The sequence below is a fragment of the Atractosteus spatula genome, chromosome 6 (genome assembly GCF_055471065.1).
Source record: "Atractosteus spatula isolate fAtrSpa1 chromosome 6, fAtrSpa1.hap1, whole genome shotgun sequence".
Taxonomy (NCBI): Eukaryota; Metazoa; Chordata; class Actinopteri; order Semionotiformes; family Lepisosteidae; genus Atractosteus; species Atractosteus spatula.
In genome coordinates, this window is record NC_142711.1 from 34,005,986 (window position 1) to 34,294,343 (window position 288,358).

General features: G+C 40.9%; 2 protein-coding genes and 1 long non-coding RNA gene across 7 annotated transcripts in view; 2 read left to right on the forward strand and 1 right to left on the reverse strand.

The window, feature by feature from the left end:
• The first annotated feature begins 1,287 nt into the window (after positions 1-1,287).
• Positions 1,288-130,408, forward strand: sspo (SCO-spondin). The gene is made up of 113 exons (XM_088918147.1): positions 1,288-1,608; positions 7,461-7,670; positions 8,517-8,599; positions 9,224-9,394; positions 10,114-10,337; positions 10,666-10,768; positions 11,395-11,553; positions 11,859-11,944; positions 12,488-12,613; positions 13,172-13,328; positions 14,344-14,584; positions 14,768-14,906; positions 17,374-17,500; positions 20,161-20,333; positions 22,175-22,396; positions 22,945-23,110; positions 23,843-24,086; positions 28,390-28,570; positions 29,087-29,181; positions 29,920-30,176; positions 31,637-31,771; positions 32,325-32,527; positions 32,868-32,995; positions 33,573-33,682; positions 33,893-34,042; positions 36,030-36,123; positions 37,555-37,952; positions 40,599-40,845; positions 42,111-42,331; positions 43,971-44,093; positions 44,996-45,099; positions 46,783-47,014; positions 47,512-47,664; positions 48,238-48,378; positions 48,744-48,926; positions 50,750-50,900; positions 51,134-51,290; positions 51,709-51,788; positions 54,442-54,515; positions 54,644-54,913; positions 55,446-55,573; positions 56,073-56,214; positions 57,554-57,685; positions 58,613-58,802; positions 59,119-59,245; positions 61,241-61,277; positions 62,131-62,251; positions 63,213-63,426; positions 65,963-66,104; positions 66,392-66,544; positions 67,164-67,286; positions 68,455-68,955; positions 70,846-71,010; positions 71,526-71,705; positions 72,328-72,492; positions 73,025-73,216; positions 73,607-73,729; positions 73,865-73,994; positions 74,879-75,004; positions 76,052-76,143; positions 77,184-77,393; positions 77,749-77,919; positions 78,010-78,262; positions 79,138-79,184; positions 79,370-79,540; positions 79,640-79,768; positions 80,522-80,661; positions 80,957-81,051; positions 81,462-81,511; positions 82,096-82,266; positions 84,942-85,112; positions 85,454-85,533; positions 86,427-86,596; positions 87,779-87,825; positions 88,205-88,405; positions 89,232-89,402; positions 90,641-90,838; positions 91,541-91,640; positions 92,587-92,807; positions 93,644-93,793; positions 94,606-94,772; positions 95,216-95,376; positions 96,391-96,611; positions 96,974-97,009; positions 98,431-98,595; positions 99,006-99,215; positions 99,489-99,656; positions 102,399-102,533; positions 103,027-103,270; positions 104,167-104,319; positions 104,856-104,902; positions 105,955-106,125; positions 106,807-106,989; positions 109,563-109,718; positions 110,017-110,141; positions 110,276-110,415; positions 111,503-111,549; positions 112,063-112,293; positions 113,679-113,840; positions 113,959-114,075; positions 114,409-114,547; positions 114,971-115,167; positions 116,072-116,242; positions 116,536-116,663; positions 117,879-118,027; positions 119,686-119,732; positions 119,968-120,132; positions 125,062-125,276; positions 125,617-125,712; positions 127,433-127,493; positions 128,254-128,384; positions 128,793-128,943; positions 130,177-130,408. The coding sequence occupies exons 1-113, from the start codon at positions 1,556-1,558 to the stop codon at positions 130,197-130,199; spliced, it is 17,412 nt and encodes a 5,803-aa protein (XP_088774273.1). The 5' UTR covers positions 1,288-1,555; the 3' UTR covers positions 130,200-130,408.
• A 36,135-nt stretch (positions 130,409-166,543) lies between these two features.
• Positions 166,544-242,967, reverse strand: LOC148832802 (uncharacterized). 5 transcript variants are annotated; one of them, XM_088918488.1, is made up of 11 exons: positions 242,871-242,961; positions 232,275-232,382; positions 230,880-230,917; positions 226,302-226,501; positions 223,287-223,337; positions 203,768-203,869; positions 203,277-203,423; positions 202,405-202,626; positions 201,385-201,609; positions 194,886-198,347; positions 166,544-166,654 (listed from the first exon to the last, which is right to left on the reverse strand). In XM_088918488.1, the coding sequence occupies exons 4-10, from the start codon at positions 226,495-226,497 to the stop codon at positions 195,736-195,738; spliced, it is 3,555 nt and encodes a 1,184-aa protein (XP_088774614.1). In that variant the 5' UTR covers positions 226,498-226,501; positions 230,880-230,917; positions 232,275-232,382; positions 242,871-242,961; the 3' UTR covers positions 166,544-166,654; positions 194,886-195,735. The 5 variants fall into 5 exon arrangements, with proteins under 5 accessions (XP_088774614.1, XP_088774612.1, XP_088774613.1 ...); XM_088918486.1 differs by lacking the exon at positions 232,275-232,382; XM_088918487.1 differs by lacking the exons at positions 230,880-230,917; positions 232,275-232,382 and having other exon boundaries at positions 242,871-242,967.
• Positions 242,968-276,988: 34,021 nt separating this feature from the next.
• Positions 276,989-288,358, forward strand: part of LOC148832803 (uncharacterized) — a 14,258-nt gene continuing 2,888 nt past the window's right edge. The window contains exons 1-5 of the long non-coding RNA XR_016091271.1: positions 276,989-277,045; positions 277,979-278,047; positions 279,003-279,062; positions 279,761-279,829; positions 288,104-288,145. This is a non-coding gene — a long non-coding RNA (uncharacterized LOC148832803). The remainder of the gene's footprint in view (positions 277,046-277,978; positions 278,048-279,002; positions 279,063-279,760; positions 279,830-288,103; positions 288,146-288,358) is intronic.

Below are 288,358 nucleotides of genomic sequence, written 5' to 3' on the forward strand. Positions count from 1 at the left end.
TTTTTTGTGTGCTGTTTTAGTAAGCTGAACATACATTTAAAGCTTCTCTGTATTTATTTAACTATTTTCTCTATTACTGAATATTTTGTACATTTTTGAATAATCCATCAATGCCCCCTAAATATGCTGCAGAAACACAAGATAATTTTGTTACAATATATCTGTATCACATACGGTACATTTTTAAATGGTCCTGATAGGATCAAGTATGATTAAATGTTTAATACAAAAAAATCAGCATAGTCCAATAAAATAAGTAAAATGCAATATAGTAAACTTAGAGTTTAAACTTACCTGGTCTTACAAGGGCTGACACACACAACCTCTGCAAATGTGTTACTCTTACAGTATATCAAATATGGTAATGATGAGTAACACCTCTAACAAATCGAGAATTTGAGCTGAAAAATATCCTTCCAATGGTCATAAAGTGAGTTTATATATCTCACCCAAAGATTCCTCTCTCTATTTTCATGCATCTGGAAAGCAAATGTTTTCTCACTATTTCTGTTTGACACAGAGAGAGAATTGGGAATTTAAACAAAAACAATCATGTGGAATAAGTTTGTCTTTTGTTTTCAACAATAAAACATTTTTTGTATTGGTGATGGTCTCATTTTTTAATAGTGGAAGAACATTAACAGATTAAGCATAAAATGATTACAAACACCCCATTTTTTCTCAATTTGAGCTAAAAGAATCACATTTGAATGTCATTTTTAGCTTGAATTTTACATTGCACACTTCATGTTCCAGGGGTTGCTTCAACAAAAATATCTACAGTAGTTAAACAGGTTTCAGATTTGTGAAAATCTACCCATCCGTCTATTATCAGAAAGTCTTATACTGTAATGTCTTGTTATGAGATCAGAAGAAGTGGGGGACAGAATCATAGGGCACAGGTAACATAGTGTCTCTGAAACCCTTGGGGACTGAAACCATACAACTGCTCTCCACCTGGACAGGACAGAGAAAGGGACAATTTTGAAGAGCCAGACAACATACTCAGCATGTCTTTGGAAAATGGTAAAAAATCTGAAAACTCAATGCTCACAGAATGATAAGGAGGATGTCTGCCTGTTTGAGACAGCAGCACTAGCAGCCATTGTGCTGCTTTTTCTTTAAAATAGTTGTGACAGATGCATTTTTATGTACAGTATGTGTACACTATGTCCTCTCATTGTAGACAAGATGATGTTTCTTTCCACTGAAATCCAGCTTAACTGTTGTTGAGTTTGTTGTCTCTAGCACAAAAAACACCATCAAGCATTTTCTGTGTGAAAGGTTCCAAAAAGAGTTCTCTATTCGCTCCGTCAACATTTGTTACCATGGCTCTGAGAATCCCAGCTGTCTGATGTTATTGTTTACTGGTACATACTCTGTACTTGCTTACCGATATGTCCATGCGAAGTACTTTTCTGCAGGCTATTACAAGTGGTGCTGTACAGTATATAGTTTCATTGACTGCTGTCTCTCACAAGATTATTTGTCTCTGTTTTCAACTCACTTTTAGGTCTAGGAGGACGCCAGAGCAGTCTGGCCCTACAGGAGTACCATGAGGACATTGTTTCTCACTCTGCTGGGGCTCCGACTTGTCTCTGGGACAGGGTAAGTGCTGGATGAGAAGGACAGGCTTGGAGAGATGCAGAGAACAGAGGAATGAAAGATTAGAATAGGAGAGTCAGGACCTCAGTTTTATATCACATTCAAAGGACGGTGTCTTTTTTACAGTACAGTATAGTTATTACAGTTTTGGTTTCTAAGAATCTTTTTACTGTCACTGTGACATCACATACCTAATAATCAAGAAGTTTGCTTTGGAGGTTTTATCATGTTCACTGTCTTGCTATGCTGCAGTCGTGATGAAATTTCAACTGTAGCACAATAATTTAGTGCCAACGCAAAAAAGCCATTGCCAGTATTGACTCATTTATGGTTGGGCTTGTAAAATGAGGGCTGCTTTAGTTTGAGAGGAGGGCTCAGCTGAGATGAGACTCACTGCTGGAACATGTGAACAATCTTATTTACACTTTTGCCTCACGTTATATTTGTCTTAAACTTTATTATGTGAGCTCCTGTCTTCCTTAAACAAAAGGAAACAGCTCCATGCAGAGCCTGTGTCACTATCCTTACTCTGAGTTTTGGCATGAAGCAGAGTAATAAAAAGCATTCTTTAATAAGCATAGTTTTGAAAATTCTGAATCCAAATATACTGCAGGACCATACCGAGACTGAAATGAGTCAGGAATCCTCAATGCAAAGGTATACAGATCCTGTGCAGACGCAGGAGCAAGTAGATATTGCGACAGGCGAACAATCCGGAACTTCAATCGACATCGTAGTCGAGAGGCGAAAGGTACTGTAGATCGAAATCCAGGAAGTACAGAGAGAAGCAAACAGTCCAAAACAGAAGGCGAGGTCCAAGGTCGAGAGACAAAAGGGAGTTCAGTAACTAGTAAGCGAGATTCAGCATAAACGCGAGGTAGAGCTCTAAAAAAAAAACGACTTAATACCGATCAGTGAGAAGCGGGTTAGGATGGTTTAAATAATGCTGCTTGCCGCACTGTAGAGCGTTTGCTGATGGATTCACACGTGCGGCAGCGCTTGTTATTATTAACCCGCTGCAGGTACAGATTAGTTCTTTTGTGAGTTGATCTCCGCTGGCTGGTGGTCGTGACAGACTGAGGTCCTGTATAAAATTTGATTATATAAATAGAGGAATCTGTTTTTATGTCTGTCTGAAAGAATATTCTCTTGTCTGTCTCCTTACCCATACTAGCCATACAAGTTTACTCTACTACAAAAGAGTAAACATGAGAATCCGTTGGACAGAATATTAAAACCTGATAAAACCTGATTGAAAGCTGATGAAATGCGGTTCAGTCCATCAGGGTGTTGCTGTGTGGAGTTTGTACTGTATGTTCTCCCCGTGTTTGAAAAACTGGCCCTGGTGTGAATGTGTGTAGCCTGCGATGGACTGGCACCCTGTCCAGGGTGTATCCAGTCTAGTCCCAGTTGCTTTCCAGGTTATGCCCCAACTACCCTGTGAGAGTGTACTAGATGAAACGGTTGAGAAAACAGATGGATGAACTCCCAGCAAAGGTTGGGGTGTATGTGAATTGTGAATCTTACTCCATAGAAATGAGTCAGAAGAGGCTAGTCAGAGTATACTCATGAAGGATTTGTGACTTTTTCACATGTAATATTTTGCTCCAGATGCCAATTGTAGATGATATGATGCAGAAACCCAAATATATTCATTGCACCTCTTCAGATGGAGTGCTCTGTAGTTTTTGGAGGCCTAAGTGGTTTAGTGTGAAAACCCCAATAAAGCAGGCCCTTTCCTTCATCCCATGTAGTGTGCAAGTACGCAGAACCCCTGCTTGTACAGTAGAACCATCTGCTAGCTTAAAGTTCAAAGAGAAAAATAATTTTAGAAAGTATAAGAGAAAAATCATTTTAGAAAGTATAAGTGAAAAATAGCTGCAAGAAAAATACATGTACTGCTGATAAAATAATCTGTAAACCTATATTGTACATTGTCTTACATGTGTATGTCTTTTTTGACAACTTATTTTAATGGGACATTTATATTTTTATGCATTAATTATGTTTGCTTGATTAAAGCTTGTGAAACCTGGAACTATCATTAATTTTCTATTTTTTCCTTCATATTAATGATCAAATTACTTACTGTTTTTGCTTATAATGTGTGCATAAGATTGTGTATAGTATATAATATTATTAATTGCTGTCTCAGTGCCATTACTGCAAAGTTTAAAGTAAAAAAATGAGAACATTATGCAAGGCTCTGAAATCTTATGTATATAATGTAGTTGGTTCTCTAACATAGTTAAAGTAGTTAATAAAGTCAGGTTTTATTAGTTATAATTACCTGGTGCAGTTTTGACACCCTTATTATGGGTGGGCAGTACTGTAATTAGCAATTCTCCAGTCCACTATCCACGTCTTATGTGATTCCTGGAAGTGTTATATCAATGCTTATGTACAGTATGACATGTCTTGTTTCCTGGAGTATGATTGGTATATACTGTAATACTGTATATATACTGTAATAGGGTTCCTGAGATTTCTTAATCTTGAGTGCTTCTAGTACCCAAAACACTTATCTATCTCCTGTAATACTGCATTAGTCAATGAAGAACTTTATCTTTGTGCTGCCTGAGGCGTATGGTTGTGTTCTTCTTTAGTGAACAACTGACTAAAATGTTCACTTCATTCTTCAGCCATTTCCTTTTCATTGTCTAAAGGTTTACCATTTTCGTCCTCTGTACTGCATACTGTATCTTACTTCAGCCTTGACGATTCTTTTAGTTGTCATAGGACAGAAATAACTTTTTTATTATTTACTTTATTTACTCTTTTCCAACTGTCGTGGAATTTTATCAAAGAAGAGCCAGGAGAGGTGTTCTCATTCACTCAGTAAGGTCTTTATTCATATTGCAATATGGGAAAAAGCCATCACTGGTCTGTGTAGAGAAGTAAAGGCTGATTCAAAAGCAAGCAGGGAGAGCCCTTGTTTTATATCTTTTTTAAGCTGATGCAACACTTCAAGGACAGGCAAAGCAGTAGTTTTCCATTCCTTATAGGTTTTTGCTTTAAGCAAAGAAGAACAGTTATTCAAATAGTTTCTCATACTCCCTTTTTCAAGCAGCAGTGATAAACATTATTAAAACATCCCTTGACGAGCTGGGTGCTTTCACACTTTGTTCTAAGTATCCAGCTGCTTCTGCAGCATAGCTCTATCTGTAAACAACATTTTTAGGATAAAACACTTTTTCTCAGTAACTTTCCATTACACAACGTTCCTTTCTCTCTTAAAATTCTAATATTCATTTTTACCTGTGCTTGCAATTAACTGTACTTTTTGTCTTTAAATGTGTTGTTCTTTTAATCTTGTTATAAAGCACTTCCTTTTTCCTTTTATTTTCCGTAATTGATTTGTTGATTTATTTGAGATACTGTTTTTAGCTTGTGATTAACTCTCTCTTGACTTTTGGTCTGTACTGTACTTCAAGCTGAATCTGTTAAAACTGTTGCTATTTTCTCTGATTCCATATCTTTGCTAACTCATTCTATTTTTCTTACACTCTGTCTCATTCCTTCAAAGTCATCTTTCCTGAAATTGTAAATGTATTCAATTGGACCAAATTGGTACAGTTTCAAAGAAAACTTATAATTATTAATTATAGCATATTCTCATCCCAGTTCTCTAATGGTTCTCTTACATCTATTTGCATTACTATGTCTTGATTGTTTGAAAAAACAAGAACATTACAAGCATTTAGGTGCTCTGACTGCATTTAAGATAGCACTCACAAATTATGTCTACCATTTCAGTTTCTGCTGCTTGCATTCCCAGTCTATATGGGGATGTTGAAGTCTCCCATGCTTCTACTTTTTCCATGCCACATAAATGCTTGGTATTTCATTGTGTAGTGTTGGATTTAAACCAACATGTGCTTTTAATGATATACAGTATATTCCCAACATTATGGTTTTAGTTCCTGAGTATGAATATTTTTTTCATATATAGTGCTATACCTTCACCTCACCTGTTTTCCTGTCTCTCCAGAACAGCGTGTATCAACTAATGTCACATTTATTTCCTTAATTTTCGGTGATCCATTTTTTGTCCATCCAACAAAATCGCAGGTCCCTGCTAGCATGGTAGCTTCTATTTAATTTGTTGTAATAATGCTCATTTTTAGATATATTGATTTAATTGCTTGGTCCTGTCCTGGAAACTTTTAAGGTTAGAATAAAGGAGCCACAGAAAGTATTCTTGATTACTTAGTAAGGTCTTTATTCATATTGCAATTGTCATGGACGTCCAAAGGGACTAACCGTGGAGAGCAGGAGAGCAGATAAAGACCCATATGCGTAGCGGCAGAACGGGAAAAAGGCCCGGGCTCGTTAGTGCAAAGAGTTCAGGAGTGCCGTATAGAAACCTATGCCCTCAGGTAGCGGACGTGGGGCGACCTGGTGCTAGGCGGGTCTCAGGACAGCCGAACGTCAATGCTGAGCGAGAAGAGTGCAAGACCCGGAAATATATAGCCCAAGGGAAAGAGAGGGACCGGAAGGCCAGCCAGGCAGGAAACTAGGGACAGGACAGAGTAGGAGCGCCTTCTGGCTGCAGAGGGCATGACAGCAATATGGGAAAAAGCCATCACCCGTCTGTGCAGAGAAGTGAAAGCTGATTCAAAAGCAAGCAGGGAGAGCCCTTGTTTTATATCTTTTTTAAGCTGATGCAACATTTCAAGGAAAGGCAAAGCAATAATTTTCCATTCCTTATAGGTTTTTGCTTTAAGCAAAGAAGAGCAGTTATTCAGTTGGGTGCTATTACACTTTGCTCTAAGTATCCAGCTGCTTCTGCAGCACAGCTCTGTCCGAAAACAACATTTTTAGGATAAAACACTTTTTCTCAGTAACTTGCCATTACAGTCCTTTGTTTTGTTCTTCCTTTTTGGTTCTCCTTTCTTTGCCCCCACTTCAATTTCCTATTGGACTCTACCCCTTCCATTCTAGTTTAGATGTTTCTGGATTTAATTTAGTCTGACACATTTGGTTAGCAGACCTATGCCAAGAAAATGTTTTCAATGACCAAACGATATAGAAGCCTTCTTCGGTACACCATGTGCTCCTCTATGTGTTGTGTTGGCAGACAAATATTGGAAGTTATTCCATGTTCTTTGTTTGCACAATGCTGAGATTCCTAATTAAAACCTCTGAGGTCCTGTTCTTCAGTTCATTGCCAAGTTGTCTTGAGTTTTTACAGATGTAAATTGTTCTGTTTAGGCCAATGTTGTTTTGTGTACACATGATTAACAACAACTGCGTTACTGGGTTGTTGCCCTTTGGCTCTATGGGCAGTATCAATCACCTTAGCTTCAGGGAGACAGCAAACTGTCATGTAATTTTCTAATGGTCCCTGGTGCAAATTTCCATTGCTATTTCCTGGAGAATGGAGACTTCAACAACCACAATGTCTCTGTTTGCAATCTTCTAGGTACTGGCAAAAATTGTAGTTAAGGCCAGTGTTTGAGATATAGGGTTAGATATTCTCTCAGTCAGTTTTTCAATTAGGTGGGTCTACATCCTTCCCTGAAAGCTGGTTTTGTCAGTTCTTCAGTCTCTTGGAGTTTTTTAGTTCCTTTTTCAGTGCATTAATTTTTCAAGCAGAATCTGACTCCACATATTGTCTCATACAGGTGCTTCCCCCGGTTCTCTGAATCCTTGCCTCTTACCTTTTGTTTATATTTTAACCTCTCTCTTCCATCTTCCCTTCATCCTTTATTTTGCTCTTGTCCTCTTGTTGATTGCTTCTGTTCTCCTTTTTCTGCCTCATCCCTCTTTCCACTCTCTCCTCTCTCTGTTTCTCATTCCATTTTTGCTTACTTTGCCTCTGCCTTTCGTTCTGTCTCTTTCGCCTCTCTCAGGCACTGGTGTGAGAGCAAAATACAGGAGCGGGAGGAGAAGATTGTGTCACCCCGTCTCCAAAAGGAGGTGGACTGTTCCAGAGTGTACCAATACAACTTGCAGGGATGGAGGCTGGATATCGACCGAATGCGAAAAGATCATGGGGGAGATGAAGGCATTGCACAGTATTACCAACAGAATGGCCCTAATGCTTCATGCTACCTGTACAAGTAAGACTCCCAGCTGCACAGCATGTACAGTAGATGAAGTGTGTCAGGGGAAGTATATACAGCAGGGAGAACCATGGACCAGAAGTTCTCCTCTTACCACGAGAGAATCTTGGCTAAAATATAGTATTTTGTGATTATGCCTGCTAAAAAAAGCTTTATAGTGTCTGGGAAAACATAGACAAGAAGCGAATGTTTTAGTCAATTTCATTTTTACTTCATTAATGTTAGAAGGTTACAAAAGAGAAGAGCTCACCTGATCCTCTCTTGGTTTTTAGCACTTTGACCCACGGATCTCATTAATATTTTTTACATGGCTTGGCAGCTTGCTGTAAGCAAAATGAACAACAGACAGAATGAAAGTGACAATGATAGATGTAGTTTCAGACAGCTATGGACCAAGAAAGCATTTACCTGTGCTGCAATAATGGTGAGGTAGTACATCAGTATTATGAGGTGTGTACAGTAGGCTGCAGCAAAACTAAGAGCTCTAACTGTAATAAAGCCCACCCACTTATCATATACAGCATTTACCATACAAGGTAGGCACCAATTTTATTACAGATTTATCTACCTACAGTATATATACTGTACAGTATGCAAACGTCACACATAAATTAATCAGACGAAATTATAACAAGTTAGAAGCATGAATGTGCTATTAGATTCATACATAATAATTATACCGTATATAAATTTCACATTATTGCAGCAGACAAAATTGCAATAACACTTGTAATAAGAGCATACTTAACCTTGTTTACTCTTTTCAGACTATAACAATATCAGATGCTAAGCTACAGTAGGTAACATTTTACATGTTGTGTTTTGTGCCATATTGTGCCCCAGGCCAGCTCAGATTGAGACTCGACTCGTGAACCGGACAGTGTGGGAATGCTGTGAGGGCTGGGGGGGACCACAGTGCACACAGGGTATGACCTGAGATTTCCCTCCTCAACACAGCGCAGCTGGGCTGATGCCTTTACTGTTTATCCTCTGTATTCTCATCACTATTGCCTCTCTCTTTCTTAGCACGTGTTATTTGGGGAGAAGGCTGTACATCTCATCTGTATTCTACATAAAAGTATACCTGAGCTAGTACACCTTAGAATAGTTTTAGGGTCAAACATGACCATTTCTGCAGTCCTACAACACTATGAGACAAAAAGGAATAAAGAGTCAAATGCAGTTTTAAAAACATTTCCCAATAAATTTAAATAAAAACAGAAGCATGGTTTAGCTTTACATTGTATAGTGTATATATTATTTTCCTACAGGAGGGCAAGTACTTTTGTCTCTCAATATACTGGAAGAAAACATTGCTGGCTCTGTATTGTGTTACATATTGTGGCTTATGCAACTATTGTTTATTTCTTTCCTCTCCACAGTTTGAAATTGAAAATGAGCAACATTTCAAAAAGACTTAAGCCAAGACATTTGGTTTATAACCTGCAGATCTGTGTACTGTATATCTATGAGTGTGTGTATGTGTATTACTTCATGTGTGTCTCTCTCCCTGTCTGTGTGCCTGTGAATCTGTGGGTGCATTTCTGCAGGCATAGGTGTGAGGGGCCAGTGCTATTCCACCTGGAGCTGCCAGGAGTTTCCAGGTGTCCACAATTCTTCCCTGATGCCGTTTGAGCAGTGTTGTACCAGCCTGTGGGGCCACAGCTGGAGAAACAATTCAGACCTCAGCTGCCTGTCCTGCTCCTACAACCTCCTGTCTGGTCAGTCAAGAGAAGCCCTCTTCTACAATTGTATTACACTCCCCAGAGGGGTTTTAAAGATTTCTTTTCCTAGGCAAATGTTCTGTTGACTTTTTGAAGGGTGTTTCAAAAAACTTTGTTTTAATTTATCAATTTATATATGACCGGTATTTTTTAGTATAGTTTTTTTTCACATTTTTATAGTTTTCAGAAACATATGCATCTAGAGACTGAATGAGAGAAAAAAAAAATCTGTTTTTCTTGTATTATGTGCTCTGTTCCAGTCTCCTGTGCTCCCTCTTTATCTATTATATATTCTCTAAGTCTATTACACTTCTTCTTGGTCTGTAACCATCTATGCTATGTTTGTCTCTCTTACTCTGTTACACACTCTTCCATTATATTTTAGTCTCAGTTTATTGCACACAATCCATCACACTCAGTTTATTTCATTCTCTTCCTCTTTATTACAGTCATTTAATACAGTCATTTTATTACACTCCCCTTTTCAGACTATGACTCCTCCATTAAGACAACAAAACTCTTTTCATACTCTGTTATACTTTCTTGCAGTCCACTGCAGACCACTCCTGGTCCTGTTCACTGCCTATCTGTTTGATGATGTAAATGCTGTATATTGTAGGAATCAGTGCTGTGTCTGTGGATGTTGCAGTGCTGAAATCTTGCGCTGCATCAACAAGTTCTTAATAAAACCTCCATTTCTGTCTGTGTTGTTGCAGACTCTGTGTCACCCTTGCTGCTCCCTAGGGCAGTGCTTGGGAGTGTGCGGGACCCCCAGGGCTCCTCAACCTGCCTGACCTGGGGTGGGGCGCATTACCGTACCTTCGACCGCCGGCACTATCACTTCCAGGGCAGCTGCACCTATATTCTGTCCTCATCAGTTGATGGCACATGGGCTGTGTACATCTCCACTGTGTGTGAGACCCAGGGCCACTGTAGCAAGGTACTGACACCTGGACAACTAGAGTAGAAACCTCAGGGATATAGAAAAAGTAAACTGATGTTACTGCCATCCTTAGTTAAACTGTGTAGTGGACAGTATAAATAGGGAGCCGCAAAGGAACAAGTAAAGGTTTATTCCAAGCTGAAAAGAAAGAGACACAATGTTTCAGCTTTGCAGTCTTCTATAGGTGTGGTCTCCACATGGAAGACTTTTCAGCATGAAATAAACCTTTATCTGTTCCTAGTGCACAGTACAGCTCACAATCTAGTTGACTTTGAGCATCTCGTGCCGACGAGTTAATATGAACAGTCTTCCCTGTATCTCACAGGCTTTGCGGATGATGTTTGGTCTGGAGCTGCTCACTGCCCAGGAGAAAAACCTGTCACTCAATGGGATGCCCCTTCCCCAGGGCCAACCTCTCTTCCAGAATGGTGAAGTATCTGTGACTACCTGGCATTAAACAGCCTTGAATTTCTGTGAGTGAGGAATTAACTGCTCACATTGTGGCCTAGAGATGGTTTCACTGTGAGGTCTCCTTCTCAGTCTGGAATTCTCAGCTTCATTTGGAATAGGATCTTGAACAAGACAGGTGCACCAATAATTAATATAATGCATGCTGAACATTGTTCTTCCCCTGTTTCAGCACTCATTATATTAATTATGAGTGATTGCTCAATTGTAACTAATTTTATTAACCTGTTTATTTTCCATATCCCATATTTTGCACATGCACATTTTACAGTAACATTCTAATATAGAGCAAACATGATTCACATTACTAGTGAAAGGGATCAGTCTAGCTCTTAATGCTTATTGCTCCTTACTTCTGCATTGATGTGCCAGTATACCTCTTCATATATACTGTACATCTGCATACTAATAAAACTACATAAAACTATGAAGGGATTAGGGGAACAAACAGATATGTGAGCATCGGTATCATATAATGTATGTTGAGACCCAATAGACAGACAGATGGACTCTAGATGGGGCTCTAGTGTAGAGTATGATAGTGTTTTCACCTGCTGAAGGTCTCACTCTCTCTCTCATTGTGCAGGGGTCAGTGTGCGATGGCTGGGCGACTTTGTCTTTGTGGAAAGTGGTCTGGGCGTGCGGGTGAAGTGGGATGGAGACAGCACTGTCTACCTTACCGTCACAGCAGAGCACCGCTCCTCCACCAGGGGGCTGTGTGGAGTGTACAACAACAACCCTGATGGTGTGGGCTCTCCTCCTCTTCCTTTTTCTCTCAGTCTCTCTACTTCTTGGTTTTGGTTACTTGTGTTTGGGAATAGCGTAGGATGGGTAGATTGCTTTTAATGTGTGTTTAGTAAGGCCTCTGGGTTTAGGAAATCTGCTCTTTTTCAGTATACTTTTCTTTTCCTCACACTGTATTATTTCATTTCTATATTATCTAATGGAGTCTTCAGATACACGGAAGTGAGTGTGTCAGTATAAGTGTGAGAATATGCATGCATCCTGTCTGTATGTCTTGGTTTAATCCTTCATATACTGTACCCGCAGATGACTTCACAACTGTTGGAGGGAGTGTGTCTCAGTTTGCTGCCAGTTTTGGAAACTCCTGGCGTGTCCCAGACCTGCAGACTGAGGTAAAGTCACAGCATGGCCTGTGTCAGGTTTGGCACTATGGGAGAGTTAAAGAGGGTCTAACCTGTCTAGTTATGATCTTCCTAGCAACACAATCTGGTGCCAATTGTACAGTAGTAGAGATATCTCTTTGGTGCCTTTGGTTCCTGTTTTCACCAACAAGGGCTCATTTGGCAGGTTACAGACTGGCTACAAATGATCTTAATATCCCTCTTTTTTCCTGCATTTTAAACAATTTGTTTTCTTTTTCTAAGTACAGAAGGCTATGAATCCACCACAATCTATTATGGTTAATATCACTTTTCTATTGGATGTATGTCTAAATCATAAGCTGTTCCTCTGATACAGTATGTCCCAGGTCCAGCAGTATCAATGCCATGTCCAATGTAGAATTTGTTGGGTCAGGATTAGTTGTGTTTTCTAACTGTGGTCTTGGAGACCTAAAACTTTCAGGATTGTAAGAGTTTTCAATAAATAGGCAAAAATCCCCATTCATGCAGTTCTTGCTTCATTACATTTTCTATGTTTCTTTCTCACTGCCCCAGGGCTGCAGTGATGCAGCAGAGCTTGGACACAGCTGTGATGTCACTGGGGACACAGAACTACGGCGAGAGGCAGAGTCTTTGTGCCACAGGCTGCTGGAGCATCCCTTCAGTCAGTGTCACAACAGGGTGAGAATATATAGTACCAATACCATTCTGTCCCACTAATAATGCCACACCTACAGTATGCCAACAGTATATCTATAATGACACTCCTTGTCTGGGACCTATGTCTCTATAATGACACCTGTTTCTACACTGACACCAGTCTCTATACTGACATTAGTACTTCGAGGCCTGTCTCTACACTAACACATGTCTTATAGCTTTTCTATTTTTACAAAGACACCAGATTACACTGTTGTATCTCATCAGGCACCTCTGTCTCTACCCTGATACCTGTCTCTATACTGTATTTCCTGCTCTGTTACCTATGTCTCTATACTGAAGTGTATCTCCATACTCTATTTCCTCCTCTGGTACCCCTGTTCTCTATACTATTGTCTCTAAATTATATTTCCTCCTCTGGCATCTGTGCCTCTATACTGACAACTGTCTCAATATTGTATTTCCTCCTCTGGCACCTCTATCTCTATATGGACAGGGCCCTTCTGACCACCCCCCCTACCCCTCTGTTCAGTGATTCACCTCCTCTGCCACTGTTTTCTCTCTGTCTGATCCTGCCAGGTGGACCCTGCTGCCTATGTAGACACCTGTCTCTACCTGTATTGTAGCCAGGGCCAACACGAGTGGGCACGAGTCACATGTGATACCCTGGCAAGCTATGCACGTGAATGTGCCCAGCAGCATGTTCTCATCACCTGGCGGAGTGCAGAACTGTGTGGTATGTCTTCTAACTCTTTTGTGCTTTAATGGGCAATAGTGATTCTGAACATTTGCATTCAAATATTGCTTTGAACAAAAATGTCAGTTTTAAAACAAGAAAAATAAAATGTTTACACATCTCAAATATCGTCCTGTATATTTTACAGTAGCAAAGATAGACAAAAAACACAAATTAGACTAACAGAGTTTACAACCAGTTGTTGATAGAACTCATCCCCAGTACACCTTGGTATGAATGTAGCTGTGAGATAGGTTGTATTAGGGAACCAGTGTATGGTACTGCTGTGAGAATGGAGCCTCCATTAGAGGCTACCAACTAAGCATTTCCAAGACTTTCTTTGTTTCTTTTATATAGTGCTCCTATTTTTCAATACCTGGCTAATGGTACAATTGAAATAAAGGGAATGTGGGAACTTCAGAAAGGAGTTGTGTATGTAAGGGTATGTTTGTAGGTTCATGAGTAATCGGTAAACCGGAGAAAAACTCCTTGGTAAACTAAGGCAGATTCCAAGTGATAGTTGCCACATTTGAAGAAAATATATCGTTATTTAGAGCCAAGGAACAGATTACTGTAACTGTCTTAGCCTGTAGAGCCAACACACTCTCAAACAGCAAAGATACTTCTTCTTCTTTGCTTTTTGGAACAAAGTTTTATATATTTACTGTATATAAAGCCACACAATAATTTCAGGAAATATGTTTGACTTTTTGAGTTTTAATGCATTAACTAAACCTAGTTTCCCACCAACTGTCTCTTGAATCACTCCATTTCCAGCAACATTGCCCTCATAACACTTCATTGGTACTGTACATGCGACCTAAAGGGGGTATATTTCCAATAATGCTATTTCTGCAGCTGATTTCCTAACCTAAATGCCGAAAACATGATTACTTTCCAAATGAAGATTTGAGGTCTTGTTAATATATTCAGTTTCCTTTATCCTGCTGACGTACTGTATACAGCAGTGTGTTTTATTAACCCCCTCTCCTATCCAACTCTCTCTCTCACACAGAGCGTGTGTGTTCCCGGGGCCAGGTTTACTCAGACTGTGTGTCCTCCTGCCCCCCCAGTTGCACATCTCAGCACCCTCCTGAGGCGGGGCAGTGCCGAGATGAATGTGTTGGGGGGTGTGAGTGCCCCCCCGGGCTGTTCCTCGAACAAGGCAGCTGTGTAAGGAAGGAGGAGTGTCCCTGCTACCACCGCCGCCACAAATACCAACCTGGAGACACCATCCGGCAGAGATGTAACACATGGTGACAATCTCTCTCTCTATGTCTTTTGTTTTTAGATTTTTTTCCCTCTTCAGTGAATTCTCCTCTGTGCCTTTAGAGATTGCCTTTCAGTCTATCACTCCCATGTGCAGTCTATCACTGTCGTTGTCAAGAGTGTGTGCTGTGTCACTCAGTCTCTCACCTGCCTGTGTCTGTGTGTGCCAGTGTGTGCCGAGCAGGTCAGTGGCAGTGCTCAGGAGAGCGATGTCCAGCCCAGTGCACTCTGCTGGGAGAGCTGCATATCACCACCTTCGATGGCAAGAGATACACCTTGCAAGGAGGCTGCGCATACACCCTGGTGGAGGTGAGAGACACAGAGTATCTTTCAAAGACTTTTGCTGTCTTAAAGCCTGTTTTGTTCTCCCAATGTACTTAAACGAAACAATACTTTTACTTAAATTTTCAGTTACTTTCAGAAAACAAGGGAAAATATTTGCAATGGAGCCACAAATGATTCTATCAATACAGGGAAAGACAAACTCATACTCAGAGCCATACAGTATGGGAAATTCTCACTTCATCTCTGCTAATACACAGTGAGAGTGAACTGGAAAGAAATTGTGATGTGTTATCGATGTGGGGTTTGTAATGTCTGATGATTAATACAGCATCTAACTCCACATCTATACCCTTAATGAATCTGATAAGAAGCGAGACCTCAATACTCAGAAAAGCCCTGAGACTTCATAGAAATATGGGGTCAAAGCAAACTTGACATAGTGACGGGATTCAAAGACATATGAGTTTGGTTTTAAGCACTCAAGAGAATGTATTGAAGTTACAAAATAAAATTAAGACATGGTGAATGGAAATAGAAATATCAGAAAGAAATGGGAGGACATCAACAAGTATTATTAGAAATTTAACATGTGAACCCCCTGTATGTGAAATGGCGATAGTTTGTAGTCCAGTTAAGTGTCTCTGCCCTCTGCAGTGGAATATCGCTGAGCAGTCTGAACACAAGCAGTAGAGCTGCTGTATAAGATAAGGATCATCTTTAAGGATCAAGGATGGAGGAATGGTCAAAACCAAAGCATTTGAGAGCAGTCCATATTTGCATTCCAGGATAGTAAATGCCTTATCTGCAAATAAACAACTCTGTAATAGAAGCTACCTGGTAATAGGCTAAATTCAGAATATGTAAGAAATCAGAAACAATTCAAGAAGACGTTTTTCATCATAATGTTTTATGTGAAACCTGTATTTCTGCAGCCATGTCTTTGCAAATAGTTTTATGCCTGAGGTTAATAAAGATGTCAGTATATAGATCATCCTAATGGATCTTCACCTTTTCTTAAGAAGAGCTGTAATTTAAATTGATTATTGATCTCTGGAAAGAGAGAGCTCACAATCAATCTTTTGTTTTAGTATTAAAGGGGTGACCTGTTCCCACACTACTAGGAAGAATTCTGGGGGAAAAGATATTTAAAACAGGAGACTAGATATGTTTCTAAATAAATCTTTCAACTGTCTAAAACTTTTTATAAAATTATCTTACAGCTCAGTTTATTTAGTGGATTTAGAATTTAGTTTTTGACCAACCCTATGTCAGTTTCAGAAGTGTAGAAATGTGAATAAAAGTTTTAGTTAGTTTAGTTAGTTTATTAATCTTTTTAGGGTTAGAGAGTGCAACATTATTTCTTTAAATTCCAATCTGGGAATCTGCTGTACTGATTTTTTGTGTTGGCTACAATAATGTGCATGTCATACACTGAACCTGCTGAACCTCGGTTATGTTGTTGCAGTCTTGAAAGAGATGGTTTTAGCAGCCAAAATGCCACTAGAGGCCATCAAATACCTCCATTATTTATAAATAGAGACACATGGTGGTTATTTATTAGATTATTGGATGTGGTTAATTACAATATTTTAAGTGACTAAATAACAGAATGTTTTTGCAACTACAAATGTCAGGTAGCCTCTCCCCTTCTGTGTTTTAGCACACCACAGGGTCTACCACACTGTCCACACTAGAAAAATTAAACCACACTTTCATCAAACAGCACCAATGTTTCAATATTCACAGTGGAACTCTGAGGCACATTAAGGAGAAGATTGTGCATACAGAAAGGGCTACACCCAGGTTCCATAAGGCATGATCAGTGCCATTCAACAGAATGTATAGTAAAAGCAGGACTGTTTCTACAAATATGGCAATGTCCAGTGAGTTTATGACATGAAATTGGAGAGAGAGTTTATCACAATATACTGTACATGCCATTTTTTCTAAATGACTTAAAATGCAATCTCCAAATATTTGTGGCATATATATTTTGCATGTACACAAATATTTACACAATAAAAATGTGATACGTTAGCCTTTAGCTGATATCGAAATTATATTGACTTTTTAGTTTGTGTGGTCTCTTTAGGTTTCAAAATGCCCAGTTAACTAAAGATGAGAACATTGCTCTTTCATTGCTCATTTTACTTTGAGTGAATGTTTTATCCAAGGTGGCATCCAAAGAATGATTTGGCAATGATTTTGCCTGGGAGACAGGAAATTGCTTGCTAAAGAACAGAACAGGGTGGCACCTGTCTACAAATGTTCTGACTATTGCATGCTGCCTGCAACCAAGCAGGACATACAGTCCGTGTTACCAAGACAAAAAACACCAGTTAGTACAGTAAATATAGTAAATACTGTACAATTTTTAATTTAGGATTTTAGGATTAAAACAGATATTTCCCCTGTTAACCAGTGCCCATTAATCTGTCAGTCACTTTAATATGGATAGACCGATTGTCAACTGACATGTGTATCCATGCAGGACTTTGTTGACAGCAAGCTGGTGGTAACAATGGAGACCGGGGAGTGTGCAAGGGGAGGAGCCCAGATGTGTCTGAAGGAGATTACTGTCAGTGCTCACAGGACCACTGTCACAATCACTGATACAGGTACACTGATCGCTGGCGTCCACCCCACTCTCCTTCTCCATATCTCACTCTCTCACTGTCCCCATAAAACCTCTTTGTTCCTTTTTCTTGTTTCCATGTATCCCACATGCTCTGCTGTCTTGTCTTAATATTGGCCTAATGTTTTTCTTTTACATTATCTTACTTAAGTTTTGTTTGAGAATGTGTTAAACAGACTTTATCGTTTTCTTAACATATTTGCAAAGCATTATATCTATCTCAGAATCTAAAACAGTGATATACTGTAAACCTAAAGGAAAAGGTAAAGTTTAATTCCATGCTGAAAAGAAAGGAGACACAACATTTTGACTTCGTAAACTACTGTAAACTTAGATGAGATCTTAATACAGGTCCCTGTGGTACTTTATTCAATTAATTTCAACTGCCTATGTTGAGCAGTCAGCCCTCATTAGTACCATTTGTTTTCTATCTATTAACTAGTTCTTAATCCAAATTATTCATTATTTTGAAAGCCTTCCACCTCCAATCTAAAAATGAATCTTTTATCATAAACTTTATAAATCAAAAGCTTTCTGAAAATCTGCACATCTGTCATTAAATTAAATCTGTCTTTGTCACAATATGCCAGGCCCTAATGGAAAATTTTGCTTGATCTCTTGTGTTCAAACTTGAGTGCCTGATTCATTCTTGTGAAATTCTGGTAAATGCTTTCCTTAACAGAGCATTGAAAGTTTTGTTATAGGCTGAAGAAAGAAGTGAGTGTGTGCACTTTGAAAAACAAATGTGTTCAAGCTACACCAAAGATTTACTGGCAGAAGGTTCATGATGACATCAACATGTGCTGTAAACAAATACATTGATCATTTCGATTAAACAACATATTGTGACAAGAAAAAACATACTGTAGCCTAAAAATAAAGGTTATAGTTTATTTTGGTAACATAACTTGAATTTCAGAACTTTTTCTTACATTTCCCCTTTGAATTTGAATACCAAAATGATTTATAGAAAGGTAGTGATGTTATTTGTTGAATGCTACCTGTGAAGGATTTCTTCAGTCCTTCCAAAATATGTTCTCAAGAGATTTACGCTACCGAATTCACTAACAAATGTTCAGGAGAATATTGTTCTCGCCAAACTGTTTATTCAAACACAATCACTGATACAGGTACTGATACAGGAATTGGGCTTATTGAAACTCTATCTGCAAATGGATACTGTATTTCCTGACAGGCACATCTCAGTTGGTGAAAATTGGTAACAATATCTCCTCTACAGTGATCCTAAACATACTTACCGTATAAGTACCACAAGGCTGCTGTCTCATTCCTAGGCTATACTTCTTGTTCACCTACAGTATGACTGTATAGCCACTCACAGCAGCAACCACATAATTAAGTTTGACACCATGACACCATTATTATTGGGCTGATCAACAACAGCAATAAGTCTGCATACAGGGGTGAGCTGGAGCATCATACAAGATGGTACCTTGACAACAATCTGGCCTTGAATGTCAACAAGACAAAATAACTCATTGTGGAACTCAGGAGATACAGTACAGAGGGAGGCACGCCCCAGTCAGCATTGTTGGGATAGCAGTGGAAACTGTCAGCTGCTTCAGGTTCCTCGGCTTGCTGATCTCCACCGACTTGGTCTCACAACACTGTAGCCAGTCTGAAAAAGAGACAACAGCGCTTGTTTGCTTACTGCTGTGCTTAAAGAAATATGGTATGGGGAAGCAGTCCCTCCTGAACTTTTACCCCACCACCATAGAAAGTATCCTCACTAGTGGCATCACTGTGTGGTACAGCAGTACTACCATGCATGACAGAGATGCACGACAAAGGTTTGTGGCAACGGCACAGAGGATTATAGGATGTGATTTACCATCATTCAGTGAGATCCACACCATCCGCAATAAAACCCAATCCATCATTCAGGATCCCAACCAGCCCGGCCACAAACTGTTCTCCCCCCTATCCTCTGGCAAGTGGTACTGCACTAGACTCAAGAACAGTTTCTATCCCACTGCAGTACGTATCCTCAACAGCTAACTGCAGTGCCTAAATACATCTGCACTAAGCACTTTTTGCATGGTTTACCATGTTGTTGTTTTTTGGTCTCACTACTACTACTATTTATTTTTCCACAACATATTTATTGTTCCTGTCGTTTACATTGTGTGGTGTTGTCTGTTGTACTGTGTATGTCCCGAGAGATTAGCGCAATTAAGAATTCCAAATGTACAGTAGGTGTACATATGGCAATAAACTTCTCTACTGTACTACTCTACTCAGAAGATGCCAGAATACAACCTCATATTTTCAGAGGGCAAGATCATACATTTCAGGATGTAATAGACTGTGTGTAAGCATATTAATGAGCTGTTCCAATTACAGTGCTACAGGTGACAGAACTGTCCTATGACTTCTCATTCTGCTTTTTTCAGCACATGGAGTCAAAGTGAGCAAGGCTGTTGTGATTGGATGAATAATTAATTAATATTCATACCCAGGAAATTCTCTGCATAGAAGTACCTTTATTTTACAGAGGACATTCCCTGTTAGGAGGTGTAAATTAATACTTAGATATATACCATAAGCAACTAGCAGGGTTTGTAATTAGCTGTTTGTACTGTGGAATGCCAGTGTGCCAACACTGTTTCCATGTGTCTCCAGGTGAGGTGATGGTGAATGGCCAGCGGGAGACCCTGCCTGCAGTGACAGGGGATTTATCAGTGATTCGAGCCTCTTCCTCCTTCCTGCTGATCCAGTCATTTGGAGCTCATCTGCTTTGGAGCCTTGAGGGGCCCTTGGCTCTCATAACACTGCAGCCTGGTTTTGCACATAAGGTATTACACACAAGAGAACAAAAATAATTAGAACTCAAATCACCAAAATGGATGTTTACTCAGACAGACTGCATCTGAAACTAAAGTGTCTCTTCATCAATGCTAAAAGCACTGGTGCTCATACTGTATGTGGAAAATAGGTTTTCTCAATGTGATATTTACAGTAAGAGCTAATTCCTTCATATTTTTTGTTGTTCAAATCGTAGGAATTTACACTGGCACAATAGTTGACTCTTAATGAAATAGAAATGATAATGATACAAATGCAGTCAATGCAGTTTCTTTTCACTTATAAGCATAGCAACTTTATACTGTAGCAATAACAACAACCAATAAGAATAAGAATAATTCTATGTTAAACATATGTTCCCCACAAACTTAAATAAATGTTCAATATAAATAAAATGTTCAATGTTGTTATTGTAATAACACAGAAATGAATATGTTCAAGTAGGTAGCCGCATCAGCATGCATAGGCTGCAAAGGAACAAGTAAAGGTTTATTCCATGCTGAAAGGAGACGAAAATAGACACTTCTTCAGCTGTGGTGCCTTCTTCAGGTGTGAGAAAGAGAGGGAGGTCAGCAGCTGATATACAGTACTGTACTGTACTGTAGCATAGGAGAACAAAAGCCGGGAGTGGAGAGGAGGTGGGAGCAGGAGGGAAGCAGAGTGGGCACTCAGGTGATGAAGTCGAAAGAGGTAAAGAGAGGTGTGAAGTCGAAATCTCCAAATGAATAGAGAGGATTAGAAGGAAACAAGTCTGGTGTTGAGAGAAGCGAGAAGGTGTGATCCTAGTTCCAGGATAATTTGGGTTTTGGATGTCTTTCTGCTGTAGGAGTTGATAAACCCACCTTTGAGAATGCAGACCGAGAGATTAGTGAGATCATGGCCGTTAGAGTTGAAATGAGAAACTATGGGATTGGAGAAATCCTTGATCATCCCAGCCCTGACCTGTTCTCTGAAGCGGTCCCCCGGTCTCCTAGCTACCTACACTGGAGAAACAGGACGGGGACTGGGAGACCACTGGAGAGAACATGTCAGGGTTGCTTCCGCCCCTCTCCACTCCTGGATTTTATTCTCCCATGCTAAATCAATTGCTGACTTTCCTCTCTTTCTCATCCCCGAAGAAGGCTCTACAGCCGAAACGTCATGTTTCCTTTCTTCTCAGCATGGAACAAACCTTTACTTGTTCTATAAAAATTAGTGACCCATTTTTGCACAGATTGCTAAACGTGGTAGGTGAAGTTATTTGATCGGGAATCGCCTTTGGATAGATCTGATGTGTGCTGAGAGTTTATTTCATCCCAGAACTCTCTGTACCGCTTGAAATATAAAATTGGATGTTTTTAGCTTCCATCACTAAAAATGCAATGTCTGCATCATCTATGGGAAATTCACATGCATTTTCAACACAAAAATTCTAGAACAAAACACATAATGATTCATTATTCTCTAATATAAATTTAAATGTTCAGATAAAACCCACTGATGGTTAAAGTCATTGTCATGAATAGTATTCCTGGAAATTTAAAAAATAAACAGAAAATCTATATAAATACTGTAAAGCAAACTGACAGGCAAGGGGTTGTCTGTAACATTATAATTGTCCATCTTTTCCATCATTGAAAGCATTATTTGCTTTTCTGTATGCACAGTTTTTAACATCCCAAATCTCTGTGTAAAAATATTCAAATAAAGCTTGAAACCTTGCCAATCAATAGATTCAAATCATACAGCCCAGGTAGCCAGACAGTCATGCAATTAGTGCGCAGCTGGTGTCGCTTCTGTTTTCCTGGGCTGCAATTGGGGCAGTCTGACAGTGTCCGCGGTGCTGTCTCAGGTTCGAGGGCTATGCGGGACCTTCACGTGGAGCCAGCAGGATGACTTCACCACTCCTGAGGGGGATGTGGAGACCAGTGCCGCTGCCTTCGCTGCCAAGTTCAGCACTGGCCTGCACTGCCCCCCAAGCCGTGGTCATCCACTCGATCCCTGCAGTACCTACACGCAGAGGCGCCAGCACGCAGAGGAAGTGTGTGCTGTCGTTCACAGCTCTGTGTTCCAGGTGAATGGAAATCCTAGTTGTCTGCATGAGCCTGTTAGTCTAGAGGGATGCAAGCTTGTGTTAAAACCTCTTATTATGAGGTCAGGCTGTGGAAGTACTGTAACTCTCTGGTGCTGTGATAGAATTAGCTGGTACTGTATACGGAAGATTATTAAACTAGAATATTAAAGCTGAACAATCTAGTATCATCATGTAAAATGGAGAGAAGGCTGCATGATAATAAAGTATGTTAAAGAATGGTATTAACAATAGCTACATTAGAAGTTTGCTCTTGATTTAACAATTTTCAATTTAATTAAAAACGGATTCAGAATATTGTTTGTTTTTTTAAACATAGGCTTCATGTTTCTGATGAAAGGAGGGCTCATTTGGCATATGTGCTAAGTGGACTGGGGAAAGAAGCTTTTCCTTTCTTTGGGCAAAAGGTTAAAGCTCTGTGGCTTAATAGTATATGCTTTTGTTTGAAAAGGTGTCAGAGTGAGTATGAGAGTAGGGTATTAAAACTGTGGAAATGTCTGTGTTTTATTTGTCGCTGTAATTGTCTGCAGCCATGTCACGACCTAGTGGATCGCGAGCCCTATCACCGGCTCTGTCTGTATGAAGTGTGTGGCTGCACCCCTCCTAGGCAGTGCCAATGCACTGTCCTTACTGCCTACGCTCGCCACTGTGCCCAGGAGGGGGCACCGGTGAACTGGAGGAACCAGACCTACTGCCGTGAGTGTCTGAGCACTGAGTGAGTCACCTACAGAGATGACTATATTACAAGAAAAATCCCCAAATAAATTTCCATGGGGTACAGCCATCTGTACTAGGCTTATATACTGTGATATACTGTGATATCACTATACTGTGATAATGGATAATGAATCCAAAAGAAAATTAAGCCTCAAGCTCTTGTCAGATTTTAGTTGGTTCCTGTTTTATTCTAATCAACTGGCCAGATTTAGTGAAGTTGACAACTCTCATTTCACTTGGAGTTTCATTTGGATTTTCTCTCAAGCTTCACACACAGTCTACAAAGTTGATGTTACTGTATGTTCAAAGCAGTGTTTTTATAGTGTGTCTAAAGTAGTACATACAGTATTCTCCCATATAAAATGTATTAAAATGTTCTTCTTATACATGCCTTTATTTAACTTAAGAAGTCAATAATATGACTGTCTAACACACACAGACATGGCTCCTGAACTTTATTCATTGTTAGAATGCCATGTGTTTTGGGGGGATTTTAAAGATTTATGTATTTATAAAAAGAATAGTGAAATATATGCCTGCACAGGTGGTAAATCTGTTCTTCTGTAAATCTGATGGGGATACCAATGAATTTGTATACAGGAAGGAAGTAAGGACCAGGTACTACATGACAGAGCTTGGCTCTCTGACTGTGAGTAGTGTCCAACCACATGGATGTCCACAGCTCAGCATTTCTCCTCTGTTCCCCCACAGCGATGCAGTGCAGTGGAGGCCAGGTATATCAGGAGTGTGGTCGGCCATGTCAGGGCTCATGTGCTGACTTGCGTCTCACCCAGGGGTGCCCAGCAGAGGAGAGCTGCGTGCCTGGGTGTAACTGCTCCCCTGGCCTGGCAGAGGACGAAGCAGGGCAGTGTGTGCCAACAACCATGTGTCCTTGTGTACAAGGAGACTTGGTATACCAGCCAGGCAGTACCATCCAAAAAAGCTGCAACACCTGGTAAGTGAAATGGAAAACACAAACTGGCCAAAGAATCACATACACAAAATGCCCAGTACTGCACAACAGAAGGCAGAGTTGGGGATACTGGGGATATACTGTACTCCATTGTGGTACATGTTGTGGATGTTGTGGAAGTGTGGATGAATTTCTTAATGTCTTTGAACGTCTTAGACGTCACATTAAACCATCTTGAAGACTTAAAACAGGTGCTCCTGACCTTGAAATGAGTTGACAAAATTAAAACAATTCAGGTTGATAAGCAAGTCCAGATTTCAAACAGAAGTTAAAAGTAGTAGAGAAAATAGGGAAAACAAAAAAAAACTGCCAAAGATAACAAAAATAATGTAATCAGAATTCTTTAAAAAGACCTTGATGAGATGTTAGGGCCAAAAAGTTATTGAGTAACTAAGCACAGAAGAATGGATTTGAATGTCTCCTTAAAGAAAAGTCTGGAATTTCTGGACATGAAGAGAATTCTCAGACATGAAAGATGAGAGGTGAGCAGAGAAGTCAAATTGGTGTCACACATTTCTGTTCCTCACTCAATCTAAAGTTTCATCTTGATATAATGTACAGTAGGTGTAAAGCTGAAATACGTTCTAATGATTTCCTTTATAAATCATGTTCAGAGTTGGACAGGTAGTGTATATAAATCACTGAATATTGGTGCAAGCCAAATGAGTTTCAGAATTTTTATTTTTACTCCTGAAAAGTAATTAATTGAAATAATTTAAAGGTGTAGATCTGATAGGAGGAAAAAATTGTAGTTTCTGAAAGGTACTTTTTCAATTAAAATGTATACTTTTCAACAATTGGAGACAGAAAAGAAGTGGAAACCATTTAGCATTTATGTAAATGTTAGTGAAAAACAATATTGTGTAGAAAATCCCTTATCTGATTTCAGTATAGAGTAGTAGAAGATATCAGGATATAAGACTATTCCTTAAGAGTTTCAGGTATACAGTCTACATCATGTTTCATATTTCTTGTTACATTTAATCATTTCTGCCCATTATCATTCTTTCCTTACTACATTCTTTCCTACTACAAAAAGTAGTAGAGAAAATAGGGAAAACAAAAACAAAAAAAATAAGAATTTGTTTCAACAAAAGTCTTCTCATGCAGACAACGTCTTTAATATACTGTAGCCTGATTTTGTCAAATCTCAGAACCAAGCAAATGTGTGCCTGCTAAGTACTGGAATGAGACATCCTAGAAACCCCAAGTTGCTGCTCTTATTGGTGTTGGTTGATTAATAGGTACTGCTGTTCCCTCTGCACCAGAATCTTTAAACCACAGTGTGGATTCTCGGGGACACTGAGATGCAGGAGCTGTCCTTTGGATGAAATGTTAAACCAAGGTGTGGTTACTTGGTTGTTAAGAACCCTCTTCAGAAAAGAAAGGGTATTAATCCTGGAGTTCAGACTGTATTGTTCTGGGCTTGTGCAATCTTCTTAATCTTTCTTTTATTTCAGTTGGTAAAGCAGTTTCCCATTTTTCTGGGCTGCTCTGTGGTGGGGCTGCTATAAGCAGAGTGGCTGTTGTGCATCACCATGAGGTGATGAAGTGGTTCCGCCTTCTATAAAGCGCCAGGTTAATTTGGGATGAGATGCTACTGTACTATATAAAACCAATTAATTAAAATAAGGATTGCACAATTGTTCAGCTTCAAGTTTCAAACAATACTTATACTGTATACAAAAATAAAACAGAAAGAAAATCATATAAAGAAAATACTTAAAATGCTTTATATTCTGTCCTTTGCTGTCCTTTAAGCTTTGCAGGTGGCTTGCAAGCAGAAACATTTTTAACCTCGCTTCATTTGAACCTGACTTCTCTAGCACTCTGAGGTTAAGGCTGCATACAGCACTGTATCTTCAGGTTATTCCTCAAATGTTTCCAGAGTTCAATGCAGCTTACACTGTGACATGGTAAAGGATCGGTCAGAAGCCTTACATCTTGGTGGATCTGTCCGCAGGCGGCTGAGGGAGGTGGTATGAGAGCTCTGATGAAATCACCCTATGGCCTGTCTCCTGTGTCCCCGGGATAGGTTGATTTCATTGCATTTCTTTACCACGTGGCAAGTCCCTGAGGCAGTTCAGTGGCATGTACTCTAGCTGGAATATTTGACATGCAACCCCCAGGTGAAGTAATGGTCTCTGTTATTGAAACTCAAAACCAGCAGATGATGGGAATCTTGCCTAGAGATTCCAAATGAAGTGTGGAAGAGAGCAATGTCAATGTAGCAAGATATTAGAAAGAAATTAGAAAATATTTCCTATAAAAGAAACACACCAGAAGCCTTAATTCACACATTCCCCCAGAACTCACTCATTCTAAATCTTTGAATTAATTATAGACTGCTGCAAGGCTATTTGAAATGCTGTGTTCACAAACCCTGATAAGAAGCACCTTAATTAAACCATGACATGAGTTTTGAAACACAGTACTGTATGTCTTTAAACTAATATGTTAACAGTTAACATTTCTTCTTTACTTCAAATACTTGAGTTCATTATTTTCGAATATGACAGGGAGAAATAGCAGGTCTGCCAACTATGAATAGATTAATACACACAGAAAGGATGAAATAACCATATAACAAATAGCTTCCACTGTTATATTGTAACCTGACTCAACAATGTACTCCCTCATGATGCTTACCATGTAAAATGCAGCACTTTCTTAAAATATTTATTTATTAATTCATATGGCTCAAGGGTAGCCTTTCATACTCATCTGACCTCACTATTCCAGCCAATATCATCAGATATTGGATATTGGAAGATGAAGATCCCTGGAAGACTAATCTTTAGTACAGGGGCCAAGGAGTCCCTACTGAGTAAGATGTGATGCACTCTGTACAGTATGTTCCTAGACAGATGGGTTAAGCCAAATTGAGTCACTGCAACCAAATAATAAAATGTTTCTCTGATTTCAGGGGAAATAATGGTACATTTTTCAAAAGTAAAAACAAAAAATATTAGATATGACTAAAATATGAACATAAGAACAGTCACAAAAAAAGTAAGCTCATAATTCCATCTAGCCCATTTGGTAGCCAGTAACTAATCCATTTCTAACGGATCCCCCAAATGGTGAAAGCCCAAAGCCCCTAATGTAGGTTTTAGAACCCTGTATTTTACGTGATCAGGTCCAGATTATTTTTTTAGATCAATTGAGCAAACCTCTGTCATTGTGATTCATTGTGACGGCTTTGTGGTGCTTGTGAGTGACCTCTGCATCCTCCTTAAGTTAATCAATGACCGAGTGACCTTCGGTGGTTTGAAATTCTCCTTCAAAAGATGACTGTGCAGATTTTCACTCTTCTCTGAAAGTGCTTCAACACCATCAAAATTGTTGTGAATTAATATACCTGTCCAGCCTAACCTGAAAATGTCATATAAAGTACTACTAATGCTAAAAAATGCTATACATCCATTATTAGAAAATAATTGTCCAAAAGCACAGGAAACACTACCAGACCACCAACAATAGAAATTAAATCTTTGTTCAGCTCTCTATATAAGGAGACTCACTGTAGTTTTCCCCTTATATTCTATAAAAATGTGTCTACATTCAAAGAAGTTTGTAAGATTCAGTTTCTCATCATTACATCTTCTGCTCTTTCTTTTCTGCACCCCCCCGCCAAAAAAACAACCCTGCATTCCTTTCCATTTCATTTTCTGTAATGCCAGATGTCCTATACTGGATTTCAGTTGACTAGGATATGTTTCCAGCTCTTACAGTACCTATTAATAATACATGAACCCTACTTTATTCATGCCTTGATGCCATCAGGTCATGTGAGCTTAGGCTTTAAATTATGTTCTCGCCTGTTAATCAAACATGACCAGAGTGCACCCTTAACATTTCAGTAGAGTTTCCCAGGCATGTACCAGAAAAATAAACAGAAACACAACTCTAACAGAGGAATTCCTTTGAAATATGAACATAAAAAATACTGAAAAATAATAATTCTTTTTCCAGTCTCATCATAGAAAATTTCAGAAAGTTTGAGACACCTTAGAAAAAAGATCAACATTTTTGTATGGAATTAGCCAGGTCCGCTTAGGTTCACTAAATCCGTCAAATCAAAGCAAACAGGACTTCAAAAAGAGAGACTGTGCTGGACCCAGCTGGATGAGCTCCTGGGATCAATAAATTGGCACCAAGCAGATGGTTGTGACAGGAAGACTAGATTTTTCATTGGTTATTCTGGTTTGCCTTGGAAGTGCAAAGGTACTATACAGTATTGCCTCTTCCACTCTTTCGTGTTTCCCTCTCTCTCTCCCTGCAGTGTGTGCCAGAGTGGAGTTTGGAACTGCACCACGCTCAGCTGTCCAGATGTGGTGGAATGTCCCGGGAACCTGGTGTTCTCTCCTCACTCTTGTTTGCGTACCTGTGCCAGTCTGGACGTGCCCGGGCCCTGCACAGAGCCCCTGCATGGCTGTGTCTGTCCAGAGGGAACTGCGTTACTGGTCAGTGCCCAGCAAGAGCGAAACATTTCCACAGAGAAAGACAGTTATTACAAAGAAACGTTTACGTAAGGAGAAGATTCTCCTTACATGATGTGTTTTGCCAAGTATAACCTCAGAATTACTATCAAGTTTAACTAGAATATCCTAATTTTTACCCTCTTTGTACTTTTGTCTCTTGCCTTACTGTGTACTGTATTATACTTTTGTCATCCTTCTCTTCCTGTACTCCTACTCTCACTCATACCCTCAACCCATCCCTGTTGAAATTTACAATAACAGTAGTATTCAATCCTAAACTGGATTTTATAGAATGAAAATAATTCTGCTCATTAAGCAGAAGAGAGATTATGATTAGATTATGTAAACAATGGCTAATGACATGATGGCAACATTGAAAATTGTGCTTTCATAAACTAAGTTGGCCTTCAATTTGACTAGAGATTTGGCTGCAGAGCTTGAGAATCTCTATTATGAGCTTGTTGTATCTCACCGAAAGTTGTGTCTGTTCATTTGCAGGGCGATCAGTGTGTCTCCCCAGCTGAGTGTCCCTGTCATCACAATGGCAGACTATTCTACACCAATGACACCATTACCAAGGACTGCAACACCTGGTGAGCTTCATGACCTCACCTTTCACACATAAAGCCTTGCAGTCGTACACAAAGCAAGGAATTAAAAAAAAACTTTGTTCCCTGTTTTGTGATAGTTAAATTGAAAGGTGCAAGAAAGATGGAACATTATATTTTATAGAAATAATTCTCAGATGAAACAAAGAATTGAATTTGAACTTGAACTTTATTGCCATATGCAACCGGTAAATGTACTGGTACAATGGAATTCTTAATTTGCTTGGGAACTAAAACAGTGGAGCAACAAATGATTACAGTCTTCCTGTCATCTTATAAAACACACGATGTTGCACCTTTTATAAACAATTGGCTATCAATATTTTATGTGTCCGTCATTTGCACAGAAAATGTTCTATATTCAGTACATATTCGTTTGGTTTTGGTCTTATAAGTGGTCTCTAATGGCATAGAAAAAAGATAGCAAAGAACATTAAAATTATGCCTCCATTTCAATGTGGAGGAATGTTCACTGGTGTATACAGAACAGTGGAAGAACAGCCTGCCTGCTAAGAAAAAAACAGTTAAAATCAGAGAAGTAGTGTTTTAAGGAATTAACATACATTGTGGTAAATTTCACCCATAGTACTGAAAATGAATGAACTCCACCTACAGTACCAAAAAGTTCTATAATGCATGCAATGGATGAAACCCTTTTTCATTGCCTCTTTGCTTGTCTGCTTTCATCCTCTCTCCCTGTCTTGTTTCTTCCTTCCCTCTCAGTGTGTGTTCTCAGCGCCACTGGCACTGTGGGCGGTCCTTGTGCGCCGGGGTGTGCATTGCCACTGGCGACCCTCACTACGTGTCATTTGATGGGCGCGCCTTTTCCTTCTTGGGCGACTGTGAGTACGTCCTGGTGCAGGATAATCAGGGGCTCTTCATCCTCACAGCTGAAAATGTACCCTGCGGCACCACAGGGGTCACCTGCACCAAAGCTGTCACCCTGACGTTGGGGAACACTGTCATACACCTGCTGAGAGGTGAGAAGGGCAAGGGGGAGAGTGGAAGAGGGAGAAGGGGATGTGTAGAAGCCAGACAGAGGAAAAGGAGAGTGTTTGCAATGGGGGGACTAGAAAGACATTAGAGGAGAGAGAGGAGGGGGTAAAGAATGGAAATATGAGGGCCCCCCTTTTCCAACTCTTTACCATGACTGTTTCCCTAGCACTGGAAAGCTCCAACCAGGAAAGGAGAGGATGAACTACAGTAGGAAAAGAAACTCTAAAGGTTTTATTTTAGATGTGTTCAGTTTTTACCACTGTGCAGTATCACAAAATGTTTGTGTTGCCATTTACTCTGCAGTAAACACGGGGGTTGTTCAAACAGTATGACAAGGTAAGATATGTGAGGACATTGAGAGGGATAACCTACATAGTTTTTAATGATTTTAGAGCAAGTACCTACTATGATATACAGTAACACCATGTGTATAAAATCTGCCCAGCATAACATAAATGCAATAGAAAATACATACTACATTACCTCTGTAGCATCCCAAATATTTTCTTCGTTTTTACATCTTTTTACAAGACATATGAGGGATCAAACAATTCAGAATGACTGGACCTCCACTGCTGCTGCCTCAAAATGAACTAGAAGAGTCGCAAACTGTGACTCAATTTGTGCAGTGATTGGACAGTGTATGGGTTGCAGACAGCAGGAGAAAGAAATTAAGAGTTTGATTCATGAGGTATCACTCTGCAACAGAGCAGCACTTGTCAACATTATCCTGTACCACTGTGTCCAGCATGACATACGCCATGCCAAAAACATGGGAAAATGCTCCCCAATGGTTTGTGATATTGCACTGATACACTATGTCCAGATGTCGCTTTTGTGTGGTATGTTCACATACCAAATGTAGAATCAGCAATGCTTTTGTTACACCCAACTGTTTTGGAATAGTAGATTGTGTGATTTTCACATCTACGAACCCCACAACTCCTTTGACCTGCCCACCTTCTAACTACTTAACTTTTAACACATCACAGACACCACAGCCCCCTACTGGAGGTTCAGTGTCTATTGACGAGAGGCACATCTGTCAATAACAACATCAAATAACTGACCAATCCCACCCTATCCCCAGCAGCGTTTATCCAATAGTTCAACAGGAAATCTCGCTCACAGTTTGCTAGTGACATGACCTAAACTCAAACTTGTGATCACAGACTTTAACCTGCATCTAGACAAAAATATCTCCCACCCGAGGCACTGAGAATGCTCCCTTTGCCAACACTTTAATGCAAGTTGTCATCTCTCTTTATGTTGCAACTCCTTTATGACACAAAACTTGATTATTAGGATTTTTTCAATGCCTTTCCGAGATGTATGGATACAAACATAGAGGAGTGTTTTGTGTTTTCTCTACAGACATACCTCAGTTGTGCATCTTATCTATATTTATGAGTTTCCCTGTCTCACTGTTACTTTGCGTCTGCAGGCCAGTCGGTGACAGTCAATGGCTTACCAGTCTCATTGCCTAAGAGCTACAGTGGGAATGGGCTGAGGCTGGAGCACGCTGGGCTGTTTATATCCCTGTCCTCCTCACTGGGCCTCACTGTGCTGTGGGATGGAGGTATGGCAGCTGCAGAGACACCCACACACATCACAACAGAACCACTAGTTAAAGCTGAAGCATAGTTTCACGGTGAGCCCTATCTGAACAGACAACCATGCCTAGAAGACTTCCTGCATTCCTTCTGAGCAGTCTTTCTAAGAAGGTCCACAGGAGAAGCTGTATGTTTTAGAAACTAATGAAGACAGAGTGTAGAGCATCTCATGCTCACTGTCTACCTATCTTTCTATCTTTAGTTCAGACATATGATTTCTCTCAAATGCATAACAATGCAATAACATGTATTATAAAAAATAAGATAACTATAATTATATCAACATTAATAGAACCTTTTTATAGAACATTGCAAAGGACAAAAAAGAAAAATTGCATCACATATGCAAGACATTAACTGCACATTTACATCTCTTCCTTTCTCTTCCCTGTTCTGAGCACCTCTGCTCCATCTCTGAGCGCTGTTTTACTCTCTTCTATGTTGTCTCTCTTCAGATGTTCCTTTTTTGTTAGTCCACTGCTTGCATTTTTCTCTAACCCTCCCTCTTTTCCTTTGCAGGCATGCGAGTTTATGTCCGGTTGGCTCCAGAATTTCGTGGACAAGTTGCAGGGCTGTGTGGTAATTTTGATGGCGATGCAGAAAACGACTTTGCCACACGGCAGGGCATCATCGAGTCCACCCCAGAGCTGTTTGGGAACTCTTGGAGAGTCAGCCCATCCTGCCCTGAAGTCACAAGTCACAGTATCCATGAGCCCTGCATTGTGAGTATACAGAACAGGCACTCATCACCCTAATCATAAACATTACCCTTACCCTGGCTTTCAGATAAGCTAATCATCATTTAATATTGGGTTTCATGAAAGGCACTCATAAATAGAATTGACCTAGGCCTAATCTTACTCTACTCTTATACCATCACTAACCCCAAATCTCACCCTAGTCAAAATCCTCCAGTTCTTTACTCTAAACCAAAAACATTAAAGATAACCGTAACTCTTACCATACTTGGTAGTTTGAGTGTTTGCTTCAACTTCACTAACTTCCATACTTCCATGTAAATCCATACACTGTGCATAAACATTGTGCACCCTCCTTTATCAGGAACACCCACATCGGGCAACTTGGTCAAGGAAGCGCTGTGCCATCATCACCCAAGAGCTGTTCTCACCTTGCCATGCTGAAGTGCCATGTCAGCAGTTCTATGACTGGTGTGTCTTTGATGCTTGCGGGTGAGTAACTACTGGGGTACGTTTCTAGGAGGGGGAAGAGGTTTGGTAGCAATAATGATATTTGTATCTGACTGTTTCCTCAAGTATTTTCACATCCCTTCCTGTTTCTGCAAAACTTTGCAGTCTGCAGGCATATTTGAATATTTCTAAACCAAAAGTTAACTTGCAATGATGCAAATACATCATCAGAGAAACTGAAATATAAGTAATGGTACTGTATTTCATGAAGGTGAAGATGAGAATGTTTCAATTTAATTGTTTAGATTTTAAAAGTGACATGCATATTTTTTATAATATTGCTCAGTTTTTAGAGATTTTAGCTGATAATACTTTGCTCAATTCTTATGGTGGCTGCATGTTTCACTCTTACAAATGTTTAGAGGGCAAAATAATTGAGATGATACAGTACAGTATTGCAATGTACAACTATGTTAAAACCAAATGAAAGCATAGTAACAGTAAGGGAACCTAGTGTTAAAAGGCAAAAATCATATAAAAAACAGAATTACTCTTCAAATGTAATGTTTTAAATATTTGTAGCAAAATTTGATGTCATGTGCAACTTCTTATCTCATAGTTGTGATTCTGGTGGGGACTGTGAGTGCCTGTGTACTGCCATAGCAGCCTATGCAGAGGAGTGTAACCGGAGAGGCATCTACATCCGCTGGAGATCACAGGAGCTCTGCCGTGGGTGTCTTGTGTACAATAACTTTTCTTACACACTGTTCTTCATACTAACATTCCAGTCTGCATACTGACACTCTGCACTCCTCCTTCACAAGAGGAAACGGCACTCTGAATTTCAAAAGACACCAGCCCAAACTCCATAAGACCTTATCTTTATGTGGATGATGATGCAGTTAATTACTGACTGTATGTCATTGCCTCTTTATACAGCTATGCAGTGTGATAATGGCCTGGTGTACGAGGCCTGTGGACCAGCTTGCACACCAACCTGTGGCAGTCTGGGACAAGGCCCTGACCCACACTGCAGTGCCCTCTCTTGTCTGGAAGGCTGTTTCTGCCCACACGGCACTGTCTGGCATGGTGAGACTACAGGGGGTTGGGGGGCCATGTTGTTTTGGTTTGCAGTCCAGCCTGAACTCTTAATGACGTGGAATTAATTTATTGGAATCAATTCTTCACTTATTTGATCCATATTACCACAGTTATTATGTATTTTATTTATTTAGCATTTGAAGTTAACCTTAAAAACTGATGGACTAATGATCCTATAGGACTACCGATAAATATCACTGATTTACTGTACACAAATACACCAGTATTTGGCTTCAGTCTATGAACTCTATTTGAGTTGCTAATATAAATAACGTATGATTTATGATAAATAATTGATAATTTCTGAGACTTCTTCATGAATCATATCTGAAATACACTATGCGCTAGCACTAAAAAGACAGTAAGCTTGTGCATAGGAGCTCTGTTTTCAAATCACAGCAAAAGGAACATGAAAAACTAAAGCCTCACAAACTTTAGATTTCCATATAAAGTGCAAAGCTACTGTTCGTATTGGGACAGTGAAGTGAAATTTGTCTTTTTTGGAGTGTACTAATGAAATGTGTATTTCAGATCACGAGTAACAAGATTAAAATGTATCAAACACATTCTCAGTATTATTTTGCATATACTTTATGTTTTGCCATGTTAGAATAATGTCATTTGTTTTGTTCAATTCCCCCATTTCAGGTCTATACAGCACGTATTAGTATAAGTGGCTGACAGGTGTATCTAATTGCTTGGGTGTTCCATGTTACATTAATTGTAAAAACATTAAAGAGCGTTGAATGTATAGTCTTTGTTCCAGTCTTTGGAGTTTTTGGGGTCTACTTTTTGAGTTAAAAGGCATAAATCAAGATGAAGACAAGAAAGTTTTCTATGACAGAAAACAAAGAAATTGTGATGATAAGAGCAAAGACATTTCCAGTTAGAACCATTGTAGAGAGATTGGGCATCACAAAATCAACAATATGGAATGCCTTGAAAAATAAATTATAATTAAATGATTTATTACTGGAGTAATAAATAATTGGCAAAGGCCAGGTCATACAAGCAGCCGATGACAGAAAAATCATTAGAGCTGTGAAGAAAAACTCTAAAATAACCATCAAAGAGATTGTAGACAATCACCAAGAAATGGGAGTGAAAATATCACAATTAATTAAATTACAAGATGTAAACTTCTCAACAGCTCTAAAAACACAACAGCAAAATTAAAATTTGCAAAGATTTACAAAGATGAGCTACAGCAGTTCAGGAACAAATATTAATGAACAGATTAGAAAGTGTGAAGAAAGAGATGAGCTTCAAATAATCCTTATCTCCTCATCATCCACCTCATCTGTGAAGCATCAATGTGGTTTGGAAGCATTTGCTTTTTTTGGCTAGATAGAACTGGTCTAAGAACATATCTGGCTTCGATATCTGTTCGGATACCTGACTTCTGTTTTTAGTAATGTTTATGCAGTTGCAACATTATAATGACATTTCTGGGGAAAGGGGATTCAGGGGGAGACTTTGCAGAATTAATGAGGTCAAAGAATTGCATAATGTGTAGAGTAACAGTTTATGTTATTTAGAGGTGATGTCTGCAATCACTGCCCAAGACAAAGTCACTGGTAAAGTATTAACAACCAGATTAAATGGACTTTGAGTACAGAGTAGGGAACACAAACATTTACCATCTGGGGAAATCGTTGTTTTAAATCATTTGAGCTCTCATTGAATTAAAATTCAGAAGTGGCATAGAGTTGCATATTCCTGCTCAGAAATATCTTAACCAGTATTTCTCAGGTACAGTTATCGCGGGTTGATGAAAAGCAGGTTTTATACAGTAGGTCTTTTTTAAAATATCTACTTCAGAAAAACATTGTTCTGACTCAGAAGCTTCAATTGTTAACTTACATGAATTAGCAGCTGAAGTGGAAGAAAATCTAATAACCCCCATCCCTAAAGGGGTGTAGCTAAGGACTTCTGCCATAGAGTGCAATGTGCTTGTTCTTTGTCTCTGCTACAGATGGCAGCTGTATTTCCTCCTCGGAGTGCCCATGTGAGTGGCAGGAGTCTTTGTATCCCCCAGGTGCTACTATTATCAAGGATTGCCAGAACTGGTGTGTCAAAGCTTCGCCTGCAAACAGTACATCACTTGCATTTTATTTCATACATAGTAAATCTTCTTGGTGTGACGTCTTAGTTTGTCTTTTTCAGATAGATATCAATGTGTTACAGTGCAGCTATATAACTAGAGTTCTGCATTCAGACTGTGTCTGTTACATGGTCGTAAATAAAGAATCTGCATCACTGCTCTTCCTCAATTACTTCAGACCTTTTTCATGAAACAGGATTGTGTGCTTGATTTCCCTGCACTCCATACAGGAAACATACTCCATACATTTTTGCATGCACATAATTAAAATTACGAAATGAACACCCAACGTTTTGACCCTCAAAGGTGGATGTGTGTAATGGCTTGTAAAGAGTAAAGAGTAAAGAGTAATTTTTGCACTATACAAAATCACTACAGTATATTTCTTTTTCCTAGCTTTGTCTCCAGGCAGTGATGTTGCAAAATTAAAATTGCACAGAGAGCCTGAAGCTAGCTTAACTGACACTTCAACTCAAATCCATGAGTTTGTTGCTTCCTATTGATGGTGTTCATCTACTGGGGAAACAGCTGGAGAGCAGTCTCATAATACTCATAATACTCAAAATGCAGCAAATCAGTCTGAAATGCCAGGTCTAATCCTACTGAGATAACAGCTGAAAAGTACTCAGTCACTATAGATTATCTGTGTTTATTTTGTTTTCTGGGAATCAAAGCATGTTTCATACTAATATTGCCAATCTCTCAATAAAAGGTAATTCCATCAACATGGCCTAGCACAATATTACATTGAATACATATACAGCTAAATGTGATTATCATGGCTTTCACGCACTACAATGTTCAGTTGGCATAAAATGAAGAAAGATCTTTGTCTCTAAATTTTCTGCATAGAGTGCAGAGAAATCAAGCACACAATCCTGTACTCTTGTACAAGGTCCAAAGTAATTGAACATAATTTTTCAAAATTATTGAAATACTGCAGATCTGTGAGATTTTGTGGGTATTTATAGTATACTGCATATTTACACACACACTAAACACTCAATTTGTATTTACAGAGGTTATACTTATGCTTAGTAACATAGAATAACATCCTGAAACCCTGAATCATAAAAGAAGCTTACAATTACTTGTGGAGGTTATCTAAATGGCAAAGGGAACGCGCCATACTGTAAATCCCCTCATGCTATAGGCTAATATTGACAAAATAGCTCCCTATAAACCCTACAAAGACAATCAATCTTGTTTCAAAGAACAAATTAAGCACTATTCTTTTCAGGTTTTAAAAAATGTTTCAGAGAAACTGCACCTCTTACAGAAGTTGTAATAGTCTAAGTCTCTGTATATAAAGCTAACAAAGGTCAAGCATGCACTGTATACCTATGTGTAGATAAGGTGTGAAAAAATGTCTCTCTTTGTTCTCTGTGGGGCCCAGCTCATGTTCGGCAGGAATCTGGCACTGTGAAGGGCAGCCCTGCATCCCACGCCCCACCTGCCTGGAGTCGGAATTCGAATGTGGGACGGGACGGTGTATCCCTGCGCCCTGGTTGTGCGACAATGAGGATGACTGCGGCGATGGCTCCGATGAGTTCTGTGCCACCACTTGTGCCCCAGGGGAGTTCCTCTGCACCAACGGACATTGCCTTGAAGGATCGTTGCGCTGTGATGGGAATCCTGACTGCCCTGACCAGTCAGATGAGGAGTTTTGTCCACCCATTCTCCCTGTGTGTCCACTTGGACAGTTCTCATGTGCCAATGGACGCTGTCTCCACCCAGAGCGTGTGTGTGATGGCCATCTGGACTGTGGCTTCGCTGATGACTCTGATGAAGCAGGTCTGTGTGACTGTATGCAGCACTTACTTAGCGCTAGTCACTGTCTGTAAGCAGTGGTGCATCTGTGTTTTAGTGCATTTGTCTTTCATAGTTGCTCAATTTATATACTAGAATATATATATATAAGTTCAGGTGGGTAGCTGTGTCAGCATGCATAGGATGCAAAGGAACAAGTAATAGGTTTATTCCATGCTGAAAAAAAGAAGAAAGAAAACACAACGTTTCGGCCGTGGAGCCTTCTTCAGGTGTGACAGCTAACTACCTCACACCTGAAGAAGGCTCCATGGCCGAAATGTTGTCTTTTCTTTATTCTTTTTTTCAGCATGGAATAAACCTATTACTTGTTCCTATATATATATAAATCTACAGCATTCCTAGGTTTTTGTTCCCTTTTATTCAAGTCTTCCTTAGCACTCTTTTCACCAATTGACTCCTTATTTCCTAGTCTCTCCCTTGTTTTTTGATTGCCCTGACATTAAGACAGGCAACAGTAAAGTGATACAAAAATACAATAGAACATAAACAGTTTTTGATCAGCTTTCAATCAAGTACCGTTATACTGAAATAATACACTATCATTATATTAAAATATTATAGTAGTATGGTAAATAATGCAATTAATTTCAAGTTAAAACTGTGATGGACAAATGTCACTGTTATGAAATGCTACTATAAAGGAAAATTTGACATTTTGGACTTTAAGTGTTTTGATCGCTTTCAGTACTGTCATTTGTGAGGTGGGAATGCAGTTTTTCAAACTTTGAATTATGTTGTGCAAAGAAGATGCCTGAGAAACCTGGAACTGACCTGCCTTGACCATTTAAAAAAAAAAGTGGTTTGAAATGTCAGAATAGGTGAGCAGGCAGCCAGCTGTGCATTAGGACCTACACAGAGCACAGCATGTGCACCCCTCACTGGCCCCTCTAATACCTCTTCCAGCAGCAACCTTAGTTTTTTCCCCAGAGGTTTCCCATCCAAGTACTGACCAGACTCACACTTACTTAGATTCAGTGGGTTGCCAGTTGTAAGTTGCAGGGTGATATCGCTGCTAGCATAATAGGGCGGGGAAGGCATGGTACCACTGAGCAGAGAAGATCAGGGGGTTGCGTGGCCAAGCATGTCATCTGGAAGCTGCACAGTCCTGCTGGTCTGGTTGGTTGTTGTGAAGACATGGTGAGACTGGGGCAAACAGGAATTCATCTGGCAGTGCAGTTCCATTTCGGGATCAGGTAGTCAGGCTGATTCAGGTAGTACCTTATTAGTTCTGATCAGTGGTTAGAGCTAAGAGCACGTCCCAAACTCAGCACGAAGCTCAATGACAGAGTATCTGACAGTAGGCGAAGCAGAGTTAAGTAACCTGGAAGTGATGACTTAATAAGCAGATGTCAGCTCCTCCAAATGAGCTCTCACAGCACTAGGGGGTGTTTGACACTACGTGTGACTGGAGCTGGTTGCTAAGGAGGCCGAGAGCTGCAAATTCTGGCTCGCCAGGGCATTACAGTTCAAGCACAGGGAGTATTGAATGTTCAGAGTACAAGGGCACAAATATCAAGGTTGGCAGACAGCCATCTTGGTTTAAAAGTAATAGAATTGTACAATTTTTAAAATGTTTTTTTATTCAGGACTTGTTCAGTTAAGAATTTTATGTAACAATTACAATTTCAATTTATATCCACAATTTAAAAGGTAGACAGAACTTGTAGATGGACAAGAAATGGCAGTTACTGAAAGTGAAAATTTGTTTTTAAGATGGACCTCCATACCACCTATTGTATAATGTTTATTGTCAGCAGAAAGTCATCTGCCAAGTACAAAATAATTTGACTGGCCAGATGCGTCAGTGTGTTGGCTGTAAAGGAACAAGTAAAGCTTATTGTCCATGCTGAAAAGTAGAAAGGAGAAACACAATGTTTCAGCTGCAGAACCCTATTCAGGTGTGAGAGAGATAGAATGGTGGTGAGAGTACAATGTTGCAGACCTTTCAGAAAGTCTTCAGAAGGTAAAAGTCTAAAGTATATAGTGGGATTTTAAAGCTTTCAGAAGAGTTTGGCATTGCATAGGATACACTACATCCATTATCCATGAATGTACCCCCTTTTTCCATATCTGATGGTTTTGCAATGTCTACATGCATAGATGGGTACCCCATGGATATGGAAACCCTTCAAGACAATGAAGTGCGATGAACATCTGACTACAGTTTGATTGATTGGCATTAATTTAAACAGTTAATACGAAAAAATTACATGTGTATTTAATTAGTCACTGATAAATATTATGTTGGCTCAATGGCCCCTCTTCATTACAAAATTGCACCAATTCACTAAGCCAGGATTATTTAATATCTGAAGCACCCAGAACAAAGTTATTTTCAAGCAAATGATTCCTTGAAGTTCACGGTTGTCAAGTGTCATTAAAACAGGCAGAAGAAATATTGGTGATCTTCCATTTTGAATCAATATCGTTGCCAGTTTGAAGGAATTGAGATGAAGTGTGATTGCATTTATCCATAAAGCTGACAAAGAGCTGCTATTGGTTTCCAGAAACCTAAGTTTCACACCCTTTGTGCATCATAATGTATCTTATTATCCTATTTTTTGCTAGTTCTTTCATTTGCCATGATCTTCTCTTTCTGTGCTTCTTCAGAGTGTGGCCTGCTTTGTGGTAACGGGGAGTTCCAGTGTTCAGGGGGTCGGTGTGTGCCATATACTCACCGCTGTGATGGACACGATGACTGTGGGGACCAAAGTGATGAGCGTGGGTGTGTTTGTACACTGGAAGAGCTGCAGTGCCCAGGGGGACAATGTGTCAGCCCAGACAGAGTGTGTGATGGACATGAAGACTGCCCCTCTGGCACTGATGAGGCCATATGCCCATCTGCAGGTACTGTACTGTCATACCAGGTTAAGCAGAATCTTTTAGTTTCTAAGGAGGCTTCTCAATTCATGATATGGTTTAAGGTGAACAGAAGTCCACAGAAATTCCCCCATCAATTGATATTGTATCATAATTTGAATTGATGGGGAAAATGTCTGATTATTTACCATAAGCTGACATTGACAACAAAGATGATTAAAGACATAACCCCTGCTATATACAGTAAATATAATCATACAACGTGACTAGAGGTGTGCATATACTAAAAAAGTGTAACACCTTTGTTCTTTGCCTCTTCCCATGGGGAAGACATGCAGTTTAATCACTGGGTTTTTTAATGGGTACAAGTAATTATACACTGTTTTCTTACATATTGCCAATGAAGTGGTATTGTGGTAATGTACAGTAGTTTAGTGGAAATTTTACTGGAAGCAAATACTTCTCTGATATTATACATGTATATATGGAACCAAAAATCATATAAACTGAAAACCATATTATGGAGTGGCTCCCAAAAGTTTGTTCTATTGGTTTTTAGTCAAACAACTAAGTTCAATAAGTTTAAAAATTTGCTAGGAAGTACAAAGTCCAGGAGAGTTTTGGAAGAATGTTTTATAGACCAATAAGACCAAATAAACTTTTACTTCAATGATGGAAAGGTTAAAATTAGGAGAAAGACATCACTATTCAGCATGAAAATTACCCACAACATGCAGCAAATGTAAGCAAGGACTTTAGCAAAAAAACAAAACAAGGTTAAATTAGGTCAGTCTCCAGTTTTAAATCCAGTTGAGCATGCATTATACAATTACATGCTGAAGCGAAAACTTACAGTCAGAATATATAACTTTATGCATTAAATTGACCAAAGTACTATCTCAATTGATGTTAATGTGTGTACTCTTTGATGGCAGTGACCTGTGGCCCTGGGCAGTTTCTGTGTGGAGATGGAACTTGCATTGGAAGAGAAAAACTTTGTGATGGGGTGGCAGACTGCCAGGATGGGACAGATGAGAAAGATTCTCATTGTCAGGATGTTACTGTAGAGACTGTTACACCACATCCATGGCCAGCTGTGACCTCCATGTCCCCTGTCTCTGTCCCTGGTAAGAGCAGCAGTTCACAGACACAATGCAGTCAGCAAACATAGCATGGGGCAGAGAGCAAATTAAGGGGGAAAAACAACTTAAATGTATGAATGGATAGATGGGTAAATGGACAGATCAATGGATGGATGGACCAGTGAACTTTCTCTGTCTCTCTCCCAGGTGGGTGTGGGAGGTATGAATTTGGCTGTGCCAACGGTGAGTGCACTCCTTTGGGCTGGCGCTGTGATGGGGAGTCAGACTGTGCGGATGGCAGCGATGAGATGGGCTGCCACCAGGTCTGTGGTCGGAGCCAGTTCCGGTGTCAGAACAGCGGAGAGTGTGTGGACCACGAACAGCTCTGCGATGGCACTCCGCACTGCCGTGACAGCTCTGACGAGAGCTTGGATAATTGTGGTGAGATGCTGGCCCTGACAGATGAGCACAGAGAGGGACGTAACAACAGACCATTATGCATTATCACGTCGTTCACACAGGCTCCCCATCATAATTAGAATGGGCATAATGCTTACAAAATGCACCAACACTTGCAAATCCATAAGACTTGGCATAGAAACAGCATGTATAAATACAAATGTACAAATAATTCCCATCTGAAATCCTACATTTCACAAAATTAACTATGTCTACTTCCCAGGGGTGTTACAGAGGACTAAACAGTACTCTCTTTCTCTACCTGAAGGGCAGTTGTCAAACACTTCAAAATCAGGAGCCGTAGTTAGAACATTAAAATACTGAAATGTTTTTTGTATGATTGACAGGAAATTGAAATATTGCATTTGGTGATTTACATTTATTTAAGAATAATATGTCCTAAAACCGTGCATTGTATTTCAGTTAACATTCACCTCAACGTCATTAAAATAATTTTTCTGTTCTATTTATTCTACATTAATACACAATTTGTAACTCAAGTCAGTGTTGTTAGTATGATGCTGTGGTGTTATAAATGTTATGCATTTGTTGTGATATCTGCATCTGAATGTATTCTTACAGAACATGAAAGAGTAATAAGGCATGCAAGGTCTCTCAATTCAAAACACATACTGACAGAGAACAAACAGAACCGACACAGCCCTTATTCCATATCAGTAATAAAAGAGAGCAGTATTCAGTGTTCATATTTACTGTATTTGTTTGAAAAAAAATAGCATTAAACAGACAGAGTAATTTTAATGTGTTAAAAGTGACAGACAAGAAACACAGCAGAGCCCAATAACTTACTGTAAAACTGTAACATACTTTCTGTTGAAACATAGTTAAGAAAAAGACTTAACGGAAACTATTTGGGAACTGCAATAAAAATTAACAATAAAACTAAGACTTGAATAAAGGCACCTAATAAATCCAATAAGAATAATAACGGAACAATACTTAAATGGATGTGCAGAACTCAAATTAGGTACACAGGATCTAAATTGTCATGTTACACACCAGTGTGAAAATGATGACAGGACTCTGACACCTTAATATTTGACACTGCACCCCCTCTGCTAAAGAAACAATACATTGGTTGGAAAATGGAAAATACTTTTTTGATAAATAGAGTATTTGGTAATAATAGTATTTGATATTATCTTAATGAATTGGATTATCACTTAAAAGATTCATACATTAAAATTCTGTAATAATAGTCTTGTAATACAGTATATAACACTGGGGGTAGAGAAGCTACAGTAGATCCCAATGTAAACAGAAATAAAAAACATGAGGACAGGTTATAAACACTTGGTACAGTAATCTCCTTTCTGCTGTTTAAGTGAAAAGACAAGGAAGGAGCTGGAGGTTTTAGATTCATGTCTGTTGCTTTAAGGCTGCTAATGATGATTTAGAGGTTCTGCAGGGGATGACATTAGAGATGGCTTCAGATAAGGTCTTATTTATTGTCTTGACGCTTTACAAAGAAACTTTCATTTAGCTTACAAAAGCTGCGCTGTGTGCTACAGAGAAGCATATTATCTAGAGCTGCCTCTGCACTCTGAGCGCTGCGGGCTGTGTGTCACTGTCTGCCCCTGCTGTCTTTCCCTCATCCCAGGATCCACCCAGATCCCACCCTGTCCAGGGAGCTTCCTATGTGATAACCGGGTATGTGTGAACTCGTCCCGTGTGTGCAACGGCGTGCCTGACTGCCCAGGGGGTGAGGACGAGCTAACATGTGGTGAGTACTGAAGCATGTGATCAGGTAGTGTAAAAATGGACATTATTCTTGAAAGTCTAAAGAGGTCCCTTCCAACTAATCTTTGGATGGGAGATAGATGCCAGGCAGCACTGCGGTGTGGTGGTTAGTCGGGGTAGCCTTCTGCTTGGATTTTTCTTGTTCTCACTTTCACTCAGGTTTCCTATGGGTGATCCAATTGCCTCCTACTCTCCAAAGACATGCTGATTAGGTTGATTGTTGTCATTATTCCTGTACTCATGTGCGATTATGCCCTATAATGGAATAGTCTAGATTGTACCTGTACACAGCCTTCTATTGGATGGTGTCAATTCTTATTAGCTGGGGATATAGGAACTAATTCATTCTATGTGTTGTTTTGGTCTCTCCAGTGTCTTAATAACCCATTGCTTTCCCCCTCTACTTTCAACACACTCTTGTTACTGTGTGTGAAGGGTGTGCTCCAGTGGTCACTCCATCTCCATGACCCCAGTACTGGGATCAGTATCGATCCTGTAGTTAAGATTACATCTCCTCTAAAATCCTTAGTTTGACTAGAATGTAGTTTTACCAACTGAGTCAGTTCAGTTGAATGTTTTCCGATAGTTTTATAAACCTTTTTTTTATAAAATACTTTATACAGTATATATATACAGTATAGAGTTTATGCCATAGGTCACTCAAGCAGTCATAGTCCAAAAACCTTCCTTTTTCAATCCTTTGTTTATTGTTTTTGCAAGATATTGGCAATGACCTGCATCTTATAGAGTGTCGTGTGTTCCAAAGTGAATGAGAATCATACCCGCTAGCTTTCAATGAAATATTGCTGTAGGTGATGTACTGTTTATAACTCATATTCCAAATCAGTGCTAACATTTACAAGCACTTTATTCATGCTCCACCAGAGATGGGTACTATGACGACGATTCCCCCGTGGTCCAGAAACACTTCAACCATCCTCTGCCCAGAATACACCTGTCCAGATGGCTCCTGCCTCACCTTCAAACAGGTAACTAATCATCAAATCATATAAAAAATGAGAAAAGGAGAATGCACACTGAAAATTGTAAGATGAGCATACTCTGCAGGCATTGGAAAATGCTAAAGAAATCAACATTTCATCTAAAACAACTTTTCACAAGTGTATTTTTCAAGTAGAAGTTTCACATACAAAAATATTGTCACCCTTCCACATGAACGGAGGCCATTTGTTAAAAGTGATCAAATAATAAATGAATAGGTTTATTTGTCTCAAATATCCAATATACAGTATAAAACAATCAAATCAGTTTGCTTTATTAAGGAAAAAAAACTTGAAATACTGTAGTTTTATCACAATAGACCATTTTATACATAAAAAGGCTGGGAATCTAATTCCATATTCAATCATTAAGGTGTTAAAGTACTGAGATGAAAAATCCATATTGGCTCCGTCTTTAAAGGTACAGTATATCAGGCCATACCATTTTTGGCATCCTTGGACCAAAATTAATAAACTCAAAAACACCTAAATATTTAAGACCTCTTTAGGACACTCTTCTCATTATGCCTACGCAACCATTATCTCAGCAAAATCTCAGCTATCTTGATATTTGCAGAAAATACACGTGTTTGGCACGTGTCACACTACAACACGTAAACAACTGAGTACCTACAGTAAGTCAATATCACTAGGAGTTTCCAATTATGACCGACATCAGTAACTTCCAAGAAAATTATATTCACCCATAGAATTTGATCTTCCAAAGGGTGGTGGTAGACTTCATTTATACTCCCACAGCGTCTTCAACTAAAATATTTTTTAAAATACCAATGCAGATTTGTTGGAGAACTCATCAAGCAAAAACGACATTTCACCAGCAAAATTAGGTTGAGGAAGGATTTTAAGCACATAATATTGCTGGGCTAAATGCTATTAGTTAAATATGCATTGATGTGCTGTGACACACCTTGTAGTACCTCTTGTAATGCTTGCCATAGCAATGATCTTTAATAAGTGAGTCCCACAAAAACACACAAACTTTCTCAGTCCCTTTCCATAGCAAGGCAGCTAAGATACTTTCTAGGTTGACAATAGTGCCTCTTCAAGACCAGATCTTAGAGACAGAAAACTCAAGTCTACAGTGTCCATCCATTCATTCTCTGAACTCCTTCTACTGATTCCATGAACTGCAGTGGATATGACCTTTGTCAGTAACTACCTGGAAACCCATAGCTTCCTGGTGTTTAGATCATCATCTGAGCAATAGTTTTTCTACCTGGTCACATGACTGAGGGCATCAGGCTATGCCCCATAGCTTTCTAAGACATACACTGCCATCAGATTACATAGGCTGAATCTCATAAAAGAACTGTCAGATACATTTACAGCACATTAGCTGCTGGACTACTGTTGAAAAGGAATAATCCTGTTATGTCCATATTGTACACTGCACATTCTGTGTCTTTTTCAACCCTGTTCACTTTCTCTATGGGGAACCCACAGTTATTGTTAATACAATGCATTTTGCCTGGTTTAGCAAGGACGTGTAATGAAATCTTTGCATCATATTCTATTTCATAATTTTATTAACAGGAATCAATAAATTAAATACACTGATATAAGTCCTACAAGTGCAGCACTGGTGCTTTGAGAACTGCCTGTTGTCTAGCCCTCTATTATGAAGTACGTATGTATTGTTGACCTCTCAAGGTGTGTAATGGCATTACTGAGTGTCCCAGTATTGCTCTGGGACAAGCCAGAGGCTCCTCAGATGAGCAGGACTGTGGTACATGGAGGCCCTGGGAGCCTTGGAGCCCCTGCAGCCACACCTGTGGAACAGGAACCCAGAAGAGGCAGAGACACTGCCACCTGCAGGACTCCCTGAGATACTGCAGGGGAGAGGACACACAGAGACAGCAGTGCTTCTCTACTGCCTGCCCCGGTGAGTGAGAGAATGAGTGCATGTGTTCTCATAGTAGGGTTTAGGAGTCTTTAAAAAAATAATTGAAAACATTTACTGTTTGCTTACATTTCTATTGACTTACTATTCTAATGTTAGTTTAGCAGCCCATACTGTACAATGGAACAAGTAAAGGTTTATTCCATGCTGAAAGGTAATGAAAACAGACACAACGTTTCAGCTGTGGAATCTTCTTCAGGTCACAAGGTTCCATAGATCAGATGGCACCACCAGGCTCTACTGTACCTGCTCATATTATACTATGTTATATTACCATGTGTCTACTACTGCTGGGACAAATTCAACTGACTCAACATCTCACTGTAATGAGCAAACTAAAATCTGTACAGTACCAATGAGATATACTGTAGCAATTGTGATAACAACTATGCTGTTCTGCACGGAAAAAACTGTGTCTTTGCCCTCTCTTGGCTCTATGTGTGGATGCTTGTATAACCTTGTCCGTGACCATGTGATAGTGGATGGACGGTGGTTGCCATGGACGACCTGGTCGAATTGTTCTGGGGACTGCACTGGTATGGTAGTCCGGCAGCGGGGCTGTGTTCCTCCACAGAATGGGGGTGAAACCTGTGCTGACCTCCCAGAACAACCTGCCATTGCCATGGAAATAAGTACGTCACTCACTCTGCCTAGTGTTCTCTCCTTCTCTTTTCTGCCTATTGAATCTCTCAATCTATCCATTTCTGCCTTTTTGCGTCCTAGCATCTTTTTCAATATGAGCAATGTTTATCATTGTGAACTTTCTGGGTTACTGTAGACATTTTTGCCTCATAATTTTTTTCTTTCATTCCTCTTGTTTTTTCTGTGGCTTCTTTCTCTTCCTTTAAATCTCAGACTTTTGGGAGGCATGCCATTGGAACACACAATCAAAATGTTATCGCTATTCAGTATATGACCTTTGCTGACAATGTTGGACAGTGGCCCCTCTAGACATTTAAAACACTAACTGCAAATTAACTCATAAGGAATCCTATGTCTCCAAAATGTGTACAATATTTCTCTAGAGCTAAAGAATCCTAGTTCAAGTCCATACTGAAGATCAAATATATGCAAAAACACAAACTCGTTGTTAGTAATCTATTATAACTCACTGATAGAGTGTGTAATCAGCCAGCAGTCCTGTGTCACTGACTAACTGCAGGTTTTACCTGTTTGTTATTGTGTCTGCTTCCCTGGTTCCTCAGAGCCCTGTCCCCAGGAGGGCTGTCCTAATGTCTCCTCCTGCCCAGGAGACCTCACTTTGCGAAGCTGTGCCCCCTGCCCTCTGACCTGCGCTGACCTGGCCAGTAAGGATTCATGCAAGTCTCCGACCAACTGCTTCTCTGGTGAGGGCCCTGAATAGGTGGGGGAATTACCTGTAATTCTTCACACTGTTCTATCACTTATTTTTAAACGTGATCACAACAAGAGAACTCAATTCTGCTTAGTTCAAAGTATTTGAATACTACATTAAAGTCAAAGAGCCTGTTCTTTTGTTATCTTTACTCAACCCTATTTTTTCACCTCCATCCCTATGGCCCTGTCTCTCGCATTCTATTTCACCTCTGTCTCTCCTCTGTGCCTTCTCCTGTTGCCCCCCTCTCTCTTTCTTGCTATTTCTCTTTCTCTGCCTCCTTTTTCCACCCCCTCATGAACTTCCTATTTCTATCATTGATTATCTCATTATCTCCGTCGCCACCACACTGTGCAGGGTGCTGGTGTGCAGAAGGCCTGGTGATGGACAGTGATCAGCATTGTGTGAGGCCAGAGGAGTGTCCATGTGAGGTCCGGGGTGTGTGGTACTGGCCGGGGCAGCTGATGAAGATAGACTGTCAGATCTGCTCCTGCGAAGGAGGACGTCCCCAGCATTGCCGGCAAAATCCAGAGTGCTCAGGTCAGACCAGAGGTGAATGGTCATGTGTAGAGGGTGGGGATAACCACAACAGAACTCTACCTAAAATTAAACTTTGATTCTTCTCATGTATTACATATGCATTTCTCCCTTTGAGTTCTACACCAGTTATAGTGAACAGTGTGCTACAACAGTGCTGCCTTTGAGAGACATCTCAATCTTCTAATGCTTTGGTTGCAGTAGAGAAAAATTAATACATTTTTTGCCATGTTCACATTTTGTTATGAAAGTCAAATAATGTATACATTGCAAAGGAACGTAATGGGTTCATTCCATGCTGAAAAGAAAAGAAAGCATGGAATAAACCCGTTACCTGTTCCTTTGCAACCTACGCATGCTGACGCAGCTACCTACTTGAACTAATGTATACATTCAATTATGAGCATTAATGAGGGGTATAAAGGTTATCCTTAAAGACACAATTATTTCAGATAAAAAATAAAAATTGGAACCAGAGAAGCATACAGTTTGGCTCAGATAAATGGCAAACTAAGGAATCTGAAGCTCTGTGCTCTCTGCTGGATTATGCGCAGCTCAAGCATGTATTTATTTCAAGAGCATTGAAAATGTAGTAATTTAAATAATTTCTACTCCATTTAATTTTCATAAACATTCATTCACATGTCATATTAGTCTATACAGTTTTACAGTCTTCCTTACATAATAATACTGGTATGCAATTTACTTTGTAGTGCTAATTCAGTAGAGGTGGTGGTCTAAAATATGATTGATCTGTATAGTTTTGTACTTTATTCATAATTCAGTAGGACTCAGAATTAAGAGATGACAAAGAGCAGTGCCCTATATGCAGACATATACAGTAGTATAATGTATCATAGGCACAGGTGAGGGTTTTTCCATGCTGAAAGGAAAAGAAAAGAGATAATGATTTGTGGAGTCTTCTTCAGGTGTATCATAGGACATCAAAGGAGGTGTTTTACCAGCCAACAAGGAATGATAAAGGACTGTCTGCACAATTGTGATATTTATGAAGTGCATTTAATCTTCTGACACCCTAAAGAGGCTATACTGAGATCAATAGCTTAGAAGGTATGAGGCACGAAAGAGATTGGGAAAAGGCCATTGACCAACAAGGCTCCGTTTGCAAAAGTACAGGAAAATATTATGCCCAAATAACTTATACTATCTGTTGAAGTACTGGTGTTTTATTTCTTTGGTCTTGTCATCATTATTTAGATTTAGAACACTGTAATTGATACAAAAAACATGAGGCCATCTAACTTGGTTGTTTTCACAGTAATTTAATAAGCCAAAGATATCTATGATTTCTTGAAGGATAAATTAAACATTTGGTGTAGAAAAATTTACAGGATTTTCACTAGCACAATTCTTCAGATTTCATTGAAATGGGGGGGGGGGGGGGGGAGTTTAGATTTAATCAAGGTTTATACAAGGTAAATATAAAGAACACCTACTACAAGTCTATGGACTGAATGTTTTTGAATAATAGTCAATTATCAATAAAATGTGCATATACTACTGTACCTTATGACTTTTCTGTTACTGTTACCCCTTGACTTGATCAGCTGAAAAAACATTCAGTTCCAAATTAAAGTTGGGAAGCTCCACTTCAGGGAGCCTGAGGAAGACAATGTTGTTGTATTACAGAAAAATCACAGAAAATCTAGGTCTATAAGACAAAGAATGTACAACATTGCTCTCCTCCAGGCTTCCTGTATGTAATTATTCCTAAGTTTCTAAACAGCACTGTACTGCATATTGACCACTGTGTGTATTTCCTGTTTCTGATGGGATTGTTGCTGTAATTACCATGTCCTCTTCAGTGAACTGTGGCTGGTCATCCTGGTCACCCTGGGGGGAGTGTCTGGGCCCCTGTGGAGTGCAGAGTGTCCAGTGGTCATTCAGAAGCCCAAACAATCCCAGCAAACATGGCAATGGCCGACAATGTAGGGGTATCTACCGCAAGGCCCGTCGGTGAGGCTCATTGTCTTTCTCTCTTATGCTTATTCTCTTTCTCTCCTCCACACACTGCTGTCTGCATTGCCGCCTCTGTTTTCACAACCAGTTTCCTTCTTTTCCCCTGCTTATTTATTGCCTGACACGAGGTCCCCGAGCTCATCCAGAACTGTGTTTGGTTCAGTGTCTACAGTATGTTATATGTGTGAGCTAGATATAGCAGTGATTGTATGACTATGTCTCATTTACAGCTGTCAGACAAATCCCTGTAAGGAGTGTGAATTCCAAGGGCAATCCTATGTCATCGGCGAGCATTGGAAGCTTGGAATGTGCCAGCTGTGCCAATGTCTACCCAACCTGACAGTGCACTGTGGTCCCTACTGTCCCCTCACTGCCGGCTGCCCACAGGTCAGAGAGAGGCAGCATACGGTTCGCATCATGCTGTAACAAACCATAATACACCCTCCACTAACTGGGTTACTCTCACAACAGATTCATCCTTTCCGTTTCAGTTTAATGTCATGTGTATTCTAGTTGTATTATAATTTACTATATTTATTTCCACCATCATTGAATAAATACTAGAATAGCCCCTTTTTCAGATTATCCTTCTATGTAATTTAACATTAACAAGAAAAAAAAAACTTCATGTGCCCTTGTATTTATCTCTCAGTTTACAATCTACGGTATGTGTTATGTATTTTATCAATCCATCTGCTTGTCTGTCTGTGTGTCTCAGAACATTCATGCCTGTTTCTGCTCATCTCAACTGTCTGTCCAGCTCTCTAGCTGCTAGTCTGTCTGACTGTCTTCCTATGTGTTTCAGGGGCAGATTTTAGTGCCGGGTGAGGGAGAGAAATGTTGCCACTGTACTGGATCAGGTAAACGCAGCTCCATCTCACTGCTGTGTGCAAACCTTTCACTGATTCTGTTGCCCCATTGAAATCTCTATGATCACATACATATGGGTAGCATTTTACCATACTCTTTGATCACGGTATGCTTATTTTCATTTAACTTGCATCGTCATTGAAAACCCCCATAAGAACACCACGTGACTTAGTTTAGGTGGGTAGCAGCGTCAGCATGCGTAGTGTGCAAAGGAACAAGTAATAGGTTTATTCCATGCTGGAAAGAGAAGAGAGAAAACACAATGTCACACCTGAAGAAGGCTTCACAGCCGAAATGTTGTGACTTAGTTTATCCTTTTTTAAATTACTACAATATTTGATTGTGCTACTCAATCCAGAACTCAAAACATTTTCAAATCAGTATGGGATTGATATCTTTTAATTGTATTATTTAGTGCATTGAGAACGGTTTCAGTGAAATGCCTAACATCATCATCGATTTTGCAGTGAATGTTTCAATCACAAATGGGAATGGTTTCCATTTTCTTACACTGAAAGAAATTGAAAGTGCCAGAGTAGGCTGCAAAGCCCATTACTCAGACAGTGACATCTGAGGGTGACCTTCAGTGCCTGAGCAGTGGGTGTCCCAGCTGTCCAGAAATGTCATATGTATAAGGACACTGAGTACAGACCTGCCACAGAGACCTTGACAAATGCCTCAGAGAATTTGTCAGTGTACCTAAGGGCATGTCAACCTGAAGAGCAGAAGGCAGCTGGATAAAATCCCAGCTGTTGATGTCAGTGACCCAGGTGAACAGGTTTCAAATACATTGTGTACTGTACGTGCTGCAGTCGGGAGGTCATTGCTCTGTAGTTGAGTCAATGCCTGAAAAGAAATGTACAGTAGGAACATCCCTAAAGAAGACAACTGCTTGTGCAGGCAGATCTGCTGCCAAAATCTCAGCACATTAGTGGAGCATCTAATGACTTGTGAAAACTGGTTTGATTAGTTTAGCATGCCGGTTCTAAAGTGAAGACAACAGCGGTCAGCAATAGTCTGGGACGGCTAACAGAGTGTTAAGGTTTCATTGTCCAAGGTCATTCATAAATTGGGCAAAAATATACAAATGATAGCATTTGTTTATCTGCTCAAATAGAATTAATTAATATGAAGGTTGACCAGTTAAACCTGCTGTATAATGGTTTATTTATGACATGCTCTGCCAACCTGAATTAAGTCCTGCTGAGTTAATAAAGTCCTTGTGAGTTAATAAAGACCAAGGTTTATACTACAATATATACACTATACTGTAGTAAACTGGAGGAATATGTTATGTTTAGGCCCTAGCATTTATGTTATTTTCATCAATGAGCTGCTGAAAATAGATGAAAGAAAACAAATAGCTTTGGAATCAAGATAATAATAATTATCAACTCATATACTGTATACAATACAGTAAATTATATACAGTATGTTTCTTGGCTTTGCCTCCACATGTATGGCTATGCAATCAACTGCGGATGACTGTTATAAAGTAAACAAGTACAAAACATATTTTTTAAATTACTTAAATTCTTTTGTTTGAGTTCAAAATGTTGTTTATTGCGGTATGCAGATCAATGCCCAATACCTTAGAGTTGTAGCATGTACTGTAGCAGTCCCTGTTCATCACTTGCTCAAGTGCCATAGCAACCTTATCCCCTTATGGGCTACCCTCACAGCCAATTCTATGCATACTGTATAGTGGAATCTTACAGTCTCTTCTCCACAGTCGGGCAGCTCTGACAACCAAAATCCCCTTTGCAATTTGTAACCAGATAATTGTGACTCCCTTCCAGGGTACAGAAAACTTAACCCTCAGTCTTAAACATGAACAGAACCTAACCTTATCAACTTATAACCACAAGTAGAAGCAGGGTAACCATTCCCCTCTTTTCCTGTTGGCCAGCAATGCTAATCGTAACTCATATCTGTGTCTGAGACGCAGCAGCAGAGGGTCTTCTACTACATTTCCAGTCTCATTGGTTGCTGATGAAGTACATTACTGCCAAACCTACTGGCAGCCGCCTTCTCTTCCTCTGTATTAACCATAGCACAAAAGCGCTACTTTGAACCTTTTGATTTTCACCCAGTAGGTATAGATAACTGAAAGATACCTAACTGATCTTCGCTAGGGAGATCCAAGCATGCTTTTCCCTTCAACCGCCTAACCTAACCGGCCTTGTCTTAATCTTATCCTATCTAATCGTCTCATCCGACAGGTCATTTCCATCTAAAAGCTCCATCTAAATGCTCTAACAAGAAACTGATGCTAAAGCGCAGTTCTCGCTGTCTTTCTGTGTGTATCTGTTGATAATCTATTTAAAGGACCACTAATGATCACTACAGGAGCACTGTATTGCTCCCATGTGAAAAATATGTTTACTTAACCTGCATGGGCATTTGACCCATTCTCCTAAAAACGCTTTAACTACACTCCTATAAAATTAATATGATTCTCCAGGCATGTCAACCAACCAAAGCTCTCTTACAGCAATAACTGCCCTGTTACAGACTCTTATAGGTACTGCACTGTATGAAGTACTGTATTTACAGCACCTACTGTATCTCAAACAGAATATTCAAATTGCTGTTTCCCCCATCTCTGTCCAGGTGTAAATGGCACAGTCTCCACATTGACACACCTGGTGACTCCAGTGACACCAAGCCTCAACACTGTGACCACCAGTTCCACGGAGAGCCCTGCTCCCCACATCCCCACCTACCCACTACCTCCTGGAGGTTAGTAATGCTATTTAGTGCAGGTTGTGTGCAGCTCTACTAGAGTCTCTATACTGATCATGACTGCATTTCACTCCTCTGTCTGTCTTGTCTTTATTTGTCTCTGATATCCCCTCCTTGTTCTGTAGAGGAATGCCGTGGTCCTCTCGGTGTCAGGTCACTGCCAGACTCCAGTTTCAGTGCCTCTTCTGAGCAACTAGGTCACCCTCCCTCAGCAGGACGGCTGAATTCACAGGATTCCCGCCGTGATCTGCAGGGTTGGAGCCCTGAGCCAGACCAGTACAGGGCACTGACCACTTGGACACCTGATGGCCATGCTGACCTTGGTGACCTCATTGACCTCACAGCACAGCCTCCATACCTACAGCTCGACCTACTTCAGCCCCGTAACATCACTGGTATGTGCTCTGAGTATAACAGGGAGGGCTTCCCACAATCTTTTTTCAAGGAATTGAATTGTTGCTTTTAGTGCTGACTGATATGATAACTACCAAACTAACCAAAAATGAATGGATTTAACAGCAATTTTTCAATCTGGCCATTTTGTGATCCATGGACAGAGGGAGAAAGGAGGTTTGGAGGAGTGCAATATTTTAACTTATACTTAAGCAACTGTGACAGAAGCTGATACTCTGGATTTTTAGAAGAAATTGTGTCATTGTATCTTCTACTTTCAACCAGAATGGCCCCCATTTCAGCCGAATGGCCTCCTCTGTTTAGTAGCATTTCTTAAGTTCTTCATGATGCTTTAGATAATGCCAACAAAACATCAGGAAGAGCTCGGGACATACAATAAAAATTCCAGGCCATAAAACAAACTAGAGTGCAACAGCTTTTATCAGGTTAAAGCACAGCAATGTTCAGCTGGTCTGCATAAAGTCTGTTTTCTTTCAGTTATTTTCTTACTCTTTGTCTGCCTCTGTCTCTCAGGAATTATAACACAAGGAGGGGGTGCCTTTGACACCTTTGTGTCTAGTTTTTACCTGCAGTTCAGCAATGATGGGCAACATTGGTACACCTACCAGGAGCTGCTAACTGATGCACGCCCAAGGGCTAAGGTATGTTTGACTCATGCTTGCTAATTACCATCCAAGGCATGAAAAATCACACTATAAGCAAAAAGTGGTTTCTTATTTAAAAAAACCCAATGACTGCATGATATTACCAGATTGATTTCCTCTCCCTTGATTTCCTCAATCTCATCCCTCTTTTACTCTCTACATTCCACTCTCTCAAAGTTGAATTTAAATAAGGTCTGACCAAATGTCTTTCTTCCAGAGCACTATCAGCAATGCAAATAATAATAATTATAAATAACCACCCCTATCCCTACCACTCTTTTCTTTATCAATCTCTATATGTACAGAAGAACAAGCAAAGACAGATGCTCACAGTGGAATGGCAAATAGTTGGCTAATATTTGGTTCCTGGTTCCAGCATCTGGAGCATAACAGGAACTATATCTCTGTCCTGACCTCTTTTCTTTTACAGCATCTTTTTCCTTCTAGGAAATTCTGGGCCAATTGGCCATTGAGCCCTTTCTTATTCACTCCCCAGGTGTTTCTTGGGAACTCAGATGATTCAAGCACAGCTGTGACCCGCCTGCAGAGAATGGTGTTGTCGCGGTTTGTCCGCATCCTGCCGCATGACTTCCACAATGCCATTTACCTTCGTCTAGAATTGCTGGGCTGTGGGGAAGGTACGACACACACCTCTCACACTCATTCACAGACCTTTTCATTCATTGTTGGCCACCTTCACTCTTTGTTTCATTCTCAATATATTTTTTTGATTCCTCTGTCACTACCTACCTATCTTTCTCTCATAGTCTGTCTTTCTCCCAGCATTTTTCTCTCTCAGTTGATTTTTCTCTTTTAATCTTTCAGTATCCAGTAAGAGTTGCTTAATGATATTTTGTTGCCTCATTCTGTCTCAGTTTCTACTCAGTTTATATTTCCACAATATCACAATATCAAACTCTACAACAGCATACCCTGATAAAAATCAGGCTGTGAATATTTGGAAGTGTGATCCAACCCATTGCCCTATATGGAAGTGAAGTGTGGGATCCACTCACAGACCAGTATTACACTAAATGGGAAAAACAGACCTGAAGAAACCCTGCACACAGAATTCTGTAAAAGCATTCTCCATGTGCAGAGAAAAACTCCAAACAATGCCAGCATGGCTGTACTAGGCCAATTCTCACTCTTAATAAATATGGAAGAGAGCAATAAAATAGTGGATACTCTTAAAAAGCAGTGATTAGAACTCCTGCCATCACGATATGCTGCTGATCCCAGGATACTTAAGCTCACTTGACACCAACCAACCTCAGGACAGCACAACTAAAACAAAATAATTCAAAGTCAATCAGAATTCGACAGAAGCCAAACACCACTACCTTATCCATTGGGATGCACACACAAACTGAAATACACAGGATTCTAAAACAACAATACACTTTGGCTGAGTATCTGACCAGGGTAAGAAACTGGAAAAAAACAGACTCTGACAAAGGCTCAGTGACCAGTGCCTGGCCATAGAAAATAGGATACAGGCAGTCATGGCTACCCAGAGAGGAGAGAAATACCCCAGGATCAAACAAATATTCTTTCCTAAAAGAACAAATCTAATCCCAGTATCCTCACACCTTCCAGAATCAGAACAGCTTCTAGTTGTGCTAAGGGAGGGAGAGGAAACGTTAGTGCTGGCAGCCCAGTATGTTAATTCCTGTCACAGCCTGAGGAACAGTGAGCCTCAGATTAATGTTTTATGTGATATATGTAAATATCCAATACTTTTTGTAATGTCTGTAAATGTTGCCTTATTTGTTACTGCTTTGACAGCACTATGTAATTCATTGGTCATGTTAAAAATTTGAATTTGAAATTGAACAGTATCTCACAATCTCATTGTGTTCTGTCAGTCTCCTAATTCTCCTGACTGTTGCCTTTTTCTCTTGTCTTTTTCTGTCTATACCTCTACCTCTGCAGCTGCTCACAGGATGTCCACCCCTCTACCCCCTGCCCCATCAGTCTCAGTATTTAAGCTGTGTGAAGAGGGACAATTTCACTGCAGAAATGGGCGCTGTGTGCCAGCAGGGCCCAATGGGAGTGTGTGTAATGGGGTCAATGACTGTGGAGATGCTTCCGATGAGCTGCACTGTGGTGAGCTCTAATTAATCAATCAGTGAAATTGTATCTGTCAATCTATCTGTCTGACTTTTGTGAATGTATCTGTCTATGTAATGTGTCTATATTTGGAAGAAGTATTATTTGATGTAAATTGACTCTGCTCTGACTACTACTGCTACTACAACTAATAATAATGAACTGCAATTTCACATCTCACATTAACATCTCAGAATTTAACTTTAACATCCATAGATCATGGCAGTTCTAAAGCACAGTGTTCCTGGTCACCATACTGTACCAGTGTTAGTTTGAAATCCCTTGGTGAGAGGGAAGGGTGCCACCTTCTGGTCCATCGGCACCACTTCCAGCAGCAGTCTGGTTTTCCTTCAAGATAAGGTTCTCCCAGTTTTCTTTATTCAGACTATCGTTACAGCATTACCTCTTTTATAACAAAGGCAAAGAATAACTCCACTGAATGCCTCCATACAGACAACAACAAATCAACCTTCTTCACTTTCTGTGGGACAAGTTGGTGATCTACTTTACTCTCTGATGTGGGTGTTAATGAACTATTTCACTGTCTGTAGTGGATTTTCTCTCTTGATTGAACTGTGCTGTCAGTACCCCTTCACTTCTCCAGCCCTGTAGATTTCTAGTCCTTCAGCTTTCATTGCTGTTTTTTAATCAGGCATTTCACCTTTGGGTTGTATTTAAATATTCTGATGAGTTAGTAATTCATTTAAGGTGTCTCTTTACCTTAAACATCTCTGGGAATAATTAGGAACAAGACCTTTTTCCATCCATTTCTTACAACACCAATCTCATTTTTAGTGAGAATGCATACTTAAAGGCGAGCTGTTGACCTGAAGGTGATCTGTCTTGAAATACTGTAGGAGAACCGAAGATCTGTGCAGCTGATTGCCAGCCTGTGTTGCATATGTCTCCATTGTGTTTCTGCAGGCTCCTCTCCCTCCCCACTGTCCCCTGGCCCTCGAGGATGCCTGACGTCTCAGTTCTCCTGCCCTCCCTCAGGCCCCTGCATCAGGGCATCACAGCGCTGTGATGGCAGACGGGACTGTCCGGATGGTGCAGATGAGAGGGGCTGCACCCCCTCTTTAGACACCAGCACACCAGGCACAGGCGGACACAGGTAAAGCACTGTCATTTGCAGAAAACCGCTTTGAAAGAATAACACAGCAATAAACCCTGTGAGACACATAGTAACATACTGACTCACAGTGCACATCACTACATCACATTCTGATATCACTGGAACAGAGTAATGGAGCCAGTGAAAGGTATTGCCTTAACATCCACAATTTCACTTGTTAAGAGGTTAATTGGAAAGAAAAAACATTCATTCTGTATTAAATACAAAACTTCTTTGTACAGTAGGAATAATGGCTGTGATAGATCAGCAGACTATTAATTTACTGTTATAATTCCATCTTGTGTTGTCTGTTTAGGCCTTCGGAAGACACTAGGAATGCTACAGTGGCACCACCCCCTCACCCTTCAGAATCAAGGACACCTGCCATGGCTGCTGTCACCTTCTCACAAACTGAGGGGCATCCTGGCCTTCCTACAACACCTGTGAGACTCCAGATTGTTGTGTCCTGACATTTGTGTGTACTTTCTAGCCTAATTTGGCTTGTTGCTGGGATTTTCTTGATGGATGCACTGTAGAGCTCACTGGTGTTAATTTGCCTCAAATGAGTGAGCATCTTTAATAGCTGATGGACTAAACTCTTTCCCAGGGACAGTGTGTGTAACCTAGGAATGTAGATTAGCTTACTGCAGATGGACCCTGTACTTCAGTGCTTGTTTCTGTATGGAGTGAAGTTAGGGCAACAGGCAAGATTTCTGTAGGACCTTATGATGTTCATCATAAATTTGATTCTCTTAAGTCCCTATCTTGTTCACATTGTCCCCATGTCATTCCAAGCAGTGAGTAAACTAGGCTCAGAAAAATGGTTCCATTTCATCTTAAGTGTTCTGAGATTGATCTTCGTATATTTTGCAGTTGTCTTAGGCAGCAAAGTCAGTCAATTTATACTGTAAATAATCAGTGAAAGCACTAGTTAATATCAAAGCTGGGTAACTACGGGTAAGTGAGATGCAAAGATCTTAATTAAAGCTACTTACATTTGTGCCCATTTATACAGTTGGGAATTTTAATGAAACAATCTCAGTGAAATATCTTGCTCAGGGTACACAACAGTGTCCCACCAGGGATTTGGACCTACAGTACTAGTTTTCAGTCCAAGGTTGCTTATCCCTGAATTAAAAAAATCATTTCATATACAGTATATTCAAATCTGTAAGCTCAATATCTGGTGTAAAGCATCTTTGGCCGCAATAACAGCCTCAAATGATGAACAACGATACTGGCTTGGTGTGGTGTACTTTTTTTGCCCATTCTTCTTGGTAGGTTTGCTGAAGCACTCTCAAGTTGCTATAAGATTCAAGTCAGAACTTTGACAGGGCAACATAAAGACATTCATAATTTTATGCCACTCCAGAGTAGCTTTGGCCTCAAGCTTTTCATCACAGTTCTGAATTATCTTGTCTGACCACAAAACCTTTTACCACATGTTCTGCCACAAGTTTGTTGAATCACATTGAAGTTTTTTTTTTTTGCACTTCATCCATATCCCCATGCAGAATTTGAGATAGTTTTGTTTTAGTTCCATAAAAGCCCTCTTTGTGGAGTGACCAGGACATTGATGACACTGGACTCTTTCTCCCATTTCAGCCATTTAACACTTTCAAAGTCACTGTTGGCCTCACAGTGACAACCCTGACTCTTTGCCTGGAGCATAGTTTGGAGGGACAGCCTGCTCTAGACAGTTTGTGTGGTTTCCGCTTTGACTTCAGCATGCGTAAAGAGACATTATAGGTGTTTGAAAGGTTTTTATGTCCTTCTCCTGATGTGAGCCTTTTATACAGCTTTATTCCTGAATTGTTTTGGAAGCTGCTTAATGGTTGAATCTTTGCTTGAAATTCACTTCATGGCAAAATGACCTTACAGCATGTATTTATTCTGAAAGCATCCGAACTATTACAATACTATTACACATAGACAGGGGCCACACAACTGCTTCTGTGTCTAATTAAGGCAATTTTGTGCATTTAAGTTTGGTTTCCCACCGCAAAGGGTTGAAATACTTTCAATATGCAATAATGACTTTTCCATTTCCCTTTCACATTAATAATCTATTTAATAATTCTGTGCAATGGTCTGAACCACAAGGCACTGTATAAGAACATTGTAAAATGAGATTCACTGTGGACAAAAGGAAGCCATTCCACTTCCCTGTTTACTGATATCTAATAAATCCTAGATCTTCATGCAATCATTTTCTGAGTGTCAGTTTCATAAAGTGTAGTTTGTTTCAAACTTTGAGTAAATTCAAAGATGAGGACGCAAATTTCTTAAAGATCTTATTTTTAACCAAACCACCATTGTAATCATCTATCATTAATTATACGTATGTTTGTCTTTCTCTAGGTGAGTGTACCTGTCTGTGTTTTCAGTAGGTCAGCCCTTCTCCTGCCTAACCCCTTTCTCTCTCTTTTTGTCTCCAGAAGCCCACAGGCGCAGGTGGAAGCCCTCAGCCATCAGGTGTGTTTTCCTTTAATCAATTAGCATCTGTATCCACAAGCCTCAATTAAGTCATTTACCTTGTATAGGTTCACAACTTATTTAAGCATACTGTCTTCCATAAAACTTGTGACAATAAATGTTTAGTGCCAGAACTACTGTATGTTGTATCGTAGTGAGATATTCCAAGATAAGTTACATTTTACTGCTGGAACTGTAAACTATCTTCTCTTAGAGATTCTAATGGAAATGGGAAAGTTTAAAGACCTGTATTAACTGATTAATAAACCATTAAAGTTAACATTATGTTTTTATAATTTTATATTTGTGCCAGATTGTGAAAAGATTCAAGAGAAATCCCTGGAAATAGTTCAAACATGTTACAAATCAGGGGTAGAGTTTGAAGTACAGTAGTTGTACTGGTAAAAGTGGTAGAATTGCATTGTTCTCCTGAATGTTCAGGTGTGATTACATTTTAGGAATGTCAGGGTACCAGCCTTTTGGCATAGTGTTTTTTAATGTGCACTTGGGCTATACATTTTGGTGTCTAAAACACATACGTATGTGAACAGAGAGGTACTGAATTAGAGCATTTTAAAAAATGGAGCATGTCTGCCTCAGGCGTGTATGGTTACCAGTTTGCTTTCGGCTAAGGAAAATGAGTAAAAAATGACAATTCTTTAGACTCAGATCTGCTTTCCTCCCACTTCTGTAACCTTTTGTGAAGATCTTAAATTGGGCCCTAAGACCAGGAACCAACCATCTAGTTTCTAGGAGTCACTGAAACAGACACTTACAGGACTACTTTCAAAGATTAAGCATGTTTTTTTCAGAGGACTTGCTGTACAAAACTGTGTCTTTCTGTACTCCACAGTCCCCTGCGACTTGCCCCTGGGTCTGGAGGATGGGCGTATCCGATACGGCCAGTTGAGCGCCTCATCGCACCATGAGAACAACCCCGCTGATGCAGGCCGCCTCAACATCGTTCCCAATGTGTAAGGAATGAAGAGAGGGAGGAGGAGTGAGGGTGGATACGGGAATGGGGACACTGAGGGAGGGCCACACTGAGACCTGTCCCACCACCACAGCACTAAGCATTCTCAGTGGTGCTGTGTCTTCTGCAAATATATTAACCCAAATTGAGTTTTATGTTGAACTCAATGTCAAAACTCCCATTGAGTAAAGCAATATATGGACAGTAGGGAGTTACACTCTGAAATCGACAACCTACAGTATAGAGTTAATGACAATTGTCCTTTTGGACATAAAGGTACAGTAGTTAACTGTATCACAGGATACATTTTGCCTAATTCCAGGACTGCAAAGCCAAAGTATCTAAACTGCTTTTTTCACGATTCTTCCCTGTTTCTCAGGCAGACAATTATGTGTCATTTCCAAACTTTATTCCATACTGAAAGGAAAAGAGAAGAGACACAATGTTTCAGCTGTGGAGCCCTCTTCAGATGTGACAGTTGAAGAACTCTCTACTGCCTCTTTTCTTTTCCTTTCAGCACAAATAAACATTTACCTGTTTATTTGTTATTTTATCTTCAACCCATTTCTAAACTTTTCTGTGTTTTTAAATTAGTTCTAAAATTAGTTACACATTAGTTATAACCTTCTGTCAGACTTAGACCAACAACTGAAAATATAGAGGTTTCAATTTTTATTGGTTGACAGTTTTGCGTTGAGTGACATTTTCAAAAGTTTAAACTATATCAGATGTTTCTCATTACTTGTATAAATTATATACAGTATAACCAGGAATATATGAAGATATTAAGAAGTCATTAAGCTTGTTGTAACTGACTTCTACTAATGATTAATACAGTTTTATCAACAAAAGTTAATTGTTTCTGCCCTTCTAGCCATCTTGTCTACACATTATTTTCAGCATGTGTTGTTCTTCTGTGTACTGTATTTCTGTCTAGCATTATATCTCTTTGTCTCCTGCAGCCTCAACATGGAGCCAGGGTGGAGCCCCCTGCAGGGTGACTCGAGCCCTTACTTCCAAGTGGACTTCCTGAAACCCACCTGGGTGTCGGGAGTCGTGACCCAAGGCAGTGAACGGGCGCGTGGCTCTCTTACCAAATACCGCCTGTCCTACAGTCTGGGAGGGGCAACGTTCACAGACTATACTGAGAGCACAGAAGGGAAAGGCAAGGCTAAGGTACTAACACACTCTCTGGCCTCATCTATGGTGACAGAACACACAGTATGTTTTAATGGGAGTGCATGTGTCAGCTATGAAAACAATATGTGAGAACAGTGAATGTTATATCTTAGAATGTTTGGGTTTTGTAAGTAATTTACTCTACAGATAGATATAAGTTTATCAATGATAGCCTTTCTACAATATATTTAAAAAATATCTTTGAAAGATTGCTTCAAAGAAAAATAATGTATTAAATTTTAAAACACCTTTTGCAATAAAATGTTATTGAATGTAAAATAATGAACCCTCGGAGGATACAGTTTTTACTCAAAATGAATGGATGAATAATGGACTTTAAAGCACTGAAGTCATGTTAGATGGAAACTGCCAATAATATCATGGATACAGCACTGTATTATAAAAAGACAAGTATCAAAAGAGAAGGCAGTAGCTGACAAAGTAGGGAATATGTATTTACAAATAAATTAATAATTAGTATGCAGGAGACAGTGCCAGAACATTGCAATTTTTACTGTATAATTTAAGAGAAAAGATCCCCCAGTCCAATGACTTGACAGTGACAAATTATACCATCTGTTCAGGTTAAACTCCAATAAAATAAATAATCTGCACAGATAGACTGGTAGGCTGTTGCATTTCTGTTTAAAGAACCCAGCAGCTGATTGTCATGTCTCTCACATTTCTGTCTCAGTTGTAAATAATTAAAACTTTATGGGAGATTTGTAGTAGTAACTGAGGTTAGATTCTATCAAAACATACCTATTGTTGGTTTTTCCCTCGAAAAGAATGTTGAAATGTTTCTAGTAGAATTTCAGTACAGTGAATACATACTGTATACATTTACACTTCACTGCACTGTACTTCTTGTCCCTGCTGAAATTCAAAACAGGCTGAATGCAGGATCCAAGCACATACAGGCACCATTCCCTAGACTAGTGGTTCTCAAACTTTTTGGACCAAGTACCACCCCTGATCAAACCAAAGCATCCAAGTACCACCTACAAGTCATCTTCTCATAGGAACCACAGAAATTCTCAATGACCAACATGTGCGCGCGTGTGCGCACACACACTCACACACACATATAATAAATATTATAATAATAAACTTTATTTGATATAGCGCCTTTAAATGTGGCTTCTCAACGCGCTTTATAGAAAAAAAACAGAAACAACAACAAATAAAAATAAACAATAAAAAAGCACCATTTCAGTGAGAGGGGTGAGTCTGTTTAGTCGAGCAAAGCAGATGTGAATGCATTTTTCGAGCCTTGATACAATTCACTACAGAGTCTAACAGATTTTAAATCAACAGGAATTTTCTTGACGGCAAAGGTCTTGCGGTGGATGTTGCAATTCGTCCATTCATTATTGGAGCAACCTGTCTAATTCGTGCAACTATACCGCAGTGTCGGCTTGTCATCGCTCCAGCGCATTTTATCCAGTCGATGCCATTCTCTTCGATAAATTCATTTAGAAGGTGAAATATGTGCTTTCCTGTAGTTCCTGTTGGTAGCGGTTTACAGAACAGAAAGTCTTCATGGGACGTACAGTACCCTCAAACTCGTATCTAACATAAACGAGCGAATTGGCCAAATCGACTACAGACTCATCTACTGTAATTGCAGTGAAAAGCATCTGCTCATCTTAACACGCTCTATCAGCGTACTTTTTATATTGTAACACTTCGGGGTTCAGGTGGGCGTCCTTGCCGCTGCCGCATCAGGTCGGCCCCCCACCGTCGGGGACTCGAACCCGGGCCTCCAGCGTCACTCAACAGGGACCCAGCCTCTTGAGCTAAAGAGAGATCTCTCCTGAGCCCAGCGGCTGTGGTCCTGCTATTACAGGGAAGGGCGGTGACGTCACCGCTCTGATAAGCCGGCTCTTACACACTCACTGGTGGCCGTAAGCGTTACAATATCATCCGCCATTTCAATAATTCTATGAGTGTGTCTTTCAGAGGGGGCAGCAGGTCCAGCTGTTTAGCAGCTTTTTCTCCACACATACAGTAATACGTGTCCGCTCTTTTGCCAACGGTAAATAAGGTTGTTCAAAAATAGTGTGGGGCTTACATGCTTTAGCAATCCGCAAACTTGTATTCTTCCCCGTTTCCGTTTCAGGAGTCCGTCTCAGAAGTTAAAAGAAGTTTTTATTTCATGCGCATGGGAGCGAAACACAGAGACTCTCGGTGTATTTTTCTCAAATTAACCTAGAACAGTTCTTAAATATTTTTATGTTATCTATCACACTTTCCTGTGCTCACAAGATTAGGCCCACTATCAGGCCCAGAAACATACAGTGCCCCTCTATAGCCAGCAGAGAATCTTAACTGTGCCACAAGACCGGGTCTTCTGCTGTGGAGGAGTTTTACACTGTCTAGTTTTAAGAGGGTTTTCCATCACTTCTGCAACTGACTCAGTGTGTAGCATAAAGACCTGTTTACAGTAAATGTCCTTTACAAAGGTCCAGACAATCAAGTTATTGCAGAAAGCTGTGTTTCGGTGTGTTAATTCGTACTGCTGTACGTCCAGGTGTTTGAAGCTCGTGCTGATAGCAGTGCCCCAGTGACCCAGATGCTAGGCCAGGTGATCCAAGCACGTTATCTGCGGATCATCCCAGTGGCATTTACGCACACCTTCTACCTACGTGTAGAGATACTGGGCTGCACTGATGGTGAGGATCTGTTTGCTGTGTGTTTGACCATCCACCTGTTGAATATTCTTTTTCTGCTTACTCTGCTTCTCTATCAGGCATTGATTGTCCATCAACACCTTAATCTTTCCTTCTTTTACCTGGTCTCCTTCATTTTTTCCTGTTGTCCTCTGTTCCTCACTAGCTTCTCATTGTCGTCTTTGTCTTTGTTTCTTCACCTTTCACTCACATCGTTTTAATTTTAGGATTAGTGAGTTGCTAAGTGCCAGAGGACAGTGCTAAGGGTTGCTGAATGTTTCACTTCTCAGATGAGACCCCACTTCCTGGCAGTGTGACAGCACCGCAACGACGCTGTGGGCCAGGGCAGTTCGAGTGTAGCAGTGGGGAATGTGTTAGTGCCCAGACTGCACTGTGTGATGGCCGGCAGGACTGTGCTGACCACTCAGACGAGCTCGGCTGTGGTGAGCAGCGACACAGACAAACACAACAAGCACACATGTACATGCGCAATTTGAGCATTGTTAAGCAGAGTTCAATGTACAGTACTATGATACATTATAAGATAAGATCACTTTATTGGCCATATACAATTTCTTGTATTAGGAATATGTCTTTTCACATACCCCAACTTGCTCTCCATGAGACACAAAAACAGGGAGAGAAGTCTGGGGTCAGAGCACAGGGTCAGCCATTTATACGGCGTCCCTGGAGCAGTTGGGGTTAAGGGCTTTGCTCAAGGGCCCAACGAAATAGGATTACCCTGCTGGCCGCAGGATACAAACCTGCAACCTTCCAGCCACAAGTGCCGATCCTTAGCCACATAGTCAGCGCACCACCCCAATTACCACTGAGCAGAATACAGCAGTACAGCAGTAACATAATGAAAACATTGACAAATATGGGCTAGTTTTAAATGCCCACAATTATAATCAGCAGTAAGCAAGCATGTTGTATATCGGAATTATGCTGCTTTGCCCTCATGTATTAAATATCTGTTGAATTATATTTTAAAGTCGTCCCTGAAAAGAGTACAGTTCCTAAATCCCTCTTTCACTGATCATTGTGTCTCTCTCTTCAAAGGCACTGTGTACCCCCTGTCCACGCAGTCTGCCATACTGCTCACCACAGCCCCCCGAGAAAGAAATGAAGCCAAGGCAGGGGGGCACACCGTGACTCTCATCCGCCCACCTCCCACACAGGGAGGTATGGCAGCACTCTCTCCACTAATCCACTCGTCCAATTACTGTAACATCTCTCCATGGGAATCCTGGGATTTCTCTACATTATTTAAAACTATCTCAAACCTACTCCTTCATAGCCCTAGCCTTAACTCCAAGATTGTAACCCTGACCTTAACTCTAACCCTAGACCTATATTTATCCTGAAAAGCAGGAACTTCCCTAATTTATGTAAATCCTAAAAACATTCCTAAAATTCACTTGGTTTATTGAAGCTGCTTGTCATTTTTCTTAATGGGATGCATTAGCACCTTGTACAGGAGCCTTGTGTCACATTAATGTACTGCCCATTACAGTACTTGCTATATGTACAGTAGCACTTCACATTATCTAAATCCAGAGCGAATAGCAAGAGTCCAGAGCTGGGTGATCCATCCAGGACAAACAAGACAAAGTTAAAAACTGGAACAGGACCCGGTGCAGGGAGAGGGAATAAAAATGGGGATAACGGGACCAGGCGCTTTGAGCCCCGGACTCAGCTGGGTCTTGACACCGATAGGAGGCCTATGCCGTCAAGCCGCGAGCATAGGGCGACTTGGTGGTAGGCAGGCCTCCGGGTGTCCGTCTTCCAATGCAGAGCCCGGAATAGAGTGAGCGTCTGGGCTTAAAAGGAGGAGCTGGATTGGAGGCAGGTGCACATGATCAAGTAAAATGTGAAAGAGACGGAGCGCACTTAAGAGGAGGGATTACATTCGTGACACTAACACTACTACTTACTGTACACTATAACAGTTAATAATGAGTGACAAGGCTGAATATTTACATAATGGCTATCAAAGGCTTTGAAGGCCACTTCTCCTTTGCATTGAAAATGCCTTTCAAATGCATTTATGCTTTTGCTGTTAGCCTTTGCCTGTTTCTCAGCCTGCTGTGGGTTCAGCCAGTCTCTTAACATGTTCAAGTAGGTAGCTGTGTCAGCATGCCTAGGCTGCAAAGAAACAAGTAAAGGTTTATTCCATGCTGAAAGGAGAAGAAAAGAAACACAATGTTTCGACTGTGGAGCCTTAAACCCAAAGAAGGCTCCACAGTCAAAACATTGTGCTTCTTTTCTTCTCTTTTCAGCATGGAATAAACCTTTACTTGTTCCTTTGCAGTCTCATAACATGCTGCTCTGTCTCACTTTCTCTTCACAGACTCAAAGTCCCACCCATCGGGGCCTGCACATCCTTTCCCCAGCTCTACAACTCCTGGACCAGGGATGCTCCCAGGGGTCAAAGAGCACACTGGCCCTACAGGGACCCCAGGGGTCCTGATATCAGTCTCTCCTAGCTCTCCTGCCTCTCATGGAGGTGGACCAGGGCTTCACACAGGGGGCCCCCAGGATGGGCAGCCTGGCCTTGCCACTCCCAGATCCCTCACTACAGGTGCCCAAAGTCTAGGACCGCAACAGCCGGTAGCCACAGGAGAGCCAGGAGTTCACCATATAACCACCTCCAGGAGTGGGGGACACATACCAAGTCTTTCACCCCCGCCTCACCCTACGCCTTCTAAGGACATGTACAATGAACTGGGCACCCTCTTAACTGCCGTCCCTGGAGTGCGCCCCATGACCTCCCTTCCCAGCCACCCTGGTCTGCCTCCCCTTCCTCGACTGGCAGGAACCACCACAACCCCTCTAACTATTGAGACCACAGGCAAGTTTGAATCTCACGATCTGCCTATGAATGTCTATTTCTCTGTGTCTGGCTCCATGACTCTCTCGCTTCTGTTTGTCTGCTTGAAATCTGACTGTGAATCCTTCCATTGTCTTTTTGTCTGTCTTGTCATGTCTCGCTATAAATCTTTCTGATTCATATCAAATTCTAAAAATAGCTTTTTTAGAGTATAGGGTTATACAATAACTTACTCTAAATCAGAAAAGCAATATGAAGACATAGTTCAAGTAGGGAGCTGCGTCAGCATGCACAGGCTGCAAAGGAACAAGTAAAGTTTTATTCCATACTCAAAAGAGACACAACATTTTAGCTGTGGAGCCTTCCAGCTGTGTGAGAGACAAAGAAAAATCTTCAGTTGATAAAGCATGGGAGAACATGTGGAGAGGAGACGGAAGCAGGGGAGAAGCAGAGAAGCAGAGTCGACACTGAGGCGATATGAAGTGAAGAGAGGTGTGAAGTCAAAATCTGCAAATGAATAGAGGATTAGAAGGAAATGAGACGTTGAGAGAAGTGGGATCCTAGTTTCGGATAATTTTGGTTTTGGATGTCTTTCTGAAATAGGAGTTCCAAAATTGAGAGCGTAGACGGAGAGATCAGTATGATTGTGGCCATTACAGGTGAAATGGGAAACTATATTCTTGGGGAGATCTTTGATCCTCACAGCCCTGACAAGTTCCCTCAAACAGTCCCCCAGCCTCCTTTCTACTTCACCAATGTAGATAGCTTCTGCAAGAGATGCAGTTAATAAGATTGATGGAGGTACAAGATGTCATCTGAGTGATCTGGAATTGATCAGAGGAGCCTTGAATGTGTGTGGTATTGGATATATATTTACGGGTGATGCAGCGAGTTCTGTTGCCCGGTGTGGATGATTGCTGAGGGCGATCAGGGTTAGCTGTGAACAAGAAGGTTACGCAGATAAGGTTGTCAGCGGAATGAGATGAAATTGTCATTAATGGTCCTGGGGACAGAAAGGTGTTAGGGTGGTAGGGAAGCACCAATGGAATGCGATTGTGAGGCCAGGAGTTCCTAATTGAGTTGATGATCTGAGGGATGTTTTTGGCTTGGGAAAGGGCCCTGTCAATAACATGGGTGGGGTATCCCCTAGTAATGAAAAAAGAGTGCATTTTGAGGTCTTGGTTTTGGAAATCCATGTCGTCACTGTAAAGTTGTCGCAGTCAGAGAAACTGTGAAAAAGGGAGAGAATTTTTAGTACAGTATGTGTGGTGTGAAATGAGCTGTATATGAGATACTGTAGCTGTGTAAATCTATGGGTTTGTAATAGACACAAGTAGAGATTTGTGGATGGTTAATGGATAGGTTTATGTCTAGAAAGAGAAGAGTAGTGGAAGATATGTTACCTACTGTATATACTTGAGGGATGGGTAGAAGTTGGTGAAGTGATGTTGCAAATGCTCTAGCTGGTTGTTAGAGCATGTGGCAGCATCAACACAGTCATCAATGTATCTACTGTAGAGGTCAGGGACAAAGATGGTGTAGGAAGCGAAGAAGCGCTGTTCTACCCAGCTCAAAAAATATTAGCATAGTTGGGTCCATCCTGTTGCCCATGGCAACTCCACTAACCAGCTGATAAAAAAAGGTTATTGAATGCAAATTTTTCCAGCGTGTGCTTGAGGGCTGTAAGACTGTCATTGTAGGGAATGACAGTGTATAAGGATGTGATGTCCATAGTAAAAATGTAACATTCTGGGCCCTGAAACTGGAAATCATTAAAAAGTTGGAGAGCATGGTTGGTGTCCTTAATGTATGAAGAAAGGCCTTCAACCAGTTATATGAAAACATAAGTGCATAGAAAGTGTATAAATAAGCAGAATCAAAATCAGAATGACTCTGTCCTCGTCTTAATAGGCTCTAGTTTGGTGACACCTACCACTCAGGAAAGTGACCATGGACATCCTAAGATCCTGTGCGTGGAAGGCCAGTTTGCTTGCCACGTGTTTGGCTGTGTAGATGCCATGTTTGTGTGTGATGGACAGACAGACTGCCCTGATGGATCAGATGAACAACAGTGCGGTGAGTGTGTGCTGACTGCATTAAATGAAGACTCAAGATAGATTTTTTACATTACCAATATTAAATACAAAAGGCGGATCATGACATTTTAAAGAAATGGGCTGTTCTCCATTTCTGACACTACGATGGATTGAGCATGGGTTATTAACATGTATTGGGGTCATTATGTACTTGGGTCATAAATGTGTTAACAATACAACTCATGAATTATAATTTTCACTTTTTCCATTATGTTTTTCCATTATGATATGTTTAATATACCTAATCTAACACATTAAGTTAAATATATAATTTAAGACAAAGTTAATATTTGATGTGGCAGTTTCAATGTACTTAGAATAAGAATAAGAATAAGTTAGAATAACATTGTCCATTCTATAATTTTGTTTTGTTAACATACTTTTTAATTTATAATAGCTTTAGTTCTGTTTTCGGCTATCATTATGGCTCACATTTGGAATAGTGAAACTGAGGGGAATGTTTCAGCTCTCTCCTGTGCTTCTGTCCTCATGCAGGCTTTACATCCAGACCTCCGTTCCCCACTGTGCCTGTTGGCCCAGAGATCCGCCCCACCCCAGTGCCTCACCCCTGCTCTGCCAAGCAATTCCTGTGTGGCACAGGAGAGTGTGTCCACCTGGACAGGAGATGTGACCTGCAGAATGACTGTCAGGATGGCTCGGATGAGAAAGACTGTGGTACGAAAGAGACAGTCCTCCTGGGGTCCTCATAGTGGTGTCACTAATGAGTCCATGAAATTAGCTTTATTGTGAAGTTAGAGGCTTTTATGAAAGAAATGTTGCTGTATCATATTCACACACACATTTTAAACACAGCTTGGTAGTTTTTTTTTCTCATTTTCTTTAATGAGTCAAAGAGATCATTGACAAACACAGGAATATAAAAAATAAAACCAATTACTTATTGCCTCAGTTATCACAAATAAAAGCATACTTTATTGTTATGGAAACAGCTTTTACTGTATTGCACCTTCATTTGAGGTGTCTTAATGATAGACACTACATTCTTGGTAGTGTCAGAAGAACAGTGTTTTTGTCTGTGGCAGAGATTGATTGCATCTTGGCAAGACATTACAGATGATTGGACTAACATAACAGTTATTAGAATCAATGGTAGCAGCAGGTAGATGTATCATAGTACTGTTAAAGCTGAACGGGAGTAACTATTTTTCTGAAAAGTCTGAGGGATAATTTTATATTTTTACTGGTGTGTTGAATCATGCTCCTTGTGTCCATTTACCATGCCAACCATTGCTCCTGAAGCTCTTACTGTGTCCTGCTGTGTTCTACTCTGTTGCAGTGGACTGTGTGTTGTCTCAATGGACACAGTGGAGTCAATGTAGTGTATCTTGTGGCTTGGGCTCCCTGTTCCGCCAGCGGGAAGTCCTGAGGGAGGCCCTGCCAGGAGGAGATTGTGGGGGAACTGTGTTTGACAGCCGGGCCTGCTTCACACGGGCTTGTGCAGGTCAGCACAGATACAGGGGCCTGCAGAATGTCTCGCAGGAGACTGTACACAATCTCTCTCTCTCCCTCCCTGCCCTGTTGAATACAACCTCTCTGTCACTTTGTGTCTCTGTCATACCCTGCCTGTTTCACACTGACTTACTGACACATGTAGTAGTCAATGTTTGTCTCTTTCAGTAATGCTTTTTCTGCTTTGGTCAGTACACCTACCTTTCTTTTTCTGTTTTCTGCTTTCACTTTACAGTATATCACATTTTTCTCTCACTTTAATATCTTTTCTCCATCTTTCTATACTGCAAAAATCATCTCCCAACCGTTATCTTCCCCTTTTCTCTTTCCCCTCTCTAACCTTTCTATCTTTATCCTTGCCCACATTCAACCTACTTGGAATGTTAATGCCTCTTTCACTTCCCTTCCCTGTTTCTTTCTTTCCAACTCCCCCTTTTTCCCTACTATTTCCTCTCATTCATCACCCATCCCCACATCTCACCCCCCCCTCACCCCTTTTTTCTCTGCCCTCATCGTTCTCTTAGTGCATGGCCAGTGGTCGGAGTGGTCCCAGTGGTCTAACTGTGATGCCCAGTGCAGTGGAGGAGTGCGGGTCAGAAACAGGAGTTGCTCGAACCCTCCTCCTAAAAACTCTGGGCGGGAATGTGAAGGAGGGGCCGTGCAGACACAGAGTTGTAACACCCACCCCTGCAGTACCCCCTCAGGGGCAGAAACAGGTGAGAAGCAGATCCATATTGTGGAAAGACTGCATGGAGTCCCTCTCTGTGTTTAACACAACAAGAGTAGGAGGTACAGCCTGGTAGACATTGTCTTTCTAGTTCAAAGTATACTGAAATGTTAGAATTTGGATTAAGGTTAGTACTATATTTAGTTTGAGACCCTCAAAAGCAATAAAGACTTCAGTACATAGTGTATATTTTTAGCACCTTGCTAGAAAAAAGAACATTGATTATCTCCTGTATTTATACACACAAACCTGTATACACACTCACAAGTCCATTCAACTGGAGAGCCTTTCTAACAGTTGGAAGTGTCATGCAGAAGAGTATAGCACTCTCATAATCTGTGTCTCTGATGTCTAACCTCGTTCTGTCTTCTCCTGTCAGGCTGCAATGAAGGAATGGTGTTGGTAAAAGAAGCAGATTGTCTTGCAGGCACAGTAGACCCCTGCCCTCTTACCTGCTCTGATCTCAGCGGCCAAAGCAACTGTAGTTCCAAATGTATCACAGGTATGGGGCACTGTGCAGGGGATGAGGGGTGTGAATCTATGTTGTGTATGTTACCCTTTTTATCCAGTATCTTTGTACCATATACAGTATGAACGCTAAAAGAAAATGCCTGACTCCACCCCTTCTCTTTTACAGGCTGCCGGTGCCCTCCTGGCTTGTACTTGCAGGGGGGGCACTGTGTCAATTCCAGTCAATGCTTGTGTCTCTGGGATGGCCAGCTCCTGCAGCCCGGAGAACAGATCAGGAAGGGGAATTGCAGTCAATGGTAACTTTCCTCCAAACACTCAGACTGGGTTACATAAATATGTCAAGAATAATACAGGTGTCCCTATTGCACACTTGAACATTTCTTTTTGAAGCTTTTAAATAATTGGGAGGTTGTTTTTTTTCATGTTCTAAAATGTCATAAGGTTAATGTTGCAAAACATCCATTATTAATAGAGCCATTTTCTCTACTCTGTCAGGCCCCATCCAATGCTTATCTGGGGTAGTACAGATCTACTGTATCCAATGTACTGTACAGTACATGTTGCTGTCATCTTCTGTTCTCTTCTGTACCTTTCTCCATCCATCCATTTTCAAACCAATGAACATTAAAATCAGAAAATTATTTTTAAATTCCGATTGCATCATCAACAATGTCTGATCATCCTCCAAGTTCGGTATCATGTGAGGATTTGACTAGTTAATTTACTAGTTCATTACTGTAGTATGCCAGAATCAAAACCATTGATTCCATCTTGTCAATTTGAGTATTCGCTCCCTATCTGTACCATCTTGTTTACTATCTATTAACCAGTTCTAAATTCAAAAACATGCGTTGAACTAAATTTCTACTCTCAACAAATTAATATAATTAATATTTTATAAGAAACTTTTATCAAAAGTGTTCTGAAAATCTATACAGTATATACCATATCATATACACTGTCTGAATTACTGTTGCTCCTTGTTCAAAGATCTTTAAAAAGTTAATTTTTAAGACCTGCCTTTTCTAGATTAATGTTAACTAACCCTAGATATCTATGTAATATGGGTAATAAAATTCCAAGATATTGTTTTTGGAACTTTAAAAGTACAATTTTAAGATGTTTTTTTTTTGTTTGAAGCTTGCATGCTGACAACGCTTGTTGTTTTTCTTTATTTTAGCATGTGCCAGGAAGGACGCGTTTCTTGCAATGATTCCCAGTGTGGGATGAGATGTGATTGGACAGTTTGGTCATCTTGGGCACCGTGTGACAGTAGCTGTGGTTTGGGACTGCAACAGCGGTACAGGTGAGTAATATTACTGCTTGGAGAAGTCAGTGTGATACACAGCTCATTGCTTCATTGTTTAATCACCACTATTGTCAATCTGAACACACTGAGTCAATCTGAGGGGCAGTGTTTGTGCAGTGTTATAATGACCTACTGTATGGTGATTGAAAATACCAGGCTTCTATTTCAAGGAGTAGTACTGCATTGGTTTCATTCACAAATTTTCATAATCTCTCAATTCACTTATTGTTTTTATAGTTGGAATCACAGAGATTATTTTTTACTATACTCGTCAGCTTTAAAACAGTCGTTTTTAAATTTGAGGTTGCAGCTACCAATCCTTTGGATGGAGAAAGACTTATATGGAGAAATTTATATGGAGAAAGACTCCTCTGAACCGCCCACCTTCGAGATTTGATTTTAACATGTCACAGGCAACACAGTCTCATACTGGGGGTTCATTTCCAACAGGAGGAGATGCGTGTCCTTACATACAGCACCATATTCCTGAAAGTGTCCTGTAGGCCACATTGACTGCTGTTCTCCTGAGAGCTGAGAGAATCCTGGCCAGCTAACCCCACCCTACATACTGTATGGTGACACTCAACCACCAGTGCACTGCTGCTTGGGGACTTCCCCTTACAGTCGGATAGTGTCATGATGAAGGCACATAAGGTTAATGTTATTGATCTTATGGTCATGGAGCTTAAGCTGTGGTCAGGCAATTACCTTTTCAGGTTAAGCCACTTGTGGGGCCTCTGGCTGTAACTGAATTAATTAAGTGATTCCTAATCACTGAATTAGTCAATTATTCACTGTGGATTTAGTCAGTGATATGAAATGCCTATACCAGGTCACAGCAAGGTGTTTAGGACTTCAGTTGGGGTTAAAATTATTCCCTAATAATGTCTAAAGCACTTTAGAACTATTTAAAAATTTAAAATGGTGGATACAATGCCAATTTTGGGCCCACAGCCTGTGAGTTGTGCCTTTGTACTGATAAATTTTGTATGGTTTAAACTGCCACACTCATAATTACCCACTGTGCTCCCCACCATCGATCAGGACTCCAGTGATCCCAGTTAGTGTGGAAGGTGTCCCCCCTTGCCCAGGAGACTCCACTGAAGTGCGTGAATGTCATACACCTTGTGAGACAGGTAAGGCTGGGTGCAAAGTATAAAAAGTCCTAATTATTTTTTAGTACACCCAAACCTCTTTTTACAAATGTTCTTTTTATGAAAATTCAATACCACGAAGCCTGTGAATTGTTACCCACATTTCGAACTGTGAAAGTCAACTTCAAAACTACAAAGCCATATTGTTCGTTACATTATCATAATAATTCTGAATAATTCAGAAAATCTTGTCATACTGTACGACTCATTTCATATTGAGAGCTCACATCAAATTCCAAAGCCTATGGAGTGACAGGAGAGACATCAATAATACAGTCATTGTGTGTGCTCTTACAGTTTGTAAGTATTTGTTGGTTAGACTTCATCATGGACCCTAAAGGTGTTAAGAAAATGAAACACAAAAAAAGCAAATGAAGTGGTTATTATTTATGGTAGGTAGCTGCATCAGCATGAGTAGGCTGCAAAGGAAGTAATAGGTTTATTCCACAGCCAAAACATTGTGTTTTCTTTGTTTTATTTTCAGCATGGAATAAACCTTACTGGTTACTATTTATGTTTGTTTATATCTAACTAGGTAAGCAGTGTTTTTATTACTAAAAACACAAACCACAGTAATTATTATTGTTTATTTTGTCATTTTTCAGTGAAAAAAGTAATAGTAGGGGTGATGTTTGTTGTGGACCGGAATGGATTGACATTTTTTTTCCCATAAGAAATAATATAAATATTTTTTTCTTTTTTACGAAAGGGTTTCTGGGAAATATTTATGTTTGTAATATATATTATAATGTATATTAAAAGTATTGAATAATACACCACACCATAGTGTGGTTTTACACTCAGAAAGGTATGACATAACCTTTTTTTATTGACCATTATAGAACAAAATGCTGTGCAATAACACAGTATAGCACATATAAGAACAGTGAGAGAAAACCTCCAACAGGTACAACATGATACCTTACAATATGTCACGAAAAAGCAAAGTTCACTATGAAGCTGTTGGTATCGAAATGGATGTGTGAACCTGACGCAATGCCTGTGTTTGTCTCTGCTGCCAGGTCCTGAGCCACCGGGGTCACAGTGGAGTGAGTGGACATCCTGGTCTGTTTGCAGTAAGACCTGTTTCCTTCACGTGGACGATGTGGGGCTGAGGAGGAGGTTTAGGAGCTGCAATGGCACAGCAGCCAATTCAACAGGCATCACAGCGGATGACACATGCCCTGGGGAGGCTCAGCATGTGCAGCCCTGCAACACTGTACCATGCCCAGGTACACTAACAGCCAGCCATGGCAATTCTGTACTGGAACCATAACGGACTCAGGATACAGGATTTGCCACGGGAAAGCCCTTATGAAGTAGTAGAGAAAGAAATGGAATGTCTTATTCTGTAACTGTCAGCACTTTCCAGTTCCATAAGCCATTAACTCTTTATGTAACCATAATTCTGAGCACATCTGTTCTAGTACATTGGGCTTCCCAGCTCTCCTTCACTAAAAGAGTTAAAAGATATTGCCTTTTTGTCCTGTTCTAAGCTGGACCATTTAGAAGGAAGGGCCCCTGTAAAACTAACTCTCTAATTCAGTTTTTCTCTGTTCCCCTTTCCCTCTATCTCTTGTTCTGCAGTACCTGGTGGCTGGTCGCCTTGGTCCCCCTGGTCCCTGTGCTCATCCGACTGTGACTCCGGAGTGCAGACACGCCAGCGTTCCTGCAGTGTCCCCTACCCACGGTATGGGGGCCTCCATTGCCCTGGCCCTCACATCCAGACGCGCGAGTGCAACACTCACCCCTGCCGAGGTACTGTCTCGTATCCACCAACATTCCCCTGCCCCCCTGTGCTCAGTGTACTCTTTCCAGTGTGACTTGGCCCTCTCTGTCTGCTTTCAGGAGCATGTCCGGAGGGGATGGCCTATCAGACTGCTGAGGAGTGTCGTGCGCAGGGAGGTGCATGTCCGCGGATTTGTCTGGACCTCACCCCCACGGTGGAGTGTGCCACTGCCTGCTACGATGGTTGCTATTGCTCCACTGGCCTCTACCTGCTCAACGACTCCTGTGTGCCATTAAGTCTCTGCCCCTGTTACCACAAGGGGGCACTGTACTCTCCAGGCACCACCGTCCCTTGGGACTCCTGCAACAATTGGTACATCTCCAAGCTGCATTTACAGCACACACATTGACAGAATTACTTGCACAGTCACAAGATAGGCAAATGAACCAGCAGTTACGAGGCTGGCAGAAAGAAGAGTGAAGTTCTGATTGTTTGATGCCATAAAATAATAATAATAATAATAATTGCTTACACTTATATAGCACTTTTCTGGACACTCCACTCAAAGCGCTTTACAGGTAATGGGGACTCCCCTCCACCACCATCAATGTGCTGCATCCACCTGGATGATGCGACGGCAGAACATGCACCAGAACGCTCACCACACATCAGTTATCAGTGGGGAGGAGAGCAGAGTAATGAAGCCAATTCATAGAGGGGGATTATTAGGAGGCCATGATTGGTAAGGGCCAATGGGAAATTTAGCCAGGACGCCAGGGTTACACCCCTGCACTTTTCGAGTCAGGACCTCGGTTTTAAAACAGCGCCTGTTTACAGTATTATACTATACTGTCTTATACAGTATTATACTATACCGTCACTATACTGGGGCATTAGGACCCACAAGGACCGCAGGTTGAGCGCCCCCTGCTGGCCCCACTAACACCTCTTCCAGCAGCATCCTTAGTGTTTCCCAGGAGGTCTCTCATCCAGGTACTGACCAGGCTTACACTTGCTTAGTTTCAGTGGGTTGCTACTTGTGACTTGCAGAGTGATATGGCTACTGGCTTAAAAAGAAAGTTGATTGACAAATTAAGTAAAGATCACCCTAAAGACTGAGATAGCATTTTTGTATAGGTTTTGTGTAGAATTTTAGAAAGTTTCCATCTGGCCATTATTCCTCAATAAACAAGACAGAATGTTTCCTAACTTGGGTGTAAACAATGCTGTATTCCTTTGTCTTACAGCACATGTTTTGATGGTGAGATGTCGTGTGGGACAGAACCGTGCCCTGGTGAGAGCTGTACCTTGGACCCATCAGCCTATATGCAGCTCTTTATCTCTCTTTCTTGCATTTGATCTGTTGTTTTACTGATTTCTACTTTGCCATTACCCATTCTTTTCCATTCTCTTTCTCTGCAGTGTACAACAGTGTATATTAACACTCCTCCCTTTTCTCTTTCATGCTTACTGTCCCAGTGGACTGTGGCTGGAGCAGCTGGACACAGTGGAGCACATGTAGTAGGACCTGTGATGTGGGTATGAGGAGGAGGTACCGCTCAGGAACCAATCCAGCACCTGTATTTGGGGGGCGTGCCTGTGATGGCAGCATGGTTGAAACGGACTCCTGCAGCCTGGGACCTTGCCAGGGTCAGGAAAGATAGATGCTCCCGGCACCCATGTATTGTCATTTACCAAGCAAGCATGCGCATATGTACTCTTTGATAACCCTTTGCCTGTGTATTTCAGGTGTCTGGGGTGTGTGGAGTCCCTGGTCAGAGTGCTCAGTACTTTGTGGGGGAGGCTATAGGAATCGAACCCGAGATAGCCCCAAGGGTCAGAGCATGGAATTCACCAGCTGTAACCTGCAGCCCTGCGGTGAGTCTGGGGAAGGGAAGAAGAGTAGGGGAGGAATTCAGAAGGCTGAAATATCATGCATTTGAACCACTATTATTACACAGAAAGGCCACTCAACTAATTGTGTGACAATTTCATGCAGATAAATTAATTTAAGTGTTTTAATACTTATGCAATCATGACTTCTCCATATATATTCCATTATATCTAATTTTTCCTTTTTTGCTTGTTATTTTGTAGGTGTGAGGTAGGTTGTGTATACAGTATAACAAAATTAATTGCTATCTCAAAGTGTGGTGACTGCAAGCTTTAAAGCAACAAAATGTTGAAATTGTCTAAGAGGTTTCTAGATCCATATTAACAGTCATAGTTTAACTAATGTTCTCAGTTTTGACATGTCATTTATGCAGTTTCTTTGTGTATCTTTTTCTATTACATTAACATCTATTTGGTGCCTTAACTAAATTGTGTGTATTACTGTACATAAAGATAGGATAGTCTAGCAGTAGGTGAGAGGTTCAATGGTGTTATTTTGCCTTATAGCTCTTCAAGATGGCCAATTGTGTTAATTTGTTATCTGCTATTATTTCTTGTTCTTTTAATTTTCTGTGTGGCTAATAATATATACAGTATACCAATTTCAGCAGAAGGCTTTGGCAAGTAGACTTATATACTGTAGTATAGCAGTTGATACTTCGTTGTTTGTTATTTTTTTCAGGTACAAGATTATTTAGATGTGTCTGCTCTCTCCTTCCATTTCCCTCTTCTTCTCAGGTAATATGTCAAGTTGCCCTGCAGAGCAGGAATGGAGAGAATGTGCCAGGGGACCAGTAACCTGCTCTGACCTCAGAGTAGAATTTAACAACATGAGCTGTGAACCTGGCTGCTACTGTGCACAGGGTCAGCTGCTGCAGGTACATGTCTGTCTCTGTCTGTCGCTCAAACAGTGCAGCTGTTTCTTTCTGTTTGTCCATCTGCAGGTTGGGTTTTCTGTCAGTCTGCATGCAGCTGCATTTGTTAGTGTGTCTCCTAGCTAGAATATCAGTTTATGTTCGGGACATAGGGAGTGTAGTAAAATCCACCTGTTATTACACAGAGAGGTTTGCTTTGACCAGCTCAGTTGTAGTGTGTGGAAAGTTCAGTGGCACAACTGACTGTGTTCATTGCACCATATGCATTATAATTACAGTATATCTCTATGCTCTTCAGGATGGACAGTGTGTTCCTGTGTCTCAGTGTCGCTGTGTGGTGGATGGGAAGCAGTATTTACCAGGAGATACTGTGACAAGGGACTGTAACAATTGGTAATGTTTTGCGCTCTTCTTTTTCATCTGGATCTTTATGTACCATTTCCTTGCCTATTCAAGTTTTCTCCTCTTCCACACACATTTTCATCAAATACTGGGCAAAAGAGAATACTTAACCAAAAGGTGATTCATGTACAGTGTATGCTTCTTAAAGATGTTTATACTGTATTATCGAAATTTCAAGGAAATCTCAAAGGATGATTTATTGACCATTATAGTCTATTCTCAAATGACAAAGCACTACACAAAAATAAAGTAATCCAGGATATTCCGACTTGGATGTTTACTCATACTCAGCATATTCTAGTTACTCCACCAAGAGTGTTATCTAGTGTCTCCTTCTGCATTGGACTAGACTATTGTATTTACCTGCCGTGTATAGAGTTTGTTCCTGCTTCGTTCCACAGTTCCTGTGAGTCTGGGCAGCTAGTGAACTGCACTGAGTTCAGCTGTGATGGTGAGTCTTTGAGGTTTAATCTAAACTGGTCTGGTGACCCTGAGGACTGACAAACAGTACACATTGCAGCAGTGAAATCCCCCTCACTATCTCAGTTTGTAGTTTAGAATCATACTCCATATACAGTATGCTACAGGATTTTATTTTACTGGGGAAAATCATAGGCACGATAGGACTAGAATATTACGCCTTGCTTTTTTCACTTTAACACTGTGTAGAATCCCACTGTCTGAATGGAGCACTGTGTAGAATCATACTGTCTTACTGGAAAACTCTGTAGAATCACTCTGTCTGACTGGGACATTGTGTAGAATCACACTGTCTATCTCTTCTTTTATCTCTCATTTTCATCACCTTTCCCCTCCCTTTCTTCTTTCTGTCTTACATTTTAAGGTATATTACTAATTTACTGGATCACAGGTATTGCCAGAGCACATACCTGTAGGTCAATGACTGGCATGCAGCTTATATTTTCGCGGCAAAAGACTTTGCACTACACATCCATAAACAGATAATTAATGAGCTAATCTTGCCATTCAGTCTGCCTGCCTACTATCGTTCTTCCTCTCTCGTTTTATATCCAGTGGATGGCCAGTGGTCAGTGTGGACTCCTTGGAGTGGTTGCTCTGTGTCATGTGGGCCAGGACTACAGACCCGGTACCGGTTCTGCTCCAGCCCAGCAAGATCAGGGAGTGGACTTCCCTGTCTTGGACCAGATCGACAGGATCAGATCTGCCTGCTAACAGCTTGTGACCGTGAGTGGCACACATCGCATTAGCACTGAGGATTGAATACCCACATGTTGGGTCACTGTTTTCTCTGTATCAGTAGCTGTAATTGGGGAGTGGAGATCCAGTGTCTATAACAGCAGCCCTTTCAACTCATCAGCAGTGCAAGCCTGTAGTTAAAGGACAAGAACTGCAACCATCAACTCATTTGTCTTTACAGATAAGGAAAGAATGAAGACCCATACTTTATATTGATTTGCAAATCTCACATTATTAAAATAGCAATAATTTAAAGTCCCTTTTTTCTATGCATTGATTATAAGTTTGATTAAGTGCACCAATCTCATGCTTCTGAATGTTTGCCAAAGGAATAAGTATGCTTTTGAGAAAGCCCATTGAAATTCAGTGAAATCAAACAAAACCTCATGGCCTGCAATATAGGCAGAACGGTAGCACAATGGTTAACATTGGAAAAATTGGCTCTAGATGTCAGTGTGTGTGTCTGTGATTATTTGTTTGTTTGCCTTACATTAGACTGGCATCCTGTCCAGGGTGTGCCTTGCTGTTACGACCCCAACTGTCTAGGGGTAAACGGGTGTAACATTTAGGATAATTTTTGGAAGCAGGTGGGTTCTGGTGAGGGACTAGGAAGCGTGATAACAAGGGTTGGTGCAAAAAGTGATAATTTTAAGGTGAATAAGTGACTGGTATGAAATAAGACACAATAACACACAGGGTAAGGGAATTAGAGTGGTGCCAAAGAAAAAAAAATAACAAACAAAATGGAGCTGGCTAAGAAAGTGAGGGAAAGCTAACCTAACTACAAAAGAAAACCCGAAACACACGGTCTTCGGCGTCTTCAAACACCCTAGCTAACCTCCACTGTCTACCCAGCAAGACAAACAACACTCACCCATACTAACTACAGTAGTGTTACTAATACAAAAATCAACTACGTGTGTGCAAAATGTACCCAACAACCTGAACTAACTCTATACACAAAAGTTCACACAAATACACAAGTGAACTACAAATACAAACGAGAGTAGACAAGTAACAGGGTACAAAAAAACACAGAGGTTGATACAATAACAAGTTTGGGCAAGGTAATGGCAAAATAAAGATAACACAAACAAATGAAAGTACAAAGAGACGAACAGAAACCAACAAAACAACAAAGCCAAAGCTATATGAAAACACACACACACAAAGCAAAACAACAAACCAACAAAGCCGAAGCAAAACCAGAAGCGAAGCGAAAACCAAAGCCGAGCGGGACCGAAGTAAAAAAAAAAGGCCTCTTCCTTCTGAAAACCTCCAAGTTAAATAGTGAATAAGATGAGTTGTGATTGGCCGAGAAGCTAATTGAAGATGATGTCATACGGAAACAATAGTGTAATGGTGGGCCAATGGGGAAAGGAGAACAATCAAAGTCAGAAGTGTGGAACATAACAACAAACACACATAGACCACACACCTTGCCTTGCACTTAGGAAATAGCTGGATGGGTTTGCAAAACTTCAAATAAATATCTACAGTAGGTTTCTACTGTAACTTTCTTAATACCTGAACATGTTTCACCTGTGTCGCACATTTATTGTTTGTCATCTGTACCCTTTGTCAAACATTCTTCACTGGTTCAAGTAGGCAGCTGCTTCAGCATGCGTAGGCTGCAAGAAACAGGTAATGGGTTTATTCCATGCTGAAAAAAAAGGAAACACAACATTTCGGCTGTTGAGCCTTCTTCAGGTGTAAGAAAGGGTAGACGGCAAAGATTAAATAGCACAGGAGAACAAAGCTGGAAAAGTGGACGAGGAGGGAGAGGGGAGAGGCAGACAGGCCACTCAGGAAGTGCAAAGTGGAGACGGGTGGAGAAAGGTGTGAAGTCAAAACTGGCATTAGAGTAGAGAAGATTACACGAAAATAAGTCTATCATTGAGAGAAGGGGGATGGTGTGAACCTAGTTTCAGGATGAGTTTAGTGTCTGTTGTCTTTCTGCTGTGGGAGTTGAGAAACCCTTCTTTGAGAACAGAGACAGGGAGATCAGTGTGATCATGGCTGTCTGAGGTGAATTGAGAAACTATGGGTTTGGAGAAATCTTTAATCTTCACAGCCCTAATGTTCTCTCATGTGGTCTCCTAGTTTCCTTCCGGTTTCCCCAACGTAGATAGCTGGGCATTTTCACTGTGTTCTCCAAATCTAAGTAATTTAAAGATCATTTGGAACCACGGTCTAAGTAATAATCAAGGTCCTCTTAATTAAATACTTTATTTTATTTCATTAATAAATTACAGGTTATTAATTGGAAATAATTGGAATTGTCCCTCTAAAACTGCTTTCACTGAAAAATTGCCTGATTAAGTGATCCGTTTTTAAAGGACTTAAATTTGGGGGCAGAAATTGTTTGTTATGTGACTATGCTGCAGTAAACTTCATAAACAGTAATTCTGCATAAGCAACATATAATTATTATTTTACTACCCAGGGAATATACAGATAAAAGGCATAGTGAAAAAATTAGTTCCATCTACCATTATGTTGTAAACGTGAGGTGAATAGAAGTACATTTGCCTTCTTTATTCTCTGCTATGTATTAGTCAATCACTATGTCAGTAGGCAGTGTGTGTGTTGAGCCTAATCTGAACATAACTGTCCTTTCTGTCTTCCTCATTCTTCCCTACAATTCTGCAATGTTGGTGCAGGCAATGGAGGCTGGGGTATGTGGAGTAACTGGACAGAATGTTCCAAATCGTGTGGTGGGGGTGTGAGGAGCCGCAGGCGGGAGTGTGACAGCCCATCACCAGAGGGGGATGGAGATTACTGTGAGGGCCTGCGCACAGAGGTCAGCTCCTGCAATACTGAGCACTGCCCAGGTAATAGAGCACACACTCCCATACAAATACTGTACAGGTCCTGTAACATGCACACTGTCACACACACGCACACACACTGGTAAACACATAGTGCTGCAAGCACAGCACTGTTCCATACTCTGGCAAGCCCACTCTCACTGATTGCACACATATACTGTATGGCTAGCACACACTGAGGTTACATACAGTACAATCTGCCCTGGACGTACAGCAGCCCCTTCTGGTGAACAGATTTCGCACTATAGAAATCATGCTTCAGCTCATTGCTTCGGTCTTCGACTCGGTCTCTGTTTCTACTCTCTCACAGTGCTTGTGTGACTGAATGTGTCTGTGTGTTGCAGTGCCACCTTGTTCAGAAGTGCCTGGCACAGCCTTCAGCAGCTGTGGCCCCTCGTGCCCTCGCTCCTGCGATGACCTGGCGGTGAGTCCTGCCAGTATTATAATACACCGTGCTGTATTATTAAACCGCATTACTAAGGACCATGCACAGCTCCTGGGTGAATTAAAACAACCTGACTTTCGTTAATACAATGAATGAAAACAATTGAAACCAATGAATTATTCTTCTGACCACTGGAGTGGTCTGACACCTTCAGATTTGGGATTCAATTGCAAAGTAGGGGGAGTCATTCTAATTCCAATTTCACAGGTTCTCACTCTTTCTTACTCAAGAGACTTGATCCAAAGCTTCAACCACAATGTTACACTGGTCCTGAGGTGTGTAAGGATTGGTAGAGTGTGATTCTTATGGGTTGCCGTACTGCACAGATGATGCAGTACATGAATATGTAAATAGTGTGTATATATATAGTAGTAGATTGAGGGGCAGTTGGTTAGGCAGTTACAGAGTTAGTGTAGTAAGAGTTATAGAGCGCTGTGTTAATAAAGTGCTCATTCATCATTAAGAAGCTGTGTGATTAATGACCGCCGTTAAGAACAGAAATAGAGAACATAACAATGCGCATTGAGGAATAAATACAGAACTGTTTCAGATTTGAAAGTTTGAATCCTATAGCTCTTTTACATTGTGCTGTTTTTCTCTGTTTCACTATATCTTACTATATACGTTTCTCTACTTTTTTTTAGCTTTATCTCATTAATGTCATATACTGTAGTTACAGTGGTGAGAAAATGCTTGTGCACCCTCAGTATCCATCCATTTATTTTCTAACTGCTTTATCCAATACATGGTTGCGAGGAAGCTGGAGCCTATTCTGGCAAGCAACAAGGATTCTAGTGCATTGCAGGGCACACAAAGCTTTTCTCAGTCACACTTTGACTTTCCTGCCTTACTGTCTCTGTTTCCTTGAACAGCACTGTGAGTGGAGCTGTGAGCCAGGGTGTTACTGTACTGGGGGAAAGGTACTGAGTGACAATGGAACATCTTGCGTGGACAGAGAGGCCTGTCCTTGCCTGGACGTGCTCACTGGTCAGAGGCTGGCCCCTGGTGAGAGTATCCCAGCCCCAGATGGCTGTAACGCCTGGTGAGAGAAAGACTACTCTGACAACTCCTACACCTCTTTAATAAATACCTTCTCAGCATCCATTTCAATTGTTGTATGAATGTCTTATACAATATGTAAAATTATTAATTTCATATATGAATTAATTTCTCATTCAGTCTGTACATTTTAACCAAGACGTTTCTGAAAAAATATTGTCAGTCTGGGTTTTTAGGCCAGGTCTTTATAACCTGTTTTTGTTTGAACTGCTGGTCTCCGAACACATTCACATGCTGAAGTAGCCATATTTCCTTTAATAATTCACCCATCCCTGCTGATTTTCTGAAATGTGGCTTCATTCATAAAGTATAGAGTTACAAACCAGAGAGACTGAATAGTTTTACGGCGGGGTATAAAAAGAGAATTGGTCACCAGCTTGCCTTGCAAGTATATGATAAAACGTACCCTATAATTGCAATTCAGTTATATATGTGTGTTTTCTTTGTTCTCCAGCACAGTGTGCTAACAGAATCATAGACAACCTAACAAAAACAAAACAAATATTTATTCACATTTACAAGACATTGAGTTTCAGGGCCCTGCACTATAGAAAACAGGAAATATCCGTAGACACATACGGTAGTGGAACAAGACCTAACATTTTATTTTGTAAAATAAAAGTTCCTGTACAAGACCAAGTGATAATACTCACTAAATGGATGCCAAATGAATGGGAATCTCTTTACCTAATTAGACGTGAATCATTTATTACCAAATGAGCAAGAAGATTTCTTTAGTTTGGTCGGTACCACTAATAGGAACTATTTCCACAACTCAATCCCAGCAGTCCCTTTGTTAAATCCAAGATTTTTTTCCTTCAATACTTGAATTCCCAGGATATGTTTTGTCATCTGGTTTTATGGCAAAGTGCTGTCTCTTGTCTTCTTTGGGTTTTCTCCATCAACTGCTTGATGCCTATTTACTGTTTTACTGTTTACTCTTTCGTATTGTTTTTCCTGTGCCATCCTCAAGAAGATGGACTTAATAATCTACTTTAAATGGTTTGGTAATAGATAAATAAATATTTATACATTTTCCTGGTCTTCTGAAGTCTGGCCATTCTCAGTACTCAAGTGACAGGATAAGACACAAACCTAATTGTTTAACATACAGTACAGTGTTTCTCCAAAGTAGGAGTATCACAGTGTCTCTGCTCTATTTTAGTACCTGTGAAAGAGGGAGGCTAACCTGTACCAACAGGCCTTGCCCTGGTGAGTATTTGAGAAACATAGTGACATCTGCGCACACGTTCAGGTTCAAATGCCTTATTGTCATGACAGAATAAACAAGCATTGACAAACATAACATAAACAAAAATATTCTAGAATGTGGCAAACCAACAGACGTGAGTTAATTGTCCCATTACTGTTCTGGTACATTTTGAGCTTTCAGTATAAGACAAACTGTGTTCTACCTCTTCTCTCTGCTAGTAAGAACTGCATTGTTCACACACACTTGCTCAGACATTGGCAATATACAGTATAAGCTCAGACATGCTCAGATATTCACTTGGACCTTTTGCATTCATGAGCCTAGTCATGCATTGTCTTTCAATCCCTCTCTCTTTTGCTGCTCTCTTTCTCTCAACAGTGTCTGGGGGGTGGTGCAAGTGGTCAAGTTGGACACCCTGCTCTCGGACATGTGGGGCAGAGTGGGTGACACGGTACCGGAGCTGTACGTGCCCTGAGCCAAGTGGAGGTGGTGCAGCATGCCCAGGGGAACAGGAAAGGCACTCCGGCCTGGGAGTCCAGATACAGAGACAGCCCTGCCCCTCTCTGACCTTCTGCCCAGGTGACGCACAAACTGTGCAGCACATTGAGAGCAGGATTCTCCTCCATACTACCTCCTAAAGTGACAGATTGTTTGACTGTACAGTCTTAGGTCTTATTCATTATAATGGAGAATTCAAAATACTGCGTTTAACTTTCATTTAATTTAAGAATTTATAATATAAATATAAGATTGGCAACAGAAATATTAAAGAATATATAGATTCCTAAACATAGAGAAGTGAATCAATGCCAAAAAATCTTTAGCTTATATAATGAAAATTGTGGTGTTTAAATTTAGATGATTAATCTCAAAATGGTACAACATACAGGTTCTTGCCAGATCCAATTGATAATATTTGAGCCAATAACCAGTTCTGGTCACTAGTATACAAAAAGGACATTGCTGTCCTGGAGAGAGTTTTATAAGATTAATTAAGGCAAAAACCTTGGAAGGAGGGAATAGTGGGGACATAATAAAAGTAATGTCAGACTAGTTCAAAACAAAGGCCCAGTCACACAAATGAAAATTAAGAGGTACTGTAGAAGATATAAGATAGCAAATTAGAAACATTTCTTTATAGCCTTGATTTTAATGCTGTTTCTATCTGATCTGTCAAGAAATGTCCAAATTAGACCATTGGATTAATGATATACTAGTAATCAAGCAAATAATACAAATTATTTATTAATATATAATATTTTTATTATTGTACTGAATAGTTAGGTGTGAAATTTTCATCATTTTCAGTGAGTGGTTCATTTCATTTTCTGGCTTTGTCACTAAATAAGTTCTCTATGACGTTTGAATAAAACTCAAAAACTCTTTCTTTCTCTCACTCCTGAAGTCCATGGGTCATGGGGCTCCTGGGGCCCATGGTCAGAGTGTGCTGTCTGTGAAGGGGCGTCCGTTCGTGTTCGAGAGTGTAATAGCCCTCCTGCCCGATTTGGGGGTCTACCCTGCCATGGGGTGGCACGTGAGAGCCGCAGCTGTCATGACAACAGCACGATCTGTGAAGGTCAGCGTTTCTGTGCATCTCTCTTCCTCTCCAAGCAGCATGCTGTATGTATTTCAGTGTCCATCTTTGTACTTCCAATACTTGTAAATTGGAACTGAACATGCAATGTGCTGATTGTTGGGAATTTCTCTGGGTTAAGTGAGAAGTCCCCTGAGGAGACAGAAGATACAGTATAATCAATGAACTGATCCTAGTTCACACTGCAACATGATCATAAACAGCAACACAGGGATACAGAGAAGAAGGGACTTTCCCTTTTAATACTGAAGGTGTGTCCACACAGAAGAAATTCTTCTCAGAGAAAAGAATCTACTGAACAGGCAATAGCAGGTGAAAATAAACCATAACAACCTTCCAAGATTGTTACAGAAATATACAGTAGGGATATACAGTATTTTGATATATCCTGAATATACCTTGTACTGTATATTGCTATTATAGGGATATATCCAACATAAGAATAGGAATCTGGAAAAATAAGATCACTTTTACAAATATAGCTTTTCTTGATTAACTAATAAATGTCCAAGTATTCTTTTTTTAAATTATAAGTAGATTTAAATTGTCTGGGCTATTAATGGACATTGAAAAATCCAGTGGCTATCCCCTTCAAAGCCATGACAAGCTGAGAGACTGCTTGAACATTCAGCTTTGTGCTTGAGACACCAGGGATACCTGTCTACTTTTTTTGCAGTTTGTAGAGTTACAATTAAAAGCATGTGCTCACAAAAAGTGCTGATAAAAAAGATGGGTTAAAACTTCAAAGCAAATAGTAAGGATTAGTTTTCCAGGAGGGAACTGTCTCTTTATCCCCACAAATTAGAAGTATTATTGAACATTTTGAGAAAAATGACTTTCATCTCTTCCTGGAGTAAAAATGGTTGTGCATGTCAGGTACTACATTATTTCATTGTTGTATTTTGAATAGTTCACAGACAGTGAACTAAGCATTTTCTTGAAATATGGGGCTCTGTTACTCACACTTCCAATTTCATCATGTTAGACATACTAACAGAAAAGGTGAGAAACTCCTGCATATTTCTTGTAGTATATTGAAGACACACTAACCTATACATAGAGCAAAGTGAGTTTCTGTATCTACTCTTTATTTTAAAAATACTTCATGGGGTTTTGCTGTTGATATATATGATTACATGAGACAGCTTAACGGTATACGACATTGCAGCATGAACAACAGGGGTAAAATAGTTACATCCATTCTTTGTTTCTCCGTCCAGATTGTGGTGGGGGACAGGTGCAGCTGGCCTGTGGGAAGCCGTGCCCACAGTCCTGCTCTGATCTCCATGGCGACACGGAGTGTGTGGACTCTCCAGGGTGCCAGCCCTCCTGCGGCTGCCCGGGCCAGCAGGTCCTGCAGGATGGGCAGTGTGTGGATCCAGGACAGTGCCGGTGCAAGTATCTCAACAGCACCACAGGTGGGCGAGTTACAATGACAAAAGCTGACATCTTCTGAAGTCTGTTTGAAAGCTGAGAATAAGGCATGAGGTTGCAGCCTGAAATATTAGGGAGACAGAGCATGAATGAATGGTGCACAGTTTATGATAGGAGGTGAAGTCAGAAGGAACAAACATGGTTAATTTTCAAAATATACAAACACATTCTTTGAAAATGTATATTAAATGTTATTATTGGAGAAATAAGGACATATGTTTGGAAAGGTAAAATGGTTGAATAAACTCAAGCACAAATGGACACAAAAAAGGACACTAGAATGGCTAAGGGGAGAGGGAGACATACAGTATTGTATGACATTAGAATGGAAATTAAAATGGAATTCAAATTAAAACAAAGGTTTAGGTTTTTCCTATATTGTAAAAGGCAAAGCACAATAACGAGTGTAGCATCTAAAATATATTATTGGATTAAGCACAGAGGATGAAAAGGACATCCTAAATGTACTAAATTGATGTTATGTTGGGGGTTGAAGGGAGGAAGAAAATAATACTACTGTATGTGTCAGGTTAAGAATTTTTTTAATATGAAAGTTTTATGCAGAACATCAGGACATGGTGACAGTTTTCCATTCTAATACAAAAACAACTAAAAACAACTGCTTAAAAACATTTTGTTTCAGAATGCAGAAACTAAAATTTTAGCTACTCTCTGTTTCTCTCCAGGAGTGCTGGAGTCTGGGAATGGATCCCGGGTTTGGCCGGGAAACCCAATGTGGCAGTACACAGAACCAGGAGAGACAATCATCAGTACCTGCCACAACTGGTACTGCGCACACCGCAAAGTCTGGGACAACTACTACTGCACACACTGATTACTGTACACACTGCATAGTCTGTGACAACTACTACTGCACACACTGATTGCTGTACACACTGCATAGTCTTTCACATCTGAGATAATCTGGGTAACCACTCCTTATCATGATCCATTGCATAGGGGTAAATGAATAAATACTGGTCAACAATGTCGTGATTTATATTTATGTGAAAGACATTAAATGTTCCCTTAACATTAACCAGCTTCATTTTAATCATGTGATCCCATGTCCTCAATTTACTATTTGGTGTAAAATGGATAACTTGCCTACTGGTTTAACTTCATCTGTTACATCTACACTGTTACACTAGAGTACATCTATCCACCTCCTAGCATTGTGTGTACTTGTTTAAATCTATTCTTAATTTCCTCTGTCCCAGACTGAAGAAAAATTAGCTCCATTAACCTCTTTTTTTACAACATTACTTTTGTCCAGCAATGGCAGCAAAATAGTTTTTCTAATAAACAGCCAGTGTTGGAGAATTTAGATCTGGGAACAGCAATGTTGGTGTGTGTTTATTAGATCCATTCGAAATTATAGTACCTGAAGATCTGGGGGAACTTGTTAAATTGGTCCCATTGAGCCAATAAATTAGACAATTTAGGAGGTCATGCGCTGAGTTAGAATAAAAACCTGCAGACACAGCAGGCTTTCAGGACCTTTACTGGACAGCCCAAATTTTGGATCATCTTTAGATATGCAAGTTTCCACAGTGCCTGGTACAAAACTGAAATCAAAACACCGTATACTGTGCTTTACAACTGGAGAAAACACACTCCGATTTCCACAATTTGGAACACAACATTTCTTTTAGAGCCACCTTTTTCAATTATTTCGCAGGAATTTGGGCTACATGCTGATACTGATGCTGTGCTCTCTTTCCCATTTCAGTACCTGTGAGGATGGTGTCCTGCAGTGTCAGTCAGTCCCTGGTTGCCAAGTGGACGGGGGGTGGAGCCAGTGGGGGGCATGGTCGGAATGTTCAGCTCCCTGTGGGGGCGGGGCTCAGTTCAGGCTGAGGCAGTGTGATAATCCTTCCCCTCAAGGTGGGGGACGGGGTTGTTCTGGAGGGGCAGAGCAGCAGCGAGAATGTAACAGCCAGCCCTGTGGAGGTGAGAAAATAAACAACAATAAATATCCAGAACTCTGTGTGTGAGCACTACATGAGAACGATGTCTGAAAAATGTTTATACAGAGGTTGTAGTTGCAGACAAGCAGAAGAGGTATTCAGTTTTGTTTTCATCAGACCAGAGAATCTTTAGTTACATGGTCTCAGGGTCTACCGTGTGATACTTACTAACACCAGTCATCCTATTACTTTCTGTCTAGCAACTCTCTCATACAGCCTAGATCTGTGTAGTACTGCAGAGCTTATTGTACTTTGACAGGATCTTCAGTCTCAGCCATGGAATTCTGTAGTTTTGTCAGGGTGGTCATTGGGTTCTTGGTCATTTCTTGAACCAAGGTCCTTCTTGCCCAGTTGCTCAGTTTGGGAGGATGGCCTGCTTGAGTAAGACTTGAAAATATGGGTAGTTCCATACCGTATTCTTTCCATTTCCTAATGATGGACCTGGCTGTGCTCCTAGGAACTTTCAATAACTATGATCCCAGATCTATGCCCCCTCGAACGTCTATCACATATTTGTATGGTCTTCTTGATAGAGTTTCTGCTCTGACATGCACTGTCAACTGAGGGACCTTATTAAGACAGATGTCTTGAGGTCCTATCAACCAATTGAACTGAACACAGATGGATTCCATTCAAGTTTTTGAATGATATCAACATGAAAAATGAGTTGCATCTGTAAATTGTGAAAACATCCAAGGGGGTCGTGAATACTTACTGTATGTGATAGTATCTCCTTATGAAAACATTCCTGATTTTGTATAATTGCCTGTGCATCAATATTGGTCTCTTTCAATCTCTCTCAACCTTGGTGCCCCACAGACTTGGGCCCCTGGGGCGAGTGGTCACCGTGGTCTCAGTGCTCAGTGACCTGTGGAGGAGGGGAGCAGATTCGGACCCGCAACTGTCGCCTTCCACCCTGTTCAGGTCCCAGACAAGAAAGCAAGACCTGCAACACTCAGGTGTGCCTTGGTGAGTGTCAGCACAGGTTACTCCCCCTCCTCAGAATACAAGAAACACACAATAAGATTAGAAACAGTATGTTTTACAATACATAGATTAATAGTAATAATTAATAGTCATTGATTAATAAATTAATTGCTTTCAAATTCTTATGCAAAAAATATTCTAAAAAATTGTTCATTTGATCTTGGTTTTAGCTGCAAAAAACTTACAGTTACAGTAACAGGATGAAATAATTTAATAACTTATCAAAAGCACCTCTCTATTCAAGAGAGGGTTGTGGTGTATTCTTGCTCATACTCGTTTTTCTATATAAAAAATCCTTTTGAAGGCAACTATACTAACTACAGTTACAGAAAAAAGCAGTCGTTAAAAATAGTTTAAACAAAACCATTAGACAAAAATATTTCTACAATATTCTAAAATTCTATTTTTTTAAGTTTACTGAACACTAATTCATTCTAGTGTGTAGTATTCAGGTTCAGGGTGAGTTGCTTTTGATCAGGTAATAGAGATCAATGGTGTACTTTGCTCTATTAATATGTGTACTGTGTGGTATCTAATTAATTGGGTACAGTGTCTGCAGTATGAGGATGTTGTGTTCTGTACTGTTGTCATTGTTAAGGTCACAATCAATGAATCACTTAACCAACAAATGAACATATCAGTCAGGCATTTTTTCTACTCTTTTGTATAATACATAGAATGTACATTAGTGTATCTAGTCACGTTATGGATACAAGGTTATAGAACAAGATTAATAATGTACTCTCCCTCTTTCCCATCTCTTCCCACCTCTCTCTTCTTTCTTTCTCTCTCAGAGGTGGGGTGTCCGCCTGGCCGTCTGTATCGGGAATGTGAGAGAGGAGAAGGGTGCCCATTCAGCTGTGATCATGTCACCGGACGGGTTGGCTGTGTGTCAGAGGGCTGTGAGGAGGGCTGCCACTGTCCTCCAGGCACCTTCTACCACCAAGGCACCTGTGTGATCGTGCGTACTATGGATTGAATTTACAGTATCCGTCTTCCTTGGTCTCTATCGGCACAAGTCATGCAGGCTTCCCTGCCTCCTCGAAACCTTTCCTGAAGAGCGTCGCTAGGATCAGATAGTGAGGTTTATCCCCACTCATTAAGAACTAAAAAAAAATACATTTGTAACCTCTGACAGAGTTCCATTGTTCTAGCATTAGGTGAGAGTGGAAGGGATGTGATACAACCCTTGTTCGTTTTACTTTATGAGATAATTGGCTCCAAAGGGTACACTGAAGACAAGTGTATCCATATGTTGGCACAACATGAAGAATTGAGTTTCAGAACATGGAAAGGTGCACAAACCAAGTGGACAATGTTCTGTAAATGAGTGAGGAGTCAAGATGTCCACACTTACTGTGTGTCTCACGCTTGGGTTCTACTGTGTTTGTCTGCATGCTATAGGAGTGCCCCTGCGAAGTGGAGGAGGAGACCCTTTTAGCCTTGCAGAATGTGTCGAAGAGCCCAGCTGAGGCCGCTGTGCCACTGGGTTCTGGGGGGCTTCGCCTGCACCAGGGGGATGAGCTGCAGCCCGGAGACACACTCACATATGACTGCAGCTCCTGGTGAGAACGCCGACACCTTGAAACTTCCCATCATGTCACACACACTCTGTGTAAATACTCTATCATGTATTTATTCTACCATGTATTTATTGTTCTGCGTGCTTACTGACTGTACATACTATCACTATTTATTATGTGCCATTTTGTAATGTACTGTCTACATTATGTGGTGTTGTCTTTTGCACTGTTTTGTCTGCTGTACTATGCATGTCATTAAAGAACAGCGCTAATAAAAATTCCAATGTACATGTATGTATGGCAATAAACTCCCCTACTCTAATACTGTTTATCAGCACATAATCGTGGACTGTGAGCTGTGCTATCATACAGCTTGTATAAATATAAGAAACATTACACATACAAGAGGCCAGATCTCCTCGCTTGTTTGGTTTCTGATAGACAATGTAAGATGACCTACATTGAGACATGTCTCTAGACTTAGTCTCTAGTCTCTAAGTCTTTCGGAACCTGTATAGTGTCAAATTCTCCCATAATAGTAATTTTGCAGATGGGAGTTCTCCACTGCCTGAAGAATGATGTTGTTCAGTGCTCAAAAGTGCCCAATCAAATTCCACTTGCAACCTTCTGCATTCAGTGCAAAAAACTTGTATAATATTCTTACATCTATCCATGTATCCATTTTCTTAAAATGCAATTCAGGGTCGCAGGGGAACCAGGTCTTGTCATGGCAAGCAACAAGTATAAGGCAGGATACACCCTGGACAGGATGTCAGTCCATAGCAGGGCTAATCTGTTAGCATTCTTAAATTCTTCTTTGTTGGATTGTTTGCACACTGAATACATTAATAAATTACAGTATAACATGGTCTAATACAGGCAAACAGTCTAATTTACACAGATGCGTTACTTTGGGTTACTGTAGATTTCAATATGAGAAAGAATCATGTTATGAATGAACTGTGTCAAACGAATATACAATTGTACACCTTGTTAATATTTTTCCCCAACAGAATAGTGTCAGACAATTACATATTTTTTTATTTTTCCTGACAGTGTATGCCAGCACGGGCAGTGGAATTGCTCCTTGTCTCCTTGCCCACAGGATGGGGGTCTGTCTCCCTGGGGTCCCTGGGGGCCATGTTCTCTGTCCTGTGGAGGTTTAGGGCAGAAGACTCGAACCCGGAGCTGTACCAACCCAGTGCCTGCAAATGGCGGACAAGATTGTGAGGGACCACGTCATGAGATCACATTTTGCCAGACCCCTGACTGCCCAGGTAACCCAGAAAGAACAGTCCTTTTAACACAGACATTCTGAGGACTTTTTGCGAAATGTGAGTCAGTACAAATTAATTTAAAATTTAATCTCTCCCTGTAAGTAAGGAGGGCTGTGACTGCTCTGGTCTCTGGCACCAGCCAGGAAAGTTAACACTAAAGTATATAAGTACACTATCCTTTAATATTTGTCAAATGGTTTTGTCATCACCAGAATTTGATCGAACTACTAAACTATATGTTTTTTCAAGCAATGCAAGAGTAATGATTACTTTTTCATGCTTCCACACTTCTGAAGTCTTTTTCTTGAAGTATATTGGTATGAGAAGCGGTATTAATTATGGGTTGATCTTTGTTTTTCCAGTTGTCACTGTTCCTACAGAGGAACCTACTGGCCCAGGTAAATCCTCACTGTAACAGAACTCTTGTTCCCTCTATGACTGCTTATGCACAACTGTCCAGTTTTTTTTTGTTCCCCCGGTTCCTAAAGAAACAAATTCCAGTGAAGCTGAGACAGAAAAGAGCGGATACTTCCTTGAGCACTATGCATTCCATATTCTATTCCTCACTTTCAAAATGTAATTCAACTTTATGGTTTGTCATTTGAAGCTCCTAGACATCCCAGTGATAAAACTGCCACAAAGCAGGATACACCTCAATCCATCACTGCTCAAAACAGCCAAACGCTCTGAATTGGCCTTCCCGTAGTAATAATCACATTCTAACTCCTCTTTCAATAATTTAGAGGGGTAAAAGGGATTTAACTTTTATTTCTCTTATTTGACATTGACATTTTGGATATGAATTCAGCAGAAAACTATAGGTCCAGTAATCACAATTTTTATCTTTTCTGATATTCTGTACCCTGCATCACAATTCATCTGGAAGTGATTGAAGAGGACAATAATGCCGTATATCATCAAAGCTTCCTCTATCAATTATGATGTAGGAATGGGGGGTGGGGGGGTCATCAAAGCCAATTCGAACAAAAGCCATGCATTAAACTTACTGCATTAAGTTGTTGAGTTATAAGTCTACAAAAATCACTGCCAAAAAAGTTGTTTAGATAAATTTAAAGTGCTTTCTAGAAATTTTACAATTCTCTTTTTTTAAAGTGTCTTCTTTTTCTTTCATTCAACTAGATACATTGCTATGACTCAGAGGTTGTTGACATACTGTATCAGTCTTGAGCAGCTGTGCTCTACTTCTGTACTTAATTATGAAAGTGATCTTCAGCACATAGGCCAGTACTTCATTTCTTATAAGGTTCGAAATCCTCTAATTGAATTGTAACTGAATTGGAAGTGCCAAGGTGGACTACCCCTTTGTATAGACTCTGTGGTAATGTATTGTATTCATGCTACAATACATCCAAGTGTCTGTCAGCAAATCCTGTGTGATTCTTTACACTCAATGACTTCATTAAATAGTGAAGCTCTCTTTTTTGGTAATCTCCCCAAGAAAATAACTTTCTGTGTGTGAATTCATAAGTACGTTTCCATTGTTTGCATTAGCTAAGGCAGAGTGCTAGATAAAATACATTAGCATAGACATACTTCTGTCAAATTAGATTCTGCTAGATTCCTGACCCTTTTCTTTTCTTTGTCCTATTGTTTATACTTTTGGAAGAGGTGTGTGTAATCATCCCCTTTAACAGGCATTCATTTGTGATTAGCTATGAGTTAATTGAATAATAATAATAGATTATTATTCTTTCTGGTTAGTTTTCATTGCAATCGCTTCAATAGGACCTTGAAATTGTGGACTGACAACTGTACTTTCACCTGTTTGAATTAACTCATCTAAAGCACATCTCCACAGAGCCCAGTGATGGGTTTGGTCCCTGGAGTATTTGGAGCCCATGCTCGCGGTCCTGCAGTGATGCAGCGGCTCCAGCAGTGAAGTCCAGGTGGCGACAGTGTGAGAGAGAGTCCTGTGCTGGGGAGACACACCAGGAGAGAGCCTGCAACCTGCCCCAGTGCCCTGGTACGGCCCCTGCCTCACGCCGTGTTGTTAGCACAGGCAGTACTTTCCCGTTTCTCTTACTGTTTGGTAACGCATTGTCAGACTCGGTGTGTGTTGTATGTTCTTGTCTTCCCTTCAGGCCTGTAACTCCAATGTTAGGTGCATGTAGGTGTAATTTGTTACTATCCAAAAAGAAATAAGTACATTTTAAATATTTGCACATTTTAGGTCCCCAGGATCTAGAATTATGAACAAAAAAGCAGACGTATCCCCAAACACACTACTTCAAACCAGCAGTAGAATCCCATTTGCTTAGTTTTATTTGCACGTAGCTTTTGTATTGGGAAAAAAAAACAACAATTTGGATAATGCCATCAATTGTTTTTGTAAGTAAAGCAAACGTTGATATCGGCGCTGTGGTGTGTTGTCAGACGGTGTGCCGTGCCGCGGCGAGGATTGTGCCGAGAGAAACTGCTCGTGGACAGCATGGGCAGCATGGAGCATGTGCTCACGGACATGCGGTGTTGGGCAGCAGCATCGGGTCAGAACCTACCTGGCACCTGGAGTCAATGGAACATGGTGTGATGACATCCTGGGTGGAAACATTGAGACCCAGTTCTGTAACATCAGAGCCTGCAGGGGTGAGTCCAACAGACAGGCCACTACTGTACTGTACATTGATAAACTGAGTCATAGAGTAATGGGAAATAAATGGAGAAATATCGGAGGTTGCTGAGAGCTCTGATCGATGCCTTTAAGTGCAAAGCTGGGACTTTTGTCAGTTAATACAAATGTGATTTTCAACATTTCATGGGGGACTTGCTTGACCCAGGGAGAGTTTATCATGTCTCAGTAAGACAGACTGTGGTTGGTGTGTTTCAGTAGGCACAGCTACAGTTTGATTTGTGTTTCAGTGGATGGTGGCTGGTCTCGTTGGAGCCCCTGGTCTCGTTGTGACAGGATGTGTGGGGGTGGGCGGTCAATTCGAACACGATCGTGCACCAGCCCTCCCCCGAAGAATGGGGGCAACAAATGTGAAGGGGAGAAGAACCAGGTTAAGAGCTGCAACACCAGACCCTGCGGTGAGACATGATCAGAAATGGACTTCACTTTGTGAACTCCTAATATACTGTACTGTTAACACATTCTATTATTACTGTCTAAGTACTCTAAAAATTATCTGGCACACTCATAATATATGTTTGTATTTATTATCATATGCAATCTATTTTGAGAGTCATTGTTGCTGTACCCCAGTCGGTAACATACTGATAAAGGGCCACAGTCATCTTGGTTCAGCTTTAAAATAGCAACCCCAAAGATCTGATAAATTCAATATCATATCAGATTAAGAATTGGTCTTCAAGATAACCTGTAACTATACCACTCAGTACCTTATGAGCAGTAGAATTGTCCACATGAAGAGCCTACTTTCACAAAGAGCCAGTACAATTTACATTGGGAGTTCTATATTGTTGAGCAGTACTTTGTTAGCACTTGAACTGTAGAATTCTAGACATACTTAAGCATATTTAGCACCTTAGAAGAAACCCCAGTAAGTAAGAAATTATAGTAGCCTAATCGTTATGATGAATCCATATTTCAGCATCAGATGAGCAGAACAAGGAACCAAGCAATATTGTGCACACATTTAGTATGCTCTTAACATACAGTGCACACCAAATGATATCATAGAGTCAAAAGTAACACAAAGGCTTCTAGTTTCCATCAAAGGTATGATTTCAACACTATAAACAGCAATACTAAAGTCACAAATTTTGAGAAAATGATTTTGGAATCCTACTGTATGAGCATAACTTCAGTTTTGTCACAGTTTAATTTAAGAAACACCTGTTGTATCAGTATCTTAATAATAATAATTGCTTACACTTATATAGTGCTTTTCTGGACACTCCACTCAAAGGGCTTTACAGGTAATGGGGACTCCCCTCCACCACCACCAATGTGCAGCATCCACCTGGATGATGCGACGGCAGCCATAGTGCGCCAGAACGCTCACCACACATCAGCTATCAGTGGGGAGGAGAGCAATGAAGCCAGTTCATAGATGGGGATTATTAGGAGGCCATGATTGGTAAGGGCCAATGGGAAATTTAGCCAGGACGCCAGGGTTACACCCCTACTCTTTTTGAGAAATGCCCTGGGATTTTTAATGACCACAGAGAGTCAGGACCTTGGTTTTACGTCTCATCCGAAGGATGGCACCTATTTACAGTATAGTGAAACCCAACACTATACTGGGGCTTTAGGACCCACATGGACCGCAGGGTGAGCTCCCCCTGCTGGCCCCTCTAACACCTCTTCCAGCAGCAACCTTAGTTTTTCCCAGTTTGTCTCCCATCCAGGTACTGACCAGTCTCACACCTGCTTAGCTTCAGTGGGTTGCCAGTTGTGAGTTGCAGGGTGATATGGCTGCTGGCAATATGAGGAAGGCATCTACAGTATGCAGTCAGAAACTCCCTTTACAGTATAATGTTTGATTCTGTCTACAAATGTGTCTAAGAGTCATTAGTATAGTAGTGAAACCCAGGTCCATTGTGGTAAATATACAATATGACCAAAAGGAAACATGTGAATACAAAATAGGAAGAGATTGGAGCTCAGAACACTGTGGAATACCCTGAGTACTGTACAGTAATAACATCTGATTTTCAACAGCCAAGATTTATGCTTTAGAATTCTATTGTAATCAATAGGGGGTGTTATGGACAAAAGAAGAGGTTATGTAATAATTCTTTGTCAACTAAAAGGCAAAATCGTTTGTCATGACAGCAGCTGGACAACAAGCAATTTAAGTTTAATAACACACCCCACTAGTCTGGAATACAAAGTGATGCAATGCAGTTATTTTAATGCAATACAACATTACATATGAAAAACTTAAAAAAGCTAATATTTATGACTACTATTTACAAACTAGTTTTTGTTCTCCAAAATGTAATATCTAACCTTTCCCCACTAAGTTACTGTAATGGCCAAAACCCTAATGCACTCAGAAGTTTGCAGAAATCTTAACAAGTGAAAACAACAACACTTTCAGCAATTTTCATAATTAAATATGATTTCTTAGCTATTTCAAATAACTAATCCTAATCTGGTGACTGGATCTTCCTAATGCTAAAAAGCTTTCGTCCCTAAAATGTGCATCTGATCAACAAGGGTGACAAACTTTTCCAGGTAGATGTAATAGGGAATATTAATTTCACAAATACAATATGAAACACAATCTAGTCTTCAGTCATCTCTAGTACCTGATTTTGTTATTTTTTAAAAAGGAGTTTAGTTTGATGTGTTATGAAGCTGTCACTCGCTGTCACCTGTCTTACTTTTCAGAAACCTTCTGCTAAATGATTTTATCACAGTTTTCTTTCTGGGGCAACTGCCTACAGTTGTCAAACCATCTGGTGTCCACTTGATTGTGTTTATTATCTACTCCAATATCTCTCTCCATGAGACTGTGGGATGCTTATCTTAATTAAACGCCTCAGCTGTCCAAAATGCACTCTATCTGATATTCTCCTGCTCACCAGCAAATAAAATAGCTTAATAAAAATAATCACCCTGCAAATCAATGCTATACCCAAAAAAAAACCAATATTAATTGGCTGCCTAGTTGTACAGTACCTCTAGAAGGTTCTTACCCACAGTTTGAAAACCTCTGACTAATCCCTAGCTTCAGCCATGCCTTTCACCCTTAGGCATATTATCTACAGTATGAACACAAGTGTAGAAGTGAGCAAGATATTCACATGCTATTTTTGTTCTTACAATGCTTCCCTTCTTACAATGCTCTCAACTTCCAGATGACAGTGGCTGTCCCCCAGGTCAGCAGTATGCGGAGTGTGCCAATCAGTGCCCGCGGCTATGTTCTGATCTCCAGCAGGGAATCCTATGTCAGGACAATGCAGAATGTCAGGCAGGCTGCCGCTGCCCTCCAGGTGAGGCTGACACCACTATGGCAGAAGTGGGGGTCTGTGTATGTACAGTATATACAGTTATAGTCCCTTCTAGGCACACGCATAGGAAAAGAAAGAAAGGGAAACAGAAGAGCAATGATTTGGCTTCTGGCTGTCTTGTGATGTTTCAGCTTCAATTGATTGAACAGTAGTTTACAGATGCTTTTTCATTAAAGAACCAAAGAGCATGAGATAACTCAATGACCATATAATGAGGTCCATTGGAACTCACTATTCTGTAAGTCATTCTTTTACTGTATCATGCTTAGTTCTGAATGATCCACCTGCTTGTCTGCTTTCCAAGAACTGGAGACATTGCTGATTCTGCAGCATGTGCTCTGTTTATTTTAACAGTCACAGAAAAAAAGACATTTATTTTGTCCTAGCTTTCTCTACATTATTGTACTTTTATCTCCGACTGGGACATTTGTCTAATGCATGTGCCAATCACTTTCTTTGTTTCCTGTGTTTGCAGGCTTACTGGAGCAGGAAGGAGTGTGTGTACAGTCCTGGCAGTGTGAGTGCACAGATGCCCTGGGGCAGAGATGGGCTCCAGGGAGCAGACATCAAGAAGGCTGCAATAACTGCAGCTGCGCAGAGGGCCGTCTGTCATGCACCAACCACAGCTGCGCAGCAGCAGCCAGCTGTGTCTGGAGTGTCTGGTCCCCCTGGGCCCCCTGCAGCACCTCTTGTGGGCCAGGGCTGAGGACACGCTTCAGGTGGATACCAGCACATTACACAATGCATAGTTTGTTGTATAATTACAGGTGTATCTTAGAGTTATAGTCAGGACACTGGTTTGTTTCATGTCTCCAAATTACAATAACACTCATATCCCCCAGTAAGGACCTTTATCCCAATTGCTTCAGTCTACCCTGTTGTATGATTGGATAGCAATATTACTGCTAACTAATATTCCAGTTTATTAGACTATTAATATATAGTCTATATATAATCCTAGTCTATAATATTAGACTAGGACCATGGACAATTCTGTACTCTTCGCTTTCTTATTCCTGATGTGACTTGCAAAGGACTTTAAGATTTAACTTAACATTTAACTTAACTTAACAATGGCTACACTGCACTGGATTGAATTGGACCAAAAAAATAGCATTGGACTCCTTGGAGTCAAATGGACTGGACTGCCACAGGCATGTGAGAATGTACTGTACTTTACTTTGTCAGGAACTGTCTATAGATCAGACTGAAGAACTATTATAGTCTGGACTGGGTTCTAGCTGTATTGGATTTGAAAAGATTTTACCTATCACTGTGGAATGAATTGGTTTGGGATACCCTGTGTTGAATTACTTTGATAAAGACGAAAGCATTCTGATTATATGAACTTCAAAAAATACTTGGCTTGAACAGAAATGTATACCACTGCAGTAGGCCACAAAGAAGATAGTTAAAATACACTCTGACTTTACCTTGTTACTGCATGTTTTAATGCATTGCAGGGCAGTGTGTATGAAGTGTCCAAATTTGACATGAATTTGAATACAGGACGTCTCATGGTCATTCCTGTTCTCACCTTTGTATGTCCCTTAAAAATAGATATGAAATATCTGCCACTGAAGGTTAATGGTAGTGTTCTGGTTTGTATCAATAGGTCGCTGACCTCAGAATCAGCTGACTCAGACTGCCAATCAGAAGAGGCCCAAAATAAACCATGTGATCTGGGACCCTGCCCTCCCCTGTGTGTCCGTGACAACGAGGAGCTGTCAATAGGAGACACGTGGTTGCAAGGAGAGTGTGAGCAGTGGTGAGTGGTGTTGCGCGTATGAAGAGGAAAAAGTCAGTGGGGAGAGGAGGAAGGAGAAATGCAACTAAGTAAAGGTGATGAAAAATCTAATGATATAAAAAATATTACAAAAGAGAGGAGGCCATTGAGCCCAAAGGGGTATGTTGTATTCTATAGCAAACAAATATGACCTGGGTTACATATTTACAATGCAGAACTGTTATTGGATCCAAAACATTACTTATTATCTGAAACTTTATAGACAAGGTCAGCCACGGAGAAGATAAATCAGCAGTGCTCACCTTAAAGTCTAGTCAGTGCTGTATATTTCCCACACCCCTGAGCATGTGTCTGGCCTGTGAGACAGGAATAATTTTTGCTCTGCTGGAATCGCTTGGCTCCAGTGGATCAACAGAAAATCAGCTGTGCTCCAGTCAGCTGTCTCCATGAACTTCTTTCATATTAAATATTTTCTAATCTTATGACTTGCTCTGCTCCAATGTCTCTTGGTCCAATGATCACTCTTCCTCCATCTCCTAAGTATTTCTCTTTTGCAGTACCTGTACCCCTGAGGGAGATTACTGTCAGGACATTGATTGTCAAGGTGGGTCTCTGCTCAGTGAGCTACTAGACTGCAGGAAACAGGGCATTTGTCTATGGAAGCCTAGGGTGAACAAAGAGAGAAATGATATCTAAAAACAAGTCCACATACAATATGCTCACTTGAACGTGTGTATGTGTTTCAGAATGTGTGCATAGTACTTTAATCATTAAGTTGTGTCAGGATTACATTAAATAAAACACCTCTTAGAAATGAGGCACATACAGTTCAGAAAAACATTCACCAGGTGCAAAGAAAAACACCAATCAATGCATTCAATGCCACATTGGACCAACACCGAATGATAATAAATATGCTGTACAAAAGAGAGCAATCAGATACTGGTTACACCTAAAAAGCAGTGACCAGCACTTCTTCCATAACACGGCCCTACTGAACAAAGAGCTGAGCCCCAGAAAAAAGCCCCCTCAGTCAGCTGGTCCTGAAGATCATTGAAACTGGCCAGCCCCAGGACAGCACAACTAAAACAACACAAATCCAAGTCAAACAAAACTACCTTACACAAACTGCAATGCTACAGGACCCTACAAAAACAATGCATACTAGCTGAATATCTGATCAGGGTAAGAGACAAAAAAATATAAACAGACCCTGATGAAATACAGGCTCAGTGATGACAGCCTGGCCATAAAAAAGGGTAACACAGATGGACCTGACTTCCCAGAGAGGACAGGCAATGCTCCCGCTGCCGGCAGGGAGAGGCAGAAACACTTTCTGCAGCACTACATGAAATATTCTAGGATTAAACAAACATTCTTCCCTAAAAAAAACTATAAATTCAGAATTCCCACAACTGCCAGAATCAGAATACTTTCCAATCCTACTGCGATAAGGACAGGAATACAGAGTACAGTATGTGCTTCATTTGTACAATGAGTATTCCTAAATTATTATATCGTTGTCGGTTATAATATAATGAATGAAAGCACATATTAAAGTAACACTTAAAGTAACATATTAAAGCAGCATTCAGGAAAGTTTCAGGCGTGAGGGGTGCCAGTGCCAGTTAACAGCCTTTCCTTTGTCTGTTGCAGTGGATGGAGGCTGGACGCCCTGGTCTGTGTGGTCAGACTGTCCAGTGACGTGTGGCCGGGGTACTCAGATTCGCACGCGTGCCTGTATCAACCCCCCACCTCGCAACAAGGGCGCCAACTGCCTCGGGACGGAGAGAGAAGCCCAGGACTGTGGCTCACAACCTTGCCTTGGTATACCCTCACACGGTCACCCTGTGGTGCACACGCTCCATCAGACGCATCAACTCGCTCCCTGACAAAGCAGATACCAGCCAAAATACCAAGACAGCTTTATATACAGTACAAGGCATCAATTATGCAGAATCACTATCCAATAATATTGATTATGGACAAGTGGAAATTATAGAGAAAAGAAAAGGAGGCACTTTATTAACTTAATTAAAGCGTGGAAATAGAATCCGCTACTCAACCATGTTTGAAATGTGGATACCCTAGTAGAAATTAAATAAGTTATATATAACAGGCACACAAGTGAGAAGGGACAGAGGACCTTGTCCTGTTTGTAGCCTTACTTAACTGTTCTATACAGTATGTCTCTGTCTAGTGTTCAGCACAATCTCTCTTCTTTTGTTTCACTAAAATGATTTATGCCTGTATATTTATTGGACCTCACTGGCATACTAATGAATTGAAGAAATTATATCATCTGGGAGTTCAGTACAAACCTTTGCAGATGGCCTCACATGCTAAAAAAAAATATTTAGTCCATAATATACCTTCCATGCTTTCTATGTGAAATTAAAAATACTGTACCTTGTAAGGTAACAGGTAGTTTCTGAGAGTATTTACTCATTCTTTACATCTTTCTTTCTTTAAGTCAGAGATATTTATTCCTTTCCACCCCTCTCTCAGATGAGCTGTGTCCCTGGTCTCAGTGGTCCGAATGCTCACGGAGCTGTGGCGCAGGGGTGTCATCACGGCAACGGACCTGTCTGTGTGAGGCCGGGAAGGAAGGAGATGTCAACTGTCCCCCTGAGACAGAGGGAGAGAGGGGGAAAGAGGAGACTCAGCTCTGCTATGTTCAGCCTTGCCCAGGTCACTGCACTCTGCTGAACACACGATTCCTAAATACACAAGTCCTCTGCTCCACACTAGCCTACAGTGTACTGTACATATTGCTACCTGAAATACTATACACACACAACACTGCGACTGAAAAAGCACAGAGTTTAGAGTGGGATTCCTCAGTGCATTTCTGCCAAATGGAAATAGTAATTAATCAAAGTTCTTATATTCTTTTGACTGTTTTATTAACTACACAAATCACCCTTACGCCATATATTCCTTCCTTCCTTCTACTCTCTCGCTCTGTTGTCTCATGATGTATACTCAATATACTACAAACAGGAGAGCAGAATGGGATGAGGCCAAGTTGAAAGTTGTTAAGCGCAACTTTCAAATTATTCGTACAACAGACTAGGAGCGTGAGACAAATCTAGCTAGTGAATGGCAGACTGGAAATGGCTTTACAGGCTCAGATTTTTTTATTGCCCTGTTCATTAACGTGGGACAGGTTAATCACAGTGCAGGAGAATAGCCGCTGAAGCAGAGAAAGTGCAGGCTTCTTCTGCTGGAAGTATAGGGGGGTGTCTTTATTTTTTTTTTTTAAATATACCTGAGCCAGATCTCTTGTTTTGCTATTGCTATTTATGAAAAAGTTAATAAAATAATTAAAGCAGATTTTAGGCTGTTCAGAGCAATAATCTTCTAAGTCTTCCTACTGTATGTGTATAGCCACCTGACACTTAACTACTGTACATTCTACACATTGTAAGACTGTGGTTGTGATTTAAAAAGCACTGAATGACTTCTTAAACTTCGACTGCTTAAACTCTCTGCTGATGCTTAGCCTTTAACACTAAGTTCAAAACATTTAAGTTACTGCTGTAAAAATCCCCCTTCAATGGTAGCGTAGCAGGAGGAAAACCCCTAAACAAAGCCTATCTTAAATGTATCAGTGGTAATACCCTCACCCGGTCGATTCCATTTGGCCAGGTACACTCATTAATCACCTCCTTTTTACCAGCATCATGACACAGAAAATGACCAAGGCTGCTACAGCACCAGTGATACCCAGAAATAACCTAGCGTATACTCTAACAGAGTATGTCACTTACTAGTTCAGGTGGGTAGCTGTGTCAGCATGCGTAGGCTGCAAAGGAGCAAGTAATAGGTTTATTCCATGCTGAAAAGAGAAGAAAGGAAACGCAACGTTTCGGCCGTGGAGCCTTCTTCAGGTGTGAGCTCGCACCTGAAGAAAGCTCTACGGCCAAAACGTTGTGTTGTCTTTCTTTTCTTTTCAGCATAGAATAAACCTATTGCTTGTACCTATGTCACTAACTATATAACCTCTCACAAATTGTTATGCTACACAGATATTTAACACAGACTATTCCAAGTAACCACAAGGGTCTTGCAAGATAACATCTGACTGTTCAGGCAATACTTATATAGGGATCTGGTGACTCCAGGTACAACCAGTTCATCCTGCTACAACTGCATTACAGAGTTCTCTGCCCCAGCACATTTGATATTTAAAAAAATTCTATTATATAAATACTGTACCTTTATATAAATATATAATACTTGAATTTCTGAGTGATTTATATTTTTTCTTACTCTATTATGAGTGACAGTTCATGTTTTTGTACAGTACATCTGCCTCCTTCTACAATAACTGTTGTTTCTTTCAGTTTTAAATTTGCAGATACATATTTCCATGTAATTTGGAATTAACAATTGTTTAGGACTCAGGTTTCCACTTGCAACTCCTGTGTTAGGATGAATTAGGATGAGCAGGCATATTGCCCACCTACCAGAAATAAACATCATCCATCTGGCACACTGCAAGCTCTGCTGTGCCTGACAGGAGAGTTAGTGCTGAATGGAAGAGGACTTCACTGCAGGCTTTTTGGGCAAGCTGCAGGAGTCACTTCCATAAAAACCAAGAGGAGCTTGATCAAAACCACTGGTCACAAGGTCACAATCAGCAAGTGACATACTGTACAGTATTGTAGCTGGAGTTCAATCCACTACAATCTTGAGTATTGTGCTGAACCCATACTCCGAGTAGCTCAGCCACTCAGGGGGTCTATTACTGTAACTTTTAATTTACCTAGCCTTGAGACATCAGGCAAAAAGTGTACTTTACAGATGTAAAAATGATTATTTATGAGACATTATAATGAATAGATTAATAGATAATTAAAATATTATAAAACAAGCAAGCAAGAAATGTTTCAAGAACATTTTTAGAATCTCCCAGTCACAAATAGATTTTTACATTTGTTTAGGCAATTTTTAAGATTTTCAAAGTACAGTATTAGCATTAATATATAGTGGCATACAGCACAGGTCAAAGTACAACCACAATTACTGTATTCACAGCACAAAAGTGAACTGTATTATAAACTTTGAGTACAAAAGTGAAGTATAAAGTACAGTACATCAAGGTATCCCTCAAATATAAAGCATTCTAAAACCACATCAATGCACACACAACACAGAGCTACAGTATATCAAACACACTGCAGTTAAATACTCAAAGCGTGCAATATGACCCAATGACCGATATCCCCTTACCTTTGTCTTCATCTATATCTGTGCAGACTGTCCTCTGTCTCAGTGGAGTGAGTGGACTCCTTGCTCCTGTGTCTCTCAGCGGCAGCAGAGGCATCGTGTGTCTCTGCCTCCCACTTATAAGGGGCAGCACTGCAGCGAACTGCAGACACAAAGCAGAGCTTGCCAGCCCGGAGACTGCCAGAGTAAGATGTCTCTGCCTGTATCTGTGTTTCATTGTGTGTGACTGTTTGTTGGACAGTCACTGTGTTAGACATTGTACAGTATGTGTATTGCTGCCTCTTTCTGTTCTATTTGCCTTTCTGTCTGTTGTTTTTCAGACTCAGTATTTCTTATCTTTTGAACCTAATATTGTTTTGTTTGATAACACATACTGTACAGTAATTGTGTTGTGGGACATTGCTCTGATGGGCACACTGTCTGCACATTTCTGTCTCTGTGTGTCTCTGCATTCCCGTTTAACACCTGGCCTGTATGTTTCAGAATGTGAGGAGCCATTCCAGTTCAGTGCTTGTGGCTCCCCCTGTGAGAAGCTGTGTGCACTGCAGGGACAGTCCAGGGATTGTGCTGGGAACATCCAGTGTGTCCCAGGCTGTTATTGCCCTCAGGTGGGTATTCTGTGATACTGCAAGCTCAAGGCACAATGCAGCTTCGTAGTCATCTTGCTACCTTGCTTTAATACATTGAATGTGAGTATGTAATGGAGAGCCTGTGTGTTTTAGTTTGTAAATGTGTGTTTCAGGGTCTGCTGGAGCAAAATGGGACATGTGTTCCCCCAGAGCAGTGTGGCTGTGTACATCTCCTGTTCCCTGAGACCGTAAGGACTCCCATCGCCATCCAAGTCCAAGAGGGCACTCTGGTGAAATCAGGCTGCAGGAACTGGTGAGGGGGGTTCCTGGGAGGAGAACAGACATACATGTATTGTTTTGGGATGCCAATCACCTCACACAGGAGCGAATTCTTATGTACAGTACTGTTGTACGTTGCTCCACATTGTTCAGAATCAGTTTGGAGTCTTTATCTACCATTTCTTTTTTAAATGAGGTAGAGGCAAGTTTATTCTCAAGTGCATTCAGGTTTGTTTAAAGAAAGAGACACTGTGCTACATTATAAGGAGAATTTCAGTTAAATAAAACCAGTGGAGAAATTGGTTGATTATGCCTATTAATTTTATATCAAGTGGCATACAGTAGTGTAATATTTGTTAGTGTCTGTTCCTCTTAGCTCTGGGGCTTGGGTCTGATTCTGGGTTAAGACACCTTCTAGGTGGAGTTTGCTTGGTTTTCTCCAAGTGTTTGTCTCCCTTCTCCTGAAATACTGATTGGCTAATGTACTATTCGTTGCCTGCTCAGGGTTTACTCCCTGATCTCATTAGCTGACCAAGCGTGGCATGATAGGCTATCTTCCAATGCCAATGTGTGATATATGGAAGAACAAAGATTTAATATAACATCTTGGTCTAGAGATTTGCTTTTGAAAAATCTGTCCAAAACTATAAAACTTCAAATCCAGCAACTTCTGTCCTACTTGGCTACTTGATCCAGATAAAACCATAGAAACTATAGTCTAATTTCTTTCTGAGTCATTTAGCAGGGGTGGGATACCAAGGTCAAATAATAATTGGTTATACTGTAAATCTGCACTGTCAAGTGTATTGGAGAAATTGGAATATCACTAATCTGAATATGAGTAAAATTGCAATGATTTTTAATCTTCTGTTTGTTGCTACAAATATTACATATAGTAGTTTTGCTCTTGTTACTGTTGTTACCATTATTAGTAATATTGTGTTTAACATTAAAAAAACACTTGAAAAGTCAATAATTTATTGATCCATACAGTGCAAGAAAATATTAATAGTTTCTACAGTTCAGTACACATGTGGGTGAAGAAGTGCAGAAGAACATGCTCTGAACCAGTGTCCCACTCTAACCCTGTCCTTTTGTTTCCCTGTGCATCATGGGAACAGCATGTGTCAGGATGGAGCCATGCAGTGTGACTCCCAGCACTGTGAAGGTAATGCTCTCTTTACAGTTTCTGGTTGCAGGCCAGATATTGTGTTTAGTATTATAGCAGAGAGGTTTCTTACTTTTAGATTAGAGCAGTCAGGGGTGGGGAATCATCACATATATTAAGTTTAGCAATAATAATTAATCTAATTGAGAAAAAAGTATGAAAAATGATTAACTATAGAAATGCAATACATTGATACCTAGGCCTATGAACATAAAGCATTTACCGCAGTTTAACACAAATTCTTCAAATTCTTTATTGTTTATTAGAAGGAAAGAAACTTGGTATGGTGGGAAATGTTTTCTGAACTGGCCTTCACTGACAGTGAAAAGCTTCTGTGGCTGTTTACAGCAACAGTGATGACAGTGACAATGATCATGATGAAAGCTAATGACAGAGGTGATAGAAGCAGCGATGACGTGAAATCACAGTGATGCTTGTGACATGTCAGTGATGACTCTCCAGTGTCTTTTAGATGACACTGTCCTAATCCATCCTTGCTTTCTTTGTGCTTAGTGTCTCTCAGTGAGTGGTCAGAGTGGACACCCTGCTCCCCCTGCAGGCCCGTGGCATCTCTGCACTTGGTCACAGCACCTCTGTTGGAAGACAGGCAGTTGGTCTCGATACAGCGGCGATATAGGGCCTGCATAGACCTGGATACAGGGCTGCCTGTGCCAGAGGAGCCAGAGCAGTGTGGGGCAGACCTGGAGGAAGAGCGGGTCTGTCCAGACCCAGATGCCTGCAGAGGTAAGACATGAGCTCCTCTCATTTTTCTACACAATTCAGACTTGTGTTTCAGAACACCTCATTTAAGATTAATATTTGATTGCTAGAAGAACTAAATGAACTTATGCCCACTCAGACAAAGGACAGCACGAGTAGCCTTATTTGGGGGGGAAACCCTTCGATGATATAGTTATTGTGGAGCCAGGGGGATTTATATCTGTGATCAGACACTGATGTTGTTAATGATGGTGTAGGTGACACCAAAATAAGCAGAGCTAAAAAAATTGAAGATGGCTTCAACACAGCATAAAATGATAAGTGATATGTACATTACAGATTATAAGAATCATTATGATTGACGCTAATCTTTAAGTATCCTGTGAAATTGTTTTTATTGTTTATTGACCAATTATTACTGTAATTCTCCAAACAATAAAGGAAACTGTATATGCCAACAAATTAATATGTCTAAAAGTAATGTGAAAAGTATAGAATATTTAAATCAGATTAAATAATGTTAAATTGACCTTACCTTTAGTTTATTGAGCACAATTTGTTCTCCTCCACATTAGAAAGTACATCCTTGCAAGATTTGAAAGCAACTACAGTACGTTAATTTCTTGTCTTAGAGGTATTTCTTGAATACCAAAAGTATCTTAGAAGAACCTAATCTGTTCATTCTGTAAGAGTGATTGTTTTTAGAATTAGTGTTGGCAAAGTTTCTATAATAGACTACATACTGTACATCAGAATTACTTATCAGTGCTGCCTTTATCATTTCTCTCATTACTGAACTGAGAACCCAAAGACACAAATGTAAATAAAGAAGTGTATTTATGGATGCAAATAGGAATCGAACCAAGTCTTTATGCACAGGGTTGTGGGTGACTGGAACAAACTGCACAGATATGTTGTTGAAGCTGGCTCCCTGGGATCTTTCAGAAAAATGCTACTGTACACGAGATCCTTGGATTATGTTACTAATAGCCAACAACGAAAGATGGACATCATGGCCTCCCTGCCTTTGTTACAGTATATTCCAATCTTCTGTGTGCAACTAATTTGGGCATCTTTATAAACAGCTCAAGCAATGTGATTTTGTTGTCAGTGAGATGAAGGAAAATTTTTGAAAAAACATTAGTTTATACACAGCGACTCACAAGAATTAAGCTGAGTCCATGCCAAGAAATGTATCAATCTTAATTTCTTCACAAAACCCATTTTCAGCCAAAGTGTCTAGACAAATTCTGAAGGATTAATGAGTAATCATCTTCTGCATATACTCAAAATGTGTGCACTGTAATGTGGGAAAGGATCTGAATTGTAAGGTTGTATTAAGGCATTTCATAGTGTAAGCCAGCAGCTGCTGTGTTTTCCATGTTGACTGTGTTCATTTGTCCTTTCAGATGTGTGCCAGTGGACTGACTGGAGTCCCTGGAGCACATGTAGAGAGCCCTGCAGTGGGGGTTTCCGACAGCGACTGCGGCACCCCCAGACCTCCGCCCCTGTGCCCCACTGTCAGCACCCACAGTTCCAGACACAGAGCTGCAACACAGCACTCTGCCCAGGTAAGCACACTGATTGCTGTGGCTCTTAGGATCAGAGTACTGACCCCACACCCCTGCCTCTCAGTAAAGAGATAAGAGAGCTGGTGCAAACTGTGCTGTCCCCGTTTGTGTGTTTCAGGGGAGCGGTGTGAGGACCGGGGGAAAGAGTTCAGGGCCTCCTGTGCCAATCAGTGCCCAAGGAGCTGTGCGGACCTCTGGGAGCATGTCCAGTGCCTACAGGGAGCCTGCCACTCTGGTAATGGAGAAGACTGTCACTATCTCTTCAACACTCTCTTCACTTTCACTGTGTCAGGCCATCACACTCTGTCCTGACTCCCTCAATCTGTATAAGCCTTCATCATCACTTTCTGGCAACAAGTTCACTTCCCTGAAATCAGTTTCTCACCTCATCTCTCTTTTCATGTGCGAATCATCCTTTCACAAGAAACAGTTCCCACTTCTCTCTGTGAGTGTGAAACTTGTCTTCATGTCTGTCTGCCTATTCAGCCATGCAAATCTGCACTGATGCTGCAGAACCTGATTTTGCGTTTTTATTCCTTGATACTCCTTGTGTGGGTAAATCTCTCAGGGTGTCGGTGCGCAGAGGGGTGGCTGCTGCAAGACGGCTCATGTGTCCCAGTGTCGCAGTGCCGCTGTGGGGTTCTCAGGGAGAACGGCACCCTGGAAATACTGCCAGGAGAGAGTGTAACGATGGACTGCAACAACTGGTGAGTGAGCCAACATAAGAGGAAGAGAGGAAAGAGAAAGCAAGGGATAGTGATAGAGGAAGAGAGCAAATGAAAGAGGAGAGAGGAAAGTAGCAATGGGACAACTGACAAAGCTGGACTACATCTACTGTATCTCCCCTTCTCTTTTTTTCTCCTCCTCTACCCTTCTTCTGCTGTTATTTGCCTCTCCTCCTTATTCTCCTTGTCTGTGCTCTGTCGTCTCCTTTATTGCATCCTTGTCTCTGTACCTGCCCTCTCTCTCCTTTCTTGTGCTCGATACCTTCTCATTTCTCTCCCACTTGTCCGTCTCTCTTTCTCCACTCTCACCTCCATTTCTTTTTCTGCTTGCCTTGGTCTCTCACTTTGTAATGCTCTCCGCCTTCAAACTCTCCATCATCCCTCATCTCTCATTCCACTCTCCAGCTCTTGTGTGAATGGCACCATGCTCTGCACAAACCTGAAATGTCCAGAATACAGCACCTGGAGTCCATGGAGCCCCTGTTCAGCCAGCTGTGAAGAGGGGCAGAGGACCAGGACCCGCACTTGTCAGGAAGTGCCTGAGAGCCTGCCCTGTGCTGAGACGTTCCAAACCGAGCCCTGTCTGCTGCAGTCCTGTCCTGGTCAGTATGATGTCATTTGTCTTAGCCTACAGAATTCATAATCACATCTGCTGCTCAGGTCTTCATTGCACACTTACATCTTCATTACTTAATAGACCTTGTTATTGCTGTACTGGGTTACAATTACCACATTCAAGGTCTGTAATCATGGGAATTATGTGCCACTAAACTCTAGAACCATTAATTAAACTTGCTTTTTTACAGTGGGCACGTGCTCAGTATTTTAGCGAGTGTGTGTTCAGAGATAGGGCGTGTTTTAGTTTCACCATCAATATGTTAGATTTTGTGGTTTCTAACAATAATTATAATAATAAGTGTAAGCAATTTTCTGGACACTCCACTGAAAGTGCTTTACAGGTAATGGGGACTCCCCTTCACAGCCACCAATGTGCAGCATCAACCTGGATAATGCGATGGCAGCCATAGTGCGCCAGAACGCTCACCATACATCAGCTATTGGTGGGGAGGAGAACAGAGTAATGAAGCCAATTCATAGATGGGGATTATTAGGAGGCCATGATTGGAAAATTGACCAGGATGCCGGGGTTACACCCCTACTCTTTTCAGGAAAAGCCCAGGGATTTTTATTGACCACAGAGAGTCAAGACCTCAGTTTCCCCGTCACTATACTGGGGTATTAGGACCTAACATAGACCACACACCTGCTTAGCTTCAGTGGGTTGCCAGTTGTGAATTGCAGGGTGATATGGCTGCTGGTACAATGAAATACTCATCAGGACTTTGAGGTGGTTTCAGGTAACTGATCATCACCTGATGACAGACTAAAATGGCATTTTTAACATGCTGAATTAATCAGTGCTGGGGCGAGTATATTGGTGTGGTCTCAACTGTGTGCCTTACTTTTTGGGTTCTCTCACTCCGGTGTCCTCCTAACACACCTCAGCGGGCTGTGTGCTGAGTGAGTGGTCCTCCTGGAGTGAGTGCAGTGCCACTTGTGGTGGAGGAGTGTCTCTACGCAACAAGACAGTCTTACAGGAGCCAGAGCCAGGAGGACAAGAGTGTCCAGCCCCATTGGAGCAGCACACAGCCTGTAACACAGACAGCTGTGAAGCAGGTAACGCACTATTTCATACACAATGAAAAGGATTTTGGTAAAGCGAGACTTTTCACTTGAGCCCTTTTCTCTTTCATATCCTTCGCCCCCTCCATCTCTCTCCTTTATTCTCTCCATTCTCTCCTTCGTTATGCTTTCCTGTTACTGTATCCTCTCTCATTCCCAATTGCCCTTCTTTCTCTCCTTCCCTGCTCTTCTGTCATTCCTTTTCTTCCTCTTCCTCCTTCCTCCCTCCCCCTAATCCTCCCTGCGTCCCTACATCTGCTCTGCATCCCTTCCCCCTCTTTCTGTAGAGTGTCCTGATGGTCAAGTGTTCAGCAGCTGTGCCACCTCCTGCCCCCACACTTGCGCTGACCTGTGGCCTGAGACGCAGTGCCTACTGGGGGTTTGCCAGCCAGGCTGCTCCTGCCCATCAGGGAAGGTCAGTGGGAGACGAGAATGTCTGAGTGTGTCTGCGGTGATGCTGGAGGACAGTTTTTGTTAACATTTAAACACCCATTAAAAAAAACAACAGAACAATAGAAGCATAGGAGCTCTCACACACATACCAAAAAAACAGGGCACCTGTTTCTCCCAGTCTTAAGTTCTTTAGAAGTGATTGAATCACATGTTGTGGGGTCAAATAAGACATAAGACTCTAGTAGTTAATCAGTTTTGAGTCACCAGTAAATTGATTGCCATCCTTGTATGGAAATTATATAACAACTGTATATATATATATACAGTATACTGTATAAAATATTGACTTAGATGTGTGCAATATGCTGTATCTAGTTCTACAGTATAATAATAAACTATTTTATACAGCACCATTAAAGTGGCTTCTCAAAGCTATGAGAAGGTGATTCTAATATCCTAAAGGATAGGTCATGCAGAGCTTTATAGGTGAGCATGAGGATTTTGAAGTCCTAGACCTGATCAGGATTCTGGTGGCTAACTTCTAGACATACTGAAGTTTCTTCAGTGTGGATTTAGATACCGCAGCAGGTAGGGCATTAAAGTAATCAATACGAGAGAAAACAAAAGTGTTGACCAGCTTTTCAGTAACAGTTAGCAACAACATATGGCAAAGTCTGGTGATATACAGTACATATTACATTCTTTATATTCTATATAAAGTTATATAAAGTCAAGTTAAGTTTCAGTTCATGCAATATTGACATAAAATCAATTATCTGTGGAACATGGTCCACCATTGTGAAATAAATTATTTTCATGATCACCCCTCCTTTCCTGTCTGCCTTTAAAAATGTGCTTAAGTATTGAAGTCACTCTTTTTAAATTGATATAACTTTAGATTTGGTGTTTGGAGCATTCTGTGTTTTCCAGTTTATCTTGGATAAACTCATGCTATTTCACCAGCAGTGCTCACCAAATGCTCTGTCTCAGTGCATCTCCTTAGTCTAATTTTGAAACTCATATTAAAGTACCATGCAATACCACCCCTCCTTAACAGTCACATTTTTTTCTGTTCTGACAGAAACTTTTGTTTGTCAAAGTTCCACCAGAAACTGAGTGCTGTTACATGCAATTCAGGAGCCAACTCTGGGTAGAGGTTCATCTACCAGAGGAAGTAAAAAAAAACATTGGTCATTGTGGCACAGTATCAAAGCTGTTGCTAATTATGTATCTCCAGGTCCTGCATGAAGGCTCCTGTGTCCCTCCTGAGATGTGTCCCTGCTCTCTGTTGTCCCTCTTGCCCTCCTGGACCCTCAATCTGACCCTGGAGCAGCGGCAGGAGGAGCACCCAGCAGGGACTGTTCTGCAGCACCACTGTAACAGCTGGTAAAGTGAAATATTTCCAAAGTCCGTCCACTGGGACTGCGGGTTAAGTAATAGAGTTCTGTTCAAGGAACAAGCAATAGGTTTATTCCATGCTGAAAAGAGAAGAAGGAAGGAAAAGGCTGTGGAGCCTTCTTCGGGTGTGTACATGTTTGTTTTTTTCAGAAATATCACCAGACTTTGTCCTACAGGTATGTTGTCCTACGTCCTATGTTGTGTCCTATATTGTGTTTCTTTCTTCTCTTTTCAGCATGGAATAAACCTATTACTTGCTCCTTTGCAGTCTACGCATACTGACGCAGCTACCCACCTGAACCAGTTCTGTTCAATCTGATAATCCAGCTGGTAAAAGGGTCTGCACTCTTAAAAATGTGCAAATCTGCTAAACTCCATGAGCCATTCTACAGTAGATTAAAAACAAAACAGTAAACCAATCAATTCCAAGAGTGTGCCCACTCTAACAACCAGGACAACTAATCATCTTCAGGTGTCTGCCTACTTTATCCACTAGTACACTCCAAGAGTGGTATCTACTTAATCAATTGGTAAAGTTATCAACCCTGGGAATATTCCGAGTTTAAGTCAAGGTACATTGATGTACGTCTAGAGTCTAACACCAAGTAAACGAATCTACTCCAAACATCTTTTTTAACAGCTTCAATAGGAATCTGTTATAGATTTGCAGTGATTACATTCCTGCCTTTGTTGGCCACAATATTAGTTACTCAACATACTGTACAATGGTTCAGTACAGGCACACTAAGGCTAACAGCGCACATACTGTAACTCTCCATTCACAACATTGTATGTCAATGCATTGCAATGGTTGTATACTGTACATGAGGATATGACAACTCAGTTTCATGGTTATTGGTTCACATTTGTTTTCTATAACTGTTCAAAATGCTAAATGATATTTCTTTTTAGATATAATTTTTTTGTAATACATTCTTTAACAATCCTATGTGATTACTGCTACTGTATATATGCATGAGACTGAAATGTAAGACTGAGACTAAAATGCTGAAAGAGCACAAATCAGATTCAATTCCTACAGATGTTATAAAGTATAATGATGGATTAATGAGGTATAATAATGTCCAGTAAGAAAATGGGTTTAGAAGTCAGGCTTGAGTAGTTTTGGCTTAAAAACAGCCTGTCTGGGAGTCAACAGCTTGGCCATAGGAAGAGTAAATATCTTGTTCACACATTTTCAATATAACAATGCATGTATTTCCATACCTGTTTTTCAGAAGACATTTTCAATACTACAAAGGCACATTTTTCACTAAAATTGGGTAATTTTTCTGGACCTCAGCAATGAATTTTCCAAAAGTTATCAAAGGACAAACTTAAAATGTAACACAGGTACAGAAAAGAGAAAAGTGATACAATATTTTCCCCTTAGCCACAGTTTCGCCATTTAACCTGGACTTTATTTGATATTACCAACTGTTATTCAAATATTTCTATTGCAGCAAAGCACTTAGGAAGCACATGTTTTGATTTCAATTAGGGGAACTGAACAAGTTTTGTTGATACATTTATGTGAAGCACTGAAAATGCTGAAGGATGAAAACTGTAACATCCAATGCAAATGTATTTGCTTCATGAATCTTTGTGTTACAGGACTTAATGAAAATACCTTTCGCCTCTTACAGTGTTTGCCAGAGAGGCGTCTTCAACTGCAGCCAGAACTCCTGTGATGGTAAGATGGACTCTGCATTGCATGAACCAACTGGCACTGTATCCTCACCCTTATTACTGTCTGGACTTGAAACTGCAATTTATCAATACCTCACATTTTCTTCACTAGCTTCTGCCTGAGGTGGTGTCTATACCTCTCTTCCCCAGTATTTCTGGTGGCCATGTTGGTTCCTCTTTGGTTTTAGCCTGTTTATCTATGCCCATGTGTGCATCTCTCCCTCATCTGTGTGTCGCAGTGGACTGTGAGTGGGGCAGCTGGTCAGCATGGAGCCCATGCTCAGTGAGTTGCGGCTCTGGGGTACAGTGGTCTAGTCGTGTTCCAGCACGGTCCCGGCAGCACGGGGGAGCAGAGTGTGAGGGGCCGGCACAGCGCAGAAGATTATGCCAGGAACGCGACTGTGGTGAGTGGTGTGGGAGAGGACAAGCAATTATGTCCATATCGGACTGGCAAGATAATGTCTTAGCTTGTACTTTCAGAACATCCATCCAATTTCTAACTGGAAAGAGAGCCAGAGCCTATCCCTACAAGCAAAGGCACAAGGCAGGGTACATCCTGGACAGGATGCCAGGCCATCTCAGGACAAACACAGACACAAACATGCACATAACTACATAAAACAATAATTACACAGAGATGAAGCTGTAGTCAAAAGTGTATTGGAACTTTCTGATAACGCATAACATAGTGTATATCAATGCGCACACTCCAATAGGTCTACATCCACAGTAAAATAGGTCCATGTACTGTACACTACATTTCATCCTCTTGTGGTTTGATGCTAATCACTAAAGCATCTACTGTATATTCAAAATAACTATTATAAAGAATTCACTATATACAGTATATTCAGTTTACTCTTTATACTGTGTGTTTAAACTTCAGTACAAAGACATCACCACTCTGTTATAGATGGAGTCTTTGAGGTGGTTTACTCTGCCTCTCATGATAACATCTTTGTACAGCTATAGGGCTTTGAGCAGGTCTCTGCAGGTGCAGTAAGTCAGGTGAGGTTCTTCATTTTTATAATCCTTAAGTGTCCTTAATGCAATGAATTTGCATTAACACTCTAGTGCATAACTTGGATGACCTGCACATCAAGGTACCATGACATACAGTCAGCTGATCCATTCTGCATGCAAATTCTAGGAACAGGGAATTTCCATGTTTTGACCTTCCTTTCATAAAGACGACGCCAACTTTTGACAGTATTGGGTCATTCCTCGTCTCTCTTTGAAGGAGGGCATTTGGTAAATGGTAGCTGATCGACTATTGTGGCATGATACACATCCAATGAATCCATTGATCTTGGCTTTTCTATTTTCTGAGATGGTAAAAGTGAAAAACCATCAGTGTTGATATGTTGTCATGTTTTTTTAATTCAATGTCATATGAATGTGCTCCAAGGAAAAGTGGCTATACTGTAGTTGCGTGAAGTTGTCATCAGTGAAACACCTTTCCTTAGGCTAAATAATTGTTACTAAAGGCTGGTGATTTGTCATCAATGTAAACCTTTGGTCACAGAGATAATGGTGTAATTTCTTTCCTCCCCATACAGGGCTAAGGATTTCTTGGTCATTTTGCATATACAGTAATTGTGTTCAGTCGCTGTCAATGATTGAGAAGCAAACACAATTGATTTCTCAGTACCACCCTTAAGCTTATGTTACAGAACAGAACCTGTCACAGACTAAGCTAATGAGTAGTTGAGGATCTGTCTGGATCTGTCTGGAATTAAGGAAAGACTGTCAGCACTTTAGCTGAGCTCATCAGTCTCTTGATTTCTAAGAATGGTAGGAATTTGTGACATTAGTTTACAAGCCCTAAATAAGATCACAACTGAGACACATTCTGAGGCCCTCAATCTTGTCTTGTGACTTGTGTAAACCATTCTTGTCAATCACATGTTCACTGTACAAGATTTCCTCCTTCTCACACTTTGTCTTTGTTAGCTCTGAGTCCATACTTCTTTAGCCTGTTGAGCACTTTACGAAAACTATTTAGGTGATCTTAGTTGTGTTTGCCTGTAACAAGAATGTCATTACAGTAGCAATGTGTACGGGGTATTTCAGTTCCTTGCTCTTTGCCAGATTGCTGGTGCTGAGGCTATTACAAAAACTATTATAAAGAAATGAGCCCTTGTACGTGTTGTCAAAAACACCTCTGAGGATTCCTCAATCTCCTTTTGCAAGTAAGCTTGAGCTACAGTAGGTCAATCTTTGTGAAGCTTTCTCCTCCTGCTAGAGAAGCAGAAATGTTCTTGATGCATGGTAGGTGATGCTGAACAGTGTGGAGCACAGGATTGTAACTTTAAAATCTCCACGGATATGGACGTCTCCAGCTTTTCCTCTATTTAAAATGGGGATAGTGGCTGTAGCCCACTCACTCCACTTCACTGTGGACAAAATGTCTGAATTCTCCACCTTGTAAAACCCCTACTCTGCTTTGGGTTGGATTGCATATGGCACTGGACAGGGTTTGTGTAATTTAGGACTAGCGTTTTTATCTAGTTTCATCTTGGTTTTGATCCCTTCTAGTGTTCCAGTTCCTTTCTCAAAAACTTACTGCAACTCTGATAGCAACTGTGACATACAGTGGTGTGAAAAAGTGTTTGCCCCCTTCCTGATTTCTTATTTTTTTGCATGTTTGTCACACTGAAATGTTTCAGATCATCAAACAAATTGAAATATTAGACAAAGATAACACAAGTAAACACAAAATGCAGTTTTAAAATGAAGGTTTTTATTATTAAGGGAAAAAAAAAATCCAAACCTACATGGCCCTGTGTGAAAAAGTGATTGCCCCCTAAACCTAATAACTGGTTGGGCCACCCTTAGCAGCAACAACTGCAATCAAGCGTTTGCAATAACTGGCAATGAGTCTTTTATAGCGCTGTGGAGGAATTTTGGCCCACTCATCTTTGCAGAATTGTTGTAATTCAGCCACATTGGAGGGTTTTCGAGCCTTAACCGCTTTTTTAAGGTCATGCCACAACATCTCAATTGGATTCAGGTCAGGACTTTGACTAGGCCACTCCAAAGTCTTCATTTTGTTGTTCTTAAGCCATTCAGAGGTGGACTTGCTGGTGTGTTTTGGATCATTGTCCTGCTGCAGAACCCAAGTGCGCTTCAGCTTGAGGTCACGAACAGATGGCCGGACATTCTCCTTCAGGATTTTTTGGTAGACAGCAGAATTCATGGTTCCATTTACCACAGCAAGTCTTCCAGGTCCTGAAGCAGCAAAACAGCCCCAGACCATCACACTACCACCACCATATTTTACTGTTGGTATGATGTTCCTTTTCTGAAATGCTGTGTTACTTTTATGCCAGATGTAATGGGACACACACCTTCCAAAAAGTTCAACTTTTGTCTCGTCAGTCCACAGAGTATTTTCCCAAAAGTCTTGGGGATCATCAAGATGTTTTCTGGCAAAACTGAGACGAGCCTTTATGTTCTTTTTGCTCAGCAGTGGTTTTCGTCTTGGAACTCTGCCATGCAGGCCATTTTTGCCCAGTCTCTTTCTTATGGTGGAGTCATGAACACTGACCTTAACTGAGGCAAGTGAAGCCTGCAGTTCTTTGGATGTTGTTGTGGGTTTTTTTCTGACCTCTTGGATGAGTCGTCGCTTCGCTCTTGGGGTAATTTTGGTCGGCCGGCCATTCCTGGGAAGGTTCACCACTGTTCCATGTTTTCACCATTTGTGGATAATGGCTCTCACTGTGGTTTGCTGGAGTCCCAAAGCTTTAGAAATGGCTTTATGACCTTTTCCAGATTGATAAATCTCAATTACTCTGTTTCTCATTTGTTCCTGAATTTCTTTGGATCGCAGCATGATGTCTAGCTTTTGAGGATCTTTTGGTCTACTTCACTTTGTCAGGCAGGTCCTATTTAAGTGATTTCTTGATTGAGAACAGGTGTGGCAGTAATCAGGCCTAGGTGTGGCTAGAGAAATTGAACTCAGCTTTCCAAAGATGTGATAAACCACAGTTGATTTATGTTTTAACAGGGGGGGCAATCACTTTTTCACACAGGGCCATGTAGGTTTGTATTTTTTTTTCCCTTAATAATAAAAACCTTCATTTAAAAACTGCATTTTGTGTTTACTTGTGTTATCTTTGTCTAATATTTCAATTTGTTTGATGATCTGAAACATTTCAGTGTGACAAACATGCAAAAAAAAAAAGAAATCAGGAAGGGGGCAAACACTTTTCACACCACTGTATATCTTTTACCATAGTGCCCACTTTGAACTCAAAAGACAGAAAAAATTCAAAAATAAACTTTGTGTATAAAGCTGAGTGGCAGCACATTGGTACAGTAGTTAACATTGCTGCTTCACATCCTTGGAACCCTGGGTTCAATTCCTGGGGTGCCATCAGCTTGCAGTTTGTATGTTTGCATCCATTTTAGCTGGGTATAACCTACATACCGGTAATAATTGGATTCTGGGAAAATTGTGTGAGTCAATGATTGTGTTAGTGTGTCTGTTTGCCCTGTGATGGACTAACATCCCATCCAGGATGTGTCCTGCATTGTGTCCATTGCTTGCCGGGATAGGCTCTTGCTCACCTTTGACCCTGAATTAGAAGAAGCAGTTAGAAAATGGATGGATAAATGTAGAGTATTATTTCTTGCAAAACGAGTGATGTTTATTTTAAAATAATTTGGTAGGCCACAAAACCTTTGGGATGTTAAATGTGCCACAACTTAAACAAGGTCAGAAAGCACTACCCTCAGCCATTCATTTCTGTTTCTGTCTCTTCATCTCAGTGGTTAATGAGCTGTTTTGTGTTGTCTCTTATGTATTATCTACTACTTGTACAGCACAGACAGTTCTAAAAAACTGCAGCCTATTATCAATCTTATCTATTTTATTATCCCAGTTTTCTTCCTATTCTATTAAATATTTAAATAAATAAATTACCCCATTTCATGCAACTACTTGTTATGGCAATAAAAGCATTGAACTAAATAGCTTAAATGCACATATTTAACCTCTTCTGGCTTGATAACATATACAGTATTTTAATTTTACACACACATACAGTATATACTGTATACTGTAGTGCATTTCCCACTACATACAACATATACTGTATATTTACAAATTATAATGTTTCTGTACTGAGTATCATGACAAATACAACACTACCAGAAGTCTTACGACTGGTCTGCTTCTCTTAGAAGTTATAAATGGTATCTTTAATTGAAGTGGAGCTACAGACATAATCTGAGCCCCTTTATTGCACTGTGACTATGCTGTGTCCAAAGCTCTGTAATGTAGCCCATAAACAAATGCAGTGCAATCACTGTGCCTTGTACTGTGACAGATTGCCCGGTGGGAGAGAGATGGAAGAGGGCATCTGAGCAGGTTGCAGTGTGTGAGAGGAGCTGCCAGGACATGTACCTGCCTGGCCCAGTGAACTGCAGCGCCCCTGGTGAATGGGAGGGCTGTGTGTGCGATCCAGGACGTTATCGCAGTGCTAAAGGAGACTGCGTGATGGCAGCACACTGCGAGTGTCAGGATGGAGAAACACCACGCCAGGTAAGAAGATTAGTTTCTAATGCAGCAAAACATTCCAACTACTTGCAGGCATTTAATCCTCAGAGCTCACATTATTACTTCCCTTTCTCTTCTTCATTTTTCCAGGCATACATTTTCATCTGTCTCCCATCCTTAATTTTCTCTTATTTAGTCTCTCACAATGTTAAAGGTGTAAGAGTGCAGTATAAATTTGACTCTCTCTCTTATACTGACTTACTCACAATACTGACTTTTCCTCTGACAGTTTTTCTTTTTGGGTCTTTTATCTTGCTAGCTCACTACAATATTCAAGATCTAAGTCCTATATCGCTATTCAACCAATTCTCTCTCTCTGTTTCAGGCAGGATCTCAGTGGTCAGAGGGCTGTGCGATGTGTCGCTGTGTCAACGGACTGAAGGTGTGCGAGACTGGTTGCCCTCTAGTGGAGTGTGTGGAGGTGAGGAATCCTTGGGTCAGCAGGGAAGTATTTGATTGGCTATTCTCACAGTGAAGGAGATTCCATTCAGGTTTTGGAAGTCATTGAGGGGGTGGAGTCATCAGAAAGATTTACCTGTAATGTATGCAAATCAGCATTATCACTCGGTAGCCATCAGTGGGCAACAAAGCATTAGGAGTATTATTTTTTTAGATGGTCTTATTGCTGTGAGCACTGCTGCCTAGCATCTTTTGGGTCCTGGGTAAGATTCTGGCCTGGGACGTCTTCTGGGTTCTGACTTCCTTCCACATGTTTCTAATTGATGTTTTTAAATAGCCTTTATTGTGTCCTAAGGTTCTTGGTGGCTGTGACCCTAAATCACACACACCTCCATCCGTCAGTACTTGATGAAAGCACCTTTGACAGCAATTACAGCTGTGAGCCATTTTTGAATATGTCTCTACCTACGGTACTTTGGTATTTTTTTCCCCCTATTCTCCTTTTGAAAACTTGAACCCATTCTTTCAAGTTGGTTGTGGTCTCATTGAATGGCATTAATTTTCAAGTCTTGCTAGAGGTTTTCTAAAAAAATTAAATAAGGATGCTGATTATGCTTCTCCAGAACATTTACTTTCTTCTCATTAAACCAGTCTAGTAGAGGTCTGGCCTTGTGCTTTATGTCATCATTCAGCTGAAAGGTCTGCTGAAAAATCAATCCCAGTTTTAGGTCTTCAGCAGACTGGAAGATGCAGATTTTTCTCTAAGATTTGCCTGAATTCCACTCCATCTATTTCCCTCTCAATCTGAAGAAACTTTCTAGTTCCCGCTAAGAAGAGTAACCCCATAACACAACACTGATACCACCATACTTGGAGATAGGTATGGTCTTGACCAAGTGATGTGTTAGATTAGGTTTGTGTCAGACGTTATGCTTTGCATTTAGACCAACAAGTATAAAGTCTAGTTTGAGAAAAACAGCTTTTGCCACATTTATGCAGTGACATGTGATTTGTTGCCAACCCCAGGCAGGATTTGAGATGGGATTGCCTCTCTGTCATACAAGACTGATTGTAGCCTGATCAGAATATTGTTGACTAATGGGTATTTTCCCCCTCTCGGCCATTGAAATCCAATTCTTCACATTTGACATCATGGTGGATCCCTCATTAGTACTGGATAATCTGTTGTGTGTCATTTTCTTTATCTTAGTGTTCCAGATAAGTGTATGTATATTTATTTGATGCTGTGCTTTCCTGGAACTGGCTGGAGTCAGTCTGGCTAAGTGCAATGAGCTTCAGGACTAGCAGTGTCAGGAGACTTTTCTCTGAGCCCAAGTCTAGGCTTTGCAATGCCTCGTGTTGGTAGTAGGGATGTGGGTTGCTTTGTTATAATGCACTTAGTGTTTAAGTGTTCTTATTTGAATTAGTTCGGGTGGTGGACACGGACACTTTGTGGAGTTTCTTTGTAATTGTTTCATTAATTTACTCGCATATAATTCTGAATGTAAGGATTCTTTGTCTCCAGATTTTGGATCTCTGGAGGTTTACATTGTTGTGATGTGTTAATAGTTTAGAAGTAATTGCTTATTCATTGGTGGAACCCAATCTGCTGTTTAAAACTGGGTATCAACTTCAATGACATGGCTGGGAAGCTTATACCTGACTCCAACAAATCTTTGAGTAGAGATTTTCCTCCTGTTCCAAGTCTCAACAAATTCTATCTCTGTATATCTCACTCTCAGGGGGAGGTGAAGGTGGAAGAGCCTGGTAGCTGCTGTCCAGTGTGCAGGAAAGAGTTTCCAGGTAAGAGAAAAGATGGCGCCCTGGTGTGGCTTTCAGTGTGTGTCACCGAGTTCAGGTTGAGCTGGGACACACAATGATTGAAAACAAAGAGTGTGAATTAGAGACAGCAGCAGCGGAAAAAACAGTGAGGTGAGAGAGACCAGAGTAAATTTGTAAGGTCTTTCGTTAATGTCAAAGTCAGTAGGTTAAGGAAAAGATTAGAAAAGATTATCTAAAGTGCATATGGATGTCACATTCAAATTCCTATTCATATTTGTAGCTCAACAACAATAGTTCTGTTCTTTCTGCTTCTTTTCACATCCTTTTTGCTGCTTTATCTCCTAGCATATTAACTCAACACCACTGATGGGTACAGATTCATATAGTTTCCATTTAAGTTTTTTAGCATTTTAGAATTATCACCACCACTAGATGCAAGTTTTAGCTCCCCTTGAACTGTTTCAGAAAGGAGCTGTTCCACTTGGTCACTCTTCCAAAACCAGACTGACCTTGGAGACTGTTACCCAGTTCTGAGTCCCCTACAGTGATTGTGTGCTGTTGCTTAGATCAACATTTTACAATAAACAAAAATGCTGTCAGATCTCTTCATATCAAACTTGTGTCAAAATATACTCTGCACGGTGTACGCGAATAACTTCCCTGACAGCATGACTCTGCATGTGTGCGTAAGTGTTTTATTGTCTCAGCGGTTCATTGTCCATGTGCAGAAGAGTCTTTACTTATACTCTCCATTTCACCTTCATATTCTCTGCCTGTGCAGAAGAGCCCATAGCAGTCTGCCGGCGCTACACAGAGGTTAGGAACATCACCAAGGGAGACTGTCGCCTTGACAACGTCAAAGTCAGCTACTGTCGTGGACGCTGTCTGTCCATGACCAACGTTATAGCAGAGGTGTCTTTTATATAAGTGTTTTTTGTCTCTGTAACTGCCCCTTCTTTTATCTATCTGCAATTCTGGGTTTCACCCCATAGACTCTAGCCACTGTGTCTACTGTATATTGTCCATTGCACCCTATCAAAAAGTCTGTATATCTGCTACACTGCCTTTGTCTTAAAGTCAGATGATGGTTTCAGGTTTCCACATCGTAATTCATATGACTGTGTCTCTGTTAGTCCTCCAGAATCAAGTTCATCCCAGATCCACTCTAGTAAAGGCTGTATGATAACAATATTAATGAGTCTCCTATGGGTGACTCAGTCTGCCGAGCTCTGGTAGCAGGCAGTGTGAGTGTATTTTCACTGTGCAGTCTCTAGGACCCCCGTAAGAGAAAGTCTCACTCAGTGCCTCTGTCATTTCCAGGAGCCCTATCTGCAGGCTGTGTGTGAGTGCTGTAGTTACCGACTGGACCCCCAGAGCCCAGTGCGTATCCTAAGCCTGCAGTGTGAGAGCGGGGAGACAGAGCCGGTTGTGTTGCCTGTCATCCATAGTTGTGAGTGCACCAGCTGCCAGGGTGAGTCTATACACTGCATATTGCCCAGCGTTCTCTAGGAATGCTAATTCTCACAGTGAAAACTTTACACACTCGCCGTCTCTCTGAGCACTGAGAACTACTACACCATCCTCACTGATTCTCTCATGGCCCTGCACATTTTCACACACTTCCCCACTACATCACAAGTACACAGCTCCAGCCTCAAAGGAAAGAAATGGTACAAAGTCTTGCAAGACCACCAATAGAGGCAATTCCCAACCTGTGGTCTGCAGTTATTATAGAGGGTGATGGGGAAAGAGAAAAGAGAAACGTGGAATCAAGATTTAGTCTTCAGTCTGTCATCACTCCAATTTGACATCCCATTTTCGACATCAGGAAAGCTGTATCAGCCTTATTGAACTACTCCACATACACAAGTTCACAGACAGCCACAGCAATGCTTCAAAATCTCTGTTAAGGTGATGAATACTGTAAGCATTTAGCCTATTTGTAATTGTTAGATTTCCCTATCTAGAGGAGAGTAAAAACAGTAGCATGTGATGGTTTGAAAAATTGTAAAGAGGTACCTAACCTTGAAAACAATAGGAACTGCAGACCACCGGAAATCTTAGGAAAGGTTACACAGATCAAACCAGGACAAGAATTAGTTCAATCTGGAAGTTAGAGGTACTGTACATGAACAGAGGGACTACTGATTGCATTTCAAACACCCTTTTCAGACTGTAGTTTCCACACCTACAGTAACTAAGAATTTATATTCATGAAACCTTTTGGTAAATTTTACATTTTAAAGTACTTTATGTGTAACTTTAAATATCCATGTTCAGTAAATCCATACAAAAGACTGTTAATATAAAAAAAATTAGCTTGCTCATTACACAATTAAGTGTGTAAAACATTCAAGGGCATTAAGATCCAGCAAACTAGAATTGCTAAGTCCATATTTAACTAATGAGAAGTATTTTCAGGAATAACATGTTCAAATAACCCCTGAAAATACTTCACACTATTTTCAGATTTTAGACTATTGTATACAGTATTTTGTGACACAAATGTGTCATTTTTTCTGAAATCCCATTAGTGCACAGCAAAAACAACAACTTTCTCTTCACTGTCCCAAGACTTTTCACTGTGTAAGAGCTCCATAAAGAGAGTGAGACTAGTAAAAGCCCAGTAAGCATGTCAGTGTACACCAAGTCAGGGAACGTGAGCCTTCACTAACCTTGGGGCGTAACTGTGCTTGCATTTCAGGGGGAGACTTGTCAAAACGTTGAACATGCCCTGAATGAAAGGTGACAACACAGACTTGGACAGACAGACAAACTCTGTCTCAGAGCTCCTGTGCAAACCTGCGCTGTAGTCTGTAGTCATTATATGACTGTATCCCTTTTATAGAGTGTGTTATTAAACTCTCTGTGATGTTTATTCTGTACAGCAATTTTTTCCAATAAATATTGAGCAAGCTGTGGCTTCTAGGATTGCATATTTGCTTCCTGAGGGTGACTCGTGTGGTGCTCCAGTATGTGGGAACAACTCTACAGTCTGCCTGCTGTGATCCTGGACCACAGACGCATAACTCCAGCACAGAACACACTGAGCAATCGATCACTCAGCACCTGCAGTTAACACCAAGAGGGAGGTATTACAGGACAGGTGAAATAAAAGCTTGGCATAGGAAATTGTTTACCATTCAGTAGTTTGTAACCATATCAGGTTATGTGCTCACACCCGAAGAAGGCTCCATAGCCGAAATGTTGTGTTTCTTCTTTTCAGCATGAGTTATTTGTTGTTTCTCATCAAACTGTTCCAATGCTTGCAATCATTTGTATTCTCCCTCTTTTCCATTCCAATTACTTCCTTTATTATTTCTCCAAAGAGGCTAGCTACCTTATTTAAAGAAAAATGAAGCTTATCTGCTTGAAGGAGGATCTTTTTTTTTTGGTTTTACATTCTGACACACACTTTAGAACACATCTTAGCATTCATAATTATATTGCAATATATAACCAAAAGCAGAGCTCCCCCTACTGGGAGAGGATAGGCATATACTCCCATCTTTGTCTCCAGGCCTCAGGCCTCCTTTGACTCCAAAGATTCTGCAAAGACCTGATGGAACTCCTCAGCCTGTTAGAGATTCCAGAGAGTCTGGCACAATTATAAAAAAACCCAACATGTAACACGCAGGCACAGCAATTTCTTCTATTTCTCCTTTATTCAGGTTTAATAGTCACATCACTAGTTAACAATTAACCACAATAAACACTTCTTTCAAACAAAAAAAATAACAATAGAACCCTGTAAATGATGAATACGGGTTTATCAAACATATGCCATTGCCTTCTGCACTCTTTTTATTCTTTGTTCCATCAGGATTTTTACACATTCTGGGCGCTTTCGTAGCAGAAGCAGGCCTAGGGGGCTCCCTGCAGCATCACTGGAGCCTTGAAATAACACACAAGCCAACTGACGACACGCGCAGCTCTCGCACAGGAGCTTGGAGGATGTCCTGGCAGTCAGTGGCCGTGTGTGGGGAGGGCTGGGGGTAGGGCGACGTGTGCTGAAGGATCGACTGCATTTAGCTTGTCAAAGGTGCACGGGGGAAATCTCTTGTTGGTGAAAAGGTTCAGCTTTCCCCATGTTTCAGGGCCCTCTGTTCCCCAGTGGCACATTAATTAAATACATAAGTTCCTGATTCATTTCTTCAATCCCTTTTCGAGAGGCTAAGAAAAGGAGCCCCGAAGTGCAGGTTAAGGAGATCCAGTACTTTAAGACTCTGAGTGGAAGGAATGGGGCTGTGGAGTGGTGACAACACCCTTCTGCCTGGACCCCCAAGACACACGTTGCCAACCCCCCCCACCCCACCCCTGCTGACACTGCACTTATCAACAAAACACGGATCGTGCAGATTTGTATACATCTGTTAAAACAACATTCTTTAACTGCAGCCCTTGAAATGGCAGAAATACTGTTGCTTTGAAAGAGCCTCTGTAAATGATCAAGGTGCATGAAAGTCAAGAGTTGAACTCACCAGCCACAGAGAACCAAAAAAAAAACTGTGTTTATTATAGTGTCTATATAAATAGAAATGCATATATTCGTATACGCCTGTGAGGATATGCAAAGCAGCATTAGAAACTAGGGATGGTACAAAACGGTAAAATTGGCCGCAAAACAGGCACAACAAGAAGTCTGAGAATGACCGTGGCACCAAAAATCACAACATTGAAATTCACGTATGAAACGGCTAAAATTTAGTCACTGAGCAGACTCGCTATCAGGGAACTAAAGACAGGTTTACAACAACCATTCTCGCTAGTGTTAGACTAAAAAATAGATCATATATATACATTGTAAAAAAAATATCTACAAACGTCTCGTCATTCAAATTAGCGTCTTCAACCTCAATTCATCTTGGAAAACAAGAAAATTATTGCATTTTGTTCAGACCGGTTATTTCCCAGAAGAGAGATTTGTAACAACCGCCTGCCTTTTTTTAAAACTTTATTACAATGGAGCTCTTGCATTATGTTGCTGCTCTTTGCTTCTTCCAGGGAAAGCGGGGAGGACAATCCTACTCTGTCCTTCAAACCTGGGAAACCCACTGCACATACTGTGTGAAGTTAATTTTAAGCTGTATGACTTAACACTGTATGCTTCTCTCCCCTCAGTTTTCTCTTACAATATACTGTACTTCTCAGTAACCTAACTGTGTGTTCTGCCTGAATGACACATGCCAACTGTAATCTGTCCTGTTCAGTCAGAGGTTGGTTTTTAAACTGTGAAGAGCTACTAATACTACAGTATGAAATGCACTGCTGTGTTAGTGTCCATCAATGAAGTAAACCAATTCATTTACACTGGACTCGGAAAGTTCAGTATTAACAGATGGGGAGAGGAAGCAGGAGCTGCAGCAAGGAGAGGCTGTGTCTCTTTCTTGCCTTCTCCCATCCCTCTCTCCTTCGTCTCGATTCCAGGTCAACTTCCGGCTCTCTTTCATTTCTCCTCTCTCTCACAGCAGTCCTGACTTGGGTAACTCTTTGCCCTTCAGCCCCCGACATCGGGGTATTTTCTCGTCAGCTCAGCACGAACTTCAGTTCTGGTCAGTCCTGTGCAGGGGTCTGCTGTCGGTCTGCCTGGAGTCCCCACCATGGATATCACAGCTCAATCCCTCTACACAGCTCGTAATGCCACCCCCAATCAAGCTACTGTCAAAACAGCATGAGCAATCTTGCAAATTAACTCAGGGTTTACACTGCTACCAGGTCTATGTTGTCACTTCTGAGTGTCAGTTTAAAAATGCATTCACACAACCACAGTTTGTCATGTCATTACAGATCACAAAATGAGTTGCAGTGTATTGCAGAGGGGAAGGTCAGAGATCCACAAATTGTTCATGACCTTTAAAAAGTGTAAAAGTTAATTTAGCAAAGAAACTACAGCTGACCATTGAGATTCTTCTAATCAAATGTTAAAAAAATAAAGTGTTTTGTGTATAAATAGGACATCTGTCAAAAAATAATTACACGTTGTTGAATACACTATAACCTTATCATTTAAGGTTTTTCATTAATCTCTAAATATATCAACACAACCATTACTGTTCTCCACTAATGTTAATGGTCATGTTATATTTTCATGAACATTCTGTTTAGGCTGCACACAGGAGCCATCCAGTCAAATCCATCTGCCACTGTGGGTGAAGTCTGAGAATCATCTGAAGATCTCACACAAAAGGATAACTACCTGTGACTTAATGACTATAAAAAAAATTATAAAATGATCAACATCCAGATTGCTAACTAGTGTCCATCATCACGATATTCAAGGCTGAGTGCTTGGTTGTTGCTCTAAAAGATGACACAAGCACCGTTTGCCAAAAGAGCTCCTAAGTGTAATTTTGAAAGCCCAAACTTCACCAAAGACTGGAATTACCAGGATATCTCCGAGAATACTGTTCAATGTTCACCTCATAAAATGGGTGTCTGCAGGAGATTTGGATAGCAACGTAAAAGAGACCTCAGCAAACAGGAATTAAAGACCTCCTAACCATATGTGGTGGTTGAATGGTGTAAATTCCGCTTTTCAGATGTTCCTGTTGACAGTATGTTTGGTGCAGAGAGCTGGAGCTGATATTAAGAATAATGTGACCGCCAACACATCAAGAAAGATGTTCTGTTCTGCTTTACGACTGTTACTTGTCTTGGTGTCCTTGTTAAAACTGGAGGATGGACAGATTACTTTATATCTGAACCTACCTCTGAAATCTTCTAAGAGGAAGATTAAGTTTGGTCACACTTGGACTTTCCAACAGGACAGTACAATAGCTAGGCAGGAGCTGAAGAAAGCACATTACTAATATAAGCTACTCAATCTGATGAGGTACTCCAGAGAGGAGTGGTCAAAAACTTCACTTTAGTAAAGCCTGAACCTATTAAAAAGGCAACATGGTGTGGCTTTTTGAGGTTATCAAAGCCAAAGGAGGATCCACTAAATACAGATCAATGGGGTGTTAAGAAATCTGAACACGCATTTATAAATGTAAGAAAGTATTTTTAATAGGCAAGTTATTGATAAAATACTGATGGCCATATTGTTTTTATAAAAAAAAAATACTTAACACACAGCTGTTTTCTCTTTGCTAAATCAACTTAATCAACGGTATAATTACATTCGGAGACAACTGAATGTACCTAATGTACACTTTTAGACAAGCAGTTAGCAAATGAAACAATTTATCTTACAGCTTTATCTCCCCTTCTCTCCCAAGTTCATTTTGATCACTGGTAGTGCCAACACTTTTTGCCTTATTTTAATTTAAACTAAAGGGCAGAGCTTTCTCCCACATCACTTGGTGCACTTCAGCACCAAGATCTGAAAGGTGTCTGTTCCAAGACATGAAGTACACCCTCATCCCTCTCCTTCCCTCCATCACTTCCACTGTCCTCCACCTCATCACAGAACAGAGCTGTATTCTGCTGAGTTCACCATTCCCTTCTGGTTAAAAGGATCATGAAATAGTTCAACTCAGCTATTTAGATCCAACAGAACAGCAATTCAATACTACACATCCAGTACAGCAAAATGTTCCGCTGTGCTTTAGCCAGGTAACTCTCGAAACAGAAAATGTTTAATTCGCTGTTCCACTGTTAGACAGGAGACCCAGTATTGGCTGTAAGTGTCACCAGGACACCTGTGCTCTGACTGAGACTTTCACCAGAAAAAGAAATTCCATGTCCTGACCCTAACAACTACACAACAACACTAACCCTGTACAAGCTGTAACATTAGTGGCGAAAGTTTGTGAATAGCAGCTATTGAAATGGCCGGAAATGAATGCAAAGAGCTACAAAACAAAACTATTACTTTATATAGTGCTAAAACATAATAAAAAGAATAAGACATCTGATTACCCCACTCCAGACTCGATCTTTGGTCTGCATATTGTTGTCATGATACTTTTTTAATTCTAGCACTATTATATCTCCTAGTTCAAAATGCTTTAAGGTGAATTTATATACCGAGACATGTTTTGAGTTGCACAGCCGCCAGTTTCTGGGTGGTGCTGGTGTTATACTGGGTCTCAGTGCGTTAATTTAGTGCAGAGCCTGACTGAGGAGGTAAAGCAGAAAACAGCACTGTGCAGACAGAGTAGACAGGCAGTTCGTATGTAATACAGGACCCCAGGTTTGGAGAAAGTGCTGCACTGGGCTGTACCCCTGTGTGAGAAACTGGTGGAATATCTCTAGAACTCAGCTCTGCTCTGCATCTCAACCATCTGTCTCCCTTCAACTCAACACAACTCAACTGTCTCTCCTCAATGCACTTTACCACCACAGCAGTGATAGCTACACATTGTCACCACAACATACCCTACAAATACTAGAATTAAGATCTCCTGCAGCGAGCTAGTCACTGCAGAACTGAGCTCATCTGCACTTACCATCATTAATCTTTACTTCCATCTTTTGTTCTATATCAGTGATTCTTTCTTCACAACTCCAGCAGCGACATACTCTATTAAAGGACTTATAGACACTTCTCCAACAAAACTAAATATTTTTACAAACAACCATCACATTTTATTACTGATGTCCTTGTGTGCTTTGGTTAATTTCTAAGTGTGCAGATGCTTGTTTGCATATCACATTTCCTCCTTACATCTTAGTATGATGTTGCCTGTGGGCTGTCTGACTAATCTAGTTATGTCAGAAGATGTATTAGTGATGTTAGATTTAGTTTCTCAGACAAGTGGTCATATGACCTTTAACCTTTGTCCACAAAGCATAACCCTTACAGAAGCATCCTTCCCTCACACACTGCAACATGCAAGTCTGGGGTCTACAAGTCATCTAACTGGAAACGTGTCTGAATATCTGTGCACTGTCTAACATGTGCATGCCTGCATTCTCCCCCCTTGAGCAAGGACCATAGTATTGCTTCAAGAGAAATACATATACAATAAATCAAAAAATAAAAAAAACAAGTCTTAACATAGCACAGGTCATTGTTACATTAATTACTCAAAACACTTCACCACAAAACACAGAATTTAAAGTATGAAGTCTACAGTTCAAATAGTCTACATGTGCTAGTTGCCATGAGTGTTGTTTGTGGGAGGGAGAGTGAGGTGCGGTGTGAGGGTTGTGAGGTGGGAGAACAAGTCACGAGCTCAGGGGTTGCATGACTACTCAACAGGCAGACTGTTATGGGAGGAACGCTGCTCTGACCACTTCTACACCTCAGGATGTTTTTGAGTTAATGAGTCATTCGTTATACGAGCGCTAGCAAGCTGATGAAAAAAGGCAAATAGATTTATACCTCTCTAGGTTTTACACTGCTGATATTAGAAGCGGGTCTGAGGTGCAGACAGGGCAGGGTATGACCATGGGTGTGTGTTCTCAACTGGATGGTGTTGGCCCAAGGTCTAAGACTCAAATACTGCCAGTGCCTGTTAAGGTCATGCTCTATGCGGCACAGCATTTGTCCTGAGTTTATACCATGGATGAGGAAGTTGGGCCCAGGAAGGACAGGGGCTATAAAGTGATGATACAGCCTATCTAGCTAGGTCAAGGTGTTTTAGGGACAGTGGCTTCTCAGAAACCCCCTGGCTATTCTCGCATGGCCACATTACCCCAGCTCAAGAGCTGTCCGCCATGGAGCTCCTGGTTTCTTAACCTCACAACTCAAAAGAGAGTGAATTAAGGAAGCAGACTGAGAGAGAAGACTGCATAAGCAAACAAACGAGAGATGGTGACAAGGGGAGTGGGAGGGGTAGTGTGTCAGGCGGTAATGGGGAGTTGAAATCAAGTTCCTTGTCCTGCCAGAGACCCGCTGTCCCCCTGTCCCAGTGTAGTCACGTGAGGGGGGGCTGGGGGGGAGCGGAGGAGGCTGTAGGACCCCAGAGAGTCACTCAGAGAGACACTGCGGTGTGGGGGGGTAGAACTGCTGCCCAGGGTGGAGCGAGAGATGATGTCTGCGCCGTGGTCCGTGCGTGCCCGGGCGTTCTCGCGAAACGTCAGCCTGTGAGATTCAATCTGCAGCAGAAAGAGGAGTGGGAAAGACAAGAGAGAGAGAAAAAGGGAAAATGGGATGGCAGCAAGGAGGGAGGGGGAGAGAGAGATGGATCGCGGATGGGGTTGGAGAGGGTAAAGTGACAGCACAAAGCAGGGTTAAATGCCTGAAAAATAAAAGTCAACACAGATTCTTGGGTCAGGGGAACTGAAAACAGAAACAAAACAACAACACAACAGAACTGAAAGTGTATGAGGACAGATGAAAATAAAGCTGTGCTGCAGTTCCCTTGTGGTTTCCAGTGACAGCGAGAGAGGCCTGGTCACCAGCACGCACAGAGGGGAGTGCAGACACAGCTATAGCCTGGGAGAGTGATAGTGTAACACACAGCAATAGACTTATGTCACTTGGTGGAGGAATTAATTAGCTCCCCACTTTCCACGTACTGTTTATTTAGGAGAGTTTAGCTCTTGAAGCTGAACATCACTTCTCAATTGACCACTTCTCACCACCTCAGAGGATCATGCGTGGATTTTGATCTTGAGACAATACACTGATCTCTATGCGAATTTCTAAAACGCGAATTGTCTCATACACGATTGGTAAATAGGGGACAGATGTCTGTATACAGTGAAACTCGTGTTGGCTTATACGCGATTTCTTCCCCGACATGGTTACATTTTGCATGGTGGAGTAACACAGTTGAACGAGGTGGTCCGTGGAGGAATGCACATGATGCTCAGTTGTCCCACGTGCTTTGTTTTGGAAGTTGCTAAGTGAGAGGTGCTCCTCAATTCTCGTACTTTTTTCACTAAATCTTCTGCATTGCTGTAAATATGAGTGGACAAGGTAACAAAAATGTGTCTAAGAGGCGTGCTGATGATAAAACTTCACTTTTTTTCCAACGTAAAGTTCTAAATTTACTGTAGTATTTATTATTGTAGCCTGGTATCTTGTTAGAAGCACACCCAGATAATTAGTATGCGCCCTGGTGCAGGCTGGGAACCACTGGCAGGAGATGGTCTTAGGGCCCACAGGCTGACCACTAGCTAACCTTAAATAGTGTTTTTTTAGGAAATTGTAATTGGTTGTGAAGTAAGAGACAAGATGTTAAAAGGGTTAATAACTTAAGTCAGTTCTGCCTGAAAATTAGACTTCTAAGCAACAGGGGTTTATGGCAGGAAAGGGGGTTAACTGATAAGGATTCCAGATGCGAGCAAGGAACCCCCTGGGGGCATAATCTTAAACTGACCATTTGGCCAAATACCATGACCCCCCCCCCCCCCCTTACCATAACATCGAATGACGTCTGAAGCAGCAAGCAAGGACTATATAACCTAAAAGTTTGTACCGGCACATCGAACAATACTTCGGTTTTGTTGTTTCTTGCGGGAAACAAGACTTCGGCTTTATTGTTCCTTGCATGCAATAAACTCATCTGTTTTACTTCATCTCGGGATCAAGAACCTTATTCTTTCTGTTACAACAAATTTGGCGTAGTCGGCGGATTCTCCAGAAGGCGCAGAACTTCCCATCGGCAGGAGAGACGGTCAGCGCGCACATAACTAAGAGGTAAGGACTCCTCTTTTATTTAAAAGTCCCGACTCTCTCTGACCGATTGGGAAATCTCTGCTCCCTGCGAGAATCGCCCGAGATGACGGAGTAAACGTGAGTTTCTGAATTCCTCTGGCCCGGGGAAGACACCGGTGTATGTAATGGGTTGTTTGCTGTAAGCCCAGAATTTGGTCTGGCAGGGGTTCCGCGGTATTGTGTACAGGCGTTCGAAGCTGGTGTATGCCTTTATTGCGCGTGGAGTTTTTGAACGGGTTTTGGACCCTTACCGTGAAGTTCAGGACTGGTGTGGGCCTTAATTGCGCCCGGAGTTCTAAAGGTCAGAACTGGTGTGGGCCTTAATTGCGCCCGGAGTTCTGTGGCTCGGGATCGGTGTGGGCCTTAATTGCGCCCGGGGTTCTGGAGCTGAGTGGTGCATTAAATGCACGTATAATCCAGGATTGGTGTGGGCCTTAATTGCGCCCGGGGTCCTGAGATTAGCTACGCCTTGATCGTGCACGGATTGGCGTGGAGTGGTTTTTTGTTTTAAAGGAAACAGGAGTAGAAGAGATATATATGTATGTATGTTTTTGGTGTTTTCCTTGTTTGTGAAATACATATACGCACGCACGACACTAACATAAACACACCTCATAATAAAAGAGCAAAGCATTAAGTAGCAGGATTTAAAGGACGGTGAGACCCGAGAATCGCCCTGATTGAGCTCAGTGTGTAAGTCCACCCCGGGGCAAAAGCAGCGATGCTGGCGTTCTGGGGATGGTGAATTACTGATCAAGAAAGGGGGTTTTCGAGGTCTCGTTCCTTACCTGTGAACAGTGTGGTGTAAGTCCTCTCTAAAGTCTCTGAGAGGCATTTAGATCTGGAGGTAACAGACGCCCTTAGCTGAATGAGTGCAGTAATGCACAGATTTTTCCAAGTGAAAACATCCCCCTACTGAATGAGCTGTTACCTCACACACGACAAAAGTAAAAGAGACCGAACATGTGTGCTAACTGATGGTTTGAGAAAGTGGTGGAAGGGTCCATTTATATATCGGAAAAGCGTAAGTTGACGGAAAAGAAGGAGAAAAATATGGGAAAAGCTGAGTTTGTCAGAAGGAGTTTGGGGCGAAGACGCCTGTAAAGAAAGCATATGCGTATTGATTGGCAAAAGCACAAGCATGTAGCTCCCACCCTGGTGCACGGCCGGCACCAGTGGTGGCAGATACATGAAAAAAAAAAAAGAAAGAAATTGGGATGTGACTTCTTAAAAGTGTGTTTACGGGGAAAACAAAAACCCGGAAGAAAAGATACTTTACTCGCTACGAAAGAGTATAAACAAAAGCGAAAAGAGGCAGTGCAGGAGAATCGGAAACTAAAAGAAGAATTAGTTCCTGGTCGCACTGCACTAGTTAATGTGTTATATACTGCTCTCCCATAGGGGAACAGACAGGCAGGAAATGAAAATAATTGGGATCAATTCCCACAATGACCATATGGAGACGGGGGGTCTGAGTGGGATGACACCTGGTACGAGTGTGATAGAGACGGAACAGGAACTCCCTTCTTAAACAGAGGGCCTGATGTAGCGGGGGCTGGCGCTGGTGATGACAGCGTCACTCTAACTGTCTCGCACCCCGTCAAGGGGGTCTGCACTCGCACCTACCTTCCCCGATTCCCCCATACTATCAAATCCAAAACCGGAAGATATTGACCGGTGGGGTAAAGTACCGCACCCGAAATTAGGAACGCAGCGAACCTGGAGTGCGCTTCAGGAATTAAAAGGATTCATGTAGAAGTGAAACAAGAATACAACACATTGTAGTACGAAGAGAAAAATATATTCTCGATGTGTATGTGTGTTTTATGAATTTGTGTGCCGGCATGTATGTGTGTAACTGTGAGTTTTGGTATACTAAATGACGGTGTGAGTGTGTTTAGCCAGCGGGACTGGCTAGGGACGTAACTAAAGAGACTTGACGAAAATCAACTTAAGGAGATTGGAAAATATAAGAGCGTCTGAAACGTATAAGTACAGTACAGGTGGACGTAAAAGTAGTTAGATAAACAGTTTTTGTATTTTTATACAATTAGTTGCAATAGTGGAAACAATTTGGATTTATTCAAATGCCTCGAAACCAGACATGCTGAAACGCTGTAGGTTTAGAATCGAGACTGGGGAGAATAACGTCTTGTGAGAAGATCTGTTTACCTAACGATTAGACCCTGTAAATCCCTTGTAGCCTCCCTAAGTTTGTCCCAGTCCAGTGGATAAAAATGTACTGTTAATGGAGTGTTGGTTTCTCTGTTAGGGGATACTGGAGCACTACTGTCATGCTTGTTTCACTCCTCTGTTCAACAGTGTGCTATAGAGTAATGTATATGGGGAGACGGCAGGAAGCCACAGGAGTATCGGGGTAGCAAGTTTTACTTGCTGAGTACCAGATTTTAACATTCACGTGCACTTATCACACGAATGTGGGTGGTTTTATCCCAGATCTATTGGGTTGGAATATTATGCATTACAAAGAATGACTATCCAGAACAGGGTATCACGTGGCTTCAACTGACTGTGATCACTCAGTATGTTGATGGTATTCTGAGTGCTTCCCCTGATGAGGAAACCCACAAGTCTGAGTTTCTTCAGCTTTAGAGTGTCTAATAGAAGCAGTTATGATAAGGCCCTTTTGTGTCTAGCATTGTGAAATTTTAACAGGGCCTGGGTGCAATGTTTTTACGGGGTGCACAACTCTTAACAGATCTGCTTAAGGGGGGAGTGCAGTACAAGGACAAGATTCCCTTGGTTCCAGCAGCAAAAGCCGCCTGTAATAATTTGAAACAAGCTCTCTTACAGGTGCTGAGACTGGGGTTTCCTCAGATGGATCAACCATTCTTTGTATGTACTGTAAGTGTGGAAAAAGGGTTCTGGGCAGCTGTGCTGATGCAAGAGCATGGGGGTAGGCACTATTATACCATTAGATGCTGTAGCCAAAAGGTGGGGGACCGTGAAAATTTAAGAAAATATAATACTGTTTACTGATGGGTCCTCTCTGATGCATGAGGGAGAACAGAGATCAGGCTGAGCCGTTACAACAGAATTCGAGGTGCTAACAATCGGAAAAATGCCCCTCCACTGCCTCAGCGCAGCAAGCCAGTTAAGAGCACTGATGGAAGATTGTAAAAAGAAAGATGTTAAAGGGTTACTGTATATGTATATAATGTATGTATTTGTTGCATGTAGGCCACAATTCTGGATGGCTATGGAGAAATAGGATTTTCTCACAACGGCAGGGACTCTAGTTAAGAATACTGGTCTTGTCTCTGAACTGATTTGTAGTTTTACAGCTGCCGATAGAAGCAGCTTGAGTAAGGTGTAAATAACACAATAAATAAAGAATTCCAGTAACTCAAGGTAACAACCATGCAGATGCAGATGCCAGACGAGCGGCACTGGGAGAGCGGGAGTCTGAGACCCCTATGAAACCTCTATTGGGGAAAAGGGAGAATTCAGGTTGAGGCCTTCAATAGATGTTTAATAGTGGTTAGAACAAATGTGTAAAGGGGTTGTATGATGATGGGATGTGGGCTGGCACATACCCAAGTGTATGACAAAGATGATCCCGTGGTACGGACTGCCCTGCCCCTTGGATACTGATCTAGGGGCATACTACACTGGGAAGGTGTGTCAGGCTGTAATTGCCTCACTAGGGGTAAGTTGGAAGTCACATTGCCCCCATCACCCACAGTCTGAAAGACCAACTAAGGAAATATCAACTGAAGGAACACCGTGGGTAGATGCTCTACCTGCGGTCCTGTGCGGTTTGCGGGCTGGAGCAAACGGAACTGTGAGACTGAGCCCATTTGAGATCATCACGGGCAGCCAAAGAAACTCCCTGGAGGCCAAGTTTGGCTAACGCACTGATGAATTTACTAACTCTCTATTAAAGTGTTGTAGGTTTGTTAACTGAAGCTGTGCACAGGGCTCGTGAACAGGTGCCGGACGCTTGGGGACCTTCAGTAGAGGGGAGACACGACCGGATGCCTGGCGAGTGGGTGTAGGTGAAGAAGAGATACCCTGCCAGACGCTGCAATCCTGCTGGGAGGGACCATATCAAGTGCCACCAACTACTGACTGTGCCATCTGAGTGACAGGATGAGATCGCTGGATCCGCACATCGCACTTTCACCGACCCACGGCACCAGAGACTGAGTGAACAGAAAGAAGGATGTTGTTACCGTTTCTGTGTCTGATGCTTCCTAAGACCAACAGTGTGCTTGTTAGGCCTGAGGAGCATTACTGGGAATATGGCATCAATACATTCCGGGTGTTGGCATATCTATTCAGCCAAATAAATTATAATCAGAGTTGGGTCAATATTGCTGTTCCAAGATCCTGACGATAGATCTCCACATGACTGAGGTCTGCGTTTGGGTCCTGGGGTAGGACTTTATGTATTTGTAGGATTAGGATTGTTTTATGTGTATAATTGTAACTATCACTTGTACAAAAACATCAATAACATCTTGTTGTAACCGTGGAACGCACAATGTCATGGTAATGCATGCCCGTACATCTAAAAAGGAAAGATCTGCCCTGACATTGTATGTGTAAAAATAGGCAGTCCTGACGTATGCCATATTTTATAAGGGGGGAATGAAGTAAGAGACAAGATGTTAAAAGGGTTAATAACTTAAGTCAGTTCTGCCTGAAAATTAGACTTCTAAGCAACAGGGGTTTATGGCAGGAAAGGGGGTTAACTGATAAGGATTCCAGATGCGAGCAAGGAACCCCCTGGGGGCATAATCTTAAACTGACCATTTGGCCAAATACCATGACCCCCCCCCCCCCCTCTTACCATAACATCGAATGACGTCTGAAGCAGCAAGCAAGGACTATATAACCTAAAAGTTTGTACCGGCACATCGAACAATACTTCGGTTTTGTTGTTTCTTGCGGGAAACAAGACTTCGGCTCTATTGTTCCTTGCATGCAATAAACTCATCTGTTTTACTTCATCTCGGGATCAAGAACCTTATTCTTTCTGTTACAACAGTTGGTTGATGTTTACTCCTTTATGGTTTATGGTATGTTACCTGGTAACAGGCTGATGGAGGCCTTTAATAAAGAGTGCGTGTGCAATTTAAATGTCTTGTTGCCCGCATGAATCGTTCCATAAAAGCTACACAATGAATTTCACGTGTTTAAACTGTATAAACATTTTTATTTGGATAAGTAATAAATTTGGAAAAGCTATGTTTAGGCACTGGGTTAGGTTTTGAGTGGTCTGCCCCAAATCCTATTTTTCCCCATAAGTACTGTTATTTTTATTATACGGTTTTGCATAACGCAAGGTTTTACAGGAATGCATCTATCGCATTAAAGCAGAGAAGCCTGTATGCGTTTTTTCCCCCCCATGCATTAAAAATGGTTTGCTATGCGTTACATAACCACTGTAGAAAAATAAAATCAGCCAATGTGAGCAAATAAAGACAATAACTCAATTAAAGATGATGGGTTGGAAGTGGTGGGGATCCCCGATGTTTTGAGTTCAGCTGTGTGGATGTCCCTCCTCACTGATGGGGAAGGTTTTGGCTGCATTGATGCAGTGTGCAAACTCCTCAGCAGGAGAGGCTGGACTGCCTGAGCCACACTTTTGACTCTACACTTTCAACAGTCTCTCAGGACCTGATTGGACACCTGCAGTCTGAATTGATCTGGACAGAAGTAACTTTACTGAGCTCAGCTGGACTGTCCAGTGATGATAACAAAAGGCTGGGAGGCTTCTGGGAGACTCAAAGTTACTCTCACATTCACATTGAATTTGGTCATTAATTTCAGCAAAGCTTACTAAGGGAGTCGCACAGATATGTTTTTGAAGACAAGGGGTGTGTGCCGTTTTCAGAAGATCCTGGGCTGCTGTGAGGGAAGGCCGTTTAAGCTTGCCTGGAGGACTGTGATCTGACACACAGCCCAGGGCAGCGCAAGCCTATGGAGGCAAGTATCCAGGCTGAAATTTCTCCCGCTCCCTCAGCACCAGGGGTGGGGGGCTTGCTCAGGTCAGTCCCAAAATGGTAGAGAGAGAGAGCATGAATTTGGGGGAGGGGGCACACTTACTTGTCTCAGGGATGTGTGAGTCCAGGCCCTGGGAGTCCCTGTGCCCGTCGCCCCCGCAGGGCACGGTCTCCCTCACGCCATTCTCCTGTGCCACGCTCCCTGTCGGCGCCTGGGCCAGGGCGCCATTAACAGGAGCCCCATCTCCCATTCCTGCCTCCTGCGCCCCCTCAGCCTAGAAACACAGAACGGGGGACAGTGCGGTGTCAATACGAGGATGGGAATGGGATGGAGCGGAGAGGGATGGGAGGGGAGTGAAAAGGTAAAACAGAAATATTGAGAAAAGCATCAGGGTTCAATCACACAGCCAAAAGTGCCATCTGTAGGGTCTTCAGGAGTGAGCCAGAGGGAAATGATACTGTTTGATTAAAAAAAAACACATGGCAGCATCCTGTCCACAATGGCCAACAGGATCTGTGTGAGATGTGTGAAATGGCTCCTCCATTACATACTGTAACATTACCAATATTGATGAGCTAAATAAGGACCCATCTGCACAACGTATACAGCGGTAAACATAGAGTCCTATCACGCTCTGTAAAAGAAGGAGGCCAAGCCTACTTCTGCTTCAGAGGGGAAATGTTTTCGTAAGAAAGCACACTGCTGTTTACAGGTATATGTTGTCTGCATGGGTGGGTATGGTCACTTTGTACAATAATCTCGTTTCTCTTTATATCACTGTACATCACACAGGCATTATATCACTATACATCACACAAGGTTGACATAAAGAAGTGTGGTTTATGAAAAAACACACAAACCACTCTACAGTATATTGAGTTTTCTTTCAAAGACTATCGGCTATTAGAAATAGCAGAACAGTCTGATAAAAACATACTATTTCTATGTATAGCTTATGGAGCTCTGTGCATTTTGTTTTGGGTCCGTCCAGATATAATTTTCACTTTATGTTTTGATTTTTGACGAGAATAGGAGCTCAGAGAGACAGTATTCAGTATTCAGGCCTATACATGGGTTGCTTCTCTTTCTCCCGTATATGCAAACCCCCTTATTAATGACATCAGTGATTGACGTTTGCGACACTGCAGCTGCGTGATGCGCAATAAAGAGGGGCTTGGCTTTAGAGCAAGCTCTATGTTGGAGGCATGGATTTATTCGAACCCTGAGTTGAATTAAAGACCCACAGAGCAAAAGAGGTTAGAGGGTGGGGAGGATGGAGTGGTATGAGTGTCAACAAACAAAACTGGACAATAGCAGTCAAAATAAAACCAAGCCTATCAGATTCAAAACACTGAGCTGCTGAACCCAATGCAGCCTAAAGCTCAAACACTGAGGTACTGTATCGTGCACTACAATGGAAATTCAGAAAACTATAGAAGTACTTGAACAGTAACTGAACTAAACTAATTACTGCCTCTTTATTTTCCTCTTCACAAAACCATATGAAATAGATCTGTGACAAAAAAGACTTTATGATCCGAACTTACCAACTATCGCCCTCACTTAAAGTGACTTCTGTCCTTAACAACCTGCCCTAGCTCAGACATCACTACACAGCTCAGGTATGGGGAAACCTCAATGGCTGAGCTCATTTTAATCAATAATCTAAGGGAACAATAGACAATTTCCAGCATAACTAATGAAGAACTAGAATAAAGATGAAAAATGGATTTAGAAGCTTTGGTCTTTGGAAGTTAAGAGCTTTTGTGTTGGTTGTAATAGCAACTTCATTAATTTTGCAGTTTCAAGCTGCATCTACAGGGAGATATCCACCACAAATGTCACAATTTACATCATACTGGATCATAAGTAAATGATCATAACAGAAGCACTGTTATTATGCTTTTATTAAATTCCACAGTTTCATCAGAGACACAGGTGCTTCAGAGAAAAGTGCTAATAATTGGGCATTATTTTTTTTTAAATAACTTCTTTAATGATTTTGGTTTTATTGCAGTCTCTCTTCTGTGATACTAAGAACTGAAATCCTAATCATGAACAGCAGCTTGTCACATTGGATCTACTCACTGTAGACTGACTAACATGAGGTTTTAAACAGCAATGGCACTGTCACAGTGACTGCGTTTCCATGCAGTCTAATTACAATAACAAATGTATAATAGCTCATCTCTGTAAGCCTCGGACGTGCTTTTATCTACTGAAAAATCAAACACTGTGCATTTTAACCTAGAAACTGTATAATAAGCAATGACCCTTGCTTGCCCCTTTATTAGTGTCCTCCATCTGAGGGACTGCCCAAGTGGACGAACCAGGAACTAACAGTCAAATTCATTTCCATCCTATTGATCAGGATTAAGCCATTATCAGACAATAGCTTTGAAGTTCAGCAGCAAAATCAAAACATTATGAACACACAACTACTTCTGCTCTCTTGTAACACAAAGGACAAGCCTGTACACCAAACGATGACATCTCTTCTCACAAACTACTCAGCATGTGTGTGTATGAAGTGAGCAAAGTGATGAGAAATGTAGCCATGGTAATGGTGATCATGTGATAGAGGGAATGGGCTGCCATAGGCTGAGGGGACAGGTGACATCAGCCAGGTTTTGGCACTGATAAGCAAGTCTGTTGTGTGTGCAGAGAGAGCCTTGGAGTTTAAGTTCAGGAAAATAAAGCATAGGGTATGCTCCTGACAATCACCCTTTGTTCCCTCCATGTCCCTATTGCACTTTCCCCAATCTCTCTCCCTCTCTAACCATGAGTTCAGTTATTGGCCCAGGTCCATAATAAGATCTCCAGTGAGAACTCGTGGGAATGGAGTTACAACAGGATCAAACCCAATGATAGAAACAGAAATGAAAACATTGGTACAATTAAAAAAAGCACATGTATGGAGCCATTTGTAGAAAAGGACAACACATACAAAAAGATCAACTGTGCATTAGAAATGTGATGAATAACAGTTAAAACCAAAAGAAAGAAAACTGAAGGAACGACAATGTCTCAAATCTTCATTTAGTCAGGCACAAGGCAGCTGATCAGGTCTGACACATAGGGAGGGAGAAACAAAGGCAGAAGAGAGATACAGTCCATACACTCCACAGACCAGATCTGCTCCATTCCTTCAATGGGATTTTCACAAAGAATAAAAAAAACTTTGAAATGTGAACTGTGAGCTACTACAGTATATCCCATCAGCTCTCAGAGTCTTGTGCTGGTCTCAACAGGAACACATCAATCCTGGGTATGAAGGAAAGGAGTGGGGAGGTGTGGGTCTTCTATACAAGCATTGTGTTCTCCAGGATATGAGCTGTTCCCATTAACACACCTGTGTCCATTTAATACAGCAGTACCAAAGGTCAAACGATTATACCATATGCTTCACTATATACAGTATTTGAAGCCCTAATGTGTGCCAGCTCTGAATACTTTAATTTCTTCACAAATTAAACCAATTTTACTGTACTTGAATTTGTAGAAAAGCCTCTAATCAAGAAAAGTACTCCAAATGGCAGCAAATATAGTCAAGAGACATAGACATGGAGGCTTCTATACAAAATATGTTATAGCAAACAAAAGTAGTAATATTGCATGTTCTGTTTTTATGGACTCAGAATAAAACAAAAACTCTGTTGAGGTTAGAACATAGACCCACACAGATCCTAGTGTGCAGTCATATTGACTCTTCTTTCTATTGCCAATATATTCAGGAGACTAACTATAGCGGAACACTTTCTAAACTGGCCGATTGGTACATACAGTCTACAAGCACAGTACATATAAGTGTACAACTGGGGTTTTTACTTTCTCTAATATTAGAATGTAATAACTGTAACATAAATATAATTCATGATTTTGAAGAATTAAGAAAATTAGAGACCTAGTTTATGAAATAAATTTTTAATTTCTTTCAAGTTATTGTAAAATATGCCAATAGTGTTGTGTCAATGGTTGTGTCGAGACTGCAGTGTTGTGTGTGGGACTCAGACACTATGACCCATGCCCAGTCCCCCTCACCTTGATATTTCCGCCCCCTGGTTCGTGACCCACATTGTCCATGGAGCCCACCTTAGACTGGGCCTTCTCCTTGAAGCTCACCTTGTGGGTTTCAATCTTCACCTCTCCTCCTCCTACAGGAGACACATCACTACTGTCACTGTCATTACCTTCAAGAGACTGACAGGGCACAGCCATAGCAACAGGCATACAATGCACAGACGCAGTCAGCCAGCCACTGCTGTACCTGGCTTGTGCTTGATGTTGGCCTTGGAGCCGCACTTGGATGTCACTTTGCTGAGATCAACCTTCTTATTGAGGATTTGAATCTGTGTGGGAAACAGAGGGGTGAGAACCCAGTGTACAGTCCTGTCGGAGGGACAACAGAACTTCAGACACCTCCACCTAATACACACTGTACAAACACAGGATGAAACATTTGATAGCTACAGTATAAAATGGCCATTTAAGATATTTTGAGGAAAGATAGATTGTGACTTCTCTATTTAACCAAACAAAGAAAATGATCTTTTTCAAAATCAACAGCTCATTTTACTATCAGGAATAATACAAGTAATCTTACTGTTATGTTAATTAGCAATTATTACCCTCATGTACAGTACAGGACTACACACACAAACACAGAGAACTCGGGATACTGTACATATCATTACACCGTCTTACAAGAAACCAGTAGATGGAAGCAGGAAAAGGCCTTTAATTTTCTTTGAGATACTGTATATAGATATCTCTAGCAAAAGAAACCACAAATTGTTTTGTTTGACTGCAAATAGTGTTGATACAGATCAATATTCTTCAAGAAATTTCAGTTGTATTCCATTGCACAAAACGTAATGTTCTTGGAGCAACACTTGTCTAGACAAGGCCACAAAACAACTCAGTGGCCTTAACAAATTTTCATCTGATCTTATCCAAAGGCATTCAATTCTCTTACCATCTCCACTCAATCAAATTGCATATTGGCATGATACCCATGAACACGAGTAAGGTGCTAGTGAGGCTTAATATAATTTAACTCTTAATTCATCTGGGAAAAGTCTATTGCCATTAAAGCTGATTCAAGCTCTCTAGCCTAAAGAAGACAAATTCTTATTTAGCTATCTAGCTTAGATTACTAGCACTAATCCTATAATATTAAGGGAGGGACTGTGATTGTCTCTCTGTCCAAAAATTAATCCTGAGAAAGTGTCGTAACATTTAGCTGTTTACTAAACAAAATATGTATGATACCAGCTTCTTTTCAATGTCTTCTAACATCATAATCGATCTCCATTCACACCCCCACCTCTGCTTCAGTGTCCTGATTAGGACCTTATCTTCCCCATTCTTGTTAATGTTGACAAATACTTTAAAGTGTAAAGACTGTGATGTCTAATTCCACACCAGATTCCACAGACTCTACATATCTGTGATGAAGGAACGTAGGCCAAAGTCCCTTTACTTTGTCAAAAAATGTTAGATCACTGGTCCTGCAACATATTAGCACTGCTGTTTCAGCCTCTTACCAGGTGCACTGATTTCACTAATGTCAATACCTCTTAAATGTTGTTCATTTCATACCTGCTCCAATTATGTGTTCAAACCTAATGCCTGCAAGATCAAGTTCATTGCAAGAGATGCTTTTATGCAATGTCTCACTTCACATTTACAAGATTTCCTCCAGAAACATCACATTTAGCACTTTGGTTACTACAGAATGGCTACAATAGCCTGTTAAAACAAAATGTCAGCCAAGAGCAAATGAGCAAACCCCACCAAGTAAAACAATATGCTCCCCCTTCTTTCTGGCTCTAGTCAGAGTGTAGTTCCTGGAGACGTACTGAATTATCTCTAAATTTTATTCAACAGAATGCGATGCTAGGCCTCCCTCATTATCATATGATCAATCAAGCTCTGTCCAAGACATTACTGTTTTGAACTGTTTAGACACTGTTAATGGGCCATAGATAACAATAGTGGCAACCTTAAAAAAACAGCTATCAAAAACTGTTTTGTTGCAATTACAGTATGAGCTTTTCGGCAATGTCTGGAAAGTTGTTATGCTTAATCTATAAAACTGCTACATGTTGGCTACTAAACTTGGATTTTAATCAACCACTTGGCAGGCTTTGCAAAAATCTGGCAACAGGTGAACATAACTGCGGGGCCTGTCACATAATCTTTGATTCTGCTGTTGATGTAAAGGACTTGCTCAGCTTGCATATGAAAAAAATGCAATTCAAATCTTTAATCAGAATATTCAAGAACTCTCAGGTAAATTATAAAACAACAGACTGTACCTTGTGTTGCTGTATATAAAAACAATTTAATGTTTGTTGTTTTAGGCACAACAAATTGGATAATTACTGTTTTAGCCACAGCAATTTTCTATTTCTTCCAGCTTGGATGGGTGGATTTTACTGCTTCAGTGCATTGAAGGACCTATTACAACTGAAATGCACCTGTACAAACAGACTTCAGCACTGAGTGCAGCACATCATCAAAGATTCACTCAATGGACTTAAATTTAAATATAAGATTTAGTGCTTTTTAAAAATTAATATACAGCTGTGAGTTCAGAGTTATCCAAAAGTTTAAATTTCACATTATAGTATCTTATGCTGTACATTAAATCAAAGGGCCTTCTTTGCGTTTTTGTACAACTGCCCTTTGGTCTTTGGATGTCAGACATAGTCAGACCATTATACTAATTTCTGAGCAAAAACCAATATAGTACAGTATACCCTAACTGTAAGTCAGCCTTCATGGGGGAAGGGACTGAGGCATAACGAACTCCATGACATATAAAAGTGCATATCAAGAAGGGGATGGAAATAATAGAGGACAGAAGGAAACAAAAGCCAGACTGGAAGAAAACTGCTGTGAGGTTGATTCCTCCTTCACAGACCAGAACTGCAGAGCACTGAAGAAACCGACACCATGCCTTAAACAAGGGACTGTTATTTTATATTTGTTGAATTACTGATTTCCTTTCTGTGGTATCCACCAGGCTAGAGAGATCTCTCCTTTTGGTAGTGATGAATTTGAATAGGAACATAGGTTTCCATTTATTTAGCATCTGGTTTAGAGAGAAATGCCATCCCAAGTAGGCTCTTTTACTGGATGACAGACAGATTCCCTATTTTCCTTATGCAGTTGCCAATTTTATGTTTACGCAGTAAGCAAAACTTCGATACACAGATTTGTAAATATCTGTACATACGTAGTGATCTTTGTCTATCTCTAATTTTAATGTAAATGGATATTTGTCCTTTTTAAGTTTTGTCACTTGGTTATTTATTACGACACCATGCCAGCAAAACAAAGAAAACACTGTTGAATGCTTGGTACTCCTGCACAACAAGTATGATTGTTCATCTTTGTAATTATTCTTGCATAACTGGCTAGTGTCAGGACCCGATTAGATATTTTGATTCTCATAATTGTAACCTCCCTTTACTAAATTATTCACACCACCTCTTACTATTATACCCTACTACTTTCATAGTTAGATCCCTTATTTGCAACAATATAAAACACAATGCTTTCCTGTGATATGGTCAACATAGACGATGAGTGTGGGATGCAATTTAAGCAACACCAGAGCCACACTGCCACGGACACTTGGCAGGGAGATACAGTACCCTAGGACTGGATTGACTAACCCTGGACCTGGATGCTCTTGCTATGCTAAAACCAGAGGTAGCCTTAGAGCTACATAGAGCAGTGCAGACCTGTTAGCTAATTATTTAATTCATTTGGACAAGTACCGCAAGAAAATAGTTAAAGGTATTAAAGTATAGCACTTTATAAATACAGGTTTCCACAAGTCGCTTGCTGCTCATGGTGTTTTCAGAGTTACAGTGTTAGTAGAAACATTGTGTGCTTGATTACTTGTCTCTGCTGCATTATAGAATAATACCAGAAATACTTTTCATCTTGAAAACAATATGGTTTTCTGAAGGGTGATAAAGTTTGACTGAAATCATACAGAGGGACAATTCTTAAGAAAGAAGTGCACGTCATTTCCCTTGGCCTTTTCTTAATTCAGTCCAGAAACAGAATCCCCACTAGAGTGTGCCACAGTCAAAACAAGCCCTGTACTGTACAGTACATGGAGCTCACATGAGTCAGGAGAACAGGGTTGTGTGTCTGTATACTGTTGAGCTCTATGACTGAGCGAAATGAATGCAGACTGGAGTAGCAGTGCTCTCTGCAGTAAAATGATAGAAGTTGCAAGAAAGAGAGAGAACTAACAGGGCTGTTAAGAACACCATTATATTTGCAACACATCACAGATTCAGTGTTTTCTTAATGAGAATGTCATGTTCTGTAACACCTTTCAAAAAGCTTATTAATAAACCAGTTTAAATGTTTTGCATGAGTTAAGTTTCCTTTGAAAGAAATGGGGCACAACAAGCATGCCAGAAAGTGCTTTCTGAATGAATATAACCCTAGATATCATAATAGGAAGCAAGTTAGACTGCAGGACAGAAAATGGAAGACATCAGGAGGGACACAGCATACAATCAGAACCGGGCAGCATACAGCACGCATGTTTAAAGCACAGACAGCACAGGTAGACAAGACACAGACTCCTTAAGCATATCTGGGCAGCAGTGAGCATGCAGGTTAGAGCACAGGCAGTAAAGACCGGAAGGATAGCTCAGGGAGATCACAAAAAAACAGACTGGAGAGCAGGACAGGAGACAGCACATAGGAGACAGACAGCTTTGAGAGATCAGAAACAACAAATGGGTTTGACCACAAACAGAACAAGCAGTCAGGGAACAGTCCGGTCAGACGACAGCAATAACTGGAGGTTTCAATACAGACAAGATAGGACACAGTTCAGTCATAAATGGTTTAGAGCACATGTAGTCAGGAGACAAGCAGTCAGCTCAGAGCTCAGAAACAGCAAGTAGGTTACAGCGAAGATAATACAGACTGTCAATGGCTAGACAGTTACAGAAGGAAATGTTACTAGGGAGGACCTCACTTCCACTGGAACAGGGGTCAGATCATAAGACTGAAGTCAAAATGTTTTAAAATGCAATCGATATCATTTTTACTATATATGGTTTGAAAAGCTGAGAGAATAGCCAATGAAATCAGCACAGATAGTGGGGATTAACCCACCCCTGATACCCGACCCCTGATGAGCTTCTCACTCACTCCTTTACAGGGGCTTCTAATAGATACACCTCTACAAAAGCTCACCAGGATGTATTGTAATGGTAATTTTGCACTTCTACCACAACCACAAGTAATTTACCTTCTAAGGACCTTCTACAAATTCAATGTTTCACTACACTAGATCATGATAAGCCACACTATATATCTAACACAGGAGCACTGTGTAGTTGGATAATGGATAATTTTATTAATGGCAAAATCACAAGGTAGCATAGTAAAAGCCAGAAACTAAGCTAACTACAGAACTCTTCAATCATAGTCTTTGAAGCTCTCGTTGCCCAACAGCTTCTGTTGAAGATGACCTTTTATTTCAAACTTTAGTTTTTCCCTTTTTGGCTCTTAGTGAGTTGAAAGGGATTCCAAAATGGCTTTAGCATATCATATATTGGGCTTCAAAAGTTCGCTCATATCGGCTTATATTTTGGAAGAGCAAGAGCTTATTTCATTTAAGAACTTACAGTGTGAAACACAGACATTCTCAGCTATGTTCGTTAATTGGTGAAAAGCTTTTTAGACAACTCCTGGAGGGCAAGAATTAATCAGAACCTCAACAAAGCCACAGATAATGGGGGGGGCCCTTGACACATAAAGCTCATATGGTCCTGTTTCTCTTTAATCCCACAACCATCAAGTTGTACTGTAGCCAATCAACCTTCACTGCAAGTCATTAGGAGATGGGAATAAACCAGAGCACCTGGCACAAATCTATAAGGATGTTGACAGAACTTGCAAACTCTTCCCAGAGAGGTACCAAAAGCTGGAATGAAGCTCAGGACCCTGGGTTTGTGAGGCAGTTCTGCCATCTACCACATCAGTGCTGGCCAGAACAAATTTCGAAAGATACCACAGACCAGTGTTTACAAAATGTCTCAGCACCAAGGTTATTTCTGAGACTGAGTAGTAGAAAAAAAAATGTACTGTATAATCCAAGGGTTTCTTCAATAAGATAACAGTAATTAGGAAATAACTAAAAAAAAACATTCTGACAAGACATTCAGGTGTTGCTAGCTAGGAAAGAGACAACCCTTCAGAAGGCCACAGCCTGGCTGGCATTCATTCCACTTGAGTTCACTGACCTCATTTTCTTAACTGGACCAATGTAACCCTTCCCCAGAGATGAATTAAACCTGCTACCACAGCTCCGGAGGAGCCGAGTCAGAGGAACGCTGGTAGAAGTGCAAACATTGCCACACCAATCTCCTGAGGGCTGTGAGATGGAAGTGAGGTGAGGGCCAGGGAATCCCCATACTTACATTCCCACCACCAGGCACATGCTTGATATTGTCCTTGGAGCCACAGCGCGAGGTGACATGGCTGAAGTCCAGCTTTTTGGTGATTATCTGAACCTACAACAGAGCAGCACAGCAAAGAGGATATGGGGTCACCGGGCGGGGCAGGAGGTTAGAAGGAGGGAGTGACAGTTGAGGGAGCAGAAAGCATTCTACAGGCTTCAAACACTCTTTAAGCTACACCACACGTACAGTCATACCACTCGGTCGTCAGAGGACCATCGGACTCCAGGAGGCAAATTCTCAGTGTTTCTTTCACCTACTAACATCAAACCATTGCTGATTTGATGCCATTATTATTGCCTTTAATTTGTTTAATGTAAAACATCAGAAGTCAAAGAGGTCAGATAGGCTGAATGATGTAATTACATTTGGAATGTATTATTATTAATAATAATAAAAACACACTACTTGGTACAGTATAAGATGCGTCAATGACGGTCTTCTTCGCTCCCACCAGAAACCTCAGGGGATTTACAGATAGAAAAATAAAGAAACACATACAAAATATTCCCCTCTATCCCCAACATTTCACCTCTACAAGCTTGCAGAGGGGCCACAGGTTCAAGGCTTTAATTTGAATTCAGAGCAGTGAGGGCTCACTGTCACCTTACTTCACATGTCTCTCCACAAACAGGTGAACACATCCACTCACTCTGTTCTGTCTACCTGTCTGTCTCCTTCTCTCTTACCTCTTTTCTCTAGGTCATCTGCCTCCTTAACATTCCTTCTCTCACTCATTTCCCTCTCAGCTACAGTAGATAAAGTGTTACTAGTATCATGCATGGTGTCAGGCGGTTCGTCCTGGGACAGAGCAAACTTGCAGCATAGTGGTAAAAACTGCTGTCAAAACCCATGTTTTCTCTTCTTCTCTCTCCACAGCCACTGTTTAAAACCGCAAAAGATCTCTGTGGCTTGGCTCTGACTGTCATTCCTAAAAACAGGGCACCTCATTCATCTGTTGCCACTATGGCATCCATTATGTGTGTCACACAACCCCTGTGAGTGTCTACTACCATGTCTGCATCAATGCATCTGGTAGAGTCTGTGCTAGTGGGTGTGCACAGCTGTCACACAACTGTGTGTTTTGGTGTATTTCTGTGAATTCCACCTATGGAGTAGGAAGGGGTGAAAAACTCAACATACTTTCTGACAGTAAATCAAAAATATTGCGTGGAAAAGAGAAATTAAAAAAAATAAAAGGAATGCAGAAACATGACAATGAGCACTCAACAGAGACAGAAAGGGAAGATTAAGATTCAGGAAAGGACAGTTCAGAGACATATAAGGAAACCGTATAGAGAGACAATACAGGAGAATGAGAAAACAATACTGCTAGAGACATGCAGAGGGAGATTTGGAGAGACAGTCCATGAGAAATAATGAGAGTCAGAGAAATAATGGCAAGCTCAGATATGGTGAGGGTTTTGAAGAGACGCAAAGCAAGGGGGATGTCAGCAGAGCATGCGAGATTCTCTGAGAGTCAGAGGATAAAATGCAGAGCAAAAGAGAGCTTGAGAACTAAAGAGAGATTGCAATCAAGAAAGGCTGAGGCACAGGTGTGTCTGTGAGTGCAGGCAGAGACACTAATAGGTAGACAGCTCATAAATAGAGAGGAGAGAGCAATGAAGGACTGGAGAGACACAGAACAGCAGACAGTTTAGAAGAGAGAGCTGAAGATGACAGGGAGGTGGCGATGAGACGGACTCACAGTCCCCTGGCTGCTCTCTTTCTGGGGACCCCGCGACACAGGGGCAGACACCATTCGCTGCCCTGCCAAACCCTAAGGAGACAACAACCCCCATCAGATGGGGGGGGGCAGGAAGGGCATTACAGAAGAAGGGCAACAACTGCGCGATACACATGAGAGCAGTCAGATCAGCAATATAGAAGAAGAGCAAAAACAGGGAGAGGCAAGAAAGACAAAATGGTGATAGAGAAAGAGGAGAGGAGCATGTGGGGGGGCAATACAGAAGAGGAGAGAAAGACAGGTGAAGGGATGTATAATGAAGGAAAGACTGGGGTTGACAAAAGGATTATAAAAAGGAAAATAATGAGAAGGGAAGACAGAGGCCGTGCAGAATCTACACCCTTGGGACACAGCACCTGCTGCTGTTAAGGGTGCTAGGACAGCGACCAATGCCCCTTCTTCCCTCACAGAAAGTGAAGTGATAACAGGACAGATGCATGAGAGAACTGGCCATGCCGGGCCTCAGCAACCACCCAGCACTTGGTAAGTTTTGGTAAAGCACAGAGTAATAACACATCATAACAATTAATATGTCCAAACTCAAACAGAGACAGTAATATATTGTTCAAGGTGCTGTGGAACATACTGTAATACTGGATAAGCCTGCCTGTTGACCGTAATGTAGCTGAGTTCCACAAAGAAGGGTGTACTCACTGCAGAAAGCGTTAACTGTCCAGTGATGCAATTAACACACAATCCTTCTGCATTGAAATAAAACAAATCACTACTGAATTTGTTGTGCCGATCTTACAGAGCAGGAGGTGTCGTAATACAGTGTGTGAAAGTGATTTCCTTGCAGCTCCCAGTTACATCCGTGGTCTGAAGATTAACGGATCACACGGATTCATGAGGAACATCACTCCAGAAGATTAAATGTTCCAACAGATACTGTGCCTTCATCCTGCTAAATCTTAACAGATCACAAATTGTATAATGAGCAAGTGAGAAGTGCCAGCTACTGTAGAAGGAAACAACTACAGCCTTTGAAGACTGACCATCATCCCCCTGTTGCAATCTGTACTATGTGTGCAGAGCAGTAATACACTTTCATACTGTAATAACGTTATTGGAAAAGGGTATTAAACATTAATTTTGAGCAGAGGCCCAGTAGGAGAGACACCATCACCCTGCTGCAGAAAGGGCCCTACCTTCCCCCCTCCAGGCTGGTGCTTCATGTTGTCGGTGGAGCCGACTTTTGAGCGGACATTCTTGATGTCGTGTGTGGGAGCTGTGGCAGGCCGCACGGGCATGCGGGGAGCTGGGCTAGTTTTAGGGGGTGCTCGGGGTGTGGCTGGCTTCTTCTCGGCAGAGGCGGTGGTGGGGGTTTTGGGGGTGCGGCTACGCGGAGCAGGAGTCACCCCAGGGGTGCTAGGGGTGGTGGCATTGCTCTTGGTCGGGGTGGTCCTGGGACGGGTGGAGTCACCTAGGGAAGTGAAAGAGACTGCGAGTCAGTTACAGCTCAGAACTGTACCATCGCACAGACCAGCTGCCTAGACTTAATAACAATCGATTTGTTTACAGTCTCGTCAACTACAAACTCAATCAAATATGTAAATCCCACCCCATTTAATCTTTCCTTAGATCTGCGCTTTCAAAACTGGTATGTAACTTTAAAATCAATAATGCAAGATACTGAAGATTTTAAACAGCAAACTACAAAAAGAGATATTAAGAGGTTTCAGGTACAGCCTCACTTAGCATCTGAGATCTGATGAGATCAGGCAACAAAGTGCCAATCTTTGCATTCTCCCTTACTCCCGCTGTCTAACACTCTGGCAAAGTAACACGGCTGACCTGGGTTCAGGATGGTTGTGCTTTATGTGGCAGCAGGAACAGGCTCATTACAGAAACACATTCCAGAAAATAAGAAGGGGGATTGATCTCATAAAAAAGGTTGAAAACCACTGCACTTTGGTGACAAGTGAAGATTTTCCTTCCTTCCTGTGAAGTGGTGAATACCTTTTAGGAAGCTACAAGTGTGTCCATTTCAAAGTACTCACAATCTTAAAAGAAACACTAGAAACAGTCTTCAGTGCTTTTATAAAGCCTGTATTTCTCATACTGTCCACTGGAGGGAGCCTGTGTATAAACTCCAGGTTGAAACTCCAGCTGAAGCTGCCGAAAGACCTGAGTTCCTACAGGCGTTTGCTAGTCTTATCTTTGAAACCTAGCTGTTTTACCTTTTATGTCTCCTAAGAGAATTCAATAAAAGCTTAATACTTTACAAGAAAAAGGCATTGATTTATATTTTTACCAAAGAATAACAGTCATACAGTATCTCTGTCTTTTGCGGTAATTTTTTATATTCCTAGAACTGCGGATTTCACAAGCGGAGAAAGCCCAGCGAAAAGGGGTGTTACCTGGTGGTGTTTTCAAGGTGCTGGGCTTCTTAACCTCTCCAGCCTTGGCGTCAGTCTTGACTTCAGTCTTGATGGCTGCAGAGGAGAGACAGTATCACTGCTTCACTTATTCAGCTTTTTAAGACTATGAAGTCTAAATTGGAAGTATTAGTACAACAGAAATAACTGGGGAAAAATTATACCCCAGTGTATCCATCTACAAGGCCAGACTACTTAAAGGAACAAGTAAAGCCTTCTTCTGATATAAGGACCCGCAGAAGGCTCGACAGCCGAAACATTGTGTTTCCTTTCTTCTCTTTTCAGCATGGAATAAACCTATTACTTGTTCCTTTGCAGCCTACGCATGCTGATGCAGGTACCCACCTTAACTACTTCAGCCTACTTAAATACATGGAGAGATGTTAAAATGAATACTGAAATTAATCATTTGCAATTTGCCTATCAGAATAAGTTACAGAAACATTATAAAGGTCATGCAGTAACATTCAAATTCAGCTAACATTAAATGAACATTAAATAAGTATTTTCTTGGTATGGACTGAATAGAGCCAATAGTAGAAAATTAACTTCTGAGATTTGGCATAAGCTGACATTATCAGTGTGTGACATCCTCAGTTTCTCTGTGTCACTCAGAAAAGTGCATGTGTGTCAGGTCAGATGTGACCGCTCGAGTTCGTTGTGGTCACTCACAGGTGGGGCGCCGGGGTGGGGTAGCACTGGCGGTGGTCCGGGGTACTGTTGGGGCCCGGGGAGCCCCGGGTGATTTGGATGGGGCTGTTGAAGAGGTATTCTTCGCTGGTGGAGCTCTGGCTGAGGGAGTAGCACTGCTTGCTTTGGGTACTGGTGGGCGCTTTTCTGGACTGCGACTTTCAGGCAACTGACAAAGAGAGAGAGAAAAGGTGTGAGGGAGAGCAGAGAGAGGGAGAGGGACGGGGACACAGAGACCAGCATGGAGACGCACTCATGTTTCTGGGCACCTTTTTGCCACACACGGCAATACCGACTGCCAACACACAGGCAAATGTAACTAATTCCCTGCCCCTAAGATCTATGCCTTCTTGCACACTGCCTCCTCCTCTCAGTCCCTCAGTTATGACTACAGGACTACAAAGCCACCCTTCAAGAACCTCAGCTCTAACCAGAAGCTAAATCTGACTTCTACTGTAAGCCCGTGTAATTGACTGACCTTCAAACGTAGCTGTTCTCTGTTTAAAACAATCCTTTTTCACATTCTCTATATTTTTACTCATTACTAAATACTTGTGTTAGTTTATAGTTGTATTTTTGAATATCCGTACCAATTGGGGGACTTTGTCTTAAGTTGAGGAGGCCCTCAGGCTATAGAGGCAGAAATAAGATTAATAATATAAGAATAAGAAAAGTGAATGTAAGCATCTCAGTGCTAAAGACCTGCAAAGGCCTTTTTCCAACCATTATGTCAAATATTTGCTGTCTGTGAGCTACATTTTAGCTCCGTTTTAAAGTTTAAACAATACTGCTTGAAAATATGTATTGGAATTCATTGTACATTAAATCTTAAGGATTGGTTTGAGGCCTGTGACAAACAACTACACTTATCAGACTAATGAAGTAACTGATAGCTGAGGTAGAATGTAAGGGAGCACACCGATATTTCTTTAGCTCACCAGCTATTCGGCTGGTGCTGTGACACTAATGTCTAAATACACACATATGATGACTACTGCTTCTCTTTCTGTGAAGAGGAAAAAGTCTGCAAATACAGAAAGCTGTCTGTCACCTCTGAAAAATGTGCAATACAACTTGTGATATAAATACTTTATAATAATTGCTAATATTTGCTTACACTTATATAGCGCTTTTCTGGACACTCCACTCAAAGCACTTTACAGGTAATGGAGACTCCCCTCCACCACCACCAATGTGAAGCATCCACACTATGGATGTTGCGACACTCACCACACACCAGCTATCAGTGGGGAGGAGAATAGAGTGATGAAGCCAATTCATAGATGGGGATTATTAGGAGGCCATGATTGGTAAGGACCACTGAAAAATTTGGTCAGGATGCCGAGGTTACACCCCTATTCTTTTCAAGATATGCCCTGTGATTTTGAATGACCACAGAGAGTCAGGACCTTGGTTTTACATCTCATCTGAAGAACGGCACCTTTTTTTTACAGTATAATGTCCCCGTCATTATACTGGGGCATTAGGACCCACACAGACCTCAGGGTCAGTGCCCCCTACTGGCCCCACTAACACCTCTTCCAGCAGCAACCTTAGTTTTTCCCAGGAGGTCTCCCATCCAGGTACTGACTAGGCTCACACCTGCTTAGCTTCAGTGGGTTGCCAGTTGTGAGATGCAGGGTGATATGGCTGCTGGCTACAGTATATAAAAAACTCATCGTTAGCTTGTAGTTTTCTAGTTCCTGTAGTCTTATTTATCAATATAAACTTATTCATCATTCAATATGTTTCGTCCTTGGATAGTATAATGTAAACACAATCAGAGAAATACTTCCAGGCTGTCCTTGCCATGAGCAGACATTGTATCAGGACTTTAATGAACAGGCTTTTCTACATGATGTGGTTTTAATAAACTGGAGAAAAAATGTTCTCATTATTCTCCTAGTCTCCTCACTTAATGAAGCTTAGAATTTTAATAAAGGTTATTTTCTCAATCTCATCAATGTGCAAGAACCAGCTATGAGATTTACTATTAGAACATCATGATGGCCCTAAGTTTAGCCCTGTACAATCACTGTTGATCATGCAAAAGAAAATAACTTGACTGACTAAGGCCTCTAAGAAACCCACCGACAAGCCTTCAGACAAATTAGAAATATCTGCACACAAACCATTAAGAACTCTAGAGTAAGCTATTGCAACTATTAATTCTCTCAACTGTTAGTACTAAGAAATGTGAGAAGTTGGTTTTAAAATTGTGAAGAATACACCACTACCCTCTCCTTTGCTTGTTTCAACCGCTCCGGGTGGAGCGGTGGCTCTGTGGCTAAGGATCTGCGACTGTGGCTGGAAGGTTGCCTGTTCAATTCCCACAGCCGGCAGAGGAATCCTACTCTGTTGGGCCCCTGGGCAAGGCCATTAACCCCAGCTGCTCCAGGGGTGCTGTACAATAGCTGACCCTGCGCTCTAACACCAAGCTTCTCTGTGTCTCATGGAGAGCTATCTGGGGTATGTGAAAAAAGATGAATTCCTAATGCAAGAAATTGTATATGGCTAATAAAGTGATCTTAAGATTTTACAGTATTACAAAAACAGGGTTCTTATAGACTGAAAATAAGTGGTTAAATCGTTTAACAAACATTTAATGCCTGTTGTGTGTCTGACAAGTATGTACATAATAATGACGCTTATTCAGCTCAGTTCTACATTTAGATTCCAAAATCTATACAGTTTTATGATACAGCCCTCAGTCACCTAATATGAAGTACTGGGTAAGCTTTGTAAAACTGATATTAATAATTTTTGGTATGGTAGTTAGTATATATAGTATGTTTTTTTAGAAAAATATGGTATTTTTTATAAAACATGCTGTTCATCTAATATTCACTCTGTTGACCCATTTACTCAATCTCTCTTTTGAACAGCTGAAATCCCAGCAGACTGGAAGTCTGCCCTTGTTATGTCTCTCTTCAAAGGGGATAAAAAAAATAATTTCCTAACTGCTATATCTATTTGCCTTGACTTTCAAAAAACATAAAACAAAAAAACTTTTTGGCAAGCGGTTAAGCTCATTTCTGGGACAAATTTATATAAATCTGAAGCGAGGTCTGGATTTTGTTTTGGATGCATCATCTGTCTCATAAAACTGGATGGATGTTGTACAGCAGTCTTAAAAATTGCCAGTTGCTTAAAGTTACTGTAACAGCTATTCGACAAAAATCATACTTATGCATATTTTTTCTAATTACTATTTTTAATCACAAAACTCGTATTTTTGGCCTTGATATGCAAACACTTGCATTTTTACAAATTATCTGCAAAACTGTATACAGTGTGCACAACTGCATAATATCTGCCAGTATAGGGAGTCCCACAAGGTTCCCCATCTATATCAATAGTAGCACTCAGGCTACTATTAGACAGCTCTCATGTCCACCTCAACACCAGTGACACCATCTCATACTTAGGTGAACTTCATGTTCAGTAATGGTTAATATACTGTGCAACCTAGTTCAGAAACAAATCAGAAGGTCTTATAGGAATTGTGTCTGTTGTTAAACACTGCCAAAACTAAATTTAGGTTTAGAGTTGTACTTTAAGTAAGACTGTACTGGATCAAGACATGGTTTATAAATATCAAGGCATGTGGTTAGTACTTAAATTTAAAACTCACTCTGATAAACTCAAGTAAAGACTCAAGTCTAGACTTTTGTTCTTTTGTCGCAACAAGTCTGGTTTTACACATTTCTCTTGACATACACTAGTTCAGATGCCTGAATTCCCCATCTCAGACAGTGGTCATATATTTATAGAACAGCATCTAAAACTGCTTTACTTGCGGTCTTACACTTGACTGCCATTAGATGAAACACTGAGCCCTCTACTGTATTCACTGTCCTCTTTATTCATTGACTGACTGACCCTAAATTGATACTTGACTAATGTTTCCCTGGGCATCATCCTAAAAATTAAAATATTGTAGTTTTATCACACTGGATCTACATACAGTAAGTCATTTCCTTATGCAGCTGAAATTGAATGAACTATTCTACAAATTGAGCAGAAAACTGTCCGACTGTATCTGAGGAGGTTTTCAATTTTATGATTACATCTTTCTTGACACTTGCAACTGTTAATCCTGCTATATGATTTATATTTTGTTGCTCTTTGCTTTCTTTCAGTACTTTGACTTCAGTGCAACTGGATTAAGCCTCTAAGCCATTTTATCTTTATAAATGAGAATCTGTTCTCAATGGATTTATCTGGTTAAATAAAGGATTATTATTTCTGTCACTATTAAAATAATGGACAGTTTTCACAGAGCCTTACTACAATAGACTATAAAGGTGTTATGATTTGTAACAGAAAACACTGATAACAGTTGTTTCATATGATCATACTCTAGTGTGATGAAATTCAGTGAAAGCATGATACAAGTGCAGGAAAGCAGTTTTCTTCACATTTTGAGTATCCCGCAGATAACAGCAACCTCTGTGTAGGGAGAGGGATCGATCAAAGAAGACGGGAAGGAGGAAAACTCACTATGTGCCACAACCGACAGCAGTTCCAGGGCTCTTGGGACAGAGGCATGAAAGAATAGATGGGCAGAGAGTGGGTAAAAGGAGAGCACAGGCTCACAGGCTGAGAACTGGGTTGTGATACTATGTGGGCCAGGGTAAAGACTGTAGTAATATACAGTATGACTTGTCCCAGGGCATATAGTTGCAGAGGTGAGGAAAAAAGAGCAAGGGGGGGAGAAGATCTTCCTGCTAAAAAGGATGGCAGGAAGAGAGGAAGAAATGGAGGGGAAACTCACCTTGGCCTTTCCCTCACGGGGTGTGGTGGAAGCAGGGCGCGATGCCCCTGGTGTGGGTCGTTTAGTGCTAGTGGTTGGGGTGGTTGCCGTGGTGCCAGGGGTTTTTTTGATAGGGGGGGAGGCAGAAGAGGAAGAGGTGGGGCGTTTGGGAGTACCCCCGGTAGCCAAGGAAGAGGGCCGTGCCTTGACTGAGCTTGGCTTTGGCGAGGGTGCAGCGGCTACCCCTGCTGCAGGCTAGGAGATGGAAAGCACACAAAAACAAAAATAAAATAACACAAACACAGGTAATGATATGACAGCGTGGCAAAGCAGCATAAGCAGAGAACAAAATGACAAAAAAAAACAGCAGAAAGCAGCTGTCACAGAAGACTAGAGAGCCAATCAGAGGCCCTGAGAATCACGGAAAACCATATTATAGACACACTGTACATTTAACTCTAATACAGTCAAACCCCCATCACAGTGGTTCAAATCATGCTGATAATGATTTACTAATGATTGGTGACTAATCTTTTAAAATTCTGATACCCAGCTTCACTTCTGTGGTAGAGCAGTTGATTCAAAATCTGCTACGCAGTCTACTTCCATTGTTTAGGATTAATTTAACCCTTTAACACTTGTGAAAATAGCATCAAAAAAAGCTTGTGATGTTCTGCCTAAGAGTGTGTATTGTAGGTCTAATTGCCTTAGAAAGTAAAAGTCCTTGATAACTGAAAAGAAGGCAGAATTGCTTCATCAATGTATTGCCAATACAATTTGAATGCTTGACTGTAATGTAAAAAAAAGACTGTTGAAAATATGAGGATATGGACCTGTGATCCAGATTTTATTATAAATGAGGGATTCTTGTCACCAATAACACTCTCAAAATCAAAGCTACACTGTTACACCGTTTCAACTTACAGTACATGTTCTTCAGGGGTGTGTCCCCTGAATAATTTATGGTTTGACTGTATATACAGTAGTTTACAGTACAAACCCATGCTGACATACATAAATACTGACCAACTGCCTATCCGCACCGAGACACCGTCCTTCACAACGACACACCAGCCATCCGCACCGAGACACCGTCCTTCACAACGACACACCAGCCATCCGCACCGAGACACCGTCCTTCACAACGACACACCAGCCATCCGCACCGAGACACCGTCATTCATAACGACACACCGACCATCCCTGTATACCCCGTGTTATTCCTAAACTCAGGGCCTCTTTCACTCTCAAGACAGTAGCAGACAAGGCAAATGCAGCTAATGAAGCAACAGTGTGGTGACCCCTCACCTCACAGAGCCTACCTTGGTCTTCTTCTCTGGACTGGGTGGAAGAGTCTTGTTAGGAGCAGCACTTATTCCGTTTGTCGCTGGGGCTTTACCGGCCTTCTCCACTTTCTGCGTTTTCTCGGCTTTCTCTACCTTGACCGGTTTCTCGGCTTTCTCTGCCTTATCTGATTTCTCGGCTTTCTGGGCTGCACTCTCCTCCTTTTCTGCTTTGTCTTGTTTCTCTGGCTTTTCCTGCTTGTTTTCTGGTGTCTGTGGCTTCTCTTCTTTCACTGTGTGAAAGGAAAAGACAGAGCTCAGTGATGAGAGTCTCTTACCATAGGAGAATGATCAAACCACTAGGGGACAATTCCAGCTTTGACAGAACTGGCGAGTGTCTGCACAACACAAACATGGTAAATGTCCCTCTCCGGGGACAATACAGAAATCACAGTCATTTCCAATACTACACAAAATCACCATCTGAAAGTGAGAAAACAGCAAGGGACATTTAAAACGAGGGCTTCGGCTCTGGACTAAGTGGATGTCAGCTTCTTCATCCAATAATTGATGGCTTCCAATTACATAACATCAACCTCGTTTTGTTTTAAGATTAGATCATTCATCATACAGTACACAGGCAATAGATAGTGGTCCACATATTCATTTGCAAAACAGCTTCCAATCCTTAGAACTTCCCAACCCATGTCATAACCACCACTATAGTTCCATACAAAAAATTATGACATTATACAGTATATATAGATGCACAATGAAAATGCAACTGTCAAAGCTTCATATCTCACTGAGAGGACAGGGTGAAGTGGGGAAGTATTTTGTTCAGTGGGGTAGCAGAACGATTTGGGGAACAAGTGTAAGTCTACAACTTAACACCTGGACAAAAGTCATCAATTTCCCTGCTCCAACGAGCCATTCCACACAGTGCTAAGATTACAATGGTACAACTTCAAGAAACACTGAGACCAATTTGAGACAACCATGACTGGCCAACCATTCCCATCTGCACGAAGCTGCACTGAAAGAGCAGCGGAACATCCCACAGTGTATCCAGAGCACGATCAGGTCTACACATCAACACCGCCAAGACTGTGTTAATGTGCAATGAGGTCATACAACAGTAACTGTGTTGTCTTTTCACTTAGTGTGTTCCATGGAAAAGGTCCCAGGACATCCACCTCTGTAATAACGTACTGTACTGTTGCTCTAAACACATAACTCTTTGAATGACGTAATGCCTCCAATTTTCTGTCCTTAACATTTTCTACAAATTCCCATTGATGCCCTATGACTTACTCCTGTAGTGTAGCTATACATGGCAATAAGGAGATGTCAGGAAAATGTTGTCTCTGCTGAGAGGAGGTTACAGGCTAAGAAGAAAAAGCTAAGAGCAAGGTTATGTCCCCTACAAGTACTATATCTGCCTTAGAGGACAGACAGTGCCATCTACTGAGAGCAAGTTTTGCCAAGATCATCTGTCTCTGAGCTAGGTATAACTTATATACTGCACTTCTCTTACATACTAACCATGATTTACCATAAGCTCTGCAAAGTACTTACAATATTAATTGCCGAAAGTCAATTTGTACAACTGTCTCTGCTTGTCTTCTGGCCTATTAATTTATCTGCCTAACGCACCTGTGTAGTGCATTAATCAATCTAAGACACTACACAACTGCAGAAGAATTGGAAAAACCAGCATCATGCAGAGCTCTTGTTTGTAATTCTATTCAGTGGGTGTCAGTCTAACAATTGACAGGAAAATGAGCTGTACGGCCCATTCTGTTCTGAAAGATCAAGTTTTCAGAACAGAAAGCTTAGACTCCTGAGGTGATGAGGGTTCACAAAAGATTCCTCAAAAATACAGGGTTCAGCTAGACACTTGCAGACAAAAAGCTAGGAATAGAACACAAGGACACGGCAACAGCTACAGACAAGAGGATCCTTACTACATTTTAAATTTGAGACCATTTAATGAATCAGATACTTGCAACCACTTGATGACTACACATCCTTTTATGGTTTATGTTTTTCCTCTATTAAACACAATACATGTCATGTGCTTAAATTTACCACACTCACCAAGTAAGCAGGTATACAGTTATACACCTACAGTACAATGCTGAGAAAATGTTTCTGAACCTCTTATGATTTTCACATATTTCACAAATCTTGAAACCTAAATCTTAATACTTGATCTAATAAATCTTAATCTTAATAATTGTTAACCTGATTAATCAAATGACACATAATGATCATCTTTCTACATTTATGCTCGAATGATGCAACATTTCAATATCCGTTGGTGACAAAGTATGTGAACCTTTACATTAACTGGTGGTACCCCCTTGAGCAACACTGACTGCAACTAAATGTTTTCTGTAACCGTTAATCAGTCTCTTGCACTTGTTTTGAGGAATTTTGGCTCATTCCTCTAAGCCTTTCAACTCTGTGAAATTTGAGGGCTGCCTTGCACAGATAGATTTCTTCAGGTCCTGCTTCAACATTTCGATGAAGTTAGGCCACCAGGCCATTGTAAAACACAGAACTACTTCTTCTGTGGCCATTATTTTGTAGATCTGCTTGTAAGTTTAGGATCACTTTCTTGCTGAAAGATGAATGTCCTGACATTCCCCTCTAGAATCATTAGATACAGTACAATGCAGAATTCATGGTTGTGTTGATGATGGCAAGTCATCCAGCTCCTGAGGCAGTAAGGAGCCCCAAACCATCACACTTCCAGCACCATGCTTGATTGTTGGGATGAGTTTCTTTTGTTGGGTAGCAGTGTCTGGCTTTTGACAAAAATAACGTTTCTCATTGAGGACGAAGAGTTTTGTCTATGACTCATCTGTCCAGTTCTGGTTTGTTCTGGGACAACTTTGGTAGGGCAACAATTCCTCGGTTCCCTGTAACTTCATGGATGATTTTCCACATTATTCTATAGATTTTGGTAGACCATTGCCACTAATAAGTACAGTGACTGTGGTCTTAAAATTTCTCCATTTGTAGACCTTCTCAGAACACCAGATGCTTAAAAAAACAGTTCTGTAACACTTTCCGTACTGATAAGCATCAATATTTTTTTTTCCTTAGATCATGAAATGACTTGTTTAAACACACCTGTATGGTGAAAATCAGATTCAAAATGTTTCTGATCTTTATATAGGATGGGGTCTTCCACATGTAACTGCCAATATCTACCTATTTTTTTAAACATTTGATTCTAATTATACCCTTAATTGAGCTAATGAAACTAGGGGTTCACAGACTTTTTCATATCCCCTAGACCCTAATTGTTCTTTTTTTCAAATTTGTGTTTCAAATAACATGGTTACTATAAATCCTACTGAATATTTACACAAAGAGCACTGTAAGTCTGGCCAAAGGGAAGGTGGAGCTACACAAACAAGCTCATTTCATTCCCCCCTAAACAAAATGCCAAGCTGCGTTTCAGCTGTACAAGCAGCTTACACGGAAGACCCTAACCACCTATACAAGAATAAGAATATAATGAAGGCTGCAGATAGGAAGACATTCACCTGGCCCACTGAGCTCATTTTACCTGCACATACAGGCGTAAAGTACCAACATCACCACCAGGGGGCAGAGCCAAGTCAGAGAAGCAGCTGTTTCTGAAGATAGCAGAAGACAGCAGCCATTTGAGAAGCCTGTCACATCCGATCGCTTGTTGAGCAGCAGAACAGAGAATGACAGAAACGATGACTGCAGCCCTGCCAAGATTAAACTCCACTTGTACACACTGAAGACCAAGTAGCACACATTCCAAAACAGTAGGTAGGAAGATCACATCCAGACTTACGTGTCTATTTCTTAGACCCTAGCTAAGTGAAGATGTGAGAGACCGTCTTCTTGGACAGTGGCTGCAGGGAGCGAACAGAACCCTGCAATGCTCTGGTCTGTCGCAAGAGCAAAACTCAATGTACCGAAAATGTCTCATGTGTGCTTTTCCTACCACAGCACATGTAAACTGTGTGACAGGACTGAGGTTTCAACAGTGTCTCTTCTGACACTGCCACCCCTCCCCCATCTTTCAGCATGGATAATAATGCTATTGCTACTCCTGTTATCCGTACCATCCAGATTCTGAGTGCTGACTCCTCTGGCTGTCTGCAGCTGTGCTGTTATCATCAAACAAGCAGGTCAGCCTTACTTCTGCATGCTTTTTATGCCTTGCTATCATGTCTAGCAGAATCAGAATAATGAAAGGCACAGCTTTCTTCAACACTCACCTCTTTCGCATCTCTCTTTGAATATGGAAGGATCTCGAGCTTAATGACTTCTCAGTGCAGAACCCAGTCTCCAGCCACACAAAGGGCCGCAGAACATCTGAAATGTAGCTTCTACTGAACTGTCAAGGACAGCAAGTTCTCCTAACTTTCCCTCTATAGCTCTGTTCACTTTTATAAGAAGCAGGACCTACCAGATTTGTTTCAAATCAAGAGCACTGAATCTAACACTGAGACACTGAACACGCTACAGGCCACCAGAACACGAACTCAGAATGTCCTTTTCTCTGTACAAAAAGATCATTTATTCACTCCAAGAATGAAAAATTTCAGCAATTATAATGAACCGTTACTGTACTTATCAAATTGCCTTCCACACTTTTGCACCAAGTTCACTGAACATACTTCAGATTGGCACCGAAAATAAGAGCAGCTACATTGAAAAAAATAATTGACCCATTCGACTTTTGAGCCTGTTAGGCAATGACGAGCCTAAAGTACTCGCTTCAAAATCGTGGCTGGGCAGCTTGTTCCAGATTCCCACAACTCTTTGCGGAACAAAGTGTTTCCTGTTTTCAAGTTTCAAATGCATTGACATGTAGTTTCCACTTGTGTTCTGTGGTTCATGTTTCTCTGTTGAATCATACGTTTAATACATTGATGTTGTCAATGCCTTTGAAGAATCTGACAACTAGAATCAGGCTGATTCTCTTTTTAAGATTAAAAATATATAGCTCTTCTGCGGAAAGATCCTGGTATCAATATGTTTTGTTTTAAACCAAACTGTACACAATATTCTAAATTAATACTGAACACGCTACCATTCTAACACTGAGACACCGAACACGCTGCAGGCCGGCATTCTAACACTGAGACACCAAACACGCTGCAGGCCGGCATTCTAACACTGAGACACTGAACACGCTGCAGGCCAGCATTCCTAATACTGAGATACCGAACACGATGCAGGCCGGCATTCTAATACTGAGACACTGAACACATTTCCACCAGAACTCTTAGCACTCAGTTATCTGACAATAGATAAATCTCAGAGCTTAAAACCGTATATCCCATAAGAGGCGAAGCAGATATGGAAAAAAAAATCTTTCAGTTATCTTAATATTTGTGAAATGATCTAGAGATTATCTTAAACTGGGCAAGAGCTTATCTGGGGATGAGGCAGTGGTGCAGGGGTCAGAATGGACAGCAGAGAGGCCAGAAACATAGTGGAACCCAGTCAGTTTCATGGGTTTAATGATAGCCTCCTATGACAGAGTCTCAGCTACAAAGTGTTTAACAAAAGTAGAATTAGAACATAATTAAACATGAGGAACTGCAGAAGCTTACAAGAATCAAACAAGTAAACACATCTGCTACTCATTCTGTGGAGTACAACAGCTCAATCTCAAATTAAGGGGATCCACTGCACATCTTCAGTGGAGAAAAAAAACGTTGTGTGCAGGTGCTATGAACCAGATACAATTCCCAGAACCTACTGTCTCTTCCTCTGCACGTTCATGTCCAGTTACAGTCTGATGAGATTATATAAAAGGACAGTGCACACAGTGTAACCAGCTGCACACTAGCTACAGCATCTTAGCCTCAGTACAAAATGCATCTATTTAAGCAAAATCAAGTATATGGCAATCTTAAAGTACAATTTCCAATATTTGCATCTCTAATAATTAAAAAGAAATACAAGAACAACCTTTAAGAATAAACCTCAAAGATACTGGTTTTTGAAAAGTATATCATATTTTAATACATGATTAATGTTTTTTTTTCATATATTGCAGTTTTGCTATGGATTCCTGACACCGTAAAGCAGTAGCGCTCACTATGCTACATGAAATTGCAATGGACTGATGGCCGGTCTCTATTATACTGTACACACCACCCACACAGGTCCGAAAAATCAGAAGAAGCCCTCCTCATGGTGTCTCCTTGGGCCAGGCTTCAACCCCTCCCAGAGTAACCTGACATTAAAAGCTCTGTCCACCCCGTCTCAAACACTACTGTGATGAGTAGTGATCATTTGTGCTATTTCCTGGCTTGTGTAAAAGCAGTGTAATGAACCTGTTGAGGAATGTTTCTGAGCTCACAGGGCCAGCTGGTAATTACACAGAGCAGGACTCTTCAGTGTTGACCAAATACAATGACACGCTATGGCAAAGTTTGTGAGCACTCACGTGCTTATCTCATTCCAGTTTGATTTTCACCTCAGAAATGCTTTGCTAATTCTCAAACTCACAGTAAAAGAACAGACCCTGGAGACTGTATTGCTACAACATGGTTCATCTTTAGATGTTTCCCATGGGTGATCTGGCATTGCTGCAAAACTGAGCTCATTCCTCTGAATCTGCTCTCTGACAGTGCACAACTCAGTATTTCAAAGTTTCTGGCTTGAAGAAAATGTGGTTTAGAAAATGTGAACATTTAGAAAATGTGGTCCACAAAGCTTAAAGGAAGCTTCAAGGAGGCAAATTAATAAGTCACTAATGAGATAAGGCCATTCTATTTCATCATGTTCATTTGGTTGTTAGCATTCTTATGACTAAAGGATCTCATCCCACTGTTTAAGGAGAACTGGCTTCAAAACACACCATGTTAGTCTGCTCACGGACATGAACCACCTCACAAAAAAGCACATTCTGTTCTCAATCACAAATACACTTTCAATTGTGCTATTATAAAGCTAGGTTGACTTTACTACCTTTCAAGAATTTGAGCATTTGTATTACATTCTCTCCTTTGTTCAAGATATCAAGTAGCTTTAGCCAATCTCTGTACAACACGACTTTCACACATAAAATATATCACTCATCAGCTTGAAAGTCTTTCAGAAACAGCAATCTCCTTTTCATAGTATGACAACCAGGAATGCAGTGAGGCCTATCTAGTGTGAACGTTTAATACTGCTTGCTTTGATTGATTTTCACGATGGGCCTTAGCATTATGTGCCGTCATCTGATATTCAATATCAAAATGTGCATTTTTTTTGCACATATTGCTTTGTACTTGTATATACAGTACTATATTTAATTTGCTAGGTGTCTGCTTTATAAATTAAGATGATGACATTCCCAACCTGATGTAAGTATTCAAAATCCATGGATGCATTGACATTGTTATCTCAGTAGACTTTTTCAGAATGAACCTAAATCCAAACTTGAGGCCGGAAGTGGAAACGATAAGGAAGTATATTTAAAACAGACAAGGAGGCACTTCTTTACCCAAATCAGTTGTAGGAGTCAGGAAAAAGCAATTAAGCTATGTGGCTGAAGCAGATACCCTGGCTTCTTTCAAGAAATGGCAAGCTCCTAACAAACTGGCCACATGCCCTCCTCTCATTAGTAACTATTCTAATATTCAAAATGTCCAATGATTGTTGGAGTTTCCTACATTTACTTTTTGTTAACCCTCTTATTTCACTTGCATGCTTCACAAGTTTACATCACTCCAATCAGAGACCACAACTGTTTTCTATGCGTTAACCACTACTCAATTTTGCATTCGCTTTGATTTGTACATCTTTCAGCTTCTGAACAATCTTTTATATGTAGAACTGCATCACAAGTCTTCGGAACATCACTGCAATACATCGTTAAAAATAGTCTAACAAGTTCTTTAAAAAGAAGGACCTGCATTTCCATCAAGGATAATCAATGTGGGGAATTAAATTACTATACAAAACTCAAAACTGCTCATTCCCTGTCTCTATGTCTCAGTGTTGCCTGGCTGCTGTTCCTGTGTGGAACAGCACAGGGTTTATCTTGTTAAACAGAATGTGCCCTTATTCTAGGTAAAGCATTGAAACTTTCGTAACAGTCTCATGCTGTTATGCTATTTTAAGCAGCATCTCTTAAAGCAGCCTTACAGCGTTCTTGAATGGTATCCTACATGTGTGATTGTAGTACAAAGAGAACAGGCCTCAGTCAGGACCATGGACAGCATACACGGCCAGGATACATGGACAGTTATGTCAAATCCATTTAGTGTGCTAGTCAGACCTCGTTTTTAAAATTAAAAAAAAAATTAAAAGCAACACAAATTCATGTTTAAAAACACGTATCGTGTATATAAATTTTATAGATCTTTTCAGGGGTTGCTGAGTATTTTAGTGTTTATGTTGATGGTAAGATTAGATGTGTTATTATGCTATAGTTGAACAGGACCAGCATGTGCAAATAAGTAATTTTATAACCATGTGAAATTACAGAAAATCTTGTCATACCAGACACACAAGCAAAGCAAAACTTTAGGGCAGAGCGGTGCCACATTGGCTAAGGATCTTCGCCTGTGGTGGAAGGCTGCCGGTTCAAATCCCACAGCCGGCAGAGGAATCCTACTCTGTTGGGCCCCTGAGCAAGGCCCTTAACCCCAGCTGCTCCAGGTGCACCATATAAATTGCTGACCCTGTGCTCTGACCCCAAGCATCAGACCCCTGTTTGTGTGCCTGTGGTCTCATGGAGAGCAAGCTGGGGTATGCGAAAAGACAAATTCCTAGTATGAGAAATTGTATATGGCTAATAAAGTGAGCTTATTTTATATAAAACTCAGAGCCAGGCCTGTAATGTGCCACTGCTGCAGGGAGTCTGAGAGCTTAATTCAATCAAGATCATACCTCTGGGTTTCCCTGATTTAGTCTAATCTGAGAGAAAGCAGTTAAAAGATCAAGGGGGAGACGGGAAAGTGGACAGAAAGTAACTGAGAGCCGACACACTGTCTGCTGTCTGTAGTTATATAACCCAGCACTGCACTGCTCACAGGGCAGCTGAGGGGGGAGTGGGAAGGAGCAGAGAAAGAGGAGAGGAGAGAGGAGAGGATCGGAGCCCTCTTCTGTTCCGAAAGGGCTGCAGACACATCCGCAGAGTCTCGATTCTGACCAAACGGCCACCATCTCAGTACGACTGCACCACACCCAAATCCAGACCCTGACGTCACTCTCTGCGAGACAACCCGTCTTGTCCAGCCGCCCAGGCCAGACTGGAGGACACATCCTGGTGAGCGATGGGAAGTTTCAGCTGTGCGCCTTCTTCTCACTCCAATTCTTTAACCATCACAGCCACAAGCCACAGATGTGTGCTGCACAACCTGTAATTATTCTCTTGTACATCACATTACATTAGTCATTACAGAGACTAGCGAGCAGGAGGGCCGCTTCACATTGCAATTCGTGGGAACTCGAATGCAAGTTTATGACAACATAGTGACTTACAGTACTTTGAGAAAGTTCACGATTTTGAGCCTAATTAGAAATTTGTAACATTCTCCTATAACATCACTGAATTTACAGTAATTTGTTTCCGAGATTTAACAACCAGTCTGAGAAACTGGGACTGCAGTTCCCCTTTAAGGGATGTGATTCTACCCAAATGAAGTTATTGCAGTATTGTCAAAGTGCACTGCAGTAATGTATCATAAAACGTTAGGAGAACAAGGTCAATCAGTGTGAAGAAATTTTCATAAGAGTCTCAAAGGGGGCAGGAAGCCAGCTGGAGTATTTGGGTCATGATGCAGCTTCACTAATCAAAACGAAAGAGCCCTTTCACAGACCCATAATCGCGGGCTCTGAACACCAAGACCTTTTTCCGATAATCAGGCTTCGGTCAGGGCAGCAGTCACCAGTGACGAGTGATGGGGGGGAAAATATTTCACCACCTGAATCCCAGCCTGTCCTGACAGCCTCCCAGTGTCTTCAGTCTCTACTGCTGACCCCACACGTTTTGCAAATGTCAAATGTAGTATAACACTGTGATTTTTTACTAATCCAGACATCATCAGAAAGCCGTCTGTCTAGAGCCTATCCCAGAAGGACTGGGTGCAAAGAACCTTACAGCCCTAACCGCATGCCAGTTCACTGCGAAGAACAAACATACAAGCAGGCAATGTGATTTATATATTTATATACATATTTTTATGTATGTCCTGTGGTGTATAGTCAAAAAAACTGTAAAGTCTCTAGTTCCAAAAATGGACTGCTGGAACAAACTGTAGACACCGGTTTACATAAATACCAGCCTCCTACAGCACAGTCTTACATATACATCCATACCAACTGAACTGATACAGAAACATTCAAGGGGACAATAAAAAAAACAGATCTAAAAATGCAATGCTTTCTACAGAAGAGGCAGAATTTCCAAATGAATGAACATGAGTGGTGACCATGGCCATGCAGCAGAGAGCAAAAATAACAGGAATTATTAATAATAGTAGGAATTTTGATCACCTCAAAGTTAAAATGTGGTGTCACAGTGCAATAATAAGACTAATCAATAGAAGTACGACAACCAACAGTATTTTAGTCTATCATTCTATTCCTGACCGACAGAATATTAAATTCCGGGAAAGTAATGATCCTGAGAACATTTTCCAAATAATGTTAAAATGCACTTTTAATTCTGAATTTATAAAAGTTTACTTAAGAAATGAATAAATTGCCTGTGCAAAACTAAGCGATAAATTGCACAATGAGCCCCCACCACCCCAAAAAAGCAGAATTCCTTAAAAAATGTATTTCAACACATGCTCGTAGAGATGCCAAGGGGTTAATGAGCAAAGACTAAGCACAACAGATAGGATAGGAAAATCAGAACAACGATGGCTATCAATCAGTCCCAATTAAGGACAGCCGAACACCTGAGTGCACTGTAAGCACACAAAGTCTTACCACCCCTGTACTGGCAGCACACACCTCCATTCCACACTCTCTCACCACATCTCAGAAAACACACAAGTTTGCTGACACGCCCCACCTGCAAATGTAGTGCTTCTCAAGAACCTACAAAGTGGTTAGAGATCATAATAAAGTATTTGGAAAAAAAAAGCATTTATAAAGGTAATATCAGTGACTGCTGGATTCCAGCCATTCTTTGTCTCTCTACACCTGTACACATTGTCCTTCCCCTGATCAGAGACGTATTCCTTCACAGTCAGAGACCACCACCCTCCCCGAGACACCTGTACTCCTCCCCTTTTCACTGCATGCTGTCTCAGGACAGACTGCTTGAAGGATATTCAGGGCACTGGAAGAAGAGGCCAGTATTCTCTATTCCATCACTGTAGGCAAGGCAAGGTGTGTGCTTACTGACAGAACAAACATATAACATGTAGGGCTGCTTCAACCCTTCACATAGCAAAGAAAACATACAGTATATATACAGTATACACACACACACATTCAGAATTCGACCTGTAACTTCTATTCTATGGTTCACTGCTTGAACAGTGTGTGTTTGTCACAACCACACTCACTATTTAACATTCCAAGCACACACCCCCAGCAGTGTAACAGAAGGGCAAAATGACAGCTATAGGCTGAAAAAAAACTTCAGCCTTTTATTTTAATTTTCCCAGTGATAAATTGCTATAGTGGCTCTTGTGGTGTTGTCTTTAACAGCACAACCTGCCTAGATGCTTAGGACACAAGCTGCTCAGGAAAGACATTCTGATTTTCAAAGAAAGGACCAAAAATAGAAAAAAAGCCGTGTGGAGAAGAACGAGACAGTGTCAGCGCAGGACACGTTGCCTACAGCACTGTCTCCAGTCTGGCTGGCTGCTGCAGTGCCAGCCCCGTGAGGGTGGCCAGAGCACTCTCACTCTGAAGGCCTGGGTCAGCCAAACAGCACAATGACTACAGCCGCTCCTTCCGTCTCATTCTTCTCCCCTCCAGCTCCGTCTTTCACAGTATCTGCCTTCTCTCTCTACCCATCACCTCTCTTCTCCCTCACCCGAACCCCCCTCTCTTTTCCCTTCCCATCCCTCATCTCTCCTCCTGTTATTATTTCTGACAAACTCAACAACCGCTGCTTTGCCTGGCACCCCCAGTTTGCTCTCAGTTTAAAACTGCACTTCACATCCCCTCGCCCGAAAAGTGAAATGCAAAATCTAAAGAAACCAGTTTCTTGGTGAGAGAATGCTTCAAAACCCCAACAGCCCTATACCCTCCCTACAAAACAGCAATACAAATGCGTGCTCTTTCTTTAAAATAAGCACTGGTGGAGGAATGTTGTGTGCATCAGTATGCAGGGGGTTAATGGGAGTTAGGGTCACCTACCCTCAGCAGAACTGGCTGTGGCAGCAGCGTTGCTGTTCTGGCTGCTAGGGGGTGCTGATAAGGAATCTTTTGGCTTCTTCTCTTGCGCTGTGGCCCCAGCCCCAGACTCAGGTATACCTTCCAGAAAGGTGTGCGAGAAGCTTCCAGGATCCGTGTGTATGGTGGGCAGAGCAGTCGAGAGGTGATTACCCAGCTCTCCCATGGATGTAGACTGCGACTTGCCATCGCTCTTCTCAAGAGCTCCAAGACTCGGAGCGTTTATAGTTGGGGGGGGTGTGGGTGGCTGTTCGTCAGACACAGTGAGCGAGCGCCTCATGGCAGAGTGTGGACGACGTGCGCTGCTGTTGGGGGCCACCTCTCCAGGGGCAGGAGGGCAGGGGTATTTGTCAGGCAACTCCAGACAAGAGGGCACAGAGAGGTGAGAGCACTCCGACAGGGCACGTCTCATCGCCTTCCGCTGGTGCGCCGCACGGTCAGGCAGACAGGGCTCCGCCTCTTCCGCGCTGTCCTCTGATGACCCGCCCCCCGGGTGCCCCCCGCTGCCCTCCAGGTAGTTGTCATTAACAACACCAATGACACAGTAGTTCGGTGCCCCCTTCAAAGGCGGGCGAGAACTTGGCTCGGGAGGAGCGGAGAAGGAGGGGTTCCACACACTGGTGCTCCCCATCTTCCCAAAGTCCTCCGATACCGACACGTCGGGGAGCTTGGTAGATGCAGGAGAGCCCATGAGTGTAGCACTCAGCACACCGTTGTTTGTGCAGCTCAGAGGCTCCAGCAGCTTTCCTGGGGAAGCAGGTGACTTTCCACAGGAAGAAGGAGAGGAGGACAGCGGGCTCTCTGGACTCTCCCCCGCACTGCCCAGCGACGCCCCCCCGCCCCCCCCTAGCCGTACCGGCACCTTCAGCTCCGTGTCCAGGGATCCAGCCGCCGACCCGTCAAAGAAGCACAACTTATCCTCGTCGGTAAGCACAGGCGCCGTGCTGCCCCGTGAAGATGGCCCCCCGAGACTCAGCGGCACCCCGATCTCGGACAGTCTCCCCTCAGTGCGTTGCCACTCCCAACCCGGCCCCCCAGCCTCAATCTTCTGGGGCGCGGGGTGCTGCCCCTCCGGCAGGGGGGAGGATTTGCACAGCTCGCTGTACTCCGAGAACGGAGTGGAAGCCGGCTGGTTAGAGAGAGAAGACATTGCCGGTTCTTCTCTCTTGTTCTGATCAGTACCGGTTTCTCTAGTCTTCTCCTTCTCCTTTTGATGGGGCTTCTCTCACGGCTGCTTAGCTTGTGCTTTCCGTGCTGTCTAGGCTCTTACCTCCCCGTGGTCGTGCGTCTTCTCTCTGTACCTCTCCCTCTCTCACTGCACCGTGGAGGAGAAGCAGCGAGACTGAGCTGGCTGCCGCTCGCTCTCTCTGTCCTTGGCTCTGATCACCTGACTCTCTCACACAGCCGTTACCCAGCCCTCCATTTGCTAGCCTAGCTAGAGTGACAGCTGCTTCCTCCTCTAAAAGACTGCTCTATCAAGCACCAAACACAACCTTCTCTCTCTCCACACTTCTTACCACCCCTCTTTCCCTCCTTTCCTCCCCTGGGGACCCTGCTCCACAGCGACAGACCCCAATATCAGACAGGAGCAGAGAGAGACCCTCTCTTCATGAGCAGTCCTCCCACCCTCTTCAAATTTCATTTGTGCATGAGAGAGTGGTGTGTGTGCAGCTTTTCCTATATTCTTTGCCGTTCTGAATGAATGATTTTTCCATCTGAAACTGCTGACCTTTCATTTGGTAACCTTTTATTTGCAGCACTTCAATAAAAAGCTCTCCTGATCCCTCGGCTGCCACTCTGTTTTTATTCAGATTTTTCTTTTTCTAATATTCCCTCTCATTCTTCCCCGTTCACCGTCCCCCCCCCACCCCATCTTCTATTTTGGCTCCAGCCCCTGATGTTCAGTGCCAGGTCCTGACTGTTTCATTCTTTGTTAATTGATGCAAAGTCTTTGTTTTGTGTATTGTGCCCGGTTCCCTCCAGCACCGCTATGTGTGAAAACAGATTGCGTAGCTCTGCGTACCAGCGACACTCCAATACAAACAAAAAAGACAGAGACAGAGGCTGAAACAGAGGGAGAGAGAGATCAGAGTTGGAAGGACGATCTTCTCCCCAAACAGTGTGTGGTTGCCAGTCAGCTCTGATCACATCACCCCGACAGCCAGCGGAACCACAACACAAGAACAAGTAAACCAGTCTGTCCCTTTTTGTGAGCCCACAAGAAACACATATACAACATAATAATTATGTAGGACACTAGATATAACCATACAACCTACAGTACTTGCTCAAACCCACCCAATCCCCTCAGTCATCAATCACATCAGAGGACACCTTTCCTGATCATAACTAGAGGTTCTAAGTAAAAAAAAAGGCTTATTGTGGTCTCATTCACCAAACTTGAGCTGAGGTGTTTACAGACACAAAATGGTCTCATTAAAGTGAACAGAAAGAGAAAAAGGCATATATGGCAGAGAACACGCAGACCTCTCTCCTGAGAAGCAGTTATATTACATGACAGACTGTCCATAGCTATCAATGTTGATTCCTTCAGAAACTGGCTTGATAAGCAATGTGATAAGGTTTTGGGATCAAAGAGGTCTTAAGAGTTCCAATCATAAGCTTAAATGACCTCTTCTCATCTCAAAACTCTTTACATTCTTGTGACTCAATAAGAGCACTGCATTTTAATGTTCTGTGACTCAATAAGAGTACTGCATTTCCTGATAAGATCACTGCAACCTATTGTGCAATGAACCAAGACAATGCATGATTAATCAGTAACATGTAGTCTGAATCATACCTCCAGTTTAAAGGACCTTTACCTACAAAGATACAAAGTTGAGTCACGCTTCAAAAAAAGCTTTTATACATCTCTCTAAAGAGAATAATAAAGATTACATTCATCAGCAGGTGCAGATTAACAAACACTAATATTCTCTACCTAACAATTACCAACAGTTATGCCCCTATGGCCTGAATCCTCCTGGACTAATTTAGGATAAAGGAGAGCTTGTGTGCAGTTGGGAGAACTGACATAAAACAGATATCACCTACTGTAGAACACAATCTGCTATGCAGAGACCCTATCCCTTCCCCTTCCTTTAAAACACACAGAACTGGCCTGAGGGCATGCTACAATCTACCTACATTGCTGTGGTAACATAACTCATTCGTCATCCTCGCTTATGTGTCATTTTTCAGGTATGTGATCTGAAGGAAAAAAAACATGTTCTCATTTTACTTCATAGGAGTGCCTTTTCCCAAAGCAGAGTCCATTTCAAGTGTGTCACAGGTAGTCATGGTCACGGCTCTCTGTAGTAAGCGTTTATTCCAACTGAAGCAGCCTACCGTTAAATTACAGACATACAACACTTAGGACCAAAAATAGGAGGTGTTACTTCCAACACTTTAAAAGCAAAGTGTTGTATGCATCTGACATCTGTTCTTTCTTGGAACTGAAACAAACTCTAGGAATCTTTCAAGTAATTAATACATAAACTACATAAAACTATCTAACAAAGCAAGACTGACAGATTCAAATACATAATCCTACCAGTACTGTCCGCTTACTGTACACCTGCAAATCACACAAGAAGTAGAAATGTGCGCAATATTACATGCAGGCAGCCAAGACGTAAAATATATTATGGAGCCAACAAGCAAAACGCTTTGGATCAAAACTGAAAGTGCAGGAAACAAAGAGAGGAAAGTTGAAAACAAAATTGTACATTAGATGTTTAATAACACTTGAATACTGTGTACAATTCTGGCTACCATGTTATATTGCTGTTTCAGAATCAGTCCAGAGAAGAGCAACCAGGTGGATTATGGATCTTAAAGGGCAATTTTACATTGGTAAGTTGAAAGAACTGAACTATTTTAGTCTAGATCAGACAATTACCTGATTCAAGAATTCATAATCTTGTAAGATGTTGATGAATCTAAGATCCAACAAACCTTTCCAACAAATGATCAAATGTACAACATGGTGCCCATGACACAAATAGAAATTAAATTAAAAAGTGCATCTTACACTGAAAACATGTTTAATTTCACACAAAGTTCTATGAGAGTATGGAACAAACTACCAAGATTAAGAATAAGTCCCCTGAAGTTAAACTGCAATCAAAAATGATCATCTCAGTAACTTGGTTACTATCCAACCAGAGACTTTCCAAAAGGAGTTTATACTGTAAATCAAAATACCTGCATCACAGGATTCCTTGTGGCTGTGCTAACTGTGTCCTCCAGGAACAACTAGAGAATAGAGAGCACATGCAGAGCTGTCCAAGTGAGAAGTAATTTAAACCTGAATGATGAATAGCTAGCGCTCCAAAACTGCTCGAAAGGTGTAATACCATCAGTTTCCATTTGTCCCATTTATAACCTAATTAAATAATGTTGATATAGACTGTTACATTTTAATACCTCTATTATTATAACTAGATAATTATTTGTAGTTTTTACTGCAAACCACTCTGAGAGAGCCAAATAAAAAGGGGGGGATTGGAACGGGTGAGAGACAGAGAAATAAGGGGCAGACGGGTTAACAGAAGAGAGAAAAATTATTGAAGCCAGTGTGAGGGGCATACATAAAGTGTGTCATGGAGAGTGGGAAGGAATACAGGATTTTATCAGCTCCAGAAACAGAGACAGACTGTCAAGGAGTGTTTTAAATAATCGGGATGCCAAGAATAGTGGAGAAGTGAATCACAAAAGTAGAATTCCTGCATTGATTACTAGCTATCGTACCTTAACTTACACACCCCCCTGCACATCCTATCAGACCCCACAGTTTCTCAGGCAGCCCCCTTTACCACCATCTCCCAGGCAACCGCCTCCCATCTCCATGACAACAGGCTTCTTGTCACATGGCTTGAAAGACAGTGTCTGGAATTAGGGGCTGTTTTCTTTGAACAACAAAAAAATAAAGAAAGGACAGAAGAAACTGTGACAACAGTAGAGGAATAAGGATATGAACGATGAAAGAAAGAAGCGGAAAGAGAATAAAGCAGGAGAGGAAAAAGAGAAGACAGAAGAAGAGTGGTAGAGGAGAACGTCAGAGTAGGAAAATAAAGGAAGAATCAAAGACTTGCATGTTATTAGGCCAATTTATCCTGTGAGTACTGGGGCCAGTACATGGCTGCAGCCCTGCAGTCAATCAATACTGCCCCAACACCAGCAAGGTCATCGCTGAACACAGAAGAATCCGCTGTTTCTAGCCCGACTGACTCACCGACCAACTAGTTCATTTAAGACACAGCCACAAAACTGAGGCCATCTGTCTGACACACAGCCTGAGAGGCTAGGCCAAGGAAGAAGGCAGGCAGGCAGACACTGTAAAGATGGGGGAAAGTTAATGTGGCAGAGCATCAACCTTTACACTTTGAAGCACTGTTCATCAACCCAGCTCACAGCAGAAATTCAGTTATCTTACATCTGTACAGATCATTCTAGCAAGTTTCTTTTTTCTCCACAAGCTCACATTAGTGGAACCCTGCATTTTAATGAGAATAAACTGACAAAACTCTCACATTTCTATTACAGTTACAGCTATTTGTAAAGTGATGCGAACTTTAATACATTTTAAGAACATTTTAAGTTTAGAAATTTCCTTTAAGATGATGCGAGTCTTCTGTGTAATTCGGTTTGACAGCTTAGTATCTTTGAAGGAGCAGACAGCCAAGACAGGTGAGTCACAGTGTAATAATACCTGTTACTGACTCACTGCCACACACTTGCTGTGGAGACACAGTACAACACATTACATTAAGCTTAAATCAGATCTTTATGGGTGCCACAGAACTGAGAAACAAATCATGTAGACTGCACATGAAGCATTCTCACCAGAAGCAATCTTTAATATTCTTTTAAGACCCGCTATTGTGAGCACTCTGTTGAAAAGACTGACAGCTCTGCCTCTGTGATTCACCAATAGGTCAATTCCACTCCTGGTCTCGCTCAAGCACGGTGATACCAAATACAGGAAAAGCTTTACTGTCTGGACTTATACTAATCAGAACACGTAATAGCTCTAATTATCTCCATAAGACCATATAAAATCATCCTTTCCTATCTGGGGGAATTTCTGATTCTCTCCGCCTTGCATCCCCTGCGCCTGCCATTTTTCAGTGCAGTAAGTTTTATGCGCAACGGGTTCTGCTGTGTGTCTGCAGCATTGCCCTTTTAGTCACGGCTGAAACATCATTTTCTAGTGATGAGGAATGTAAGCCAACACTAGGAATGAAAGGATGTGAAGTTCTGCTAAATTTCTTGCAAAGCTCTTTGCTTGAATTACAGTTTTATTAAAGTACTATGCTGGATACTGTAATAGCGTAATATTGTATTACAGTACTGCAGTAATAATGATAACAACTTTAAGTGTATACGTGCAGAATAAGAGTGTGAGCTGATTTACATAGATTTTGGCTAATGTCTGATCTGCTGTGAGTATTACTGATTACATGATAACACCGAAATATTGACTAAGCAGCATACAGTATTTGACTCTCCAGTAACCCTCATTCCCCCTCACACAAGACTGATTCTGAACTAGTGTAATTCCTCTCAAAGTAAACACTTTGCTCTGCTAAATCAGTAACATCAACAACCGTGAGGAATCAGAGGTGTGTCAGGAGGGCTAAGGGGTTGTGTGAGAGTATGTCTCTGAGGCAAGGAGGGAGGAAGGCAGCTGTTCAAGACTCATTCAACCTCAACCTATTTTCTCTGCCAGATCTCTGCAGCATCTGTCCCTGTCACCAAGGCAACATCAACTGCTGCTCGGCTGCCATGGTAACCAGAGTGGCCTTTCCCCCTCCCCTTATCCCCAGCACACTGAAGGCCTTTACTGTGAGAGAGGGGATCTGCACAGTGAAGGAGGCCTGCACTGGTCCACAATGGGCCCAGTACTACTGATAACTGTCACTCACAGTCTAACACGTTATTGGGTGTCTGTGGTAGGTTCTTAAACTGCAGGATGCCGATTTACCAAGTTAAACATTCTATGGCCTAATGTTAAGTTCTGAGATTCCTTAACAAAAAGCACTTTAGCTGAGTTGATATTAGCTTACTGTAACTCAATATTTGAGTAGAGAATAGAGAATTTAAATATCTCTAATTTGTCTCTCATTCTAGACTGCAGCTTTGTATTATTTAGAATATACTGTACATAAATGCTCCTGGTATCTGTAGGCAAACTACTCAGTACTGTCTCACTGAACCACTTATATCACAAATCTTAATCTCCAGCACTCACTTGAGAGCAGTTAAGAAAAAACACTCAAAATGCATCACAAACCAAAGATGGAAATCTATTATCGCCGTCATCCTTGCTGCTGTGAGCAGCAAGCTCTTGCATACAACCAACAGTAGGTGTTGGGTAATTCTGGCTTCAATAAGCTTGCATAGACTAGAGAGCTAAAATATTAAATGTTTAAATGTGCTTCTCAGTTCAATTTGTAGAATAGTCTGCAGGTGGTTAAAACCTAAATGAATGTCCTGTTTCTTTTTTGATGGACGTTTATAATACCAGATATCCATCTCAGTTCAGAGGATGGCATTATGATCTGAGCCTAGGGACATGAGAGTATCACAAACTTGAAGCTACACCAACCTCAGAGCTGCTGCTCGCTGGTTCCACTTAATTTACAAAGAGGACAACTTCAGCCCAGGAGTTCATTCCCAAATTAGCACTATGAGACAAGGTGTTCCTCTCCAGATGTCAGCTTGGTCGGTCTGGAACATGTCCTAATTTATCTGTTCTAGACTCACTGAGCCTCTACCTTCTCTGCCAGTTGTTTACAGTATCCTTATTCTCCAGGTAAAGTGGCTGCCTGTAAAAGCAGTTCTAGACTTCTCTCATGCGTAGGGGTCATTAGGGTGGCATAGGCAGCAAATGGAATCTTCTTCTCCAAACAACATGAAACCTCAGTCATGCCAATCAGTCAACAGCTGTCTTTTCAAACGAGTAAAGTAAAAAATCATTTTTCAATACCGATAAAACATTTCTGTCATTTGCACCTTTAAACGTTAAGCATCACTTCTAGAGAAAAGCTAAAGAGCAAAACTCTTATGACAAAACAAAAATACCAAGATTTACCATAATTAAATACCATAGGTTTAGTAGTACACAGTCTGAATGAAACTTTCAGCACATATCGTTTTACTTTAGTGGGAAAAAGGATGAAAACACAGATAAAGTAAGATGAGATGATGAGACAATCAGCTACAGTATACAAGTGAAATACTATATCCTGTTAATAATCCATAAGAAATCACAAAGGTAAGTGTGTGCTAATCTCTGCACTACTATGATCTCCAAATTCCCTGCTCTGTCCCAGAGAAAGCACCAATGGAAGTCTATTTTAATATCCTGGAGGTCAGTCCAGACCTTTGCGGCTTTCTGTGAGCTAAAAGCAGCAATGGACCACTGGGAACAGAAATGCTAAATCTGCACTGATCTACAACACATACAGCTTCCCCATAATACAGCTCTGTATTGAGTCATTACGCTGCCGCAGTGCTCACAGGCAGCCAGCTGAGACAGTGTGCAAACAGAGTGCTGAAAGGTCTAGCATTCGCCAAGGGGAGTGTCTAAAAGCTACAACAACAGCACATCACTGCAGGTGGTTCAGGTTTCTTTTCAAACCCGAAACATTTATTTTGATCATTTCTCCAGAAAAGATATAAAAAAGGTCAATGGGATGTCAGTGGTGTCTAGGGAAAAGCAAGGAATAAAAACTAAATGATGACAGTGAGATCAGATTTGATAGAGCACTGCAGTAAGAAGTTTCAGTTTGGCAACCATATTATAAACTGGACATCACAGCTAAGCTAAAGAAGACCAACAGGTTCAACATCTATTCTTGGAAGAATGTTCAACCCAGACAGATTAAAGCAGGGCTACTCAAGCTGCAACTACAGGTAGCTGCTTTGGTGCAATTTTCATCTTTTTGATTATTAGTTAAACAAATATGGAACTGATTGGAACATAATTCTAAAATGGAGCAGACTGACTTATGAGTGAAGTAATTCAATTCCTGTAAAACCCAATGAAGAATTCAAAATCTTGCAAAATACTGAAAAAGTCAACCCAGAGGACAACTGCAAGACCGAGACTGCCCAAGATGTCACCCAAACTACACATATCACATGAAATTTAAGAGGATATGCATCTAGGACTGAGAATAGGATGCCCTTCTGTATATAAAGGATGACAAGAGTATGGTACAAGCTGGCGGTCTGTGCTGGAGAAGCTGATTCCCTGAAGTCATTCAACAGGAGATTCTTGAATCACAGTCTACAGGCAACCAAACAAGACAATGGAGCAAATGGAGTACTCCTACTTTCTTGAATTTTTATTTTTCCTGCACTCTACCAATTTCTTCCTGTACTGTATGTATGGAAGTTATTTATATGCCCCACTGTTATCAGACTTTGGACAGCACTCTTGAGAGTGTGCTAACCACAAAAAATAAACATACTGTACCGTATAAATTATAAATGACAAAACGGGCGTTAGATTGAATTACAAGAACTATTGGCATAACTGATGAACTTGAACAGCTTTCTCATGTCAAAAAGTGAGGATTAAAGAGATTCAGAAAACCTTAGGACCTGAGAACCAGATTTGGATACCTTTTGGAATTGTTTATCCTGAACATTAGACAGTTTCAGATTAATCTCTGTCAGTCTGAGGCCCTGCCTTGCAGCCTAACGCGTTCTTGTTTGTCTCATCCTGACGTATTTTCAAGTTAAATTAGCAAATAATCCATAATGCAATCAGCTTCCCAGGACTGAGCCAGCCTGGGTGCAGAGGGCAGCTGTCAAAGAGAATCTCATTGTTGTAGTTTGAGATCTTTGCTCTTTGGTGTCAGACAGGGACCCAGGCACTGTGACTGTGTCTGCACACATCTCAATATCTGTCTGGCACACAACTTCATTCACTGATCATAGAGCACCTCAAGATTTTCCACTGATGTTTTCACTGAGCTTGGAGGAGGCTGTCACCTTTAGCACCAGTACCCCGCACAAGTCATACCCTCCAACTGGACAGGAGGCTAAGATCACTCCCAGCAATGCTGGCTCCCTTTAACTGGAGAAACTGGGGTAAAGTTTCTCTCAAAGTACAACATTGACTTGTACACATAGCTCACCAGCTATGAGACCAGAGACTTACCCCTTACACTATGCCACCCTACCAGACACACAAGTGACACCATAAACACTGATGAAAGGTGGATTACTGCAATCTACAAGCAGCATAATTGGGATCAATGTTGTACGTGCAGTGTGGACTGAATGGCTTCCTCGCATGTAACCATTCCAGTGTCCCTATGTCAAGAGTTGCAATGCCAGAACTGTACAATGTCACCCAAACCATACACATCACACTGAACATGAAAGCCAGATTCTTGGGACATCTGAAAATCAAGGCCGTGCAGTTTTAGAACTCAAATACAGGAGAAAAGCTACTAAACAAACTGTTGTTGTGGAATCAGGTATATCACAAATCTTTCCAGGAAATGGTAAATGAGGCACTGGGATCACTGAGCTACTGAGCAACTACTGTATGTAAAAAAATTGGATTAAACTGTGCCTCTGATCTGATTTTTTTTCTTATTCTTATGTCCTTTAATTGAAAGGAGCTCAAACAGGATGGTTTTCTGCACTCTGCAAGGGAATGTATATGTGTCTAACTATGAATCCGAGATGGTCATCCCTTGGTATAAGCCCACCACACCAATGAAAACTGGCTGCTCATGCAGACAAAACAGAGAAAGTCACCCACTGCTGTCAGAGTCAAACAAAAACACTCATGATACAGCACTGACTATCCTCAGCATTAATAACCCACCACGGCTGGTTTCAGACAAACAGACTGTTTGACGGAAAGGTTCAACTGACACATCCTCCTCAAGGATTTGAGGGGATTACTGTTTGCCTTCATATTACAACTGTTATGTAATATTAATAACATCCTTCCAAACAAAACCCAACACATAGCTACACTGAGTTTGTAAATACACTGTAGCCCAGTGGAAAAAACAGCATCCCGCACTTCACACTGAGCTACTGAGCATACTACAGCTCAGCACTCTACCGAACTACTGAATATAATGCAACCAAGTACAAGATACCATATCCAGAACTCTATACTGAGCTACTGAACACACTACAGCTCAGCACTCTACTAAACTACTGAACACAATGTAAACTATCACTTTACTGGGAAAATACTTCATGACAAGAACATAAGAGGTTACAAAAAGGTTTCTTTCAGAAATCCATACGCCTCTTGCAAATATAAATGGACTTTTCTCCTAGGTCCTTCTTTTTTCGCTGAGCTTGAAATGGTCATGTGGGTTGATTTTCAAAAACATTTACATAAAAACTTAAACAAGCCAGCGTGTAATTTCTTCCAAGTATGCAAGCCTTTAGGAGATTCAGCTCCTTTCATCTGTGCATGACATAATGTTGAGGTAAGAAATTAATCTTCATATGAAATCTGAAATTCTTCTTTAACTACAATACTTTTTAAAACATAATGAAAAGCACAATACACAATATGGGCTTAAAGAACTGAATCATTTAAGTCTTGAACAGAGATGACAACTAGGGGACCCAGTGGATTCTTCAAAATCAACAGGCAAAATGCACAAGGAAACTGAGAAGATGTACATTAAAAGACTTGAAATGACTGTATACACTAAGGGCTGTGGGAGACTGGAACAGACTACACAGTCATGTTGCTGAAGCTGATACCCTGGTTTCTTGAGAAAATCCTGTATGAGTTCCTTTGATCAACCAACTTGAAACCAACAAATGGGCTAAATGGTCTCTTCCCATTGTAACACTTTAATGTCCTTATGCCTTATTGTCTTTTCTTGACTAATTGTCTTACCTGTTTTTCAGCACTGACAGGTCAATAATACTCAGTTTAAGCCACTTACAGTATTCAACAATCATTCATCATTGATGTACCTTAATGATCTCAACTAGTAATTTAATCACTTCAATTTACATGCATAGTTTAACAATGTATATGGCTGTTGACACTTTACATATCTGTTTTATTCAATAGTACTATATTATAACATGGTAATAAACAATAATGATGATCAGGAAAATACAATTTCTCCATTATTGTTCAGATTTATTTGAGAGATGAAAAAGATCAAAATGGCTGATTCACATGGCCATCATATATTTAGATGTTCTGGTTTTCTCTGCATATGCAAACATACAGTATTATTTTTTCATAACCCTTCACAAATTTTTGTCAAATGTCTGCTTTATCTCAAAGCACCCAAATCACAACACAACAACATCTTTTGACAATCAAAGACAGGATCGAGGGTTTGCACTGTCACTGTTACAAGGTTCAGGACTAACAAAATAATAGAACAAAATCTGCCTTTCCTAAACCTGACTGACCCCTGGAATATTGCTGCCATACAGATCTTTAAGGGTAGCTGTAATTTACTGTACATTTCCAGCACTCAAAATAACAGAAACAAGACCAATTAGTCTTGCCATCAAAGGAGATCAGTTTTCTCAGCTTTTTTACGAGAGCCAGTACATCAATGTTTTTGGTACCAGCAAACCCCTAACTTACTGTCTCGGCCTTCATCTCCAACAAAGCTGTTCTCTTAATTACGAAGTGAAACACTTTGTTAAGGTATACAGTTATAGTCATTCCCAGCTTATCTGAGTTCAACCAACCACTGTAACTGACAACAGCCTCTGAGCATAGAGGTTTGCATTATTATTTTGCACTGCTACCAAAGCACTATGAACACACTATGAAGCACAGTGAGATCGCTTGTTTGAACCAGAATAGAAAAATGCCATGAAGTCCAGGGATAAAAAAGTTGGCTAAAACATAGCCCAAGTGCAAAATCACCCTGCAAAGGTAAACTTTTAGGGACTAGAGGGATGTGTGTGAGATGTACATCCTAAATACCATCGGCGTTCCCCCGGCGACAGACCCAGTTGTGCGCGCTGACACAGATTAATGAGCGAGAGGCTCAGTGGTGCCTCTGTAATTAAGCACAGCGCTGCAGCTGATTTGAGAGAGAGCTGCTGCTATATAATTACACTCCACATCCAGAAACATGGCGTCACCCCCCCTCCCCGCCCCAGCCGCTCAGGATATAAAAAGAAAAGATCTGCTCCCGTTACATAACCAGTGATGCCATCACCTATCAATACTGCGGGTGCTGCAGGAAGCACAAGGAAAAGAAAGGGGAGAGAGAGGGGGAAAGAGTGGGGAAGGCAGGAGGCACAGTAGGGGAGTTGAATTGCTAAAGGCTTCTTTTTTTACAGTCAGATTTGACCATCTGTAGGTACTGTACCAGCCATGGAAAGAGAGGAGTCGGAGAGGCGTTTCAAAACAATCCCCACACTGCTATACATTCACCCACACACAAATGGAGAGTTTGTCCTTGTGGGGCAGTACATTCTTTTCAATAAGAAATCATTTCATGATGGGTAACATTTTGACAAGCAAATCAGTTCCAGAAAGAGATGCAAGACACCCAAGGTCACCTGAGCACATCTGTGTGAAGGCCCAGAAAACAAAGCATAACAGTGGAAAAATCAATGAAAAGTTCTGTGTATTACGAGTCATCAGAACCAGACCTTGTTAAAGGTCAGGCCTTGTAAGGACTGTGCTCCTATTAGCACTCTAAAAATTAATTACTGAATGCCTGGTATTTCAATTCTGTAGAAAGCTAATTTTCTGATCAAGCAAACGGTGAATAATTTGTGCAACGCCCAAATGCCGAGGATGGTATCTCACACAATCTCAACATTCTAGACACTGAGCTCCTGAACACACTGCAACCCAGCACTCTAGACTCTGAGCTCCTGAACACACTGCAGCCCAGCACTCTAGACACTGATCAACTGAACACATTGCAGCCCCAGCAGTCAAGAAGCTAATTTGTGGGTTCAAATATCAGGTGGGGCACCACTGGTACCCTTGCAGATGGTAATTCATTCACATTGTTCTCCTTTAAAAACGCTTACTCTCCAGGTCATCATCATAAAAAAATTCTAGATAAATAACTATTCAGCTATTGAACACAAAGCTACTGAAAACAAATGCATTTTCACGAAGAAAAAAAAAGAAATGACAGACAAGGAATAGAGATGGGAGCATGAGTAATCTGAACTCTTTCCATCACGGTCGGATTTCTGTAGACGTCCTCACCATCTTCAGAAACACTCATCTAACAAACTCCACTGTTGCAACAAGAGCTCCAAACTGAATTGATAGTCCCCCTTCCCTACCAGCCCCCTCACTGTGTTAATGAGCACCCACAGTGACAGCACACAGAACAACGCCGAAAATTACACAGCACTGCCACAGCTGTGACACAGAGACATGCAAGGAGAGGCCACATAACTATATGGTTATTACATCGTGTGTGGCTGAACAATGAGGATGTAATTGCGACAACACTTGTAATACAGTTAGACAAATGTAGCTCCTTGGAAAAAAAATATTTTATATCAAATGATTTAAGAGAAGAGTGTGGGGTGGGTAAAGAGAAAGACTGAAGGCGTGAAGGTGAAAGCAAAGAGACAAGGGACTCAGATCTAGTGCAAGAGATGTACAGGAGGGGGAAAAGAAGGGAATGAGGAAGACGGAGATGAGGCGAAGGCGAGAATGAGGCCAGGAGACTGGCTCTGACTGCATCAGTGTACAGATCAGCTCCAGGTGCTGGGCATCCTTCCCTGATGAACCACATCCTAGGGCCCTCCTTCACAAATCTGTCATGACAGTTCGCCACTGTGCCACAGCAACACGCTCAGGAATGAGACAGCAATGATCACACACTCTTTGGCAGCAACTTTAAGAAATACAGTCTCAGGGAATTGATGATGAAATGCTTGATGATACTTCTCATTTTATAATTTATGTTTTAAATGCACTGTGTTAACTGTGATCGTGTGTTAATTGTGATTGTGATTTTATGTTTTAACCGTGATCGAGTTTAACACAGTAAAACCAACATGTCATATCTTTTTCTGACACTAGAAGTTTACAAACTGCACTGAGGCCATTTTCTTCTTTAATATGGTTCAAAAATGTATAGAAGACAGTTTTACTCTGTATGATGGGAATATTTAAGCAGTAAAAATTCAACACTCATTATATAGTGTTTATATCTATTTTACCCTTGTCTTCTTCCTGAAATCTGAACAAATGGTTTAGTGTATTAGTTTTGGTTTTATCAGCTAATGTAGATATGTTTTGATAACATTCTCCTACGTTTGTAATGAACAATACCTTTACCTTTAAATTACTATTGCATTTATCAGGATTTTCAGTTGCAGAAATTAAAAAGTGTTGCCGCATACTTTTGGAAAAAATGCCACAATGTTACGAGGAACAAGTAAAAAATCCCCAGATAATCTAACAGTCACATCCAGAAGAGCAGCCTGGTCTGTACGCCAGTACCGACAGGAGCAGAGTGTGACTCGCTGGAGTTGCTGGCTATCAGTCTGCTGCAGTGAGACAGGCTATGCAACAGAGTGAACGTTCACTAAATACATAGAATATAATCTGCATACAACATATACAGTACAATATATAAAAGAGTACCTTACAGTAGGTTATTTAACCCATCTGGAACTATTACTCTTACCATAACGTCTCACTGCTTTAGTTTAGGAATAACTTATTGGAGGCCTTTAGCAAAGGCTGCAAACCCAGTCCTAAACACAACAAGCATTTTATAACTTGTTTAAGACTTTTACTATACTACAACACATTTTATAAATTGTTCAAAATGTTCAATGTTTTTTTCTTAACATCCTCCTCAATAGAGCACACACACCAAACATTCTGAATAAGCACATACAGTATATATACCGTACAGTATATAGTTCAGTACAGATATTCTGTACAGATACAATTCTGATTTATCCCAATTCACAGACTCATATAACTTAAGCTATTTTGTCTATAATTTTTTTAAGTAAAGATGTGCCTCCATCCCATTCAAAGGAGCCTCCTATTTTCAGAAGGCCCTTTAAGGACATATGTGTGGTGTAAAGGCTCAATACTTTTAAGTACTAACATCAAGGTCCTCCAGTAAGTCTATTCACTGTTCTAAATATGAAGATCGTATAGTAAGTCTGGCTTACCTACTGTCAGTGCCCATCGCCGCCATGCAGGACCACGCAGATTCAGATGGATATGAAGAAGAAAAAAAAAAGACTAATTATGAAGATGAATTAAGATTAATGTGTTCTCCTAGCCATATGTGTTTCTAAATAAACGTTCTACATACAAGTGCACAGATTAATGGGGAATTAGTCAGTGCCATCTCTATTTTCTCAAGCAAAAAACCTAGAGGATTAGAAAAGGAAAAAAGACCATAAATATATATTAATTGTATATTATACTGTATATATTAATGTCATAAAAACAAGGGATTAGACAGATGCAGGGGCAAACGTACAGAGACATACAGTACAGAAAGATACATAGAAACATACAATGACTGTAAAAAACAGCATCAGACAGCATCAAGCTTGGCCACCTTCAAATTAATGAACTCAACACCACTCCCACAAGCAGCACACTTGAGTGCCACCTGACAAGGCCACAGGTTAATCACGCTGATAATTAACTCCAATTAAATATCTACCATTTCCATCTTTAATTAGAATGCCAACATGTTTTCATTAAAATGACCATTCTGAGAAAAGCCCCATGTGGCCAACAGCACCTTCAGATCAAGTACATGGTAGGGGACATTTCCTGACATGCACCCATGTCCTGCCCCTGGCTGATAGCGCCACACTGTGAAAGGCCAAGCCAAGCCAAACTGGGTTGTCCCGTGATCACTGCACTCACGCACACACAAGCCTCATGCTGTGTGAGATCGGCCATTCTTTCCACAGCCAGAGAGCCAGTGAGTCAGTCAGCTAGCCAGCCAGCCAGCCAGCCACCCCGCAGTCCAGGCCAGCCTCCCAGCTCCCCCGTGCAGCGTCATGCGCCAAAGCGCTCTTTCACTCTCCACAAACCTTCCGCCATCAGGGATTTCAGCTCCCTCTCTGTCTTCTTATCTCTCAGTCCCAATTCCGTCTGCTCCAGGTTGGAGGGGGAGGGGAGGGAGAGCTGCTCAGAGGGACCTGCTGCGGACAGTTCTTTACCATCCGTGGGCTGAGCAGACTGGGAGGCATGCAGGCCTTTAAGAAGAGCGGGAGCAGGGGCTGCAACCTCTTGCAATCCAGAGCCTTGGAATAGAGCAGTGTCTGTCCCTCCACAGGTATCTGTGGGAATATCTCCAGTAGAAGGTATGAAGCTGCTGAGGGGTGTATTTGTATCTTCTGCACCTCCTTTGATATCGCCCATGGGACTTGCCAGCTCTTCCCCTGTCTGCTGACTGTCCTGAGTCAGGCAGGGATCCTGAGAGCCTCTGGAGCTGGAAGCCATTTGCCTTGCAGTGCCAGGGGTTAAGAGCTCTCTGGAAAGAGGAGCCCCTGCAGAGGCAGAGACAAAGTCAGGACAGGAACTGGGGCTCACCGGTTCAGTCTGTGCAGGGGCCCAGGAGGCTGTCATACCAAGGGAGTTTTGCTGTTTTGCCCTAGAAGAGGATGCTCTCTTCACAGAGGAAGTGGGGTGTTTTGCAGTGCTGGTGGGGTCTGCGAGCAGCTGTTTAGCAGAAGAAGCAGGGGCATCTTTTGGGGAAGGAGCAGTGGAATCTTTAGGAAGCATCTCTATGGAGGACGAGGGTTCAGGACCAGCTGTTGCAGCTGGAGAGGTGGGTGCACTAGAGGTGGGAGTGAAAGCAGGATGCTGTTCAATAGAGGGAGCAAAGACATCTTTAGCTGAGGGGAGAGGGGCATCTTTAGGAGAGAGAAGAGGGGCATCTTTAGCTGAGGGGACAGGGGCAGATTTAGGAGAGGGGAGAGGGGCTTCTTTAGCTGAGGCAACAGGGGCATCCTTAGGAGAGAGGAGAGGGGCATCCTTAGGAGAGAGGAGAGGGGCTTCTTTAGCTGAGGCGACAGGGGCATCCTTAGGAGAGAGGAGAGGGGCATCCTTAGCTGAGGGGACAGGGGAATCCTTAGGAGAGAGGAGAGGGGCATCTTTAGCTGAGGGGACAGGGGCATCTTTAGGAGAGAGGAGAGGGGCATCCTTAGGAGAGAGGAGAGGGGCTTCTTTAGCTGAGGCTACAGGGGCATCCTTAGGAGAGAGGAGAGGGGCATCCTTAGCTGAGGAGACAGGGGCATCTTTAGGAGAGGGGAGAGGGGCATCTTTAGGAGAGGGGAGAGGGGCAAATTTAGGAGAGGGGAGAGGGGAATCTTTAGCTGAGGGGACAGGGGAATCCTTAGGACAGAGGAGAGGGGCATCTTTAGCTGAGGGGACAGGGGCATCCTTAGGAGAGGGGAGAGGGGCATCTTTAGGAGAGGGGATAGGGGCAAATTTAGGAGAGGGGAGAGGGGCATCTTTAGCTGAGGGGACAGGGGAATCCTTAGGACAGAGGAGAGGGGCATCTTTAGCTGAGGGGACAGGGGCATCCTTAGGAGAGGGGGGAGGCGCAACTTTAGGAGAGGGCAGATGGGCATCTTTAGGAGCGAAGAATGTGTTAGGATCTTTGACATAGGGAACAGCAATATTCTGAGCATCTTTAGCAGGAGGGGCATCTTTAGTGAAGTCGACATGGACATTTTGAGGAGAGAGGGCTGGGGCATCGCGAGTGGGGGGAATGAAGACATCTTGAGGAGAGAGGGTAGGGGAGTCTATTGTCAAGCTGAGCAGAGGTGCTGTTGTTCCACTGAAGGGAGGGGGTTGCTGATCAACGGAGCTGGTGGGAGGGACATCTTTTTGAGGAAGTGTAGTGGCTGTGTCCCCTAGACCAAGGGAGGAGGTGGGAGGAGAAAGGATAGGTTCTATAAGAGTGGCTGTGGCAGAGGAAGGTACAAGGGCACTAAGAACAGGGTCCTTTTCTGGGCTTGGAAAGCTACTGTCTGTGAGAGGGACACCTGGAGATAGCTGTTTGCTAAGAGTGTTAACTGGCTCTTTATCTACTTGCCCCAGGGACCCTATCCCAGGGATCTCCTTTTCCACTTCCCTGCTCCCTTCCGGGGTGGATGGTGGGAAGACCTTCGGCATGTGAGCTAGGGCGGGCACGTGGGATTCCTGGGGAACCCCCCACTCCCTTTCAGCCCCATCCTCCTGCGGTCTCTTCCTGCCTTTGCCTTTCTTGCCCCGGCCTGCACGGCCTCCTCCCTCTTCTCGTTCCCAGCCCTCCTCCCTGCGGGGTGGGGCTCTTGGGATAACAGCGGCAACGGGGCTACTCTCGGTGTAGGACCCCTGTGGCACTGTGGTGGTGTGGAAGGTCTCTGGTACTTCATCTCTTGGTCTCCTCTTCTTCTTCTTCTTCTGCTGCTGCTTCCTTTCTGCTACTTCGCTCTCTCTGTCCTCTCCTAGTGCTGCTGCATAGCCCCCGCCTGTGGCACTCTGTCTCTGGGAACCCTCTGCTGCCTGGCTGGCATGTCGGCTGATCACCGTGGACACACTGGGGGTGAAAAGGGGCAGGTCGGGACGCAGACCTCCCTCACCCATCCAGCCAGGAGATGTGCAAGGGTCACCTCGGGCTTCTCACACAGAAGGGAAGGAGAAAAGGATTATACTCTTGATGTGAACCTGGCTTACAGTTACATGGCTGACTTCTAGCCAAGAATCAGCTCTCCCACGGACACCTGTGCTACACAAGTGTCAGCATTTTACCAAGATCTTCCATGCCAAAACATTTAAACTCATTTAAGCAATTAATTTGCAAGAGACTAGAAGAGATTTGCATATTTATTGCATACAAAAAACATGCTTTAAATGAGTTTAGTAACATGAGCAAAGTATTAAAAAAAAACCTATACCACCTTTAACTTAACAACCCCAAATATGTTTCGTTTGGATTTTTTTCTTTAATACACTGCATTTCACTGATCCACAGGCTCTGGTGAAGAGCCACAAAGACAGTATCAGAATAGTAGTACAGCAAATCTTGCAGAAAAACAAACCAAAAAGGTTCCCTTTATTCCCTAGGAGTGAGGTCCTGTCTATCCCTGTGCCCCTGTGCCCCTGTACCTGGGTAATATTTTAGAATTTCAACCCCACACTTAATTCTAAACCTAAAGCTAGATGTATAGTTACATTTAAATGCACCCTGGAACACAGCAACAATTTTTGTTTCAACAATACTCCATTAGACCTGCAGAATGTTAAAACTTCAGCTTATTTTAGAAAAGTGTGCTCAAGATAAAAGTGCTCATTGCAAGTGTATTTCTTATCCTTTATGCTTCCACCTTAAAATATTACAATGTACTTCTAGGAAATGGAAAGCACAGACTAGGATGACAGACACTGCTCTGACAGATCAATCGAGACTTCACTTCATAGAGCAGCTACTTGCTGTGTGCACACAGTCTCAGTCTCATGGTTAAAGCTATTAAGAACAGAATGTAGAGAAGTCATTCCACTGCATTTTCATACCATGAATCTGTGCAACTGATATAAAGCCAGTGGTAACATCTTGAGGCTTGTAGCAGTAATTTTGGTCCTTTATTTCATGTTTAATTTCTCCCGCTTTAATTAGGCTTTGCCATAGTATTAATATGACCATTAATATGACCATAAATATCAAGGTATAATATAGAAAATGATAAGATCCATGTAATACTTCTGTAAAGATCATTTAACACAGTTAATCAAGACAATATTGCAGTCTGGTATCACCAAGACTACAGCAGTATCATGATTCACCATATCAAATGTTCATAAAAACAGTATCACACACCCCTTATTAACATTTAAGATGCTAAACAATGGCCTTTTCACAGTCTAGTGAAGCGCATTGCAAAAAGCATAAAAATTACAGGAAAGAAAGCAAGATAAATTAATATCAAACAATGAGGAAAACCAAAACAGGAAAACTGCCATTTATGTGCAGTTATGCAGGTGTCAAGCTCCATGTCGCATGTGAAAATGAATGAATAAGAAATAAAGATCAAAGAACACAATATCAGGACACACTGTGTCACACTGAGACAAAGGGCAGATAGATAAAGGGTGTCATGTGAGCTGTGGGCCCAGCGCTGCCACTCACTGGCCACAGGCAGCACAACAGGGAGTCCAGATGAGACATGTGGCTCGCATATCCTCCAGCCAACCTCTGCAGCTGGGTTTTCCATTCCCTCACTGCTCTGCTTCGTTAAGCAGTTTGTCCACCTGCTTTAAAATTCTTTCTTCAAAATAAACAAAGCTGCCCCAGAAATTTAAGACACCCTTACACATATTTCATTCCAGGTTCACTATACCTCCCTACAGTAATCTGCATATTTCATTGGAGTTTAATTTCACATATAACTACTGTTCCGTTGAGATGGTGCTCACCAACTCTTTCCACTAACAAGCTACCTGTCCACATTTAATACAGTAGGTATGCAAACCAAACCAAATCACAGGTACAGCTGGATGTGGGTTTGATCCATACACAGTAACTATTCTGCAGTACTGCCTGCTGATTTTCCCATTCCTGTATTCTCTAATTATTGCAAATCTTATGGACACATCAGAATTTTGATCATCTTTAATACTTCACTTCGTAAACTTCTTGTCTCCAGCTCAGTGATAAAGGTTTCATCTTCCATTCAACTATAAGAGACAACTACTGTATATACAGTAAAGTGAGAAAGAGTATTAATTATGAAACATTTTTTGTGGTGTCTGCATGAGTAGTTTTGATCCAATCCATGAAAATATAGCAACAGATTTAAACTTGAGGAAAAGGTGAGTTGTACCAGTGATGGAGAGTAAAGAGGGGATACAGGCTCAGAAGCCATTACTCTGTATCACATGGATGCCGACACTCCCATATTCAAAATCTGAGGTATAATACTCTGAACAGTCCCAAATCACCTCCATCTTTCCCAGCTGCCTGTTGGAGTGAGGTTTAAAAAAAGAATGTTCTCCCCACCCCCAACTGGTCTTAAACAGGCTCACTACCACCAACCCATCACATAGAAGATTTTCCATGGTACAGTTTTAGGTGTTTGTGTGCTTCTACAATGGCTTGCCTATATATTTCATTCCATTTCACAGAAAATGGATTTATCATTGATAGTAAAATACTGAGAAAGCATGGCAAAACACTGGGACAGCACTGTATCAGGAAGATAAGACATGTTTGAAATGTAGAGGTAAGCCAAGGCACCTTTACCTCAGTGAACTCAGCAGTGCTTAGCACTGACTACATATGAACAAGAAACCCAACACCCGTTGCAGTGCCCAGCCCCCCACAAGCACACTTTTCATTTCACGTGGAAAGTGAAATCAGCTCAGAACAGTCGAACTGCTGTAATCTCCTTAATCCTCTGGAAAAACTGAACCCCCTCTGCTGGAGGGAATGGGGGCAGGGTGTCCTGCTGCTCTATTCTACAGATGTGTTACAGTGGCAGGGGAACCGCTCCTGGGCACCTGCCCTGCGCCCACATTCTGAGGCACCTATCTCACTTGCCATCAAGTTTTTTTCTGTAGTGTGAGGAAAGCTGCTGGTAATTCACCATTCAAACACCAACTACTTATAACTGGAAAGGGTAAACTGCAGGATTAGCCAAAGAGGTAAGCGCCCCCTACCTGCATGAGTGTCCTGAGTGGTCTGGGGCTCCTGGGGGGCAGCTGGAGAGGGTAACTTGGGTGGCTCTGGTGCATGGGTCTGTGGCTGGGAGATGGGTAAGGGGGGCACCTGTTGTTTTGGAGTCTCAGCACCTGGCGAGGATGGGGGTTTCTGGGGTTCAGCGGTGCCTTGTTTCTGCTCCATCTGTGAAGGAGACTCTACGGCAGCAACTGTCACTGCAGCCCCTAAAATCATACACACACACTGTCATAACGCCACAGGACTGTGCTGCGCACTGTTTAGGTAATCCACTGACACGTGCCTCGGAAAATCCCAAGGTTTGAGTGCAGACTGAAAAATCCATAGGCAGATATAAGATAACATGAAAGCAATAGAAGATCACAGGAAAGCTTTGTAACCACAAACTGAAATGTAATTGGAAAATCATATGGAAGAACCACATAATTAGTCTTTAAAGGTCTGCTGATAGACAGACCCGAACAGCGAAGCCAAAGACTCATTAAGGGCATCTCCTTGTACACCATGGAATCGGTGCCCACAGCTAGCAGCCCCCCCCACCCCCTTACAGACACACTTTTGTATTTTACATGCCAACTGCAATCAGCTCAGAACAGTCATACTAGTATAATCTTCATAATCCCTGTGAAAAACCGATCTCTTGAGCTGGAGAGAAGGGGGCAGGGCATTGTGCTGCTCTTTTCCATAGGTATTCGACAGTGTCTGTAACGCAGGGGAGAGCTGAGGAAAACACATTCACCTGTACTCTGTGCAATCATGTGGTTTGTCTGTAGCTTGTCAAAAGCAGCTTCTATCACATCTAAATTGACCTGGCCCTGATGATGGCATGTGATTGCCAAAAGATTGACAAGTGCTAGTAAATCTCATTAGACTACAGACTGTGTGTCTTATTGATTCTACCTTTTCCAAAATGTTTGCTGGAAACACCTGCAGAGCCCTTTGACACCAACGCTCCCATGCATGCAGCCAATCTCGAACAAACAGTAATAAAGCACCCCTACCTGCAATAGTGTTCAGAGCACCTTGGGGCTCCTGCAGGGCACCTGGTGTGTCAAATGCAGGGGTTTGTGGCTGAGACATGGGTGATGGGGGTGCCTGTAGTTTAGGGGGTTCTGCTACAGGTGAGGACAGGGGTTTCTGGGAATCATCTAAATTCCATGTCTGCTCCATCTTCAGAGGAGTAGTTTCAATATTGGTTGCCACCTCTCCTGGGAATCCAGCCCCTGAAATCACACACACACTGGTAAACTTTCATAGCATTGTACTCAAAGACAAACTCACGCCACCAAAAATTCCAAAGTCTGATCTCTGATCTTGAACAAACCAGCAGGAAATGGCACAATATTGAAAAGAAAAACACTAACTGTACAGTATACCCCCCCCTCCACAACCACCACCACCACCTTGTAAACAATGCAGAAAATGACTTTTCTTATTAATTTACACTCATGTTTATCTGTTCTCATTTGTTGAAGTTATTCTGAAATTTGAAGTGATTAAAATTAAGTTACTGAATTTTAGATGGGAGTGAAAAAGTGATAAAAAGCAGATATTCTTGAATTGAGTTGAAGTACAACTAAAAATATCAGTTTTCTGACTTACACATTTAAAACTATAAGCTGTGGCTCATTTAAAGCGATATGGTGCAAATACTGTATGTTGCTAAGTGTAGTTTAAAACTGTAAAAACTCTGTCTCTGGAAAAACATGGAGTGACAGAGCGGTGAGAGAGGACAGTAGGATAAAGGTGGGGATGGGGAGAACAGTCATTTTAAAATAATGTGTTGTATTTGCAATTTAAGTATTGTTAAAAAAAATCTCATGCCTATTGTTTGTTTTTTTTAAACTAACAGAGAAACAGTTTAGAGACAGACCTGTAAGAGGAAGACTGGAGGAGAAGGTGGTCTCAGAAGCTTTCAGGGCTTCCTGGGATACTGGGGGCACTGGGCTGCAGTCCGCAGGCTGGAGAGGGACAGGATGAGGCCCCCACCGCTCTGGGAGTCCTGATATTTCGAAAGCGCCTGCAGATACAGAAACAGAAAAGGGCTGATACAGACGCACTGACTGGCACACAGACTACACTTACTACAGTGCAGTAACTGGACTGTCAATATCCTGTAATAACCCTTTTCTGTGGTCATTACAGCTGCATTTGCTATAGTTCAGAGCTTGATTGCTGGGCCTGAAGGACAATAAGGACAGGTCTCGGGATTTTATAAAGGTACAATTTAATAGGTAGGTTGACCTCATGTACAGGATAAGGATAAAACAAGGGACATATTCTTCTCAGGGCTGTGGTTGGACAGTTGAGAAAAGAGATGCAGAGGCAGAGAAAGAGAGGCCAAGGTTTGCTCCAGGGTCCCACCTGAGAGGAAGTCAGCTGCGATGAGCTGCTGCTCTGCCTTGGCCAGCACCTCTCTCTGCACTTCCTGGTGTTGAGCTGGAATCTGTCCCCCTACTACACTGGCTGTAACAAAATATATACCACACACATTACATCCCACTGCAGTGCAGTAACGACAATTCAATATCAGTAACACAGCTGGAAAGGAAATCAAGAAATGTCAAGAAAAGGGAGTAGAAGAAGATGAAAAGCAGGAAGGAAGAGAAAAAAAAAGTTGCAGCGCAGCTGGAAAAGGAGATATAGCTTTATTTGAAGAATCAGAAGGAAAGGACACACGAGGATCTGATGGTGCGTGGAGGGTAGGTCACATTAAACCTCCTAGAAGCCCCTCCTGTCACCCAGGGAAAAGTAGGCCTAATTCATCCCTATATCCCTCTTAGGCGCTTGATTTCATCCACTCTTTCCTCTTTCCTTTTACTATTGTGTGCTATTTCCAGAATCTCATTCTTGGTCTTGCAATTTAAAGTGGCAGTATCCAGAGATCAGCTGTATGTCTTACACCACTCTGACCCAGGACTGAGAGAAACAGGGAGCCAAAAAGAGAAAGACACTACAGGCAAGATTAATCAAATCATTACTTCAAAGAAGTAGTGATACAATAAAAAAAATTGTACAAGACCAAAAGGAAATTTTAAGTGAGCTTTCTAGACAATCTGAGTGGGGAGCATTGAGTGGGCAACAAAAAAAAGACAGGATGAGGTTAACTTTTCAGCTTCTTGTTCTCAGTGTTTAATTAACCTGTACTTGCTCTTTTCTGAATCATTTATAGGCTCAGCATTAAACATACAGGGGTAAACAAACCAGAGAGACACATGGAGAATGTGACAGAGGGCAAAGGAATCGATAAGTAACAGTCAGCTAAGGCTGCTGGCATGATTGAGCTGCTGTCCATGGTCCTGATTTGGCTCAGGCTAGTGAAATGACAGCCATAGGTATTATACAGGGTGATGTCTGAAGTACTAAAGTCAGAAAAAAATTAATTATCTGGGATACCGAAACAAAAATTAGTTTCTGCCTGGGGTTGGGAAACTAAAAACTGAAAAAGGTCACAGCTATACTCTCAGACAACAGAATTGTGTTTTATACATAAATAGATTAAGCACAAAGATATTCAACCCCCCCTCCACATCCCCTTTACCACAGAAACTGGGGCTTCAGTTTCCACCCACCTTCCAAAGACATGCTTGCGAGGTTAGAGTCTATAAATCAACTTCATGTTTGTGCCTGTGTGCACATGCCCTGTGATACACCCTTCCAGGTCGCAGTCCTGCCTTGAGTCCTAACATTACCGACTAGGAATAAACTTTTTTCTGATAACAGCTGGATGGAATCACTAAATGTGCCCGAGGCTCACACTGTCTTAGCAGAGGAAGAACTATGTTGGTGCCAATCTGGACTAAAGCCGTCATCCCTGCTACTGCTAGAATGCTGGAGAAAACACAAGAATCACCATGGCAACCGTCTGAGCATCAGCTAGACCTGTCAGTCAGCCGGTTGTTGTGATCACGCATTCTGGCAGGAGATCTGTTCCCCCTGTGCAAAATGAATCTCTACACCTGTCCTGGCACAGTATACTTAAGATCAGTCTTCGCATCACTTTACGGTCAGTCTAAGAGGTTCATCCCCTAAGCCTCTGTGTTCTCTGCGTTGCTGTCTTCTGGATTCTTACCTCACTTTGCTTTGACCTCACCTTTTGGATTTTCCTTGTACTTTGTCCCGTGGATCTCTCAGCTACGCACTTGTTTGCTTGTTTTTGACTACATTTCAGACAGATCTTTTCTGCTTGCTTGCTCATCTGCCTGCATTTTGGTTCTTCTGGTGGCCCTGGGATACTGCTTAACTCAGGTACAGTACAAGCAGCATCATTACAAAGCCCTTCTAAAATTGTGCCTTAGCAAATCTAAAGGCTCTTGCTCTTCATTTTGTTCTGTACCATGTAAACACTACACTAATCATAAGCATCTACCTTCTTTTCCCTGGATTGCATCAGGAATGCCCATCAAATTAGTCTTTAATCCATGACTTAAACTTGCTTTTTATACTACTGTGCTTTTACCAGGTTCTGCAACAATAAAGTATTTTTACTCAAGGAATTTACCAAGGGAAAACCGGCATGCCAGGGCTCAGAATCTGTGCTGATTTGGACAATAAATGGGCCTTGCACCTGTGTAAAGGACAGTGGGAAGAGCTCGACAGAAGTTCACAACTCCCATCTGGAAGCACAGGGCATTGCTGAGAACACATGACCACCCCTTTTCTGCGTGGGCCATGGAGAAAGGGACAGTTTAGAATAGTCAGTCACAATATGCTACTTATAATCCAGATATATTATAATATATAATACGTGGAATATATATGGCATTTACTGTAACTAGCCAAGTCACAATATTCAACAATGTTGCTTCAAGTCCACATAAATATGCAGTAATCAACCAGGAAAGTAATAATATTCCAGAATGCTTTTACTTGTTCTGCTTTGCATTTTACAGACAGGCCTTAAGGAATTATTACATTTTCAAGCATCATGCTCTGATTTAATTTTAGTGACCTGTCATGTAAAGCACTGAGAGTTTAATTCCCCCTTTGGGCCTCATTTACTAAATGGCTGCAATGTTTTTGCATGTGCCAAGCACCCTTACCATGCAACCAATACACCTTCCTTATTCAGAGTCAGCGGCAGGAACACACTGAACATGGAACAGCTACTGCATGGCTAATACTCGAGTCATTTACATTATAATTAGGACGTCTGGCTGTGGGTGTTTATTTTTGACATGACACCCCTTAAATTAACTATGTGAATATTTGGTGTGATAATTAAAAAATACATAAATACAGTATGTACTGTATGAAACAAGGTTGGTTTGTCTTAAGCTCATGTTTTGATGAATGTTACTGCTGATTGTGTCTGCTTTACTTGTAACCGGAACACAGTTGACAGGCGACAATGATCACTTGCTCCCCAATCTGCTCGTCTCACACTCATTTTCATTTAATCTCCAGGGTGTCATTACACATGTGATTATTTTCAGCAGGTGTGGCACAAGATCTGCTGACAAATATTATTTCAGTACTAAAAATCCACGTTTTTGTATGCTCTCTGAAACACAAAATTGCATGATTTTAATTTTCAGAAAGTATAAAAAATGCTAGCAGTATCAGATCTTTCTTATAACACAGATTATAGTTTAAAGAGAAGTATGTGACTTAAAAAAAAACACTAAACCCAGAATCCCTGTATAGAGTATAATGAACAATGGCAATGACAAGCAATTCATGTCCATGACATACTAGTATTAATACAGCTAAAATAAATGTTTGCTTCAATGCCTGGTGAGACCTAGGAATATTGAAACAAGGCAATCTTCAGGAATTTACAATAAGATAAACGGTGGTGTTATTGTGTCAACACAAAGAAAAGCACAAATCATTTTGCTCTCTTGTATGGTCTGTTTAAAATAACAAATAGGGGACATATCCATGGAGTTAAATATAAATGTAATACATAAATGATCTGAATGTGAATGTTATATATATATAGGCCAGTTACAGTTCACTTATGATTAAAGGAAGAAGGGACATGTACACTAAAACAAGCTATACTCAAAATACACAAGGGATTAAACACTAATTTATACAGTACATTACATGGGCCTAATAAATGAGACAATACAGAATAAGTGCAAAGGCGCAGTGAGAAAAATATATCATTATTTTTTCAAGTATATACATTTTTGGTTCAAAACAGTTATGCATTGTAAATAAATCTGTAATGCAAACAGAAAAACAGCATTATTGCAAGTGGGAATTTCAAAATAATCGGATGGAATTCAGCTGTTTTGAAATATTCCTTAAATTTGCTTACTTTTATCAAAGATGTCAAGCAAGGCTTTAACGACAATTGCTTTCTTGGCTTTGTGTTACAGTAGTGGAATGTGTGTCTATAGTGTGAGACGCACCTTCAAATTACAAAGGATTTCACATCGTGCTACTGTGGAGTACATTAATGCAGCAGTAAAACCTAAGTCTAACTGACTAATGGGAGGAAGGAATGTCCGTTAAATCACGAATGACAATTTCTAAGTCTCAGAAATATATATATAGTATCTATATGCTTTCTGGACATTCTGACTTATTTTTTTAACAATTACAATCAACGCAATCAATGAAAATTGTTCATGTGCCTTCTTCATGTGCCCTTTGTAAGCAATTGTCCTACCCATGTAAGGCACCACTTCCCCACTGTTGCAGAAATCTGGTATTTTTTATTTTACAGATGAAATTCCCATTTAGCAGATTGTGTCTATTAAATCCAAACTCCATTAAACCACGGAATTGCTATAAGCAAGTCAAGTAATCCCCAAAACAATACTACTCTATAAATTTGGAAAGCCAACAAAATTCTAAAAGTAAGCCTCTTTATAAAGAGCACATTTTTGAAAATGTTATACATAGTGTGACTATTTTTTTTCTTTTTAAAGTATTTTAAAATCTTAAGCATTTTTTAAGTTTAATGTGAATATCTTCATATAAGTAATTTTCTGTGCTTCCACATTTAATTTACTATGAAAACATAGTTTTGGTCTTTTCCCAAATTGTTCTGCACCCCCTCTTTATGATTGTCATCTTAAGGATAAATATAAATGTGTCTTCTAGGAACATTTTTAATAATAAGCTGAATACTTGTTGCAATATATCAGCAACATTTAAAAATGCTATTAGGCCTGATAGAATTAAAGAAATTAAAAAGTCAAAGTCACTCAAATATTTCCACAGCACAGAACTTTGGCGCTTCTGAAAGACTTAGGACTTCATCCCTAGCACAATACCAATGGCAATTTCTTTGTACGTTCTGGGGAGCACCCTTTTAGTTTTGTATTTTCCACAATGAATTAAGTTCAGGGACACTTGCTGGTTTTCAGTGTGCCAAAGCATTCTTCTGTCACAGCATTTTAAAATACACGCAGCATGTTCTGTCCTTTCACTCAGTCTAACGCTTGTATTGGGGTGGGTTTAATGTATTTATATTTAAATGCAATTGCAGTGTTCTAGAAATTAGGAAGGATGTAAAAAAAAGGAGGTAAAGAGGGAAAATTAAATTCCTAAATAAACCCATCCAGGGTTTGCTCCTTTTGCATAAGTAGTCGTCTTCTCTGTTTATAAGTTGAAACACAAAGCGGAAGGTCTAATTACTAATTGGGAGTTTCTGCAGGGCATTCACAGACACTGTAAACGTACCTTTCCTGCCTGCAAATCCCATGCAGTTTCCCCACACAGTGGCAATTGGAAAAGTACACATCTACCACATATTGGTGCAAACCGAGGCTTATTAAATATCACAGAAGCTGCTTTAGTTTTTAATTCAGTATGGGGAAAAAGTTTGCAAAAACATTTACATTTTCTTGAGGTATTTCATGTTAACAGTCTTTTCTTGCAGCCAGGCCCAGAATGTCTGGAATCAAGCTTCTGACAGGGCTTATAAAAGAGCTGACACGGCTGTTACATGGAAGACCTTTAAAGCAGTGCAGAGACACAGTAGCACCTACGTCTGCAACAAGAAAAAGGAAGATACTAAACATTTTTTCAGTGGCTTAAAAAGAAAGACTAATCATTGTAATAACACGTTCTTCTCAGAAGAGACAGGTTGAAATGTTCTAGATAAGTGGAGGCCTTTCAGTTTTCAATCACTTTTACTCAGATAGCACAACACTCCTGTTAGACTAACAAACAGCAAAACTGCTGGTGAAATGTGTTTCTCCCTTAACTGTCTATATAAGTGCAGCCCACAATACCACAGCAACATGAGAAAGGTTAAAAATAAGTGGGGGTCATTCTGCTCATTTGGTGTCAACCAGCACTGATAGTGCACAGCCATACACTCTTCGATTATTGATCTATTCACAACAAAGTAGAAGTACTTTGGTTTCAGGCTTTCAATTGACATACCTGACAAAATAAGAGAATTCTAAGTCTTATCAGATAACCCTACTTAATAATGCAATATTCCCACACAACATAAATTATGATGATAAACGTACGGAGCCCCAGCAAACAAACAATTATTTCAGTTGTTGCACCTAGAGGTAATGATACGGGATTCAGACACCAGAAAAAGCAAACCATATGAAACCAGCACATGGCATCTTGTGCAACGCCCCACCCCATCCGGAGAACACACTTTAATTGCATTTACCTTCTGAACATTTTTTCAAACTTGTTTAATGTGGTGTGTAAGACGCACCTGATACTTGTAACATGGTTGTCACAGTCTACTGATCTCTAGTTTCTGAAGGAAAGAGTTAAACAAAACAGAGTAAACTGATGGACTGGTAGTCCAGCTCGAAACAGGAAGTGTTATTTTTATTGGTATTATTTCGTTATTTATTTGGCTAGTACTTTGATCCACAGTGTCACGCAAGGGTTAGAACTAGAAAATCCAAGCATTAATGCATTAAAGATGCAAGAAAAACCCTGCCAGCCACAGCACATTAAGTTGCATAAAAGTACAAAGACGAAGCAGTTTCCAGAGTGAGGAGAGCAGGACGCTGAGCAGAGATAAAATAAATGGCAAGCTAAAGAAAATGCACAAAACCTTGGCCGTTTATCCAGAGCAGCAGAGAATGTTCTGAACGTCTTTGCCGGGAGTCTCAAATTCCTGGACTGACGCACACACAATCACGCCCCCCTCTCTTTCAATTTCTCCTTGCACTTTTTCTCTCAATCCCCTTCTCTCTGAGTATCTCTGACCCACTTTCAGTTCTCCGGACTCAGCTTCTCTAACAGAACCCCCCCCACACACACTCCCAGCTCACCCCCCTTCTCTCTCAGGATATAGCTCTCAGGCTATATATATCTCTGTCATTATTCAGTCGGCCTGGCAGTGAGCTGCAGTGCTGATCCAGCAGTGGATTGCTGGCTATTAACTCCTCTGTTCCCACAGTTCGCTCCACAGCCAGCACTCTGCACTCCCCTCATGCATTCCTGTGCAACAGTTCACACAGCACAAGCTAATAAAGAGCTCTCACAGTAAAACACAGGATGCTACTTCTGTATATACAGTACAGGTCTATTGCACCTTGCAAATGTATTCACCCTCATCCTAGCATCTTCCATCATACTGAACTATAAATGATGTATACATTTTTAAAGTGAATATTTTTACAATATTCAAACCTTGACTCCTCAAACAACCACTTTTATGGGTGGAAAAAATAAAAATGGCAAAAAAAAAGTGCATTAACTGCATTAACCATTCACCCCCTTTAATTTAGCAAACCTTAATTTAATTACTCTGGCCAAAACTACCATCTCTAGCCACACAATTAGTTTAGTGGATTCTGTGTACAAAAATAATGGTTCACAAGATTTCACAGAAAATGCAGCTGCCTCTGTAAGGTCATTCCATCAGACTGTGAATTTCAAGCTCAGATTGGTTCTCTTTCTATATTCATCCTTCTTGATTTGAGTGTTGCTTTTGACACCATTGACTATGACATCTTACTTTCTTTCTTGAGACTGTGTTTGGAGTTTCTGACACTGATCTCAAATGGTTCAAGTCTTACCTCACTGATCGCTGTCACTTTGTCTCCCTTAATGAGTACAGGTCTGAAATTGGTCGTGTTAAGTCTGGTGTTCCTCAGGGCTCAATACTGGGCCCCTTGCTCTACAGCATTTACATGTTTCCACTTGGTCAGCTTTTGAGATCACATGGCCTCAGCTATCACTTCTACGCTGATGATACTCAAATATACATCCATACCAAACCTGACACTGATGTGGCTGTCTCTATTCTAATTGCATCTCTGACATAAAAACTTGGATGACTCAAAATTCCCCTCATCTTAACTGTGACAAGACTGAAGTCATGCGTATTGGCACCTCCCATCAACTTTGTAAAGCCAATCCTGTAACCCTATCTGTAGATGGTTCTGTATTTGAGCTTCAGTCTAAATTGAAAAACCTTGAGGTGATATTCGATTCTGGCTTAACATTCAACCCACATGTGCAGCAAATTGTCAAAACATTTTTCACCTCAGAAATATCACTAGACTACGCCCTATGTTATCACCAACTATGGCCGAAAAGCTGATTGACATATTTGTGTTTTCCTGAATTCACTACTATAATGCTCTACTTGCTGGGGTATTTAAATCTACATTGAACAAACTGCAGTACAGTATGTCCAAAATTCAGCAGCCAGAATCCTGAATAGGTCTAGTGCAAGTGATCACATTACTCCTATCCTGGAGCCCTTGCACTGGCTTCCTGCATAAGGCTCTCTATGGCTTGGCACCTCAGTACCTGTCTGAACTATTATCGCCCTACTCCCCACCTCGCAACCTTCACTCTTCTAATTCTGGTCTCCTGCCCCCCAAGCTTGTCTCCATTCTATGGGTGACAGGGCCTTCTCCTGTTATGCCCCCAAGCTCTGGAACTCTCTGCCCAAGGATATCAGAGAGTCACCTTCTCTAAACTCCTTCAAATCCACACTCAAAACCTTCTTCTTTAGAAGAGCCTTTACGTAACTGGTTCCATTCTTTACCCCTCTGCTCCTACTTAGTACCACCATCTATACTTAGTACCACCATCCATGGTCTCCTCTGTGTATTATAATTGTGTTTTATTTTGTGTATTCATTTTATTATTGTTCATTTTATAAGGTGCATTGAGAAGCAACTTTTAAAGGCGCTATATTAAATAAAATTTATTATTATTATTATTATTATTATTATAATAAAGACTAAGGAGCATTCAAAACAATTAAGTGACAAAGGTTAAGACAAGACAGGCACAGATCAGGAGAAGTATCTAAAAACATCTTGTTATTAAAAGGGGGTGAATAGTTTTGCAAGGCAGTGTACATAAAGCACATCATAACACAATCCGTGGAAAAGTTGCATAAGCTATCAGAAAAATATATGGTGGACACAATCACCATATTAAAATAAAACAGTTTACACTACGGCAGTTAGCAGAAGGCAGCCTGCCTGAACCCCCCCCCACCACCACGACCACCACACACACAAACCCTTCAGACTGCTCTTCACACTGCGTTCTTACAAACCTGGGAAGAACTCTGGGACAGGAAGTCAGAGCCAATTTCCACATGGCCCGTCTACACTCTTTCAAAAAGGGAAAGAGTGAGCTTGAATAGTCTAATTTTGAAAAAAGACATGCATGTTGATATCTTCTAAACTTATAGGCTTAAAATGTATTCTGAATAGAAGTATGTTACATTATAATTGTACAATGCACTATTAAAAGTTCATTTAGAATATTGTGCACATTTACGGTCCCTATGCTACGAAAACAATATTGCTGCTCTGAAACCATTCAAAGAGCACCTTGGTGGTTGGAGATTTCTGGAGTAGGGCATATTTAAGCTTCCTGGTCTTAAAATACACTGATCCCAGAAAGCCCAAATATAGCTAATCGTATGTGTATGTTAGTGATCCATTAAGCAAATTATTTAATTAAGGTAACTCTGAGACTAGAGGGCTGAAGGAGCCTCACATTTGTGTCTCAAATTCTCTCTAAATTGCTTACTTACTTAACTGATCACAGTTAAATTGTTCAAGGCCTTTAGAAACTGATGGTTTAATACTTACAAAATACAAAATACTTGCAAAAGCAGGGTTGGACACCCCTGTACACTGACGGGTTAAAATTACAGAATCCAGTCATCAGCAGGAGACCTGATACAAGTATTTGTCCTTAAAGGAACTACCAAAGTCAACCCAGTGGTTTTCTGCAGAATCTACCGTGAACAACAAACCAGAGGTCACAAGTGGAAAACTATAGAAATACATTTAAAACCCAGAACAGGACCACACTCGTTTTACACAAGTCTGGAACAAGCCTAGCTATGTTATTTAAGGTGTCTTTTCAGTTAACTGGGTGGATCAGAGCCTATTAGTTATTAGCAACCAAAAGCACTATGTGAGCAGAATGTCTCATCTTCTATGTAAATTCTCTTAATTCTTTGGGTCATGCTCAAGATTACCTTACATAATTATCAACTCAGGAATCTGGAGGCAGGGCCTCAGCCAATCCCCTGCATCTCCCCAGACTTAAGAATCTCAATTTCCTGCCCTCTTGCTTTCCTTTTCTGTCCAGCAGTGATGACACCATGGCTCACTCCCTCTCTACAGGCACTGCAAGCTCAATGGAATGGTTCAGATGAAAACCCAAAGCCCCACTGTCCTGCCAAAGTAGAGGCTTTTCAGACTTCCCCCCCACAAGCTTCAGCAGTAGCCAGTCAGTCTGCACCAGGGAAAAGTGTTTTAGCATTTTAAAAGGTCATCTGCCCACAGTACTCTCCCCTGGCACTAAACTTTCCACCTGCAGTGGAAATTCAGGCAAGAGGGAAAAGCACAGCAACATCCTCTCACTTTAAGGAAGACTGCTCCCTCACTTTACAGCTCAATGTGTATCTCCCACATACATGCTCCTAGAAAGCCCTTTTCCTTCATTCCTCCTGTGCTACGTCTCTGGGCACTGTTCCTGGAGTATCAAGCTGATTTTCAAAGCTTTTTCCCCCAGTGAAAATTAACAAACATTATCCAGCATCTAAGCACAAGTCAATGTGGTACCCAAAAAAGCTCTGGCACATTGAAATAAGCAGCCCTAACAGAGATAAAATAAAAGCAACACATTACCATTAGGGAGGACCTGACACAGACACAAATGAAGAACAATGATAATTACTCCACGACTGGGAGAATATGTGAAAACAAGACATTTGTCATTTGGGGGTCTCATTTCAGTATGGCAAGATGCAGTACAGCTAGAGAATAGTACTCAATACCCTGAACACCTGAAGCACAGTCAAGCACCTCAGACTTCTGGCCCTAGAACAGTTTTTAATTGTTCTGTCTAGATCAGGATCTGGTACACCCAAAAAACTACCTCAGTCAGAATCCACATGGCTAGATCACTATGTAAGCTCACCAGTAACCACACACACCAGAGAGCAGCTGACTGCTGCTAACAACGGCACTCTTGACGTACAAGATGGCTCTTATAGGCTATATTCTGTCAAAAGCAGGTTTCATTCGTAAGAGACAGGTCAGTCAGATTCTATCATAGTACATCAGAAATCGTCTACTTGGGATTTTGGCGATCACAGGAACGTCTGTTTTTCATTCCCAGTGACCTCCACCTTACCTAATTGAGCTCAGTGTTTTCTTGGTTCAGTCTCCCAGTGCAGTGGACATCAGTAGAGGAAGGAATCCGCATTCTGAAACGTTCAGGCTATAAACTGTGAATGAGCTCAATCCATCAAGGTGGGTTGAAGGTTGGCAAATTACCTTAATTATCAAAGTGAAGTACTCCTCACAGTTTCTGACAGCTGATGAATATAATCATTCACACCGGTAAGACTTAATTTATCAGTGATTTACAGATAACATACTTAAAACCAAAGAAAACATAAAAGCCTAGAATCTGTTCCTGTTTAAAACAAAGTGAACCTTTTACTACTGCTGGCAAAAAAGGGGAAACTTGACAATTAGCACAAACAATACTTCTTGCACTTGTTAAAAGTAAAAATGTAAATCTATAATCCCACAATTACAGTAGAGACATCTTTCATGACTGATGAGCTACAAAAGAATTAAAGAGAGGTTTCTTTCTTTTATTTAAGCACATCAGCCATACAAAGAAGAGGCCAGAACTTGAGCAAAAAAGTAGGGCAACATGATTCAAACAGCAGTTCCTCAGAGACACAGCCAAGAGCTGTCTAACAGCCTTGCCTGTATCTCCGCAGTGATGTCTCCAGGGACAGCACACGCAGAAATTCAACTGGCACTGGAAAGGCTACAGAACTGATACCCGACAGGTATCCGTTTCCAGTCAGATTCACACTCGGCAATGAGCTATCGGTGAAAAATGAAATTCTGCATTAACAGAATGGAGATGAGAGAGGAATAGAAACAAAACTCACAGCCTATTTGTTTAATTCGTAAAGTAGCTGGGGTAATATGGTCTTAGGAAAAGAGCATGGAAACTTTTCAATTGACAAAAAAAGATATGAAAAGAATTATCAAAAAGCTCTTCTCACTCTTTCTGCTATACTGTAGGTTACAAATGAGAGGAGTCCATTCAGTCACTGGTAGCTAATTGTTCCAAGGATCTCTCTCAGACATTGCCTGAAAGAAGTCAGGTTTCGAGTTTAATACCATGGCTGGGCAGCCTGTTCCAGAAAGCTACAACCCATAAACTGCTATGTAGTCACCGGATGAGAAAGATAGGGAGGACAAGACGCTGTACTCAGTTGACTGTAATGAGGCCACCAATTCATAACAGGGCAAGACAAGGCAGATTGTGTATTAAGACTTTAATTAGCAGAGTGCAACATCAGACACGACAAGAGATAAACTTTAGAAACCAACAGAGATGGCCTAAAGCCCTTTACAGTGGATTGTCACAGAAAAAGAGAAATACAAAATATTTTGATAACTGTGAGAACAGAGACAGATAAAAACACAGCTGTGGCTCCAACAGGAATGATTACCACTCCTCTCACCTCACAACATTCTCTGCGTGTTACAAAGATGGAGAGAAACCCAGAGAGGAAATAAGACTACTGAGACTGGGGGAGAACATGGAGCAGTGTTACAAGGAAACGGTGAGACAGAGATGGAATAATGTGACAAAGAGTGAGGAGACAGAGACAGACCAGAGCTACCGAGGAAAGGACATGTGCAGACTGCAAGTTCAACCTACAGACCCTCAGAGACCCTCACACTCTTATCTCAAAGCAGCACTCATTTCACCTTCTGTCTTCACTGTTTACCATGGTTCACTCCCACAGGCACAACTGAGTGCAGTTGCAGGAAAGTCCCTTAACAGTAAAGAAAGCTATCCATGTATAAAGATAAATATGACAACCCAGACAGGCAAGGTGACCAGACAGAATCTCTGAATGGCCTCAGTACCTCTTAAGGCAGTTCAAAGAAGGCAATCTGAAACAAACCACACAGGAATTTAAACCATTTGAAGTTTAACCAGTTGTAGGCATAATTTAAATCAAAGCTTGGCACTGACTGCAAATTCAGCGACTGCAAATTCATTAGAAGCTTAGATACGAAAAATTTGTCCCTCTCTTCCACAAAGTAATTCCTCTTTTAAAACACAGTCATGGTGTAAAGGCTACTCAATTACCATCCCTGTAGTGAGTTTTCATTCTGGAGCTCCGATCAATAAGGGAACTGGCAGCCAGTAGATGTCTACTATGGCACATTCACTCCCTACATAACACAGGAAAGACATGTCCTATTTACTATAATCTAATTATCAGACAACTATGGGAATGTCCCATTTCTGAGAACTTGTATGATGGCTCTTTTTCTCTATTTTTTTCTAGAGACCCTGTCCAGGGTTATCGACTGCATCTGAGAGGTAAGAGTGGTAAAAATCGATACGCTCTTCAAGACAGTCTTCAAAAAAATATCCCTAATAGCTCCCTGCACAGCCTCTCCAGATACACACGGAGGGAATGCGAGTGAGCGAGGCGGGGAATGACAGGGACAGAGTGAAAGGGCGACAGAGACACAGAGGGAGAATGCGAGAGAAACAGAACAGACAATGGAACCTGTGTGCATGAAGCCCAGCCACCCATTCACAACCAGTGCGAACATGAAATCAGTCAAGCATCCCGGTGGAAAGAAACAATGCAAGAAAATCAACAAGCAGATGTAAAAAGATATAAAGTACCACAAAACAAAAACCTTAAGGCCAATAAGTTAGAAAAGCCATAACTGTGCAGCGAAGTGTTGGTATTAGCAGCGTTAAGAGGTCCCGGTGCAATACAGGCAGGAGGTTATTCGGTGAGCAGCAGCAGTCGCAGGAGCTGGGCGTCTCCAGTAGCGGCGCAGGAAGAGAGCTGGGGAGGGGTGAACTGGCTCACTGGGAGACGCTGGGGGACAGCAAATACAGCCGAATGTGCTCCGCTCACTGCCTGTCCGGCCCATTCGCAGCCCCTCCTTAGTCTGTCCACTGTGGCCACTCGCGTGCTGTTCACTTCTGTCTAAGACAGGTGGCCCATGTCCACAAAACCTCATCCACCTCACCGTAGCATGAGCCCTGAAAAATGCCTACATCCCGCTATTCGAACACAACCATTTTCATTAATCTGCTCAAATCTCTCCATGACATACATTACAGTGCCAAATAAAATATTAGTGACAAATCACCTTTAATACTTGAATTCTGGAACAGACTTTTACTAAATCATAATATCAATTACCTAGTGCTTTTTCTGTGGTTAAACTGAAACGATCTTTGGTTAAATTTAAGTCTTACGTGATGTGACTGTAAGAAAACAGTTTTCTGAGTTTATTTTATGAGACATTGCTAAATACGAAGCACTGCAAACTAAACAGAGTACTCTTTGTGCAATTACTACACAAAAATTCAGTTATTGAGTAAAATAAAGACATTCATTATAAATAAAAACTCATACCCAAAGAACAATTAATAATAGTCTTAAAACAAGCCTTACTATTTGAAATCTGTTTTAAAACCATCTCCTATTAGTTATTTATTACATGTACAACCCAAATTCTGTGATCTGACTTAGTCAGGTTTGCAAGCTGTCCATCCAGCTAAGTAGTATGGGTATGAGACACAGCTTAAAAAACTACATACTAGACAAGAGGCATGATTACAGTTTACCAGAAAGGCATGATATTTTCTATCCCTCTGATTTAAGTAAAACCTGGAAGACACTGCAGACGAAAGCTGACATTCAAATTGTTTCGATAAAAAGCCAGAATGTCACTGACCCTTGTTGTTTGTCTACTTGAAGTTATAAAGTTAAACGGAATAATTAAAAAAATGTTCAGAAATTTTCCAAAAGTCCAATCTCCTCATTAAAAATGTACTTCACATGACGGTGGGGGGCTTTTGTGATTTTAGTGGTATTACCCCGATGGCAGTCTGCAATAAGCACAATCGTGTGCGAAGCCAGGAGTAGTCCAGGACGCATGGACACAGATACAGCTGGACTCACTCACTCTCCACTGCAGCTCTGGCCAGCAAGCGGGTGCAAGCATTTCTGTCAACCTGACAGACAACCGAAAACAACTACAGTTGCTGAATCTTAGCTTTTCTCTGATTATGTCAACCAATGTTACACATTTTAACCTACAGGCAGATATGTATGGGTGATTTAAGCACTTTCTTTCCATGTATCCTGCATCGTACTTGTACACACAGTATAACTAACTGTCCTGTCTCTGTGTCCACTGTTGAAATATTTGCAATCCACGTAATATTAGTCCATAGCTCTAATGTTCATAGACTGAGTGTCTGCAGACTGCCATTGATGGGCTCCCTTTCTGCAGTCATGTCCTTTCTGTCTCTCATGTCTGTCCACATGTTCAAAGGTATCCGTCTTTCCACAGTCCCCATTTTGGTGTTGTACTGTCAACTCACTGAAGATGGACACGCGGACAGGGCGGAACCTTCACAAGCTAATAAACTGCATCTTGTCCGTGTGCTGTGGGCTGGCTGTCTGCCTAGTATAGGGGTTGGGATTGACTGCACAGGGTTTTAAGATGTAAGATAAAATCTTTGGGGCCAGTGTGTACCAAAACAGGGAGTGAAATAAGGAGAAGGAGGAGAGGGGGATGGAGTTTCCTTTGAGCTCTGACAGTGTCCCCACAAATGCAACAGGGGAAAAGGAGGAAAAAACTGGAAGAGACGGAAAGGGCCAGGACCAGGCTTGAGAGACAGCGGCACGCTGAACTGCTAAAGTGGAGGGAGGGCAGTGAGAGGAAAAAAGAAAGGTGGCGTCAGTCCATCCTTGGGGGGTGACGCCACTTTAAACTGCTTGAATGGGGGGGGGGGGGGGAGAAGAGAAGGGAGAGAAAGAGTGAATCGAGGAAGCGGGTGAGAGGACCGAGGAAAGAGAGAGTGAGAGAGGGAGGGAAGAGAGCAATGGGTTGGGCGAGAGGAGAAAATGAGAGATTGTTGGTTAGTACTCAGCCACAGCAGGCTCAGGGGAGCTCAGTGCCCCCAGGCTACTTTCGACACACTGCGGGCTACAGCATGCACTGCCCCTGTATGCCAACATGCAGCCTGAAACCCCTAAACTGACTCCCAATGCCATCATCCAGGGTGGTAGGGTCTGCTGGTCTTCATGTCAAACCTTTTTCAGTCAGTAACATTTTTATCGAAAAGCCTTCTACTACTGTTGATTTAGAGTCTGTCAATCACTGGACGTTCTAATTCAATCCACTGCAGGAGTTAGACACAGCCTGCTGAACCAGACAGGAAGGTGCAGTGAAGGAGCTGCCCAGATCTAAAACATACTGTGAGTAATGGGCCCTGAATCAAGTGAACTAGAATTACTAGGGCAATACAGGTATTTAAGGCTCGGTGAGTTGTATGTCCTAATACAAGTTTGGATAATTTGTTCTCAGTTAAAAAATTAATTGTGCAAACAATAAGTCACGCCCAGAAGCCCTCCGGGATCTGAGACAGAAGCACTGTCCTAAACCACAGCATGCTGGCTTGTCTGTTTTCATCAGACCATGCAACAGAGGCCATCAGTCTATTCCACACAACGAGGCATGCACACACCACACACTGGCATACAGGCTTTAGGTACAAAGCCTGGCTGATGGCACCAGCAATCACAGGACTGAGCTCATGCTGCCTTAACGGCCCATAACCACATGCATAAAGTAGGCATGCAAGTCTACTGCACTAACAGCAGACATATTAATCTTGCCTCTCTGCACACACTGGAGCTGACACGATGAGCAAGGACTGGCCTTAGATTTTAGAAGCTACTTCAGTCTCAAGTAGCTTAAAGTTACTTTAACGTTAACGCTTCATGTTCAAAGCAAAATAGCCACAGGCGAGATTATATATTTGAATTGTTTAATATCAAACCAATCACCACTAAACCACTTAACTGTGGAATCAATCCACTCCACATGCAGTCCAAGAAAATCTCCCCATTACTCAGCGCAAGGGCCCTCGGTTTGAGTCCATCTTTGGGCAACTGGTTGTGTGGGGTTTATGTGCTCTAACTTTGTTTTTACGGGAGTGGTCACTGAGTTTCCTTCCATATCCAAAAGACATGAGGGTAAGAACTGACTGGCTATTCCCTACTATCCTGTCCTGCAGAGGAGGTGAAGGTTTAAGGGGATTCTAAAGCTCCAATTCCCAATACAACCATCATTGGCTATGTCAATGGACACAGAATGCACCAGGCTATAATGCCTCCTCTGTTTTGTGGCTGTTCTGAAGTTCTGAAAGCATCTTATCCTGCTCAGACTGGAAAAAAATAAAGATTTCCAGCATGGGGGACAGGTTGGCTCTTGTTTTTTTGTTTTTTTTGTATGGGTATTCAGTCTGGGTTTTCACATCACTACAACAGTGTATGCAGAGGGCAGGTGGGGAAACTTATATATTCACCTCACCACAGCAACCATAATACCCCCCTACCCCTTCCAAAAACATCAAATCCTTCAAACCCAAACCCCAGCGGGACACAGAGCTTGAGCAGAACTGAACAAAAGGGAAAATAAAAAATAAAACAGACCTCAAATGATGCCAAGCACACAATACCACACGGTGTCACACAAACCCACTCACAGACACGGGGCCTTTCTCCACCTTTCGTGTAACCTCCTCCATCCAGCAATGGGTCTCTGGTTGAAACCTCTCCCCAATTCCCTGCACAGCTCACCTCCTTTCCTTCATACTCTACACGAAGTGCATAGGTGCACCTCAACACCAGTCCCTTCCACACACCTCCTTACGGGTCCAAATACTGAATTCTGGCACCACAGAGGTCAGTCATAGCTCACACACCAGGCTAACCCATACCCAGATGCTGTCTACACTGCACCCCTCTCAGTAGGGGTGATTTAAAGACAAAGGATGCTGGAAGGTCTTGTGGCGTTTCTGCTGACGGACTGTGGGAAACCCATCACGAAGAACACAGACGTAAGCTGCCACACGCCAAGATATTTGAGACTTCTTTTGAGGTTTCATTTCATAAACCATAAAGGATGACAAAGTGCTACAACTGTTTAGCAAGATTCCACTTGGGTCCACTGCAACTTAACACTGAAAACAGCTCTTGAACTGTAAGAAAAAAAGACAAAGCTCCTACACAACCTTAGTCTGTATGTTTGCTTCTGGCACCATGGAGAAAACACATGCAAGCGACATAGGTTTTTGTTTTTTTCCCTCTCACCCCAGTTGAGTTAATTCTATCAGGTTTACAAAGAAAATTATATAAATATTATACTCGATCCTGTTACAGTAAAACCAAAACTCCACGGTGGAAGAGTCGCATTTTTGGATAGCAGGTTTGTGTTGATTACAAGCAGAAATATTCTTTGGAAGAGTTTATATCAGGCCTCATGTTCAAATCGGAAGGCCACGCTATGAATGAAATGTCATCATCGGCTGTCTTTAGTGCCTGGTGTCCAAGGCTCTTCATTGCAATGCAGCAGGAAATGGCAGAGGATTTGTTGGAGATGTTCGACATCTGATATTATAGCAATACACAACCAACACCTCGACATGCAGTCTCCTCTCTGCGTCCCTCTTTGGGTTAGAATAGCACAAAGGCTTTGCTTTATATTTGCACTATTACATTGATGGAAATCCACCATCAATCTCCGTCAGTGGGTCTAAGATCTAAGTATTCAGGCAAAATCATTTCTTAGTTCTGTATGTAACAATCCTAATGATCGGAACAAGAGGATTTACTAGTAGGACCCAAAAAGTAAGGACCACAAAGTACACACCTTTCTGTGGGACTACTAGGTTCATGTCTCAAACAGCACACAGAAATACAATAAGATGGTTATTACTAGAGTTATGTGAAAGCAGTTCCAAATTATGTGAGAGGAAAATGAATCATTATCATCATTAAACCTTTCCCAACAGGCATGTGCCAAGACATTTTAAGGTTCCTTTGTTCATTAAAAACGAATCCAGATGTTGTCTGCCTTTAAAGACAGAAAAAATGTCCTTCTTGGAGAGACAGAGCTGAAGAGGGGTATCCAAGATGAAAGTTATATAAAATTAAATTTAAATGTAGGAGTGGCAGTTGTACTGCTGGTACTGAGAAAATAAAATTGTTAATAAATGCAATCAAAACAGTCGATGAGAAGAGCATACTACTGAGTGACTGTCTTGGTGTGATCCGTGGCCCTAACTTCTCTCTGAGCAGTCCCAGGCTCTCCAGAACCCAATTTAGGAACCCCTTTCATAGCGGTTTCTGAAACGCCCATGAGACTTCACAAACAGGCAATACCCCAGGAACACAAACAAACAGGTCAGACACGCACCAGATTCAGAAACTACAGAATTTAAAAGCTGGCAAAAATTAAATAAAAAAATACAAAAACAAAACAACATAAGAGCAAGATGAAGACGGTGAACAGGAGTGTGTCCCCAGGGGTAATGGGTCAGAGGGGTCAGAGAAGGACTGTGGGATAGTTCTTACCAGATTTCTCTGCTTCCTGCTCTCCATTTTCCAACACAGGCTCTGCACCACCTGGACAAACAGATAGGACACACATTGCTGTGCATCATTCAGCAATCTCAGTGCCTCAAGGCAACGCCACACAATGCACCTGAAGAGGACCTGCACTGCCTCCCTCATTCTGCTTCTTCTCAGCTCTAACTACTGAACTGCAGCTAACCTCATTCACACTGCTTCTCTCTCTCCGGTTTTAAAACTAACAACATCTAACTCATACACTGCCTTCTGCCCAGACTCCTAGATCTAAACATACTGCCTTCTTCTTCTGGGCCATAAGCTTTAATCATTGTACCCACCCCCACTGCCTCTCTCTCCCCCACAGTCCCCAGCTCTAACCACTGTTCCTCCACTTCCTGTCACTCTCTCTCCCATTCCTCAGCTCTAACTGCCAGGCCAGTGTCCCCAAGTGCATGAAACACCCCAGGAGGAAGTGAGGACACAAGCTGGTCACTGCTTTCTCTGCTGTAGGTAAAAACTAACTGACAGATTCTCATTTGAACTCTTGCCCACTGTACCTCATCCACCTAATCCCTTGCCTACATAAATCTCTCAGTCATGTTTATTCTTTTCCCCCCTTTATAAATAATTTCTTCACTCAAATTCAACATTTATTTGAGAAATGTCTTTCTAGTAAAAAATGAATTATGAAGACTTAATATAGTGTAACAATGTGAGGAAAAACTGAAAAAAATCCAGAATACACATAGCATCTCCTCTATCCACTCATCAATATAATGTGTCAAGATGGCTTGCCACCCCAGTTGTAAGGCGCAGAAGTTAGCATTGCTGGGGCCCTGGGTTCAATTTTACAACTAGGATGCTGTCTGGGTGGAGTTTTATGTTCTTCACATGTTCACATGGGTCTCCTCCGGGTGCTCTGGTTATATTCCACAATTTAAACACATACGGGTAGGTCAACTGTCTTCTGGGAAAACTGACGCTGGTGGTGGTGGTGTGAGTGTGTATTGTCTGTGTTTGTGTCTGTGTCTTCCCTGTGATAGACCTGCGTCCCCTCAGGGTGTACCCTGCCTTGAGTTCGTTCTTTGCTGGGATAGGCTCCAGTTCCTTAACCCTGTAGTGGATAAAGCGGTTAGAAAATGGATGGATGGAAAATACAACTGAATTTCTTTAATCACACCTGGAATAATTATTACAGTTTTAGCCTCGACATCATAAAAAGATAAAGCTACAGAGAAACCCTGGAAAACAGCACTCAGACTTTTCTAAAGGATTAAGGGCATGTGTGATAAGAGCAGAGAGAAGCCTTTCATTTTCTAAGAGGAATTAAAATTGGTCTCAGTTACTTTAATTTTAGATCAGCAAGCAGAACATCACCAACACAGTTATTTCTCAAATAAAGCAATAGCTACTTTTGTGAAAAATTGCACGCTAAACAAAAACGTGACTATTTCCTATGAATTGTCTAAAGACAGACTATCTTTCTATGTAGAATGACAGTTTTATGTCAAGGATTTAAGCTTCTTTTCTCATGTGCAGGATTTTCATATTTACTTGTCGAAGCACTGATATCGCATGCTGGTTTAACTATCACTTTTCACACATTTTCACTCATGATAAGGCATAATGTTCACTCTTGGGGAAAATGATCACTAAGCTCACACAACGATTAAGGTCTGATAAAAAGGTAAGCAATGGACTGAGAATGACAACGATACTTCATGTTCATCAGCTCATGCGTGGTCCCATCATTTCCACCACCAGATTTTTTGCATACTATTACGAGGGTGCCTGCTTTGTGTGAAAAAATGTTTCATGGCAAACCAAGTGCATGTTATTCAAGTTATTGCAGTATTGACAGGTTAGGCTCTACAATTACAATTTTGTTTTTAATTTTTACACAAAATTACTAATGCTTGGATAAGTTACCAATAGCAGAGGCTAAAATGCTGGGATCTTTCCAAATCTGGTTAAATTATGTGATACTTAATAGGAAAACTTAATAGGATTCATATCATACTTATAGGAACAGAGCTCAAAAAGATAATTAAATCGTGGTTAATAAATGACCAATATCTACAGGCTTCTACACTTGTAATTTTTATCTTGCCATTTACATTAAGCATATTAATCCACAGTGATGTTTTGCCCTTTTTATTACCACATGACCAGCAAGTTTACTTGCAGCTCTCTGTCCAGACATCATGGTTCAAAAGTGCAAAACAAGGTGAGAGTCAGGGCAAAAATGAACAATACCAGAAGAGCAACTGTACTCTCGATCTCTTTAGGCAAGTTCTTAACTGAGAAATGATAACCATGATGCATTTCGCCCCAGGTCATAAAACCAACTTATTGATTTTTAGAGGGTTTTTTGCAGTTTTTCAGCTTATTCTCCTTAAATGCAACATTGTATCAAAGAAGCAGCACTTCAAAGAAGTATCAGTCTAAGAGCCATTCCTGTTGAGTATCAAGGAAATGTTTGTGAAGGCCCTAGTATGGGCCATATTCTTTTATATTTTAAATACAAGAAAATCTAATTAGATTACAAAATTACATAAGAGAACAAAAGTATACCACAAAAGATATACTTTTATATATATATATCTTTATATATATAAGCAATATATTTAGATTCAACAAAATGATCCATCAGTCAATATCATTGTGTGTTACTAAGTAATTCTGAATTATATTACAAAGTAATTATGAAGATATAATTACATTTTAGTTTTAAAATACATGAATACAGGCCAACCTATTTACAAACCTTTTCTCGGTAGTGTACATGACTTCCACTGACATTTTCAGAAACAGCAGATGGGGATTCTTGGATCAACACACTTAAGTCAATAATATCCTATTTTATTAAAACAAACTCTAATAGGCTAAATCGGCTGTTCTCATCACCCAATGGTTCATGCCCTTATCACACCCTTCAAAATTAATCATACGCTTTCACTGCACAGCGCTCAAGGAAAAAGCAGTCACATCTTCCATGTTCACATCTGTCCCACTCACCCTTGCTCTTGCCCTCAGGTGCATTGTCGTCCTTGTCCAGCAGAGGGTGATAGTCACTCCTGCCCACAGTCTCGCCCACCTCATCCTCGAAGCTCTGTGCCTCCAGTGATGCCACAAAGTCTTTTTCCACTAGCGCCTCGGAGCCTGCAGGGGGAGCACTGTCGCTCAGGGCATCACTCAGACTGAGGTCTGCCATTGTCCTGCAAGGACACAGTGCACAGCTGTATTACTCTCATTGTGGAAAGAGGAAGATTGACATGTTAACCAGACAGCAGCCACAATTCACACATTAGATAAAGAACCAGAAAATAGGAGAGGATTTCAAAACGTAATTTAAAAAAAAATTGAAAGCATCACAGTAAGCAGGATGTAAAGAGAAACTATTAATTTAAGAGTAAGACAGCAGACATCAGGACATTTCAGCGACCCTTGAACTTTGCCTCTTGCCACACAAGGCAAAGATATTTAAATAAGACTCTGCACTTGAATGGATGCGAAAATACACTTTCATTACAGCCGACCCAATTCAACTACTACATAAGATCTCAAGAACACACTGACACAGGCAGTGTTGCACAGATTTTAAAAACAGCAGCTGAGGCAAGCTTGTTCCCTTTGGTGTTCCGAAGTAGGGACATTTTCAGAAAATCAGAGAATCACTAGAGGTACTCAGATACAGAGATAGCCTCTAATTATGTTTATTAATGCAATATGCTGATGTTGGCAGTATAGCACACTGAGTACAATCCATGTGAGACAATGACCCACTTTAGAATCTCATCAACTTTTTATGGGATGGGACTACAGCTCCGCATATCTCCTGTAGGACACAGGCTGTTTTAGCTGGTCAGCAATGTGTCTCTGTGTATAAGTGTTTCATTACGTAAGCACACCACTTCTGCAGGTCACTGCCCAAAGAATGGAGAAAGGGGACAGTACTACCACTCACCTATGATTGAGCGTCTGTAATGACTTCAAAAGTTATGGTGTTTCCTTCAGATTTACAATATTCTATCATTGTTGCTATTTTATTTACAAATGTTTGGGTCAATGAGGGTCAACCATCATACCGTTTTTGTAAAAATTAGGTATTTTGGCAAAAAAACAAAAAAGGTCATATCTGGTAAAACTTATGAACACCATTGTAACATTTACTGAAATGAAACATCAGGGCAACAGCTGGAATTGTTCTTATCATCGTGATGTGCGATCCAGTGCCAGTTTCACAAGAAAGAATTCTGGTGTGAACCTCATCAGAGTATCAGAGCCTCAACTGACTGAACCAACACAACTCACTGTAACTGCACAGTAGACCCACAGGGGGAGCTGTATTATTAGGGCTAACGAAGAGAAGTGCTACCTGTCATAATCAACAGTTTATCTGTTCAAAGCTGACAAAAAAAAGGATTTCACGTAAGCTCAAGTGGTCAAGCTGCACTCTTCCAGAAAACCTTAAAGAAGTGGTCCACCTAATCAGTTCTATGGAGGTAGTAAAATATGCATATGACACAGGCAGGGTCTAACAGATATTCGTATATCATCCATCTAACCCATCTCAACCTCCGACCATCTCTCTAACCCATCTCAACCTCTCCACCTCTCTTCACCACTTTCCCTATTGTACCCTACTCCCCTCATCACCTTACTTTCCTTTCACAGTGGGGAGGTTCTGTGCTCTCTGCCTTTCACTCTTGCGCTCTCAGTTCTTCACTTCTCTTCCCTCCTTCTCAGGGCTGCTGGAGTAAACGTACAATTCCATAGTCATCAAAGTCTCAATGCCATTCTTAAACATGTCACTGGTCTTTTTATCCCAAATGTCAAACCAGGCTTGTAGGAAACAGAAGTCGTTTTAAAACCCCTCGTTTATATGGGTAGAAGGTGAAAATCCTGTTCCTGAGATCCTACAAATATGAGCTAAAATGCAAATTAATTTGTTTGCCATTTAAAAGTTGCAATCTCCGGAGCAGCTATTTAAACCAAGTCTGGCCAACCCAGTTGCTAGAAAGCCACAGTCCAACAGGTTGAAATCACAGGCTAAATTCTGCAACTCAAGCTAGTGGTTAAGTGTCATTAGCTTACTGCAACTAGTGTTTTCCCAAATGTGATGAACAACTGACACGAGAGGGTGCATCCTGAAGTTGGAAAAAATTCCCCGCATGTCCCTCGGATCTGTGAGGTTTGGTGTGGGGCTCACTGTTCTGACTACTTATTAACAGTAGGTCAGGTAAAAGCAGAGGTTTCAGTGTAAAAACATAAGATGCTCTAACATACCATCTGAAGGTACAAGGGCCATACTGGTCTAACCAAGCTAATAAATGGCAAGGAAATGCAAAACGAGCAGGTTACAAAAAAATAATACATTGTCAATAATTTAGAAGGACTAGGGAAATTATTTCTTAAAGCAAATTAAAAATTATCGGGAACAAAACCTTAACAAACTGGCACCAGGACCAGGTACTCTTAAAGTAGCCAATGCTAAACCCATCCAAAATTAAATTTATTTGCTCTGTTTGTTGTAATTGTTGATCAAAGAGCAGAACAAGCTGTTTCAGGGCTTATGAGGCCATTGCTGATCCTCTGTGCTCCGCTGCTACCTGGGCAGGTCACTGTCAGTATAAAAATGATCAAACTTGTCTGCTATTAGCTGGACAGGTGTTAGAAGTGGTTGAAATAGTAATATGAAGCACCTTGTCCTATAGGTCTTTTTTTCCTAATCCTTCTCATTTTTTGGTTTCTTGCCCATTGTCGCTCTCAGTTCATCTCTCTCTCACCACATTTCCATATTGCAGTCGTACTGTATCTAACTCCTGTTCTCCATCTCAAAAGAACTGAGGCTTCAATAACTTAATAGACAAATAACTGTTGTCATGCAAAGGCTAAGTCAGTGTTGTAAACATTCTATATACATCCGTCGGTGTTACTGAAGCCTATTTTAATTCATTTGTCATTGCTGCTGTGCCCAGTCAGCACCAGGCCTTTTATGGAAGCTCTTGCAATACTCTGGTACAGTACGGTTTTGTTGCACCTCTCTCTCCCTGGCAGTGCTGCTCAGCAAAGCCTCCACCTCCCCCCAGTGGAGAAGAGGCTTACTGCAGGCAGAGAGGAAGGGAGGATTTCAAGGGGAAGGACAATAACAATGAGAGAGACAGAGGGGACTGGCAGAAAGGGATGGGGGATTTGACGCTTTTAAGTCACCTATTTGGTGAACAATCAATTCAACTTCAAGAAGGCAATTTGTGTTTTGATGTCATGATAATATTGAAGAACAGACGCAAAATAGGCTCCTTTAGTCTTGTGCAAACAGTTTGCAGTGAAGGAAACGGCATCTCTTATCAGGATTTTCTCAAGAGAATAAAAGGTTCCACCCAAAGCAAAAAACACGAATGAATGCAGAGAGTTCAATATAGAAAACAGAAACTGATGCCTAATGATGAGAGAACCAAACTGTTTTTAGCTTATCCATTAAGTAACTATGCATTCTAAATTATTAATACATGGGTTGTTGTACTAATTTGCTTGGTAAGTAATAGATCTTTTTGTACATTACTGAAAATGGATTCATCCGTGCAAGCAGCAAACATACTGTGATTAACTGGATGATGGAAATAAGTATTGACACCCTCAGTTTGATCTAAACTTAAATGTCCAAACTCAGTTCAGCCAATTTATCAGGAATCAGTATTCAGTAAATTAAACTTAAATACTATGAGAAAGGAACCTCCTAACTTTCACACTGTCATGTCTATAACAGTTACCCTTGGACCTACAAGCTCAAGCAGAGTGCTTCAGGCCGCATATAAAGCCCCAAACGGCAGGTTGGTTTCCATAAGAGACACCCCTCACATGACCAAACAGAACTATTAAAACCACAGAAACGCATGGCTTTTAAACGGTAAAGGAAAGAGCTGATGTGCTCAGGCTGTGCCCAGACACAGAACAGAATGCGTAGGGCGAAAAGGCCAGCCTGTGCCAGAGCAGGAATGTACCACACAGCAGGAAAGAGAGGAAATAAACAGCTAATGATGAATTATTCTCATTGTTTTGAGTGTTCAGTCAGCACAGCATAGTGTGAAGGTTATAACTAGAATAGCTAGAAGTACAGTACAATACGGCAAACCTCATTAAAAGTGCAGTGAGTACACATCTCTCAGAACTGCTGCAAATTCATAGAATGGAAGTCACATTTCTCTGCACTACTGTACGATGTATTTTCAAACTCACAGTCCTGACCTCAAGTAAATGTTACAAAACTTATACCCATCTCTCAGCACAGAGAGATACTACTGGACTTACTGGACAGAGAGATACGATACTGTCTGGATTATCTCCTTTCTCAATTTCAAACTCAATTGCAGAACTCTGATCATGACAAAGTGTATCAAAACAAAATCAATTCTAACTCCAGTTCAAAAGACAATAAAAGTGTCAAAGATATTCAGAGCAATTGACAGAGCCAATACAGAACTCTGCTATGTATTTTAGAGCAGAGATGAGTGAACTCTCGCTGTCCTGCGTTGTAAAAAACCCTTCTGGATTCACAGAAGAAGGATGAGGAAGGAGCCGAAGAAAAGCACATACCGGAGCAGGAGGAAGTCGGCCCTTGATGTTCTCTGGTTCTGTAGAAATCAAAACCATTGAAAGAGAGTTAATCCCCCTGTGGGGTATGAAGATGACCAGCAAGATCACTTTAATCCTGCTAATCTGTCATACTCTTACCTCTGTACCTCTATGCACCCCCAATGACTGCCTACATTCCATTGGTCTACTGTTTAACAATGTACAGTGTTATTGGAAATGCTGTATATTCCCTTACAAAGGGAAAATACACAATTCATCAGGCTCCACAGATATTTAATTAATATACCATACACAACATTATTACAATATAGTTCAGGTGGGTAGCTGCATCAGCATGCGTAGGCTGCAAAGGAACAAGTAATAGGTTTATTCCATGCTGAAAAAAAGAAGAAAGAGAACACAACGTTTCGGCCATGGAAAGAAGGTGTCAGAAGAAGAAGGCTCCACGGCCGAAACGTTGTGTTCTCTTTCTTCTTTTTTTCAGCATGGAATAAACCTATTACTTGTTCCTTTGCATTATTACAATATACTGTACCAGGCAAATGAAAACCTCTATTTGGTATTCTAGGTGACCTGATCACCAGACATCTGGCAGAAATGCAGCAGTATATTCCAGGTGTTAACAAAAAACAAGACTTGCCACTATGTGGGATACTAGTAAGGCAGGTGCACATTCTAATGACAATATACATACAGTTTCATTCTGAGTAATTTCACAATGAAATGGTGGAAGGGTGTTTTAAACACCCTGCTACTCTGCAATCTGCAGAGGCTGAGCAAGATGAAACATGCCAGTGATGTGTTCAGTCTTTCACAACAGGAAAGACTTGTATTCATTTGTAATACAAACCTGACCCCACTATTAGCAAGTGAAAGCTATATAGCTAAATCGATTTGATAGAATTTACTATACTTAAAAAAATCTTTAACCCGATACCCAATCCAGCACCACGATTCTGACGCATAGTGGATGCGCACTGGTGCTCACTCTCTGGCAGCCCCTCACAAACGCAGTGGAGGTGCACAAGTTTGGTATGAGTACTCCCGAGCCAATCTAAAAGGTGCTCAAACACACTTCGTTCTCAATGTGACATGGCTTCACCTTCCACAGTACTCATCCAATGTGAAAACCACACCACAGTATGTGGCATTTTACAGCCACAAGTCGGAATGGGCAGTTTCAGTTTTCCCTTTTGATATTTTTTTTAATCACTATTTGCATTATACCCATACTGTTCAAAATAACCAACTGCGTGTGTTTCACAACTCGGCCCTCGACTACGAACTCCAGGAGCACACACAGGTTAGAATGAGGCAGTGCAGAGTAAATGTGGAGGGTCCTCTTTCCAGCCCACCTTTAAGCCTTAACACGTCACAGGTGCCACGGCCGCGTACCTTAGGTTCAGTGCCAAGAGACCACCCCGGTGCTGTAACCCCCTCTGTAATCCCACCTGGATGATGTAACAGCGGCTATAGGGCGCCAGAACGCTCACCACACACCAGCTATCAGTGGGGAGGAGAAAAGAGTTATGAAGCCAATTCACAGAGGGGGATTATTAGGAGGCCATGATTGGTAGGGGCACTGGAAAATTTGGCCAGGACGCCGGGGTTACACCCCTACTCTTTTCGAGAAACACTCTGGGATTTTTAATGAGCACAGAGAGTGAGGACTTGGGTTTGACGTCCCATCCGAAAGACAACATCTTTTTATAGTATAGTGTCCCTGTCACTATACTGGGGCATTAGGACCCACATGGTGAGCGCCCCCTGCTGGCCCAACTAACACCTCTTCCAGCAGCAAAATTAGTTTTTCCCAGGAGGTCTCCCATCAAGGTACTGACTAGGCTCAAACCTGCTTAGCTTCAGTGGGTTTCCAGTTGTGAGTTGCAGAGTGATATGGCTGCTGGTCAGTAATCTTTCTATGGCAGAAGCTATGGTTTTGGTTTGTTCAAAGGCACTATGAAAGTCATAGGTCAGTACAAAGGACCAACTCACCTGGTGTGACAGACAGTAACTGGTGTTTTTAACATTTAAACCAGTGGTCTTCACCATTCAACTGAGTGCTGGCGACTAAAAACATTTGTCAAAAATAAAAACATTTACTGTACTTATTTATCAGTAAGCTGTAAAACTGAATTGTTTTCCTTTCCTAACAGTACTTTCAGGTGGGGGGTGTGCATTTAGTTTCCCCATGTTCCACTCACATCACTCCAAACTGCTGCTGTTTAATACAAAAACAATCATCTGGTACATGAAGCACATGATATTTCCAGAAATCTCATTGAGTATGACAAATCATTAAATTGGTCCCATCTGAAACATGTAATATGCCTGAAATTCCCCCCAAATTAATTTTCATCTTGAACCATCACAAGCTCCTATTTATTAATATGGTTTATGTTTACTTTCACATTGTTACTCATTCAGTTTTTATCATATAAAATGTCATTTTTACAGGAAGCCCAGGCCCCTTGCAAAGCTGAATGAAAATGTCCTCCTTCTCCCTCCTGTGCCTAAGATCTGTAAGGGGAAGATGACTGAAATACAGCTCCCAAAGTTCATTTCTGTTTCTTGCCCAACTACACAAGACAATTAACAGTCTTGGAATCCTAGACAAGTTGGTTGTTCCAAGTTCATCTTTCTTACACTTTCCCAGACCATAACTAACCTGCAGGCTCCAGCAGTCTCACTGGGTAAAGGTACAGTGCCTTGCGAAAGTATTCGGCCCCCTTGAACTTTTCAACCTTTTGCCACATTTCAGGCTTCAAACATAAAGATATAAATTTTTTATTTTATGTGAAGAATCACCAACAAGTGGGACACAATTGTGAAGTGGAACGAAATCTATTGGATTTTTGAAACTTTTTTAACTAATAAAAAAATGAAAAGTGGGGCGTGCAAAATTATTCGGCCCCCTTGCGTTAATACTTTGTAGAGCCACCTTTTGCTGCGATTACAGCTGCAAGTCGCTTGGGGTATGTCTCTATCAGTTTTGCACATCGAGAGACTGAAATTCTTGCCCATTCTTCCTTGCAAAACAGCTCGAGCTCAGTGAGGTTGGATGGAGAGCATTTGTGAACAGCAGTTTTCAGCTCTTTCCACAGATTCTCGATTGGATTCAGGTCTGGACTTTGACTTGGCCATTCAAACACCTGGATACGTTTATTTGTGAACCATTCCTTTGTAGATTTTGCTGTATGTTTGGGATCATTGTCTTGTTGGAAGATAAATCTCCGTCCCAGTTTCAGGTCTTTTGCAGACTCCAACAGGTTTTCATCCAGAATGGTCCTGTATTTGGCTGCATCCATCTTCCCCTCAATTTTAACCATCTTCCCTGTCCCTGCTGAAGAAAAGCAGGCCCAAACCATGATGCTGCCACCACCATGTTTGACAGTGGGGATGGTGTGTTGAGGGTGATGAGCTGTGTTGCTTTTACGCCAAACATATCGTTTTGCATTGTGGCCAAAAAGTTCGATTTTGGTTTCATCTGACCAGAGCACCTTCTTCCACATGTTTGGGGTGTCTCCCAGGTGGCTTGTGGCAAACTTTAGACGAGACTTTTTATGGATATCTTTGAGAAATGGCTTTCTTCTTGCCACTCTTCCATAAAGGCCAGATTTGTGCAGTGTAAGACTGATTGTTGTCCTATGGACAGACTCTCCCACCTCAGCTGTAGTTCTCTGCAGTTCATCCAGAGTGATCATGGGCCTCTTGGCTGCATCTCTGATCAGTCTTCTCCTTGTCTGAGCTGAAAGTTTAGAGGGACGGCCAGGTCTTGGTAGATTTGCAGTGGTCTGATACTCCTTCCATTTCAAGATGATCGCTTGCACAGTGCTCCTTGGGATGTTTGAAGCTTGGGAAATCTTTTTGTATCCAAATCCGGCTTTAAACTTCTCCACAACAGTATTACGGACCTGCCTGGTGTGTTCCTTGGTCTTCATGATGCTCTCTGCGCTTTCAACAGAACCTTGAGACTATCACAGAGCAGGTGCATTTATACAGAGACTTGATTACACACAGGTGGATTCTATTTATCACCATCAGTCATTTAGGACAACATTGGATCATTCAGAGATCCTCGCTGAACTTCTGGAGTGAGTTTGCTGCACTGAAAGTAAAGGGGCCGAATAATTTTGCACGCCCCACTTTTCATTTTTTTATTAGTTAAAAAAGTTTCAAAAATCCAATAGATTTCGTTCCACTTCACAATTGTGTCCCACTTGTTGGTGATTCTTCACATAAAATAAAAAATTTATATCTTTATGTTTGAAGCCTGAAATGTGGCAAAAGGTTGAAAAGTTCAAGGGGGCCGAATACTTTCGCAAGGCACTGTACCTCAGCAAATGTGTGTGTGTCTGTGTGTGTGCGCGCACCAGTGTGGCCCAGTGCACACAGGGCCATTCCCCAGCTGCCAGCCATTCCCCCTCTGTGACTGCAGTCCCAGTTTAGAGTGCTGACTGAGCGGGGAGCGGCACACTGACTCACTGTCACACTGACCGCCTGGACTCCAGCCCAAGAGCAGACGAGGCAGGGCCATTCACAGCACAGCTGCAGACTTGACACACACGGCCCCCTCTCGTCTCCGAGCTTTGTACTCTCGCGCCTCCTTCCAATCATGACCTGCAAAATCACTTCCTAATCAATACTAACATCTTCAAAGAAAATTCACATTTGGTTTGGACCAACAAATCAGTTCTAAAAACATCAGACGTCTTAAAAAATGTTCCCCTCTCTACTTCTCTGCTACTGGTCCAAATAGCCTATACTGTACTAGCACAAGAAGAGCCAATCTGCAATGTCAAGCTTCCTGACACTTTTTACATTACACTCCCACCAAGAGAGCTCCTGAGCCCACAGTGAAAAAGAACAACGAGACCACAAGCACACGGGGTCAAGTGCGGTAAGAATTACCCATTCTAATTTAAAACACACCAAGAGGGCAGTAGCTAGACACAAGATGCCGGTTCTCATTGAACCACATTCCCCACTGACCTGCCATCCTCAGTCACCTGACCAGTTAGAGGAAGATGACTGGTCAGATGACACTTAAAACCAGGAAGGAAATGATATCAACCTCTACAGGCTGAGGGGAGAGCAAGAACCTGTTAGAAGCTGCACCTGACAGAACAGACTGACCGACAAACCCGGGGGAATTGATAGCGTGAGTATATGGAAGAGTCTCTGAGACAAACCTAGTTTTGTAGTCAGTAAGCAGCTTAGCTGCAACAGCTATTATTAGAGAGGGACTATGGAAGATTGGGTTAGCAGCTCAAAGAGAAGCTTATGGTTGTTTTATATATTAGATATTTTTTTCTTTGCACTGTTAAAATAAACATGATTTTGTATCGTACGATTATCGCATGTTGTCCGTTTTTCCTGAGACCCACCTATTTCAATACCCCGTTACAACACTCCCCCTTAAGGGCACTCAGCCAATGTCTTTTCTGCTGCTGGGCAAAGCCTAATCAGGAGTGAAAGTGTGATCTTCAGGCAAAAGGACCAAACCTGCCCTCTGAACAGGCAAAGACGCAGGTGGAGCCCCACATCTCCTTTGTTACCTCAAAGTGCTACCGAATCAATTCAAACAGCCGTCACCTCAGTGACATTCACAGCCTGCGCTATCCCAGGAAACTCAAGCCAGATATCTGATTGAGTGCTCTGTGGCACCATAACTGACAGTCCAAGGCGGGAACTCATCTGGAAACAGAAGTGGAATTCAAAGACGAGGACTGGTCCCAGACCTGGCAGTCAGCTCAGTCTCTCAGTCTGGAGTGTGTGCCGAGATGAAGATCTTTGCCTCTTTTCCCAGCTGGAAGCAGCAGCAGCACAAGGAAACATATTGCCAAGTGCACTGTGAACTTTTACCTTAGCACCTTTGCATAGACTAAATGCGGAGATAATAGGAGTAAGTATTCTTGTGCTTATTTCTTCAAAGAAAAGACTTAAGCAAGTCTACAGCTGGCAAAAACTGAAACATCTCGAACAGAGTCTGAGCACTACTCCCCTGCCAAAGTTTGACCACGGGCACTCTAGTGGGAGGAGATTCACCAGGAAAGTCAGAAGCCTCTTTTACAATTTTACATCTCCTCTGAAAGCCATTTCTCCTTAATTTCTCCCCGCAAACAGCTGATGATGTGACAAAGACTCACAGCTGCCCTCCCTGGTTTTCTCTTTTTTCCCCCTGGTTTTCCCACATGATGGATACAAGCCCAGCGTGTGTGGCAGGACACGGTTGTTCGGAGAAAGGTGCGTCTTTGAGAATAACTGAAAGAGGAAGCAGTTATTGTATTAAAACACAGGAACTTACCAACCCTACTCTCCCCCCCTTTTTCCTCTCACTTTAGTTGACTTAAAGTGCTTCACTGGCATGACCAGTGAATTCCAGTATTGCCAAAGCCCAGCAGTCAACACTGAACTGCAATTCATTACAGCTACTCAGGAAGACTGGACCACAAGGAGAAAATAAAATCCATAAAAACACACAACAGGAAAAGTTATTTTCACATAACACAAAAGCACACTAATCAGAAATTGGTTCTACACTCCACAGGTGACTCCTGTTCTTTCTTGTTCCTTCTAATTTCCAGTTTCTCTTCCTTGTCTGTAGATCACAGATACAAGAGGTGTTTTATCATCTGTATACACTTATACACTTATTGCCACAACAGTTACAGCTCCGTCTTCTCTCCTCTGTCCTCCCCCTCTTACTCACTCCTACACTTCCGCGCTCCATCTCCCCATCAAAACACCAGCACCATACTTTCACGAGACTACAGCAGAAAGCAAAACAGAACCTAGAAGTACAAATGACCTCTTACAAAAACTTAAGTGAAAATCAGGAAAATGTAAAAATGGCTGCCAAGCAACTAGCGAGCATTAAATCAGAAAGAATGAAAATCCCTGAGCTCTCTCTCCCCTGCTCTTTAGTCTCTGCTCTACTCCCTTCCACCCTGTGACATCCTCTCCACCGACTGCAGGTCCAGCTATGCTTATCTGATGGGGAAAAGATAAATGAGACTTGGAGAAAACCCCAACTGCGGCAGCTCCGGACTGAGGGAAACAATTTTACTTTCTTTTCATGTGGAAATGAAAACGGTGTCCTATGGTCGGAATACAAGTTTTGAAAATGGAGAAAAAGAGGTTGAGAGTTGTGAGATTTTAATGTATCTCGCACTGAATAAGTTTACTTACTTATTCAGTTTAATTATTACCGGCCACTAAAAATGACAGGGCTCAGTCGGCAGAGTCCCAGTTGTTAGACTGTGCCAACACCCCCACCCCCACCCTCCATACACACGACTGACAGAGACTTACACATCTGGTGCAGAAAGGGATTAGCCCTCCCCCCACCCCATCTCTCCCTGCCACCTCCTGTCACTCTGTTTTCCCTCTATATGTCACCCTCCGTCCTCTCATCTCTCAGACACACACACTTCCACTGCGGTCTTCAACCCTATGATTATTGCCAAAGCACACTGCAGCCCCTGTACCAGACAGCGCAAATACTGCACTGTTACACAACACACACAGCACTGGCTGAAGATCTGGGCCAGGAGACAGAATGAAAGCTGTGCTACTGGCCATGAACTGCAACGCATTAAGAACTTTCTGGAAAACTTAACATTTACAAGTAAAAGTAAATGAAATACGGATTGGGGGGAAAAAAAGTTTTCAACAGAAAAAGTGAGGTTAGTCTGGGGAAGGAGAACATAACAGGCCTCTTGTATCCAGCTGTCCCTCAAATTTCTCCCTTGTACAGTTTCATAAATCAATTTAATCAATTAGAGGGGCCAGGGGAGCACAGTCAGACTAACGACACAAGGCAGGGTGAGGAATATGTCAAGAGAAGGCCGTGTGCATGAGGCCAGGGACGCCGACCTGTGCCATCGGCTGTGTGAGCAAATCTGGTAATCTTGTTTTTCCATATATTTTTTAAACGGGCACACTGCAATCCTTGATATGAATCCTCATTCATGAGGATAAGAAGAAAAGAGACATCACTTAGGTAATTTTATACCGTTAAATAAAATCACACTTTTAATTCGGAAATTAAAGTCTTTATAATACTTGAAACATTATCACCAAAATTAAAATTAACCTTAGTCACTATTTTCTATTTAACCATTACATTGGGGTCATTTTACACAATGTCCAGGACATGACTGGTGAATTCTACCCCAGACTACACAGGGCCTTAAGTTCTGAGCTCTGGTGCATGGTGTTATTTTCATGCACTTAACAAAAAGAGTGTAACACAAGACAGCTATGCAATGTATTATTTAAACCATCCAGTGACAGGAGGAGAATTCCTTTTCATTCTCTCAGATCTGCTGCCCAGCTTGTTCTCACTGCCCCAGTCCCTAAAAAAAGACCTTTAGGTGATACGTACAGTCCCAAATTACAGACTTCTTCCTTGGCAAATCTGAGTCACCACATCCTTTTTGAAAACGTATTTTAACATCTTACTGTTTTTACCTTTAGCTACTCTGGAGCTACGCTTTACTGAATTTGTATTAAATTGAAGTGCTTTAAAAATAACTTAAAAATAAGAAAATGTACCATCCTGTGAAGACAATCTGTCTGTAGTCTTGAGACAGGATAGGCGAGTTAACTAGCAATTTCTTTCATAAATACAAACTCAACAGTTAAAATCCTTTGAAGAAGGGTAATCAAAGTCATCCCGAACTAGACACTGCTATGTCTCATCTTAAAAGATGTCTTCTTTTTTTTTTTTTAATCTGGCCCTTTGACTTGATACAGCATTTTATTTTAGTGATACCAGTGATTCTAACTTGGCTGTTTCCGAATATGGGAAAAGCTTGGGTCACATTATATAACCTGTCTAGCAGTTCAACACAACAGGCAACCTAAAAGAGAAACTGAGCAATACCACATGGTGCTCACAGGAGGACAAAACAAATAAATCAATAAACCAGATGGAATAGGGCCAATACACAGATTACATCTCAAAATGTACAGAACAGGCTGAAATCCCTTGAGATGCAACTGAATTATCGCCAAAGCAACCAACCTAACCCATCAGATAATCACAAACATAACACAGCACTGCCAACAGAGAGAAGGAAAACATCTTTTCCAGCTCCAATTTACATAATCCTTTAATAACTAACCTTTTATGACACAGGAAACTGAAACTGACCTTCAAGGTGTGTCCACTGACTACAAGCATACTCTTTTAGCAGACTACCATCTATCATACAAGTCTTAGTCTAGTCTACTCCAATATCTACTAGTGCAGTGCAACAGTAAAACCTTATCAGCACTACAGGAGAACAATTCCAAAAACAGCCTAATTAAGAGTGTTATATCCACAGTGTAAGATCCCAGGCAAACAAGAACAGCACCGGTGTCATTACAAAAGTAAGGCCTAGCGACCACCAGGCAGCCACACCACGAGTCAGCACTCGAAAACATACAGTACTACCACACTGTTCACCTCGCAGCATGCTATCAACCAAACTGCTAACACCACCATGCACGGACATCAGGCTCCCACTTCACAGCAGTCCGATTCAATTCAGGCCCTACCTGAAGCCTGTTATTATAATAATAATAAAAAACTTTAATTTAGATAGCATCTTTAATGGTAGTTTCTCAAAGCACTTTAAAACAACAATAAAAAATACATATTATATGCACAATGAAAATACACAATGGGAGGAGACAATGGATAGGGATACTGAATACAGTAGGAGCAGAGGGGTAAATAACAGAGCCAGTTAAGTAAAGTTCTTTCTAACAAGAAGGTTTTGAGTCTAGAGTCTAGTTATACATGCACAATCAACAAAAAACAATATACTAAAACAAGATGCATAAAAAAGCAACATATTCTATTGATTTCAATAATTTACAATAGGACATAATACTGTATGTGCTGTTCTATTGATATTTTCCAGCATTTATACAGAGTTTTCAATCCCAAAGCATTTTACATGTAGGAGGGGACTCATTTCAGTCACCAGGACCTGCCTGGTGATGCACATTAGCCATTCTGCACCAACTGCCTCGATCAGGGGCAGAAGTGAAAAACCGCTACACCAATCAAATAAGAGGAAACCTTTGGGAAGGCCAGACTGCACAAGCACAGAGTGGAATTTAGATAGGATACCCCAACTCTTACGAACAATGCTAAGGAATTTTTAAACAATTAGTCAAACCTCAGTCTGATGTCTTATCCAAATGACAGTAACACCCTACAGTACAATATCTCTGGTCATCATACTGGGGAACCAGGTTTGTAAAATTGGGTTCAGAAAGAAGAACACCTCCTACTGGTCCACTAAAATCAATTACAGCAGCCATCTGCACATTGCAGTTTCTCCACGTCACCAAGTCTTGAATACCCAAAGAACATGGTGATACGCTGGGCTGGCATTATAAATGGAGAAAATGACACATTAGTGTAAATCCACACCAGAGCTTTCAAGAGGAGAGGCTAGTAATAAATAAATAACGAGGTTTTCAAGCTACACAGGACAACTGTACTTTGACAAGCACAAGGACATTATATATCAAGGTCTGTTGCCTTAAACATTCCACTGAGGGGTAATGACTCAATACACAGCTGGTGAAGTCCAGGGGATTCCAGTCCTCTTGAGCACATTTATAAAAAAACAACTTTACTGTGTGGTTCATTGGGTCTTTGGTAGGGCAGTCTGCTGAGCATGCTTGCATTTCCGACCAAGTACTGTAGGATCACAGAACTACAACCTCACTTACACTCGTCAGCCCCCCACTCATCAGCTCATGAGAAGTTCTGCTGGTCTTGGCCAAGCCCAACTCCTCCCGGCCTATGGCTCAGACTCGAAAGGGGAATTCACAATGTTTAACCCCACTGCGGCTACCCGAACACATCGCACTAGATCCAAGCGCTTACTGCGTCGCTAGCTGAATTAACGCGAACGGGCCCCTACCACTCTGCACAGCTCTCCAGCCTGACTGCTGACTCCTGACTGCAGCAGTAATCTGTTGGAGGGATTGGATAGTAATCCTATTGGAGACAGAGAGACTGCGAGAGCTTCCTCTAATAACACCCTTAATCCCTCCTCCTCTTCTGTCTACTATTATTATTACTGCAGAAAGTAGAACTGCTTTTTATTATTCAACGAATTTTTGTCATAGTTAATCATCATCAAGAGGGGGCAACATGTTCAAGAGGTGTGCTTATGAGAAACGTACAGTACGTATCCGTACAGATCGACAGCAAACGTGCAACAGCACATTGCATTCCAGCTAGTCCAGTACAGTGGGGTCCTATTCAGTGCAGTATAATAGCTACAAATGAATACAGCATCGTCAGTGTCCAGCTACCCCACCCACCGACAGTCCGCTTGTCCTGGGAGTAAAGTCCAGTAAAGAAAAGTGACTTACACCGCAGCGACAATGATATTGAAATAAAATATTCCTGAAATACTGAGACCCCTTACTTTTTGAACAGGTTTATTCTTCTTGTGGACCCGCACTTCCTAATGTAACAGCACTGCTACTAACTTATTTTCAATAACACCCAACCAATGTGTTCCTGACTAAGACGTTTCATGATGGGGAATACCGAATGTATTTCGGTAGTTACGCAGCAGTCTGTCAGCGCTTACAGAGACGCTGCAGGAGGTAGCGCACTGCACCGAGGCGCTGCAGTTCAATCTCTGCCTTGTCACTCGCGACTCAGACTGTCAAAAGTAAGAAGGACACACCATGCAGATCACCTAGGCAAGCCACAAATAAACATCAGTAATCTACACTAACACGCACGAATAATAGTGGCACAGACTGCAGGTCTTACGATACGAGCTCACGGCCATATGGCCCCTGCGCATTGCACAAGTACGGATTTGCGAACTCATCCAGCACTGTGTAGTTAGACACAGTGTCCAAGCCCAGAGACAGGCACCCCATCACACCTCAGAGTGCAACACTAACCCAGCGTCTATCGATTCTTGGTAAATGCTCCAGTTTGTTCGACTCACTCACCGTTAGCCGTGTGTTTCACTCAGTTTGTTTGAGGTCTTTTCTGCGGTCTCTTCTCCGCGTTGGTCCGCCCTCCTAGTAACAGTTCTTCATACTCTGCACATCCACGCCTCTCCCTGCACAATACTGACCAATCGCACAGCAGGACAACTGAGTGACTTCCCTTCTGTCCAATTAGATTGCAGAATTGGTTAAAGCGATGGCGCTTTACACCAATCAGTGAATGGAATAGGGTTCTAAATAACGCCTTTTTTCAATCACGCTGTTGACCTCAGCGCCCAGAGAACTTCATCGTTGATGGATATCCCTCATATCCAATTAAAAGGTTTAACTCCTTTTAGGGGACTTAAAATGGGTCCAATCAGTGTAAGAATCACCACACATAAAATGCCCGTTTGTCGCCCACTATGATGTTTTTACGAGACAGCCAATGAGCGGCAGGTCTACCGCCTAAAAAATGAGCTCTTTGACCAATCGGAAAGCGGAGAAAAGGACGCTGGGGCGGAAATGCATGGAATCAGATTTCCAAAATTCACACGTACTGTACCAAGTTGAGGTTACCCCTTTCGCAGTTTAGAAAATGCGAATCGAGTGTTTAGGAAGCACAAGCTAATGATATCAATATTAAGCTGCACTAAGAGTTACAATCGCTGAACAGAAATTACCTTGAATAGTTCTTATAAAACCACTGCCTATCATATTCTGTCAAACGCTAAATGCACCTTTTTTTATTCAACACGTGGGAATAAGCGATGGCTTTAGGGTTCTGAAATGTGTGAAAACATGCCGCCTGCAGATGGAACCGAAGAAGAGACGTGATTTGAACTTTGTTACACTTTATGTGTGATTTAAGATGCACTTTATAGGACATCGCATTCTGAACTGGCATTTAAAGATATTTACACGCAGTAGTGAAGCACAATCGACTCTAAGGAATTACGGGACATATGTAACGGAGAGCACCTGAGTAAATGATGGAAGAAAAATAAGCTCATTTTTTTGCTGATGACTACATATAAACAGACAGAAAAGGATATGTAAAAATGCTCAACTGCCCCTCACAAATATAGCTTTGAGCTCCCAAATCCTTAAATCCCCAAAAACACATTTAAAAATCTGAATAAAAAATTCAAATAAGAAATCAGGCAAATTATAGTATATGCATGAATTTGCTTGATCACTCTGTTCTCCTCCCCACTGATAGCTGATGTGCGGTGAGCTTTCTGGCGCACTATGGTTGCTGTCGCATTATCCAGGTTGGTGCTGCACATTGGTGGTGGTGGAGGGGAGTCCCCATTATTTCTAAAGCGCTCTGAGTGGAGTGTCCAGAAAGGCGTTGTATAAGTGTAAAGAATTATACTGACTAGCTGAAAAAATTGGCAATTGGCAACTGACCTTTACAGCCTGATCCCCCCCCAATAGTGTGTGTCACTTCAGACCAAGCTATCCCATTACTGCACTTCACATGAACAGTCCCACAGAAAAGGTGTTACATGTGAACTCACACATTTTCTGTTGAATTAAATCAGGGCATCTGTCGCACAAAGAAATCCTTGCAATTGCTATAAAAACATGATTGTCCACAAAAGAAAGTACAGCGAAGGAAACTACATCAAGCTTCTACATTTAATAATAAAGCTTTAAGTGTAGTTTGTAAGTTGATCCACTACAACAATAAGATGAATCTTTCTGCTCTGGGTCAACAGATCGTTGGAAAGGTTACAATCAGTAATAGTAGTATAGGTTTCTGACTAAAGAGGACATCCATTCATCTACTGTATTTTCTAACCAATGTATCCAATATAGGGTCATGGAGTTACTGGAGTCTATCCCAGCAGGCAACCAGCACAAGGTGGGATACAACTTGGATAGGATACCAGTCCATCACAGGGCACACACTCAAATCAGTTCCAGAAGCCAATTAACCTATTAGTATGTCTTTGGATTTTGGGAGGAAACCCACATGAACATAGGGAAACATACAAACTCCATACAGACAGCACACCTGGTCCAGAATTAAACCAAGAGCCCCAATGCTAACCACTGCACCTCCACGCTACCCTACAGCAAAATGTGATGGGAATTCCATCAAAACAAGGTGAGTGTGAAAGGTAATCTCCCCATGATAGGGGGCTCTGTCAGTCTATTTCCCTAATATAGGGAGCACATTAGTTGTATTTCTCCTGACTATGGTATGGGAGCAATTTAAAGGCATTATCTTGACTTGCACGATGCCCTGTAAGCATTTTCTCAATACAGGTACTATATTCTCCCAAATTAAAGGTTGCATTAGAGACATTCCTTGATTTAGGGGGCATGTTAAATGCATTCCCCTGAGTTATAGAGCACTTTAGGGCATTCCCCAAGATTAAAATGCATCTTTTATTTTTTACAGAAATACTCAAATTATCAGAATACCATATGGTCTAAAGCTCCTGAAACACAAAGGGGTTTCAATTGCATCCACTCTCATACAGTAATAATCACCTCCATGTCTGGTTCTGTACTGAATGGTGGTTCCCATAACAAAACACATGCACAGACCATGACACATAATTATGCACGGAATCAGGTTTGCATTCTAGCCGGGACAAAACTGTCATGGAGACATCATTTGACTCATCACAGGTTTAGGAGCTGCGGGCAGAGGTTTGGGTATTTTGGGAACTCATTGTGTAGTGTCTGATCTTGTCTTAGTCTTTATGGTGAGTGTATCTGTGTCTGTGTGCTCTGGCAAGGCTAGGACTTATAGAAGGCCAGTTTCTCCAAAATTGCTAGTGGAACACAGAGTAGAGTAAAGAAGTTTATTGCCATATGTACATACATGTACATTGGAATTCTTATTCATGCTAATCTCTTGGGACATCCACAGTACAGCAGATGACACAGTACAACAGACAACACCCACAATGTACAGTACACAGTACATTACAAACATAATAAATAATAACAACAACAGAACAATAAATATATAGTACTGAAAACAACATGGTAGTCCATTCAAAAAGTGCATGGTACAGATGTGCATTGAGTCTGATACTGTTATCATGCTGTTAAGGATGTGTACCGCATTAGGGTAGAAATTCCCTGAAGAAACTGGAAATTGATGTTTGTCTTTGTCCAATATTGAGTCTTTTCTCTTTCATATTTTTTTCTGTTCACAAGAAAAGTAAACTATTTTGTCACTATTTTTTTTTGTCAGGCCTATATTTTCTTCTGTTGCCACCCTTGGAGTTACTGCCAGCTGGATTCATCACTTAGCCCGATGGGAGATTAGCCAACACCCATCCTGCCTGATGTCAAGATGATCATTCCTTGAAGTCAGAAAATGGTTAATTTGACATGCAAATCTGTTAAGTGTGTTAAAAAACTATGTGATTAAATGGACAAATCTGGCAAAGAAATGGCTGTTATCTTGTCCATATGAATAGATTGTAAAACCATTGTAACAACAAAGCAATAAACCTAAATGATTATCAGCTTGTTTCAGGATAAATACAAGCAATTCAATGCATTATACTACATACAGACCAGCAGGTCATTATGTAATAAGGAAGACATGATGATCAGCCACAAGGAAATAAAATCACAGGAAAATTCCCAGGCCTTGATATTCTCTCTTTGATTCTCTCCATCTCAGACAATGAGGCAAGTGGATCTCTTCTTCTCCCAGTGGCCAGAGTCAGGTGGAGCTTGATATTTGCTAGTACCTCTAAAGATTGACAAAAGACTGCAGCTAACAAGCATCATTTAATGTAATCCCTCTTCCAGCCTCAAGATCATTTATTATTTCCCATTTCTAATTTTGCAAAGTAGAAAAAACCATCTCATTAAATCAAAATTAGTACTTACTTAGTAAAACGTTAATTCACATTAATGCACAGTGTATAGTTTATTTTAACCTGCATTGCTTATGCATTGTTCATTTTATCCTGAGAAAGTGTATAGTGGTACAAATCTTCTAAAAGCTAAAAAACATACAGTATAGACAATACTGAGACTGCAGTTTTATAGGGGGAAATCTTTTATTCTATCATGTTACACATTAACAGTTGAATTTAATTCCAAACAGCTCCTATAAGTCTTTAATGAATTGGTTTTAATAAAACAGCTATTCTCTGTAGAAGAACTTCCTTTCATCATTCCTCTGAAGCTAAACAGGGCAGAATTAACTTGAAAGAGAACTTTTGAGCGAAGGTGTTTTGTCTGAAGCAGTGCAAATCACTAGCCACGTCGTTTTAAGTAAACTTTCATGTAAAGGTCTAAATCTATTTAACCTACAAAAATCTACAGTTTTCTCCAGATTAAAATGTTTTACTTAAGTAAAGTGTTGGTGTTACTTGGAGTTTGTGGAACAGAAGGTGGTGCTCTTCATTTTGTAAAAGAATCTGGAAATGTGGAAGACCCCTGTTTTTGGCAAAAGGATCAGGTTTGTATTTCACATACTTCAAAATAGCTGAATTTTAAATACCAGGGAACATCCTTATATTATTTCAAAAAATATATTGATAAAACTTATACACAATAATAAATTAGAAGCTATGTTAGCAACAGTGGCTACCACCTCTTAAATGCTATGCCTTACAGACAGAAATTACTCCAATCTAAAACCAATTAACCTCTTTCCCCTACTTCTACTGACACACTGTTTTATACCACAACTAAATTACAATTTTCTCTCATTTAAGAATGTACATTCCATACCATTACCCCATAACACAGTTAGTGACTGATATACATCAGGAGAAACTAACTACTGCACAAGTGTCTGAGGCCCTGTTTGGCAGCCTCTACTGGCAGGCCCATGTTAATTACAATCCTTCATAGAACAACCTGCTACATAAACAAATGCCCTGTTGTTAGAGGGGCCATCTTTTGAATGAGATCTTAAACCAAGTTCCCAATGACTTAATCATTGAAAATCCCATGGCACATTTAAGAGTAATGGTATTAACATCAGTGTTTTGGCTATGACACTATGCACCCTGCAGCCCAACTACTGCACACAGCACTTCAGATCAGAAGTTACAGAAATTGCTTCACCAGTTGAAGGGATCTTAAAGCCAGATTGTACAAGACCAGAGTGGAGATTAGCCAAGATACCAGGATTAGCACCCTTTCTCTTTTAGAAAGTGTCTTGTGAACTTTAAAGAACAGGGTGTCAAGATGTTGGTTTAATTTTTCATCTGAAGGACAGCACTTCCTACTTCCTACTCAAACTGAGTGTGACAGGCAGTCAGCCCTGAAAGTCATCTGGCAGGAGCCTGTCTTCAACATCCTGTTTCCTGGCAGCTGAGCTCCTGGTTATTTAAACCTTGTGCTTCTTCTTGTCTTGTCTTCTTCTTGTTTGTGTGGCAATGTGAAAGAAGACTGCACACCTGGGCTCTGTGAAAGAGCCATGAAAAAAAAAATATTGAACCGATGTACTGTCAAGATGACAACAAACCAAGGCACGTCTTTGGTCTTTCTTTGACAAAAAAATGAAAAAAATAATACCATTTGGCTGTTATGTTGATTTTCTTCTAGTTTGTCACCCTAGGGTACTGATTTGTTTGGGGCTAATTCTGGTATAGACAATGGGTGTCTCCTGCTATTCCACTACTATCACTTACAGAAGCAAAATGGTTTTGCTTAGAGAATTTAAGAGGTCCCATTTACTGACCAGGGCCAGCCTTGCTTAGCTTCTGAAACCAGGCTACAGGCTGGTCATTCTACTGCCAAATAGCCTCTTTAGGTGATGAAGCAAATGTTTGGCCATAGCAGGACAGCTGTGTTCTACCCTTAGATCCAGTCTTTCACTCAACATTGAACTTCCGTTCAATTCCTTCCTGCTCTGCAGTGTTTCATCAGTGTCCTTACCTGTGAAACATCCTAGGAACCAGAAATGCAGGGAGTTGCAGAGCTGCCAGCAGGAACCAACGGAGAACAGCCCACACCAACCAGAACGGATCATGACTGAAGAGAGGAGCCACTGACAGGTTAGGTAAGGTAGTGGGACACACACATCAATTTCAGGGCTAGGATGAAATACAGTATCTTTCACGACTCGTACCTTCTCTCATACAGTAAATGCCCTGGCATTCCCACTCGTACTAGATTCCACACACGCTCATCCAGGAACTAATTTTCCATCCACGTCTCTCTCAATCAATCAATCAATCTCTCTCTTCAATATTTAAACACTCTTCACCGGCTTACCTACAGTATGTACGCTCACTATTGAGAAGTCTTCCACAGCTTTCTCTTGTGTGCGCTATTATTCTCGACCTGACTCCTTTGATTACCCGACCTGGTTCTCCTAGTTTCGACTTCGCTCTTGCCTAACGACTTGGATTTCAAATATCGGATTAATCTTGGCTCGAACTCCCTTCCTCACGGTTTCGCACAGGGGTCCAACAACTCACCCCTATCAGAAACCCTGACAGTATCTGGGAATGATGTGCAGTAGCCACACCTAAATTTGTTTCCAAAAAATGTTTCTAAATGTAGTCTATTTTAAAATGTTAATTTCTGCTCAGTTTAATTTTTTTTTAAATGTTCCTCTTTCTTTATACCGCTTTTATGAATTTACACCTTCCCCTTTTATTGGCTATCCATCACAGCCAAGGACAATTCTTACATTAATTTGAAGATAACTAATAAGTCATTCTGTCTTCTCACTGGTGGCTGTCTGGTGATTCTGTCAAGGCATGTACCTAAGCATCATCAGCCTACTGGAGGCAATGACTGTAGATAGGGTGGTTTTAGTTTTTGTAAGAGTTGTTGTAGATTACATAATTTACCATGCATTTTGTAAATCAGTTGCACACTAGCAGTATACTTGCCTGTAATCAAACATTACCGGAGGATGGTATACAGAAATATTCAAAAGACCTGGTGTGAAGGGACTCTGATGTATGACTCCTTTCTGGAGTATCACTGAGGATTAGTGAGCATGATGGAGCAGAGGAGAGAATTCTGATGGACCTTCAGAGTATTCCAAAGTGCTTCATGATTTGTGGTGTCAAGCAGCTTTGTCAAGGCAAAGAATTCTGCTTCTCAACCTTGTTTCTGTAAGTAACTGGCTGTAAAATTACAGTATGTTGGCCATGCATCTTCAGGATCTGAGCCCAAATTATAATTCTGAGAGATTCTTTTCAGCAAGATCCTGAGGTGGTTCAGGAGAAATTATTTCACACAAAATAACCAATAGATTCCACTGTATAATTTCCATTACCAGACTGATCCTCTTGAAAACTGTCACAATCCTGACCTATATATAATTCATATTAGTTCTTGATTCCAGATTTGTCTAATGCGGGCATGGAATTGTACTGTTTATTCCATTTCAATCTGATTAAAAACATCTGCTGAATTTAATCATCTCCTACTGCTTTGTTTTTCTTTACTTGCATGATGACTTTCATCATCTTATGAAGTGCTTATGAAGAGTTCCAAGCTCACCTCTAATTAGGTACCGTGGGATGGAAATTAATATACTATTGATAGTGGATTACTGATTGAATAATAGATCTTCAAATTGTTCCTTCCACCTGACATTTTCTTTGACCATATACTGTACCCCCCATCCTGAGATATCAAAGAGAATAACACTCAGTTCTTCAGACCTTAATCTTGTGTCAGGACACAGATATCATTTATGTCTGCAAGATGTTTCCATATCATATCATGATCATATCATGCCTACTAGCTGTCCTTCAAGTCACAAGTTCTCCTCTGAACCCCCCCCCCCCCCCCACTTTGCTTGTTGTGACTAACTTGTTGCTCTTCGTGACTAAAAGAAGACCAACTGGACATCTTTGTCATACCAGTCGTGCTGTTTCATGGTAGAAAATCCAAAGTGTCTCTTTGTACTCATTATGGTTGATAACCATAAATGGGTGAATGACACATGTTATCTGTCCATCAGTTATGAGATCCTATCATTGTGACATTTTTGTGATTCCAGGTAAGACTAATGACTCAGTCAAATAGGTGACAGTGTTGTCAACATGTGATTTTGAGTTTGTGATGAAAGAGAGTGTATATGATGGCAGACCCATGCTCAGGGTGTTACGCCACGCCCCTGAAGGACTCATCATTCCACCTCGCATTCCAACACGGTTCCTAATTAGCCAATTTACCTCAGCCTATTTAAGGCTGCTTTACATACTTCTCTCTGCTCAGTATTAGGTTTTTCCTGGCTAGAGCTACTCTTCCTATCGCTGTGACTTTCTAGTTGTTTATTGGCTTCCTGACCCTGGTTTGTTCCCCGACTACGTCTCCTGGTTTCGGTTTTGGCATTATACTGATTGTACTGGTTTTGACTCTTGGCTTCCTCATTGCTTCTGGATTCACTTCTGGTTTTATACTTTTGCCTGGCTTGATTACCTATGGCTTTTGAATCTTGGATTGCTCACTCGACTACGCCTCTGGATATCGTTCTGGTTTCTGCATAGGGTCCTGACTACTACTTCGGAACACAGTGCATTTGTTAAGGAGAAAAGTTGACATTTCCAACTCCCTCCTTGCTAATGGATTTATTCCAGAGACTGGCATTCCTTACAGCTCTGGGGTTGTTTCCAGGTAGATCAGATCTATTCTCCTTTGGGAATCCACAAAGCATTTGGTTGAGCTTGGCATATAAATCTTGCTTTTGTGGTCTGAATGTAGATTAGGGACATATTGCACAGTGAAAAGCATACAGTATGTAAGAATTCGGTGAACTTAAATTTGTCATTTACTATGAAATTAAATTTGTACTTCAGGTAAATATGAGACACAAGTGTTTCAGTTTTTTTTTTATTTCTGGATAGTTTTGTGCATACATATTAAACCAAATTAGATAAAAAATATTTTTATGTCAAATCCCCCTACCAATTTCAAATGTGCGTAAGAGTTGGGACAAATTAACTTAAAGTAAATTAAACTAGTGTAAAGTTTGTATTTTGTCACATACCCTTTACATGCACTGACTGTTTTATGTCTGTGAACCATCATCATCACCACTAGACTCTTGATATATTTATTTTAAAAGCTTTGCCAGCTCCTTAACTGCACCTATATTCAGCTGTTGCTTGTTTGAGTTTTTCCGAAGTTAGGAGACTGACTTAACCAGTTAAAAAGTTTCCACATTGTCTTCCTGATGAACCCCTTGGTTAAATGTGCAGCATATTTTGGGTCATTGTATTGCTGCTGGGAGAATTTTCCCCATTGAGGATAAGTATTTGAGACATTTTTGATGCAGGCAGACAAGACGTTTCTGTATACTTCAGAACTCATTATGCTCTCATTATCAGTTACTGTAAGTCTTCAATAAAGACCAGTGAGCCAGTTCCGGAAGCAACCATGCGTGCATAGGTCATGACACTACCTCCACCAATGGTGGTATGCTTAGCATTTGCCGTTCCTCTCGTTTTCAACACTTTTGTTTTCTGTCACTTAGATAAACGTGTATCTTCATCTTGTTTTGCCTGTCCATTAAACTTTTTCCACATCTGTTGTGGTTCATCTTTGTACTTCTTTACAAATTCTAACCTGGCTTTTCTGTTTGTAGTGCTGATAAGAGATTTGCATCTTGCAGTGTAGCCTTTGTAATTCTCCTGTCGAGGCCATCTGCACATCTTCTTTTAACATTTTAAGACAAATGGTATTAAAAAGATAGTTGTACCTCATGTCCACTTGTTGTGTGTTTTACACAAGAACAGCATGTCTCCCCAACTAAACACAACTGAAAAGTGAACTGGCTTTGATTAATACTGCATTGTAGCACCTCCAAAAATTAACCCACAAAGTTTTAATTCTTACCAATATCGACTTGTCCTGCTTTCTGATATATTCCCATCTCAGTCTCTGAACCTGCTCCTGACTCGTGGTTTCACAGAGCTCATTCTCTCCAGAATACACTCTGCAACTGTTCTGATGAACATTGTTGTTTCAGAGAGGGTCTCCTAATAAACTCCTGTGTGAATATACAGTAGCACTGCCAGGAAATCTGCGTCCATCTGGATTCCTCTTTTATGTGTCCCAAATTCAACAGGTTAGCTTCAGCCAGAACCAGTGGCTGAAGTTTAAAGAGCAGTTACCTCTATCCCAGAGAAGCCCTGGCCTCTTTTTCCTTTAATGCTGCACTAAACCATTAAGGTCTACCTGTTATGTCACACTCTGATCCTAAGGGTGAGCACTGAGCCTTTTCAGATGTCCACTTCTGTGTCAGCTCTTGAACAACTTAACCTAACCAAAGGACTGGTGTCACTACAGGACTAGCCCCCTTTACCTATTTATAAAAAAACATAATGAAACCCAGCTGAATTAGATTCCTAACTTCCATTTTCAGCAAATGCCTGCACTTACTGTATACTCTTTCTCTAGAGTAGCCCTACGCTGACCTCTAGTGGCTTTGACTGACATCGATATCTCCCAGAATAAATAGACTGTAAACTGAAATCCTATTTAAAAATAGCCGTAATAGGAAATTGAAATAGTTACCTTGGAATGTATTTGAGTAGAAGAGGATATGATGATTGGGAAAAAGTAACAGTGTTCCTGATTTAAAGTAATAATAATAATATGCATGCAAGCGCTGCACCACTCTGATATTCAATAATGATGTGTTAACAATGCACAAAAATATGTTGTGGATTATATGAAATATGATCTTACACAAAAGCCTCAAAGGTTTCTACAGCAGCTGTCAGAGGCATAACTGAGGGCTTTGTTGAATCTAAACTCATAATAGTTAAAAAATAATTAATAGACTCATGCATAATAAAACTGGCAATTCAGTATTCAAAAGAAAAGTTTTCAGTGCACACACCTGTTATCAGCTTATGGTCATAGATTCACCCTTGTGCAGCAAGGGGTAAATGACTTTTTGTTGCACATGGGACAGTGCCATGTGGACAGCATGCAAACTCCACAGAGAGGGTATTGACCTTACTATCCAAAATGTGTGAGGCAACAGGGTAAATCAACAAGACACCATGCTTGTTAATAAAATTCTAGTTTAGGAAAAACGCATTGTCCAAAGGAAGAGGTATTTGCTTTAAGTTTTATTATTTTATTACTCTATTATTGTTTTGACTAAACCTCTTCATTCACCCTGAAAATGACCATTACCTTTATTAGCCACACACTGTTCTTCCCTTTTTCTTTGTTTCTCTGTTGCACAGAGCAGCTTGCACTGTCTCACAGGCTGACTTGTAACTGCTGTGTACTCCCGAGACACACCTGCTCCCTGCCTCCATCACTACTATCACTACTATCACCTGAAAAAACAGGGCTCTAAACCTACTTTAACGTTTAGCTTAGGACACCAAGGGTCATATGATTCCTTCTTTGATATAGTACCACTACAAAATCTCTGAGTCTTTGCTTTCAAGTTGTTGCTCACATGCCTTTTAGAGGTCTTTATCAATTATTTTAAATGGATCATGTACTGTAAATGTTCAAATGCAACCAAAATTCCAGAAGACTAGCTTTCTAACTTTGACCTTTTAGCTACCTAAAAAGCTGGCTTTTTCCACTTTTGAACAATCATCAGAACTGCGCTGGAGTTGATTGTGAAGATTGTACCATAATTGCTTACTGTGGCATCACTGTGGTTTTCTCAGAAGGTTTGTTTCTGCCTTTGGTGGTATCACTGTCTTCAATGGTCACTACTGTTATTGGTGGTATCTGTTCAAAGGTTGGGCTTTTTGTGACCGCTGCTGAAGAAAAGTTAAGAAATACCAGTAAGAAACTTCATAGAAAGGGTAGATAAAATTAGTACATTATCTGTATTTCTTTAAAGTTACTTGTTAACATAAGGGGCTTTATCTAAAAGCAGTGCAATTATTTCTGTTCCTGGTCCTTGTTGCACAGTGAATGATTTGCAAAACTCTCCTGTTTCAAGACCCACATGTTCCAATTGCTGTCATCTCTCAGACAGCACATGGCTATGTAGATCACGCAGGACAGACAGTGAGAGATCAGCCCCTCTCATTTATCACACATGTTCAGCAGTCAGACAAGACCAGACAGTCCTGCTTAACAAGAGCTCATTCCTCTAACACAAATTAAAAATATTCCACGATATAGAGAAATGCATCTCTATGGAGTGAGGAACAAATGCAGTTATGCATCAGGGTAGCCTGATCTACAAGTTTCTCATTGTCTTCTCTAGAGACATGAAGGAATTGTCTGTCTTACCGTTGTCCACAGCGAGGTACAGGGGAATACCATAATCAACACCCGTTCTCTCTATAGCACACCAGTACCAGTCTTCATCCTTCTTTTCCAGACTGTTCAGAGTCATAGTGAACACTCTGTGGGATTGATCATCTCTGACTGACACTTTCACAGTCTTACAGGTGCTCCATTCCCTTCCTTTGCACCAGTATTTCATACTGGTGTCATAGTATGAATCATAGCGACACTGGACAGTAATTGATCCTCCCTCTGGGCCCCTCAATGAGTTACTGAAAACTGATAGGATAGAAGAACCTGCAAGATAATTACAATCAGATCAGTAAATTCAAGTTCTAAATGTTGAATAATGTACTTATGTTTATGTATTTATGGTTAAATGCATTTAATAATCTAGAAGTAGGTATTTGGGCTCTGTTCTCATAATAGAAATGTTGATTGCTCAAATCTCAGCTGGGGCTCTGGTGTTGCACCCTTCAGAGAGCATTCTGTATAAATGGATAAAACCGTAAGTCACTTTAGGTGAAGGTATCAAGCAAATTAATAATAACGTGGCACCAAAGATCATCATGTGTTGTATGATCCAGTAAAATCCTAATAAAAACAACCAACTAACAAAATCAATTTAAAGACTATATAATCAAACCACAACAACATATTTCTGCAAATGAAAGCACAAGACATTGTAGTTAGGCTTGTTTAATAGCCTCATGTGTGAACGTGAACCCAAAGCATCTACACCTGGGTTTCCATGCCAAAGCTTGTATACAGTAAACTAATTATACATTGTTTATGCAGTCAGGAAACAAACCCATTTCCTGCCTTTGGATTTTTTGTTGAACAAAGTCAGTGGACTTTCTTTGGCACATGACTTGTCAAAGATTAAATATCTTTAAGATTAATTATCTGCTTTCTGAAAGAGCATAATATCTCATTTGAGAAACTGATGTGTACATTTAGCTACAGTACATATATACTGTAGGAAGATAAACATCTTACAAACAGGTAGAGGCAATTCTCATCACGCTTGTGTGTTTTCTGGTAGTATGATGATCTGAGGATCTCATTGAGGATTTCAATATGTTCTGAAGGCTCCTACTGTAAGTAATCTGTTTAAAAAATCACTTGTTCCCAGTTTGTTCCAGATACCCACTTTATGTAAAAAGTGGAAAAGTGCCTCCTATTCTCCATCCTAGATACATATGTCATAAATAGTCCTAATACGTAGTCTAACTAATTCTGATTCCAATTATAACCACTGCGGAACTGCGTCACCACTGCCTCATTTAAACAACGTGAAACGGTCATATAAATTACGTTATAGTACCAATACACTTTATAGCTAGTTTCAATTGCTGTCGTCTATCACCTCAGCACTATAAACCCATGGAGGGAAAGAGGTTCCTAAGAAAGGTACATTATGGAAGCAGTTTAGCACTGCTGGATGTACTGTAGATACGTACCTGGCCACTGGTTGTACAGGAACTCTGTCAGTCATTAGAACAATTTTGTAATAAAAATATTCAGCAGGATTTGCAAATGGGCTAATGGGGCTAATGTGTGCCAACCCAGTGTATTAGTAATGCTTGCGGTGTTTGCTCAGGCAGTATTGTGCCGGAAAACAGGATGATGTTTGGGTCACAGAACATCAGTATACTGTTGGGCTGTAGTATCTCTTCTCTGTCATTGTGCAGCATTTTGAGAAAACGTTGGACGTGTTCAAGGCCTCAAAGAGATGGCACTCCACCACAGCAACAACAGCAGCACAGCAGTCCTCTCCAGCAAACATTTTTCATGGCAATGGTATCAGGAACATGATCCCCATGTTGCCTCCATTCTTTTATATTTGTGTACACAGAAATATCCTTTGGAGGAACAGTGCTGTCTCGTATGTCACTGTAAGTGTTATGTTACCATTTGAAATCAAACCTTTAGCTGACTTGTTCAGATACATGCCAGTTTAGACATCAGTGCAATTAGGCCAGATGAAGTCACCATCATACAGTAATAATAGACAATGGTTTCTAATGTGTTTCAATAGGTGCAAAAATGTAATGAGCTGTAGTAGTAACTGATACAATACAAACAAGCAAATTATATCACTCAATTATATTTCCACTGTGATGTCCCAACTGGGCAGCAATTTGCAGGATAGTCTGCTGCACTGTATATTTGCAGATGGTGAAGTGTTAAGCAATCCGCTTTGAAATAAGAAACGCCAAGTCCTCTGGCTGTCCATTGACAGTTCATGCTTGTGTCTGTTCTCCTCAAAGCTCTCTAGTGGCGATGGCACTGAAATTAGCAGTGGAGTATTCATCACAAGGTGGTGCACATGGGTATTCAAGTATCTAGGCCTCTAAATGTTGCACGTGCAGGTCTTTGGCTCTGATCTGCAAGCAGTTCATAGTGATCAGAAACACAAACCCACCTATAGTAACATGAAAAACACGGCTTGGATTTTAATTAATATTTCTTAAATTGGGTAACAATGTGGATTGCAAGACACTAAGCACTGTTGTCTCATGGCTCCTGGGTCTTGGGGGTTCAATTCCAGTCTGTGCAGAGTTTGGATTTTGCCACCATGCTCAGGTGATCTGATTTCCTTTCACAGCACAAAGACATACTGGTAGGTTAATTGGTTTCTGGGAAAAACTGGCCCTGGTGTGAGTGTGTGTGTCTGGGTTTGTGTCTCTGTATGTCTCTGCAATGGACTGGCATCCCATCCAGGATGTCTTACGCCTGTTTCTGGCCAGGATAGGCACCTGTCAGGATGGATGGAACAAATCCAAGGAATCAAATGACAGTAAACTAGTTCTAGGCCTGTATGTTTTATCCATAACAAGAATGACCTCCGAGTTTTTTAAAAATGGATATCAAAATGGATGAATCTTTTACTGGGAGAAGAGGGATTGAGTAAAAAGGTAAATTGTCAGTGACTTGTCAATTGTCATGTTCTTGGTATCAGGAACAGCAGGGGCCGAAACATTGGAATCTGAGACTGAAGGGATATATACATTGGAACTGAACTGGATTCGATGTTGATGATAGAAGTAGAATAACAGCTGGAAGAGAGTAGAAATTAGAATATTAAGTAAGGAATGTACTGCAGATTTGGAGAGACCTAGAGTTTGACGCTTGGAAATTTGATGGAACTTGAGGATATAGAGCAAACAAAGAGTTTTGCTGTTGTGGGGCCACTGAAAGAAAGGGCCACTGAACTATGTTGGACATCAGGGGGCAGAGAAGAGAGAGATTTACAGTATAAGACACCTGCTGGCTAAACTGGCTGGGCAGACCCAGGGAATCACTGGAACATCTGGGGTGGAAATCAAGGGAACTGGGTTGATGGTATCATCTGAAGACATGAAAGATGCTGGAGGACTGGGGCTTATTTACAGTTTACTTGAATTTGTAAAGCGAAAAGAGTTCTTTCCTTGAGGTTTCTAAAGGATATTCTATGCTTAAGGAGACTTTGCTGGAGTTTTCCTATAGTCAAGTTGTTGAGAGCAGGACAAGTTTTAGAGTGCACAGGGGAAGAGTTGCGAGTGCTACAACACAATTGTATTCAACCAGAGCCAGGGTCTGCACAAGAGGTGGTCGAGAGGTAAGTGGGTTTATAGCAACAGCAGATTTCAATGTTTGGTGAGACAGGGAAGCTTTGGAAGACTGACCTGGCTGGGAATGATAGGCAGGTGATTGTGGTACAAGGAAAATCTTTCAGGAACAGGCTTTTTGTGAGGAGACTCAGATTCCTCTCCAAGATCAAAGAGCATTAACTCTGAAGGCCCATGGAGAAAAGTGAAAAACAGTGGCAACCAGCATGTAACAGAACTCAAAGTTAGAGTTGGGCAAAAGACTAATGTGAAGGAGAAAAGGCCTCGTATAGTATTTATGGGAGATTTTTTATAACTTAGGAAATTAAGTCAGGAATGATTATGAGTTAGGAGGGAAATTGAATTTTGCAGTCATGCCCCCAGAACTTTCTTTGTGATCTTGATTAAAAATAAATAAGAAATTCTAATAAGAAAATTAAAAACAACACAGATAAAGAGCAGTACACATAAAGACAATGAACTGACATTCTTATTCCTGTTTCCAACACACTGCACAGTGCTGTGCAGTTGAACCACACTCCCAGTGCTGAAACAGGACGAAGGTTTCCACCAGGATTTTGAGAAACCTGGCTTAGATTGTCTGTAGCAAAACAGTGCATTACATTTCCAGGGTGTGTGGAGTCATTATTACCATCAGCCACTGTGAGGTACACTGCTGCACTATCATCAGATGAATATCTCTTTATCCCACACCAGTACCAGCCAGCATCTTTCTTCTCCAGCCATCTTACAGTCACTGTGAACACTCCCTTTGCTTTATCATCACTTATTGACACTTTATGTGTTTTCTCTGCTGGATCAGTGGTTTTCCTCACTATATTACAGTAATTAAACTGATACCCTGTACACCTGTATTTCACGTAGTCCACGTAGCTCATGTCATAGACACAGGGGATGGTGGCTGATCCTCTTTCAGAATCAGTCACCTCACTAAAAGTCGATAGGCTGGAGGCACCTGATGAAAGAGATATTTAATCAATGATGGATGTTTTTATTAAAACAGCACATTTCTTTATATACAACTGGGCAGCTAAGTTGTGCAGTGGTTAGAATTGTAAGGCCCTGGGTTCAGTTCCTGGGGTGCTATCTGAGTGATGTTTGTATGTTCTCCCCATTTTCATGTGGATTTCCTCCAGGTACTCCAGTTCCACCACTCCAGTCCATCAACATAGTGGTAGGTTAATTGGTTACTGGTAAAATTTGGCCCTGCTGTGTATGTCCTGTGCTGAACTGCCATGTGCCCATTGCTTTCCTGGTTAAGCTCTGTACTGGATAAAGTGGTAGGAACATGGATATCTCATCTGAAAGTGTCTTTGGTACAGTATCAGATAATGAATGCCTCCTAGATATTAATTATATAAGAAATTAAAAACTGTCCAAATTATACCTCTTACTTGAAAGCCAGACACCATGGTTACAGTAGGGATGAATGTCAATTTGTGCGTGTTTAACTCTCTCTTAAGGTGAGCCAGATTTTAGAACCGGCTATAGTGGCTCAAGGAGGTAGCATTGGCTGATGAACTACAACTCACATAACACATTGCTCGAGTTCCTGATGGACTTTACGTCACAGTTCCTAATCTGCCTGGCTGTGGTGTCGTCTAGTGTACACTAGTGTACACCAGTTCCGCCACTCCAGTCCAACAATATACTGGTAGGTTAATTGGTTACTGGTAAAATTTGGCCCTGCTGTGTACGTCCTGTGCTGAACTGCCACGTGTCCGTTGCTTGCCTGGTTAAGCTCTGTACTGGATAAAGTGGTAGGAACATGGATGGCTCATCTGAAAGTGTCTTTGATACAGTATCAGATAATGAATGCCTTCTAGATATTAATTGTATCAGAAATTCAAAAAGCTGTTTTAGCCCAACTCTCACATATCCCAAACAGTAAAGTTGTCCATTCAGAACCCTCTTGTCCAGACATCACCAGATTGCTCCTGGCCTACATCAATAGCTGTCTGCAGTGACCGGCACTCTCCATGGGGTGGTGCTCAATCCACAAGGGATAGGAAGCGTGGCTATTGAGCTGGCTAAGGTATTCTTAACTTGCAGTCACTGACTGGCAGGCTGGACAATTGTATGCTTGCAGTTTTGTCTGCAACAGCCATATTACTCCTCCAAAAGATAATTAAACTCCTTTATGCAGCCTGAGATCCCTCATTTGGAAAGAAACTAAAAAGCTCTGTTCACTGGAAGTGAGCATTTTAGAAGAAAGACTGCACAATCCTTCCACGGTAGTCCATCCATTCCATAAATACACTGCATGCACTAAACACTAACTGTGAGAAAGGTGTGGTGTACTTTACTCAGGTATACTGTAGGTACACTGTAAATTATATGAACTGCAATGTGAAGTCAGCACAAGACTGCAGTCTGAAGACAGCACAGGAGAATCTGTCAAACTGGAGTACATTCAGGAAAATATTTCAAGAATTAACTTTTAAGAATGAAGGAATTAAGTGAATAAACTATTGAGTCCTGCAAAAAAATCCACAATTTTAATCTATTGCACCAAATCTATTGCAACAATCTATTGCAACAAATCTAGAAGTAAACTTTAATCTCTCTTTAGATACCCCAAGGAGTAACAAGAATGGCTGTCACAATGCAGCCTAAAACACATACAGCAAGCACAGATCTTCAAATGAGCCAGCTCTTTCAGAGTGCTGGTGCTAGTGGCTAGAGTTTAGATCCAGTGAAGGACTCAGTCTGACTTCACCATTAGAAAATGGCACCTGAAAACTGTCCCTACAGTACTACAGATACAATTCCCAGTACATGTGAGGATCTAAAGCCTCTTTCACAGAGTGCATACTAGAATGTGCAGCTGGAAGATGAGATACAGTATGTCTATCCAGGGAAAAGTGCACAAGCACACCTAGAGCCTCACAAAGCATTTTAACTTTTCTGACTCCTGAGTAGATCTTAGATCTCTTGCAGCCAGGATTTGGACACAGATAAGGACCCATTCTAACATGTACTGTCCAAATTACACCTCTTACTTGAAAGCCAGACACCATGGTTACAATAGGAATGAATGTCAATTTGTACGTGTGTAACTCTGTGTAACGTGTGTGTGTAACACACTGCTCAAGTTCCTGATGGCGTCTACATCACAGTTCCTAATTTGCCTACTGTAGCTGTGGTGTCATCTAGTGGGTCTCTCCTAATTCTGGCAACTTCACCGTTGATCATGAAGGCCCCCCTTTTTTAAAGTTTATTTTCAAAAAAATTCGAAAAAACATGGGAGGGTTTCCAGAGTTAAGTCAGGCTGGTGGACTCCTGTGCCCCACACCTCATCACTTGGTTACACATGGACACACCTAGAGTATCAGTCTGGCTAATGGTTTAGTGTTTTATCTTGAAAATAAAACCACAGGAATGTATTTCATAATATTTGAAAGTAGATAAATTGAGAAATGTTGAGAAGCTTTTTCTGAAGCTAGATTAAGCAACTGTAAAGTAGAAGTATTTATAAATTAAGCAAATACAGTACCATATTGTGGTAGGCCAGCTGTAGTAGAGACTGTAGCCACAGGTAACCTGTCTTTAGATGTCATTTACACCTCTACAGAGGATAAGTGGTGAGGGTTAGCTAACACATTCTCACATGCATGGAATTAGTTTTGCAGAGGATATGAGGAGGAGGAATGGTGTTAGTTGGGTTGCTTGTAGAGCAAGCCTTGAATGTGCCCAGAACATAAGAAAATAGGTTGAATTGCCCGAGAGTTTTTTCCCTGTTTTATCATTTTCAGGCTTCTAGGGTTTCAGGTAGAAAACATAATCACCCACAGTTGAGTTTAAAGTGAGGTCACCTGGATACTCCCAAAATATGGAACACTATCGATAAAAATGTATCCCTTCATTCATCCAACATATTATTGATATGTGTATATTGACATGTACAGTACAGTAAGTTTATGTAAATAGTGGATTTGTCTGTATTTTTTAGATTTTAAAAACTTTACATTAGTACATTATCAGGCAGAAAAGAGACAATAGATTTTTTTTTTGGTAAAATATCTTCCATCCATCCATTAATTTTCTAACTGCTTTATTCAATTCATGGTTGTTGGGGCACCAGAGCCTATTCCAGCAAACAATGTGCACAAGACAGAATAAACCCTGTACAGGATGCCATTCCATCACAGGGCAGACGCTCTCACACCAGAGCCAGTTTTCCCAGCAGTCAATGAACCAACCAGTACTGTAGGATGAAACCAGAGCACCTGGAGCAAACTGACACAGACATGAGAAGAACATACAGTAAACTGTAAACACCAAGCAGATGACACTCCAGGTCTGGAATTGAACTTTTTGAAATTCAATTAAAAATCCTTTTCAGGAATCAGGACTACTCAGTTTGTGACCCTTCCCATCCAGTACATTTCAGATTTGTTTTCCTTTTAGGTCTGTAATTTTAAAGTTAATTAACAACTGAGGCAATTAGTGCTGGTTGGAACATTCTGGAATGTTCTAGGATGACCTGGATTGGAGGGGTCACTACTTAAGAAGCAGCCATTTATATGGCACCCCTGGAACAGTTGGGGTTAAGAGCTTTGCTCAGGAGCCCAAAGGAGTCGGATTCCTCTGCCGGCCACATGATACAAACCGGTAACCTTCCAGCCACAGGTGCAGATCCTTAGCCACAAAGCCACCACACCATCCCAATTTTATCAAGTTCCCGACTCAGATTCACTCATCAGTGCAGTTTTCAGATGCCTCTTCAATACATTTTTAATCCAAACAGAAATTATTGATAAAATTTCCATTCATACATTTCTATGCTTCACATATCTTCCATAACTAGGCACCAAATCTAGGTATCCCTATTTGTTTTGAATAAATACAAATCTTTGAGAGAGACATTTATGCACTATCAAAGTAACTTTGCCAACTTTCACTGTAATAATAATTTCTTTTTCTGTTATTACCTGAGAGGAGATCCAGTAGGAGAAGAAACTCCATTGGTGAGTTAAAGATAAAGTGAGTTAAAGAGAATAGATCCTACCAAAGACAAGTGTCCTCGCATCTATAGAGCTGATCTGCTCTATGCAACTGTCTCCTACTGTAAATTATCTCTGTGTGCGTCAATGCGTTCTTATCCAGAACACCCTGCCCTGACAGAAACACTAACCACAATGACACAAAGATGTTAAGTCATCTGTCCTTTCTAGAAAGCAAAAGTTCAAACTAGAAATACAAAAAAATAAACATAACAGAACAGTTCATCATGTATGCATCTCATATCATTTCCATTTCCAAGTAAGATTTTTAATTTCATTTGAATAAAAATAAAGAATTAATAAATTGAATAAATTTAAATAAATGGAAATAATAAATATTTTATTTAATTTCAATGAGCAAGAATTTCTGGGTATGAAACAGCTTCACTAAATATTGGTGGAATCTAGAATGTCCAGGGTTATTGTTCTTCAACAGTCTGTGATATTAAATGTATCTAAGGCATTGACACAGTGGCAAATGTTGATGTTACAGTGTATGGAGTGCATCTCTGGTGTTCACAGCTCACACACAATTTCCAAAGCTGACTTTTGGAAAGAAAAAAGTAATACAATACATTTAAAAAAAGTAATAAATCACAGCTAAAGAATGTCAGCTATTTAATAGCTTTTCCTGATATTTGTACTCCATTGTCCATTTGAAAAATTCCCCAAAATAAACCTGTAATCTGTCTACATCAGAATCAGAAAGACTGGTGTGAGATCAAAAATGATTTTTTTCTCACTCTACATTTTCTATTTGCTGACACAATAAAAAAATATTTTATTCTCAGGAATGTGTTCTGTCATAAACACAAAGGTGATATGTGTATAAAGACCCATCTCATAATTCTGCAACATAGATATTAAACATAATCACAGAAAATATGCAGAAATAAACACATAAAAGAATAATGGTAAGTTTTCAACTTGAAATGTGACATTTACAATGTTATTATCGGGTATGATCTCCATGAGGATTAAATAATGTGAGCCACTATTATTGTGTGGTTTAATAAGGTAATTTACTGCACATAAATTAATTTAGGTGTGCCACAGCAAAGGGTTTGAATACTTATGTAATCTTGCTGTTTCCATTTCCCTCCATATTAAATTTCTTCTTTAAGTAATTCTTTCTGGTTTTACTTTGTCTGTGAAGCAGGTTCTCACAGTGTGCCAACTCACACAAAGGAAACCACCTTCTCCTTTCAGACAGTTCTGAGACACTTAACCCCAAACCCTCGGTTTTAATTAGGCAGCACCAATTTAGATCATTAGAACATATTTTTGTTTCTTGGCAGCAAATACTTCTTTATCAATACACAATAGAGTTATTAACACTGAAGTATTCCTTGATAAAGCATTTCTATATTAGAATGTTGAGTATGTTGTTATTAGTCATTCATTTAAGCAATTAGTCAAGGGTCAGTAGATAAAGACACTCCATTAATGTTCTGTTAATGTATTATAGATTAGAAATTATTTAGAAATGAAATTAAAGCCTCTAAACTTGCATAAAATATAATATATACATATAATATAAATATAATACAATTCAATAAAGTAGAAAACATAAGGGAAAACATTAATTAAAAAGCTTAAACATGTAAAATCACTTCCACAAAGTCTCCGTGGTCCTGCATGAAAGAAACATCTACAGGTACTGCAGCAGACTGTCACATACAGTTTTAAGGGGTTTTAAATTAATTTTCTGGGGCGGTGGTTCTGTGGCTAAGGATCTGTGCCTGTGGCTAGAAAGTTGCCAGATTATATCCCACGGCTGGCAGAGGAATCCTTGGGCCCCTGAGCAAGGCCCTTAACCCCAACTGCTTCAGGGGTGCCGTAAAAATGGCTGACCTTGCCCTTTGATCCAAAGCTTCTTTCCCTGTCTTTGTGTCTCATGGAGAGCAAGCTGGGGTATGCAAAAAGACAAAAATCCTAATACAAGAAATTGTATATGGCCAATAAAGTGATCTTCTTTAATTAACAGTAAAGTATATCACTGAGCCTTCATGGACAATTGTCCAGAATAACAGAGGAAGCTCTCAGGCTTGACAGACAGGGCAAATGGGAGCTTTCTGGGTCTGGACCCAGAGTTTTGAACTCTAAGAGGACAACACACATGCTGCATGTGAAGGCCTACTGTTTTCACTGAATATGTACAACTGTTGTCTATGAAAAACAGTGAATAAGCTGAATTTGAAAAGTTGCCACATTTGTCTTGAACATTCATTCCCTGTAACACCTCTCTGTCAAAAGTTAAGAGCACCTTAGCTACAGAGCTCATTACAGCAAAGTTCATATGCCTCACAGCTCCTCCTTTCTGCCCACTGCTTTTAGAACTCAGCACTGACAAACACCCTTTTTTAATGAAAAGCACTTTTCACAAGTGTTTGAGACTATTCCATTTAATAGATGTAATATAAAGTGCTATGTTAAATTATAATTACATTTAATATGACATGGGGCATGTAATCAACATTACTGACTGCTTTTATTTATATCTTTATTAATGTTATTTCCATAAAAAATGTTAGAAATATTCATTCAGCATGTTCACTATGTCCTTTTCATTAATTAATTCTCTATTAGCTTATATATTATTTACTTTCTTTAATTGATATAATATTGTAAACATTTCTTGCCTCCATTGCAATATTCTAATCTATTTATATATCTTCAGCTCTTTCATGCAGTCTGTAGAGTATTCTCCTCCTTGTGAATTATTGCTTAGTTTCTACATTAAGACATTAAGGTCATGTTTTCCTAGTTTTAAGAATTAATTTGTTTTGAGCCTAGAATATTACAATTTTGAATTGCTTACCATCCTTCATCTACTGACTAAATCTTTTTAATCCCATTTCCCATTATAAATGCAAACATTAGACTCCAACTTTTGAGATTAAAAGTACAGATCAACAGTGACTATGTTCTGGTACAATTTCAATTTATGTTTATAGTACATATGTTCCTCTGAAGATACTCTAGTTAGAAACTGTTTACTTACGTGACCCACCACAATATCCTAATTGAAATATTTCTATGAATAAGGTCCTTGACCCCACAGCATTTTTTCTTCTTTGTTCTTGCAAGCCATTCTGTATGTGTGAATTTTCAGCAGGACAATGAAATCACACCATGCTAGAATTACAATGGAATGACTTCAAGAAAAGAATGTCGAGATTAATATTTATCTTCTTAATATTTAAGAAAATATTGTAAAAAACAACCAGTGCCATCAACACTGGCACTGGCAATCACATCAAATCAAATATGAGCTTTTGCGTTCGCCAGCACAATTTCCCGAATTGTGTGTGGAAAATTGCAATTTTTCAATGATATAGTATGACCTGTGCTACATATCTTCATCATACTGTAAGCTTCTTGTGCCTGTGTTTGTGTTAAGGGATCTATAGAACAGATTAACACATTAACACATTTAACAGCAACATACATCAGCAGACATTTTTGTCCCTTTTGGAATGCCTTTCAAAGTCAAATTCAACACAACAAATACTCTACACTACAATGCCAAAATCAGACACATGTTCAAGCCACTGATTTAAAAAAAATGCATTAAATATCCAACTCTAAGCATATTTATTAATTTATAGTGTAGTGATTGCATATCCAGTGCATGACCTGTGAGACACTGTCTCTCTTGGCAGCAGTTTTCACATCAAGCTCGAGCCCAGTGACACCCCTCATGTCATCTTCTGGTCTATGGAAAGTTTTTTAAAGGGGGTGCCTTTGACACTGTGTCAAAAGTCCTGGGATGTTTTGCTAGCTTTCCCACCCAAGTCATTTGAAGTAAGATATCCAATTAACAGTCATACATTTAGAGAAAATTTAGTTACAGAAAAGTTTGGACTACAGATCAACTCTAGTAAAAGATGTGGGTCCACGGCTCCTCGAGTATTAACAGAAGTAGAGGAATGGTCCATGAACTGTGTAACTTTATTACACACTAATAATAATACAGTAGGTAGGCAATATTGTTACCTCAGAGTGGAATGGTGGCACATTGGTAAGCACTGTTGTCTTGTGTCAGTGGGTTATTCCGGACCTGGGGTGCTATCTGCATGGAGTGTATCTTCTCTCTGTGTTTCTATGGTTTCTGCAGGTGTTCTGGTTTCCTCTCACAGTCCAAAGACATACCGATACTGTAGGTGAATTGGCTTCTGGGAAAAATGGCCCCGGTATGTTTCTTTGTGTCTCTGTGTTCTGCCTTGTGCTTGTTGCTTATTGGGATAGATTCCAGGTCCCCTGAGACCCTGAATTGCAATTCACTAGGAATGACAACACCCAAGATGAAAGCGTCATGGAGTGAAATTGTGGCTTAACCCGCTTGGCTGAGGGCTGGTCTCCCAGCCAGAGAACAAGGAGGCCAGGACCCCCATGCAGGGTGACCAAGGGATCTTGTAGGTATTTATAGCATTTGGGAGAGGAATGGATTGTCAGGAGCAATTGCTAATTACTGACAGCTGAGTCTGATTGAGCTTGGTTGTTGTCATGCCTCCCAAACTTTTCTTATAAACTCCATGAAGTGGTTAAAAAATGGATGGATGGATAATGTTACTTCAAAAAACAGCAAATATTTAACAATACATAAAACGTAAATAGAAATATGGTGACCTCTAGAGGTGAATTTCATTATAAAAGAGAATCAAATTGTTTTTAGGGGAATGTCTACCATACTTCTGGTCTTATCAGATTGATCCAATGGTGGTCCATGGAAGTCTCGTAGCATTCCTCCCCCTGGTGTTAGACTGCCCCTTTCACCATAGCCAGGCTTACTCCTTCCTACAGTATATAAGGGAAGTTTCCTCTTTTTCTCTCTGACCTCGGGTGTGATTGCTCCTCTCTGTCTTTCTGCATGCCCACCTGTACCCTTCACAGACAATAAACCTGTGTGAACCCGAAGCTCCTGCCTCTCCTTCACAACCCTTTGACACAGCTAGGGGAAAGCAAGAATCACTGCAGTATAAAGAAAGTGGCAATTCAAATGAAGAATCTTCACAAACATGGTTCTCCTCAATCCGCACAGCATATTAGAGGCCATTTCGATGGTGGTACATAAAAGTGTTGTAGCATTGTCCCAGCAGTCAGTCTCACCTCTTACCTCTCAGAGCTGAAGTATAGATTGCAAAGAAAAATGCTCATCTGCCTGTCATGTACTGTAGTAATTGACAATACTATTTTCCACTGATAAAATAGACTCAATCAAATAATATGAAACAAGTATGCACTGGAAAGACACCTGTATAATCTTATTATGTAACAGCATAAACTCCATGACCTTTCATCCTGTTCAATGTGAGGAAATCTGCCTCAGTATATTTCCATTAATTGTACTTGAACTTTAGATCTTTAATAACAGCATAGTTCTTTTTGACACTTTATTCAGTAACATGTTAACCTTGGTAAAGTCAATAAAGGTTAACACGTTACTGAAAAATCTTATCATAGGATTGATAAGCTACCCAGATAATAATAACAGTCATTAATTTATTAAGTAATAAATGAGTAAAAATGCCATTAACTATCTAAGAGTTCAGTGAAGGAGAAGAAATCTTGCTCTAGCATCCTCAGTCGCCTTTGCTATAGACAACTAATTCTAGTGTTAGTACATAGAACACATGATTCTAGTATTACTCCAATTGCTAAAGCTTTAACACCTCCCAGTTTTTTATTGAATCAAGTGTTGTAGAACTGTAAAGGTGAATATAGGAGTTCCATATGAATCCCAGGGCTCCATCTGGGGTCCTCACACTCCTTAATGTTGTGAGAATCTTAGGAGGTACTGTATCATCAGCTTAGCCAGCAGCCATATCATCCTGTAACTCACATCTACCAACCCACTGAAACTCAGCAGGTGTGAACCTGGTCAGTACGTGGATGGGAGACTTCCTTAGGGAAAACTAAGCTTGCTGCTAGAAGAGGTATTAGTGGGGCCAGGAGGGGGTGCTCACCCTGCGGTCTGTCTGGGTTATAACGCCCGAGTATAATGATGGCACGCTATACTGTTGCAAAGCTCCATGGAAAGCGAAGGGCATGACAAGGCACAAAAAGGCGTCTTGGCCATCCACTGCAACCAAAGAAGTCTCCAGTTGTGATGACTACTCGGACCACCAGACCCAAGCTTCTGAGGTCGAGAGAGTGGGACTGCCCCAGTGCAACGGCTTTCCCACTTCAAAACAAAAGCTCTCCCACACAGGTTTCTTCATCTTCTAAATAAATGAGCTGTACAAAGTCAACCTGTCATCATCAGTCACAACAGACAACCATCTTAATCAGCTTAGAAGGACAAGTTGAAGTTTGACACAATCGTCGATTTCCACAAATGCCTTCATCAGATAAAATGTTTTAGAACCATTTATCTTAACACTTGCAAATGAAGTCTCCATGGGTCTTTTGTCCAAGAACACAATGGTTCTTTTTGGTCTGCAGGTTCAACAGTACGTGATCAGAAGGGAAAAAAACAAGACTCTTCTGTTTGTGCTTAACACTGTGCCTTTCAAAGTGGAGCTCAGGTGAATGGAAAACTGCCTCTCGAGGCCATCTATTCACATTTTTCCATCATGTGTTAGAGCCTGTTTGTTTAATAAATAACAGATTTATCTCTGGGAAAAACATATCAATATTGCCTCTTTGCACTTTCTTCTTAGTGATTAGGGCTGTAAAATCTGGTAACCTGATTAGGACAGATATGAATTCAGATATGAATTTCAAGAATTATTGTAACTTTATTTATTATGTTAATGTTTTGGTTTTTTGTCTAACAATGTCTAGGTTTAGCCTTGACTCTTTCTATCTAGGGTAAAACTGTAGAAAATAAGTGAAAACAAGCATAGACAGTGAATGAGTATGAATTCATTATATAATTTTAGCAGTAGCAGAATAAATGTAAACATAGATTACATTTGCATGTTTCTGTGCTAGAAACAGAACATGCACCAGCAGCTTGTTCTAGTAAAAACAAATTAGCACTGCTGTATTGCTCTGATGTAACCATGTTTACTTCATGATTTCATGGCAATTTTGATGGAAATCTTAAGCAAAGACAGAGACATGTTGGAAAGGCTTCCTGGCTTGGCGGGATGGCATGGAGGAACCTGGGACAGAGAATGAGCTAGTAGGCCTAACAGCATCTCAAATGAGACTGCAGTACATGTGAGTTCTGGGGTAGGATGAAATTTGTTCTGAACTCTCGATCTCTCAATCTCTCATTCCATGGGCAGCTAAGACCATACCCCCAACAGCACAGAGGTGCAACTGTAAGGGGAACAATTCTGCACGTGTAGAAGGATGTCAGCCATCTTCCTGGTGTTGTAGATGGACCAGGAGTCAATTGCTCCATGTGCTACAAAACATCTCCTTCCCTATGCCTCATGCAAAGTCAATTGCATCATAAACCACCCCAGTCCAGTCTGCAATCCCCAACATGTGCATGTGACTGAAGTGTTATATTCTGTTGGTTCTTAAGTGGGACGAGCCAGGAATTTCCACAATAGTGTAACTGGCAGAGTGGAGTCAGTAGGCTTGTTTTCTGGAGATCTGGTCCATTGGATAGATCAGTAGGTGATCAGGCATATGCTACAGAACAATTTAACAAATTTGTAGTGGGTATCACTGTAGTGTATGGCCTGGACGTAGGCAGGATTAAGTCCTGTGAGAAACTGATGGCACAGACAGGTCATTGGGAGGCCGATTGATTCTGGAGAGAGGTACTGTATTGTTCTGGATCCCTCACTCATGTGCTGTGTACATCGCGTAACCTTCTGCATGAGGCATTGGGAAGGAGATGTTTTGTAGCACATGGAGAAGTGAGATGTTTGACCTTAGGGGGTGACTTTTAGCTGTCTTTGCATGGCCAATGAGACTGTGGCTTCCCTAACAGTGGCAAGAGACCACAGATTTGAAGGTTGATTCTGTGAAAAATCCAAAAGAACATAAGGTTACAAAGTGGAGGAGTCCGTTCAGCCCATTTGTCCAAAGAGGTCAGTTAGCAGCTTCTAATCCAGCCATTTCTTAAAGGAGGTCAGGGCATCTTGTTCAATTATATAATTTATCATTAGTGGTGCATTCTGTGACAAACAGAAGAGCATTAGAAAGGTTACAATGGAGAGCAGGCCAGTTTATAGCTTATTGATCCAATGATCAATTCAAACCATTTCTTGAAGGAAGCCATCAAAAAAGATTACTTTTCATTACAGCTCAGATCTACAATAGCTCATCAATGTCTTATTTGGACCAATTTAACAAATTTAAGTGCTGGCCCTTTAAAAGTAACATATAGTACAGTAGTAACACCTGCTGACACAGCTGAGGCACTGCTGACAATATCAAGGCAATAGAATGCAGAAATAAAATTTATAGTGCTGCAATATGAGACAATATACTGAACAATACACTGAAGGATTCTATATTGAATTTAATTCAATACAAATGTATTCAGTATTAGTAGGCAAAAGTCTTTATTATTTTTTACATTTTTGGGGTGGCAAGGAGGTAAGTGGTTAGCATTGCTGCCTGGTGTCACGGATGCTGAGTTTACAGTAGCTCCAGAGGGTGCTACTGTCTCTGTGTGGAGTTTGTATATTCTCCATGGGTTTGTGTGGATTTTCTCTAAGTGTTCTGGTTTCCTCACTGAGTTCAAACACATATTGGAAGAGGTGCTAGTGGGGCCACCAGGGGGCGCTCACCCCATGGTCCATGTGGGTCCTAATGCCCCAGTATAGTGATGGGGACACTATACTGTAAACAGGCGCTGTCCTGCGGATGAGACGTAAAACCGAGGTCCTGACTCTCTGTGGTCATTAAAAATCCCAGGGCGTTTCTAGAAAAGAGTAGGGGTGAAAGGATTCCTGGCCAAATTTCCCATTGGCCCTTACCAATCATGGCCTTCTAATAATCCCCATCTATGAATTGGCTTCATTACTCTGCTCTCCTCCCCACTGATAGCTGATGTGTGGTGAGCTTTCTGGCGCATTATGGATACCATTGCATCATCCAGGTGGGGCTGCACATTGGTAGTGCTGGAGGAGAGTCCCCATTACCTGTAAAGCGCTTTAAGTGGAGTGTCCAGAAAAGCGCTATATAAGTGTAAACAATTATTATTATTACAATTATATTAACAGGTTAAATGGCTTCTGGGTAAATAAAGTCCTAAACAAAATGCAAACTTCACACCTAGAAACACTTTTCTTATAATGGTTGGGTCAAAGTTTTTATTTAATCTGGGCCTAATAACACTGAATTTGTGTACCTCTGAGGATTGTGTGACAGTTATTTGTAATCTCTCTGAAACAAGGTTGTTATTCCTGTAGTGAGGAAACAATGTTATTTTTTCTGTTTCAGCAGCAGTATCAACCTTTCTCCTGTCCAGTTGCAGCTCCTAACTGACAGAGTGTCTTAAGGACACACTGCTCACTATCCCTTTAGGCCTCTTTCTCAAGGTGACAATCAGCATGGCTCTTCTGACCATCTCAGCTCTACTCTGCCTGGCATTCAGTCTCAGTGGAGTGAAGGATAAGACCTATGATTCAATCTTGTCCCAGAGGTAAGAATAGTCTCACCACCAGTAATAAAAAACTAAATGCCCTCAGCACAGCTGAAAGTGCTTAATTGTATCATCTTAGTTAATGATGTGCAACTTAAAGGACAATTTTGTGTACTGTAAATATGATTCCAATTTACAGAAATTATTTTTCTCTGAAGAGAAGGAGAACTAATCTATTTTAGGCAAAATTAAAGAATATGAAGTCAATAGCCTGGAAATGTAAAAGCATTGGAATGAAATATCAATTTATATACTTATGACAAATAAGGAGTAAAACAGGATAATTAATATTTAACTTTTTAATTACAGAATAATCACCTAATGTAAAAGATACACCAAGAATATGCCTCAGCAGTTGGTGTAATTTTTTAAGTGCCTGATCTCTTCATTCTCTGAAACAGCTCTGGAGGAAGAGTAATAAATCAGAGGCAAGCAAATAAACAAATATTTATTAATACCATCTATAACACAGAGATAAACCTTGCATCATCAATGTTGCCAGCAGTTATAGCATTCTGCAACTTACAACTTGCAACCCCTTGAAAGCTAAGCAGGAGTAAGCCTCTCCAGTACCTGGATGGGAGACCTCCTGGGAAAATAAAGGTTGCTGCTGAAAGAGGTGTTTGGGGACAGTAGGAAGTGGTCTGTGTGTGTCCTTATGCCCCACTATAGTGATGGAAACACTATACTGTGTAAAAGACATCTGTGGATAAGATGTAAAACCCAGTCCCTGACTGACTGATTATTTTGATGATTTAATTTCAAATATCATTGACATATTTTGTGCCATTCAAACAGCATAAGAACACAATTTATAAGTCTGCTTTCTTGGAAATGTTAAGTTTTGCTTTAGATTCTGCATGTACCCAGGGTGTTTTATCAAAAAGAGTAAGGATGTTAACCCAGATATCCTGGCCAAATTTCCTCCTAGCCTTTAGCAATCATGTCCTCCTAATAATCACCATCTATGAATTGGCTTCATTACTCTCTTCTCCTCCCCACTGAAAGTTGATATGCGGTGAGTGTACTGGCACAATTTGCCTGATGGAGGTGAGTCCCCTTTTCCTATAAAGCTCTTTGAATGTAGTGTCCAAAACTAGAACTACAGTAACTAGCTGGCACTCAGACTATTCTACTAGACTACTAAAATCAGACTATTTATAGATTAAGGAGAGGTTTATAGGTGTCCACAGCTAACACTAAAGTTTTTTCCCTTTGTCTGGCTGATTGTCGATCTAGTGCAGATAAAAGAAACCGTTATCTGACTGTTATCAGTTTGGCTGCAACAGCTAGCTTTTTTACAGCCTACACTACACTATAAATAGTCTATCATTTCCTCTAACTCACTAATAACAATAATGATATTCATCGTTTTTATAATTCATTCCTAATTTTATGTTTTATTTAAGCTAAGAAAACCACTTCAGGACTTGGCTTTCAAGTAACTAATGTAGAATGTTTTGTCTTTGATCTATCGGTTTCATATTTAGACAAAGTAGTAGTTATAATAGAGAAGCACTAGAAAAAAGTCTTGATTCCCACATGTGATACAACATGAAAGATTTTACTTTTGAAGAAAGAAATGAAATGTGTTTCTTGCTTTCTTTTTCTTTTGGATATTTCTTTCTTGTGTGTGTACTCACTATGAAATAAAAAGCCAGGCCTGTGTTGTTATACTTTCCAAGATAATGCGAGATGTTTAAGGGAACCTCAATTCAAGACGGAAATGTCCTTTTAGGGGATGGGTGTCTAATTAATTCCCCCAAATTTGTAAAACATACAGCAAAAACTGGAAACGAACTGTCATCCTCAGTCAGAAGTAATGTTGGAAGGGAAGCCATGGAGCTGGAAAATTTCCATTGCAAAAATATCCAACTTAGAGAACCGGTTCACCACAACCAATATTACTGAACAGCCAGTGTTAAGAGCAAGGGAGAACATCTTTGTCAGCAGATTTCATCACTGACCACAGGCATTGGAATTGATAGTGGTTGAAGGAGAGTAGAGTAGGCTGCCATAAACCCATCAAAATTGCTCCTTATATTGGGCCACCAGAAATAATTAGAAATGTATGAGTTCTGTGGTTCGTTGCATGCCCAGATGGCCTTTGACCTTAGATTTATGAGTCTAATCCAATACCTCCATTCTTCCAGAAAAAGGGACACTCTGTCAGACGGAGTGTCTGTGAAAGTGAACTTACAGGCCACTGTTGCCCTCACTGTGTCTTCCATTATCAGACCAGTAGTTCCAATGATGCAGGTGAGTGATTCATCTAGGTCATGGATTCTGAGAAGGGTGTCAGCCTTGCCGTTCTTAGACCTTAGTCTATGGGTGACAGTGAAGTTGAAGCAAGAGAAGAACAAGGTCCATCTTGCCTGTCTGGGGTTGAGTAATTTAGCTTTCTCACTGTAGATCAGTGAACACTAAGCTGTCATCACACCACACCAGCTTCACAGACACCATCTCCTGATTGCCAATATTGTAATGTCATTCCACTGCCAAAAGTGTTTGGAGAATTAGGTGGGTTGGGATCCATTAGAAGATGCTTCAGAGTGATATGGTAGCCCAGAATGGTGACCTCATGCACATGAAATTTGCAGGTTTCTAATTTTGTGAATAGTTTATACTGGCCAAGCTGTGAAAGAATCTGCCTGACATGTTAGATATGTTTTTTGAGAAGAACTGGAGATGACCATATCTTATCTAGGAAATCCTGAAAAATGTCATTCTGCTGGACAAAGAAGAATCCCACTCTGTCAAGTGACGAGGACAGTCGAATGAACCCCTTCTGCAGATTCTCCTCAATGTATTTTTTCATTGCTTGTGCCTCCAAGGGGGAGAGAGAAAATAAATGACCTTTGTGGGGTGAGTTTACTGACAATCAATCGATAGGGCAATTGCAAGGCCAACAAGGAGGCCAACAACCTGTTCTTGCTGAACCCATTAGTGAATTCTGGATGCTCATTTGACAGTCGATTGGTTGAGATGTTGGATGCTGCTATCCTATGTGCAATGGTGATGTAACACAGGGCTCCAGGCTGTACGTTCTCTGAGAGACCAGGTGAACTGTGGATTATGGATTATGCAACTTCAGCTTCAGGGAATACCAGGACTAAAGGACAAAGCAGAGAGGAGAAGAAAAGGAAAAGAAAAAGATAAGCTTTGGCAATGATTTGTGGTGACAGTAAGGCACAGGGAAGTGGTCTGCCCCTCAATAACCCCAGAACAGATTGGCCATCCAGCCAGAGCCTGGACATGATTCCAGAGGAATTCCCAAACAATTATCCAGGCCAGTATCAGTGAAGTTGGGTGTCATGAGTATTCCAGGATAGCATAGGGAGCAAAATAAGATGTTGGGATGGTCATCGATGAGATATAGCCCCTTCTTTATTTGCCTTTAAAGGTGGTGCACTCTGGGTTGCCATCAACAGATCTTTTATGTTTTAAAATTTTTTAAGCATATTTATAAGATTTTTTCTTTTTTCAGTACAGTAAAATCACTCTTGCTATTACTGAAACTCTCAAAGATCATCATATCAAACAATAACTTGATAAGACAGGTCTTGGACTTCTTAAAAAAAGTTTTCGACAAGTCAAAGTGGGAAAGTGGTTATCTGATATATGCTATACTTATAGGTGTGTCTTGTCCCCCCCCCCCATTGTACATTAAGTACAATAATGATTGTATGAGCAAGCAGACCTTGTACCCAAAGGTGATAAAGCAACTGAAAATGACCAACAGCGGGGTTATATAGCTCAAGGTATCAGATTTACATTTTCCTGTGCTGGAGAATTTGCACCTGGACATTTCTTCTTCTTTCTTTCTTCTTTAAGGTAAATCTAAAATATTTATGTTCTGTAGTTTTGTTGAATTCAGGGACAGAATTTCATACTCCTTTCAAACTGCAGGTTGAACACTGCTCTGTGTAACAGTGTTGGCTGATTTACCATCAACAGGGCTGAAAGGTATAGGTTTTACAAGTATCTGATTTATTGATGTTGTTTATTTATTATTTACTCTTCTCTTGTTTAGTTGTTAAAATAAAGAGCTTGAGCTTAACAACAGTAGTTTTAGGTGAAGGAAGAGCTGAGACAACTGCTGTTAGATAGATAGATAATACTTTATTAATCCCATAGGGATAGTTAATTTCAGCAGACTTGAAAAAGGAGGTACCACAGATTCCCCTTAATTCTTTACATTTACGTTTATTGCTGTTCACTGAGATACTAACTATTGCAGAAACGTAAGAAAGGTTTCTAGTAAACAAACAAAGAAGAGATCAATTGCTCCATTATAAAATGTAGCACTTTTCTGAGGTCTTTCATAAATTTCACTTATTTGTTAATTGTAATTTTATCATTTCGGATTGAAAAATGACAAGTCATTCATCTTAGTTTGATAAAGCACATACTATTTTTTTTGTTTTAAACATTTTTTTCATTCTTTTTGGTAATGAAATTGAGGACTAATCCTTAGGAACTGCAATCCAACATGGTTTACAAGGCCTTTAATTTATTCCCAAGTTTTTCCATGGTTCATTGAGTGAAATACTGTAGATTACAGGTGGAATGAGAACCAGAAGACCAATAGTACTGATCGTTTTCTTTTAGTACCCACTTGGAGTTGGAGGTATAATTAGTCGTTTGTTCTTATTATTCTGTTGGTTGCCTCCTTAAAAAGAAACAGATAATTCAGGCAGACCATCAAGTTTCCATTTTGGCAAGTTCCTGTTGTGCCCTTTTCTAAGTGGTGAAATATATTTCCAGGACCCACGATGTCATGGTTCTGCTGTACAAAAGTTTTCAGTTGCAAGAACTGCTGTAACTGTAATTGTGGTAAGTAAAAACAAACTTTTATCACATGCAGACAAATCATTAAATACTAAACAGTCTTCTGACAGTTACTAGAATGTTTGTGAATCTCGTGAATAAAATGATTGAAACCCATTAAATGCCATCTATTCAAAGAAAATGTATGAGGTTGACATGACATGACATGACAAGACATGAGGTTGCCACTTGAAACTGCCGTGGAGTTGGACTCAAATGACATTTGTAATTTGCTATCCTTATAAAATTTTTTTTTCACATGCTGTAAAGCACTTTGAGATGCTGCTTTCAAAGGTGTTGTATTTAAAATAAATTTTAAATTGTTTTTTTTTATTTAGTTCATTTGGTTGAATGTGCAAATGGTGTTAAGTTATGTAAAAGTGAATGTGCACTACAGTACTGTATGTGTGAATGAACCATGCTAGCAGCAGCAACAAATGTGCACAAACCTGAAAACCAAATCATCTTTAATATAATTTTATCTGTCTCACTGAGCATGAAAAACCACAATATTCTCCAGTGCTTTGCCAAAAATTCAAAATCCCCAAAAATCTTGAAATAGGGAAGTGATTGACAAGCATTTATGAGCAGCTAAAAAGGGTGAGTTTACTTAATAGGCTTCAATAAATGCTAAAAGACTCTTTGCCTCTTCTAATAACCATCTAATAACCATCCTTATTGTTGTTTCATAGTCATTAGCAACTATATGAGTTAAGGAAATTATGGATTTTTGGAAGGAAGTACACACACACATACGGTATGAGCACACAGGGACAATTAAGATCAACATAGGAAACTTAATTTAGACAAACCCAGCCACTATGCTTTTGGAAAGGGAATGCACCCAGAGAAAACTTCCACAATTCTGAGAACATGATGAACACATAAGGCATCCATGTCTTTTAACTAATTTTATGCTGTTTTCATATATATATCATTTAAAACCTTTATCATTATACAGCTGATAAGGACATTTCAGCAGAGACAATCAGATTATGTGGCAACGGATCAGATATTCCAGGTAAGCCAATTCTTAATTCTAAATGCAAATTTAGTACACCAGACTGTACACAATCATGCGTTAGAGAAAGTGTGCTGCATGCTTGTGTTCCATGTGTAGTGGTGTGAGGGTTTTAATTTATTGTAACAGTTAGGAACAATTTGAACAGTAAATTATGAGTGTGCTTTGATGACTGTTAGGAATCGCACACAATAATTAACTGTCTCACACACATCTAAATATACAGTATAAGATTTATTGATACAACACCAAACAACATGTGCAACAAACCAAACAGAGTAATAACGTTTATTGTAAATCAAGCTGTTGTGATACACTAAGTTGATATTTCACTCAGGCATTACAAGGATAAGAGTTAGTAACTTCAGAGTTACAAATATATTGACTATAACATGTGATACTATATGATATACATCTACCTTGTAAGGCATATACAGTATTTAGATAACATTTATATTCTCACATACAGGGCCAATTAAGAAACCAATTAGCACAGTCACTATTTTTTCAGAAGGGGGAAGCACTCAGAGAAAACCCACACAAAAACAATAAGAACATGTAAATTCTACATACAGTAGAAGGCACCTACGTCTGGCATTCATAACATAATAATAAAATCAAATTAAAGCTGACAGGCACTTTCAATTCTGCTGTTTTCATACACAGTATGTACATACCATTTTTTAATTATTATACAGCTGACGAAGAAACACCAGAGATTATAACAAAAAAAATCAGTGTGAAAGAAAACAGTTCAGATCTTCCAGGTAAGCAAATTCTTCATTTTAAATACATTCAGATTCACTGCACCAGGCTATAGGCAAGCATATACTAGAGAAAGTGGGCTACATGCATGTGTTACTTGTGTAGAGATGAGGGTTTTTTATTAAATGGAATTCACACCCAATCCATCATTAAGGAATAAGATTAAGAGAAAAAAACAAACAAAAAAAACAACATGAAAAGAAACAGTACCAAATAAACCTGGCAAACACTTATTCTATGTCAGTGCTAACCCTCCTGGTCAGCCATATAGGAAGCATTTAGAGGGGGCATAAAAGTTGCGGTAGGAATTTCATCTTACTTAAATGTATTCAGCCAAAAAGAAAAACCGGGAGATATGCCAGCATTCTAAGTCCCTTTTTAACATTTAAAACTATTGGGGGAAAGTTTAGTTTCCACAATTCCCTGAGGTTTGGTGAGACAATTACAGTACCTCAAATCGGATTTAGATCATTTACTGTAAATGGGAAATTCAAAAAGAACTCTGTGTCCTTCAAGCCACCTAAAGGCAAAGCCTCAAATTTACTGTAATTAATTTTATAGACTGAAATGGACCTAAATTCACTAATAACCAGAACTGCCAAGACGAATATATCAGGTGTGGACAAAAACAATGAAATATTGTCTACATATAGAGAGATCATATGTGTTATTTCACCAAGTTTTACAACTTTTATATCCCTACATAATCTACAGATTAATAATAGATAATCTATTACACTTAAGAAAGTCTCCTCCAAGGCCAAACTTCTATAAGACATCAAACAGGTAACTCTACTGGACTATATCAAATGCCTTTTCAGTATTTGAAAGAGAAATATCAAGGGCTGGTTAGTAAACTGAATAACATTTAAAAGTCTCCTTACATTTATTGCCAAGAAGTGATTTGGTATAACACCAGTTTGATCAGGATGAATAAGAAGGGACAAGAGTTCTTTTTCCCAGTACTATGGAGAGCAAACTTGCTATCAACCCCAATAACAGCAGCCATGTTACCCTGCAATTCCCATCTGGAAACCCACTGTAGTTAAGCAGGTGTGAGCCTGGTCAGTACCTGTTTGGGAGACCTCGTGGGAAAACTAAGGTTGCTGCTGGAAGAGGTATAAGTGGGGCCTGCAGGGGGTGCTCACCCTGCAGTCTACAGTATTGTGGTCCTAATGCCCCAGTATAGTAACGGGGACATTATACTGTAAACAGGTGCCGTCCTTTGGAAGAGACGTAAAACCGAGGTACTGACTTTCTGTGGTCATTAAAAATCCCAGGGTGTTTCTCGAAAAGAGTAGGGTGTAACCAAATTTCCCCTTGGCCAATCATGGCCTCCTAATAATCCCCCTCTATGAATTGACTTCAGCACTCTGTTCTCCTCCCTGCTAATAGCTGGGTAGCACTATTGCTGCCATCGTATCACCCAGGTAGTGCTGCACAATGGTGGTGGTGGAGGAGAGTCTACATTACCTGAAAAGCGCTTTGAGTGGAGTGTTCAGAAAAGTGCTAAGCAATTATTATTATAAGACTAATTTGTCTGTATAACCCTCATGAATCAGGGGCTTTATTTTTCTTTAGTATAAGAGATATATTAGCTAAATTTAAGTTTGAAGGTAAATATCCTTTGTCAAACAAATCTATTGTTAGAGGGCCCATAATGCTTTTGTGCATTTGTTTTTATATGGGGCCATATCCATCTAGTCTACATAGATAATTTGTCTGATCTTCTGAGAGAGATGAGAGTTTTATCTGACCCAGAAACATCTTCATTCTCTCAGTAGTGGAGGTGAATTCAAATGTGTACACAGTACATTTTAGCAGAAAAGTCTCATTATCCCATTATTCTATTGCTTTCCTTACAGTTACAGTATAATGTGTAACACCCTTTTTGCCTTTGAGAGTTGTTAGAGAAAACTCTTCTTTTCCTTACCAGCTGGGTGAGAGGCCAGCCTAGTTTATTGCTTGACTCATAAAGTCTACAGTATGTTTAGCAAAGTTTTGCAAAGCTAGTAAGAAGTTGGTCTAAATCTGCATGAGCAGCATCTAATTGTTTCAAAAGAGTTTTAGAAGTTGAAAGTTTAAAATCCCTCTCTATGTTTTGATGTTTTCTCTAGATCCAGTCGACTTGACACTTTCCTTTTAGATGCAGAGATGTAAATAATGATGGCTCTCATCAAATGAGCTTTTACTGTTTCCCACAGAGTTGATGGACCAATCTCTGGTGTTTTATTTATCGGCATAAACAATTCCCATTGCTTAGCAATGCTGTCCACAAATAGTGGTCAACTCAGTAAAGTGGGATTTACAGTAAGTGTCAGTGTCTACTTGAAGGGTCCCTGACAGGAGCATACAGTAATCACATCGTAGTAATATAAGTGCGCCTAAAATAATCACATCTTAGTAATATAAGTGCCTAAAATAAGAACATATTATCCCTCAATATCTCTTATTATTTTATCCAGTCAGAAAGGGAAGCCCTTTTGTACAAGGATAGAAAGTGCCCGGCTCTAAAGAAAGGTAAAAAACTGTCCCTCCCAGCTCCTATTTAACTGAACATGTTCTAGATCAGTCAGGTGGGTCTCTTGTAAAGGGAGTATCTAGGAGGTCTCTTTTTTTCAGAGATGACTGGACTGTCTGCCGTTTAATAATATGATTTAAACCTTTAAAGATAAGACAGACCAGTTTAATAATTGGCAGATGACCGCATACAAGTGTATACAGATTATGAGAGCAATTAATGCATGGTGGAGGATTTTAGACTACAAAATAAAAAGGTTGTACACAGAAATACTGTAACTTTAGATAAGCTAGGCTGGCATCATTACTTATAGAAGACAAACACAGTGGGTAGAATCGAGACACAATAAAAATTGACACATTTCCAAACAATGGAAACGAATCCAAATTTACCACTTGAGTGGTCTTTGGGACGAATGAGGTGAAGCAAAGGTATTCTGCCAAAAGAGATAAAATAAATCAAACCCCAGAAAAAGTATTGAATCTGACTCGCAACCATGGTTCAGTTTTGTTGCAACCCAACCATTTCAGTAATAAAAGCACCGGTTTAACTGGAACATATAGTACATACGTGCTCAAATGTTAATGGGATGAGATGTAATAAGAACCAGGGAAGACCCCCCTCAAGTTATCGACATTCTATAATCCTGCAGGCAAATTTATATTATTCATATGGTCATGCAAGAAGTAACAAGATTGCATATGTACCTTAACAGGAAAAATCACTATTAAGCAAATACTCTGCACAACTATAATAACCAAAAGGAAAAAATAACTTTTAATAGCTTATAAATTTCACTATATTATAGATGAAAAAGAGTGTGAGTGTAAGAGGGGTTTTGAGAAGCTGGGAAAAGCCTTATATACTGTATATTGTGAAAATATATGCCTAATAACCAAGTCTACATGTAAACCAGACTGCGATTAACTACATTATTTTTTGATAAAAGATTGTGTTGAGAAGCACAAGTCAGTGCCAGATATGTTTATGGGTTAGAAATAAATCAAGTGGGAGCTCTGCAAAAATGATCCACTCAGGCAAAAAGCATCATGTGACCCCCAAGTTTAATTTACTGTAACACATAGAAATTTGGACAAGAAAATTTCTAAAGTGCTATGACAACTATTAGGACTCAATCAAACATAATAATTTACAGACTCCACATAAGTTCTAAATATACTGTACAATGTTTAATAAAAGATTTAATAACGTCTGAGTTAAAAATATACTGATCAGGTCTACCTCCAGGTCTATCACCAGTTCTATATATAGTATTGATCACAATATATTGGTACCAGGTCTACCTGGTAGGTATACAGTATAGTTAGATGACATTTATATTCTCATACACAAGTAAGTATACATCTACTATTGTGACCGAAACTATCAAACAAAATTGGAATTATAGTTCCAATTCCAATAATAGTTCCAGTACCAAATAATAGTTCCTGCAGAGAGAGAGGAGAGGAGAGAACGCTTTTGCCATTTTAGCATTCTAGCATTCCCGAGGACGTCTCTCCACAGATGTTAACTTTTCATGCTGATCTTTGGCCTTTAAAAACTGTCATCCACTTGGGTCTGGCCACAAGTGAGACAGGTGGGGCAAACTCAGTTCATCCCAGCTATAGCTTTTTACTAAATATGCTTGGATATTCAGAATGTCGACTAAATTTAATTGATCAGGCAAAATAGCAGTGAGATCATGAAGCACAAGATTTCTTCTGTTGTAGGAATTCTCTTATTTACTGACTCATTACCTCAGCCAGGCATCTTGGAAAACAATAAAGTACTGTCTTGGTCTGCTTGCAGTCACATAGTTAGAAAAGTCGGAGGACGAGGTTAAATGGAAAGGAAAGAACAGACAGTGAAATAACCAATGAAAATGAGTTTGCTGCTAGCTATTAAGGTAAAACAATCACAGTTGGTGAGTGGTTAGGATATTATCAGATACAGTCCTGGGTTCCACCCAGCAGGTCCCTTATTGGATCTTTCCTCTGAGCGATGATGATGTCCTGGTCTGTGTTCCAGACCCAGAAAATCTTTCTTACCCTTACACCTTACCCTCATTCCTCATTGTTATCCGTGATGGGAGTTCTATCATGTATCATGTATTTTATACCAACTGTTTCCATTATAATATCCCAAACTCTATTTTAAAGAGGACTGGTTTCTAACTAGTAGTGGTAACTTGTTGATAAAAGGTAAATTTGGTCTTTTAAACTAGGTAAAAAGTTTAATCTACGAATTGAACAGCAAATAAAAAAACATGTTCTTTTATTTCTAATTAAATCAAAACATGATTACAACCAGCCCAAACAATTTCTAAAGACAACAGATCTTCCTACAAATGAATGCAATTTCAAATTACTGCATGCACTTCAAAAGAAAACAACAATTATTTAATAGAGCTTTTGTGTCAGCATTACAAGTTATATTTAAAATGATAAATAACTTCCTTTTTGCTAATATACTACTTCACATAAGCAAAACAAAACAGGAGTAAGATTAGACAAAATGTTACAAAGTGAAAATTATTTCTGGGCAGATTAATTCTAGTCATGCTAATAATACTAGTCTGCTCTGAGCTTTGGGTCTGTTATTTCTTCCACCTACTTTTGTGATTCTTCATTCTTAAACTTGTAAATTGCAGATCCTTTTTTTGGAAGCACTTTGTAAAAGATGCACTGGAATAGCCAGACTGTCAGTTGTATGAGAGACTCCAACTGGCAGTCATGTGGTTGTAAAAGTTAGAGAGACCGGTTAACTGGAGAGGAAAGAAGTTAACCAATGAAAATATGTTGGCTTCTAGCTTTAGTGATTGGTTAGAGTGTTATCAGGTATTGTACTGGGTTCCACCCTGCAGGTCCCTCACTGGTGGATCTTCCTCTGGGTGATGAACAGGGACCTCTGACCCATTGCCCTGGGCAGAAAGAGACAAGCAGACTAAATGGAGCCTAGTCCCTCAGAGTAGAAGTTGATCAGAAGGATCCAGATGGGAGGAGGCCTTTCAAACCCAGTGAGCTTGTTGATTTGCTTGTAATTATTTGATGAGAAGATGAAAGCTTCCAGGAAACTGTTTAACAAGATGGCTGGACAGCTTTTTCCAATTGCCCATTAAGAATGTAGTTCCTTGTAACTTTCAGTTATACCCCTCTGGTCTTATGTTTCTGCTGGGCATAAATCAGTTCATTGGATTGACTTTGTCCATGCATATTATGCTTATATAATAGAAACTTAAACATTTAATTAGATCTTAATAGGAATCATAGTAATAACAAATTTACCCTGATGAAACATATGACACAATTCATGATTCTCTTTTAGCATTTATTTATTCTCAAATAATGTAACATTCAATATCCATTTGTAACAAAGTCCAGTATGTGAACCTTCAGATTCAGTAACTGGTGGCATCTCCTTGAACAGCAATGACTGCAGCTAAAGATTTCCCATAACCATTGTTCAGTCTCTCACATCAGTTTTAAGGAATTCATCTCATTCCTCCTCACAGAACTCCTTCAGCTCTTTGACAGCTCATTTCAGGTCCTGGGACAACATTATAATGGGTCAGTGTAGGTCATTGTAAAATGCAATTTTCTTCTGAATCCTTTCTGTTGTAGATCTGCTTTTATTGATTGAATGAATGATATTATTGCTGCAAAACCCAACTTTAGCTGAGCACAGATGAATGGCCTGAAATTATCCTCTAGCATGATCAGATACAGTACAATGCAGAATTCAATGGCTGTTTTAATGATGACAAGTCATTCAGGTCCTGAGGAATCAAACCAGCTTCAAATTATCACACTCCCAGCACCATACAGTACTTGACAGTTAGGATGAGTTTCTTCTGTTCAAAAGCACTGCTTGGACAAAGAGCTCTACCTTTGACTTGTCTGTTCTGAGAAGCCTTGTGGATTATATATGTACTCTTTGGCTAACTTCACACAGGCAGAAATGTACTTTTTGGAGAGCAGTGTTTTCCTCCTTGCTATCCTCCCATGAACATTCTTTTTCATTTGTTTTCTGATAGTTAAATCATGAACAGTCACTTTAGCCAAGGTACAGATTCTTGGATATTACTCTGGGGTTCTTTGTCACTTCTTTGACAATGTTCTGCTTTGTTCTTTGAGAGATTTTGGTAGAATGACCACTCCTGGGTGGAGAGACTCTAGTCTTGAACTTTCTTCATTTGTGGATTTTCTGCTTTACACTGGATTGGTGGAGTCCTGAATCCTTAGAAACACTTTTTTCTGAGGTCCTCTGAGATTTCCTTTGATTGTGACTTGACCTTTTTCCACACACCTTTATGGTGAAGATCAAACTCACAATGTTTCTTATCTTTTTGTAGGGCAAGCTTTCCAAACCTAATTCTTTAAACCTGATTAAACACCTGATCTAATTATTTTATTAACTGAGCTAATGAAACTTGTCACGATTGTAAGTCCCTCCTCTTAAGGGCCCTCCGGCTCTTTCTTGTTTGTGTTGATTTTCCTGCACCTGACTCTTATCCAGCCCCTTTCCTATAATAGCCAGACGTTCCTACCAATCTGGGCTCAGCTGTGGAAGATGGACGCCTGGAAGCCCACCTACCAGCGTGTCCAGGAGTGGCCCAATGGCATAGGCTTCGCAACGGTGTCCTGACCATCTGGGTCCGTGGCTTGGAGCGCCTAGCCCGTTACCCCTTTTTATCTCCCCGACCCTTCACCAGATCCCACTCTGGCTTTTAACTTTCGTCTCGTCTGTCTTGGATGGATTACCCGGCTCTGGACTTTAGCTCATCGTGGATTACCCTACGGACACCCTCTGGATTGTCGCATGGACCACCGCACCCCTGTTCTTCTTCCAGCCTTCTTCCTAGTCTTCTTTCCCCGTGTTTGTTTCACTCCCTTCCGGATTCTGCCATCTGCATAGGGTCCTGAAAAACGCTCCGTGGCAAAACTAGGGTTTCACTTACTTTTTCACATCCCCTGTATTTTAATTACTCATTGTTAGTTTAATTCATACATCATTTCATTTCAAGAGACATGGAATTGATTACTTTAAATCCTTTTGGATATTTACAAAAAAACATAAAAGCACGTCCTTTAAAAAGACTGACAGTGAGCATTACCACAGTAATAAACATAAGACATGTTTGTTTTTTTTAATTACTAGTATAATCAAAATGTGTGAAGAGGTAGCTTACGTTTCATATTCTGTGAAGCCAACACATAGTTCAGAAATTATATTGAGTAGGAGATAAAAATAAAATCATTTTTGTGTTTCATGGTTTCCAGCTGTTGCTTTTTCTGTGGTATTAGTGTGTTGAGATAAGAGATGTGATGGGATTCTGTGATCAGGTCTTCAGGCATTATTCCTTATTATTCCTTCAACTCAAGTACTGTACATGCAGTTCAGTTCAGTTTATTTGTTATATGCACAAGTGCAATGAAATGCTTATTTGCATGTATGCTCCAATACAAAGACATTAAGGAATCACCAAAACATAAATATGGAACAACAGCAACAACAAAAGAACAAGCTGATCATTTTGACATGTCACTTAAGTGTGTTGAGAGGTCCAATCAGGTTCTAGAAATGAAAATAACAGAGTTTACAGTATGTCACTGTAAAGAAATTTCACATGCAGTAAGGCATAGGCAATGACAACTGAGCGAGAAAAAATGCTTGTCTGTATTTGCATCTTCTTTAGAATAGTATCTGATCCCAGCATGATCCCAGTAATAAGAAAAATCCATACTTTCATTTTTAGGAAGCTATTCCAACTCTTCTGCTCCACCTCATCCACCATCATGTAAGTTGATATTCCTCTGAGGAAGGTAAAGAACCCAGCCTTCCCATAGTGTCACAATGTGTATAGTCTTACATCTAGATTTCTGCATATAGAAAAACTAATGTTAAAGACAAATATTAATGATTAGATAATTAATGGAAATATATAAATGTATATTTCTGAAGTGCAATAGAATGTGCTTTTTGATCAAACCTAATACGAGTAAAAGGGAAA

Coding starts and splice junctions, on each gene's coding strand:
- LOC148832802 (XM_088918487.1), bottom strand. CDS start 226,497: ATGGCAGACCTCAGTCTGAGTGATGCCCTGAGCGACAGTGCTCCCCCT. Junction 203,424..203,767: donor CGCAGCTGACTTCCTCTCAG/GTGGGACCCTGG, acceptor CTGTATCTGCAG/GCGCTTTCGAAATATCAGGA. Junction 201,610..202,404: donor TGCTCTGAACACTATTGCAG/GTAGGGGTGCTT, acceptor GTATGATTTTAG/GGGCTGCAGTGACAGTTGCT.
- sspo (XM_088918147.1), top strand. CDS start 1,556: ATGAGGACATTGTTTCTCACTCTGCTGGGGCTCCGACTTGTCTCTGGG. Junction 59,246..61,240: donor CTGGCCTTCCTACAACACCT/GTGAGACTCCAG, acceptor TTTTGTCTCCAG/AAGCCCACAGGCGCAGGTGG. Junction 120,133..125,061: donor ATGCCAGGAACGCGACTGTG/GTGAGTGGTGTG, acceptor GTACTGTGACAG/ATTGCCCGGTGGGAGAGAGA.